Genomic DNA, 211,462 nt, shown 5'->3' on the forward strand with positions numbered 1-211,462 from the left:
AATGGGCGGGGTTTACTGTGGTGAAACTGCGAGCGATGCGATACGGGTGAAATGAGCGTTCGCTCGAGTTAAAAAAAAGAACGTTCGACTCGAGCGAAAGTTTCGCCCGGCGAAAGCCAATCGCCTTCAAGTAGGGCTAGAAGCCACGCCCCTTTTCCAAAAATCTCAGTCAAGATGGTGGGACAAAGCTGATTGTGGTGGCGTGCTGTCTGGCAAACTTGCTAGCAGCGTTGGTGTAATCAAAAATGCTTGCTGTGACGTGGCGCGAAATTCGCTTGTTCAGTTTTCGGGCAAGCGATCAAACCCGCACGAGGAAAGCGAAGCGAAATTTTGCGTTGCGGTCGGTTAAAACGCAGCTTGACATGGAAAAAACTCATAATTTTGTGTGTGTGTGTGTGTGTGTGTGTATCTCCTTACAATCCAGACCAGTTGTCAGTTATATGCGTTAACTGGAGTTTTATGTATTACCGAGTTCCTGCCATGGTTACAGGCTGTCCATAGCTATGGCAGAGACATGAGGAGGGGAGCAAGATCTTAAAGTGACATCACGCGCTTTCATCTGGGGATAATGTGTCAGGACCATGTCCTCAAGTCTGAGCAGGATTTCTATGTATCAGCCAGAGAACAACACAGCTAATGTTCCTGTTCAAGACGGGTTTCTTTCACGTTTCCTCACAAAAAAAAAAAGTCCTCTGCTTGCAGCACTGATGTTACTAGACGGTGTTGTGTTAGGCATACTAGTGCAAAAAAACAAAACAAAGGCACGTGGATGGGTAAGGAGTCTTCGGAAAGTTAATTAGTTGCTTAATGGGAGTTTGACTGAGTGGTGAAATGGAAGCTTCTTCATTTACTCGGAGTCCACGACTAATTGTCCTTATCTAGAAGGCAGCGGTGACCTCTGTAAGGATATGCTGGACTGCACAGGGTTTTCATGGACATTTCTCTATTAGATACAAATGACGATTGGTTTCGCTGAGATATGACACACACACACACACACACACACACGTGCACACACACACACACACACACACACACACACACACACACACACACATAAGCATGCACACACACACACGCATACACACACACACACTAAAACTGTCCTTGAGCTATCTAACAGGTTCTCAAGTCTCCCTGCTGATGCAGATTTTTGGAATTTAAGAAGATGAATTTTAAGAATTCATGTATTTCTGCATGGAGCTGAGAAATGACTTGAATTTCAGAGGTGGCATTGTTCCAGACAGTTTTACAAACACTGGAACAGGTTCAGACACACTGGAACACTCTTTCAAATTCTCCAAAGCACCAAACTGCCTTCATAAGACACCAAACTCATCAGCACATAGTTCCTACGCATTCTAGCAGTTTATGAGACCCCTGTTTACCATTGGCTGTTCACAGTATCCAACATGGCACAAGTTACTCATTGATTAGATTCATTTTACTGTAAACATCCACTTGTTTTTAGAGAACAAAAGACACTCCCCATGTACGAAGGAACATGCGACACAGTGATACGCAAGGTGAAAGAAAGTATAGTTTTGATTTACTGAATGAAATAAATGAGCCAATTTTGGAGCGTAATAAGGACGTAATTGTCATGGCTCTCTACAGAGTTACACAACCCCTGAATCAGTTTCCACAGATAACTGTATTCTGCGTTCTATAGCGTAACATAACATCTTTATTTAACTGTAGAGCTCTGGGAAAAGATGATCAACTATACATCAGCTTTACATCACCTTGTGTGTGTTCAGCATATGCAGAGGATATACACAGAGAGAGAGAAAGAGACAGACAGACAGACAGACAGATAGAGACAGAGACAGAGGCAGAGAAATGCACTTAGGCAAGAAAACATCATGGAATTGAAAGTACTTTAAACTGATTGCAATTTTTTATGTATTTCGTTATTTGTTTTTAATTAAGCTTGGGGGAAAAGTTTCATTTTCAAAGAGTTTGACACTGATTAATGGTTAGTGCCAGTGTTCCTTAATTATTCATTGGCTATTTGTGTATTCTGGACTTAGATCTAACATGCTACAGCTTTCTCGAGAAAAAAAAATAATTAAGATGTTTTAATTAACCTCCTACAAGTTGACAGATTACAGTTGTGATCACAGCAAAAACTCCCAGTTGTTGTTTTTGTATTTGTTTTTTTTTATGTGTTTTGAAGAACTATGACAAAATACCAGACATATCTGTCACTGCACATTCACAAATGATGCTTCTGGAACGTTTTTTTAAGCCTTTGTGTGCACTTTGTTGCCATATTGTGTGTAATGTTGTGTGAATGTATGGGCCTTACGCATAATCGTATTTGATCAAATGAGTTTATTAGTATTCGAGTGTGGACCCAAACTCGTTATCTTGCGGGAGCTCATTAAAGCCCATGTCACAGCATGGGTAATAATTTACTCAGGAAATGGGCTGGCATCGGGACGACGCAGGGAAGATACAATGACTGACTTCCAAGATATTTGTCCAATACAATCTTTTTGTTCTCTTTTGTTTTTGGTTTTGTGCTCTCTCTCTCTCTCTCTCTCTCCCTCTGTCTGTCTGTCTGTCTCTATCACTTTTAGAACTGCTATACACAGAGATATGAATACAGATTATTCTAGATTAACCTTTATGATGCTACGATCCCAGCAGGAAAACGCGCATTTTAAAATACAGTATTACAATATCGTCATTTCTGGATATTATCAGTGGATGTTTTAATAAATCTTACTGGTAGTGGGAATGAACATATACTAAATAGAAACGCGATGTGGCTATATACCGAAGCCGCGTGTGAATGTATGACATTTATAAACTCTGCTCAAAAACAGGAGATGTGCAATTTAAATGTGTTGTTTTGTAGGCTCTGCACAGTGAAACTGAATCTCTGCACCCTGGCTGTTTCAGGATCGGTGAGGCTCTGAAAGCCTTGGCCACTCTCCTTCATTTTAGGCCCTGTTAGTGCTTCTCTCGCAGATTTCCCTTAAACTCCTGAAGTTTGCTTGTCTGCTTACACACCAATACCGATCAATAGGTCCAATCGGTGCCTACACTGATCTCCCCATCTGTTTTCACTTTCTCTCTCTCTTTTTTTTGCTTCAGTCTGCCTTCACTGCAATTATTCTATGCTTATGGCAGGGGAAGAATGACTTTCAGAGGACACCAGCTGAATATCGCTTTTTTTTTTTTTTTTTTGCCTGTTTAGATCTGGGATTTGTGCAGCAAGTTCATCACTTTCTTTCTTTGTTTTTCGTTTGCTGTACCTAACAGGACCTGACACAACGTAAATGTATCAGTAAAGAGATGACAAGAAGGGACGGTATGAGCTGCATTGTCTGCGTTGTGCTTTTGTCCCGTTTTGTGTGAAGACCGTAATTCAAACACAAAGGCGGGGAGAGAGAAGAGAGACACGGAGGGGCAGAGACAGACAGGGACAGCTAACGGCTGAGTGGTCCCTAAAGCCGCCAATCTTTCATTCTATGCGCTGGGCGAATTACGTGCCTCACATTCAGTAAAATAATTGCAGCAGCGAACATAATAATCTTAATTAGAGTTTAATTAAATTGAAAACAGGTCTCCGTCCTCTGTTGTATTTAATCAGGGGGCTCTATTAAAGTGAATATGCCGCGTTTGAAATGTAAGGCAACGTCCTGGGTTGTGCAGACTCTCACGTGACTCCTCGTCCACCGGTTGAATTTCTATACCACCCCCCCAGCCCCCCCCACCCCCCACTTTGACTCGTCTCTGTAAGCATGCAAAGACTCTCTAAACAGGGGGCTCACAAGCCGCACCACGGCTCTCTCTCATTAGCACACAAAGGTGCAAAAACTAAATCTAATCATAAACAAGGCCACGATAGATAAATAAATAAGTAAATAAATAAACGAAAACACTCGTTTTTGTCCTCAGGGACAGCCCTTTGTTTGACGCTACTGTGCTGAATGTGTGTTTGTTCTGTGGTACTGTTGAACTAACCCTCTTGAGTATTGTAGCCATGAATACATTATCCAGCTGGAGTTCACTTAATGTAACCAAGAGAGGGGGAAATAATTTAAAGCTTAGCACAACATCAGACGGCAGTCAGTTTTCTTTCCGTTTTTTTTTTTTTACCCTTTTTCTAAACAAACATTTGCAAAACCATTAAACCATTTCTGAAGATGTTCATATGCATTGTTTCCTGGGATTGTTTGTTTTACTAACAGCACAAAGCGAGGTGGGGATGGGAGGTGGTATTAGAAACCCCATGACTTCCTGTATGACTTAGAACAAGAAAATCAGCCAAAGGTTGTGTAAGTGATATTAAATTCTTTTTCTTCTTATTATTATTATCATTACTGTTATCATTATTTACCACATACTAATGTTGTGAGAGTGCTACATTCTTATTACTATTACACTTACAGCGGCTACAGTGTGACAAGCTCTTTGTGATGTTGAAAATCTGATCTTTTAGTCTCCCACGGACAGCAGACGCTGTAAACAGACGGGGGGGGGGGGGGGGGGGGGTGAGATGACTCTCTGTGAGATGGTGAAATATTTGCCGAAGAGCAGAGGCAGCGTTGACGGATGATGCCGGTGAACCTCAGTGACACCTACAGTATTGTGGATCTGTCAGCGGAAGAATAAGCTCTGCCCTTCAGCCGTGCCCCCAGGCCCAGTCATTTGAAAATGTACCGCTAGATTAAAACTGCTTAAAGGTGCCAACCAGAGCCATGCACAGACAGCCATAAAAAAAAAAAAAAAAAGTGTAGTTTTTTTTTTCATGAAGATATTTCAGAAACTTTGTGATTCATGAACATGACTTCATAACATCTTTATTTTTAAATAACATAGTTTCAAATATATATATATATTTGAAAGTATGTTATTGTGTGTGTGTGTGTGTGTGCGTGTGTGCGTGTGTTTGTGTGTGTATATATATATATATATATATATATATATATATATATACATACATATATATACTGTAATATTGTATGTGTGTGTGTGAGAGAATCACTCTTCTTCTTTTAAGAGGAGGTTCTGGGAAATGTTTGAACAAATTTATTTGACGGCTACTGACAGGTCATTTCTGAATTTGGTTGTTTAGACAATTAAAGCAAAGTGTTGTGATTCCTGGAAACGGCCGAGAACTGTGGTGAACTGTCATGTCAAGGGCGAACAGTGGAGAGAGCTTCCAAAAGCACAACCGCGTCCACAGCCCTGTCAAAAGCATTCCTTCTGTTCCGATGAGCACCGTTCCACAGCCACACACCATCCGAAAGGAGTTCATCCACAGACCAAATCAATAATATTCAGCGAACACAGATAACCAGTCACGCAAGTACTTGTGCGTCAGGCCGTGCCCTATTCGAAAGCCGGCGAGATACCGAAATGTCACGACGCACAGCGAAAGGAGACTAATTGGCACGCGTTGAGACATATACGGTCACAACTGCCATTTCAAAGACAGCTAAAAAGAATTAAAAAAAAAAACAAACCAAAAAAGTCTCCTCTGTTTATGTAAGTAAATCCCAGTTCTACATTCCTGTTATCTTAGAAGGATGGGGAAAAGAACGAACCTCCACCAAAAGCAGAGCCAGTCAGCCTCTGTGAGGAGCCCAATGTTTCATGCCCATCCCTGAAAGCATTTTGATTTAGAGTCTTAACTAAAGCAGGGGAGACCTTTCATCCCGTTTGCCCAGACAACATATTGCTGTGTGTCTAGCATTAATGTGGATTAGCATGATAGATGGGGGGAGGGAGACATGGTCCAAAATCAATACAGCTGTCAACTCAACAAAGTCTCCCTCAACGTGAGGAAAAATAAACAATCGATGCCTGTCTTGCCTGAAGAGGTGGTCAAATCTTTGTCTTCTCAAACTAACCACACACACACACAAAAAAAAATGCGCAAATTCCGACACACCGGATCGGTTTTGATCGGTCTCGATAACGACCGTAGGAGACGATTATATTTTTAAACAAGCTGAACAGGAAGAATAAGAAAGTTAACTGATGTGTCACTAGAGGTGGAGCGTTTGTATAGTTTTCTGCTCTGGAGCGTTATGGAGTACAGATGCGACTGTCAGATTTAATTAAATTCAACATCCAAAGGGGCAAATTGCTTTTGCATTATTTAGTGTTTGCTCAATTTGGCTGATCTGAAGGGTTGAGGGAAGGGGTTGGAAGGGGGTTTAGAAAAGCACACAAAAAAAAGTATGTAATTGGCAATGTGGTAACAAACTGGTCTGATATGGAGTTGAAACCATGCGGGGATGAAGATGCAGAAGAACATCAACCGTCTTTCAGGGGTAACGATCGCATTCAGCTGGTGTGTGAAACCTAGCAATGCCACAAGATTCTCATTCATGGTTTTATGGAGCAATCTTGCGAGCCCTCAGTCCCCATACTGTAGAGGAACAAATGTATGAGTCTTCGACCTCTAGGATTACTGGGCAGGATTAGGGGTCCTTGACCTGCCAGACAAAGCACCTGATTTTCCTCCATTGTGTATGGGCACCTCTGGAATCAGACGCAGTTTTACCTTACCAGACTGGGTTTTACGCCTCAGAGCAGACAGAAAGAGCGCTGTGTTGAATAGACATTTCCTAACATCCACTTTAACAGGAGCTGACAGTTGACTAAATTGTTACATCTGGAAGTCTGCTAGCTGAAGTCAGTGTCTAAATTTTTTAAAGTACATATGAATATTTGGTTGGATTTTGCTTCATCAAGTTACGACTTCAGATTCCAAACATCACTAACATTATTAGAACAAAAATGAATCAGTTCTTCTGAACTAACAAAATGAAAGAGAAAAAGAAAAAACTCTGATCTTTACATTTTGCTGAAATTTTTATATATTTCCATTTACTTTTATTCGCATTTATTTTTGATAAAAATACATAAATACTTAAAATTTAGGACGTCACAGCAGTGCATCACTGCATACCGTCAACCAATGCTTTTCTCATTACCAGTTACCACACATGTCTTATTACCAGTCAGGCATGCACCCAGTTCCCTTCTTGTAATCTAAAAGACAAGCTGAGGCAGAGGAAGAAGTGTACTTTAATTTGAGAAGCCACTGTGACCCAGATACTGTGGCTCTAACCAGCAAATTTCATCTTGGGTTTTCTATTGTATGCACACCAGTCCCCACTGACTAGGTCACACCGAATAGGTGCACGGTCCATCCAAAAGAGGCACAACAAGTCAGGACAACTGCAAGACCGGCAGCCTAAGTTTTCAAAGGCGTCTTTAAAGGGAAAGCGCACCCTAATTTATGTGAGCCCTAAATAATGCTTGTAATTAAGCCGTTGTTGCTGGGGCTGACCTAATAACAAAATGGCTTTACATCTTGTCTTAGAAACCAACAGAAAATGGATGCAACATTGTCCTGTAAGTACATATGAGAACATGCAATGATACACCGTACAGGAGACCTTATGCATTCTAAAAACTGGCTTCTGTCTGTTTAACACCAATTTAAAACCGAAAAGGAAACAAACAAACAAAAAAAAAAGATTGGAACTTCAGTGTTTAAACATCTGTCAGCATGTATGGTAAATCTCTGTAGCTTTGAGTGCATTAAGCTTGTTACCAAAAGTAAGAGGCTTTAATATAAAAAGCACAAAAAACTAAATCAACGCAGCTGACTCCAAGAAACCATCTGAGGTACCAACAAAACACCCAGGTCAATGTTAAAACAAACCTTCATGTCAAAAAGCCTGAACATCATTTTTAACAAAATACAAAAAAAAAAAAAAAAAAAAAAACCCAACCAAACAAACAACAAAAAAAAAAGATGCAGAACACACTTTGAGAAATCTGTGGTTTGATTTGGAAAATTTCCAAATCATTTTGGTTTCATTCACAATCAGTTCCTTCGCAGCGGGAGCAGGAAGAAGGGCTTTAATAAATCCAGTCTAGCACAGTGTCTTTTGTCTATGTTCATCAGAGCTGTATCTCATCCCACACCGTTTCACCGCTTAAATAATCCACATAAAATATGGGCAAGCTGGAGTTTGAATGTGCACTGGGCAAACACACTCCCCGCCCTAGCTCATGAATAACATTTGGAATTACACGTTTACCTCGGACAAATACGGGCAAAAAAGATGCACCCTTCAGAGATGATGGTGTTTTAGAGGCGGAGCTGTGGACTGCAGCCGGCCTGATCATGCCAAACAGAAGGACTAAACTCTTGGTGGCAAAGTTACCGTCACATGCGGAGAATTGTTCGCCGGTATTTTTGCCCGTGCCTGCTTTGAGGGCTCAGAGTCCTGACATGTCCATAAACCAGCTGTGACTGGTGCATCTTAAAGAGAGACAGTAGCTGGTGTCTGGTCTCTAAAACTCAGTAATCTCAATGAGTAAGAGTTAGCAAGACAGTAAATGGCACATCTTAGTCTCACCTTAATGCATTTGGCTGGTAGAGGATGAGCAACAAAGCAAACTTTAGTGGATTCGATAGGATTCGATCCAGCAACCTTCCGGTTCCTGGAGGGAAGCCCCACCCCAGTGAACCCCAAAAGCAACTGAAGCCAACTTAGTTTATTGGGTATCTGCTGTGAGGTACATAGCACATCACCTACCTACTGCTGTCACGACAATGGATTTTTACATACGTATGACTTAATATAGATGCTAAAGGCTTTCTGACACATGGCCATGTGATTCTAGTATACACAGTACAGCCAATAGAATGAATGAATCACACAGGCAAAACCTTCTCTGAATTGCCTTTGGAACCTGTGCTACATTACATGAGCGAGTACAACAAATATTGCTCGCTTAGAATCAGACAGATCAAATTATTCATATATACACTGTATGTCGCATCCAATGAGATGAATATAAAATGAAATGTTGAATGCAAAATGGTTCCTGTATCATTTGTCTTGGGTTTCCTCCATTCACCCACTGAACCATAAAAAGGATCCTTGAAATTGAAACTTCTCCCTTTCAAATCGCCAAAATGCCATGTGAGTGAAATGATAGATTTTCATGTAAATTACCGGCAGCCTGTAGATGGCACGTCTAGTCTGTCTGTTCCTCTTACGACGATTGCGAAAGTTTGGCTCTGCGACGGCATTTCCTGTCTGTTATAAACAAGACCCCACCATTGCCAGTAATTGCCATGGCACAAATTTAGAGCTGGCTTGGACTAAGGACTGGGGGATTTCTAAATTACAAACCACTGGACTGCAGCCAATCTTACCACGCGGCACTCTCAGAGTCCTGTTACCCCAAGCAGCAGGACTACTCTGTTTTGTTCCTTTCACACTGAATTGGAATAGAATTGGTTATTGGAGTCCATTTCCCATAATTGCGTTCCCTGAGAAAGAGAGAGAGAGAGAGAAAGAGAGAGAGAGCTGAGGATGAAACAGACAGTTGTTGTCTTTAAAAGATACCGGTGGCCTCTCAATAAGATCATAAACCTCATATGGGCACGTGGCATATTTATGAAAAATTGTAAAAGAATTGCCTCTTCATCGTCTGTTATCAAACATTGATTCGATCCCACGGAAGGGAACACCGGACTAGCGAGATGGAAGAACACCTCTGTAGCGACATCTTTCCCACCTTCTCACAAGCAAAACTATGCTAAGAACATCCAACACAAATGGAAATAAAGTGGTGTGTAAGTGAAGTAAAATAAGTATGGATAAAACACAATCACACAGGTGCAAATTTACCAGAGCTAGCACAGCAACACTAGGTCATCAACACCGATATCTCTAAATGAAGCGCTACCACGCATCACCTTTCTGAAACAACAATTAACTGAATCCATTCTCTACGCGTGTGTCTCTGTGCTGACGTCAGTTTGTTGCAGGCAAGAACAGGGCTGCCAGGTGCAAGCAGCCCTCCTCGGCTGGAGAGACGTCAGGTTTTTGTTCCAGACGTACGCGCACCTTTTTTTAAAGCGCCCTTCTGACGCTTGAAACGCTGGTGACACAGAGTGTGAAAACGTTTGTCCTTGGTCTGCTGCTCTTCATACATCAGGGACGTGAAGTTTCTCCGCTCGTGCTGGTTATTTCTGTGTGTATAAACGACTCCTTCACTCTTGGCGTCTGACAGGGGTAAAGCCGCAGCCGGGAGCGTCTCAGACATTTGTCAGAGTGGCTCATGATTCACTCTTAATTATCTCTCCATCTCAAAAAAGAAAAAAAAGCCATGGTGAGATTTATGGGGGATCCAAACACATACTTAGCACAAGCCAAGATATGGCAAACTCGGCTGAGCAGTATCAAACAGTCAAACTCTGAGTTTCCCGCTGCTTTTTATGGCGGCAGAACGCATCCCTGCAGATTCCAGAGAATCCTAATGAATCCTCATTTCTTGACAGGAAAAGTAGGCAAGCGTATGGGTTGATTAAAAAAAAAATAAAAATCATTCCGACGACCTTAGCGTGTCACAGTGCCGTGCCCAGAACAGACTGGTTAGGTCTTTAAAACTCCCTACATTCAACCTGGAACACAAGGCTCCCGTAACGTTTTTTAAGTTATTTCATTCCGTCTCAACTGACACAAGTCACACAACACACAGTAGCAGAGTGGAGCTGAGCTATCACGTAGTCTGACCTCATACACCATTCTCCTCTGACAGTAACAGGAATGCATTTTTCATCTTTCTAGCACTCCAAATGGTATGACTTTCATTTTACATTTACAGCGGTGCTCTAGAATTGAATAATTGAGTTTGAATGTAACATCAGACCAAGAAGAAAATCTATTAGGCTGATTTAAAAGGAAAGGGGCTGACAGATGATGGCAATGACTTGCTCTGTTCAATAAACCCCCACACAAAACACTTTAAATGCAATTCAGCCTTGCCATGGGCATCCCAGCATGCCCCTACAATGTTTGCTTTGATGGTGCCAGGACAAGACGATTAAAACAGTGGGCCGACTCGGTAATTGGTGATTTGAGTAGGGGCATAGCGTCATGCAGCTGTGCATTAAAAAATCTGATTCTTTCTGTTGTCCTCTCTCTTCCACATCTGCATCAGCCCGCTCTGTGCTGTCTGGATCTATGGGATCCGCTGTCTGGATCGACAGGATCTACTGTCTGGACTTTACTGAGGATGACCTGTGAACAGAGTATGGCAAGTAAGGGGTTCTCTAGAGATAAGCTGAAAATTCCAAATTAGTCAATCACGAGACACAGAGAGATGAATCAGCAGGTAAACTCTGACTGTATGTTTACTCAACCACTTTTCCTCAATATGTATATACACATACACACACACACACACACACGCAAAAAAATATGTATACTGTTTTTTTTTTTCCAAAAACATGTGCACACACATATGCAACATACACAAAAAAATATAACAGTCTAAAACAAACAAAGAAACAAAGAAACAAAGAACCAGAGGCACTCTGTTTAGTGTTTTTGCCAATGAATATATAATATATAATATGTGTACTGCAGTATCATCTGTTGCTTTGCCCTGACAGACAGGGATCTAACCGGCCCCTACACTAGATGAGTAATCACGAGAAAAATGGTGAAAAAGTTCTGTCCGTGAAGAGGGTGTGTTTGTATTGGAGAGGACACAGGGTAGAGAGGACTTAGCAAAAATCTCTGTCTCTCAGAGCAATACTGATGAGCTTTCATTAAACATTCTCAATTCACACTGTGGTGGAAGAAAATTAGGACAGCCATTCTGGGAGGAAAAAAAAAACCCCCACAAAAACAAAAACCACTTCACGTTCCAAGATCCGTTTTATATCTCCTTTACTTTATTTTTAGTGTGTTGGCAAACGTAAGCTTTTGTTTAATATGTCTGGGATCACGTACACCTTTTATGATTGTTCTCCGAAACGCAGAGCCCGTTCTCGAAAAGCATATTCAAAAAACTGGTATAAAAAATGGAAAATGTAAAGGGTTGCGGACAGTTCCGTTTTGACGTCCAGAAACCGACACGTTTGAAACAGAAAAAGACATGACCATGCAGAAGCAACAGCTAATGAGTCCGAACACAGCAATAGATGTTTTATTTTGATGCATTTACACAAAGGGCAGTACTCTTTGCCATTGCATTCCTTATTATTACACTTCTCTGTATTCAGAGACTTATTTAGAAGCCAAAGATCTATATCATTCCCAGAAGAAGAAGAAAAACGAGAATCTTTTATTACTAGACTGTTATTTATAGTAGTTCTTTAATTGACAGTATTACATCCATTTATCATGGCAGTATATCAGAGGCTAATCTTTCCAAAACATTTTTTTTCCCCCGCAATTGTTTTGATTATTAATTTCAAGAGAAATGGTTATTGATGGAACAGCACCTAATGATAGAGCATTTCGTGAATGGAGGGTGACAGTGTTCTGTTAATCATGTGTGTACTCGTTCCCTCACAGAACGATGATTGTATAAATCTGCACCGGGATGGAAGTTTAGAAATGTCACAGTCTAACTCTAGTGGCATTTAATACGTGTAGTGAAGACTACATCCATACGTCATAGTTATTTATTTTGTTTATAAGCTGTGCACATGTGTTTGTAGGTAGAGATTTATGGCGTAGTAAACACAGTGTGTGTGTGTGTGTGTGTGTGTGTGTGTGTGTGTGTATATATATCTTCCTCTGGCTTCGAGTGATAGTACATCACCTCTACTGCTTCCTCTTGTCCTTCTCTGACTACTAAAAACACTTCCACATATAGAGGTTGTTATTCTAACCACAATGTGTGCCTCTAGGAGCTGACCTTAATGGTGTCTATTCCCCCGCAACAAAACAGGCCCCATATCAAGGCCGTCCTTGTGTCTGTGAAACCGACGCACACTTCACTACCAATGCCATCAAGCTCGCTGTAGGCCGGTAACCTTGGCGGTCAAGAGAACCGTAGCCACGCCTGCCGTTTTTTTTTTCAGCGAACAGGATTTAAAAAAAAAAAAAAAAAAAGTTTTACCAGCGGTGATTATGAAATATTGATAATCCCTGATACACGTAAAGTTCGTCGTTTTCCCAGAGGGCCCCCTTCCGATAAATAATTTGTTACACGTGTCGAGGTCTCTCCCTGTTTGTTTTACAGATTGCAGTGCTCCGTAACATCCTGCCGTATGAATCAACATCCTCACACGGCAGAGGAGCCAGGAACACATGTGATGTTTGGGGGTTTGTAAAGAGAGAGAGAGGGAGAGAGAGAGAGAGAGAGAGAGAGAGAGAGAGAGAGGGAGAGAGGAAACTGGGTTGCTGTCTCATTTACGGAGACCCCTGATCCATCCTCTAACAGCACTGTGGCAGGAGCAGCTCGGGAGAAGCTAGAAGTTTAGGGTGGTTCTGGGGACATGAGGACTCAAACAAGTCATTAGAGATGCTCTGTTGCACATTTCCTGCTGTAAATTCAGGCTGACGTTCAATTTGAATCTCAGTGTGGTGGCAGATTTGAATGGGTTAGGCCGAACGCCGGGACACTCGGCTATCTCGGCGCACGGAAGCCAGTCGGCCACGTCACCAGACACTGTGTCATGTCAACCACACATTACTGTCAACCTGAACACTGCGCAGCTGTCAGGAAGAAGCTAGCCTGTCCCCTTTATTTAACCCATCCTTTATCTTATGCCAACACACAAAGATGAAACGATAATTAATTCGCATTACTGCCCTCGAGTCAAATGGATTTTTATTTTTTACAACAGGAACCAACCCTAACAATAGGGACCAGCATTTCAGAATGACGTAATAGGAATGTTACTGGTAAGATAAAATGAGCCTGTGTGTGTGTGTGTGTGTGTGTGTGTGTGTGTGTGTGTGTGTGTGTGTGTGTGTGGTCATCCCTAAGATACACAGGAGATAACCTGCACTCAGTTCATTTGGTCATCCCTCCATTTATAGAGCACATTACTAAAGCTGCTGCTATAAGGGGCACTGCCATTACTGAGCCCTGAACCACATGCCAGAGATAAATCAGCTTAGCAACTCTTTTCCACTGATTACACAGTAATGTAATGAATGTTCAATTATTACTCAAAAGGAATGATAATGCAAATGGCCTTCTGTGTGTGTGTGTGTGTGTGTGTGTGTGTGTGTATTAAACCAACCTATAGTAAATTTCACACTAGTGCTTATTTGTGAATGTACAGAATTTTTTTTCTTTTAAAATATTCTCGTGTAGAATACTGCACATCATGACAGGTGTAAATGTATACGTCAGCTGTTAAACAAATATACATATAGATATACATATAGATATAGCTATACAGTAGATATAAATATAGATACAAATTTGTTAGGAGTAAGTGAAAAGAACACAGAACAAATAATAATTATGGAATGATCTTGCAATGATTACTAAAAAAAAACATTATCATTCAAACACTAGCCCAAAGCTAAATCTCTAAATTATTGTGGATTTAAATTACTGTGGAATTAAAGTATACAGATATTCACCAAACTATCATTATGAGACAGTACATCCCCAAATATAATTACAACAGAAGGCATTAAGACAACAAACTACGCTTCCTATGACAAAGAGATCAGTTTTCAAACAAAGTTGTAAGCAAGCTGTTGATGATGAACACGAGCTGTATTTCTTCATCTGGAAGGAGTTAAACTCCAAAATGCAGTCTGCCTTCAGACTTTTAGTATTTTATTTTGTAAATCATTTTATTAATGTGTTTTCTGTGTTTCCTGTAAGCTCTACAGTCGTGTGCTATTAATGATACTACTGTTCCGGTGTTCTTTCAGGTATATATGCATGAGAACTGATGCCTAACATACATGGAGAGAAATCTACTCATATCTAAACGACCAGTAAATTACTGTAAGATTGACAGTAATTTTTACAGTGTGGTTAATAACAAAGGAAGTTTTCAAGACTGAAATGACATTGTTTTATTGTGCATGAGTACACAACGTTGACAGAACAGTGCAGGATGGGCTAGCTGTGTTACGGTCGGATAAACAAATGAGTGTCTACAGACAGCTAGAGTGTTAAAGTGTTCCAGTGTGACAGACAACCGGGCCATAGTTTTGCCAAAACAGACCTATGTAGCAATGTGACACATTCCTAAGAAACAGTGTAGCTAAGAATGATGCTAATTACAGACATGTGGCAAATCTTGTTCTTGTGTTTTGAACGTGGTAACAAAATTACTTGCAGATATTTCTTTTTTTTCTCTTTTTCTTTCTTTCTTTCTTTCTTCCTTTCTTTCTTTCTTCCTTGATTTTTTTAAACCCATTTGTCTGAGGGGGAATAAATCCGTACATGGGCCTTCAGTGCCGACCAAAGCGGGAAAAAAAAAAGGCAAAAAAAAAGATGAGGTCTTCGACTTTGATCAGGGTTGAAATATCCACAGGTAGCGCTTTGAGTTTGTTTAATTTTGTATTACGGTACGGCAGATCTCCCGCTGAACAAAAGAGGCCTCCCAAGGCAACAGTAGCATCAGGTCCGGATGTGTGAAAAATGAGCCATTCACTTTTGGATAGCACCTGACTGGGCCGCTGCCCTTCATTCCCACACATTTCTCCTTGAACCAGATGCACAAGGAAGACTTCAGAGTCTCCCGCCCTCCCACCAACAGCAAACCCTACAAAATTTCATTTCGGCGTCTCCCATAAATAAAATAAAATAAAATAAAATACATTCATTATTATTATTATTATTATTATTATTTGAAATACAGTGACTCATGTATTTAGGTAATTACTTAGAAGTAATTACATAATTAACAAAAATTACTTTGAGACAGGGTTTATTCATTTAAAACCCTGTCTGCTTCTTTTTTCCGAGAAAAGCCTTCGAAGACACGGTCTTCCAGAGCTCTACAAGAGGTAACCTTGACGTGCTCTACTCCTACACCTGCTACAACCCAAACCAGACGAAACATCCTTCCTCTTGGCCTCACATGACTGTCCCTGAACCAAAACATGCGCTCCCATTGGAGCCTGGCATTTAGACTTTTTCAAAGGAATGGCTTGAAACTTTCGGCTATAGCAGCACAGGAGCTGCGTAGCCTTCTTCCTTTAGAATGCAGAGACTTATGAATCTATTAAAAGAGTTGCACTACGGAGAGTGGCAGGCAGCTCACATGCAAATCAACTGTCAACAGGCTCTCAGTTGCTTAACAATGCAAGATACTTTTTTTTTTCCACTCTATTTACTTGCTTGCTTGCGTACTTATTTACTTACTTGCTTACAAGCTTACTTTCTTAATTATTTATTCATTTGTTTATTTCCTGCATTGCGCACACAACAGCTCACCCGAAGAAGCTGGACAAAGTCATCATACACAGACACGGCTACTGCCAATGTATACCTTTCCGGGGTCTTTCTCACCACGGGTATAGATAGGTTTGTAAAGCCTCTCTTCTGGAGGTGAGGTAATCTATTATGCTCAGTGTTAGGACCAAGGGCTTATCGTAGTGTCTTGCATTAAACATTATAGCCCAGCAGATCCCTGAAATCAATGGGGTCGAGGTGTAATATTACTTACTATTTTATAAACACCATTTACCGGATCTGTAGTTTAGTTTAATGGATGAAAGACTGCATTTTCTCCCCCTCTTCCACGCCCAAGGGCCTGAGGAAACTGACGAGGACAACTTTAGAAGTTATTGCTGCAGTCCCTTCACCATTTAGTCACAGTTTACAATGAAAACTTGATGAGAAGCCCCCCCCCCCCCCCCCCCCCCCCCACCACCCCACCATCAGCCAGGGAGTGTCGGACTTTGAGATAACTGTCACTGTGTTTAAGCGTTGTCTCAGCGTGAGCAAATTCAGGTAAGTGTTCTCATCAATCTGATCAGACCTCCTGCTGGGTTAAAGAGCATGGAGATGGATGGTAATTAGACTATTGGTTAATGAAATGCTGATTGAATAAACATCCCATCACGTGTGCGTGTGCGTGTGTGTGTGTGTGTGTGGTAGAGAGTAAATATGTAAAAGGGAAAATTTATAATCCATTTTCTCACTGAAGCCTTTTGATCTAGAGATAATGAGTCGTCCAGTGATTTAAACACCTCTCCGATACCTTTTTATTTACCCTAAACTGCATAAAGGGCAAAACAGTGGCCATGGTAGATGAAGAAGAAGCCCACTGTAAATTGAAACATATCCCGGTGTTCAAAGATTAGACACATAACCCTATGACATTAAAAAATGAAACTGTGAATCTGTGAATTCAGGAGTACTCACAAACGACGACTTGGTTGTGCTCTCAATTGTTAGCCTCTGCTCCCACATGTAATAACACACTACAATGACATACATATCTTGATAATGCAGCAGAGTTTGTATTTCTTTAGTACATGCAATAAATGGATGAGTGAATACAAATGACCTCACTCTGAAGCATTCAATTCAGTTAAATAGATGAACTGCAAATATATATATATATATATATATATATATATATATATATATATATATATATATATACAGGTCAGCGTGGGCAAAAAGACCCTCTATTCCTTAAGAAGCATGTAACCACGTATGTGTACGACACACGACAATGTAGCGTTCCTATGGAAAAAATACACATCAGAGATGCTTTGACAAAAACAAACAAAAAAAAAATGATCCTGTACATTTTCACATCTTGAGCTGAATAGCTTTCTAACGTGTCTGGTGGAACATTGTAGGATCTGAAACACACTCTGAAACTGGTCAAACAACATTCAGAACCTCAACATACACAGGTTGCCGGCATTAAGCTTTTGCAAATACCTGTAATTATCTTTGGGGTTAAGTTTCACCTTAACACAATAACACCTTAGCTCCTGAGCTGGCGTGGACTTCAAGCTCTCCCTCCAACCCACTGCTGTGGTGAGGGTGGCGACAGAGAAAACACAGCCACTGGCATGATGCCCATGCCCTAAGTCACCTGTCAGCCTGCTCCGTCATCATATCCCAATTGCGACCTTGTCCAATCACAATTCAGCGCTCGCCCGCCGACAGGCCGTGGCGATTCTCCCACCACCGCACTGCACATACTTCACTGCTCACAAAGACAAACACACAGATCAAACCCCTCCTCACCTCTCCACCGTGGGACAAGACAAATGAGTGTTGTCATCGTGTCACGCACAACAACCTCAGGCTTGTGGAACCATAAAGAAGTCGCAATAGCAAAGCTCCAGAATTTTCTGTCACCTCTGAACAGACAGCAGAGCTCTCTATCTCATTTTTATATCTGTCAGTCATCTTGTTCACCTTACCAAGAGACACGAAACAGCGAGACTTAATAATAAAAACTTGTGCTTTTCTCTTAAGTAAAATAAAAGTACAGCCTCGTGTTCTATTCTCTGCTTTATGACAGTAAAACACTCACTCACTCATTATCTAAGCCGCTTTATCCTGATTAGGGTCGCGGGGGGTGCTGGAGTCTATCCCAGCGCTCATAGGGCGAAAGGCGGGGGAAACACCCTGGACAGGTCGCCAGTCCATCGCAGGGCAGACACACAGACAAACACACTCACACACACATTCATACCTAGGGGCAATTTAGTGTCTCCAATTCACCTAACCTGCATGTCTTTGGACTGTGGGAGGAAACCGGAGCTCCTGGAGGAAACCCACGCAGACACGGGGAGAACATGCAAACTCCGGCAGTCAAACAGTTACGTTTAACACGGATTTCGTCTCTAGTCGATGAATCTGTTGAACTAGCAGGGTTACACATGTCGAGCATGAGATGCGACAGCGTGTCATCACGGCACCTTTCAGCAATTTAGGTTTGTTCATATACAACATGGGGGTCAGTCTGTATTACATCTAATGCAATTTTTTTTTTTTTTATCTGCCTTCATACCGTTCATTGGTGTGTCATTAGCCTAATGCCAATGAGGTTACTCTCCACTGAATCACTCACGTTTTAATGAAATCAAGGCAGCAAGCAGTGATATGGCAGAGTATGGCCTATGAATCCTTTTTCAGTCCCTGCAGTACAGTATTAAATTTAATCAGGAGCATTAGAGCGGGCATTCTTTCCTCCAACACTGTCTCCCTTCCCGGTGTCATTGTAGATCAGCATTCGCACTTGGGAGACTCTCTTGTACACACACCCCCCCCCCCCCCCCTTCCCCGCCCGTACGTCTCTCCCTTTGTGTGTGTGTGTGTGTGTGTGTGTGTGTGTGTGTGTGTCTCTGTGTGTGTGTGAGTGCCTGTGTGTGTGTGTGTGTGTGTGCCTACGTGTGTGTGTGTGAGTGCCTGTGTGTGTGTGTGTGTGTGTGTGTGTGTGTGTGTGAGAGTGTGTGTGTGTGTCAGTGTGTGTGTGTCAGTGTGTGTGTGTGCCTGTGTGTGTGTCAGTGTGTGTGTGTCAGTGTGTGTGTGTCAGTGTGTGCGCGCGGCTGCCGGGAGATGACAGGCTCTGCTGTAGGTGGCGGTTCACTCTGGCACGTTCTCTGAATCTCGGGCCTCTTATGAATTCTCCTTGCCACCGCCTGCTAATCCTCCCACGGAAACGACTCACATTACGCTGTTGCTCTCGCTTTAATGCACTTTAATAGCATTAATATCTCCTCTTGCCTCCTCAACAGCAATAAACATTCTTAAAGCTTTAAGAAAGCAGCTTTGGCTCAGCTGAGATACTAGTCTGCTAAAGGACATAGCTCAAGTGAGACACATAAAGCTTCATTGTGGAGGAGTTAACAGCTGTTTGTGGACACAGTGGTTCTCACTACACAGTACACCCTGCATGCGTTTGTTACCAAGACACCGTTAAGGAAACCTAAGGAAGGAAATTTGACCAGGCTGAGAATGACTTTTAAATGATTATAACCCCCGAATATCCATCTGGATGAACTGAGTGTCAAGGAAGGCAACAGCAAGAGGCCACTTAAAAATGACTGAGCACTCTGTAAGCAGAAATTAGATAATAAAACAACCAAACTACCCCTCCATACCCCTCCTCCTTTTTTTTTTTTTTGGAAGAGTGTGTTCGATGTATTATTCATTTCTTGGTCTAAAGTTTCGTCTTTTGAGGATTGTCTGACACCTCGGATGAATAATTAAGAGCTGACCTTTCGTCCTCATTAGAGAAGGAGTGGAGAGAGGCATTTCCTGACACAGACTGCGAGAATCACTAAAACAACTCACTGTGACACGGAGGGGAAATTCAGAGGGGGGGAACCTTTGTCTCCTCTATTACTGACGGTCATTTCCTCTGATGTCTTCAGTGATATCTGACTCACTTACATAGTCCAAGAATAGAAATGAAATCTAAAGGATGTGTGGGTGACAAAGTGAAGGAATGCTCCAAGCTCTTGGTTTGGTCTGAGATTATAATGAAGGGTTTTTGCTTGTTAATTAGGTGCACAATTTTACAGCATTAGAAATACCCGTATAACTACGTGACTTGGGATTCTTTGTCAGCACTGTAAACCTTACGACAAGGTTAGCAGAGCGACGCTGCCAGTGAGTGCTGTGCACAGATTCCTGGCCCAGAAGAGGTCCGTGTTCAAGGCAGTGCATATTTATAGCCAGGAGAGAAATAATTCATCGTGATAAGTGTGCATATCATACACTCTCTCTTCACAGAGAGGCTATGGCAGAGCTGTTCCCCCTCTCCCTCTCCTCTCTCTCTCTCTCTTTCTCTCTCTCTCGCTCTCCGTCTCCCTGTCCCTATCTCTCTCTCGCTCCCTCTCCCTCATCTCTCTCTCCCCCCTCGCTTGGGCTGATACATGGAGATGAAGAGCTGAAGTTATTTCTTTGAAGTCATCATGTGTTTGCCGGGCGGTGCTCCATCTCTGTTCTCAGGTGGCTTCCACTAAAGCAGAGACCTTGTAAGTGTCGCACAAACCTCTGCCACTGCATGACACTCAGTCCTGCGCTCTGGGCCCCTGAGCCAGCACTAACCACTAATACATTTTCACTCTGTCAGAGAGCTCTTCTGTACTGGAGCCTTCAAAATCATCAGGTCCACAGAACCTAAACATCAAAAATGAGCGTTTTTGACTGTCTGAGCCTTTTTCTCTAAGATAAATATTAAAAAAAAAAAAACTGCACCAGTCAGAAATTCAGCAATTCTGAATGACCTATTATAGTGTTTATATTGACAATATAAAGGCTCTCATAGTGTAGTGGAATGTTTTCTGTGAACATGATATCTATTTTATGTTCTTGCTCACAGTGATATGTGTTTTTATTGCTCAGCTGCTACCACGATGGGGGGTTTCCAAACTCTTTTAAACAGTTCAAATGATTCGGATTTGTATCACAACAGAGTGGGAAACGGGTGGAAAAGGGCACAGCCAGGCAGACGCACTTTCTTTCTTTCACAGAAACACACACACACGCACACACGCACACACACACACACACACACACACACAGCGAGAGAGGGAAAACATTCACAAATCATACACACAGCAAGGCTTCCTATGCATCTAAGCCAGGCTTGGACTGTTCCCTTCCTCAGGTCTGCGGATCCGACGCACGCAGCACGGCCATCTGGAGCGCTATGTCCTGGTAATGCTGGGTCTACGCCAGCCTACAGCACACAGCCTCCCTGCATGGCCACACAGTCTTCAAGCACAGCCTGAATGCGTCAGAGCCCTGCTAGCCCGCATGTGTGAGAACGCGCTTAGCTAGCATGTACCATTCATTTACACAGGCACCCCCCCCCCCCCCCAACACCCCCGGCGGCACTGCCAAACAGGAGCACCTGCTCAAACTTTACAACGTCCATTAGTCAAATCAGATTTGTCTCAGCGTTACAGATACTTCTGACGACCAAAGCACTTCCCCAAAATAGGGAAACAACCCGGTGGACCGCTCACTCCTACTGACAAACCCAGCGCTTATGCTGGCAGTAATTGCAAAACACAATCTGAATGTAGAAGTTTGATCTGGTGTCAGCTAAAGACTCAGAGAGCTGACTGTGCAAACCACACTGTGCTAATATACTTTCCACAAGGTGTCATATTCAGAGGCTGTTTTAAGCTGTATTTATAAACAGTTTCTGCGTTGCCTCCAGTCCCAATAAGTCTTTACTGATTTTGTTAACTGTGGCACAAAACAGTTAATGTGTCCTGTGTATCAGAGCAAAGGTGTTAGCTCAATAAGATCTGTTCAGTAACTTGACAATTTGAGTGTCACCCATCGCATTATGCACATGCTAGCACAAAGCTACACCTACAGTTGCAACAGCGCATGAAAATGAGGCAAGTAATTAGCAAAGCTCAAAACCAACAGATTATTTACCAGCGAATCTCGAATCTATCGCCGATCTGTCCTCCCACACAAAGCACAAACTGCAAACCAATCACAGAGCGGTAGTTGCTATCTACCTGCTAGGACACCGAACCAAAAACACACCAACATGTGCATGAGGATGAAATGCACATTTGAAAAAGAGAACCTCTGGCAAGTTTCAGTTTTATGAGGCAAATTTATATCAGTGTTGGGGTTACAGATTATATCACTAGGATAATACCCCAACATCTACAACTAAAAATTCAGCTGAATCTGATTCCACTCTTGTCTTGTGGTTTTACCATGTAAATTAAGGTAGTGAGCAATGCACTCCATCAAGCTTCTTCTTCCAGAGCAAAAGCAAACACAGCTGGAAGTCTGTTTGTTGTATGTTTGTTTTTAATTACAGGTACTGGGCTTGAGTTTTAGAGAGCAGAATCAATTAAAAAACAGTGGGAGGTGTTTATTTCCTATTTGTCACCTCTAAATCATAGCAGGGCATTTGACACTGATTATGAAAAAAATCATGCAGTGACTATAGTTATGCAAATTTAAGATATAAGAAACTGTGGTGACATCGCAAGCAACTTTAGACAGTAAAATGGACCTTGGTACTTGGGAATAAATAACTAAACTCTCTGAAACTTTCATTTTCTGTGTAGATTGTCTCTTTGTTCTGTGAATAAAATTTAGCTGAGCTTTTGCTCTGTTTTTTTTTTTTTTCCTTATTTTGTTACAGTTTAAGGATCAGGACATAATATTGTGCGCTTGGCTTAATTGTGTGCATTGAGGAACTACGCGAGTGATACAGGCCGCATTTAAAAAACCTTCACTGTTCAGCCGAGCCGAAGGCCAAAGCAACACGTGCTTGACAACTGTTGCCTGAATTGTACCAGGCACAAGATCCAGAACAACCTTATATGCTTGACAACTGACATGGTAAACAACTACAACTGATGCCACAGAAGCACGAGCCAAAATCAGAGGATACAAAAACAGAAGTAGCTTGACGAAGTACAAACTTTGCTGTGGAAGTGATTGAAAGACGAACCCCACAACACAACATATTAACAGTTTTCCGTGTACAAATACGCATTGATTAAAGTACCTAAACATATGACATTGCGTTTTTGTATTGTTGTCGATGTGGTTAATCAGGCCTTGCTGGGCAGGTTTCTGTGGGCTTCAGACATGTTATAACAGCGAATTATTTGGAAACGATCCGAAGCGCAGTTCACTTTTCACCTGTTGATTAAGCACAAATCGAGATAAGTCATATTTATCAAGAATGCTTGTAAAGATTGTGCACACCTCCGCCCTGGGATTCCATGACCACAATATTACTAAAAGAGAACTAGGGATCGTGTCACTTTGAGTAAGGGAACGGGTGGCGGTTGTAGCGTAGGTCACATTTAATCAAGATCCGCCTAAATCACTTTATTTATTATACTGTACAGATTCAGAGATGATTTCAAATATTATCTCTGTCCTGTCAGCAGTCTGTACAGATCACTTTGATGTCACTGATTATTGTAGAGTGGCTCAGTAATTGTAAAAATAAATAAATAAATAAATAAATAATCTGTTTCATGTAACTTTGCTCACAACTCAAATTAGGGACTTTGGTAGCCCATAGTCCTGAGAATGAGAAGTAAACCTCCACAGCGTCTTGTCTGTGTCTCTATCTTACAGCGAATCGGCGAAAAGCTATCAGCTGTCTACGCTTCCTAAACATTTAAGTTGAAGAAAACTTATGTATTTATGTTACGTAATCACGGCAGAAGTTTACTTTTATTATCGATCATTGTCCGGTGTTGTGAGTAAGGCTTTGTTGTACGTCGACTGAGTGCATTTTCATTTTCATTGCTCAGGCGGGCTTTGGGGAAACCCAACAAAATGTGAATAACCATTCCCAATTTGTATGTGGTACATGCATAGCCATAATTTTTATCAAAGCACTAAAGCTACCTTTCATCTGATAACTGCAGATCGAAGGATTTGATTAGAAGATGTCACCATGTTACCAAGAGGTCACATACAACACATTTCTTTCCAATGACTTTTCACAAACATGACAGGCTAATAGCATAGTTTAGAGAAAGCGAGAAACTTCAGCAGTCAGACACTACAGAAAACTCAGTCATTTGCATGGCTTCCAAACTGTAACGTGAAATACGTTCATTCATTAATCCAGTTAATGACTACACAGTTTGGTTATGTTAATATATTTTAACATCGGTCGATGATAGACAGATAGTTAAACAGGCAGGCATGTCGAACAAATACAAACTCGAGAGCAGCACAGTGAAATTTGTTAGCACTGGAAGGTAGCTTACAAATTGCTGGAATGAGTGGATGTTATCGAATCATTTATTCCAAAAAGAAAATTGTTATTGTATTGCTTGAGATGTCATTTATCAACAAGTAATACACTGACCTGTACAGAGGAGGTAATTACCATGGAGCTGAACTGCTGTGGTCAGGAAACTACGTTATCTTCTTGGTCAGTGTTGTGCACGAAGTCCTGCTTTGGAGATTATTGGCAACGTGAGATAAGTACGTTTTTTTCAGCACCATGGAAAGGGCGCTCTTTGGAAAAAATCTGTTCTGCCGTTTAAATATAGATATAATTCCCGATCTTGAACGCCTTACTTTTCAAAATCATTCTACGATCTACTATCCAGTTGTCGTATCAATTCAATCAAAATTGGCGAGTTCTCCTGAAACCGAATCCGCTCAAACGAGGCAGTGGAACAACTATAACTGTAGCCCACTGTAGCGTTTCGCCGTCTTCCTTTCTTCAGCTATGAATTCGGCGAAGTCTCTAAGGAGATAGATAGGGCTCGGTTTCTGCCGATGCCTCCCAGCAACCGCTGCGAGCACAGCGTCTGCGGAAAGACACTACTAAACTGTTATTAGAACATGTTTAAGCTTAGTTTGGAGTGGCAAGCGAATAGTCGTGGAACGAGAAGCGCAGTTTTCAATGTTACCCCAACAGCATATGTCTCTCTGATTAAACGCAGTGAGATGCGCGCGGAACTGCCTCCAACGTCCTGAGCACAACTCGATGGCCAGAGAATGCCGGGGAATCAGCTCAGCATCTAAGTTTATATCCGAGGAGGGAGATGCGACTGCGCCTGTGAGTTTGGTGTCCGCCCGTTTGAATGAATGCGAGTCTACAAGCGTGGGTAGTTGTGTTAAGTCACAGCTCATTGATATTTTTCTTATCTTGCTGGTAAAATATGTAATACAGCTGCATCTTAATTACACAGAGTAATTCTGACACCTGGTTACTCTCATTAATTCAGGAGTTTTTATGTTTTCAGTGGTAACAACGTGTTTACTGCTTACGTACGTGTGTATGGGAGTAATAAGACAACTGTGAATGATATTTTAATGGTTATTTGTAATGTACCGTTATATCCAAATCATGTTTTTGTTGATACTGACCCTCATCTTATGTTCCAACATACGGCGGTGTCAGTGAATATGTGAGGTGCAAACTGTTGGATCATAAATTATTCAAGACCTATAAAAGTGACAAAAATGTCGTGTTCTTTGCAGTATGATCACTCTCTTTTTTTGGTGTTATTCAGATTTTTCAAAAACATCACGCTGTTTCTCTAATCAGGGCCTTGACACTGAAATGGTATGTAGCATGTACTTAGCTCTCCTGAATGATCTTTAATGGAGAGCAAATGTGCTTTTAATGCTTGACATGACGTTTTCATTTTTGTCACAATAACTGTGTGTGTGTGTGTGTGTGTGTGTGTGTGTCTGACAGAAAAAAGAGAGTGAGACTTGGGGTATCCATCCGTACCCTGATTATGTTTGCTGTCAGGTGCTCCTAAGGCCCCGAGCCTGTTGGCTGCTAAGCCTGAGGCTGTCTCTCTGCTGCCTTTGATTGGCATCTAACACACTGCGAAGCCACAGCATTTCTGCCCTCATTAAATCCATTTTGGACTTCAACTAAGGCTTAAGTCACAAAACACAGACTGAAAGAAAGACACGGCATGCTTAATGTGCCGTTTATCAGTCCTCTACCTCTTTCCATCCACCTGGAAGAACGATGATGTTTTACTTCTTCTGAACAGTCCTCTGGATTCTGATCCCTTATCGGGGCGGGTCTTTGCTTTTTAACGCCGCGCTAACATTCGTTTGGTAAGCTAGCATTTCAATAGGGAGATTTATTAAATCCACGACACTGGAGTGAAAATTGTGTAACAGTCTGATGACAAAAATCGCAGTTTTTTTTTCCTTTTGTTTTTGTAGGCAAACCTGTAATTCCTATCAACACAGGGAAAAAAACAACAGGAAACCAAATAAGCTGTGAACATTACTGGTTTTGTTCATTCATTTAATTTAATTTAACTGGCAATTAAAATGTTGACACTACACATATCACGTGCATGATAGCAAAGAACATCCTTTTTACCTTTGGAGTGGATGAGAGTACTAACACTGTAAATTATCAATAATACGACATCGTTATGTGTCACATCTTACTTCAAATTCTCTAAATGTAACCATCATTAAGCAGACTGCTGAGTTCCATGGAACGGTATGTTCCATTCTTTGTGAGCAGGGAGAAGAACTTACTTGTCAGTTCCATTGTAATATGAAGAATACCCTTTATCAGAATGTCCTTTAGTGTCATTTGTTTTGCAGTGTTGAATCACTTGTAAACTGGTATCACAGATCAAAGAGAGCAGAGATGGTAACATAAGATTATGTAGAAAGAGTATCAAGTTTTGTTCGAACACGATAAACCATCTGATGTTGCCTAAAAGGGGCCAGAGGTGTTTGGATGTTATGGTAATTAAATTCAAAATCCCAGCCTTTAATGAACGCATCAGTGATAGCACTGGCTCCCTCTCCCACTTTTTAGTGTAGCGGGATCAAAGTCAAGGCCGGCATCTGCAGCTCACACCACGTAACGGATGTAGAACAACAGCCCGAGGCAGTCATCAGCTTGTCCAGATCACTGTGCATTTGTAAAAAGAGCACATTCTATGTGGATGGAGAGCTTCTATTAACAGCATGCATATATCATGCCACGTCATTTACACACACACACACGTACGCACACACACACACGCACGCGCACACACACACACAAATGTTTAATCAAAACTGTTGAAAGTTCCACAGGGAACAAATCAGAAGCTGCTGGATCTGCATAATTTATGTCAGACTACAGCTCCACACAGGGCTGCGCGCGGGAAAGGGAGGGGTCTCTACCTGGTTCCCCCAGCACTTCATGCAAACAATTCTAAATGTGAGTTTAGCGCCAAAGGGGGAAATCAGTATTATTAAGAACTTCAGAGACAGTATGCTTTTTGCCTCTTCCTACTGAGAGAGAATGAGAGAGCGAGAGAGAGACGCGAACAGCATAAGGATTTCGACCCCGCTCTTTAGAATGCTGCGCTTAGTCCTCTTCAAGGCTTCCAATTAACAATAAAAAAAAATTGAATAAATACAAGTATGAAATATAAGCCAATGTTTCAGCACTAAAGTATCAGCTGTTTTACACCATGTGGACCATTCATCAGAAAATTAACATTAAGTCTGATTTCTCCTTCACCTCCGTATATTTTTATACAGTATTTTTCAGCTGTTTCTGGTTCATTCTTCTAAATCTTAAGCACCGGCCTTCAGAAACTCACAAAACAGCTGTGAATTGGCAGCCTCTCTTGAGAATAACTCCCCCTGCTGGCCAAGGAGAGAAATCTCCCTGTTTTGTTTATACCTCTGTGTGAATGCTCAGGGAATCTGGGAAAACAAATTACACGCAATTGAAACAGACTTTCATGTGGAATCAAAATATACCCAGAGTTTGGTAACCAGCACTCAGTTCTTAAGTATTTTTAGAAGACTGTGTTCTATTTTATAAATTATTCACTCTAGAATACACTGCTACATACTAGACAGTGAATTTGAGCATTGTTTAGTATTAATAAGTATAGGGAAGCAAACAGAACAATGGCTGTAGTTCTAAACCACAAATCATGTTTCCAACAACATCTGTTTGAACTTTGAACACCGTCTTTTTTAACACTGTTCCACAGTCTTTGTCACAGTCCAAAAAACCCAGGCAGTGCAACGGGCACGGTAAGCCACATAAAAACGATGAATTCATTTTGGGTTGTTTGATAATGACGTCTCTTCTACAAAGAGAAATTAGGCCATGGAAGTTCAGCTGAATAGTGAAACAGCAGTTAGGACCAGCTGTCTCTCATCTCTGAGAATGCTCAGGAGGGGCACTGACAGTATCAATCTGCAAAATGTGCTCATTACGTGATAAAAAAAAAAACAACAACATGATATGTTTTTCCACAATGATATCAACAAAACAGATTTTTGATGAACACATTTTGTGTATGATTTTAAAAAGACAGTAATTTTTTTCAGAACACGGTTTTGTTTTGCTGTGTTTTGTTTTGTTTTTCATTTTTTTGTTTTTGTTTTTTTGGGGGTTTTTTTTTGAGAAATTAAAAGAAAAACACACACAAAATGGTTATTCAAAGAGATACCAAGAACATGACAACTAACGTTTGACATGAAAGACGTCGTGTCGTGTAGTCCTCTGACGGTGGCTCAGGTGGTCTGATGGATGCTCTAACTGTGACACAACAATCTGAAGGAAGGACAAGCAGTCCCCTCTGAACCGTTTATCAATATTGGCCTTCATAGCCATCACTCCTCCAGATGAAGGATTAGATGTCAGGCCTGATGTATGTTATCTGCAGCTTCTTCCGCTGCAAAGTCGTGGATTAAGCCCTGGAAAAAAAAACAAAGCTATCTACCACGAAAAGTTATCGACCTGACATCGTTTCAGTGGGACATTACAATGGTGTCTTTCCCCAAACATCAATACACGATGTCCGACTTAAACATTATCTCTGAGCGGGTTCTCTGCCGTCTTTCTAACTTCTCTTTCCGAGAGAGACGTGGGCGCAGTTATGCCTGTGTGTGAATGATCAAGGTTCAAGAGACCTCCGACGATGAAATGAAACAGTCCAAACTCATTATTAGAAGAAACCTGACGACTCTGCCAGGGGTAATATCGGCAACACGAGTGTATGAGACTACTACTTCAAATATTGATGCGTCAAGTGTGTCAAGCATACTTTGTGCTAACCATTACGGTTTTCCCTCAGGAAAGCTTTGTCCTTTTCCCATGGCCATTCCCAGCATATTACGTACCGTAACTTCAAAGACAGAGCTCTCCGTGCCCTAAATATATTTCTGGCTGCGTTCAAAGACAAATGAATCTTAGGCCTTTGAGTTTAAATTTCTTTTCATTCCTGGGTGTTTTGTCTATTTTGAGTCATTTCAGTAGTATATGGGACAGGAAGGGTACGTTCTCCACTTAGTGAGATTTAATAAATCTTGTGTAGATCTAACAATTCTGATACAGATCAAATAAATCTAATGGAGAGTTGTTTGCTTGCTATGGTCTTTTCGATCTTTGTAAGAAACACATGAGTACCATAAACTGATTTAACTCCTCTAAGGACATCCTCAAGTATATGTATGTAAATGCCACACAAAGCAAAGCGACGTGCAATGTTACAACAGCTTCTATAGACATAACTTGAAAATAGTCAGGCCCCTGCGCAATTATTTTTCCTCTGTTATAGTTATTGGTCAAGGAAAACCTTGCAGAATTATCGATTATTTTTCATCTGAAGCTCGCTACTGGAAAGAATGAAATATCTAAGAGGTTGTGAAGGTGTGTCTGTGTCATTGAAGTTGGAGTTAAGGTCAGCTTTGTCACTGACAGCCTTGCAAACAGACAGATTAAACATGAGATCAGGCAGGTGTTTGGCGAGCATGAGTACAGAGGCCTACTGTACGTTTAATCAATCCTGAGCCATTTGTTGCCATGTGGAGCAAGGACGTCTGAAGGATAATCTGTCCAGTGCCATCCACTTTCCCTATGAAGCTGTAGCCGCAGTATGGTGGCTTTGATAATCCAGCCACCTGGGAACTGTTTCAGATACATTAGATTAGACAAACAGACAGGGGAAGAAGTACAATCCCTGTCCAATGTGGTTTAGAAGCAAAACAGCCCCAAGGTGGTACTACCATGCAAATTAGAATACGCTCTTGAATGGAGAAACACATGGTATTATTAAAACTGAAATCAAAATAACATAGATGGAAAAAAAAAAATTAGAAATGCAAATTAAAGTCATTTTGACTTTACCAACATGCATAGTGTTGGACTAAGAACCCTTAGGCTGTTAATTCAATTTCTTCAGAAGTTCTTCTAGTGGAAAAGCACCGTGTTTATCGGGAAAAAGACGGTAGGATAGGGCAAAGGCATACGCAGTTAAATGAAGATGGTTGAAGAGTTTGGCAGATTCTTTTTACTAAATGAACTCACATTCTTTTCTTTTTTTTCAGATCTCCACAAAATTGTTTGTCACCAAATTAAAGAAAACAAAGACAAAACAAAACAAACAAAAAAAAAAACGAACTAGGAAAAAAATGTTTTTGTTGTTTGAGAGGCATCAGACAGAAAGCACATTCATCCAAAATCAGTCACGTCCTAGACTACACTTAACCTGTTGACCACATTTTAAAATATGAATCTGTTTGGTTGACCCAGAGAACACATGGGTCTGCATAATCCGCTGAACACGCTTTGCCCTGCTGGGCTGCATCTCTCTCTCTCTCTCTCTCTCTCTCTCTCTCTCTCTCTCATCTCTTTAACTGCAATCTTCAAAGTTCTCACTGACTCAGCAGCTGCATGGCTGTGCACAGCTGTAAATTGCCCTGCCGACCCAGACAAGCATGTCAATTGATTATGATAAATGGGGGAGAATAGCAACAGTTTAATGAAGTTCAGCGTTGAACGTGAATCCCACATTTATTTATCTATTTATTTTCCAATTTTTTTTTTTTTTTCATCCAAGGAGTTTGATACACTGTATAAATTTGTTATTGACCACACCGGGCATAAAGTTCAATTTGCATCGTCAATATCTGTTAGGCATGGAGGCGTATTCCTGCCCAGATGAGATGTTGTCTAAGGTAAGAATACCAGTTCTGTTGCACACACTCAGGGGGATGCAAACAGGCCAAGGGGGGGTGGGGGGGGGGGGGCTAAGCTACAGCTAAACCAACTGATGAAAGCCCTGCCGCTGGGTACTGCCTAAAGGGTTTGGATTATACAGAATTTCATTTTCTCATCCAAAATTAATGTTTGGTCAGTGGACGCATTTTGGATTTTATAGTCTTTTTTTTTTCTATTGATATGACAGCAGTTTCAAATCCATGTCATCCTTTTTTGTTATTGAGATGGTTCTTTTCTATTCTGTGGTTCTATTTCTTTTACAGACAGAAAATTGACAGAGCTAAAGATGGACCATTTCCACAAAGTGTGGGTTAAACAGGGACCAAGAAACTGAAGTACTGAGACCAGAGCGAGAGAGAGAGAGAGAAACAAATGGATAGAGGTTTTATTTCACCGTATTAAGAAGTAACACAACCAAATGAAAACCAAACAAAAGCGACTGCTGTTAACCCGAAAAACACAAAGGAATATTCAGCATGCGTTTTTCAGAATCCATCTCACTAATGTGAGACAGGGGAGCACTTGTAGCAGGTCCGCTAATGAGGACTTCCTGCAGTCCTTAACCGCTGAACCACGATGTTCGGCGAGGCCCATAAAGTCTTAGACATAATTCTGTCAAATGAACAGTGAAGAACTGACAAAACAAAGATACCTTCCGCGCAGCAAGAAGTTAAAGCTTTTGGAACTTCCCGCGACCGCGGACGGAAAACACGAATCGATGCGAAACTGAGAGACAAATCCGAGACAATTGTAATGCTAATTTTAACTTCACGGACTTTCAGGGACTTCTGACAGGAGCAGCATAATGATGTGGATGAAGGCGTAAGGGTAGTCCATCAGATAAGCCTGGCACTGAAAGAAATTTCCGGACCACACGGCGGACCTGATCGGTAAAGATTGGGATGGACTTAGACCAGTAGGGGCTTGGCCATGACTGGAGGCTCCGATGCAGGCAGTCATTGCTGAAAACCTGGTACAGAAAGCGCGAGCCATATCTGACTATTCCCAGTGACCGAGAGCAGACAAAACAGCAGCGTGTTCATCTCTGTTTGAGAATGCTGCGACTGTCTTCATGCAGAAGACAAGAGAGCAAACTGATTTGTTTTCCTCCTTAATTAAATGCACGCATGAGTATTTGTTTGGAGTCTACTTAGACGCACTCTAAGAAGTGGAGACTGGGCGTGGCAACCCAGCGAGCGAAATCAGGTGAGAAGGACCTGAATACTTGACAAATGGTGGTCCTTGGTGGAAACAGTGTGGTTTGAAGATTAAAGGAATGAGTTTTTACAACTCATATGAGTTTCCTCTTCCTGCTTACATAGCTACTTCTCTTTCTGCATCTGTTTGTTTTAATGTAATTGAAGACCATTTGTAGGCCTTTAAATCTGTTGTTGCACACCAAAACAATTCTCTGTATGCTTTCTTCTCTCTCTTAGGTCTTTCTGTGTCATGACACAACAGTGATGTTGTTAGAAGAGCTCTGAACATAGGTTATCTCACTATAACTACCTCTCAGGTCCCATACAATGTGGGCCACTGATTGACAGAATGGTCCACGAGTCATGCACTGAAGATTGCTATGGACCACTCTAATATTCTTCTACCAAATGGTTTTCTTCTCTCGTCCTTAGAGTCAGGTACATCAATAAATGTTTATGTGTCATCAAATGTCTATTTCAAAAAAAAAGAATCATGGCTTTGAGGATTTTTTTTTCAGTCCTGTGACGTGTGTGTATGTGTGTGTGTGTGTGTGTGTGTGCGTGTGTGCACATGTGTGTGTGTGCGCATGCATTAGTGTGTGTTGTAAGTGAAGCTGGTGAGATTGCTGTGTTTGCTTTTGGAGGATTCATGTTTGTGTCAGGGCCGTGAAGTGATCTGTCTCTCCTGGGGAAGATGTACAGAGATGAGCTGTGACTCCACTTGTCCCGAGGCCATATATTTAACTCCAATTTCTGTCAGGAGTCTGCAAGGTTTCGGGCTACCAATTTTCTATATTTCTGGAGACGGCCTGAAAATGAACATTAAATATTGATCTCAGGTTATATCATGGACCCACACACCCTTCCAGCCAATCAGAGTTATTTTTGGTCAGTCCTATTTTTGTCCATGTCTTAAAGCAGTTGGAGATGTTAAAAGCAAAGACACCGATCTCTATGGAAACTGTACGGGCTAGACAAGCTGTCCCACTAGTCACTGCAGATCGTTTGGGTTAATAACACGCAGATTAAGATTAAATGCAAAATTCATGAGGAGCGTTCAAGAATCCACCTGTTTATTTGTTTTTTATATATATATATATATATATATATATATATATATATATATACCTATTGAGAAGAGCGAGGGGAGAGGCAGAGGGTGGCATACACACTCCATCCGACACAGTGAGGAATTTAACACTAATGCCGAAACTACAACACATTTTCCGACACAAGCAGAACGTCATAATCAAAAGATTAGATCTCGGACATTTTCCTCCCCTCCATCTTACTTTGCATACATATTACATAGACCGATACGCATGTCCCCAGTAATAATCTTCCGTGCCACTGCATTATTACCCAAATGCGGTTGGGAGATAAAAAATCCTCCATCAAGAGAGCTACCACTTCAGAGAGCAATATCCCTCTCCTCATCCCAGCAAACATACGTTCTAACACCAATAACACCGATGTAGGACAAAAAAAATAAAAAATGACATTCCTGTGTGTCTGGCAGAGAATCAGCTTGAATTTCTGCTGGATGCAGCAACTGTTGAGGTCTTTTTTTTTGTGTGTGTGTGTCAAATTACTTGAGTGTGTGTGTGTGTGTGTGTGTGCCATGAACATGATTTTTCTAGAACTGAGCAGCGATCTTAATGTAGGAGATTGTCTCACCTTCATTGAGGTCAGTGAACTCTATCTCGTTGTCTGACAAGATGCTTTGTAACGCTGGCAGAGAAAAGTGTTTTTTGATTATGGAACAACCCGCTGCTCTCAAGCGAAACTCATACTTGTGCTCATATTAGTCTATACTGTGCCGTGTCACTGAGGAAGGTGTGATGTTGCAGGTTCTGAATGCTGAGTTTCCCTCATTGCTTTTCACTGTCTGAAACTTAGCAGACGGCCTGCCCAGTTTTGTCACTAGATCCATATCAGAACGCAAAGTATTCCTCTGAGGGTTCTACGTCTGTTCTGGTACAGTCTGACACATCATTCTCGAATGTGTCCAGCAGTAGAATGCTTACAGTCACCCACTGTTCTTCATCCTCTTTGATGACTCTTACTGCGAGAAGCTGTTGGATGACATCTTTGAAATTTTGGTTTCACATGAAAAGTGACTGCCTGTGAAAAAAAGAGAAAAAAAAAGGAAAAAAAAACAATTCTTACTACTTCTTACCAAAAAAAAAAAAAAACCCATTAAATTCAAATAACTTTAAAATATTAACGCTTTATATGTGATTACAATACTTTAGCAGTCCAATAGATCTTAAGGGAGAAACAGAGCACTTTAGCCAGTCCTGTGAGTGAATATCAAAGGAGTCCTTGAGATGTTTCAAAGGCAGCAGAGGCTCTCTGTCTGTGCCAGTGGACTGGGATCTCTGGTGGTTTCCTGAGTGTAGGCAGCTGCTGCCGGGCCCAGCAACACGTGTGTGCCACAGGCAAGACTTTCTTACCGCAGTGCAGTAGCAGCAGCCGCAGCAACGGCAGCAGCTGGGATCCAGCCACACATCATCCCCGTGTACATCTGCATAATATCACCTTATATCACATTCTCTCTGATCAGGCGGATCCAGCAGTCCCAGGGGGAACAGAGTGGGATAAGTTGTGGCATACACATGGGTTTCACTTTTTTTTTTTTTCTTCTTTTTTTTTTTTTTTACTCAGAGTTTCAAAGAGAGTGTTGATCTGTCTAACTTTGCTTGATGTACAGTTTTGCAGAAGAAATTCTGCAGTCGCCGTGACTGCGTTCCATCCATCATCAAGCACACACATACACACACACACACACACACACACACACACGCACACACACACGACACACACACTCACTCACTCACTCACTCACTCAGAGACATTCACTCACTCACAAAATCATCGAACAGAGTGTCACTTCAAAAGAATTGAGAGGTTTGCTCCATTTCTCTTCACTCCATCTGTCGTGCGGCGGTCTGGCCCTTGTGTGCCCTACTGTGAGCTGCATTGAGCGAAGCCCCAGGTGAAGGTCAGGCTAGGGCTTTAGCAGAAAGGCTCGGTGATGATGAAAGCAAGGCCAGCATCCGTGCCAATGCCACATGAAGCGATGTTAAAAGCACTCCAGAGTCAACCTAAGCACTTAGCTATTTCTTTTTTTCTTTTGAGTGCCGCACGGCTCTGGCTGCCTAATGCACCACGGGGCATTTGCTTTACAGCCTGGCGGGGTGTGTGCATGTATGTGTGTGTGTGTGTGTGTGTGTGGGGGGGGGGGGGGGGGGGGGGTTACAACTGCATGATGCAAAGTTTACAAGTATCTCAAGGCGAGCCCTCTCCATTGTGGTGCCATTAAGGGGTTACTAATTCATCTTAGGTATAGAATTAATATTCTGACCATATTGTCCCAAAAGAAAATCTTTCATATTCTTCTTCTTGATTCTCAAGTGTGTTTAGAATGTTACCGCTATCTCATGTGGTATAGTGGTGATAGGACACTGCTCAGAATCAACAGCTGTTTGTGGTAGATACATGTGCTCACTTGTGGCAGTTACATCTGCCTGTTTGACATAACTGCTGTTTATAGACCATCGCTCATTAAACAAAAAAACATTTATAAAAAAAAAAAAAGGCTGTGGGTTTTTCCTTTTGTTTTGTTTTAAATGGCCCACATCACAGTACATGAATCAAATGTATTGAGATACTTGTAAGGGAACATTAAGTCATTTAGTTTCACTTATCAGCAGGGTGAGACCACCTACAAGCATGATCTTCTTTGGTTGTGAGTTAATTACTTGACTAATCCCCCACATAAATTAGTCATGCTGTGAACACCAAACCAATAGCAGCATCCACAGTCCATTAGAACTGGCCCCACAATAAATACCCTGATACTCCGGGCTCTGGACAAAATCCAAGCTATTCATGTGTTCACCTTAATACTGGACTCCTTTATGTTATTCAGCTAATCGCCGCTTTCACCATTAAAGCAGAACATCACCTAATGAGGATATGATTCAAGTCTTAATTTTTCACCAGACTCATGGGAAAACAACAAACAACAACAACAGCAACAACAAATCAAAACTGGGACTGAATTTGCTTTGACTCTAGATGGCTCCATATGTTTGAAACGTAATGTGTTAAGCATTTAAGCTTGGTGTTGGTCGCATCTATCACAGAAGCTGAAATTTGATTCACTTAATAACAGTAATTAGAAAACACAAAGCTAGCACATAAAAACAAATAGATTACGTTTGAAGACAGAATGCCATCTTCCATTTGACTCTTGATTTCTGGAGGAAAAGACAGATAATGACTCTGAGAGAAACAGCTCTCTCGGGAGGCTGCTCCTGCCTTCCTAACTGCGTTTTTTGTTGGGTTGAGAAGATTCATAGACCAATAAAATAGATGAAATCCTGCAAGATGATTCTTCCTCCTTTTTTTTTTGTTTTGTAATGCAATTTGAAAATGTTAGGCTTACAATATGAGACAAGCGCGGTATTAACATTCTCAGTGTGCAGCAACACCCTCAGTGAGCCAGCATGCATGTCTTTGCAATTAATATCTCAAGACATATTTTGCCTTTGTGTTGTTCTGGCAGCAAAGGTCTTTGCAGGGTGTATCAAAATTTTGGATGGTTGACATTCAGAAGCAGACTTCATGACCTCGTAAACAAAATAAAGCCACGATCTGGAAGTAACACAGAATATCCTCAACAATCAATCACGAGATATGTTTAATCAAGGACACCCTTTGAGAGTGAATCTACAGTCAACATACTAAGATGCAGAGGTGGACAAAGTAAACAACTCCATTACTTGAGTCAAAGTATAGATACTCCAGGTAAAATATTACTCCAATACAAGTAAAAGTTGTTCAGTTCAATTTTTACTTGAGTTAAAGTACTGGAGTACTTGCTTTTAAAAATACTTAAGTATTCAAAAGTACATTTTCTTTTTAATGTCATCGCATTGTTGTATTGTTGCAACAATGCATTTACAGAGTCTAATGACTCTGAAACAACCTACTGAATGCACTGACTTGCTCATAGAACCTGTAGAATAAAAAGCTTGTGGAAGATGCTACAAAGCCTATAGAAACACAGTTGAACCAAATGCTTGCTCTATAAAAGACAGTGTATAGATTCAGTTAAACAGGCACTAGGTTAACTCAGATTGGCCTTAAAAGGATAAACATAATGTTGTAGGCTAGGTTAATGTTACTTCTACTACATAGCATTGTCTGAAATGTGAAACAGCTGGATGACCATCGTCACCGCTTGATTCCTGCCCCCCTCATCTTATTGGGACCGGGTCCTACGTGAATCCGCTGACCTTACAAATATTACTGTGTTTACCTGACAAGATTAAAACATATATTTCTGAGAGGATTTTTGTCAGTAACGTTAACTCGGCATTTTCGCTAGCTAACTATTAGTATGCGTCAGCAGTGGATTCACACAGGACCCGGTGTTATGCCCCAAATGGTTTTCAAGCCAACTGGTTTCCATACGCATACGGGAAGCAATTAGCTTGGAAACCAGTTAATTTCAAAAATGTCAGACATGGACTTAAGATATGGCCATGGCTGCTCTGGTGAGGAACCTTTATCTTTATCATCTTTATCTTCCATTGTAGTAGCCATCAATAAAACCACCAAGTTCAGTTGTTAAAAAAAAATGCAGCACGCACTTGACTTACAGCATTGGAGTAGTTTACTGTGATTGGTTTTTTCCCTGTGATGAACACAATATGGCCTTTCACATTTTAGAAAAGAAAATTTGTTCGCTGACTTCAAAGCTATGCGTTAAAGTAACGAGTAACGAGAACCTTCATAGAAATGTAGTGGAGTGAAAAGTACAATATTTGTATTTCAAATGTAGTGGAGTAAAAGTCATAAGTTTCCAAAAAAAAATAACACTCAAGTAAAGTACAGATACTCGAGAAATGTACTTAAGTACAGTACTCAAGTAAATGTACTTCGTTACTGTCCACCCCTGCTAAGATGTCAGTCATTAGTACAGTGTAGACCAGGGCCCCAGCCGTGATTGATCAATTAATTGATTGATTGACTGATTGACTGACTGATTGATCGATATGGTAGCAAACACTTCAAAATCGACAGGCCAACTTTCCAAAAAGGAGAATTTCGGTACAATCCACAATGAAACTTGTCATGCTTAACAATGACAGTTGGGATTCGCTCAGCAGTATGCCTGACATAGACTCACTTTAAATCATACAGGTATGGAGACAGAATCAGGACAAAAACTGCAGGAGAAGAAGCCTCTTTTCTGAGTGACAGACATCAGTTAGTGAGAATGAGGAGAACAATTCATCATACACACACACACACACACACACACACACACACACATCCATCATCAGCCACCAAAACTGAAGCCTCCTCAAGGCTGTGTTCTGCTCTGGGTTCATTTCTGTACACACTGGGTGCTGCCGCCTAGCACCTGTCACAGCTTCAAATTCTGTGATGCCGCTGCCATCCAAGCACTCCTTGGTGATAAACACACTCTCTCTCTCTCTCTCTCTCTCTTTCTCTCTCTCTCTCTCTCTCTCTCTCTCTCTTCACTTACCTTCCTACCTGGATTTTATCTCCCATTTCACTGAATAGCGCTGCAATAATTTTATCTGTGCCTGAACTTATCAAAGACAAATGAACTCACCAATAGCGCCTTCACAAAAACTAGCATTCCAGACTTCCCAATCCTCATCAGTAGAGAGGGCAACAGAGCATGTGGAACAGAGGGATGGATGATAAATCACTGGCATTATCCAATCACTGCCACTGCATTTCTTCAAACATCTCTTGATCCATTATCACAGCACAAACAAACTAGTTCACAAAACAGCCCCATCTCCGCTTTTACAATGCACCCTTTATCTGCTTCCAGAACCACTGGACTCCCCACTTCCACTCAATAACATTTGCCATCAAAGGCAAAGCTACAATATCCTCTCAAGTCTTTGACAACCGGATACTTCACATGCAATTGCGTTTAGTTGGAGAGACAGGTCCAAAGCAGTGTGTAAAAAAAACAAACAAAAAAACATTTTTCAGGGGAAAAAGCATTTGTATTGTCAGACGTTATCCATACTGAACCATTCTCTTCTCTGGAGACATGCCATAGATTTGTCTTTGGTGATGCAGAATGCTCTAGGGTGTTTGCTGTGGTTAATTTTATGATGTTGTTCTGCTGGGGTTTGTGTTGGTCAAAGTGTTATTTTCTTAACCTTCTGACTTTGTGTTTTCATAACTAGCCCCTTTATGTTGCCAGCATGTCTGTTCATGAATCAACTGGAGACAACATTGTCAGCTCTGACCATACTAAATCATGTGGTTTCCATCAGCTGAGGTGTCTAACCAGCCTCAAATCTTTTTCACTCTCACAGAAAAATAAATAAATAAACAAATACAAATTAAAAGGAACCTATGGACTTACAGGGCCTCAGTTGCAGCACTAGAGCAAGGTTATTACACTAAAAACTCATTTGCTTACTACATTTATGGCAGAGAAAATTGGGGCAGCGCATACGGGAATGCAGCCTGAAGTATATACGGCCGCCTTCGCCCCACGCTTTCAACTGAGTCAATGCGTACACCTTCGATCTATCCTGAGTCATCGGTATTTGCAGCACACCCTCCTGTAGAGAGAGAAACGTCTCAGCATCACCTCTATTGGCCGCGTTGGAAGCCAAGATCAGCTGACAGTCATGTGATTTGATCATTCAAACGCGAAGATGCCTGCATCTGGCGAGTAAGTATATCTCTCCATTAACCTCTATCAGCTAGTTTTCTCATCTGTAAATAAATTAAATATTTTCAGCTTTACCGTTTTACATGCACTTGTATTCGTGGGAGAGTTTGTTACGTGTGACTGCGCATGTCAGGTTTCTGTGCGAGGTCTGTCAGGTCTCAGTGGTGTTGCCTTGCGAAGTTGGGTAGAAAACGATTAACTTCAGCCAAAGAAATGGAGTGTGGCATACACGTCGGACCTACTAACCGTACTGACACAAAACGAGTTCTGTTATCGTTAATAATGATTTATCAGGAGACAAACAGGGACTCACTTCATTTGGTTAAACTGTCATATTCAGAGAGGTACTGTGAAAACGTTGTAAAAGCCTGTTCTGTCGCGATAACCTAATTGGAAAGTCGTAGCCTAATTCTAACATTTTAACTTTAAACACCCTGTGTTAAAAAAAACCCAAACAAACACGTCCTCTACCTCTGATGACTGAAATGGTGAATTGTTCACACAGCGTGTGGTGACACCTTTATCGCTTCATTATCACCAGGTAATTGTCTCTATAGATAGCGAGATTTATATGTTGCTCTCATTGTGTGCTTGAAGTAAAAACGATAAACCAGACTTTTCCCATAACGTTTCATATCTATCGTAAACAAACACCGAGATGTGAGCAGCGATATTTGATGCATCAGAATGTAGAGAATAACATGCAAGGGTCACACACGTACGTCCAACTGTTCCCGATTTTTGATTTCATTTAGAAAGTCAAAAGTCTCACCCCGTATTATTCGATTGTAATTTATCCATTTCAAGGCTAAACGTATAATTAGTCGTTAACACATTACAAAACATAAAACTGAAACTTCTTTATCAGTGATTATAGATGGCTTGCATCCACAAGTCTTTCTAATCCGAAAATGTATTTCCCTAGAGGTAAATATGTGTCTTTGTTAAAAAAAAAAAAAAAAAAGTTTTTTTTTCACTTCCTGTTTCCTTCTTTCTATTATTATCATTATTCTCAGTTTGATAAATATTCTCATTTGAGTTTTTTTCTCTTTTCTTGTTTGTTTGGCTGCAGACCTGTGTACTGGCTGGGAAATGATACCCTGAGAGTGTCGGCTGCCCTGTTTGCAGAGAACCGCCGGCGCCTCTGCCAGGGACTGAAAGCCAAATGTGAACTTGTGCCCAAAAGTGTGGTTGTTCTTCAAGGTGGAGAGCAGAAGCAGAGATACTGCACAGACACGGATGTGGTTTTCAGACAGGTATTGTCATTACAGCAGTGAAGTCTTTTGGAGCTGAAAATACTGTGTTTGCTTAGTGTTGCGAAATTTTGGCTATACTGAAATTACCATTCTAGATTAACCAAAAATGTTACCATTGAAATTACAGAAAATGTGAACAGTAGTTATGGATGATGTTGCCACACACCTGGCTCTCAATTAGGGTATAACAGGAGCTAAGAATGTAGCCTATTCCTCCTCTCACTCACTTTCTGTTGCAGTAAATGTCAAAGGGTGTTTTCTGGATGTAGATTTTTTCTTCAGGCAGCAGCCTCTTGTCTTATGTTTGTTTGCATTATCTTGTTTGATCTTGGGGCCTTTTGCAATCACACATTTACCTATACACAAGAACCAGAGGGACAAGATTAAAATGAAAAAGAAAAAAAAGAAAGAAACGAGAGATCGCTATTCAGACAATGGGATCTGATGTAGTCTGAACTATGAGCCCAGCAGTGACTGGTTTTCTGCCGTGATGTGCTTTCTCTCATGAAAAATTAGCTGCTTGTGATAAGGCTTAACGTGGCTGATTGTTACACGCTGCAGATAAGAACGAAGTAACTGTTGGACCGGACCCAGTGCCGGTCCGCTTTGGCCCTGTTCTGTTCCACTTCTTCCTCTGCCAGGAGACTGTAAGGAGTGGCTCCTCCTTCATCCATCATTCTGAGTAGGAGACAGGAAAGTTTAGCCACATGTCGTGAGTCAAAGACAAATGCTGAAGTCAAGTGAAACTTAGTGAAAATTTGGGCTTGCGTGAAAAACCATAACCTCGTTGTTTTGACATAGTGTTTCACTCTCAAATGTATTGTTCTTTTCTGAAAATATTTTTGGTTTATTATGAGTTGCAGCTTTCAGATGTTGTTATCCTTTCTTTAACAAGAGCCACGGGTTGCCCTGCATTGTATTATTTATATTAGTCTGGGCTTAGTATTATTTTGCGATAGTCTTGTGGGTGATTTTAGTGGGATTATAAATTTAAGTGATAATGTGGGGATTTTGAGTGAATACTTTCATTCCTAAATTATTAAGACAACAGAGAAACAAACAAAAACAAAAACAGAACAGTGAGCTAGTTCTAATTAGTCTTGCTGTCCATATTTCATCTGAACCATCACTGAATTTTGTTTTTGCTAACTGTAAGTTCATGTCTGTTGATTTATATCCGCAGAAAGGTTTTGAGGTTTTATATGGTGGATACTGTTTGTTCAAAACCAAAATAATGACATGATTAACATGTGACAAAAATACCTCTGCTGTCCACTGACCTTGTGTTGTGTTTGATATTTCAAACTGGCTCCTTTATAGTTAATTGGAAAAATACTGACTTTTATGTAAGTCCTCTACATTATTTGATAATTTGACATATTGTGTTTGTGGCTATTTCCAGTCACGCTACTCCAGCGAGGTCTTTCAACGTCTGTGTTTGGTTCCCAAGTTCACCTGCACACAGTGACACTGGAGTCTGTTAGAACATGAAAAATCACTCAGACAGGTGAAGCGAAAGGTACTGTAGGAACAGGGTCTGACTCCCTACTCGACTTGTTTTGGGCTTTGTTTAGGAGTCCTTCTTCCACTGGGCTTTTGGAGTCATTGAGGCTGACTGCTATGGAGCCATCCACATGGACTCAGGAAAGGCCTTCCTGTTTGTGCCCAAGCTGCCTGAAAGTTACGCTACATGGATGGGAGAGTGAGTCTGTCATGTCATAATATGGGACAGGAAAGCAAAAAAGAATGCATATGTACACCATACACACATACCACACACTATATATATATTATATATTGTGTGTGTATGTATATGTATAGAGAGAGAGAGAGAGAGAATTCTTTTCCTCAAAATGATTAGATTTTGAAAAGCAGTTGTTCTTATAACACACTGTAATTCTCAAAGATGTCAGTCCTTTGAAATGCTGTCTCCAAATAATGTTCCCTCTCTTTGTTGCTGAAATGGCAGTCTCATCACTTGCATACATTTTAAACAGACTTTCTTCTCCTCAGAGAAGTAATGATACGCATCAAAGCTATACATCACGACTGGAAATTATCTTTATTGCCTTTTATTTGTTTTTCTGTTGATATTTCTATTACTCTGCTTTCATGTTTTTATTTGCCCGATTAATCAGCAGCAGTTTTTCAAAGGACTGTCTTATTTACTCAGCTTAAGGTGTTGAGGGTTTGTGTATATTATATCCAAAGTGTGCACACACACACACACATACACATGTTCCTGCATTTTGTTGTCACAACAGGTAAACAGAGAATGTTTCACAATGAAGTGAAGATTCAAAGATTCTGTCAGAGCATACACTCCGGGGCTTCTCATACCGATACACTCCTGAGAGTAACTGTGCAGAGATGTTCTTTGAAGTGCTGCCTCTGTGCTAAAAAAAAAAATGCTGTCAAGTTCTTAAATCCTCTCTATTCTTCGATTCTACATTATTCTGTCAAGGAATATCTTCAGTAATGATTAAAAAAGAAAACCACCTGAATGGCTGACCCCGATGTTACGTGCCCTGTTTTTAAAGCAATTAGTTTTGCATTAAGCTTCTTCCTCCAAATTGAAACATATGGCCGAAACTTGTCTCACACTTCACGGACCATAAACACTGTGTACAGCTAAAAGAATGAAAAGCTACCCTGAGGACAGAGCACTATGTTTTACATTAAGCGTTTTCCTGTCCATAGAACCTCGAGAGTTAAAAGCGTAAAACTCAATGTAAAACTGCATGGTTTGTTTTTTAGACTACAGCTTTTAAATCTTATGATGACGGACCATTCTGATGACAGTGAGGATGAGGATGAGGAGGACATGGTTGGTGATCGGTTGGACCAGAACTTTCCTGTAGGTTCATGGAAATGGCTGTCCAGCTGTGTTCACAGTCTTCAGCTGGCAGTGGGTGATGAGTGTTATGACCCTGAGTCATAAGTGTGTTTTTGGGTGCTTCTGTTTTTCTCCCCCTGCCTGTGTGTGGTGCTGTTTTCTCCCCTGTCTGGTGTGTTTGCCCCATATGTCTCTCTGTCCCTTTAATGTGTTCATTTGGGGATTGGCCTACAGCCTGACGGCGCCGTTTTTAAAAAAACGCTGCCCCCAATTGCCGGTTGCCCCCGCTTTTCCTGGCCAACTTGACCGTGCCTTTTCGCTGTGTTCGATAACGTGTTGCGCGTATTTTTCTGAGAGATATTCGTTGTATATAGTGTAAATCTGTATTTGTGTGTTTGTTGATATTCGTTTTGTACAGGGTCTCATAGTTGTTTGTTGTATATATTGTAAATAAATTTTCACGTGAACAGTCCGGGTAGTTGTAGGGGGTGTGAAGCCATTTTTGTTTGTTGTTCTTTTCTCCTGTTTTTTCATTAGGGAGGTAGGGCAGTAATCTGTATTTTCTTTTTTCTTTTATTTTGGGAATTAGGTTATTTAGTTTGTAAATTATAGATTGTTTTGGTTGTTGTTTTGGTTGTTGTTTTGGCCGCGCTCACCCCCGACGCTCTTCACTACCACCTCTCTGTAAATAAATCACTTTTTGTTTTGGACTGCATTCATTGGCACGGGTCATCACTGGGAGTAGGGAAAAGGGGAGTCACTTTTATGTTATGCTCAGTAACCCCTAGGCTGGGCATAACATGAGTTTAAGGAAGTAAAAGGTGCTTCTCTCAAGAAATCTCCAAAATATCAAAGCATGCAACTCCACTGCATATCGCTGCTATTTTTAAAGATCTGTTCGAGGCACTTTTCGCCGTGGCCAAAGCATTCCAGTGGGCAGTGTAACTCGACGGAAATCAGAATTTTAGCAAATACAGACTCTCTCAGAACTGGATCACACCACCTTCACAGGGTCGTGCTTTTTAGACTTTAACAACACTGTCTTCACAAGAGAATGGGCCCCAGTTGTGAAAACTCTGCTGTGTCCTTGAACCTTTCGCAGAAGCAACAAAATTAACAGAGGGAGACAAAATTACTGTCAGCATGGTTGTTCCAACGGTGCTCGGTCGAAATGCACATCTGATTCCAGTGGATTCATCAAAGAAACCTCTTCAGCCCTTTGGTCAGGGGCGCTGCGAGAGCCTCTCCAACGAAGCTTCTCGGGCAACTTCATCACACTGCTGTCACAATGGAGGACCACAGCCTTGATGAGCCATGTGGTCCCGAAACCTACACACAAGCTGCAATGCAGGCTCCTCAGTTTGGAATGAGTTGGGTCAACATGCATGTGAGGACCAGTGGCCCGCGCTGTTGCCATAAAGAGACCAAGGGAGGAAGTACCGAAATCACTGACAGGTCTGCGTGTCCTCCTAATTAGGACTTGAATTCACATTACAGCATATTTTCTAGTCTCTTAAGAAGGTATGCGTGAATCACATGTGTTTTAAGTAGTCTGTGGGTTCCATGCTGTAGAGGGGTCCACAGTAGAACTGCCTCAGGATTTTCCACCAGTTTCCACGGTGCCGTGATTCCAGGCAAAGTATAAAACTTATGAGAAGCAAGTACCCCCACCAATTCACATGTTGCCACTCAGATAATGAAATACTTCGAGGACATCCAGAGCTGACCAAGAGAGGAGGATTCCCTCATATTCTAGTTTAAGCACAAGAACAAGTACCAACATTTGCATGGTCTCGCTCTTAAGGTGCCATCTGTCTAGGCATGGTCAGCAGCTGAAAGAGTTTTTAATGCTGGAGGACCTCTTATGAGGCCCCATTGATTAAGTTCACACTCAAAATTGCCGTCCTCTCTCATTTTTCTTAAATGTAACCAGGGACTTCTCTAGCATGGTAGCCAACAGTGAGGAGTATTGAAATTCAGAGCAGAAATGTGCACATTGCCCCCAAAACCAAAACGTAATGATAAAATGTATAAAATATATTAAATAATCAAATTCTTTGATACCATAATTTATTGATCAGGTTTAGTTTATGCAGCATTTTATGTGACTGATGTTAAAAAGGGATGTTTTGCAGTTTTATCTTTTGTGGCTTGGATCTGTATGGAGCGTTGTAATAAAATCTGGTGTTTAGAAAGCCAAAAAAAAATGTGAAGTTTCAGTTCTTTATTTGACCTTTACCTCTGTGCAACACAACACCCTTCATAGCACTGGGTTACATGTTGTATAGTCTTCATACCAAGAGAGAAAAAAAACGTGTTTTTGCTTGCAAACGACAGAATAAAAATGGTCTAATTTGAGCCTATGGTGTTGTTTCACTGTCACTGCTTTTTGATCATTGCAAATAAAAGTGCAGTATGGTAATCTAGAAATAACACCCTTTTACTTTGTCTAGCATTAAACTGTAAACATATTTTTTTTAAATCATTAATAGTTATAAAATTTCCATTTATGAATTTCTTTAAAGACCAGAATTGGAGTATGATGATCAAATCTTTTGTTTAGGATTAGAGCTACATCTTACTTGGCCAAATTTCAGTGTACTGTATGCCTGCACTCAACCACCTGTGATACCCTGGTACATGCTTCAGTCTATAAGTGAATCTGCAGGGGTCAAGAATAGCTGACTCTCAAATGACTTCATCAGAGAATTAGCCAATTTGGATTGGAACCAGTTAAATGCTAGTTAAGGCTTGGTCTCTAAGAGGACTCATGTGGCTTGATCTCTACTCTGTCTCGATCTCATTTGCACTCGGCCTTGACCCTCCTTTAAACTCAATCTTGACTTGAGTTTGACTAATCCTGGTCTTGGACTTGTCTCGGACTCATCAAAGGCGGTCTTGACTACAGCTTTGGTGACTGTTTTGTCCTGTTTCGGCTAGTCAGGGTTTTGAGACAAAGGATCAGAGCTTAGACACTGAAACAGCTGTGACTGCAGTCATTGTAAGGGTCATGCAGAGGTTGTGCGTGTAAGTGTAAGTCACTGTGGTAAACATTGACACATTAACACGCAACAGAGTCAGCAATCATGCTTCCATGTGCTCATAGCATAAAACACTATTCAAAATCTGAGTCACTTATTCAAAAGAAATATTGTACAAATGTGTATTGATTCCTGCTGGTGACCTGTGAAAGTTTATCGTTATTATTGCATGTCAGGTCAGACCATGTTTTTTTTTTTTTTTTCCTCAAATTCTAAGTTGCTTTAAGATGATATACTGTGACTAGTCTCCATCCCATACCTCACATGTCAGATCAGATCAGTGAATCTCTCTGTCAGCTGAGTGACTTCGAGGGCAGTGATACCCTGATTCCTTAAGCTCATGTGTGATTAGCTTCAGGAGCTTGCAGTGCAGGAGCGTGAACTCTGTTTTAAAAAAAAAAGGAAAAACCAGGGGTTACATTTTGTCTCCTCTGGCTATGCTCATTAAAAGTGTTTCATTTGTGTCTTTTGGCAGGATCTATCCTCGGGAACACTTCAAGGAGAAATATGCTGTCGATGAGGTGCATTACACCTCTGATGTAAGTAAAGTTGTGTTTATACTTGCAAACACACGTATGCTAACCTGCACTTTTTAGTAGCTTTGATGTGTGTTTTGTATGTGTGGGTGTGTCCGAGTGACAGAGAGAGAGAGTGCCAGAGGTTTCAAATAGAAAGGATGAGGAGAGAGCAGCTCTCTGTTTGGAAAGTTACTATAAAATGTCGTTTTATACTAGAGAGATGAGATTAGACCTGTTCCTCTAAACCCACTCAGAGAGCGTGCTGTAGTATCCATACAATAATCAGCATAATCATGATTTTGTGTTCTATTTGTAGTAAATATTGAAAAAGGTGGTAAATTCCCAGAGAGTCCTATTTTTGACTTGATTCAGGAAAAAAAAAACCCGTATCCAACAACCATGCGTTTGTAATCCATACTGAGTTAGACTCCCTAAAGAGGACGCAGATGCACATGGGAACCACGAGGGCACTCAGAATGATTTCAGCTCAGACCAGAGAAACTGCCTGAGTCCCTGTGGACCTGAGAAGGTAATTAGTCCGGTGTAATCTGTCATAGGGAGGCATATGGCGCATTAAGATTTAAGAGGCGTACTGTGTGTTTGCCTCATACCTAACTGTCTTTTTAAGATGCAGGCACATCTGCTTGGTCAACAAAAATAAGCAAGCAAGGTTTGTGGAGTGTTGAAAGGCCATTGTAGGGCGCTGAGTTTCCTGTTTCTGTAAGATAAGATGAGCCTCTCAAACAACATTAGTGAGCTAACTTGAAAAGGTGTTGTGTGTGTGTGTGTGTGTGTGTGTGTGTGTGTGTGTGTGTGTGTGTTACTTTACCAATCATTTTGTCATACATATTTGAAGATGAAAAAAGTATCATGTATTACTAGGGACAGTGTTACCTTAGGTTCTCTTGAAGCATTCTGATCCAATTCCTAAAACTTCGGAGTACTGCAAATCAAGTGCTCGGTGATAAATCTGGGGAAATGGCTCTTAAATTCATGAAACATGCAAAGTGTCACAGTGTCCCCTGTAGATTGTATCGGGAAATGCTGATGTAGGAAAAACGGCTTCCTGGAGTGTGTGGTTATTGCCATGCTACACCAGAGTAGGAAAAACAGCCTCCTGCATTGTGGGGACATTGTCGTTCTGAGGTCCTGTCTGTCTGGTTCGGCCATTCTCAGACAGTGGCCTGGACTGGGGTCAAGCGTGTGAGCGGTGAGCACATGCGTCTCTTCACCGTGTACACTCTGTACGGTGTGGAACCGTCTGTGTAACTGCCCTTCTTGACCGCTTTTGTGTCGAACAAGCTCGACTGCTTGAGTGTTCCGCAGTCGTGAGACGTCAAAGAGTCGAGTTTGTCAGAGTACTTTTATGTAGATCATAGAAACTACACAGACATCAGTAATATTGTTTTTATTTGTTTCCTTCATGCACAAATGAATTTAATTTTCATTTAAGCTTGGATGACCTTGCGAGACACACGGTTCCCAGATCATTGTTGTAAAATATGTGAACAGGGCGGTGATAGACAGGATGCTGTTGGACAGGATGCAGTGCAATACAGTTGTGTTATTGCGTCATGACCTTGAGAAACTTGTAGAGTCCCGAGTGGATTTTTTATCAAATTACATTTACATTTACTGTCTATAACAAGCTCTGTACTGGATTCATTCAACAATATGATATGCTTAATTAGAAGCAATATCACTAATCCATTTATAGATATATGTGGGTTCTGTTTTTATTAAGAAAAGTAAAAAAGGAAGGCCAAGCAAACATTACATGCCATTTTTTGGGGGGGGCACCCATGCCCTCTGACTCCCTAGTTACTTTTATCATCTGGCTGACTACTTCAAAATTGGGGGGGGGGGGGGGGGGGGGGGCACTCTACTTTTGATCTTGCCAGGTAGGCTTTTTTAGCACAGAGACTGTGAGTCCCTCCTCTGGAGAGAGGAGAACAGATGTTATTGAGGAGTGTCTGTGTAAAGCTTAGAGCCAACTTTACTTCCCTCACTGTCTCTCTGCTCCAAGGAGCCTAATTGTACAGGACAGTCTGAAGTTGACACTTTTTTCTATTGCTGTTATTCTTTCTAAAATCAGCTTAATATTGTAAAAGGGTCTTCAACTTTACTTTTTAACCAGTTTGTCTTATAAATGAGTAATCAAATTCAGAATCAGCGTGCAATTTGCATATTTTTGGGGGGTAGGGGACTCTGTGACATTTTCGGCTGAAATTTCATCGAAACGAGTTGTGTCCAGATTGATAATGTACGTTACAATTTCCGTTCAGGTTAAGCCGAAGGACAGCTCAGCAGTCCGTGCTGATCTTCTGTCATTCATCATTGTGGAGGTGACAGCATGACAGTATGACAGTCACTATAATGGATGGGCCTGTTTCCGTCAGCAAAGGTGACCAGCTCAGTTCTTGCATCATATGCTTACGGGCAGCTAACGCATGTCCGCGAATGTTGGACTGCCTCCCCCTCCATCCAGGGGGGTGCAAGAATGCTGGGAGAGAGTTTAGAGCCTTTTTTTTAAAAAAAAAAAAAAAGGTGGGAAATGTCTGTTTTGTAGATGTAGTGGCCATTTCTGTCCAGTTTTCAAGTTAGAAGTCTATGATGGAGACACTGGATTACTCTGACTTTTGATTCTGCCTTCAAAAGCAACTTCATCTGCATGTAGAGTCATTAGAGACACCACAATTAGAGTCGTATAGTTTTTTTTGGGGGAGAGAGATGCAATCTGAATTGTTTTGGTTTTTTTCCATTCCCTTTTGCACTGTATCCTTTCACTCGTAAAACAAATGCACTCCCAAAAGTGGTAATTTTCATTTCACTATTGATGTGATCAGTGTTTTTTCTTTTCTTCAAGTGCTCTGTTTTTATGTCTCTTAGCAAAGCGTGGGACATGGCTTACTTCAGTTTTTATGCTTGCAAACCCTCATCTCTTGAGACGCCTCTCAGCTCTGTTCAAACAGATCATTTGAAAAGGCAAACAGGAAAGAAGACACAAAGTGCAAAGTAAGTCAAATAACATGAGATGAGGAATCTGTCAGAAAGAAAGAAAGAAAGAAAAACTGAAAGCTTGGAGATGAACACACATGCAGGGACCAAGCCATTCTCTCAACAGGTTACGGAGTGAACAATCTGATGCCCTGGCAAGGTCATGTGTCCCCTTAAAGCTGTGTGCATACAGGGCTGATGCACAGTGCCACCCACAAGAGAGTGGTGCTCATGTGTTTAAGTCAGGCAACTGCTCAAAATGAAATTGCTGTGCATATTTATATCTAAATGTTTTCAGTGGAGGAACAGCTTATGTGAGTTATGCTTATGATTGTGGCCTCTGGGGGTTTTAAAACAGTAATCGTGGATTTACCCATCCAATCTCTTTTATAAGAGCTTAATACAAGTTAATGAGAGAACAGTCAGATAATCAGGGCTTTAACTGGTTATTAGTTTAGAGTACAGATGAAATGCAAAGACTCATTCATTTTAGACTGAATACGTGTCTATTTTGTGTTCCTGACTAAGTTTGAATATGCTGGATAATTATTAAATCGATTCAGTTCTTTTCATGAAAAAAATCAAGTTTATATACTAAATCATGATTTCCTAGAAGTAGTGATTAAATTGCTGATATAACCCAATGTCAGCAGTGAAGATTGTGCTTGACTAGGTTCAGTTACCCTCTCACGTTGAAAGCATTTCCTTCAGGAGTCTGTTTTTTTTCTGCCAACAGTGCTTCTACCCTGTCATTACTGTCTGTGTTTGAGTGTGTTCGCACTGACTTCATCTAATCTTGCCTTGAGAGGATTTCATGTCCCGCTATTGTAATAAAAGCTTCCTGACTTCTCAACAATATGCAAACAAGCAGAATTTGATTGCCTAATGACTGTAATTTTCCGCTTGTGTTAACTGTTGTCAATACGTAACTCATATAATCCATTTCTGACAGAACAATTGATTTGTCTGTAATTTTATTTTATTCCTGAGCAATTTCTTACTGATTTCTTTTTTCCTTCTGACAAGACATCGTTTTTTTTTTATCATTTTTTTCCCCTCTAGTAGCTGAAATAGATTTATGTTGAAATCAATCAAGTTTGACTGATTTCAAAGAAGTAATGTCAGCTTTGTTAGTTTTCAGAGTTATATATATAGATATATTGAAAATCTGTCATCCTCTGTGCAAAAAATATCCTTGCATGGGTAATTCTCTCATTATGGCTAGAAATAATTAGCCATATTTAAATAAGCATGTTTCCATCCCTATGTTCCAGTGTATCTGGTATTATCTGGTAATGTGGAATAATTTTTCAAATACATAAAGTATGTGTGGAAAAAAATAAAAATAGTTTAATATGGAGTGTGGTTATCATATTAATAAAAAGAAGGTTCAGCTTGAATAGCTTTGGGTTATTTCAACACAATTAAACGACCATCAGCACCATTACCCATCAATTTAATAACAGCGTTGTTCTCTCTCGGTTGGCCACGATTAAAGATATCTATTTAAATTTGAGTCAGGAAGTGGCTGGTGGGAACAGTAATTCTCATTTTAGATTCTGCATTAAAATTCTAAGGGAACTTACTAAGTGTAAAGAGGAACCTGATGGTCGTTTACACTTGGCCAGGACACACCCTCGTTAATGCCTTTCTACTGACAGAACATTACCCAGCTCCTTTGGAATATCTGAAAGCATTTGATTTCATTGAAATGCATGGTGCCCATTCGGTTGTAGATGGAACATTTCTGTCCCACCCATGCAATTTCAAATAATCCATAAAAATAATCCATGCACAAAATACTAAAACATGCACTTGTTGTGTAAATTATACTTGCCCTAAAATGGCATTTTTCTGTTGTCCCACCTTCTCGATGATCAATTTGCATATCAAATATAACAGTTAAAATAAGCTTTAAATCTACTTTTCTTTGGTATGATTTTGTTGATATACATCTCTTGTAATTGTTAAAAGTTTCAAGTTTCAAGTTTATTTAGAGCCCAATATCACTGTTTACAGTCTCAAAGGGCTTTGCAGGCCACAACAATCAAAATCAAAACAGGACGGCACCCCCGACTTAATCCTCATAAAACAATTTGTTTAAACAACATTCCTGTGGTCCTGGGTATTTATTTGTCACATTTATGTCATGTTCTGCAATGAAAAGTAATGTATCCATTCAGCCCTTTTACTTTGAGCAGCCCTGCTATTCTGCAACCCTGTTACTCTAATTTCAATGCTGATGCCATATCATCTTAAATGACTTTCTCAGCTCACGAGGGTTTAACCTATTATCTGTCATGACTGTGGGGTGTCTTTCCTTTTTTGGCCATAGGGGTCCTCAGTCTTTTGTTTTGTCCCTGTCACATGTTCAGTTTCCCTGTTCATTATTGATGTATGTGTATCACCTGTGTCTTGTCTTGTCTGTCTATTTAAACCATGGTCTTTTGTTCAAACTTTGCTTAGTCTTTGAGCCATTCCCCTGTGTTCTAGAGTCCTGTTCCATGTAAGACATCTGAGTTCTTTTTCCTTGTTGTACTGTGTAATTCTTTTTGTCTGAAGAAATGCTTTTGTTTGCCTTTTTGGACTGTACCTGTTTTTCTCTTTTTGGACTAGTTTTGCTTGTTTTTTGAAAAAGCGTTTTGCCTAAGTTTTTTACCTCATTTTGATCTCTTATTCTTTTTCCCTTTTTGGATTGAGCTGTATTTTGGACTTGTGAGATTTTGTTCTTCATTAAAATCTTTGAGATCTAACCTACACTCGAGTGTCTGACTCTGTAACTGGGTTCCCCCTAGTCCTGTGTGGGGCGTTCACTGGTTGTTGGTCTTCTGCCCTGGCAACCTGGGTTCGATGCCCACCTGGTCCAGCTTTGTGACAGTTATCCATTTGAAAGTTTCAATGATTATATGCGTAATTGAGCAAGTATTTTGAAATAATACTGAAACTAGTAAAAGAAAAAACAAACAAAAAACGAGTACCTTTGATGCCTGACCTGGACGAATCAAATTATTTGACGGTTTATTACCTGTTTTTCTTAAATACATAACAGAAAATGATAAAAATAAACGGTCAGTTTTTGAAAAGCGTCGATGCCCAAATTGTCCTCCTATTCTGCAATGACCCAGGTGACCCATTCAGATTCTCTCTAAAGATGTTAAAGCACGTTGCAGGCGTATCCGTTAGCTTTTTTTTTTTCTTAGTTTTTTTTTTTTCTTTATTGACCTTTTGACCGTAGCCCACCACATTTGCTCAAGTTCTTAAATAAATGATCATACACATAAGCTTTGTAATAACTTATCAGTTTTGAAATAAGAGCAGGGATTAACTTAGCAGATTTCTCCCACTCCTGAGCTGCGATTACAGGACTGTTGAATATAAGAGCACTTCTCTGTGACACTTCTCATGTCACGCCATTTTGTTGTAATCCTACAGAAAGCACGGCTGCAGCCATAAATCCTCTTCTTACACTATATCATATATCTGCTTAGGATCAACATCATTTTCACAACAACAACAACAAAAAAACCTTGTCTCTCACCCTCCTAATGCATAGAACTCTCTGTCAGATGGTCGTGGGGTTTCATTTTGGGCTCTGTGAGGAACCTGGCTTGTGTCAGACGATGAGCAGCAGGGAGGTTTTGGGACCATATGTTGTGGACTGAAAGTCACATAGCCCCGTGCATCACCTCCCAAGACTCCATAACAGTGAACATGTAACAGGAGGCTCTGATTTATCCTAATTTAACTCCTCTGACTTTACAGAGCTGCTGTTCTACCCTGTGCATGGCTGAGGGGATGGACATGCACATCCTTCAGACGGAAACCAGTTTATTGTTTTTTGTTTTGTTTTTTGATTAAAATATGAGTTATTAAATGTTGAGAATCCATATGTTTTAAATCAAGTTTAACATTTCAGCACCAGTTGCTAGAGTGTTTTTGTCATGGTCATGCATGATAAACATAATGAATGACTCAGGGATTTTTTTTTCTTGCCCCATCAATGTGGTGTCTTGAAAGTAAATGGCAAGTCCCTCCTCTTCATGATCTTCCTATGTCGTGAGTCTTATCCAATATGAAAGATTTTTGAAGAAGCTGTTGAAGAGGAGCCTTCATAAACTTGAGCTCTTTTGTAACCAGAGGTACGCTGATATTTTCTCGATCAAACGATTTCTCGAGCAACGGCTTTTGAGATTTTTTTTTTTTTTTTTTATCCCTAAAGTGCTCAGTTCATGGTCACTGTTTCTGGCGGCCTGTTTGAATCTGTTTTTATTCCCCCCGGACTTCATTATATCTGAGACATGCCGAGAAAACTACGTCAGGGCTTTTTCTCACATTAACCAGTGTTGATGAGATGCAAACTGATGGAGGGAAGGAAAGCAAAGGTCTTCTTACTTATTCTTGGTCTGTTCCTGAAAGAAATTCTGTTCCTATGAGACACCTTACTTGTGGAGAGCATTCTGGGAGTGTTGTATGGGCCGGTACCGCTTTACAAGAAGACTGTTAAAAAGGATTTATAAATGGTTTACAATTATGTTATTAATTAGATTGTAAACACGTTATACATCATTAATAAACAGTAGTTATAACGCGGTTTTTGTACATTGATTTTAGGCTCACTATTTGGCAAGATCAAGTTCCCGCTGCACTTTTTATCTGTCTATTCTGATAAATCCCAGACTTTGATAGTTGCTTAGCTTACTTTATCTTGTCCCTTTATCAGTCAGCATGTTAAACTGTCAGCTTCATCTCATTTTTATGACCATTTATTTATGAATTACTAACATTTATAACTGGCAAAAGGGAGCCTTACTGTAAAGTGTAAAATACATCACCATCCACTGATGAATTACTAACATTTATAACTGGCAAAAGGGAGCCTTATTGTAAAGTGTAAAATACATCACCATCCACTGATGAATTACTAACATTTATAACTGGCAAAAGGGAGTCTTATTGTAAACTGTAAAATACATCAACATTTATTAATGAGTTGCTGTTTTTTTTCTAAGGTGATAACACTGCCTTTGCTCTTTTGGCAACACACCTCTTTGCAACAGCACAAACCAAGAAGTAATACACTTAACTTGCTGACACGGTAGGAGAGAAGTACATCATTCACACAGACAATTACATGTACAGTACACAGATAACATTAAACTGTCACAAGAATTAACAACTCAACACAAAGACTACACGATGAACGATACGCATACACTTCTACTAAGCACAATGGGAAGCATAAACTGAACAATGACGAACGGGGTTTAAACAACAGTCCATCGCCCCAAGGCATGCTGGGAAGCTCCGCCCATCTAACCCCAGACACGCATGAGAACATTCCACTTTAATATCCTGTGTGCATAACAACCCGATAGCGTATGTCATATCAACACCTGTGATAATAATGAGGATGGCTGCTGATAGCATGCTGAAAATGTCAAAGTAAACAATATTGCCAAAGCCCTAGTGTATGAATCCGGTCATTTGATATGTTAATTTGATATGCCATAATTTGATATGCCAAATGAAACCTAATGACTATTAAGATATGTTGACGGTGGTTAAATCCTAGTAACTTATTAACAAATATCTGATGAAGCAGATGGGTACAAATGCTGGCTGACAGAGAAGACAAGGTAAGCTAAGTAACCAATGACATCAGAGGCTTAACAGTACTGATAATTGGGGGCTCACTATTTGGCAAGCAAAGGGACACTGTTGCCCTTTTTATCTAATGTGTTTATCTAACAGCTTATTAATGATTTCTACAGTGTTCACAATCTAATTAATAAGGTAATTATAAACCGTTTATAACCCCTTTGCAAGGGTGGTTTTATTGTAAAGTGGTACCAGCATTTCTAAGTTAGTAAATGCATAGTAAAAATAAAAACCTTTTGGTAAACTGATCATGGAGTATACTAACCATCTCTTAGTTTTGTAATTACTTTCATGAAATCCCGTGCAGGCTGTGCCCAACATTCTCCACCCCGAAATGGAGTTAAAATATTAAAGGTTTTGCATTTTTACCCATAATGCCTCTTGCTCATTCGATCATGGGACTTATATATCTCATTCTTGCCTGCTGATGTCAGACTTGGAGTGCTACTGTAAGCTTAAAACAAGTTTATCTGAAATCTTTTGTGTGTGTCTGTGTGTGTGTATGTGTGTGTGTGTGTGTGCGTGTGTGTTTGAGCACCATTGTGATAACATCACAGTGTAGAACTTATTCATGTCAGTGACATCTAAGTCTATGCTTTTATCTTCTGTTGGAGAGACCTCTGCCTTTGCAGTAAGATTTTATCTTGTAAGCACAGTAAAGATTCCTCTAATCAGGGAGATGGTGCGTATTTCAAAAGCTGAAGCTCTGGAGAAGCATCACCACACAAGATTTGCACACTGCATGTGTATGAGAGGCTTGAGTTGTGCTAATTTCTGTCGCATTGGAGCTCCACACATGGGCCCTCACCAGACGCTCTGTTTAATCTTGTGGATTTTCTTTGTGGGAGTGCGCAGACAGGTTTAGGGCAGTGGGCAGGGCTTGAAAACCAAAGTCCTGGTGAGAATGACTTGCCAGTTGTAATGTAAATGTAAATCTCTGTGATTGCACTGTGAACAGTGAATTTGTCTCTGCATTTAACCTGTCCAACACACCAGTAGTGAACACACGCGACGCAGACCAGAGCAGTGGGCAGCATTATGTTTAAGTGCCTTGCTCAAGGGCACACAGCCGTGGATGTTGGGCCTGGGAATTGAACCGGCAACCCTCTGGTTCTATCCTTTAGGCCACGGCTGCCCCATAAAATGCTGTCGACGAGGATGGGATTCGAACCCACGCGTGCAGAGCACAATGGATTAGCAGTCCATCGCCTTAACCACTCGGCCACCTCGTCACTTGGGGGGGTGGTCTTCATTTTTTCAGCCATAGGCACAATGGTGGTTGGGGGGGGGGGGGGGAACCACATCAGTATTTTTGCCTCTCAGGGGAGTTGTAGGCCTTTTATATTGAATCGGAGAGACAGACATAGATTTCTCTGTCTAGTGCAAAAAAATGGTTGTTACTGGTTATGTCAACAGGTGGTCTTGGTCTTGTAGAGTGACAAAACAACTATTCATTGTTAAGTTCAGTTGAATTTTAATATTAATTTTATACTGAGTAATGTTTTGCACTTTTCTTTTTTTTTTTTTTTTTTTTAGTATTATTATCATTAAGGACACCATTATGCAACAAAATGATGTGCATTTTCCCATTTCAGTTACAACCACTTATCCCAAGCATAAGTCCCTTCTCCTGTCCCTTCTAATGCACAGATACAAACAACACGTTGGTGCACTGAAACCAAAAGGTGAAGCCCACATTGCTGATAGTGTAATGTTCACGCACTCCTTGGCAATACTCCATTGGCAAAAGCAGGTGTGACCCATCAGATAAATGTGTGATGGAAAATTTGTTAATAATTTTGCTTAGATACATAGTTCATCAATTTTTTCATGTGATTCATTCATATTATTGTCATTCATTCCTTTTAAACCTTTCATGTTGAAATCGAGTGAATTAACCTTCCTTAAGCCTGTTCAGTTAGGCTACTTCCTGTTGCATTATTTGTCGTTCCTTTGTCCAATGATGTGTTTAAACTTAATCAAGTGTTTCACGGATGTTAAATGATCGTTAATCACATGCCGATTGTTACCCAAAGTTTTTATCTTTATGTGTGGGTGAATTATACCTTTGCTAATTTGTTCATACAAGGGAGAAGAATACTATCTTATATTTTGTGGGGCCATTGCAGAGAGGGCTTCTTTGTGGTTCTGAGTCATTGTCTTGATTAAATGAAGGGTTCTGGCCCAGTTTCATAGGGTATCATTAAATACTTCGCTCTCCATTGATGACATCAAAATCTTACCTTTTGTCATCTCTCTAAATGCTTGACATCAGAAATGTTCCTTCACCATTCAGTTTGACAGAACTCATTTGATCGAATGGATTTTGTGCCGCCGTGGATTTAGATAAAGAGAGCTGAAAATGGTCTTATAAATGTGTGTATGTGTGTGTGTGTGTGTGTGTCACACCCAGCGTGGACTGAATACAGATAGTGGCAGTACCTGTCGTGAAGCCTCCTTTGAAGGAATCAGCCGGTACGTCTCAAAGACATCAATTATTCATCACTGCCATTGTGCATTGTTCTCAGAGCTCATTCTACTTTTACTACCTGGCTTCCTCACGCTACTCATGAATGCAGATTTGCATTAATTAATGTTGGTGGCTATATTTGGTGAGAATAAATATGTCGTTCCCTGCGTTCTCCATTTCTTCGTCTTCATTCGTGTCCTGATGAATGATCCTCTCTGTCTTTATTGATTCGTTCAGGCCTGTTTTCATCTAGACATACAAAGGAAATCTGATCACTCATCCATCAGTTTGGACAAAACATTAAATTGAGTCACAAGTAGTATTAAACTATGGACCACTTTTCTTGCATTTTGGCTTCCATGTGAACAAGACCCTGTTGCAGCCAGTGTTTGTTGAATCACAGTGCTTAGGCTGCTGTGACATGGTAGGATTGCAGTTATCAAAAGAAAAAATAAAGTTTGTTTCTATGATGATTGTCAATAGTATCATGAAGACAGTTTCGGAGATGTGAACATAATCTTTGTTATGAAACAAATTCTTATTATTTAAACTATTATAAACAAATCATTAACATGATCTGATCTTTCTTTCCTTTTTTTCCTTTGGTCTTTTTTTTCATCTGGGAGGAGGGGATATAAATAAATAAATAAATAAATAAATAAATAAATAAATAAATAAATAAATAAATAAAGCGCTAGTGTCTCCTCCAAAGTCTGGTTGAACATCAAAAGCTCTTCATAAATTAATCCAAGTAGTCTGCCTCTTTAAGATCTGTTTGGATTGCTTTGATAAAAGATGAAACACACAATAATAGCGAGCAATCAGACACAACCTAAAACTCTTTCCATTAACAAGAGTATTACTGACAAGTGTGTGTATTACTGACCAGTCTGTGTATTACTGACCAGTGTGTTTGAGTTTGTGTATTACTGACCAGTGTGTGTATTACTGACCAGTCTGTGTATTACTGACCAGTGTGTTTGAGTTTGTGTATTATTGACCAGTGTGTGTATTACTGACCAGTCTGTGTATTACTGAACAGTGTGTTTGAGTTTGTGTATTATTGATCAGTCTGTGTATTACTGACCAGTGTGTTTGAGTCTGTGTATTATTGACCAGTCTGTGTATTACTGACCAGTGTGTTTGAGTTTGTGTATTACTGACCAGTGTGTGTATTACTGACCAGTGTGTTTGAGTCTGTGTATTACTGACCAGTGTGTGTATTACTGACCAGTGTGTGTATTACTGACCAGTGTGTTTGAGTTTGTGTATTACTGACCAGTGTGTGTATTACTGACCAGTGTGTGTATTGCTGACCAGTGTGTTTGAGTTTGTGTATTATTGTATTACTCAGTGATTGTGCACCAGTTATTATGATGTTGACCATGGTAGTCAAAAACAACTTCTGTATGAAAAACTGTCATTTCTTGATTAATACGTCCCGTTTTACTTCTGTAAATCATGCTTTGTTGCTGAAGATTGTAAAGATTTTTAGACAGTTTGTGCTGAAATGTCTCTAAATGACCATTTGCTGTGCTATTTTTTTTTTTTTTTTTACATGTGTGTATACCTGAGGCTGAAAATATACCCAGGCTGTTTTCAGCGCTGGCCTATTAAAATAAACAAACAAACAAAAAAAAAAACATTTTGTCTTTTCACGGAAGTGTCTGTCTTCTAAGTAACAGAGGGAAGAGCGGAACAGCCACAACCGCCTTCCTCAGATAATTCAGCAGAGGCTGTGGGAGACATGGCCTCCCAGGCAGCAGCATAAGCCTAGCTGCTCAGCTCTAATGTTCTTCGTGCTCGCCTGGCTGCCCTCGGTATTAGGTCCAGGCCTTATTACTTGGTTGGAAGCCAGTTCATTATGGCAACACTTCACTCTGCCGCAAACTTTCATCCCCCCCCCCCCTCTCCTATCTCGTCGTTTATTACCAAAGATTACGAAAGAGAGATGAGGGACCAGCGGTATCCTGATGAAAATGATGTTTTGCAAAGCACCACACTTCGGGCATATCTGAAATTCAAATTCAAATGACATGTTTAGAAAAGTAAATAACACCCCCCCCCTCACACACACACAAACACACACACACACACACACACACACACACACACACACACATCTCCTGTACATTTACTGGAATAATGTGTGTTGCGATGGTGATTGAATGTCAAATCTAAGAACAATATAAATGATCAGCCAACAGTTGGGCTTGGTCTATTGCTCCTTGGAAAAATGAAGGGTACTCATGACAGTAACCATTGGTTACCGGTGGTGAATGCGTGTTATTTATGTGTATCTATTTTTAAAAGACTTATTAATTCACTTTGGCATTTTCGCACTGAGTCATAGGAGGTGATGCTGAGCTGCATCTTCATCGGAGAATAGCATCGTTAGGAAGTAAACGGTGATAGAGAGTTGACTAAGAATAGACCGGGAGAAACACTTCGCTAACGAGACAGTGAGAGCTGATTTTTCTGACAGCTCTGGGACCGGCTGTATGAATGTGTGTTTGTGTTTGCCTTGCCTTTACATTTGCACACAGAGGGGAGAAGCTGATGCTCTGTGTGTGTGTGTGTGTGCATGTGTGTGTGTGTGTGTGTGTGTTTGCCTGCCTTTACGTTTCAACAGAGGGGAGAAGGAGATGACTGCCTATAAAGTTTTAGGAAGGGCGATATTTTCCTGGATGATCTTATTCATTTGTTTTGCATGACAGAAAATGAAGGCATTGTAGTGTAGCATTCCTGCCTTGCACCTTCCCCTCACATGTCAACAGTGTTATTACTGCTGAAGAACTGCCATTCAGATTTCCTGCCACACAGTTTTGCTCCAACCGTGATGGAAGATGTTGAAACCTGTGCATCATGACAGTTTAAGGGCCTTTTCCATGGGTACATCTTATGTCTTCCATTTATTGATGAGATGACCCAGATTTCATCTCTCAAAGAATGTTTTGAACATTTTTCAAAATGATGGAACGCTGAACACAACGCCATGCAAAATTATTCCAGTTGTTTGAAAATAAACACCATCCCAGCGCTATTTTTGACTTTTCTACACTGTGCATTTAAAAAAAAAACATTGAATAGCTTTTGAATAGCGTTTTTTTTTTTCCCCAAAAAAATAAGTGGCCTCTATTATGTCTGGCATGGACTAATGTGAAGTAGCAATATTTGTTCATATATTCTTACCCCGAACGACTGACAATGGAATGACATTTTCATTGTATTTGCACAAATGAGTGCGCTGTTGAGATAAACAGTTTGTTTTCATGTAGCGAGACCTACATGTTTATCCTTTGTGAGTTGAAGGGAGAAAAATAAAGTAGGCTTTAATTTTATTTACATTTTCTTTATGATGCATCAGCTTCATCTTTACTTATTGTGCTCTTCACTCGTTCTTACTGTGAGCCGCTGAAAACGAGTAAGAACCAGACAGACCAAGAACTGATCGTTACCCAGAGCAGAGCTTTGCTATTTAGTAAATAAAGCTTGGTCAGAGGATATGGACTGTTATTTGACCAATCAGATGAATCTTTTCTAATCATGAAGCACCGAATGGGGAGTTCTTCATTTTATTTACTGTTCTTTATTCATGCATCTGAGGAAGGCCCTTAACTGTCTGTTGTCCTCTTTTCCTGCAGCCGCCTGCTTAAGACCGATATGGAGTTGGAGGTCCTGCGTTACACCAACCGCATTTCCAGCGACGCCCATAAAGAGGTAAGAACCCAGCAAGGATTTAGTGGGAAAAGGACATTAGACCAACCAGCTCAGCTTATTTTTCAGAAAATGGTGATCTGATGTTTAGAGCCTCTTCATAGACACCATGGTAAATATGGATGTCATGTTGTTGTCATGCTCAAACCACGAAAGCTGTACACTTTTTGCTTCTCTGATGTGAACTCTGCACCTAAAAGAATGATGATGACACACTCGAATTGTGTGAAATGACCCAGCAAATGGCTATTGCCTTTTCTCATGTGGCCTCTTCCATTAAACATATCCATACTCTGTGTCTTGCAATACACTTGCCTTTTTTGTCCTGAGGCACTCTCCTCTGTGAACGATGATGAGCTTATGCATAATGGTAATTCTGTGTGAACTGGATATACAAGGCACTGTTTGGGCCTGTTCGCCAATAGGTTCTCAGATGCTGGGCTGTGCCACTAGCAGGGCTCCAGACTAACTTTGCCACTGGTTGCACTGGTGCTACCAGCATTCTCAGTGGGTCGTACCAACACATGATTTGGCCACCTCGCATATTTCGTCCTACCACTTTTCGCTCTGGAGGCATGGTCAGGAAAACAGCAAGCCTGTCACCTAGCTCAAAAGTTCGAGTGCTTAAACGAAGGTCTACAGTGGTCTATTTGCCCCAACCACAGCCATTGAGAGAGTTTTTTCTATTGCGCTGGCCCCGACTAAGTTCATGTAACATGTAAACAACAACCCGTGATGATGTAGACACAAATGGTTGCCCATACATCTTTTAATCATATACATGTTTTCATGCTACGGGTAGCCTTTAGCTCCCACCATCTTGGTCAGGCTTCTTTTGTTACTCCCGCCTTGAGAACGTCACACACCAAACACATCACATGCCGAGCTGATTGCTTCTCACGTAGTTCTCGTTTGCCTGATAATCATCATGCACTCGCACGAATGCGACCATGTGAAGTTTTAACTTGCACACTCTCAAACAATGGTTGCATATGCGATCATTTTGGTCACAGTGTGGAGCCCTGGCCGCTGGCACAGGAACAGAAACTAGGTCCTACCAGACTGGGGGGTGCAATGGCTCTTCCTGCCAGTGTTACTCAACAGGCCTGGATGGCAGTCACGGAAGCTTCGACTGACTCGGACTCTGACTAACATCCATTCTAATGTCTTGAATGCATAGTTAAGCAACACAGTATAGTACAACTATAGTACAGCTGTAGTACTATAGTACAGCTAACTTTTTCCGGAGATTATGTGCACCAGCCTTTTGTTGGCAGGCTGGGCAGAAGGGGTTAGGAGGTTTTGATAGCTTCTCATTTATATTTTAAACGAGAGAATATTACTTGGTGATGTGAAAACAAACACTGTCTGGTGTTTTGTTTACAGCGTAAGACGGACGGAAGGATGAATACCCCAAAGCAGCTGAGGTGGGTCAGAGCTCAGGCTTGTAAATAATTTTCCAGTCCAGCTTTGTTTGGAGAGTCTTAGAAGGACTCTGTATGAAGGTGCAGGGCAGCCAAGCAGCAGAATTGAAATAAGCCTATAGAGGCTTAGAGTAATTGAATAATCCAGATTGATGTGCACATAGTGTAGCAATGAACAATAATTGCAAGCTTTAAATTAAAAAATGAATAGCTTTCTCAAGGAAATATTGCACAGAGTTACTAGCTTGGGTTTGAAAGTAAATTAATATCGTATGAACAAGCGTAAATTTATTTAGTAATGTAATCTTAACCATTACGGTCTATCATACGGGATATGCATTCATAAGGCAATTTAAGCCGAATATGGATAAGAATCCTTAGGAAAAACTAAACCTGTTTTAGTTGCATTCTCCTGGGTAGAGGAAATTCTGTTCAGTTATTCTAGAGTTAAGCGCATGCAGATTTGAATGTATTTATTCACAGGCCAAAGATTTTAAGCAAGCTGAGTGGGAATCATTTAAATCTGGGTGCTTGCGTGGCCTTACGGGGAGAGGGGGCGAGCAGCCTTGTTGCCCGGACATGTTTGGAGCTGACCTTGACAGACTAGGTTTAGTTGTTGCTCAAGGATCGGCCAACCTTGAGAAGCTCGCGGGGTCTAATCCGTTTTCTGGTTTCATTTTTGGGCAATAAAGGCGCGCTGACGTATATTAACTGACATAGGTCTTCATAAGTGCCAGTGTGACCGTAGGCTCATCAAGATAAACAGTTCAACGCTTTAGCCCCAGCGATGCTCTGTCTTTTATTACTGGATATTCATTCTGAGAGGTACAGTACTCTGGAGGCAACAATGAAGTGAAAACAAATGGTTTCTGAATGCAGGAATAGAAAAAAAGAAAGAAATCCAATACTTGGTTGGTTCACTACAAGGGCGCACCAACTCTCCAGTGTGTCTGATTCAGGAGGTCTGGGCAAAACAGGTCATGCAAGAAAATTTGCTTGAAAAAATCGTTGGCAAGACTGTGGAGGTAGAAGAAGGTCCTTAAAAAAAGCCAGCCGGGTCTGAAAAATGCCAGTGGGTGTGAGTGTTGACTAGTTCAGCAGCATTTCATTTGTGTGGTCATTTTACTGTTGTCCCTTTTAATTAGAATCTTAAGTTGCCCCAAACTATTCATTTTTTTGTTTGTTTTTGCTGATTTCGCTAACCTAGAAACAACTTGTTTGTGTTTAACAAAGTTTAGGAGTGAAGTAAAATGGTCTCTCTAATAGAGCAGTGAACTGTTGAGACCTCTCCCATGTTCTTGTTTGGAGTGGAACCACAAAAATACTACAGTTGTGACAATATTCTGTTAGCAGCGGCTTTTGGAACTGAAAATATGTAAAGACTTCAAATGCCTCTAAATTATGACAAAACTGTAATTTGTTTGCAGTAGCTGGAGTAAAGAGAAGAGGCTTGTTGGTAGTGATAGGAAGTTTGGAACTTTTTACTGAATCAGATCTTTGAATCTCGCTTAGTAAAATGAACGAATCTTTTTAATAAATAATTTGTTCATTTCATTCACTGGAGCTAATGTTGCATTGTAGCTGTCATCTGAGTGATGACAGAAAGATGATTCTCAAACACTAAGAGCAACGTGGTTTGCTTTGCTTGGTAAGGTATAATACACAATTTCACTTTTGTTAAGCTCTCCAGCAACCTTTTGGACCATAGCCTACTGATTTATTCAGTTGAAATGACTGATTGCTTAATTTGCCCGGACAAGAGCGCTATCATTCTATGACAGCAATTCACTTTAGCCTGCCTGGTCATTGAAGACCTGTTGTGTATGAACTCGTTCTAACAGAAGGGCAAATTAAACATCCATTCAATAGCTACATAGCTAATGTTAGCTATCCAGCTAACGTTAGATAGCTCTCCTCAGCAGTAATAATAGCATTGGTCGTCTTGTGGCTGTAACCATGTGAAGAAAATGAACGAAAGACCCGAAGACCCATAGTTATGATTCGTGAATGAATCAGTTGTTCCTACGCTGAACCTGCACAGCGGCCACATGAAAAGTGAACGAGAGACTCAGCACCCAAAGACCCATAGTTGGGTCTTCACAGACCCATAGTTTAATTTAGTTGGGTCTATGAGTTGTGAACGAATCAGTCGTTCCTACACTGAGCCTGTGCAGCGGCCACGTGACAAGTGAACGGAAGACACAGACCCAAAAGATCCGTTCGTGAACGAAGCTGAGCCAGAGTGGCGCGCATGAACGAATCACTCATTTAGACGGCTTGTTACTCCCGAGTCATACAAAAGATTCGTTCAAAATGAACGAATCGTTCACAAACGACACATCACTGCTTGTTGGTGTTTGGATTGTACAGTGAATCTCAGCTGCTGGTGAAAGCTAGGCTCTTGTTAAGGGGAGGGTCGACTTGGGATCATGAGCTTTGAAATGACCATACAGTGTGTCACAGGAGGGTGAGTGGCATAGGTTACAGTATGTCATCTGTCTGGCAGTTTAAACTGGATGTGCTTGCTTTTTCCTACTTTTTCTTCATTATTGGAACCTGATGAATAAGGAATCATTTTGTGTGTTCTGTAATCTCTGCTAACAGGGTTCTGTAACTGCTTTACCTTCTGCAGGAGTCCCGTGTCTGTTCATTTCAGTTTTCACATCCGTGTCTTCTGTAAAGAGTGAGTGTCTGCTGAAGGTTTGTGGACTTTTCAAAATGAATCTTTGACAAAGGTCAACCAAGCGTAAGCTCTGACAGCGCTGGGAGAGAGGACTGTTACGCAACTCAGTCACTGATAATTAGGGTTTTATGCAGCAGTAGCTGCATAAGATGATAAATCTCCAGATACGGCCTAAATAACATTATTAGCCTTCAGTATTTATTCACATTTGTCTTATTTGTCATTAGCAGATGGCATCGCTGTTTAATTGTTCATGGTGACATCCAAATAAAATCCCCTTATCACGGGGAACCTTTTGGAAAAAAAAAGTGGCATCCCATTTTCATGTTTTTATGGTTGTTAAGCTATTTAGCAGGCAACCCTGAAAAATGTTGACAGTTTGTCTGTGTGAGGAGCTGTAAGAACTTTGCTTAGAAAAATGTGCTTGACAGATTATTTACAATGGTAGAGAGTGATACAATCCCACGTTTTTTTTTTTTTTGTTTTGCCTTTTTTCACATAATCTCGGTGTGGGGGTCTGCTCCAGCGAAACACGATCAGCATGAAGATCTCAGTACTACAGAGAAATGCTCAAGGCCCATAAAATAGGACTAAACATAAATGTTTTCTTCTATTTTCTGACTTGTAAAATATTCTATGTTTGTTGATTGGTTGGACTACTGTTGCAGATGCTTACTGTGTAGTTATGGTTCAGACATGGGTTTTACATTTTTAGAAAATATGTTACTGAACTACATTTATGCGCTGAGAATATGATTCACCTAATACCCGGTGAAGGACAACTCCATGCTGTTAATGCTACTTTTTTTTGGACACCTTGAACTGGGGCTGTATTTTACCCAAGCAGAAATAAGGTGTTATACCTTGAATGTCTTGAGACTTTAATGAGGCGAATTATTTGGTGGAAAAAAGACAGTGCTAGGGTGAGGGAAGCATCTACATACACCGTGTGCTACCAAGGTGACTAGCTGTGGCATGACTTGACAGGGTCAACCCGCTTTAGCCCTTGTCTCCTCCTGGGACGTCATTAAATTTCTCTTTTCAGCACCTGAGTCCTCTTTCAGACGTCCAGTCACGTTGCTCCCTGACTCTCCTGCGTTACGATGCGATGCCCTTGTTCTGGCTCAAATTGAAATCAGAAGTTTCTCCAGAGACCACTCCCTCGGCGTTGCGGTAGGCAGCTCCGGCCGTGTCCCTGAAATGCCGGTCTCCTGTTGGCCGTGGCAGCGTTTGGAGTGATGCCCCCTCCTCCTTTCCCTCTTTTTTTTCATCCTGTGGTGTTTGTCACAGCTGAAATCGAAGTAGGACGACTGTGGCCACAGGAGTGATGAATGATCGTGATGAAATAAGGTTTCATCTCTTGGCCACAGACTCGTGTTCAGGGTTAAACATTTATGCTGGGGTGCAGTTTTTAAATCGTGCCCTGAATAACTATTTACTCTCCAACCTCTATGTTGATGCAGAACTCGCTGAATGTGGACGGTCTTTTGCTTAACCCACTTTTCCTATAATATCAAGTACTGTAGTGTGATACTTTCTCGTTAGCATCTCATACTTTCTCATCAAAAGTATGTAGTAAAATTCCTGGTAGTGGGCTATAGCAATTGCTTAATGTCATCATGAATTGTTAGATGCACAGTTTTGTTGTTCAAACTGACATACGCGCCCCCCCCCCCTCCCCCCTTTGCTCTCTCTTCTTTGCTCACACCCTGACCCCCCACACTCATACCCGTGCACTACCCGTATCTGCACCTTAATGGCTTTCATTTTGCACTACTGCCATATGTTTACAATGCCATGTGCACAGCTCTATTACAACATACCTCACATATATATACTACCTCATTTAATGTACATTTGTACATATGATGATACTCTTGTGTTTTTACCTGTATTTTATGCCACATATGTCCCTGTGCCCCCCCCCCACAAATTGAATGGAGTTGAATTGAATTAAATGTCACTTCCATAATGACTACATCACAAATATAACAGTGAACTGAGAGTTGAATGTGACACTGAAACATTTTTTTTCAGATGCAGATACACGTACATTCATCTGCACATGTGACGCTGTTACATTTTGATTATGCATCCAAACATTGTAAATTTCATTTTTGTAACTGCTTCAGGAGGATCTGCAGACTGTAACTTAGTACCTGGTCTGTTTAGCTAGTTATACTCAGGCCTCAGAGAACAAATCATTCATTAGTATAAATTGCAACAGTGAAATTTATAACACCATTATAGCAACTGTGAGAGTGGAGGCAGACTGTATTGTACCTTTAGAGCAGTAAATTAGAGATACCTCAGCTTTGCATCCAGTTGTTATAATAGAAGAATGGGCAGATTGTATCAGTTCATAAACCAAAGCTGTCCTCAGGGTTTGGTTTAGTTGTATAGATCCATAGATCCACTGCTAGGCTTGGGTTTGTTGAAGGCTTTTTGACATTGTGGGAGAGAGTAGGTAATGCTTCTATACAGGATGCATGAAGACCATGCAAAAAAAAAAGCAAAACTTTTGCCTTGAGATGGTTTTAAAGCGACAAAGGCAAGACTGGTGCTTCATAGTGAATTAATTTGGTTCCGGAAGCGAGGTCTCCAGTGAATCTATCAGGAGGCTGCACGAATGTTTCTAATTTTTACTCTGCTGTTTTAAACTTTCTGCTTGCAACCTGTCTGTTTTGGAAATTCTTTCTCTTTCCTTCTCTCTCCTGTTTAGTACCCATTTCAGTCAAATACTCAGCATCTTAATGCAGAGGAAGACATTTATCAAATGGATAAAATGGTATATAATTTGGAGGCAAGTGGTAGTCATTTGCAAATTACTCTCCTCACACACACACACACAAATTGTGTTCATCAGCCATTGACAGAAAATGTAGGGGGAGTGTACATTTATAGGAGTGAGTCAGATTCAACAGGATGAATCATAGATCGCAGTGGATCAGTCACTGAATAATGACAGTCTGTGTTTCTCCACAGGTAATGAGACATGTAAGACCTGGACAGAAAGAATATGAAATGGAGAGGTAAGCACTGTTTTCCTTTGGCTTGGTTAGAGTTACAGAGTGAGACAGTCTCAATATACCACAGAAGACCATACACACACATGTCCACGCTGTAGTCCATTTCTTGCAGACCAACCATCGCTGGACTTCACACATTCAGAGGCAGTGTAGTGTTCCCCTTATCTGTTGTCAGGTCACCCCCTGACTACACGAGACGTTGATAAGACTACACACCACACATGTGACTCCCCGTTTCTGAGCCGCTTGAGCGCTGTTTTTGTTTCTGAAACAAAGCCTTCCCCTTTTTTTTTCTTTAAGGGTTTTCCACCCAAAGCCTTTTTTCCCCATTTGCTTACAAGAGGTGATAGAAAAAAAATGCCCTTGAATTCCTGTGTGTTTTTGGAAAAAAAAAAAAAAACATTAATCATACAAACAAAAAGATGGTTGGTAATTTATAAGATGTGATCGGAGCAGCAAACGCATAAGTGGGTGATTTCCCAGACTTGTAGCCTAACGGGCTACATAGATTCCCACTCTGATTTGGTTAAAATTGCACTGGCATTGCTGTGTTGGAACATTCTGTTCTCCGTGCTGGAGCTTGCAAAAATAAAGCAGTTCCACCGGCCTCACCGCATCTCTCACCTTCCACTCATCTATGTCCTTCTCTTCGGTCTGAAAGAGTGTTCACTCATCCTATTTTTCCTTTCCTCTCCTCTCTTTTTTCTCCTTTCATTTTATCTCTGCTTTTCTCTGGCAGCAGTTGTCCTTGAGGGCCTATGGTTTTGTTGTTGTTGTTATTGTTGTTTTCCCTTTTTTTGTATCCAAGGGAAGGCTCTTGCCGGCGGTGTTTTTAGCTTGCTTGTGTGTCTTGCTGTGCTGGACTCCTGATGCAGCGGTTTGCTAATGGTCGTGTGGTAATCAGTAACAAGAGAGGATGTGGCAGGCCAGGTGAGGGTTGTGGCCAGTCATAGAGAGACAGTGTGTCTGAAAGTGGCATTGCAGGATAGGAAGGCCGCAGGCAAGGTCACTGAAGGTCAGCTAATGCTGGATTTTCAGCGTAATGTGACAGGGGCTCAGGACCCTCACGCGGTCTACACTCCCGTGCACTCACTCCGTAAACACTTTAGCCATACTGCACGAAGAGTTACCTTGATTTGTTTTTCAATATCCAGAACATAAACAGCTTTACGAGGACCTTGTTTTGTGTTTTGATGTATGTGCTCTAAATGGTGTAATGTGAAAAGAATCGTCACATTGGAAAAATAACTTAAGCTGTTTTATCCTTTGCAGTTTGATCTGTCTTCACTGACTAAATATGTGGTGACATTAGATAATTAAATTTGGCTGCAGTCGGTGAGCATAAAAGGGGCATTCCATAGTTAATATTTCTAGAGGTGTAATTATTTTATTGTAATAAGAGGCATGGTTGTGAATAATTCTTTCCTCTAGGTGAATACCTCGTTTGAATAATGTCCTTGTCGTACCCCTGAATGTGTGCTCCGGCTTGTTTTGTATTTAAACATCTTGCATTTGTAAGAGGAGGAATGGTGGGTGTTTATGTCTCAGTGTAAGGACATACTTTGGCGGCAGTGAGTTTGCTGTGAATCACACAGCAGGCAGGTACAAGAAATAACCTAGTGACCAAGGTTAAAAAGAGAACAGAAAAGAGCTTCAGGATACTGTTGTTCCAATGGTATAGGGAAATTGTGGTTAATTATTTACTTTGAATATTAGACTTAATACTAATATCACTTAGCTGTAACCATAACCTTATTTTAGAATGTAAAACCCAATGAAATTAGAGTTATTCTGAAAAACTCTCCCTAAAGCTCAGAGTTGGGCCTGCGCACTAACAACTAGGACTGAACGATTAATCAATTTCAAATCGAAACTGTGATTTGAAACAATGCGATTAACAAATCACAAAGGCTGCGATTTAGGATATACGTTATGGAGCATGTCTGACCCACGGTTCTTCAGAAAGCTGCAGAGAGTTCCACTGAATTGAATGGGCCATCCCAACGTTCCGAGGTCCGATATTTCTTGATAATGACAGCTTAAAAAAAAATTTCATGACCTCCACCATTGGCAGCGGGTTTTGTGCTTCCGATTCACATCTCTATATCATTCCGCAATTAGTCTGTTCACTTACCACAACGGAAATAAACAGCCTATCTGCAACAAGTTGACGAGTTTGCAGGTAGCCTAACACGTTGCTATGCAACACTTGCAACTTAAAAGTTCTGCTTGCTAGAAGGACTATTTTTCTCAGCGGAAGCCATGAAATGGCAATAAAATCACTGAAATGAAACATTGTGTAAAGTGTATTTTATCATTTTGGCAAGTAGCCGTATAATAAGCAGGATCCTCTTTGTCCTGTCTGGTTCTATTTTTCGATAAGATCGGCAGTCTACACATTATCCCTTACATGTTCGATTGTTCTATGTTCTATGCCAATTATGGAAGCAATTCCATATCTCTATCATCTTTGCATTAGAATATAGAACAGTTAATATTTTGATGGTATCTCATGTGGTAATGTTCCATCACATGTTGTAAATCTATTACACAGTGAATATTGAACAGAAGCTTGACTTTCAAAAATTATATCGCAAATCAAATCAAAATCGCAATATCTGTCAGAAAAATCGCAATTAGATATTTTCCCCAAATCGTTCAGCCCTTCTACAAACACTTACAGTAAGCAACCCTATGTTTCAACAGAAGCCCAGTACCTTCATATTTATCATTACCAACATCTGTGCTAACACTTTATGGCAAAAGCACTGTGTCTTACTTACTACAAAAGAGTTTCAAATGATAGTGCGGAGTCTAGCCATATATCAAGACAAAAGCCCAGTTTGTTCATGGAAATTGTGATAAAACCCAGTTTGTCATAATAAAAGCCAGGTAGCCTGGGGTGCAACAATGTAAAAGGCCAGAATTTTTACCAGACATCATAGCGAAAGTGCAGGATCTTACCCCACATTGCAGTGGCTGTTCAATAGCCTAGATAACAGCATTGTGAAGAGAGTCGTCTCTGACTTTTTGGCGCACACACACACACACACACAAGGCTTTTGTATCAGACCTTTTTGTGCAGCCTTTTAACACCAAGCTTTTTTTAGGCTCCATGGCTACAAATGGGTGACCTTATTCGATTTACCCTGTTTTTGTTTTTTTTCTTGTCTGTGAATGTCGCAAGGTTTCATAATGAGTACAGCTTGTAGCTGTTTGCAGCTTTTTCCACAAACCAACTGAGATACCCAAATGATTTTAATACAACAATGAAATTGCTTAACTTAATTCACATAAAGCCAGTGGTGTGAAAAAAAGTATTACCTCAACTCAAGCGATTTATGTTCCTTTTTTGTTTTGTGGAATGGTTGATCAGCTTCTAAGCAATATCCAATGTTGCTCGTCTAATATGAAGATGAGATTTATTCGCTCTTTGTGAGGGATTGTGTCAAACTGACTCATAAGGAATTCACAGGCGTACCCAACAGATGGTGAGCGGATTTAAAACCCGGTCGAGGGCTGTTTATTAAAAAAAAAATATTAGCTTGTTAATGAGATGTTGACTTCTTTTCCATTTTTTTCTTTTTCTGCTTCAGCTGTTGTGTTTATTTTGAAAAGTTTTTTTTTTCTTGCTACATTCAAACTAACTTATAATCCTAAGGCTTTCAGCTATACTAACCTGTCTGCCTTAGCCCCAGTTGAAATATACACATATATGCTAGGAAATGGATGTAGTGTGGGTTTGTGTGTATGGTGTTGGTGGTGGGTGAAGAGAGGACCGGACAAGACAGACGACCTCAGACTTTCGTAAGTTTTGACTTCATTACCTTACCGAAATGACCAACAGTAAAACTGAATACAGTTTGTTTGGACCAGATACCCACATAAACTCCGTAACAAGTTATCCCCGCTTTCATCTGTCCCAAAGCTGTTGTTTTTCGGGGGGGGGGGGGCTTCATTTACTCCTCCTTTGGGGCTAACTCTCGTCTAGAGCTGGTTTTATTCTGCTGGCTTTTGGGTTAAGTCCTGTGAAGAGCTGGTTTTATTGTGCTGGCTTTTGGGTTAAGTCCTGTTTAGAGCTGGTTTTACTGTGTGGCTTTTGGGTTAAGTCCTGTGTAGAGCTGGTTTCATTGTGCTGGCTTTTGGGTTAAGTCCTCTTTAGAGCTGGTTTTATTCTGCTGGTTTTTGGGTTAAGTCCTGTGTATGGTTGGTTTCATTGTGCTGGCTTTTGGGTTAAGTCCTCTTTAGAGCTGGTTTTATTCTGCTGGTTTTTGGGTTAAGTCCTGTGTAGGGTTGGTTTTATTGTGCTTGCTTTTGGGTTAAGTCCTGTGTAGGGTTGGTTTTATTGTGCTGGCTTTTTGGTTAAGTTCTGTTCAGAGCTGGTGAAATGGCAGAAATGCCGAGCTGTCTCAGAATGTGCAGTACTCAGCACCCCCCACCCCCAGCTTCTGTTGCCTCTTGAAACAACGTTTCCCAAAAGGTCATGCTGGTCGAAGGGAACTTCTGAAAAATTAGGGAAACAGTTTTGAAAAAAAAAATGCGGACACAGATTGCTGAAGAAGCTCTTTTTTCTTAATTAAAGATCCTGAGGGAATTTTAAAGAATTTTAAGAAATTTCAATGTCCTCTACTGCATAAAATATGGAGTGGTCTGCATATGTTTCCTCTCTCATCCGCACCATGGCCTGCACCGTATGTTCTCTTTTTTGTCCTTGCATGGATTGAACTTAGACTCGGATGTTTTCAAAACGGCATAATATACTCCAGATTATTTTTTGAGAAGAGATTAACGTTTCTAAGTAGCGGGATTGTGTACGTATTTCCCCGAAACCTAAATCCAGTCAAAATAAGTACAACTGTTTGTTTTTCATCACCTTTTGGCAAGGGTGCAATCGAAAAGGAATATTTCCCTGAATCAGGGGGATAGCGGCCAGATTTACAGCTACATGTGCCTGTTTGGTTATGAACGTGGTCCAAACTTCGGGAAGGAGAAAAGGACCCAGCATGCACTCAGGCTTGGTTCAGGAGAGTGTGACCAGAGGACTGGTCCCTGCGGGAGCAATTAGACCCCTACTAAAGGATCTGTGTCTGGTAAAGTGTGGGAAATGTCAAACTTTTACTTAATCTCTCGTCAGCTAAACGCTCGTTAGCCCTGGCTCCGCGGAGTGAGAATCACAGCGTTCCATGTCAGCGCTCCAGCGTTGCTGGAAGTCTGGTCTACGTGTCGCTAGATTCGGTTTCCACCACAGCCTGAGCCAAAGCTGAACCGTTACAGTTTCATTTCATTCATTTGGGCCTCGTTTTCCCACTCTAGCTGTGAAGCTGCTGATTTGTTCTGGAGGGTTGGGCCCCCCTGCCTTGCCTTTAGTACAGGTTGTATATCAGGGGTTAAAAATTCAGCTGAGGTGACTTGTCTGGAAAGATGTCAGTGGTGTCATGCGTTAGAGGGAACTTTTTTTTTCTGACAGTTAAAAGTAGAACAAAGATGAAGAAGACTTGACGTGATCTCTCCCTCTCTCTCTCTCTGTCTCCTTCTGTCCTTCTGGGGGTTTTTTTAATCCTCAGCTGCTGCTTTCCTCATTGTTTTCTCATCTTCCATGTAACAGTCCTGTAACTGACGTTTCACTCATCACATGTCTCTTATTCAGTCTGTTCTATCATCCAGTGAAGCTTCTCATTACAGTCATGTTCTTAAATGAGTGAGAGAGCATGCCTCTGACTTTATCATCAGGTGCTTTCATGAAATGTTTTCTCTTTTCTGTTTTGACGAGTGAGATGAAGGCCAGGTTTAAAAAAAAAATCCAAGGCAGTCTCCCTGTGCACAGAACAAAAGAGGTGCGTTGACGGGAATTCTCAGATTAGGAAAGGAATACAGCTGTTGTTATGGTTACAAGTTATAAATAGAGGAGTGCTGATCGCAGGTGACGAGAGCTGAGAATAGCAGGATGAAAGACTCCTCTGAAATTTATCCCAGAACATATTGCTGAAGTGCCACAAAACTCACCCAAATTAATTCCTGTCTATTTCCAAAAAAAGAAAGAAAAAAAAACCTGTTAGCATGACGTTATTGTCTCAAACAAATTACCTCATTCTCTGTTACCTTGTTGCCTTTCTGCTGCATTTAGCCGTCATGGCCATTTGTTGTCATTTGAGAGCTTTACGACACAGCATTTTCCAGAGATGATACACTGAAAACACATTCTTTATTTGAGTTATATATGGAATGGTGAAATTGAGTTGGCTTAATTTATGCTTTCATTTTGAGTCCTGGCCCATGTCCCCTTCACCTCCTCTCCCTTGGCGTTTGGCATTTTTGTGATGAACATCGTTCTGTAACTTGCTCCTTGCTCACGACTGAGGAGCTCCTGATACTGACTGTAATTAGAAGCAGCTCAAGGATTTAATGAAGAGGAGCGCGCTTGATGGCAGCAGTGCTTGAGACATTGCCAGTGGCTTTGACTTCAAAGCCACTGATATGGCTTCACAGCAAAAGGGGAGGGGAGGGGGGGGTTCTGCGAGGAGATAACAAGTCATGGCTTTCTTTTGATTTTGGTGGCAAGGCCCGGACACAAAATGTGAAGGCCTGCTAGCAAGGGGAAACAGGGCATGCAAATGGCCGATCTGTGAGTGGAAACAGCATTGGTGTCTGTGACGGGGGTGTCGCTGACAACAGAGCTCGGTGATGATGAGAGTGGGTAGTAAAATAAGACTACAACCCCCCCCCCCGAGTCTTCAGTCACTATCCATGAACACCTTCGTCATGCAGCCTTCTTAAGAACGCATGTTTTTATAGAACATCATGTTTAGTATCCCACCACATGCTCTCAGGGAAGACTCTGATTTCAGAAATTGAGTGGGCTGCAGTCTATCCCTCTCTCTCTCTCTCTGCCTAAAGACAGGAATCCCCCTTTACCAGGACAGTCTGTGTGCTGAAGCAATGCATACACTCAGACCTATTCAGTGAAATGAACTGTACAGTTCTTTGATTATGTTTTATGCAACAATCCCTTTGTTTAAGTTGAAAAAGAAACGCATGGGATCGTTTTAAGTGAATTCACAGCGTGCTGGGCAGCATAGTAAATTCCCTGGGTGTTACAATCCAAAGGAATGATGAATAAGGAAGGCAATTTCCAGCAGGCCTATAAGATACAGCAGTAGGTGTATGTCGCTTTGATAGAGCTAATCTGAAGAATTGCTGAATTTTTCTCTGCTGTGTGCTTCACTGGGCTGAGCACTGGACTTTGGCTGTAATTGGAGAATGGTTGGAAATAAGCATTATTTGTCTCTGTGTGGCAGGGAGATGTTCCACCCCCGTACACATTTTGACACGAGGCGACATCTATAGTCAACTGGCTTGGCCACAAGATATGACTTATCTTATTCTGTGTTTGGTTTGAGATAACTTCAAATAGAATTTAGCAGTTTTATAATTAGGTTTTAGTTTTATTATGTAAGTGTCATAATGAGATTGCTCATGCACTAGGCCAACTTTTATGTACTTTTACGTAAGATGAGAGTGGATGAAGCAGTCACGGAATATAGACCAAAAAGAGAGTTCCATTCCTGTGAAGAGGCAACCCCGTGTTGATATGATTACAAAGGATAAATCTCCCATGCTCCATCCTTAATCGCAAAAGCATGGCTGGTCTCATATCTGTGCAAAGGCTGGTAGAGGAATACATTTTCAAAGAATGTGCAAATCTCTGTTTAGAGACCTTTAACCAGTGGGTGCCAAGGTGAACACTGACCAATTTGAAAGGGAGTTTTGAACCATGCAAGCATCTGAAAACAAAACACAAATATTCCTCAAATGTTTTATTCTACTTTTGTGAAAAGTCCAACCAAATAAGAGCCTGGTTTCATCAACTGGCTGTGATTATTTTTCGGGCAGTCTTCAAAAGTATGTGCAACACATACCTCTGCTTACCGGTACTTAAGTTGTGTGGTATTTCATCAAACAGAAAATCAAGTGGAATCAAAAGTACATCAGTTTTCAAAATTTTTGCTATCTCATCCTTGCCAGTACAACAGTATTTTTTTTTCGCAGTCTTGAAATATTTGTGCATGATCCCCAATAATTCCACATCCCCACACTTGCTGAGGGGCCGCTTTCAAATTTTGAAATCATGAACGGCTGAAGAACCACGTTTTCACCAGGAAAGGCCGTTTTTATAAGGAGCTGACCGCAGGACATCTAAGTGTATTCAAATGAACATCCAAACTAATGTTGAAACCTACCATAGGCATATGTGCAAACAGAATCCAGTTTTTATCCAGCTTTACTGAAGCTCTGATTGGTATAGCATGTGGAAGCTTAATGATATAGTGACTATAAAATGCAAAACAAATAAATAACAATAAGAAGAAGAAGAAGAAGAAGAAGAAAGATGCTCAAAGAAATTGAGAGAGCTGTAAGAAGAGAATGGAGCAGAAGAAGAAACAGAAGATGAAGAGCAGAGGGCATTCTGATAAGAAGGGGAAACACAGGGAGAGATTGCACCGAGTGATGCCCTCAACTGCACTAATGGGAACAAAGCACTTTGAAAAATACAACATTTTGGATGAGCCTAAAAGAGAAATGCCCTTGGGGCTAGTGCGCAAGGCACGGCTGTAATGTCAGCAATGTTAATTAATCATTCGCTGTTACATTGAGAAGACGGGAAACTTTAAAACAATTTTACTGTTATGTTTAATCCTGTAAGTTACCTGAAGACTTGGTAACCTTCTGTATTGCCCAGATTCCTCCAGATGGTCAAAAACAGTGCTAGAATTACTGTTAAACAAAGGTTCCTTGGGTTTATCCACTCAGGGCTTTTTCTTTTTGACTTTCCCCAAAAATAAGCATTTTTGGGCATGAACACATGCTTGTTATGTCATGCCTGTGGTCTCTCACTTTATCTGATTACTTTTTATTCTCTCATTTACTTATTTTTTTTTTTTTTTTTAGTTGTCTTTTCCTTTGCACTCTGGCCCGTTGCGAACTAGCAGTGTGACAAATTTTGCCTCACATTTCAGTGCTTTCCACTGTATTAAAATATTTACTTGGCAAGTGTTTAAATCTTAGGGGGAAAAAATGGTCTCGCTGCATGTCATCGTTATACTGCTTAGCCCGAGTGGTGCTGAACTCCTCAGCTCCAACACAGGGCAAACTCCTAGCATTATGAGGTGTGACTTTATTTCAGTGTCTTACCTTTTTTTCTCTTTTAAATGTTCTGCCCCACGTCCCATGGGCTCCCAGCCTACTAAAAATAATAAAGTACAAACAATACCGAATAAACCGTCTTTGACGAAAAAGAGTATCCGGCCCTAATGGCTGCTTTTATCTCTTTGTGTCTTTCTTTCTGTCTTTGTTTCTTGTAGCATGGAAGGGTTTCAGTTTCTCGTAAAGACCCATCTGTGTTGTGCAGCACTGTTCTTCAGAGTCATTAGTGAGATAAGTGTTCAGTAGGGGGAATCATAGCGTTCAGTTAACACTAGCACACTCGGAATTGGCTCCGTTGTGTTCCCTGCTGGATGCTGACCTGGTCTCTTTAAACCGCACAGTTACAATACTCACAATGTGACATTTGTGATGTTAGCCTGTGGGTGCCAGCACCGTAAAATTACCAAGACGTTTGGTCTATGAAATTAGACGAACACGGTGATTTTGCCTTTTTTTTATTATTCTGCAGGTCATAAGCTTACACTCTAAAAATGCCAATGTACCTAGTCAAAGATTCACCCTGTTTGTCTGTCTTAAACTGACGTATATTCTAACTGTTAAAAGGAATCCATTTAAAATGAGCTGCTGCCCAGAGCCTCCCTGGTTCATGGCTCCCAGTCTTGAGTGCCAGGGGAGCACATATTGATCACGGACTCCTTCAGCCATAATGACGCCCTCAGGAAAAGAGGCGTGTCTTGGAGTTTCAGGGCTGTAGAGAGAGAGGGAGAGAAAGAGAGAGAGAGAGAGATTCCCAGACACGCAGACGAATTTGTTTTCCTGACTTTGGTTCAGCTGAAAACTTGACATAGAAGCCAAAGGACAATATCCAACAGCAAATTCTGTTCCAGAAACTCACAGAGATGCCTCTTATTTATTTATTTATTTTTAGGATTCAAGAACCGTGGTGTTTGGTGAATCGTTAAATAGAGGCCATTTAAATAAATCGTTTTTAAGTTTGAATTTAGTTCATGCAATGATTTGTCCAACCACCACTGTGGAAACACTAGTAGTTCAATTTAAAATATTTTCATGTGAAACCCAAGAAGTGTCAGCATTAAGTTCTCAGTATTAAATTCCCTGTATATATATATATATATATATATATATATGTGTGTGTGTGTGTGTGTGTGTGTGTGTGTGTATATATATATATGTGTGTGTGTGTGTGTGTGTATATATGTATGTATATATGTATGTATGTATGTATGTATGTATATAAAGTTCCTCTGCTTTTATACACTATGTGTCCACAGATCCACATTAGGATTAACTACTGCTTGGACGCAGGAGTCTGTATTTCGGCCAGAGATCCTGTTGGCATGGTGAATGTCTCTCCCTCTCCTCCATCCCATACTCCTAAAAACAGCAGAAAAACAATGAATAAGGTGTAAACCCAGTGAATCACGTCGTGTTTTGCCTTCAACACATGTTTTCCCCCTCTGTTCTCCTCTTTGTAAGTTAAAGTACTTCAAAGCTGAAAATGAATGGAATGAGCTTTATTTTCAGGGTGGGTTTTTTTTTTTCTTCTTTTTTTCATGTCTCATGTTTCTAATTATCCTTTATTGAGAAGGTGTTTGCTCTATGTCACATTTTGGCCCCCTCTTCGTATTACTGTGAAACCTGTAAATAGGGTGAGCTGTGCGTCACTGAGCCATTCTTAGCCTCAGTGAAGCTCCTGTTTCAATCATTACTCTGATTTCCCTGGCTGTAAACGATTCTCTTGATCCTCTTTTTTTCTTTCTTTTTTTTTTTCCTTAGACTCAAGTCGGAAATTCTTCTCTTGGGTTGCTGGATGCACTCACCATATGTGTGACCAACTCTTCTCATTAAAATCTATTCATCCTTCATTTCACTGAGCTGCAGTTTGTCTGAACATAAAGTCTTGTACGTGCGGCCTTTAAAATACATTTTTGTGGGTAATTAAAAAGAGTAGGGGCCCCGCGAAATGTAGATGGGGAGTTGACCTTGTGCTTGCTAATTTGAATGATCTTTTACAGTGTTTACTTTTGTCATTCTCTGAGGAGAAGGTGAAGGAGTTAGAAATGAAAATAAAGAAAGAGAGATGGGAGCAGAGAGAGAGAGAGAGAGAGAGAGAGAGAGAGAGAAAGAGAGAGAGTGAGAGAGAGAAAGAGAGAAAGTGAGAGAGAGAGAGAGAGAGAGAGAGAGAGAGAGATAGCAAGAGAGCGCGGCTGTTTTGATGGGAGCCCAGGGAGTGAGCCATAGCTGCAGGCTGCCCGGCAGAGCTGTGTGTCCAGAGAAGTGGAAAGCTCCAGGGTTGCATGGTTCTGAGGACACTTCTGGGTCTGTGTACACACAGCCAAAGGAGCAAAGGAGTAAAAGGAGGGAGTTGCTTTTTGTGCAAGGTGAAGATGATGAACTCCCTTTCACAGTTAGGTGCCAAGTGCTAAGAAGATTAGAGGCGTCTGTTGGCACCACAGATAAAAAAGCATGATGACACTATTGGCCAATTACACAGTGAACAAGTGATGCAGCTTCACTCCTCTTAGAAAGCACAGGCTCTGTTTAAACAGTTGAGTGATTCATTCATTTTGTACTAAAAGCGTAGAATTGCTTTGCGAATTTTTTTTTTTTTTTTTTTTAAACAAATCCTTCCGTAGAATCGAGGTCATCGTGAAGATCTCGTTTGTTTGACAGATGTCTTTCCTCTCTGAACATGTGAGATGGTGTAATTATGTTCAACCTTGGCACCGATGCAGTTACATAATAAATGAAATGATTTGTGGGCTAAACCGTGTGGATTAAGCCAAATCCTTTTTTATTTATTTCTCTAAAAAAAAAAAAAAAGATGAACTGACAGAGACAAGTCCAGATGAAATATGAATAGTAGCTCGATTTGTCCTGTAAACCAAATCCCTTTCTGTAATAAACAGCTGTGGTAGGTTATGCATGGACTTGTCTCTTAACCTCCTCTTGAGGTGGCTCTAATCAGTCTTTCATTTTGCCCAGATTAGAGCCACTGTCCTGATGCTTTTTTTTTTTCTATGCCATCTGTCATATTTTCCTCATTTTATTTTTAACCGCATGTTAAGTCAACAGTATTGTATCTATTAAAGAGGCAGGAAAACACTGGGCATTGACTGTGTTCTCCAAGTCTCCCAGGTCTGAAGGTCAGTGGATAAGAGTTTTGATGAATTAGTCTGTGTGGAGCGCTGGCTTTTTCTTTTTTTTTTCTTTTACACCCCCCCCCCCCCCTCCCCCATATCCCTGAGGGCAGTAAATGGGTCAGGTCCTTTTGTGGGTGAAGGTCAAAGTCCCTCTGTCACAATGAATCAAAAAGTCACATGCATGTAAATGATTCAGACAGGTTTCTGTGTGTTCTGTGTGCTGGCCAGAATCAATACTGACTTGCTGCTGAAAATTCAGATGCATCTTATCCAGCTCTACCTTTTCATATAGTGCAACCTAGCTCAAATGGGGATCACGTGACTCCACCAGTTGTTGGAATTATAATAATGCAATGACCGTCGTAACACAAACGTGCAACGTGCTACTAACAGACTGGTGTGGACTACACGCCTGCAGTCCTGTATTTGTAATGCTGTGTGTTTACCTTTCTTTTTATTTCATTATTTACATTTTAAATGCACATTATTTCTTAAAAAAGAAAATAAATAAATACTAGCGTTCTGAAACTGTTCTTGGTGGTCTTGCTGAAAAGAACTTACTAAGCCAGTGTTTATAGAATATTTCACACCTTAGAATGCCTTCAATTCATTGAAAAGGAGAAATAAAAACAGTTGCTGATGGATGGTGAAGAGGAATGAAGCTGAGCATGGTGGGGTGTGTAACCCTGCAGTCTGACTGCTGCTCTGGACCAGCTCTACTGCTTGCTCAGGGACAGCATCCTCCATACATAAACCACCTCCTGTTACAGGAGGCCTGTCCAGGACATGGATTTGACTAACAAGTCCGCTCTCATCAGCATGCTTTTTTAGGACTGCAGCCCAGCTCCACATTTCACAGACGCTCTGCGCAGGCAGAGACATCAGTCAGGGGGTGGCTGTGATACTTGTTACCGTGACGCCAGGGCACCGGCTGTCCTCGGGAGGATGGGAGGTTATTTATGCGGCTCCGTGGGTCCCTTTTGCCTTTACAAACAAGTTTATCTTGTCCTGGTTTCCAGAGGCTCGCACGCATCTCGACATCCACCGGACTCCCAACAGGATATTAATAACAGGGAGACTGGCCTCTCTGGCCCTGTGTATAAATTGGTCTCCTGGCCTGGCATCAGCCGAAAAGCGGGGAGAAGAATTTTGGGCATTTTTTTCCTCTGATGTCACCATAAGAGTTGGCGCTCAGGGCCTTCCCAGAGGAGGTGTCCTCTCCATTCATCTTAGGGATGAAAACATTAAACCATCCTTCTCCTCTGAGAAAGCCAGGCTTGGCTAAGAATCCTGCCTTTTTAGTTTAGCCATCATGTTTGACTCCTGCTTCATCCTGCGTGGAATTCTTGCCACAGCTGATAATTACTGCCGCAGCTAACGTGTGCACAGTGACCTGAAGGGCAGTATAGATCATCACTGGGAAGTTTTCTCCCCTTTGGGTCAAATGACAAGTGTTTAAATATTGTTTGAGATTTGGCTTATCACTGCAGGCCTAATGCAAAGATCAGACTGATTATGCATGTGGCTGTGTGTGAGAGAGAGAATACCACGGTGGAAACTGGGGAACTGATTATTTTGCCAGCATGTTGAATGGTCTCATTGCTACATAAGTGGTTTGGTCTGAGATGATTGGAGTGTTTGAGACAGAATAGAGCCACTTTGGAGGAATTAGAGAACAGTGGTAGAGCTCATCTCACTCTGACAGAACACACACGCACACACTGGTGTGCAGTAAAACTTTTTTTCTCATTTGCATTAGAAATCATTGATCACATAGATATTAACCTGGAGGATTTCCTGGTGTTCTTTTTCCTTTAAAAAAAAAAAAATACACTCATAGACACAGACATGCCAAACATGTAGTTTTGCGTATTTGTGTATGTGTAATTGTCGCAGTGAACATCAAGGAGGTGCACAGATAGGCAACTGTGTCATTAAAACTAAGAATTAAGAATCAACAAGTTCAACATTACAGTTTAATTTGTTTTTCATCACGTTTCTCTATCTCGAGATGAGACGTAATTTAATGAGCTTTGCACTGGAAATGAGAAAATATGAAACATTACAGTCTTGGCAATTAAGAAGTACATTTAACTTTACGCAGGTGGTGAGCCACAACACAAACTGTTAATTCAGCTTGTGAGTAATTTCACTTTAACCTGCTACTGAGGTTTCTGAAAATCTGATTGATTTTTTTTGTGTTCCCTGAAGCTTGTTGCACAAAAATTTTCAGCATTGTTTAAAGAAATACCGTGGGGGGGTCTTGGCAAAAACGTAGCGCTTACTTAAAATTCATGTTTAAGTTTTCTGTTTTTGGCGTAATGTAAATGAATGTTTTTACTGTGAAAAATCTCTGTAATTTGTAGTAACTGAGTCTCATCGTTTTACTTAGAAACTCGAGTTAATGCATAGCAACGCATTATCAAACTCAAGAGGAGCAGCAGTGTTTGATCTGCATTTCTTTCCCTCTGATTACATGAATAGAGAATGATGGGACATGAACCGGGTCAGAAAAGTTGAAACACTTTCTCTCTACAGAACTTTTGATGTCACTGACCGGTCTGCCTTTGATCTGCAATGTTGTGTTACCATGTTGTTTGCCATGGAATCACACTTAAATACCATAATTTCTCTTTAAACTTGAAAGATTTCTCTTGCCCTCAGGAGGAAGTCGTTTATGAGCGAGCGAACTGTAAATCAACTGCTTCTCTTCTTGCTCATTAAATCTTTTAACTGTATTTTTAGTCAAGCCCACTGTGACAAGTCTCTTTGCTTTTGTAGATTTCAAATTCCCTCTTTTCTGCGCAACTTGATTTTGTAACTTGGTAAGATCCAGTTGAAACAGTGACATTAAAATAACCTCTCCACTCTCAACAGCTGAAAACCCTATCGATCATGATGTGTTTTGTCAGTGAGGCTTTAGAAAGGAAGGCCTGAAAATGAACCTGAATCAGATGCCAGGAACAGTATCTTAGTGTTTGGAGTTCCTAGAGTGAGTACAGTTCTTCTAGGTTCTCTGCAGATCTCAAGCCTGGAATCAGTCGACGTACTCATATCTCTCATCAGATGTGAGGGAGCGGATGGCTTAATCCACCACTATCAACTTGAATAGCTTCTTTTTGAATGCAAATGTATATATGAGTACATCGCATCAAGATAGACATTCAGGCAGTTCTGAGTCTGATGCAACGATAAGACGAAAAGTTAACTTCAAATAGGTGGAAGACATGTTTTATTCAGTTAAATAAGCTGTGTGGTCTAAGTGCATGGTGCAGAGGTTTCCAGTCACGGTCGGTCGTTCAGAGAGAAACCTGCTGGCGCCCCTGCTGTACTTGAAAGGAAAAACAGATTCATCTTTTTTCTACTGCATTCTCTTTGGATCAGTGTAGCTGGAACATTTGCTCACAGGATCACAGAACTTCACCCAAAGGTTTCACCAGCAAGTACCTACACAGAGGAATCCATTTCCTGTTGCTGGCTGGCAGCGTGTTTTGTTTTAATTAAAGCTTGAGCTCGGTCGCTGAGGAGAGTAAATAATCTGAGCTCTGATAGCTCTCATCACCAGTCTCCCATCAGCCTAATTGACTGCAGCACTTTTCAGAGAAAGTCACCACTCAGACTTCGCTTTGGGGAGGAGTGATGCAGTGCTCATTGCATCTTTCATTTCTCTTTCTCTCCCTCCAATGCTCTCTCTTTCTTAGCCAAGGGTTGCATCTCTTCAGAATATTCTCTTTGTTTCACATGACACTCTGTCATTGTGGTTTTGTAGACGTATATCATAAACTATTTGCACATTGCTAAATGTTTCTGGTAAATTCTTTCTTTCTGCTTTTGCAGATGCATATGCAGAAGCATTCTTTCTTCGTGTTGTTGTAGATGTAGACAGTAAACTCAATACCAAGGAAAGGAACTGCTGAGGGACTGTGTCCATCCCATTGTTAGAGGTCCCCCTGTTTCTTTTTATAGTGGAGGTGGCCTGTGTAATCCTGTCAGATTTCACAGGATTGCAGCCCTTCAGGGGAGAACTGGACATGAATCACACTCAAACACATGAGCATTGTTTTCAGCTGTGGATAACATCTGGTAGAACACTGATGGTGAATAATACTATGTTTGTAACAAACCCAAGTCAGTCGTTGAAGTGTCTCTGACAGTTTGACTGGCATACTCGCTTCTTGTGTCAGATTTGATAACCAGTGTAAACGGCTAATGGGTTTCTTGATGGATTTCGACACTGTATGAGTCTACACTGCTGAAAACATGCATTTAAAACTTGTGTGTGTGTTTGTGTGTATACCTCAGTCTGTTTCAGCACTACCGCTATGCGCCACATCTCTTTTACTTGCATCCGTGGAAGGTAACATAAAATCCCACCTCAACACAGCACGGTTACACACAGACCCAAGACAACAGACAACACCCAGACATTAAGTTAACGACTCTTGGCAGTCTGTACTGTGCTTTTGTCAGTAGCAAGCTCGATGGCTAGGTTAGAACGTAGAATATAGACCCAAATACTGCAGTATTTCAGCCAGCAGAGATCATTGGGCTCCTCTGCTTCAGGGCTCAATGACTCTGTGTCTTCTGGGATTTTCTCCAAGCCTCTGTTACAGTTCTTCTCCTTCAGGGAACAGGTTCTTGAGTTCAAAGCTCTGCTGTTCGACTGTGTCATCTGACCAGGCAGCTGGTTACTGCAGATAAACATAAGAGATGCTGTGCGTTCCATTTTCACTAGTTTCAAGGTTCATCTGACCCATCACTGCTGAGCTGGGGTTTTATGATTTACCACGACACGGGCAGTTTTACCTTCTGAATACCAGGTTTTAATGTTTACCTGTCCACATGCATCATTTAAAGACAGGGGATGATTCTCTTTTCATTTTCAGTGGCATAGGAGTCCTTAAATAATTCACAGGTCATTTGATGATCTTTTTCCATTGGCTGTCAGAGTTCCCAGCTGCCTGTTGAGTTGATCATCTTTGTCTGTCTCACTGCCTAAGCTAGAATATGGAGGAGCCTGAAGAGCGAGTAAATATTGAGGGAATGACACAAATGTTTATTACAGAGCCTGTGTGTGACCTTGATTTGAAGCCAAAAAATTTCAGATTTTGCCTGAATATACAATCAGCAAAGATTAAATATAAAGTAGGGAGTTTTCTCTTTTCACTCCTCATGTCTCTGACACACATGTGCCTATAGTGGTGTAATTTTGACTGGTCTGTAGAGACACAGTTAAGTTCATTCTCTGTGAACATAGGCTAATTTTGGAAAGTAACACAGGTATTAATCACATCCTCACAGTGGACACAACTGCTCTGTCATTTATTATGGCCACCCTGGAGCTCCTAATGACAAGACAATTGAAGATGGAGACATGGGGTAAGAAATGATTTTTTTCCCCTTAAAGTCTTCTTTTCAAAGACTGCTCTGTAGTGGGTTTTCCCTTCCTTGTTTTGTGTAGTAGTAAAGTCCATTGTCAAGAGCTGAAGTCTGACTTAATGCACTTTTTAAGCCTTTCTTCATCACTGTGTCAGAATATGCGCACATACTGTGTGCACACATATAACCACAGCATGTGGGCAAGCAGAAAACCAATTGTATTCATTTCAAAGGCTGTGACAGATATATGATAGATCAAAAATAACTCTCATGGATGTAGTTGCCACTTGCATCGTCTGTGGTAGAACTATTGACTCACTCCTGTTTGGTCAAAAACTTTATCAGTGATGTGTCTCCCCCTGCTGGCCATACAGCAGAGGTGCACATTTATACCATAATATTTTGATTTGATTGTAGATAATCTCATTAGAAATGCATTATACAGTGTATGGCCATTCATGAGCTCTGGCTGTCTCCATGACTACCATGACTACACCTGATTAGATTTGCAGTGCTTTTCCTGAAGAATATTTGACTGAACAGGTTTAGCTGATTATAGTTTTATTCTAATGCAAACCTAGTGCAAATTTAATACTCTCAGTTAAAAAAGTTCAGGACCATTGTGTATTATGTCAAGTACATTTTCTTTCTGAATACTGGCTGCATCTATCAAAAATGCTTGTTGCTTCAGTGTGTTTTTCTGTACTTGGTAACACAGGCACTCAGAGCATGGTTTCAGTGTAGTCTAAGCCTTTAGTGTGTCACCATCTTTTTGTGCTGATGGAAATTCAAAAGCAGTTCTGGACATACAGAATCCTGGCTGGGAGCTACTCCTTTTTCTCTACATATTTCTCTACATTTTGGGTTTTTTTCTTTTCTTTTTCCACAGTCTTTTTGACATGGGTGGAAAATATTACTGCTACACCTCTTACATCACCTGCTCTTTCCCAGCCAATGGAAAATTCAGGATTGCATTACACTCGTAAATCGGGGAAAGACTGGACTTATTTCTTTATCACCGAAATCGTGTTTGTGATGACTGTAATCGAGGCATTTTTCCTTTTTCTGCTCCTTCCTCTGTCCAGGTACGTGTTGAAGAAAACATTGTGGTGACAGCAGACGGTATCGAACTGCTGACCTGCGTTCCCCGCACTGTGGAGGAGATTGAAGCCTTCATGCCTGAGGGTCGTGACTCTTCCAAGTCCTTCAGCCCTGTTGTCTGCAGCGATACATTCTGACCCTAACCCTAACCCTAACATGCATCTCATCTCCAAGATCATAAGAAATTTTACATAATACCTCTTTCACTGTGGGAAAGTTCTCTGCTTTAGGCATTTTCGTTTAGAAAGACAACTGTACACTATGAAGTGTGTGTATTATGAAGGTAAACTATTACAATTCCATTTATAATTCTAGTTAAGATGCCACATAATTTTAGATAAGTCTAATGAAGTCATACTGTCCAGACACTTTAAAGTGTGAAAATGTAAAGAAGCCTGAAAGAATTTGTGTACCTTATTTATAAACGATTCTATAATTTCTTCTTCATATATGAATTTCTGAGTTCATTTATTCATTTCCAGTATATTTTTCTGACACTTTGTACCTTTTAAATTAAGGAAATGCATGTTGCACAATAAAACTACATTTTTTGTAGTATGTAAAAATGTTTTTGAAATAGTGCCTATAAACATGTTACTTTCTCACATTTACATTTATGTAGCCTTTCATAACTGTGCCCAATTCTCAGCACAGACTGAGATTGGCCAGTATGATCATGTGCATCATGACCATAATGTCCACAGTAAAGTAACGGTGAATATATCAAAAGGGGAATTACATGGAAAATATCTCCCAGTGGATACTCCTCTTGGTGACCATGAAGGTTGTTTAAGGGTTTGACCACCAAACAGTGGCAACAAATTATTCCAAAGGAATAAAGAGCGAGAGAAATGTTTCTTGTAAACTTTTTCCTTAATCTTTCAATACTGTAATGCCATTATGGGATGCAGTCTGATCTAAGTTCTGGTACATAGAAAAGAATGTGCTATAGTCATGCTGTGTCACTAATGAAACCATAGCAGTTACATGTGCCTGTTTGGCATAACTGCTGTGTACAGAACAATGTTCATTCAACAAAAACCTTTTATAAAGAGCAGCTCATGGGTTTCTCCTTTTGTTTTGTTTTGAATGGCCCACATCAGCGTACATGAATCAAATTTATTGAGATCATTATAAGGGAACATTAAGTCATTTAGTTTCAATTATCAGCAAGGTGAGACCACCTACATGCATAGTCTTCTTTGGTTATGTGTTAATTACTTGACTAATCCCCCACATAAGTAAGTCAGGCTGTGAACACCAAACCAATATCAGCATCCACAGTTCAATAGAACTGGCCCCACAATAAATATCCTGATACTCTGGGCTCTGGACAAAATCCAAGCTATTCATGTGTTCACTTTGATACTAGACTCCTTTATGTTATTCAGCTAATAACTGCGTTCACCATTAAAGCAGAACATCACCAAATGAGGATGTGATTTAAGTCTGTATTTGTCACCTGTCTCTTGAGGGGAATACAGGACTGAACTTGGTTTGACTTTGGATGGATCCATATGTTTGAAACATAAGGTGTTAGATGTATTGTGTGCTCTCTTCCAAACATGAGTGTGAGTGTGTGTATCTGAGTATGTGTGTGCCTGTCCTGTGTGTGGACCACACAGTCATACCACACAGCACAGTTCAATGTTCAACTGGTGAGTTCAGTGGATACTCAACTGAAGGTTTCTTTCTCTGCATACAGCTGTTTTTGTTGTTGTTGTTGTTTTTCTTTTCTTTTCTTTTCTTTTCTTTTCTTTTCTTTTCTTTTCTTTTCTTTTCTTTTCTTTTCTTTTCTTTCTAGTGTCAGAATCTCGTCATCTCCTCAGAAGATCTAATCACTCTAAATAAAAAAAGAAAAAGAGAGAACTGGCCTGTGATACAAACAAATCTTATAATAATCTATTCACAACAATTGCACTTTTACCACTTCAAGAGCAGTGAGCAACATATACATTACAAAGTAAGCAATATATACATTACAAAGTCAACAATATATACATTATAAAGTCAGCAATATATACATTACAAAGTAAGCAATATATACATTACAAAGCAAGCAGTATATACACTACAAAGTAAGCAACATATACATTACAAAGTCAACAATATATACATTGCAAAGTACGCAATATATACATTGCAAAGTAAATAGATGTTATACTGTATTGTTTAGGGAATAACGATAAGGAAAAGAGTCTGTACATGTTCAGCACAGATGCAACCATTGTAGGCCTAACTATATAGTACACGTCAGCAACATGTTCTTTCTTTCAACACTTCAACACAGTTGGTTTCGTTTAATGGCCCGAAAGAGAAATACATAGACATAGACTTTCTCTCTCTCTCTCACACACACACACACACACACACACACACTGTGTTAACAAAACCCTGGTTCTTCTCCCTGGATAACCCTCACATAAGGATGATGATGATGATGATGATGATGATGATTGCTGTGTGGTACCTACAGTGCCGATGTCGTGAGGCGATGAAATGTGTGGCACTGTGGGTAAGCGGTGAGACATCAGGCTAACTTGAACTTTCTGATAGGACACCAGATGGATCATCTACGTCAAAAGAACCAGGTTCCGACTGCAGACGTTGACGCTTGGAGTAGGCTCAATAATACTAATGACAGGATCTGTGGAGGTTGACGGCCAAGGATCTTCAAGCATTGAAGGCTGAGGCTTCACAATTGGAGATGCTTTAGTTGGAAACGTTGTCTGGAGCCGTTTCCTCTTTTTCTTTGCATCATCAAACGAATCTAAGGTTAGGGTTAGGGTTACGGTTACGGTTAAGGTTAAGGTTAGGGTTAGGGTTGTTGGCGTGTTGTTATCCCTCAGGTGACACGGAGGCTTCACTCCATTGAAAGATCGTACTCAAGGATCATATCCTTTCACACTTGCGCGTGTTGAAAAACTGCTGCAAATTTTTCAAGTGTCCAAACTGATGGCTCTGCCTCCTCTAAATCTTCTGCATCATCATCATAATCATCACCGTTGTCATGATCATCGTCATCATCATCATTGTCATTATCATCTTCTGCAGAGGATTTTCAGCAGATCTTTGAGTTCCTCGTTGGTAAGGGTTTCACTATGCGCCTCTGTGTGTTCCTCACCGTTGTCCTCGATCATATCAGAGGAGCCTTCCCCATCAACTTCCATTGCAGCATTCCAGATATTCCTGATTTCTGCATCAATAGTGGGGAAGCCCCTGAAATCATTGACTACCTCACTCCATAATGGCTTCCAACATGCGTTGTCTGTCTCGGGCTTTAAGGCATCTACAGCCTCTGCAATAAATATAATTGCATCTGCAATTGTGAAGCTCTCCCATAAATCCATGATGCTGCAGTCAGGGTTAGCATCAAGGGAAACACGAATCCTCCCGAAGGTGAGGTGGGTGTAAGTCGCCTTAATGCACTTGATGATGCCTTGATCAAGTGGCTGCAGCAGTGACATAACGTTGGGAGGCAGAAACATCACTTCCACATTCTCGTCAGCAAAACGGAGAGGTTGGGGATGGACAGGAGCATTGTCAGTTATGAGGAGGACCTTGAATGGCAACCCGTTTTCTTCTAGGTATTTCTTCACTTCAGGGATGAAGCACTGGCGGAACCATTCCTAGAACAAGATGGCCGTCATCCAAGCCTTCTTGTTGTGTTGCCAGAACACAGGCAGGCCTGGCTTTATCATGTGATGTGCTGCATTGCCACACAGCACCAAAGTAAAGTGATCTTTCCAGGCCTTGAACCCCGGGGCCTGCTTGGCACTCTTATGGATGTAGGTACAATTGAGCATCTTCAGTTCAATTCAATTTTATTGGCATAGTGCTTTTTTACAATCAAATTGTCTCAAAGCAGCTTTACAGCGAACAGCGACTGTTCTTCTTCCAGAACAAGCCTGTTTCATCACAATTTAAGACTTGCTCTGGAAGGTAGCCTTTCTCTTCTGTGAGTCTCTTGAGCTGTTCTGGGAACACTGTCAGCCAATGCAGATTCTCCCATGATCTTTAAGTTCTTGAGCCTGTAGCACTTTACATAGAAAGCCAGCCATCCCTTACTAGCGTTAAACTCCTTCCTCTTGCTCCTCTCAGTGCTGGTGAGAGACTGAGGATCTGTAAAGTTGCGAGAGGCTACGGCAGGGTATGCCTGCACATCACCTCATTCCTGCGGATTTGGCGTTGTGCTCGGAATGCGGCAAATTCAAGTTTTGCTTTTTGGAACTTTCTGGATTTTTTTTCTTTTTTTCTTTTTAATATTTTTGATCTACGGTTGGTTAAATCCGCAGGTGATGAACCTGCGGATAAGGAGGGCCGACTGTATTGTGAATAGTTCGGGAAGCTCGTGACTTCCACAGTGCAAGACCATTCCAGAAATTATAGGTCTAATGCTGCTAGCAACATCAGTTGGTTTATCTTGTATCAAACATAAAGTTCACTCATACATAATGCTATGAACATAAGGTAACAATCATCATATGATTAATGATCATTTAACATTTATTAAACACTTTCTAATTACGTTTATATACATCACTGTTTGAATAAAAAAAAAAGCTAATAATGTAACAGAACGGCCTTACTGAACTGGCTTAATGAAGGTTAATTAACTCCACTCAAAATTAAATTAATGTAATTCACCAAGTAAATACCATTGTCAATGTCAGGTAATTGATTGAGTGAGGTTATTGGTAAATGAACTTCTCTTCTCCGACCAGTTTCGTAATAGACCAATAAAAATAGATGAAATCCTTCTAGATGTTTTTTTCCCCCCTTTTTCTGTATCCACATACAGAAAAGAGTATATACAGAGTATTCACATCCTCAGTGTGCTGCAAAAAAACACGGTGAGCCAGTATGCACGTCTCTGCAGTTTATGCCCCCAGACATTTGTTGCCTTTACATAGTTGTAGCAGCAAATATCTTTGCGGGATGTATTCATAGTTTTGAATGATAGCAAAAGATGAGGGACATTGAGCAGCAAACCTTATTACCTAATGAACCATATAATCCACAACAACCTAGAAATTACTGTGTGTCATTTTTTCACAATGGCACAGCATATCCTTAGCAGTCAAGCTCAAGACACGCTTAATCAGAGAAACCCATTTAGAGTGAACTTATAGTCAAAATACTAAGGTTTCAGTCATAAATACAATGCCAATAAAGGCCCTCAATCATGATTTTTTTGTTGTTGTTTTTCTTTACTTGTTTCTCTGAGTTTGTTTGTTCATTTGTCTGTCTTGTTTTTACTAACACAGTGGTAAATGGTTCAAAATCTATACTAACAGGCCAAGTTTCCAGAAATGAGACTTACAGTACAATTCAGGATGAAACTTGTTATGCTTAACAATGACAGCTGGGATTCGCTGAACAGTATGCCTGACATAGGCCTGCCTTAAATCATACAGGTATGGAGGCAGAATCAGGACAAAAACAAACAAACAAACAAACAAACCTTACTAAAGCTTCACATGAGTGACAGACATCAATTAGTTACAAAAGGGAGAACAATTCATCACACACACACACAAATACACACACACACGTACATCTATCATCAGCCACCAAAACTGAAGCCTCCTAAAGGCTGTGGTCTGCCCTGGGTTCATTTCTGTACACACTGGGTGCTGCCACCTAGCACCTGTCACAGCTTTAAATTCTGTGATGCCACTACCATCCAAACACTCCTTGGTGATAAACGCTCTCTCTCACTCTCTCACTCTCTCTCTTCCTCCCACATGTCTTCAGACCTTATCCATACTGAGCTATTCTTCTCTCTGAAGACTTGTCATAGATTTGTCTTTGGTGGTACAAGATGTTGTTAATTCGTTGGGGCTGTTCTGTGGTGTTTGGATGGACTCTATTTTATGTTGTTGTTCTGCTGGGTGTTATACTGTTCAAAGTGTAACAACGACAACAACAACAATCATCATCATCATCATCATCATCATAAAAGGGACCTCTGGACTTGTATAGCCAGCATTGTTCCACATGAATAAAGCAATTATTTTAATGAGATTACACTAAAAGGGCATTCACGTACAACATAACTGGTAAAGAAAATTCGGATAGCGCTTGAGGAAATGCAACCTCGAATGTAAAGGGGTTAATCAGTTCGTATATTGAATGTGAAATCCAGCATAAATTGGTTCAGCGACTTTTATTTTGTATTCTATCTATGCTGTGGCAGATGCATTGTGGGTAACCCGCAGCACTAGGACTATTGCTGCACTAGGTAGGGCAAATAGCGGGTATGCTATAAAAGTCATTAAAATCATATTATTATTTTATGGCATGCTCTGTTTATAATTTTGTTTAAATAATATGTATAAACTACACTACAAGTCGCTATTTGGCGACCATTTAAAATTAACTTTAACTTTTAATTACTTTCGTCTTGTCAGTTGACCTTGAAACACCTTGACCTTGATTAAAATTTTAATATGATGTAAATGTATTTCATTTAGGTGGACCAGATTGTTTTATGCCCTTTCTCAAGCACTTGTCTTTACTGACGCTTTATGCAGGCAAGTAATATTGTTCATTATTGTATGTTTCACGTATGGTTTAACTTTTAATTGCTGGCATGGCTAGCAAGTTCACGATCAAAATGACTAGCCAGTATAACGGTATTCTAGTGTCTTTAAATGTAGTACCTTTGTATGACCATTAGAGTGTAGTGTTTACCTTTGAATGAGAATTGCTTTGCGTGAATGTTATTGAAAATGGACGTAGTTGAAATTTGTATGCTGTATGTTGTATTTGTATCACCTTGTAATATTTGACTTGTTTAGATATACATTTAGCCCCACTGTACCATCACGACATAAGAGGTATGTATTTAGATACTGATTGGAAATTTAAGTATTTGCTCTATGCACTTATCTTTTTCTGCACATTTACATTATTTTTTTTATGATGTAGTACTCTTTTTGAAATTTCTTTTGATTATTTTATTGACACATTCTTTTATACCGGTTGTACTTTTATAGCAATTGTAACAATATAGTAATTTTAATTGTAACAACACAGTTTTTTTAATTGTAATTTTAGTAACTGTGATTGTAGTAACTTGTAATAGAGTACTGTAGTAGTGTGTAACCGGCAGCAGGAAGTAAGAGTATTGGTGCGGCGGACCAGATTGTTTTATGCCATTTCTCAAGCACGTGTCTTTCCTGACCCTTTATGCAGCTGAATAAATGATACCATCTTCCGTCTGAGTCATGTGTGTTGACCGAAGGTAAATTGGGTGTGGGACAATGAGGTCAGAACAGCGCAGGTTACAGTGGTGCCGTGGTCCTGTGCTTTCTTTCAAGTTGGTCGCAGACCAACACCTCTTCACACCGGTGGACCTGCCTTCGTCCTCCATACCTGCAGCATGTAGATGAGTATTGATATCATAATAGATTTTCTTATAGTAATTGTGGTATATAGCATACGTAAGTGTTTCTCTTCTTATCTATCTCTTTATTTCCTCATTTCTTTTTTCCACTTGATTGAAATGGAAAGCTCAGAGTACACTAGATATTCCAGTCGGTATTGGTCTGGGTAGAGGTTTACTGGGGGCGCCGATCCCTTTCTCAGATATTAATTCTACTGTAGACAACAGTGTAGGGTTAGAAGTGAATGCATCACCTCCTCTTGGTAGCCACTCACCACATAGTGCACACACACACCATGATAGCCCCTCTATACACCGGTCTCCCTGCACATCCACTGCATACAATGCTCATGACATTTTAGGTCAGATGGGTAACATTGAGCAACACATAGGTCAGCAGCTTGCAGACAGCATTCTCCCACATTTGAGTAAGCCTAACCCAGCAGCAGCTGTAGCCGCTCCAAGGAAACACAGTGATGGACATACACCTGATCAGGACTCTATGTCGGGTTCATCTCAGCTTTAAGAAGTGAGTCAGAAGAAAGTGAGCAATCCTCCCACTTTCAGTGGTGACACATCAGATTATGTTACACTTGAGAAGTGGATTGAGCTCGTGCGAACCTTCATAAGGAAGGGAGGGCTGATCACTGAGGAACAAGGTGAGGAGATTCTCATCCACTTAAGGGGCAAGGTCAAGGATGTTGTCAAAGTGGAGATGAGATCTAGTGTTGTTAATATTAGGAGGAATCCAGACTCAATATACAGTCCTTTGTGGGAGCATTGCAGTTGTCAGCAGTTTTCACCTCTCCCTCTACAAGACTTTTACACAACTCTCCCATAGAAAGAGCCCTATGATTACTGGCTGCGCCTAAACCATGCTGCTGATGTTGCTGCAGAGTGTCTCAAAGAACAGGGTAAGCCGCAAGACTGTCTATTAAGGTTCATTAGGAACTGCCCAAATTCAAATCTGGCTCTCACGTTTCGTTCTAAAACCATTGACAAGTGGTCAGCTTGTGAAGTGCAAGAAGTCTTGAATGAGTACCACTCAGAGAAATTTAACAAAGCGCCGGGGAGGGGAAGAGTGAAGGCTGTCCAGGAGAAGGACAGGATTGAGGTTACTCTAGCCCAACCCCTCGGTGTAACACCCAGTCTCCACCACAGTCCAATCCCACTGATCACTCCACTCTTGAGAGGGTGATTGATATGCTGGAGAAAGCTCTCATTAATAACATCCAGTCCAGAAGAGTGGATAGGCAGAAGAGTAGCCTGCCTTAGATTCAAGGCCTTAATAACACACCTTGCTTAATGATAACAGGTTGTGCTTCCAATGTTTTTCACCTGATCACCTGAGGAACAGATGTCCACATAGAGGTAGGAGTGCAGCACCCACCAGTTAGCCATCAAACTGTTTGATCTGCGTGTAATGGAGGACCACGTAGATCTTGAGAGTGAGCCTCCCACTCCTAGCTTTGAATCCTTTTCAGATTATGAATCTTTAAGTCAACTGTACAGTAGTGACATTTCTTCGGATAAAACAATAATTTTCCACAGCATACAGATAGTTCCAAAATTTGGTAGTTTGTTTTACACATCAGTCTCAATTGAGAATGGACCCACTTTTAAAGTCCTCATAAAGTCCAAATACATTCCAGATATTGCAAAGCAGACTGAGGAGATGATCCTGGGCACCACTGCCATCAAGATGCTCTTGACACAGCTGAGAGGAACAAGTGGTTACTGGAGACTCATGTCCACACCCAGCCATAATCATGATGATTGCTGTGAGTTTTTGTCCCTTTTCTCCAACACTGAGAGGTGGAGAGGCAAGTCTGTGCCAGGGAAAGTAGGCACTGTAAAGCTCCAGAGAAGGGTGACATTACAGCCACAAATAGGGCAGCTGTTTTGAGGTAAGTTACCTGTGCGTTTATTCCTTTGTGTAGGTAGTACAGTCATTGATGAGCCAGCAAAATCTAGGGCAAGGCCAAAGCAGATAATGGTTGGCAGAGTAATCGCACCTCTTTGGGGAGATGGTTCTGCTCCACTGAAAGTCATCAGTCCTACCAACCACAGAGTTATGTTGAAAAGGAACACCAAGATAGCTGACATGTCACCTTGTCTTGCTGTGGAAGATCTGCTGCAGCCTGAGCAGATCGAGTCCAATGTGCAGTGTACTGAGAATACTAGCCTCTCTTCAACACCCAGATCCAGTGAAAAGATTAAACGTGTCCTGTGCAGTCTGAATCTTCATGACATCGACATCGTCTTGTGAGGTGTCAACGCACTGGAAAGACAAGCTGCTACACATCACCAAAAGATATGAGTCAGTCTTTTCCAGAGACAAAATGGACTGTGAAGAAGCCATAGGCTTTGTCCTATGCATTCATCTTATGGATGACAGACCTTTTCGGTTGCCTTACAGGTGCATACCACCAAGCCAGTATGCTAAACTAAGCACTGTTTTGAATAAGATGCATTATGCATCTCCCCTCATATTAGTTTGGTAAAAGAACGGTAACTAAAGGATTTGTACTGACTTCAGGAGGCTGACTGCACGGACAGTCAGAGATGCCTACCCATTGCCCCACTAATCTGGGGCCGGTTGCATAAAACTGTTTTAGACTAGTTTTAGAAGTTAGTCATCTAAAATTTTCCTTTAAGACTGGTCTTAGCTTCTTCAGTCAGTTGCATAAAATTTAGACCAGTCTAATTTAAGACCAAAAAGTTAGACTCCCTACCCCCAGGCTAACTTTTACCATCTGAGGCATTGTATTTACCATTGCCAGGGCAATGGCCTGTAGGCAACTCCGCTCTCTCTAGGGATTGCCCAAAACATTGGAGATTCATCACTGTATATCTGAATAAACAATTCTGTTCCTGTCTTCAATTATGAACTTGGACCTCCTCTTGTGGCTGGATATTTACATGTATATATCTCCTTCTTTGCCTCTTGCACCATGTTTTCAAATCGTTTCTTTTGGCTACGTCTTTAACGGTTCAGGCCACCGACAGATTAAAACCGTTATCTTGTTTAGTTATTGTGTCCCACACCTTGTGTTTTTTTTATTATTTGCATTGTAATTGCTGAATTTGTTCATTAAAATGCAGATATTTTCTGCCAAAGAAAACTGCCGAGCGCCTGCTGTCGGCCATTTTACAATTTACAATTTGGTATTAAGCAGACCCTTTTAGTTCAAACTTGATCCGTGTCTTACTTTTCCTGCAATGCAATGCGAATTAGTCTGTCTTACCAAAGACAGCTATGAGTTTGTTTTATGCAACAGTGTTACTGGTCTTTAGTTAGTTTGACTGACTGTTAGTCACGGTCTTAAGTTAATGGCAGTGTTTATGCAACTGGCCCCTGATGTGTTAGCTGCTCTAGGTGGCGCCTTTTTCTCAACTATGGACTTGAGGCGGTTCCCTCTCAGGTCCCTCCAGGAGAGGAGATAGCAAGACCGGTAGCTTTTGCCAGCAGAACACTTTCTCGTTCGCAGATGAACTACCCAGCTCGCAGATTGGAATTTTTTGCATTGAAGTGGGCTGTCTGTGAAAAATTCAGCCATTGGCTAAAAGGCTGTCACGAAACCCAGACTTAACACTTCTGAGCTGCGGTGGGTGGCTAAACTTGCATCCCACAGCTTTGATCTAAATCATGTTCCTGGCCCCAGAAATGTTGTTGCTGATGCTTTGAGCAGAGAGCCATTTGTCCAGTCTTGCATAAGCCAGTGCCTTGTCACAGAGCCATACATGTCTCTCTTGAAGAATGTCAGTGGTATTGTTGACGACACTGTTCAAAATTCCTTCAGGTACACCAACAATAATCAGATGGTGCTGAGATTTTCCAAAGGTCCACACAACACACCAAGCGACGATGCCCTATTTACTGGTTCAGTCGGAGTTTAGGAGATTTCAGCTGTGTTGGATGCACACTCAACTGGTGGCCTGAGTGAAGTCATGGGATCAAGTCCAGCTATTACTCAACTGCAGCATGTTGACTCACCTATTCCCCACAACAGTCTTGTAAACCAGCAAGAACAGGATGGCACCATCAGCTGAGTCCTATATTACATTGAGAGACTTCAGAAGCCATCCAAGAGTGAAAGAGCAGATGAGTCCTCCAGTGTACATCAGCTTCTGAAATCCTGGAACAAGTTGGTCATCCACGATGGTGTGCTGTGCAAGGTGAGGAGAGACCCCAAGATGGATAGATGACTTTTTCTTTTCGTGGTGCCTAACTCTCTTAAAGCGTAAGTCCTCAATGGGATACGTGATGAGGTTGCTCACCAAGGGCGGAGCCGAATGCTGTCACTAGCAAGGAAAAGATTCTTTTGGGTTGGTATGAGAAGAGACATTAACGATCATGTAAAGATCTGTCATCGCTGTGTTGTTGGGAAGACACCCCATTGGAGAATATCTGCATATCAGAACCGATGGAGTTGGTCTGCAGAAGTCAGGGATGGGAAGTCCATGGATGTGCTGGTCGTGACTGATCGCCTCACTAAGATGGCCCATGTGTTCCCATCTAAGAATCAACCTGCCAAGCAAGTAGTTGGAAGACTGTGGAATGACTTCTTTCTCATCTATGGCTTTCCCAAAAGAATTCAGCCTGACCAAGGGGCAAATTTTGAAAGTAAATTGATCAAGGAACTGTTGACCATGTCAGGTGTTGAGAAGTCACACACAAAACCATCCCATCCCATGGGTAATGGCATTGCTGAAAGATTCAATTGGACTCTTGGAACCATGCTCAGAACTTTGCCTCCTAAATCCAAAGCAAAATGGCCTCAGATGCTGCAGAAACCTACCTTCTGTTACAGTTGCACAGAAAATGAGACAACAGGCTTTGCACCTCTCTATGTTTGGTATAGTCCCTCATCTTATAGTCGACATTCTGTTTCAACATGTCCTCTCGGATGATGTGGTGGTGGATCACAAAGAGTTTGTGTCTCACCTAAAGAAAGACCTGCGTGAAGAGGTACAGGTTGCACAGAAACATAGTCAGAAAGAACAGACCCGACATGCCAGGCTGTACAGTAGGAAAGTCAAGGGCTCCCCTGTTTGCCATCAGTGACAGAGTGCTCGTGGCAAACGTAGGTGAAAGAGTTAAAAGGAAAGTGGCTGACAACTGGGAGTCTTCCCCATATGAAGCTGTGGCTGTGAATCCTGTTATCAGTGTCTACAAGATCAAAGAAGTGAACTCAGACAAGTGAAAGTGGACTTAACTGATGTATCAGATTGTGTGTTGGAAGCAGTTGACTCAGCTAGTGGCGTTGGAGGTGAAGAGAGGAATCAAGACACTGATGTTCTCCCTCCAAGTAATGGCTTTGACTCACACGATGCTGAGCTCTATCCAGTAGTGCCCTCCCCTGAAGACATTGTCGCAGATGAGCCTGTAGTATGCACTCAACCCCAGTGTTTTGAGAGCCTAGTAACTCAAACCAGACATGGCAGAGCTATCAAACCTCCTAGTTAAAAGCATGTTTTCAGCTTGAACACCTAGTATCACCCAGTATTTTTAATCAGTTTGACAGAACACAAGACAGATACTCAGTTAGGAAGAAGTATCAGACATAAAGTTATAGCAGAATTTGTGAGGTGTAACAGGCATCTCTACAGTCTACTTTCAGTTTTGGGTAAGGTGCAATCCCACTCTTTCAGTACTCCCTAGTTGGAGGATTTCTTAATTGACAGCTTTTGATACTCTGTAATAAAACTGTGGATTCTTCTTCCCCTCCTCTCTACTGCTGCTCATGCTCTCTTTTCAGTCTCCTCACTGTTATTTCTCACTCATCTCTACTACTGCTCAGGTAGGGCAAATAGCGGGTATGCTATAAAAGTTATTAAAATTATATTATTATCTTGTGGCATGTTCTGTATATAATTTTGTATAAATAATATGTATAAACTACTCTATGGATCGTGTTTTGGCGACCATTTAAAATGAACTAACTTTTAATTACTTTCATCTTGCCAATTGACCTTGAAACACCTTGACCTTGATTAAAATTTTAATATGATGTAAATATATTTCATTTAGGCAGACCAGATTGTTTTATGCCCTTTCTCAAGTACTTGCCTTTACTGATGCTTTATGCAGGCAAGCGATATTGTTCATTACTGTATGTTTCATGTATGTTTTAACTTTTAATCGTTGGCATGGCTAGCAAGTTCACGATCAAAATGGCTAGTCAGTGTGACGGCATTCTCGTGTCTTTAAATGTTTAAATGTAAATATCTTTTTATGACCACTATAGTGTATTGTTTACCCTTGAATGAGAATTGTTTCGCATGAATGTTATTGAAAATGGACGTAGTTGTAATTTGTATGCTGCATATTGTATTTGTTTCACCTTGTAATTAATATTTGACTTGTTTAGATATAAATTTAACCCCACTACACGATCACAACATAAGAGGTATGTATGTAGATACCAGTTGGAAAATAAAGTATTTGCTCTATGCACTTTTTCTGCACACTTACATTCTTTTTTTAAATTTCTTTTGATTATTTTATTGACACACGATATTCTTTCATCGTCATAATATAGTCATTTAAATTTTAATTTTAGTAATTGTAGTAACTTGTACTAGAGTACTGTAGTAGTGTGTAACCAGCAGCAGGAAGTATTGCTGCGGCGGAACATATTGTTTTATGCCCCCCGTTTCCAAAATTGACATTTCAAAGTATTTAGACAGTATTAAGTTTTCTAAAAATACTAAGGCAGTTAGATTATTGCATCTATTTGAATCTTTTGATATAGATTGTCAATTAAATCTGCTATGCTCCTTTGCTCCTGAGTTATTTATTTATATGTGTATTTTCCTTTTCTTATAAAAGTATGTTTCTATTCACCATTGTTCTTGTGCCCCCTGTCCATGTTCTGTATATGTATTTGTGTTCGGTTAAAAAAAAATGTTTTATGCCCTGTATCAATGGTGCGTTCCATCTGAACTCGGAAGTCGGAATTTCGGCGGGAACGGCCCCTGAAGCCCCCCGGAAAGTCGGAGGAACCTTACCAACCCCGACTTCAAAATTCAAGAAGGCTGCCCTCGGTAATAGGAATAGGGTAGTTAACTTTTGCGCAAACGCACGCTTGTGCACAACGGATCGGGCAGCCGGGACGATCAGCTGACAGTCACATGACCTTCATATTAAGCAGAGAAGGATGGCTTCATCGCGAGAGTGAGTACTGTGCACTTCTCGGTCAACTCTTTTCTCATTTGTGATTAAATGAACTGTTTTCAGCTTTACCGTTTTACATGCGCTTGTATTCCTGTAAGAGTTTGTTCCACGTGACTGCGCATGTTAAGTTTCTGTCCAGACTCGGTGAAAACGATTGCTTAGTTGTGTTGCCTTGCAAAGTTGGGCTGCAAATGTTGAACTTAAGCCAAGAGGAAAAAAGGAAAGATTTTTGACATGCTCATTTGTTCTCATCTGGGTATACGGTAGCTATTTAGAGAGAAACTGTGAAGAACGTTGTAAAGTCTGTTCCTGTTACGACAGCCTAGTTGGAAAGTCAAAGTCTACTTTTAACATTTTAGCGTTGAACTCCCTGTGTTAAGAGATGCACGACCTCTACCTTTGACCACCGACATGGTGATTTGATAACACAGCTCGTTGCGACACTTATCACTTTATTATCATCAGGTAATTGACACTAGATAGCGAACTTTATTATATTTTAATAATGTTTTTCTTCGAAACCTTCTTGTTGCTCTTGTGTGTTAGAAATAGTTCAATCTCGGCGTTCACTACCGATACTCTCCCTGTGAAACCACGATAAACCAGACTTTTTATGACTTTTTATATCAGTCGTAAACAGACAAAAAACGAGACGTGAGCAGTGAGGTTTGATGTATCAGCATGTAGAGATTAACATGCGGAGAATCACTCACGTTTAAGCTGTTTCTAATTTTTGATTTCAGACAGAAAAAAGTAACAGGGTGTATTGCTCAATTGCAATTATTTCCCAAATACTACATATTTAAAATTCCCATGAAGATTTCATATTAGGTCGAAACATATAACTATTCATAGACATGTTGTAAGCCATATAAATGATATTTATTTATCAAAGATTACTTGCATCTACAAGGTAGTGTTTTCTAATCAGAAAATTCATTTCCCCTGAGTTAAATATACGTCCATGCTCAAACATACTTTTTTCAACCCCCTGTTTCCTTCTTCTTATTATTAGTGGTCTGACTTATTTGAGTTTTTCTGTTTTCTTTTCTTGTTTGTTTGGCTGCAGACCTGTGTACTGGCTGGGAAATGATACTCTGAGAGTGTCGGCTGCCCTGTTTGCAGAGAACCGCTGGCGCTTCTGCCAGGGACTGAAAGCCAAAAGTGAACTTGTGCCCAAAAGTGTGGTTGTTCTTCAAGGTGGAGAGCAGAAGCAGAGATACTGCACAGACACGGATGTGGTTTTCAGACAGGTATTGTCATTACAGCAGTGAAGTCAGCATGCCCGTTGATACTGTTTATTTATTCCTTGTCTAATGTTATGATGCTTTGGCAATATTGAAATTGTCATTTTAGATTATAAATATAACCAATGAAGTTACAGATTATGTCAATAGTGGTTATGGATAAGAAATGATATGTTACCTCTCTATCAGTTAGAGTATAACAGGAGCTAAGAATGTCCCGTGAATCTCCATTCACTCTATGGCAGTAATGTCAAAGAGTGCTGTTTTTGGATGTTGATTTTTGTGAAGTCAGTAGTCTCTTGTCATGTTTTATGTTAGGTTGCATTATCCTGTTTGAAGGGGGGTCTTTTTTTGTTTCTTTTTTTGTGGTCTACATAATTACACATTTACCCATACACAAGGACCACAGGGACAATATATAAAGAAAAGAAAAGAAACAAGAGATTGCTGCTCAGATGAAGAGATTTCATTTAGTCTGGAACATGAGCTCTGCAGTAACTGGTTTTCTGCTGTGGTGTGCGTTCTCTCACGAAATATTAACTGGTTATGATAAAGCTTAACGTGGCTGATTGTTACACGCTGCAGATAAGAATGAAGTAACTGTTGGACCGTAGGACTTTAATCTCAGTCTGCTTTGGCCCAGTTCTGTTCCACCTCTTCCTCTGCCAGGAGACTCTAAGGAGAGGCTCCTCTTTCATCTGTCATTCTGAGTAGGGAGACGGGAAAGCTGAGTGACCCGCCATTAGTCAAACCAAAGTCTAAAGTCGAGTGAAACTAAGTGAAAACTGGGCTTCTGTGAAAAAGCATAACGTTGTCATTTTGACACACTGGTTGACTCTGTTTATATATTTATTTTTTCTTTGGAGTTTTCTTTTGTCAAACTTTTCTCTTCATTATTTCGGGGTTTCAAGTTTTGGATGTTGTTGTCCTTTCTTTAATGAAAGCCATGGATAATTCCAGACTTTTTACTATTTCTTCATATGATTATAATAGCAAATATGGCATTGTTTTGTGGGTGATTTTTAGTGGGATTATCAGTTTTAATGGTAATGTGGGGGTTTTAAACGCAGACTTTCAGTGCTAAAGTAGTAAAACAAACAAATGAAAAAGGAGAACTGTAAGCTTGCTCTGATCGTTCCTGCACTCCATACTTCATCTGAACGATCACTAACTTTTGTTTTAGTTAGCTGGTTTTTTTGTAAATTATTGTCGAAAGGTTTTTCAGGCTCTATATGGTGGTTACTGTTTGTTCAAAAAAAAAAAAAAAAATGACAATTGATTAACATGTGAAAAATACCTGCACTGTCCACTGACCTTGTGTTGAATTTTAATTTAAAACCGTCTGGTGTCTCCTGGATCTTTTAAGGTCAAAAGGAAAATGGTGATTTTTCGGTATTGTCGTTGATATAGGTCATTTTCTTTTGACATTATCTTTTCATGTGTTGTATTTGTGGCCATTTTCAGTCACGCTACTCCAGTGAGGCTCTGTGACATTTGTGCTCAGTTCCTGTGTTCACTTGCACACAGTGACACTGGAGTCTGTTAGAACGTGAAAAATCATTGAGACAGGTTAAAGGAAGAGAGAGTGTAGGAAAGATTTTGACTCTGGGCTTGACTTGTTTTGTAGGAGTCCTTCTTCCACTGGGCTTTTGGAGTCATTGAGGCTGACTGCTATGGAGCCATCGACGTGGACTCAGGAAAGGCCTTCCTGTTTGTGCCCAAGCTGCCTGAAAGTTACGCTACATGGATGGGAGAGTGAGTCTGTCATGTTGTATTTTGGCTCAGGAAAGCAAGAAAAAAAAATACATACACAGAAACACACACACACTTGTGTGTTGTGCGTGTGTGTGTATCTATGTATCTACATATATGCAACATATATATAAGGTTTTCCTCAAAATAAGTAGGTTTGGAAAAGTTATTGTTCTTCAAATACACTTCAGTTCTCAAAGATGTCCGTCCTTTGAAATGCAGTCCTCAAATACCGAATGTATCGAATACCGAATTTTGGCCAACATTTTTGCGAGCGAAGCTTCGAATGTATGTGCCGTGACGTCATCGTTTTGGCCTGTTGTTTCAGAATACTCTACTTTCTACTCAATAATATGAATAAAGAGATGCTGAATATGAGAAACTGCAAGTCACATTTTTTTTTAAGTTTGACACTCTAATAGACATTATTTACATCATTTGATCCAGAGTTTGCTGTCTTTGCAGTGTCGACAGTTGCCATTCCTTCCATGGCTTAGGACGCAGCTTTATTCACAAATAATACAGTGATTATCTGCGCAGTAGGCTAAACTAAATTTATTGTAGACCTTAATTTACTAAAATAGCCATTTTGCGAATTCAGAAGTAAACTTACGCTTTTCAGATGGTTTCCCGGATTTTGTTGTTGAGTTATGGTACATGAGTTTTATCTGGAGCTCAAAATGCTTCCAAACCCGGGTTTGTTTTTTTTTTTTGTTTTTTTGTTTTTTTGGTCCAGGACTGAGAATCACAAACGAACATTATTCCTAGCTTATGCGCGAACTTATGACGCCTTGTTGGAGAGCAACACGAGGCTTCCAGTACTGAAATTCAAAAAGTGCAGATGTGTTTACTGGCAAAATTATTTTAAATGATAATAAAAGTAGGCCACTTTGACATCGAAATTTCTTGTATTACAGTAGCAGTAACCTTAAAACTGCAACCGAGCACCCATCCTAATCATAGAATATGGTACAGTTAAGATAAACAGAGAAAAATTTATATTGGTTTAATACTTCAATATTCGGGCAGATCAGTCACGTCACTTTTCTCTGTTCTCTGTGTGGGGTAACGTCAGACTCCGACCTGAGTTGCAGCTTGTACTTAATGAAAGGTAAATTCGCACAATGCCAGGAAAATGGCGATTTAATCATGTCTGGCTTCAAACTGCATAGCTTGTTGTTAATTTTAGTTAAAATATCCTGTGGTAAATTTTTACATGGATTTTTGTCCTTATTTTTCATGTATAAGCAGACATTTCAGAGAATGTACGGTCATGAAATTTTGCCTCTAAGTCATGGAAAAGTCATGGAAATTTATTGGTAAAAATGTGTATGAACCCTGTATAAATCATGACTCAAAATGATCTTTATTCCTTTTGATCTATTTTATTGTTTTTCTAAGGACTGTTTTAGGTACACAGCATAAGGTGGTGAGCTTTGTGTATAACATTTGCCATGCCTTATTTACATACAAAGCATAAGCACAAACATACACACACATGCATTTGTGCATTTGTGTCTCATAACAAGTGGACAGAAAATGTTTCACAATGAAACGAAGATTCAAAGATTCTGTCAGAGCACACACTCCAGGGCTTCTCATACAGATACAGTCCTGAGAATGTAAATTGTGTAGAGCTCATTGAAGTGCTGCTTCTGTGTTGAAACAGTTTACTGTCAAGTCTTTAAATCCTCCCTGTTTTACAATATTCTGTCAGAGTAGGCCTATTTCTTCCATAATAATTAAAAGAAACACACTAAGAGTATCTGAGGATGCTCTGTATTTTGTCTAATTAGAATAGAATATCCACAGAGTTAACGACCGTGCTTCCATGTGCTCATAGCATAAAACACTATTCAAAATCTGAGTCAACTATTCTCTGAGTCACTTAAAAGAAATATTATACAAATGTGTATTAATTCCTGCTGGTGACATGTGAAAGTTTATCGTTATTATCGCGTGTCAGGTCAGCCCATGTTGTTTTTTTATTATTGTTTATTTATTCTGAGTCGCATTAAGATGATATACCATGGCATACCTGATATACCCTCCCATACCTCTCAGATCAGATCAGTGAATCTCTCTGTCAGCTGAGTGACTTAGAGGGCAGTGATACCCTGATTCCTTAAGCTCATGTGTGATTAGCTTCAGGAGCTTGCAGTGCAGGAGCGCGAATTTAAACCAGGGGTTACATTTTGTCTCCTGGCTATGCTCATTAAAAGTGTTTCATTTGTGTCTTTTGGCAGGATCTATCCTCGGGAACACTTCAAGGAGAAATATGCTGTCGATGAGGTGCACTACACCTCTGATGTAAGTAAAGTTGTGTTTATACTTGCAAACGCACATGTGCTAACCTGCACTTTTTAGTAGCTTTAACGTGTGTTTTGTATGTGTATGTGTCCGATTGACAGAAAGAGAGGGAGCGAGAGCTCAGTTGTGTCAAAAAGAGACGAAGATATTTGGAAAGTTACTATAAAATATCATTTCATATTTGCGAGATTAGATTAGACCTGTTCCTCTAAATCCACTCAGAGAGCATGCTGTAGTTCCTGTATAGTAAAGGGGCAATTAGCATGACTATGATTTTGTGATCTATTTTTTGTGAAATTACAACATGGTAAACATCCAGAGAGTCCTATTTTTGATGTGATTTAAAAAAAAAAAGAGGAAGAAAAAAGAAAGATTCTACTACCACTGTGAGTTGGTAATCCATCTCATGTTAGACCCCCTAAAGAGACAACAGATGCACATGGGGATCTCAGAGGGCACTCGTTGATTTCAGCTCAGACCAGAGAAACTGCCTTAGTCCCTGTGGACCTGAGAAAGTAATTAGTCTGGCGTAATCTGTCATAGGGAGGCATATGGTGCACTAAGATTTAAGAGACGTGCTGTGTGTTTGCCTCATACCTAACTGTCTTTTTAAGATGCAGGCATCTGCTTGGTCAACAAAAATAAGCAAACAAGTATAACCAGACCGATCAACCGGCGTCCTGATATTATTGGCCCATATGAGCTAGTTGCAGATAAATTGGTATTGGCGCTTGTAATCGCCAATAAATGACAGTTAGTGTTGCTGCAGTAATGTGAAAGCCAGTACCGTCAGTCAAACATTAAAATTATGTTTACGTTTAACGTTCAAGTAGTTGAGTGGGGTGGTCTAACAAACTTGATTGTAGGCATAGGCTTCAAAAACAGGTTTATTGAAATAAAAGAACAATCCAGAACAATGTCTCTCTCTGTGACTGACCATAACTCAAATCCACTTTCTGTTTGACTCAGGAGTATGTGTGTGTGTGCATGTGTGTGTGTAAATTAGTCTACTAGAACAAACTTCCTTAACAGTATGTATGTTTGATGAAGAAGACACTCCCTAAAATGATTAAAATCAAGAAAGTGTTGTTAGTTGCTGCCTTTGCCTTGAAAGAAACTCGCACTTACTGCTTGCACTTTGCCTATTGAATCGATGTAGTACTTCTTGCTTACTCATAGGTCTCTCACTATACTGTAGCTTCAATTGTTTTCCCAGTTGTAAGCCGCTTTGGATAAAAGCATCAGCTAAACAAATGTAACGTAGACAGAACATGTTATCATTATTATGTTACATTATTATTATTCATGATAACAATGTTAATTATTTCATTAATCTTACATTTATGGTTGCATAAGGTGCTGAATGCATATTTATTATGACTTTTGTTAAGCATTTGGTTTACCTGAGCAATATTGAGGTGCACAAAGACATGCGCAATTTTATTCAGACAGTTGACTGCAGCACCCACTCTGTTAGGCTTTATTTAGAATGAAACTCATGTGTCTAGGCAGGAACACAGCCATACGGTTTTGACCGAGGCAAGAGCAACGTTTTTTGGAATTTATAATTTGGAAAAACTCAATCACATGCACCTTCATATTGCATGGTAGGAACGATTCATTACTACATTTATTGTCATTCTGCCAGGATCAATAACACTGTTCCTCAATTCAAAATATGTGCTTGAGTGCGTCAACTCAACTTTAATTCACTCTTTGAGTTGTTTTTCAGGGGATGGTTGAAACACCTATGAAACATGTGACAACCCACCCCAACCCTTGCTGGCCACTAATTAGCCCTGTATTAACATAGTGGTTTGAAATTAGCATTGGAAAAATGCATCACATTTTGCCTGAGAAACTACAAGTTAATCTAATATAAGTCATACGATTTTATCTGTAAAAGTACTGAACAATATATAGTCTTGGTCAAAAAATGTGCTTTCTTACCTCAAAATCATTTTTTTCTCGATAGAATCTGTATGCGCTTGTTTCCAGCCTTGATAACCACCATGTGCTATCGGGGAGGAAGCAGTTAAACACTTAAATGATCATATGACTCCTATCTTACCCCTGATTGCTTGAATTTGTCGTGTTTCAATTAAACCTGTGTTACAACCATAACCCAGTCTCCCGTAATCGTTAGACTAATGATTGTCCCCACCAATATTGAAAATACAGTTATGCCCTTGATTGTAGGTTTATTTATGAAACAGTGTGTCAGTTCTAGTGAGTAAACAAACAATGGTCATTTCAAAAACATTGGCCGATATATCATTGTCAGATTGGTAAATCCTCAAATATCAAAATCAGCATTGGTCTCAAAAATCCTATATCTGTTGGGCTCTACAAACATGGTTTGTGGAGTGTTTAAAAGCCATTTTAGGCCAGTGAGTTTTCTGTTTCTTTAACCTCTCAAATAAGACCTCTCGAGTAAGACACATTTGGTAATTTTAAAGAGTGTGTGTGTGGAGGGATTATTTTATCAGTTATTTTGTCATGCCTAGGTGAAGATAAACATAGCACCATGTACTTTGCTTTGGTCAGTGTTACCTTAGGTTCTCTTGAAGTATTCTCATCCATTTCCTAAAACGTTGGGGTACTAGAAATCAAGTACTCGATGATAAATCTGGGGAAATGGCTCTTAAATTGAAGAAACATGCAAAGTGTCACAGTGTCCCCTGTAGATTCTACAGGGAAATGCTGATGTAGGAAAAACGGCTTCCTGGAGTGTGTGGTTATTGCCATGCTGCACCAGAGTAGGAAAAACAGCCTCCTGCATTGTGGGGACATTGTCGTTCTGAGGTCGTGTCTGTCTGGTTCGGCCATTCTCAGACAGTGGCCTGGACTGTGGTTAAGCATACCCTTTTTTTTGCTTCAGAGAGGAGAATGCCTCAGATGGAGGGTGTATTTCTTCAGTATGTGCTTTGTGAGGAGGTGGGACATGTGCCATGGAAAACTCATGTGCATATTAACATGTGCTGTGTCTCTGGAGCATGTGTATGTGCTCCATCCAGTGTGGACCGTCTGTGTAACTGCCCCCATCGGAATTGTAATTGAATTGAATTGTAATTGACTTCAAATGATTTGAAGTTGAGGTTGATCACCTTGTGACACACAAAAGTTTCCCGTATAAATGTTGTAAAATGGGTGCACAGGGTAGTGAAAGACAAGATGCTGTGCAATACAGTTCTTTTACTGCGTAATGACCTTTAGGAGCTTGAAGTGTCATGAATGGATTTTTTATTACCTTTATTTTTGCCAAGGCTATAACAAGCCTTTTGCTAGATTTATTTAACAGTATGCTTAATTACAAGTGTTATTCCTGATTTGTTTATAGATATATAAGTGTTTGTATTAAGACAAGTCAATAAGAAAGGTAAGCAAACATCAAATGCACTGTAGAGTTAGGCATTCATTGTTCTAATAAAAAAAAAAAATCTTGAGTTGTGCAGCAGAAACCTCAAAATTGTGCATTATTTCAGGATTTTTCAGTGGGGACCATGCCCTCTGACTCCCTAGTTCCTTTTATCATCTGGCTGACTGCTTCAAAATTTGGGAGAGCACTCTGCTTTTGATCTTGCTAGGTAGGCTTTTTTAGCACAGAGACTGTGAGTTCCTCCTCTGGAGAGAGGAGAACAGGTGTTTTTGAGGAGTGTCTTTGTAAAGCTTACAGTCTTACTTCCCTCACTGTCTCTCTGCTCTAAGGAGGCAGGTTATGCAAGGCAGTCCGAAGCTGATGCTTTTTCTTTATATTATTCCTTCAAAAATGAACTGTTTTACAAAACTGCACCATTTTTAACGAGGCTACACCAAATTACCTTTTTCCGACTTAATACACAGTTTGATTTATAAATGAATAATCAAATTTAGAATCAGCATGCAAACTGCATGTTTCTGGGGATGAGGACGTGGTGACATTTTTGGCTGAATCTCATTGAAGCTCACTGAGTCTAGATTGATAATCCACCTGGGGCTACTATAGTGTTCAGGTTTAGCCGAAGGACAGCTCAGCAGTCCATGCTGATCTTCTGTCATTCATCATTGTGGAGGTGACAACATGACAGTATGATAGTCACTATAATGGATGGGCCCGCCTCTGTCAGCAAATGTGACCAGCTCAGTTTGAGCATCATGTGCGTATAGGCAGCTAACGCATGTCTGCTAATGTGGTACTGCCCACCCCCCAAACACCCCCACTCCCAGGAGGGTGGAAGAATGCTGGGAAAGATGAGGTTACAGTCATTTTTGGTTGTTGTTGTTTTTTTTTGTTTTTTTTTTTAAAGGCGAGGAATGTTTGTTTTGCCAATGAGGTGGCAATTTCTGTCCAGTTTTCAAGTAGAAAGTTTATGACAGAGACACTGGAATTGTCTGGTCTTAGATTAATCTGGCCTCTGATTCTGCGCTCAAAAGCAGTGTATGAGTTCATCTGCATGTGGATTCATTAGTAATTAGTTGTATATTGTATATGACAGAGATGCATTCTGAAGTGGTTTTTTAGTGTTGTTGTCGTTGTTGTTGTCGTTGTTTTTCCACCCTTTTGCACTGTATGCTTTCACTCCTAAAACAACTGCACTCCCAAAAGTGGTCATTTTCATTTCACTATTGATGTGCTCTGTTTTTATGTCTCTTAGCAAAGCGTGGGACATGGCTTACTTCAGTTTTTATGCTTGCAATTGCAAATCCTCATCTCTTGAGACGCCTCTCAGCTCTGTTCAAACAGATCATTTGAAAAGGCAAACAGGAAAGAAGACACAAAGTGCAAAGTAAGTCAAATAAGATGAGATGAGGAATCTCTTGGAAAAAAAAAAGAAAGAAAAACTGAAAGGTTGGAGATGAGCACGGCACTAAGCCATTCTACCAGCAGGTCATAGGGTGAGCCATCTGATATCGTGCCAGGGTTATGTGTCCCCATAACCTAGTTATAACAGCACATTTAGGGCTGATCCATAGTGCCACCCACAAGAGAGTGGTGCTTATGTTTTTAAGTCAGGCGACTGCTCAAAATGAAATTTGAATGTTTTCTTCAGATGATTTCAATGGAGGACCAGCTTATGTGAGTTATGCTTATGATTTTTCCCTCTGGGGGTTTTAAAACAGTAATCATGGATTTACTCATCCTATCTGTTGTATAAAAACATAATGCAAGTTAATGAGAGAACAGTCAGATAATCAGGGCTTTAACTGGTTATTAGTTTAGAATACAAATGAAATGCAAAGACTCATTCATTTTAGATTGAATACATGTTTATTTTGTGTTCCTAACTCAGATTGGATACACTGTACTATTATTAAATTAATTCAAATGAAAAGAAAACCATCAAGTTTATATACTAAATCATGATTTCCCAGAAGTAGTGATTAAATTGCTGATATAACCCAATGTCAGCAGTGAAGATTGTGCTTGACTAGGTTCAGTTACCCTCTCACGTTGAAAGCACTTCCTTCAGGAGTCTGTCTTTTTCTGCCAACAGTGCTTCTACCCTGTCATTACTGTCTGTGTTTGAGTGTGTTCGCACTAAGTTCATCAAATCTCACGTTGAGTAGATTTCATGCCCCTAACTGTAGTAAAAGCTTCCTGACTTTACGATAGTATGCGTACAAATGGAATTTGATTGCCTAATGACTATAATAGTTCACTTACGTTAATTGTTTTCAATATGTAAGCCACACAGTCTGTTTATGACAGAACAATCAATTTGTTTGCAATTTTTGTTGCTTTTTTTTTTCGTCTGACCAGACTTTGTCTTTTCTTTTCTTTTCATTTCTTTTTTTTTTAAAATCATTTAAAAATTTTTTTCCTGCAGCTGCTGAAATAGTTTTATGTTGAAATTGATCAAGTTTGATTGATTTCAGAGAACACAATTTTGAACACATATAAAGTGTTCTTCCAATTAAGTATTACACATGTATGTGTGGAAATATTATGGATGTGTGGGGGAAAAAATAAAAATGATTTAATGTAGAATGTGGTTATCACATTAATAAAAAGAAAGTTCAACTTGAATAGCTTTGGGTTATTTCAGCACAGTTAAACGACCGTCAGTGCCTTTCCCCATCAGTTTATTAACAGCATTGCTCTGTCTTAGTTGGCCACTGTTCAAGATATTTATTCAAATTTGAGTCAGGAAGTGGCTGGTGGGAACAGTAATTCTCATTTTTCTAATTTTCTGCATTAAAATTCTAAGTGCTGAGTGTAAAGAGCAATCCAATGGTCGTTTACACTTGGCCAGAACACACCCTCATTAATGCCTTTCTATTGACAGAACATTACCTAAGTCCTTTGGAATGCCTGATATGACTGCACTTAATTTCGTTGAAATGCATGATGTCCATTCAGTTGTAGAGGACAAATTGAGCTCTTCCTTGAATGTGTTAAAACGCATTGCAAGTACTCGTCAGTTTTTTTTTTTCCTTCTTCTTCTTTATTGACTTTGTGACCGTAGCCTACCACATTTGTTCAAGATCTTAAAAAAATGATCATACACAAAGGTGTGAGCTTTGTAATAACTTCTCAGTTTTTAAAGAGGAACAGGGATTTATTTAGCAGATTTCTTCTACTCCAGAGCAGAATTGTTGAATTCATAAGAACTTCTCTATGTCACTGGTTATGTCAAGCTATTTTGTTGTTATCCTACTGAAAGCAAGGCTGTAAGCCATGACTCCTTTTTCTAACACTATAACATATATGTGCTCAGGATCAACATCATTTTCATGACAAAGACAAAAAGTGAAATATTTGTTTGTCATCCACTTAATGCAGAGGGTTCTCTGTCAGACGATTGTGGGGTTTCATTTTGGGCTCTGTGAGGAACCTGGCTTGTGTCAGACGATGAGCAGCAGGGAGGTTTTGGGACCATATGTTGTGGACTGAAAGTCACATAGCCCCGTGCATCACCTCCCAAGACTCCATAACAGTGAACATGTAACAGGAGGCTCTGATTTATCCTAATTTAACTCTTCTGACTTTACAGAGCTGCTGTTATACCCTGTGCATAGCTGAGGGGATGGACATACACATCCATCACGGAAACTTTCTTTTTTTAAAGTTAATTTGAGAGAATTTGTTGTGATTGAAATATGAATTATTACATTTTGAGAATTCATCAATTTTAGATCAAGTTTGACATCTCAGCACCAGTTGTCGGATTCCTTTTGTCATGGTTGTGCATGATAAACACAGTGAATGACTAATTTTTTACCCCCTGCGATGTGGCGTCTTGTACGTAAATGGCAAGCCCCTCCTTGTAATGATTTTCCCATGTCTTGAGTCTTATCCAATATGAAGGAACTTAGAAGCAGACTGGATATGTTGTTGAAGAAGAGAAACGACTTCATAAACTCAAGCTCTGGGGTAATCAGAGTTATGCTGATATTTACTCTAATGTAGATGACTAAATACAGAGAACAACACACAAGTTTATGCAAAATCTTTTGTGTGTGTGTTTGTGTGGGCGCCATTGTGATAACACTGCAGTGCAGTGTAGAACTTATTCATGTCAGTGCTTTTGTCTTTTGTGGAAGAGTCCTCTGCCTTTGCAGTAAGATTTTATCTCATAAGCACAGTAAAGATTCCTCTAATCAGGGAGATGATGTGTATTTCAAAAACTGAAGCTCTGGAGAACCATCACCACTTAAAATCTGCACGCTGCGTGTGTTTGAGAGGCTTGGGTTGTACTCATTTCTGTTGATTTGGGGCTACACACATGCACTGTCACCAGATGCTCTGTTTAATCCCATGATGTTGTTATTGCTAGAAGTGCACAGACAGGTTCAGGGCTGTGTTGCTTGAAATCCAAAGTCCTGGTGAGAATGAGTTGCCAAATGGTGGTGGTAGTGTTCATTTTTTCAGCCAATCAGGCCACAGTGGTGGTTAGAAAAAGAAAAAAAAAAACAGTTGGATTTTTGCCTTTCAGGAGCTGGAGTTGTTTGCCTCTTATTTTGAGTCGAAGGGAAAAATCAGCCGTTGTGTGACACATCAATGTGTGCTGATCTGTTTCCAATAAAATCAAATATCCCAGGCATAAAAGCCAACCACCCCCTTCTGCTGCACAGATACAAACAGCACATTGGTACATTGAAACCAAGCGCTTAAGAGCAAGAGCACAGGTTGTAATACTCTGGCATTGCAGTTAACGAGTTTGGCTGTACCTCTTGAGGTCTGAGGTTGATTCCCATTGTCAGCAGTCTTCTAATTGTGAGCCCTTCCATGTTGTAGTGTGAAGTAACGGATACAGTCCAACTCTACAGCACATCTTAAAGGTCTCTGAGTATATTTCATTACTGATCCACAGTATTAATGTTTCTTTCCCTCAACCATTAATAAGGATTATATTCCAGTGCAGAACAGAAAAAAAACATTTGGTCAGAATACTCATTAGTAATGCTTGTTGCCCTGTTTTCTTTTACAGATTGTGGATGTCTTGGCCAACTTGCAGTCGTCCACCCTCCTTACTCTGGTAGGTCTCTGTTTAGGTTGTAAAGACAGGCAGTAGAGATCATTGTGGGTATAATGTTGGAAGGTGTGGTTCCTTTGATTGACAGCCAAGAAAAAAAAAAGATTTTCCAGTGGAATCAAGTCAGCAGTGATTTGTAGCTTTGAGCTCCCAGCTACGTGACAACTGTCTCATTCCACTGCCAATTTGTTCATACAAGGGAGAAGAATACTATCTCATATTTTGTGGGGCCATTTCAGCGAGGGCTTCTTTGTGGCTTTCAGTCATTGTCCCGATTAAATGAAGGGTTCTGACTCAGTTTCATAGGGTATCATTAAATACTTCGCTCTCCATTGATGACATCAAAATCTTACCTTTTGTCGTCTCTCTGAATGCTTGACATCAGAAACCTTCCTTTCGCTATTCGGTTTGACAGAACTCGTTTGATTGATTGGATTTTGTGCCGCCATGGATTTAGATAAAGAGAGCTGGGAATGGTCTTATAAATGCGTGTATGTTTCTGTGTGTGTGTGTGTGTGTGTGTGTGTGTGTGTGTGTGTGTGTGTATGTGTATGTGTGTGTGGTGTGTGTATGTGTGTGTGTCACACCCAGCGTGGACTGAATACAGATAGTGGCAGTACCTGTCGTGAAGCCTCCTTTGAAGGAATCAGCCGGTACGTCTCAAAGACATCAATTATTCATCACTGTCATTGTGCATTGTTCTCAGAGCTCATTCTGCTTTTACTACCTGGCTTCCTCACGCTACTCATGAATGCAGATTTGCATTAATTAATGTTGGTGGCTATATTTGGGGAAAATAAATATGTCGTTCTCTGCGTTCTCCATTTCTTCGTCTTCATTCGTGTCCTGATGAATGATCCTCTCTGTCTTTATTGATTCGTTCAGACTTTCATCTAGACGTACAAAGGAAATCTGATCACTCATTAGAGTCAACAGTTTGGACAAAAATGATATGAAGTTGCAAAGAATATTAAACTAAGGACTTTTATCTTTGCATTTTAGCTTCCAGGTGAACAACACCCTGTTGCACCCAGTAATTGTTGAATGGTAAGTGACTTCAAAGCATGTGCACTGCAGTGTTCAGGCGGCTGTGACATGTTTAGGATTACACTTGTCAAGGGCAAAAAAAAAGTGTGTGTTTGATGAAGTTTTCTTGCTTCAGTTTATGATCATAATTTGAGTAGCAACATGGAGGCAGTTTCTTAGATCTGAACATAATCTTTGTTTTTTAATTGAAAAAGTGCTACCAAAATGCAACAAATATTAAACAGATTCTTCTTATTTAAACATTTATGTACAAAACTAGTAACATGACCAGACTAAATCTTTCAGTTCTTTTTTTCACTTGCTTTTTATCTGGGAGGAGGGGGACATTAAAAAAATATAAATAACACAGGTACCACGGACCAGTCTGTGTGTTACAGTGTCTCTGTGACCATATGTATCACTGACCAGTCTCTTTCACTATGTGTATTATTTATCAGTCTTGGACTATGCATTCATTATTTCTCATGTTGACTTTGTTGATCCAAAAATGACTTTTTAAGGCTATCTGAAATACTATATGTCATTTCTTTATTTGTTTGTCCTCTTTCCTTTTTTCTGTAAATCGTCATGTTTTGACGCTTGAAAGTGTTACCTGAGATTTTTAGAGGAAATTTTTGCTTAAATGTATCGAAATAGTGACTTGATGTACTATTTTTGTAACGTGTGTGTTTACGTGAGGTGGAAAATATATCTAGGCTGTTTTCTCCACTGGTCTATTAAAATGGAAAAAAATGTTTTGTTACTGCGGAAGTGTAGGTCCTCCCAGTAACAGAGGGAAGAGCGGAACAGCCACAACCGCCTTCCTCAGATAATTCAGCAGAGGCTGTGGGAGACATGGCCTCCCAGGCAGCAGCATAAGCCTAGCTGCTCAGCTCTAATGTTCTTCGTGCTCGCCTGACTGCCCTCGGTATTAGGTCCAGGCCTTATTACTTGGTTGGAAGTCAGTTCATTATGGCAACACTTCACTCTGCCGCAAACTTTCATGTTTTTCCCCCCTCCTCTCCTTTCTCGTTGCTTATTACCAAAGATTACGAAAGAGTGATGAGGGACCGGAGGCATCCTGATGAAAACGATGTTTTGCAAAGCACCACACTTCGGCCACATCTCGAATTCAAGTGACACGTTTAGAAAAGTAAATAACAAGCTTACCCCCCCCATCTCCTGCACATTTACTGGAATGATGTGTGTTTGTGATGGTGACAATTGTGATGGTGATTGTCGGATCTAAGAATAATATAAATGATCGGCCAACAATTGGGCTCAGTCTGTTGCTCCTTGAAAAGACAAAGGGTATTCATAACAGTAACCATTGGTTACCGGTGGTGAATGCGTGTTATTTATGTGTATCTATTTTTAAAGGACTTATTCATTCACTTTAGCATTTTCACACCGTGTCATAGGAGGTGATGCTGAGCTGCATCTTCATCGAATAATAGCATCGTTAGGAAGTAAACGGTGATAGAGAGTTGACCAAGAATAGATGGAGAGAAACACTTCGCTAACGAGACAGTGAGAGCTGATTTTTCTGACAGCTCTGAGACTGGCTGGTGTGTGTGTGTGTGTGTTTGCCTGCCTTTACATTTTCACACGGAGGGCATAAAATTTTAGGAAAAGTTCTGGATGATCTTATCAATTTGCATTGTATGACAGAACATGAGGGTACCGTTGTGTCGTTACTGCCTTACATCTTCCACTCACATGTCAACGGTGTTATTAGTGGTGAAGAACTGCCATTCAGATTTGCTGCCACACAGTTTTGCTGTCATGGTAATGGAAGATCTTTAAACCTCTCATCATGACAGTTTAAGTCGATGTTGTTTTTGGTTCCTGTCGTGCATGTAAGGCTGATGGTTGAAAATGCAACGTGAAACTGCATTAACTGCCGCAATACGTCCACACTGAACCAGAAAAATCTGAAAACGCAGATTTTATGTAAAAACGTTTCTCCGTACACACTATCATTTTTGTACCTTCCCCCAAATGTTCTGCGTCCACACCAAAACGCTGAAACGCCTTAATGTTTGGCAAATTTCATAGACAGAGCAGCATTAACGGCATTTCGCCCGTCATGTTTGTTTTGGTGTCTCGAGCACAAACTTTTGCCAGTTTCATGGCAACCATACGTCGTCGTTTCTGAAATGCTCCATTTTCCCTGTCCACATAACAATGCGAACCGTGAGTTTTCGAATTCATGCACCTCAGAGAGCGTTTTCGAAAAATGTTGTTTTCGGTGGCGGGAAACGCTGTTTTAGTGTGGACGGAAGGGCTAAACGAAATTTACCTGGGTTAGTGTGGACAGGGCCTTGTGCTGGCAGTGCTGCATATCACACACGACCTACTACGACTTAAATTTCAACGTCTCTTGTTTCGAGTTATAGCGACGGTGGCCAGCGAGGGTCCACCAGAAAATTGCAAAACGTAGTCAATCAAGTAACGTGTTGTAGTGTGGAAAGTTTGTAGCGAAGTAGGCCTAATTCAGCGACCTGCCAATGGCCGCTGCTCATTTATTTTATTCGGCAACGTAGATTTTTACTCGCATTTGGCTAGTGGCGGGTGCTAATTTTAGACCCTGGGAAGACACATGATGTACCCATGCAAAACGTTCTTAAATTTCCCCGTAAGTTTTGGGGGGGGGGGGGGGGGGGGGGTGCATCATGTTTAGATTTTGTGAAATGAAGGGAGAAAATAAAGTAGCCTTTAATGTTATTCACATTTTCTTTATGATATTATTGATGCATCAGCTTCATCTTTACTTATTGTGCTCTTCACTCGTTCTTACACTGAGCCGCGCAAAATGAGTAAAAACCAGACAGACCAAGAACTGATCGTTACCCAGAGCAGATAGAGCTTGGTCAGAGGATATAAACTGTGATTTGACCAATCAGATGAATAGTTTCTAATCATGAAGCACTGAATGGGGAGTTCTTCATTTTATTTACTTTGCATGACTGTTCTTTATTCACGCATCTGAGAAAGGCCTTTAACTGTCTGTTGTCCTCTTTTCCTGCAGCCACCTGCTTAAGACCGATATGGAGTTGGAGGTCCTGCGTCACTTTGTTGTCATGATCAGATCATGAAAGCTGTGTGCGTTTTGCTTTTCTGATGTTAACTTTGCACGTAAAATAATGATAACAACATCTCATTTCAGTTGTGTGAACTGACCCATCAAACAGCTATTGCTTTTCCTCATGTGGCATTTTTCCATTAAATGCACCAATACACTGCACCCTGCATACAATTGCCTCTTTTTGTGCTGAGGCACTCTTCTCTTCTCTCCTCTCCCAACAGTAAGGGAGGCTGAGTTCTCTGGCCCAGAGATGCTTAGCTGTGTCACTAGCACAGGGACAGAAACTAGGTCCCACCAGACCTGGAGTGGCTCATCCTCATAGAGGCTTCCACTGACTCTAACATTCATTCTGATGTTTTAAGTGCATAGTTTAGCAACACAGACTGTACCAACACAGATGGGCACATTTTTTCAGGAGATTATGTGCAGCAGTCACACCAGACTATGTGAACTAATCTTTTTTTTTTCTTTGGGCAGACTGGGTAGGAAGGGTTGTGGTTATGATATCTTCTCATTTATATTTTAAATGAGAGGATATGATTTGGTGATGTGGAAACAAACACTGTGTAGTGTTTTGTTTGCAGCGCAGGACGAAAGGATGAATACCCCAAAGCAGCTGAGGTGGGTCAGAGCTCAGGGTTGTAAATAATTTTCCAGTCCAGCTTTGTTTGGAGAGTCTTAGAAGGACTCTGTATGAAGGTGCAGGGCAGCCAAGCAGCAGAATTGAAATAAGCCTATAGAGGCTTAGAGTAATTGAATAATCCAGATTGATGTGCACATAGTGTAGCAATGAACAATAATTGCAGGTTTCAAATTTAAGAATGAATTGGCTTCTCTAGGAAATATTGCACAGAGTTACTATCTTGGGTTTGAAAGTAAATTAATATTGTATGAACAAGCGTAAATTTATTTAGTAATGTAATCTTAACCATTACGGCCTGTCATAGGGGATATGCATTCATAAGGCAGTTTAATCAGAATATGGAAAAGAATCCTCAGGAAAAGCTAAACCTCTTTTAGTTGCATTCTCCTGGGTAGGAGAAATTCTGTTCAGTTATTCTAGAGTTAAGCGCACACAGATTCAAATGTATTTATTCACAGGCTGCAGATTTCAAGCAAGCCGAGTGGGAATCATTTAAATCTGGGTGCTTGCGTGGCCTCCCTGAAAAAACTAAAAAATAAAAATGGCCTTGTTGCCCGGACATGTTTGGAGCTGACCTTGACAGACTAGGTTTAGTTGTTGCTCAAGGATCGTCCAACCTTGAGAAGCTTGCAGGGTCTAATCCTTTTTCTGGTTTCATTTTTGGGCAATAAAGGCGCGCTGACGTATATTAACTGACATTGGTCTTCATAAGTGCCAGTGTGACTGTAGGCTCATCAAGATAAACAGTTCAACGCTGTAGTCCCAGCCATAGTTTTATTACTGGATGTTCATTCTTAGAGATACAGTACTCTGGAGTCAACAATGAGGTGAAAACAAATGGTTTCTGAATACAAAAGAGAGAGAGAGAACAGGAAGAAATCCAATACTTGGTTGGTTCACTACAAGGGCACACCAACTCTCCAGTGTGTCTGATTCAGGAGGTCTGGGCAAAACAGGTCATGCAGACGTCAAAAAGCAGTGGATCAGTCACTGAATAATAATAATCTTTTATTTCTCTACAGGTAATGAGACGTGTAAGACCTGGACAGAAAGAATATGAAATGGAGAGGTAAGCACCGTTTTCCTTTTGTTTGGTTAGAGTTATAGAGTGAGACAGTCTCAATATACCGCAGAAGACCATACACACACATGTCCACGCTGTAGTCCATTTCTTGCAGACCAACCATCGCTGGACTTCACACATTCAGTGTAGTGTTCCCCTTATCTGTTGTCAGGTCACCCTCTGACTACACAGACGTTGATAAGACTACACACCACACATGTGACTCCCCGTTTCTGAACCGCTTGAGCGCTGTTTCTGTTTCTGAAACAAAGCCTAGATAAGGCCTTCCTCTTCTTTTGAGGAGTTTCTCCTTTTGCTTTTTTTTTCAAGAGGTTGAAGATAACAAATTGCCCTTGAATTCTTTTGTCCTTTTAGAAAAACATTAATCATAACAAAAAAAGAAGGGGTGAGTTATAAGATGAGGCCAGAGCAGTAGACCTGTAAGGGGGTGACTTCCCAGTCCCAGTCCCAGTCCCCACTCATCTTGTTTGGTTTCTTTTTTTTTTTTTTTACCTCTCCCCCGTTTCTCTCCTTTCGTTTTATCATTGCTTTTCTTTGGCAGTTGACCCTGAGGCCTACGCCCCCCCCCCCTTTTTGTTCCTTTTATTTATTTATTTTTAACCAAGGGAAGGCTCTTGCCGGCGGTGCTTTTAGCTTGCTCGTGTGTCTCGCTGTACTGGACTCTGATGCAGCGGTTTACTAATGGTCGTGTGGTAATCAGTAACAAGAGAGGATGTGGCAGGCCAGGTGAGGGTTGTGGCCAGTCATAGAGAGACAGTGTGTCTGAAAGTGGCATTGCAGGACAGGAAGGCTGCAGGCAAGGTCACTGAAGGTCATCTAATGCTGGATTTTCAGCGTAATGTGACAGGGAGTCTACACTCCCATACACTCACTCCCTAAACATTTTAGCCATACTGTGCAAAGAGTTACCTTTATTTGTTTCGCAATATCCAGCACGTAAAGAGCTTTTTTAGAACCTTGTTTTGTGTTTTGACGTATGTGTTCTAAATGGTGTAATGTGAAAAGAATCATTACATTGGAAAAATAGCTTAAGCGCAAGCTGTTTTATCATCTGCAGTTTGATCTGTTTCCGCTGGCTAAATATGTAATTGAATTTGGCTGCAGTCGGTGAGCGCAAAAGAGGCACTCAATGGCTAATATTTCTTGAGGTGTAATTATTTTATTGTAATTAGAGGCATGGTTGTGAATAATTCTTTCCTCTAGATAAATATCTGTTTTGAATAATGTCCTTGTGGTACTCCTAAATGTATGCACCGGCTTGTTTGTTTTTTAAACGTGTTGTATTTGTAAAACAGAGAATAGCTGGGGTTTATGTGCAACTGTAAGGACACATACTTCAACAGCCATGTTTTTTCACCGAAGCACGCAGCTGGCTGGTCCAAGAAATCAGTGAACAGGCTTAAACAGAGATCAGAAGAGAGCTTCAGGACACGTGCTGAGGTGGTGAAGGTTTTATCACAAGAGTTGGGCCTGCACACTACAAACACTTACAGTAAATAACCCTATGTTTCAACAGAAGCCCAGTACCCTCATATTTATCATTACCAACATCTGTGCCACACTTTATGGCAAAAGCACTGTGTCTTTCTTACCACAAAAGAGTTTCAAATGATAGTGTAGAGTCTAGCCATATATCAAGATAAAAGCCCGGTAGCCTGGGGTGCATCATTGTAAAAGGCCAAAATTTTACCATAAATCTTAGTGAAAGTGCAGAATATCTCCTCATATCACAGTGGCAGTTCAGTAGTAGGGACGCAACGGTACATGGTATGTTGTCAAACCATTCGGTACACTCCCCACAGTTCAGTATGCACGAGTGAACTGCAGTGTTACAATATGCCTGTCGTTTTCCTATAATTTATAATTATAGGAAATTATAACTTGCGTATTGCACTGCAGACTGCACACACATTGTACATTCAGATCCACAGAACATCTTTGGAGCCTATCAGAATTTCCCAGGAGCCTATCAGCATTCTGTATGTAAATACAAGCTGGAGAAGAGAGGGGAAACTAAAAACAAATGTTCTCTCCAATGTGACAGTGCTCCAACGTGACAATGGAGAGCGCTAGCGAGACAGAGAGGAGCACATTTGAAGAGCAACCACCATCTTTCAAATCTACGACAGAGTAGTAGGACCACACTTAGGGAAAAAAAAATCACAGATTTCGAGAATATGGTTGTGATATTACGAGAATAAAGTCGTAATGGAGAAGAAAAGTCGTAATATTGCGAGAATAAAGTCATAATTTTAAAAGAAGAAATCATAATATTACGGGAATAAATTGTATCATTTTGAGAAAAAAAAACAAAGCACAATTTTTAGGAAAATATATTACCAGCAGCCAACAAAACAGGTGAGAGAACAGTCAATGGCCGCTTCAGCCTGCTTCTGGCAGCTGCTGTTTGTCTAAGGCGTTGTTATTTGCGAAAAGTATACTACAGTGTAACCTCACAAGATGGTCCACGTTCCTCATTTTAACGCAGGCAGCAGGCTGCTCTTCTTATATTTCCCCTCTAAAATAACGCATAGCCTGAAAGGACTTTATTCTCATAATATTATTATTTTTCTTGTAAAATTACAACTTTATTCTCGTAATATTACGACCCTATTCTCGAAATCTCAGCATTTTTTTTTCCTCAGTGTGGCCCTAATACTCCATCGTACAAATCCGCTGTGTGGGAACATTTTGGAGTCAGCGTTCAATACGATGTCGACGGTAAGAAGACAAAGTATAGTCTGCAAGCATTGCTTTGCCACTGTTGGCCTAGTCAGTCATGCTGCCATTTTTCTGAATGGAAAGTTTTATTTGTCCATAGGCAAAATAAAGAGTTCATTATACATTCATTGAACACTGAGCTTTTTTTAAGCTCTATGGGTACAAGTTGGTGACCTTATTCATCCCGCCCTTCTGTTGTTGTTGTTTTGTTTATTGGGGTTTTTTTGTTTTCTGAATCTTGCAAGGATTCATAATGAGTACAGCTTGTAACTTTGTAGCTTTTTCCACAAACCAACTGATTTACCCAGATGATTTTAATACAAAAACAAAATTGCTTAACTTAATTCACATAAAGCCAGTGGTGTGAAATAGAAGTATTACCTCAACTTAAGCTATTTATGTTCCTTTTTTGTTTTGTGGATGGTTGATCAGTTTCTAATCAGTATCCAATGTTGCTTGTCTAATATGAAGATGAGATTTATTCATACTTTGTGAAGGATTGTGTCAAACTGATTCATAAGGAATTCACAGGTGTACCCAACAGATGGTGAGTGACCCAGTTGTGGGCTATTTATTTTTCTTTCTTCTTCTGCTACACGTTGTGCATAATATTTATTTGGAAATGATTTTTTTTCCTGTTGTATTTATATATGCTATGTATACATGGGGCCGGGGGGCTAGAGAAGGACAGAACAGTACAGTCCTCAGTCTCTCTTCCGTTTTGACTCCATTAGCTTATGAAATGTCTGTATTCAGTTTAAATGTAAGTCACTTTGCTTGGACCAAATACCCCCATAAACTCAGCAACAAGCTGTGCCCGCTTTAAGCTCTCCCAGGGCTGTTGTTTTTTGGCAAGACCTCAGCTATTTCTCTGGGACATTTTGCAAAGTAAATAAATCATAGACAAGATGAAAGAATTAAAAAAAATAGTCACTCTGCTCTTCCTTCCCTGGACAATAGCTTTTTACTTGTACCCAGAAACACTACTCTGTGTCATATTTCTTTCAGAACGTGCACTGCTCATTACTCCCCTGATGTCGGTTTCCTCAGTCAGTAGCTGTTGCCCTTTGAGACGGTGTTTCGCAAAAGGTTACGCTGCTGTTCAGAAACTTAAAAAAAGGTAGGAGAGTTAAAAAAGAAGGAAAGAAAAAAGAAACAGAGAAAGAAAGAAAGAGAGAAAGACAAAAACAGTCCTGAGGTAGTTCATTTTTTTCGTAATTAAAATTCCTGAAGGAATTTTTAGGAATTTCGATGTCCTTTACTACATAAAAGTAGAATGGTTTGCATATTTCTCCTCTCCTCTCTCATCAACAGTGTGGACTGCACCGTATAATTTCTTTTTTGCCCTTGCATGGATTGGACTTGGACTTGGATGTGAATTGCCTAATGTATTCTGGATTATTTTTTGAGAAGATGTTAATATTTGTAAGTAGTGAGATTCTGTATGTATTTTCACTGAGCCTACATCCAGTCAAAATAAATACAATTGTGTTTTTCCTCCCTTTTTTGGCCAAGAAACAAGTGAAAAGGATTATTTCACTGAATCAGAGGGGAAGTGGCTGAATTTACAGCTGCAAGTTTCTGTTTGGTTATGAATGTGGTCCGAACTTAGGGCGGGTGAAAGGGACCCAGCGTGCTCTCGAGCTGGGTTCAGGGATGCGACTAGAGGACTGGTCCCTGTGGGAGCAATTAGACCCCACTAAAGGATCTGTGTCTGGTAAAGTGTGGGAAATGTCAAACCTTTGCTTAATCTCTCACCTGCTAAACGCTCGTTAGCCCTGGCTCGTGCGGTGAGAACCAGTGTTCCATGTCAGCGCACCAGCATCGCTGGAAGTCTGGTCCATGCGTTGCCTGATGCTAGATGCACAGCCTGAGCCAAAGCTGAACCATTACATTTCATTTCATTCATTTGGGCTTCATTTACCCACTCTAGCTATGAAGCTTCTGACTTTTAATGGAGGAACAAGCTCTCCTGCCTTGCCTTTAGTACAGGTTGTATATCAGGGGTTAAGAATTCAACTGAGGGGACTTGTCTGGGAAGATGTCAGTGGTGTCATGCATTAGAAGTTTTTTTGGGGGGGGGGTTTTGTCCTAGCAGTTAAAGGTAGAGCAAAGATGAAGAGGCCTTGACATGATCTCTCTTTCTGTCTCTTTCTCTCTTTTCTGCTGCTACTTTTCTCATTGTCTTTTAGTTTTACCTGCGACAGTCCTGCAGCTGAAGTTTCACTCATCAAACATCTCTCATTCAGTTTGTTCGATCACCCAGTAAAGCTTATCATCACAGTCATGCTCTTAAATGAATGAGAAAGCATTTAAGTGATGCCTTCGACTATATTGTCATGTGCTTTCATGAAATGTTTTCCCTTTTCTGTTTTTAATGAGTCAGATGAAAGCCAGGTAAAACAACAACAGCATAAATAAATAAATAAAAATCCAAGGCAGTCTCCCTGCGCGCAGAACAAAAGACTTGCAGTGACGGGAATTCTCAGATTAGGAAAGGAATACAGCTGTTGTTATGGTTACAGGTTATAAATAGAGCACTGATTGCAGGTGACGAGAGCTGAGAATAGCAGGATGAAAGACTCCTCTGAAATCTATCCCAGAACATATTGCTGAAGTGCCACAAACTCACCCAAATTAATTCCTGTCTATTTCCAAAAAAAAGAGAAAAAACCTGTTAGCATGACGTTATTGTCTCAAACAAATGACTTCATTCTTTGTTGCCTTTCTGCTGCGTTTAGCTGTCATTGCTGTTTGTTATCATTTGAGAGCTTCATGACACAGCATTTTCCAGAAATGTTACACTGAAAACACATTCTTTATTTGAGTTATATATGGAATGGTGAAACTGAGTTGGCTGAATTTATGCTTTCATTTTGAGTCCTGGCCCGTGTCCCCTTCACCTCCTCTCCCTTGGCGTTTGGCATTTTTGTGATGAACATCGTTCTGTAACTTGCGCCTTGCTCGCGACTGAGGAGCTCCTGATACTGACTGTAATTAGAAGCAGCTCAAGGATTTAATGAAGAGGAGCGCGCTTGATGGCAGCAGTGCTTGAGACATTGCCAGTGGCTTTGACTTCAAAGCCACTGATATGGCTACACAGCAAAAGGGGAGGGGAGGGGGGGTTCTGCGAGGAGATAACAAGTCATGGCTTTCTTTTGATTTTCCTGGTAGGGACCGGACACAAAATACATAGGCCTGCCAGTGAGGGGAAGCGGGGTGCTCAGGACATGTAAAAGGCTAATCTGTGAGCGGCAACAGCATCAGTGTCTGTGACAGGAGTGTTGCTGACAGTAGGGCATTTTCTCTCCCTGCGAGTCTTCAATCACAACCCATGAACACCTTCGTCATGCGGCCTTCATAAGAACGCATGTTTTTATAGAACATCATGTTTAGTATCCCACCACATGCTCTCAGGGAAGACTCTGATTTCAGCTATTGAATGGGCTGCAAACTCTCTCTCTGCCTAAAGACAGGAATCCCCCTTTACCAGGACAGTCTCTGTGCTGAAGCAGTGCCTATACTCAGACCTACTCAGTGAAACTAACTGTACAGTTCTTTGATTATGTTTTATGCAACAGTCCCTTTGTTTAAGTTGAAAAAGAAACGCATGGGATTGTTTTAAGTGAATTAACAGTGTGCTGGGCGGCATAGTAAATTCCCTGGGAGTTATAATCCAAACGAATGATGAACAAGGAAGGCAGTTTCCAGCAGGCCTGTAAGATACAGCAGTAGGTGTAGTATGAAACCCAGGGAGAGTCAGTGGTGTCATTAAGTTCTCAGTTTTAAATTCTCTACATGTAAATAAAACACCCTCTCCTTTTTTACATTCTACATCTCCACACATCCACTTAAGGATTAGCCAATGCTAAGATGCAGGAGTCTGTATTAGTACTGTTAATACTGGGGACATGATATGTGACATCCACCCCATGCTTCTAGAAACAGCAAAAACACAATGAATAAGGTGAATCATATTGCATTTTGCTTTCAATAAATGTTGTCTACTCGTTCTCATCTTGAAGTGCCAGTGCTACTGAACCAGCTGAAAATTAATGGAATGAGGTTTCATTTATTTTCAGGATTTTTCTTTTTCTTTTTATACCTCATGCCTCTAAATATTATTTATTGAGAAGGTGTTTGCTCTATGTCACATTGTGGCCTCCTCTTCATATTACTGTGAAACCTGTGAATAGGATGTGCTGTGCATCATCGAGCCATTCTTCGCCTCAGTGAAGCTCCTGTTTCAATCCTTACATTAATTTCCCTGGCTGTAAACGATTCTCTTGATCCGGTTTTATTCCTTTGCCTTAAACCTGAGTTGAAAATGTTTCTCTCAGGTTGCTGGATGCACCCCTGTGTGTGACCAACCCTTCTCATTAAAATCTCCCCATCTTTCACTTAGCTTAATTGTGGTCTGCCTGAACAAAAAAAGTCACATACGTGTGGCCTTTAAAATTTATTATTGTTGGTCATTAAGATGAATAGAGGCCCTGTGAAATGTTGATGGGAAGTTGACCTTGGGCTTGCTAATTTCAGTGCTCTCTTAGAGTGCTTACTGTTGGCATTCTCTGAGGAGAAGGAGAGGAGTGAAAATAAAGGAACAGAGCGAGAGTAGCTAGAGAGAAGGATAACCAGAGAGCATGGCTGTTTTGATGGGAGCACAGGGAGCGTGTCATGGGTGTGGGGTGCCCAGAGGAGCTGTGCGTCCAGAGAGGTGGAAAGCCCCAGGGTTGCATGGTTCTGAGGACACTTCTGGGTCTGTGTACCCTATGGCTGTGCAATATGACTATATATATGGTGTGACTATAGAAAAATGTCTATCGTTTCATATTATGCTCTGTCCTTACCACAAATAGTATTTAGAGCTCAGTCTATCCATTGAAATGAACCAATTTGAAAACCGAATGGCATATTTTTATTTTGTTATGTTTTTTTTACCAGCAAGCGGTAATGTAAGTAAAACCATTGCCAGGCGACATGTGTTGTGCAAAGCATTCTGCATAATGAAGTGTAGTAAGGATTGTGACAGGATAAATCCAAGATGCGTTTTAGATTGCTGTCAGGAGGATTACGAATGTATGGAAGCATGTAAACCATTTATTCTATTGAATATACAGAAAATATGCTAGGCCTTTATCATGATATGTATAGTTATCTGGATATGAAATGACCTATATCAAGATATGAGGTTTTGGTCATATCGCACAGCCCCAGTGTATACACCGCCAAGGAGCAAAGGGGGGAAGGGGGGGGGGGGGGGGGGTAGCAAGGTGAAGATGAAATCCTTCTCACAACTGGTTGCCAAGTACTAAGAAGATTAGAAGCATCTGTTGGCGCTACAGATCAAGCACAATGACACTATTGGCCAATTACACAGTGAATAAGTGGTACAGCTTCATTCACCTTAGCACAGCCTCTGTTTAAACAACTGAATGATTCACTCATTTTGTACTAAAAGTGTAGACTTGATTTGTGATTTTTTTTTTTAGAAGAAATCCTTCAGTAGAATCGAGGTCATCATTAAGATCTTGTTTGTTTGACAGATGTCTTTCCTCTCTGAACATATGAGATGGTGTAATTATGTTCAGCCTTGGCACGGATGCAGTTACATAATAAATGAAATGATTTGAGGGCTAAACCGTGTGCCGTGTGGATTAAGCCAAAGTCCTTTTTTTTTTTTCTTTTGCTTTTTTACTGGGGAAAAAAAGAAAAGAAAAGCTTACAGGGATAGGTCTTGATGAAATATAAATGGTGGCACTATTTGTCAAATCAGATCCGTTTCTGTAATAAACAGCTGTGGTAGGTTATGCGTGGACTTGTCTCTTAACCTTCTCTTGATGTGGCTCTAATCAGCCTTTCATTTTGCCCAGACTAGAGACACTGTCCTGACTCTTTTGTTTTCTATGCCATCTCTTATACTTGCCTCATTTTATTTTTAACCACGTTAAGGCGACAACATGGTATTTATTAAAGAGGAGGGAAAGCACTGCAAATGCGTTCTAAATTTTCACACAGTGGGACCAAGCTCAAAGAATTTGGATCATATAATCCTATCTTTTGTTTGACTTACTGTAACACAATAACCATTTTAAGACAAACGTCCAAAAGCCCAGCTGTTAACGGAGTGATGTGGAATACGAGCCTGCATTCGTGAAGCTGTGTATTTACTTTCTGTTTTGTTTATTTACATGTTAAATGCATGGCGTTTTAAAAAAAAAAAAAAAAGAAAGAAAAATTCTGAAACAGTTCTGGGAGAACAGAACTTTAGTGATGAAAACAGCTGACTGCGCCAGTGTGTACAGAATATTGTGCACCTTAGAATGCCTTCAGTTCTTTATTAAACAAAATAAAAACAGTTGCTGATGGATGGTGAAGAGGAATGAAGCTGAGCATGGTGGGGTGTGTAACCCTGCAGTCTGACTGCTGCTCTGGACCAGCTCTACTGCTTGCTCAGGGGCAGCATCCTCCATACATAAACCACCTCCTGTTACAGGAGGCCTGTCCAGGACATGGATTTGTCTCACAAGTCCACTTTCATCAGCATGCTTTTTTAGGACTGCAGCCCAGCTCCACATTTCACAGACTCACAGTGTAGGCAGGGACATCAGTCATGAGGCAGCAGGGCACCTGCTCTCTTGCAGAGGATACACAGTTATTTATGCAGCTCCGTAGGTCCCCGTAGCCTTTTACAAACAACTTGAGCTGTGCGCCCATCTCGGCTTCCATGAGACTCCCAACAGGATATTAATAAGAGGGAGACTTGCCTCTCTGGCCCTATGTAAAATTTGGTCTCCTGACCTCTGATCAGCGGAGAAGCAGGGCGAATAATTTTGGGCATTTTTTTCCTCTGATGTCGCCATAAGAGTTGGCGCTCAGGGCCTTCCCATGGGGAGGTGTCTTCTCCGTTCATCTTGGGGATGAAAACATTCCACCGTCCTGCTCCTCTGAGAAGTCCCGGCTCTGCTAGGAATCCTGCCATCTGAGTTTACGCTTCATGTTCAGCTCCAGACTCGTCCTGCTGCAGCCTCTCTCTTATACTAATCAGGCCATGTCCATTATGACCTGGAGGGCAGTATAAATCATCATGGGGAGGCTTTCTCCATTTGTGTCAAATAACCAGTATTTCAATACTGTTTGAGCTCTGACTTATTAACAAAGGCCCAGTTCAAAGTTCACACTTCTTATGCGGGTGGCTTTGTGTCTTGTGTGAGAATACCACCATGGAAACTCAGGCACCAATTATTTTGCCAGCCTGCTGAATGTTTTGCAGCTATGTGAGCGGTTTGGTCTGAGATGATTGGAGAGTTTGAGAGAATTTATCCTCTTTGGAGGAATTAGGAAACAGTGATAGAGCTTGTCTCGCTCTGTCAGAACATACACACAGTACTGGGGAGTAAAGCTTTTTTTTTTCCATTTACATTAGAGATCGTTTGTCACATGGACGTTTACCTGCAGGATTTCTTTGTGGTTTTTTGTTCTTTACAAACACAAATACACACACACACACCTTCACCCCAAAACTTTTGTGAATACTTGTAAAGTTACATACACTTAGAGTCTTGAATTAAGAATTACTTAACCTTTGCCCAGATATTGAACCACAGCGCAAACTGTTAATTCAGCTTTTGAGTAATTGACTTTATCCTCATACTAAACTAAAGTTTCTGAAAATCGGATTTTTTTTTTTACTTCCCCGAAGTTTGTTGTATAAAAATCTTCCTAACCCTAACCCTAACCCTAGCCCTTACCCATTGTTTAAGGAAATACAATGAGGGTCTGAGTTAACAAGTAGCAACTACTCAAAAAAAAATTCTGTTTAACTTTATGTTTAACTTATGTTTAACTCTGCTCTTCAGTGTAATGTGAATCAACGTTTTGACCCAGAAAATTTGTTGGACTTTTAGTAACTGAGTCTCATCGTTTTACTTAGAAACTCAGGTTAATGCATAGCAACGCATTATCAAACTCAAGAGGAGCAGCAGTGTTTGATCTGTATTTCTTTCCCTCTGATTACATGAATAGAGAATGATGGGACATGAAAAGTTGAAACACTTTCTCTTTACAGAATTTTTGATGTCGCTGACCAGTCTGCCTTTGAACTGCAATGTTGTGTTACCATGTTGTTTGCCATGGAGTCACACTTAAATACCATAATTTCTCTTTAAACTTAAAAGATTTCTCTTGCCCTCAGGAGGAAATCGTTTATGAGTGAGGGAACTGTAAACCGACTGCTTCTCTTTTTGCTCATTAAATCTTTTAACTGTATTTTTAGTCAAGCCCACTGTGACGAATCTCTTTGCCGTTGTAGATATCAGTTTCTCACTTTTCTCTGTGAAACTTGATTTTATAACTTGGTAAGCTCTGACTGAAACAGTGACATTTACACTAACGTGTCTACTTCATTCGTTCTCAGACCGACTGAGGAAACAGTTTAAAACCCAGCTGATCATATGTCTTTTGTCAGTATTGGTTTGGGAGGAAGAGCCTGGAAAGGTAGCCTGAATCAACAGCAGTATCATAATGTTTGGCGTTCCTAGAACAAGCAAAATTCTTCTTGCTTCTCTCCATGTCTGTGTACTCATATCTGACTTCAGAGGTAAGGGAGAGGATGGCTTAATCCAGTTGACCATCATCAATATGATCAGCCTCTTTTTGAATACTGATATATATGACACAGTGTGTAGACTCAAGTGGACTTGAAGTTAGATGAGTCGTGTACTTGTATGACACTCAGGTAGTTGTGAGTGTGATGGAATGATGAGACACAGGGAGGAGACGTGAGCTGTACGGTCTGTGGGTGTGCGTAGTGTTGGGGTCCGGAGTCGAGGTCTTTCATTCGGTTTTTGCGTGCGCCATGAAAGAGAAACCTGCAGGTGCCCCGGCTGTACTTGAAAGGAAAAACAGATTCATCTCTTTTCCGCTGCATTCTCTTTGGATCAGTATAGCTGGAACGTTTGCTCATAGGATCAGAGAGCTTCACCCAAAGGTTTCAGCAGCAAGTACCTACACAGAGGAATCCATTTCCTGTTGCTGGCTGGCAGCGTGTTTTGTTTTAATTAAAGCTTGTGCTCGGTCGCTGAGGAGAGTAAATAATCTGAGCTCTGATAGCTCTCATCACCAGTCTCCCATCAGCCTAATTGACTGCAGCACTTTTCAGAGAAAGTCACCACTCAGACTTTGCTTTGGGGAGGAGTGATGCAGTGCTCATTGCATCTTTCATCTCTCTTTCGCCCCTTCCAACCTTGTCTCTTTCTTAGCTTAGGGCCACATCTGTTTAGAATGCTTAGTTTGTTTTGTGTAACTCTGCCATTGTGGCTTTGTAGATCTGTATAGTAAACTTTTTGCACGTTGCTACATGTTTCTGGTTTTGCAGATGCATATGCAGAAGAATTCTTTCTTTGTGTTGTTGTAGATGTAGACAGTAAACTCAGCAACCAAGGAAAGGAACCGCTGAGGGACTGTGTCCATCCCATTGTTAGAGGTCCCCCTGTTTCTTTTTATAGTGGAGGTGGCCTGTGTAATCCTGTCAGATTTCACAGGATCACAGCCCTTCAGGGGAGAACTGGGCATGAATCACACTCAAACACATGAGCATTGTTTTCACTAGCTGCAAATAATATACCTGGCAGAACACTAGTGTTGAATAATACTAAGTTTGTAACAAAGCAAATCAGAAGTTTAAGTGCCTCTGACTGGTGTACTTGCGTCTTGGTATGATCTGTTAAATCTATGTTGGCTTTGATAGCCAGCGTGAACAGCTAATGAGTTTCTTGATGGAAATTTTACACTGTATGAATCTACACAGTTGAAAATAAGCATTTAAAATGTGTGTGTGTGTGTGTGTGTGTGTGTGTGTGTGTGTGCGTGTGTGTATTCTTCAGTCTGTTTCAGCACTACTGCTATTCGCGTGGAGGTATGCGCCACACCTCTTATACCTGCATCTGTGGAAGGTAAAGTAAAACCCAACCTTAACACGGCACAGTTTCACACAACACCCAGACCATGAGTTCACCAATCTCAGCACTCTGCATTGTGCTATAAGTAGTAAGCAGTTAGGTAATGGCTAGGTTAGAACGTAGACTAGAGACCCAAACACTGCAGTATTTTGGCTGGCAGAGATCACTGGGCTCCTCTGCTTCAGAGCGACAACTATGTGTCTTCTGGGATTTTCCCCAAGCTTCTGTTACAGTTTTTCTTCAGGGAACAGGTTGTTGAGTTCAAAGCTCTGCTGTTCGACTGTGTCATCTGACCAGGCAGCTGGTTACTGCAGATAAACATAAGAGATGCTGTGTGTTCCATTTTCACTAGTTTCAAGGTTCATTTGACCCGTCACTGCTGAGCAGGGGTTTTCTGATTTACCACAACACGGGCAGTTTTACCTTCTGAATACCACGTTTTAATGTTTACCCGTCCACATGCATCATTTAAAGACAGGGGATGATTCTCTTTTCATTTTCAGTGGCATAGGAGTCCTTAAATAATTCACAGGTCATTTGATGATCTTTTTCCATTGGCTGTCAGAGGCAGTCACTGCCCGCCTGTTGAGTTGATCATCTTATTCTGTCTCACTGCCCAAGTTAGAATATGTAGGAGCCTGAAGAGCGAGTAAATATTGAGGGAAAGAGGCAAATGTTTATTACAGAGCCTGTGTGTGACCTTGATTTGAAACCAAAAAATTTCAAATTTTGCTTGAATATACAATCAGCAAAGATTAAATATAAAGTAGGGAGTTTTCTCTTTTCACTCCTCATGTCTCTGACACACATGTGCCTATAGTGGTGTAATTTTGACTGGTCTGTAGAGACACAGTTAAGTTCATTCTCTGTGAACAGAAGCTAATTTTGTAAAGTAACACATGTATTAATCACATCCTCACAGTGGACACAACTGCTCTGTCATTTATTATGGCCACCCTGGTGCTCCTAATGACAAGACAATTGAAGATGGAGACATGTGGTAAGAGATGATTTTTTTTCCCCCTTAAAGTCTTCTTTTCAAAGACTGCTCTGTAGTGGGTTTTCCCTTCCTTGTTTTGTGTAGTAGTAAAGTCCATTGTCAAGAGCTGAAGTCTGACTTAATGTACTTTTTAAGCCTTTCTTCATCACTCTGTCAGAATATGCGCACATACTGTGTGCACACATATAACCACAGCATGTGGGCAAGCAGAAAACCAATTGTATTCATTTCAAAGGCTGTGACAGATGTATGATAGAACAAAAATATCTTTCATGGATGTAGCTGTCACTTGCGCAGTCTGTGGTAGAACTATTGACTGACCTCTGTTTGGTCAAAAACTTTATCAGTGATTTGTCTCCCCCTGCTGGCTATACAGCAGACGTGCAATACCATAATACCATAATACCATTTATACCATAATATTTTGATCTGACTATAAATAATCTCATTAGAAATGCATTATAAAGTGTATAGAATATTTGACTGCACAGGTTTACCATTTTATAGTTTTATTCGAATGCAAACCTAGTGCAAATTTATACTCTCTGATAAAAAGATTAGGACCATTGTGTATTATGTCAGGTACATTTTCTTTCTGAATACTGGCTGCATCTATCAGAAATGCTTGTTGTTTCAGTGTGTTTTTCTGTACATGGTAACACAGGCACTCAGAGCATGGTTTCAGTGTAGTCTGAGCCTTGAGTGTGTCACCGTCTTTTTGTGCTGATGGAAATTCAAAAGCAGTTCTGGACATACAGAATCCTGGCTGGGAGCTACTCCTTTTTCTCTACATATTTCCCTGTTTTTTTTCTTTTCTTTTCTTTTTCCACAGTCTCTTTGACATGGGTGGAGAGTATTACTGCTACACCTCTGACATCACTTGCTCTTTCCCGACCAATGGCAAATTCACCGCTGACCAGAGAGCCATCTACGAGGCAGTACTCAAGTCCTCACGCACTGCAATGGCTGCTATCAAACCAGGTACCTCAAACTAATGCCTACTTTTGTTTTAAGTACCAGTTACAAATAGCACAAGAGCAATAAGTCTTAGTTAAAAAAACAACAGGGTGGTGCATGAAAGGCTGAATGGTGCCGTGCCTTACAGGGGTAAAGTGGACAGACATGCAAAGGCTGGCTGATCGGGTTCACCTGGAGGAGCTGGTTAAGGTTGGCATCCTGCGTGGCAATGTGGAGGACATGCTCAAAGTCCACCTGGGTGCCGTGTTCATGCCCCACGGACTCGGGCACCTGCTGGGCCTCGATGTGCATGACGTGGGCGGATACCCTGAGGTCAGTGCCAATGGCAACCTCTACAGTGTTTAACCAGAGGCCTCATTACAAATACTGTTACCTTTACGTTATTTTAATAAATGCTTAATAAATACTCTCTTCTACACTCTTCCCTGGTACAGTAAGAATACTGAATTATTACCACTGTTGCTAAATGAATGTTTGAGTTGTTGTGTATGTTTTTGTCAGGGTGTGGAGCGAGTGGACGAACCAGGCCTGAGGAGCCTTCGAATGGGCCGTTTGGTGCAGGAGCGCATGGTCCTGACCGTGGAGCCCGGTATCTATTTCATCAACCACCTGCTGGACCAAGCCCTGGCCGACCCAGCACACTCCTGCTTCATTAACAATGCTGTTCTGCAGCGATTCCGTGGCTTCGGAGGGGTCAGTCCATTCTTATACAAAACTTCTCTTTAAAGCCTGTTATATACCCAGTCTCATTTCTCTCTCTCTCTGAAGTCTTACCTTTATTTACACCCTTTTGAGTTACAAAAATTCAACTTCATGAGGAGTTCCATTCAATACCCTTACTTAAGTGTGCAAAGGTTTTTTTTGTGCTTACGAGGATGGATTCTGCGCATTGTTAGCTTGAGTTATGTTCTATACTGAATTACTTGTATCCATTTCATGGGATTAAGAGTTGATTTAGCATAAATAGGTGATAGGACTGCATAAATTTTTTTTTCCTATTGAAAATGGAATTTACATTTTGGAGTTACGAGAATTGGCTTTATGAAGGATTTTTCAGGATTGCATTACACTTGTAAGTTGGGGAAAGACTGTACTTATTTCTTTATCACTGAAGTCGTGTTCGTGATGACTGTAATCGAGGCATTTTTCCTTTTTCTGCTCCTTCCTCTGTCCAGGTACGTGTTGAAGAAAACATTGTGGTGACAGCAGACGGTATCGAACTGCTGACCTGCGTTCCCCGCACTGTGGAGGAGATTGAAGCCTTCATGGCTGAGGGTCGTGACTCTTCCAAGTCCTTCAGCCCTGTTGTCTGCAGTGAGACATTTTGAACATGCATCTCATCTCCAAGATCATAACAAATTTTACATAATACTTCTGTCAGCTTTCAGTAATGTGAAATCCTTCACTGTGGGGAAGTAGAGTTCTCTGCTTCAAGCATTTTCATTTAGAAAGATAACTATGCACTATGAAGTGTGTGTATTATGAATTGTATGTATTATGAAGGTAAACTATTACAATTCCATTTATAATTCTAGTTAAGATGCCACATAATTTTAGATAAGTCTAATGAAGTCATACTGTCCAGACACTTTAAAGTGTAAAAATGTAAATAAGCCTAAGAGAATTTGTATATCTTATTTATAAATTATTCTGTCATTTCTTCTCTAAGCATGAATTTCTTTGTTTATATATTCAACTTCGGTATATTTTTCTGACACTTTGTACCTTTTAAATGAAGGAAATGCATGTTGCTGAATAAAATGAATTTTTTAGTATGTAAAAATGTTTTCATTATTGAAATATTGCTTATAAACATGTTACTTTCTCACATTTACATTTATGTAGCCTTTAGAACAGCCTTGAGAGAGTCAGCTACATAGCAGCCTTTCAGAGGGAGAGATAGAATACTCTCGCAGATTATTATTGACTGCATTGTATTGTGAATAATAATAGTTTTCATTTTATAATAACATGCCTTTCTCATATTGAAAGTGCTTCAGAGCAAGAAAACAGAAATCATAAAGTAGCGTAAAAATAAGGTGAAGAACGTATGTAGACAGAACATGACACAAAGAACGACACATGTGGCTCTAAGCTTGGCACAGCGCATGACTACTGAGTATAACAAAGCAGAACGAGCACCGCCACAAAGCAAGACTATTTCAAGTATAGCAATAGAGCTTTGGACACAAAACAGAAACGGTTGCCAAGTTCCAGACGTGTAGACACAACAACAAAACTAAAAGGTGGTCGGAGCCCAGGTCACATGAGTTGATGGTGTAATCAAGGATTTATAAAAGCTGATCTAAAAAAGGTGGGTAACTTCTTAAAGCAGTAAAGTGTAGGGACATTTCATAACTATGCCCAGTTCTCAACACAGACTGAGATTGGCCAGTATGACCATCTACATCATGACCATAATGTCCACGGTGAATATATCAAAAGGGGAATTACATGAAAAATATCTCCCAGTGGATACTCCCATTGGTGACCATGAAGGTTGTTTGAGGGTTTGACCACCAAACAGTGGCAACAAATTATTCCAAAGGAATAAAGAGCAAGAGAAGTGTTTCTTGTAAACTTTTTCCTTAATCTTTCAATACTGTAATGCCATTATGGGATGCAGTCTGATCTAAGTTCTGGTACATAGAAAAGAATGTGCTATAGTCATGCTGTGTCACTAATGAAACCATAGCAGTTACATGTGCCTGTTTGGCATAACTGCTGTGTACAGAACACTGCTCATTCAACAAAAACCTTTTATAAAGAGCAGCTCATGGGCTTCTCCTTTTGTTTTGTTTTGAATGGCCCACATCACAGTACATGAACCAGATTTATTAAGATCATTATAAGGGAACATTAAGTCATTTAGTTTCAATTATCAGCAAGGTGAGACCACCTACAAGCTTTGGTTATGTGTTAATTACTTGACTAATCCCCCACATAAGTAAGTCAGGCTGTGAACACCAAACCAATAGCAGCATCCACAGTTCAATAGAACTGGCCCCACAGTAAATACCCTGATACTCTGGGCTCTGGACAAAATCCAAGCTATTCATGTGTTCACTTTAATACTGGACTACTTAATGCTATTCAGCTAATTACTGCTTTCACCATTAAAGCAGAACATCACCAAATGAGGATGTGATTGTATTTTTCACCTGTCTCTTGAGGGTAAAAAAGACTGAATCCTTGATGTCAAAGAAGCCTTCCCCACCAACCTCTTTTGCAACATTCAGGATATTCCTGATTTCTGCATCAAAAGTGGGGAAGCCCTTGAGATCACTGACTACCTCACTCCATAATGGTTTCCAACATGCTTTAACTGTCTCGGGCTTTAAGGCATCTGCAATCTCTGTAATAAGCATGGTAATTGCATCTGCAGTTGTGAAGCTCTCCAATAAATCCATGCAGCTGCAGTCAGGGTTAGCATCAAGGGCAGCACGAATCCTGCCAAAGGTGAGGAGGGTGTAAGTCATCTTAATGCATTTGATGATGCCTTGATCAAGTGGTTACAGCAGTGACATAGTGTTAGAAGGCAGGAACATCACTTTCACCACGTTTTCGTCGGCAAAGCAGAGAGGTTTGGGATGGTTGGGAGCATCGTCAATTATGAGGAGGACTTGAATGGCAACCCGTTTTCTTCGAGGTATTTCTTCACTTCAGGAATGAAGCACTGACAGAACCATTCCAAGAACAAGATGGCCGTCATCCAAGCCCTCTTGTTGTGTTGCCAGAATGCAGGCAGGCAGGAGATTAGGCCTGGCTTGATCATGTGACCTGCTGCATTTCCACACAGCACCAGAGTGAGGCGATCTTTCCAGGCCTTGAACCCTGCGGCCCGCTTGGCACTCTTATGGATGTAGGTACGATTGGGCATCTTCTTCCAGAACAAGCCTGTTTCATCACAACTGAAGACTTGCTCTGGAAGGTAGCCTTTCTCTCCTAGGAGTTTTCTGGGAACACTCATGCCGCCTCAGAGTCAGCCGATGCAGATTCTCCCATGATCTTTAAGTTCTTGAGGCTGTAGCGCTTTACATAGCTAGCCAGCCATCCTTTACTAGCCTTGAACTCCTTCCCTCCTCTCGCTCTCCTAAGCCCACTCACAGTAGTGGTCTTCGCGGCTAAGTGCTTTTTCACGAATAATTTTGCCATTAACAGGGATGTGCTTCTGAGACGTCCTCCAGCCCCACACTTAATGCTGTCTCAGTCTTTGCAAGCACATTATCATGAACCAGAGAGACCATTTTACCGTTGTAGGGGCAGAACTGATACTTCCACGAATTTCTGCTTTATTGTGCGAAATGCTCGATTCAATCTTACCGACCTTACGGCCCACTTTGGCAAACAACATGCCACAGATTTTTATTTTCTCATCAAGATACAGCACTTCATGCTCCCTATGAGCCTTAGAGGGACTGCTTTGAACACTTAACTGCTTTTTAGGGGCCATTTTTTCAAAGAAACAGAGGGAGCACAAGTAACGAATGAGACGTGAGACGAACAATGCTCAAACAATGAGTGCTGGTGAGAGACTGAGGATGTGTGAAATTGCAGGATGCTTACAGCAGGGTATGCCTGCACATAACCTCACTCGCTTGGATTCAACATAGTGCTCTGCACGCGGCAAAATTCAAGTTTTGCTTTTTGGAACTTTCTGGAATGTTTTTTTTTTTTTTTCTCGAATATTTTCAATCCACTATTGGTTACATCCGTACCTGTGGATAAGGAGGGTTGACTGTATTGCGAATGGTTAAGGAAGCTTATGACTTCCACAGTGCAAAAACGTTCCTGGAAATCATAGGCCTGATGCTGCTAGCAAGATCAATATCTTCTATCAAGAGTAAAATTCACTCACACATAAAGATATGAGCATACAGTAACCGTCATCATATGATTAATGATCACTCAGCGTTTATGAAACACGTTCTAAGTAAGTTCATATACATCATTGGTTGAACTAAAAAAAGCTAATAATGTAACAGAACAGCCTAACTGAACTGGCTTAATGAAGGGTAATTAACTCCACTCAGAATTAAATTAATATAATTCACCATGAAAATGTCATCGTCAATGTCAGGTAATTGATTGGGTAATGATATTGGTAACTGAGATTTTCTTCTCCGTGTCACGAAACGACAATTTTCCTGCAAAATTCAGCAGTGTGTGCGCTCACCTATGTTGCCAGTCAAGGCGGGACTTAACAGTTGATATCAGCCAATAATATGGCAGCAAATAATTTCAGTGACACCGTTTAACAGAAATCGTTAAAAGAAATTAATCACATGAACTGTTTCAAAATAACACTGTGAATAAAATATTCGTCATATCGTTATCTAATGTAGTAGACCAGTAATTAGAAAATGCAAAACTGGTCCATAAAAACAAATAGATGATTTTTGAAGACAGGATGCCGTCTTCGATTTGACTCTTAATTTCTGGAGGAAAAGATGGATAATGAAACTGCAAGAAACAGCTCTCTCGGGAGGCTGCTCCTGCCTTTGTAACAACATTTTGACAGGTTGAGAAGATTAATAGGCCAATAAAAATAGATGAAATCCTACTAGATGTTTTTTCCCGTTGTCTGTATTGCAACTCAAAAATGTTTGGCTTACAATACGAGACAAGCAGAGTAGCGTATTAAGATTCTCAGTGTGCGGCAAAAAACACGGTGAGCTAACATGCACGTCTTTGCAATTTATGCCCCCAGACATTTGTTGCTTTCACAGTTCTAGCAGCAAATATCTTTGCAGGATGTGTTAAGTTATGTGCTCTCATCAGTTATAATATTGGGTATATTGTCTGTTAGGTTGTAAGGTATAATTTGTTAAAATTATTTGTTCCCACTATTAAATGGTTTACGACCATGCTTTTTGTTATACGCATGTATTATGTGTAATACGTTCTATTTGTGACGTCGACTACAAAAGTGGAACGGCTACTGTTAATAGTTCAGTGCTGCATGTAACTAAGAGAGAGAGAGAGAATAAAATCGACTACATTCAAAGATATCTTCTGCGTGACCCTCTATTAATATGGAGAACAGAATTGAAAACTCAACAGGATGTACTAAAAGTTTTGAATGATATCAAAAGATGAGAGACATTGAGCAGCAAACCTTATTACCTAATGAACAAAATAATCAACAAAATCCTAGAAATGACTGTGTGTCATTTTTTCACAATGGCACAGCATATCCTTAGCAGTCAAGCTCAAGACACGCTTAATCAGAGAAACCCTTTTAGAGTGTCTGAATGAATGGTTTTGTTTGTTTGTTTGTCTGTCTGTCTTGTTTTTACTAACACAGCGGTAAATTGTTCAAAATCTTTACCAACAGGCCGAGTTTCCAGAAATTAGACTTAAAGTACAATTCTGGATGAAACTTGTCATGCTTAACAATGACAGTTGGGATTCGCTGAACAGTATGCCTGACATAGACTCACTTTAAATCATACAAGTATGGAGACAGAATCAGGACAAAAAACAAAAAACAAAAACAAACCTTACCAAACCTTCACCTGAGTGACAGACATCAGTTAGTAACAAAGGGGAGAACGATTTCTCTCTCTCTCTCTCTCTCTCTCTCTCTCACACACACACACACAGTCATGCACATCCATCATCAGCCACTGACACTGAAGCCTCCTCAAGGCTGTGTTCTGCTCTGGGTTCATTTCTGTACACACTGGGTGCTGCCGCCTAGCACCTGTCACAGCTTTAAATTCTGTGATGATACTGCCATCCAAGCACTCCTTGGTGATAAACACTCTCTCTCACTCTCTCTCTTCCTCTCACATGTCTTCAGACCTTATACATACTTCTCTCTGAAGACTTGTCATGGAGTTGACTTTGGTGGTGCAAGATGTTGTTAATTCGTTGCGTCTGGGGTGTTTGGGTGGAACCAAGCAAATTTTTATGTTGTTGTTCTGCTGGGTGTTGTACTGTTAAAGTGTAAGAACAACAATCATCATCATCATAAAAGGGACCTCTGGACTTGTATAGCCAGCATTGTTGCACATGAATAAAGCAATTATTTTAATGAGATTACACTAAAAAGGCATTCACTTGCAACATAAAAGGCAAAGAAAATTCGGATAGCACTTAAGGAGATGCAGCCTCAAGTACTTTAGCCAGACACTTTCAATTGAGTCAATCACTGTGAAATTTGCCGGGGGGGGGGGGGGGGGGGGGGGGGGGGGGCGGGGATTTCCCCCCTTTGGTCTATATATCCCTGCTTCTGCTGAATTATTTTTATCCCCAGTGGGCCCCAAATTTACCCCCCCCCCCCCCCAGTGATTGGTATGACGGACTGTTAGGGTCACATTTAGGGAATAAAAATCGAGAATAAAGTTATAATATTACTAGTATAAAGTCGTAATTGATAACAAAAATTCGTAATTTTACGAGGAAAAGTCATAATATTACGAGAATAATGTCGTCAGTTTAGGCTACGTGTTATTTTAGAGGGGAAATATCAGAAGAGCACCCTGCCGCTTTCGTTAAAATGAGGAAGGTGGAGCATCTTGTGAAGTTATACTTTAGTGTAGGTTTCACAGATAACGAAATACTTAAATCCTGCATAAATGGGTTCAGTGACTTTTATTTTGTATTCCATCTATTCCGTAGTGGATGCATTGTCGGTAACCTGCAGCAGGAAGTGAGACTATTGCTGCGGTAGGTAAGGCAAATAGCGGGTCCGGTATAAAAGTTATTAAAATTATATTATTTTTTATGATATGTTCTGTATATAATTCTGTATAAATAATATGTATAAACTACACTAAAAATCATGTTTTGGCGACCATTTAAAATTAATTGAAACTTTTAACTGCTTTCGTCTTGTCAGTTGACCTTGAAACAGCTTGACCTTGATTAAAATTTTAATATGATGTAAATATATTTCATTTAAGCGGACCAGATTGTTTTATGCCCTTTCTCAAACACTTGTCTTTATTGACCCTTTATGCAGGTAAGCAATATTGTTCATTATTGTATGTTTCATGTATGTTTTGACTTTTAATCGTTGGCATGGCTAGCACGTTCACGATCAAAATGACTAGTCTGTATAACGGTATTCTTGTGTCTTTAAATGTAGTACCTTTGTATGACCACTAGAGTGTAGTGTTTACCTTTGAATGAGAATTGTTTCGCATGAATGTTATTGAAAATGGACAGAGTTGTAATTTGTATGCTGTGCAGTCGGCTTTACCGTCGGATTTTGGTATCTGCGGGAAGTCCTGGAACCAATCCACCGCGGATAGCAAAATCGGCGGAAGCTCAAGTGTCTTATCTAAAATAGCGTAGTATTTGCATATAACCTACGCACATCCTCCCGTAAACTTTAAACAATCTCTAGATTACTTATAATATCTAATACAGTGTAAATGCTATGTAAATAGTTGTTATACCGTATTGTTTAGGGAATAAAGACATGACAAAAAAAGTATGTACAGTACAGACGCAACCATCGTAAGCCTAACTACCTAACCCTTTTTCCCGGCGGTTGGTTAAATCCGCTGATGTGCAACTCACGGATAAGGAGGGCCGACTGGTTATTGTATTTGTATCACCTTGTACTTAATATTTGATTCGTTAAGACGTAAATTTAGCCCCACTTTACGATCACAACATAAGAAGTATGTATTTAGATACTGATTGGAAATGTAAGTATTTGCCCTATGCACTTATCTTTTTCTGCACATGTACATTCAATTTTTTTAACGACATATTACACTTTTTTAAATTTCTTTTGATTATTTTATTGACCCACTGTATTTTATACCAGTTGTACTTTTAGCAATTATAGTAATATAGTAATTTTATCTGTAATATTATAGATATTGTAATTGTAATTTTAGTCATTGTAAATGTAGTAACTTGTAAGAGTACTGTAGTAGTGTGTAACCGGCAGCAAGAAGTAAGAGTGTTGTTGCGGCGGACCAGATTGTTTTATGCCCTTTATTAAGCACTTGTCTTTACTGACCCTTTATGCAGCTGAATAAATGATACCATCCTCCGTCTGAGTCGTGTGTGTTGACCGAAGGTAAATCGGGTGTCGGACAGTGAGGTCAGAACAGCGCAGGTTACACTGGTAATATGTTTTCCTAAAATTATGATGTTGTTTTTTTCTCTTGTAAAATCACGACTTTATTCTGATAATATTATGACTTTGCTCTCATTATATTACGACTTTATTCTCGTAATATTGACCTTTTTTCTCCTTGACGACTTTATTCTCGTAATATTACGACTGTATCCCCCCCCATCTTTAAGAGTTACCGGAACTTGCAGTACATTCTGCTGAAGAGAGAGAGATATGTGTCAACATCAGCTCTACTGGCCGAGTTGCGAGCCAGGATCAGCTGACAGTCACATGACTTTCTTATTCAGCAGAGAAAGATGGCTGCATCGCGTGAGTGAGTACACTTCTCGGTTAACTCTTTTCTCATTTCTGAATAAATGAACTGTTTTCAGCTTTACCGTTTTACATGCGCTTGTATTCCTGTGAGAGTTTGTTCCATGTGACTGCGCATGTTACGTTTCTGTGCAGACAGGGTGAAAATGATTGCTTAGTGGTGTTGCCTTGCAAAGCTGCGTTGCAAATGATGAACTTAACCCAAAAGAAAATAAGATTTATAAGATAAGATTGACACTCGGGACTGTGTAGGCTAATGACAGAAAGATTACTCGTATCATTAATTACTCAGTCATAGCCTTAACGGTCAGTGACGATTTATCAGGAGATAAACGTAGAGTTCAGCTCGGGAGTTTTTAAAAGGGAGAACTGAAAAAAACGAATTGTTCATTTGTTCTCATGTGGGTAAACTGTTAGTCTTTAGAGAGAAACTGTGAAGAACATTGCAAAGACTGTTCCTGTTACGACAGCCTAGTTGGAAAGTCGACTTTTAACATTTTAGCGTTAAACTCCCTGTGCTAAGAGATGCACGACCTCTACCTTTGATCACTGAAATGATGATTTGATGGCACAGCTCGTTGCGACACTTTTATCACTTTATTATCATCAGGTAATTGACACTAGATAGCGAACTTTATAATGTTTTAGTAATGTTTTCCTCAAAACCTTCTTGTTGCTCTTGTGTGTTCGAAATCGTTTAATCTCGGCATTCACTACCGACACTCTCCAAAACCACGATAAACCAGACTTTTTATAACTTTTTATAGCAGTCGTAAACCGACCAAAAAAACGAGACGTGAGCAGTGAGGTTTGATGTATCAGCATGTAGAGAATGACACTCACTCAAGAGTCATTCACATTTAAGCTGTTTCTAATTTTTTTATTTCATTCATAAAGCAAGAGGTCTTAGGGTGTATTACTCAATTGTAATTAATTCCCAGATACCACATATTCAAAATTCTCATGAAGATTTCATCTTTGGTCAAAACATGTAACTATTCTTAAACATGTTGTAAGCCATATAAATGATATGTATTTATCAAAGATTACCATCTACAAGGTAGATTTTTCTGATCAGGAATTCATTTCCCTTGAGTTAAATATATATCCATGCTCACACATACTTTTTTCCACTCCCTGTTTTCTTCTTCTTAGTATGAGTGTTCTCACTCATTTGAGGTTTTTTTTTTGAGAGTATTCTCATTTGAGTTTTTCTGTTTTCTTTTCTTGTTTGTTTGGCTGCAGACCTGTGTACTGGCTGGGAAATGATACCCTGAGAGTGTCGGCTGCCCTGTTTGCAGAGAACCGCCGGCGCCTCTGCCAGGGACTGAAAGCCAAAAGTGAACTTGTGCCCAAAAGTGTGGTTGTTCTTCAAGGTGGAGAGCAGAAGCAGAGATACTGCACAGACACGGATGTGGTTTTCAGACAGGTATTGTCATTACAGCAGTGAAGTCAGCATGTCAGTTGGAGCCAAAGATACTGTTTTTTTTTTTTTTTTTTTTTTTATTCCTTGTTAATGTTATGATGCTTTGCGATATTGAAGTTGACATTTTAGATAAAAAATGTAACCAATGAAGTTATAGATTATGTCAGTAGTGGTTATGGATAACAGATGATATGTTACCTTTCTATCAGTTAGAGTGTAACAGGAGGTAAGAATGTTCCCTGAATCTCCATTCACTTTATGGCAATAACGTCAAAGAGTACTGTTTTTGGATGTTAATTTTTCTGAAGTCAGCAGTCTCTTGTCATGCGTTTTTACGTTAACTCGCATTATCCTGTTTGAAGGGGGGGAGCTTCTTTTTTTAAAAAACTACACAACCAGAGGGACAATGTTTAAAGAAAAAAAAAGAAAAGAAACAAGAGATCGCTGCTCAGACAAAGAGATTTCATTTGTCTGGAACATGAGCTCTGCAGTAACTGGTTTTCTGCTGTGGTGTGCATTCTCTCACGAAATATTAACTGGTTGTGATAAAGCTTAACGTGGCTGATTGTTACACGCTGCAGATAAGAATGAAGTAACTGTTGGACCGGAGGACTTTAATCTCAGTCTGCTTTGGCCCAGTTCTGTTCCACCTCTTCCTCTGCCAGGAGACTCTAAGGAGAGGCTCCTCTTTCATCTGTCATTCTGAGTAGGGAGACGGGAAAGCTGAGTGACCCGCCATTAGTCAAACCAAAGTCTGAAGTTGAGTGAAACTAAGTGAAAACTGGGCTTCTGTGAAAAAGCATAACTTTGTCATTTTGACACAGTGGTTCACTCTGTTTATTTATTTATTTTCTTTGGAGTTTTCTTTTGTCAAACTTTTCTCTTCATTATTTCAGGTTCTCAGGTTTTGGATGTTGTTGTCCTTTCTTTAATGAAAGCCATGGATAATTCTAGACTTTTTACTACTTCTTCATATGATTATAATAATAAATATGGCATTGTTTTGTGGGTGATTTTTAGTGGGATTATCAGTTTTAATGGTAATGTGGGGGTTTTAAACGCAGACTTTCAGTGCTAAAGTAGTAAAAACAAAACACAAATGAAAAAGGAGAACTGTAAGCTTGCTCTAATCGTTCCCGCTCTTCATACTTCATCTGAACGATCACTAACTTTTGTTTTAGTTAGCTTGTTTTTTGTAAATTATTGTTGAAAGGTTTTTCAGGCTCTATATGGTGGTTACTGTTTGATCAAAAAAAAAAAAAAAATAATTATGACAGTTGATTAACATGTGAAAAATACCTGCACTGTCCACTGACCTTGTGTTGAATTTTAATTTAAAACTGTCTGGTGTCTCCTGGATCTTTTAAGGTCACAAGGAAGATGGTGATTTTTTGGTATTGTCATTGATATAGGTCATTATCTTTTGACATTATCTTTTCATGGGTTGTATTTGTGGCCATTTTCAGTCACGCTACTCCAGTGAGGCTCTGTGACATTTGTGCTCAGTTCCTGTGTTCACTTGCACACAGTGACACTGGATTCTGTTAGAACGTGAAAAATCATTGAGACAGGTTCAAGGAAGAGAGAGTGTAGGAAAGACTTTGACTCTTGGCTTGACTTGTTTTGTAGGAGTCCTTCTTCCACTGGGCCTTTGGAGTCATTGAGGCTGACTGCTATGGAGCCATCGACGTGGACTCAGGAAAGGCCTTCCTGTTTGTGCCCAAGCTGCCTGAAAGTTACGCTACATGGATGGGAGAGTGAGTCTGTCATGTTGTATTTTGGCTCAGGAAAGCAAGGAAGAAAATACATGCATACACATACACAGAAACACACACGCTTGTGTGTGTGTGTTGTGTGTGTGTATCTATGTATCTACATATATGCAACATGTATATAAGTTTTTCCTCAAAATGAATAGGTTTGGAAAAGTTGTTCTTCAAATACACTTCAGTTCTCAAAGATGTCAGTCCTTTGAAATGCAGTCCTCAAAAAAATGTCTTTCTCTTTGTTGCTCATCAGGCATTCTCATTGCATGCTTACGTTTTAACTGGACAGTAATTTATCTGAACACTTTTTTGTCTCTTCAGAAAAATAATAACGTACTGTATCACAGCTATAAATCATGACTCAAAATGATCTTTATTACCTTTGTATTTTTCTGTTGGTATTTCTATTACTGTGTTTTCCTGATTTTATTTGCCTGATGAATTGGCAGCAGTTTTTCAAAGGATTGCTTTAGGTACACAGCATAAGGTGTTGAGCTTTTGTGTATAGCATTTGCTATGCCTTATTTACATACAAAGCATACGCACAAACATACACACACATGCATTTGTGCATTTGTGTGTCACAACAGGTGGACAGAAAATGTTTCACAGTGAAACGAAGATTTAAAGATTCTTTCAGAGCACACACTCCAGGGCTTCTCATACAGATACAGTCCTGAGAATGTAAATTGTGTAGAGCTCTTTGAAGTGCTGCTTCTGTGTTGACAGAATTTACTGTAAAGCCTTTAAATCCTCTCTGTTTTACAATATTCTGTCAGAGTAGGCCTATTTCTTCCATAATAATTAAAAGAAACACCCGAATGGCTAGCCCTGTTTCACACTAAGAGTATCTGAGGATGCTCTGTATTTTGTCTAATTAGAATAGAATATCCATAGAGTAAGGTCCTTTTTTCCCCTAAATGTGGTGCATAACTCTTTTCTTTTCCACGTAAACATGTCTGTTTGAGGATGTGAAACAGCTGAGATCTCCAGATTTGAAGGACCTGTGTGAGTGTGTTATGTCCTAACTTGGCTAGTCAGGGTTTCGAGACAAAGGATCAGAGCTTAGACACTGAAATAGCTGTGACTGCAATCATTGTAGTCATTCAGAGGTCATGCATTTAAGTGTACGTAAATCACTCTGTGGTAAACATTAAGGCATTAACACCCAACAGAGTTAATGACTGTGCTTCCATGTGTGCACAGTGTTTGTTTTAAAACAATGATTTTCAAAATCTGATTCAGTTATTCAAAAGAAGTATTATACAAATGTGTATTAATTCCTGCTGGTGACCTGTGAAAGTTTATTGTTATTATTGTGTGTCACGTCAGCTCTTGAGTTGCTTTAAGATGACATACTATGGCATACCTGATATACCCTCCCATACCTCACATGTCAGATCAGTGAATCTCTCTGTCAGCTGAGTGACTTAGAGGGCAGTGATACCCTGATTCCTTAAGCTCATGTGTGATTAGCTTCAGGAGCTTGCAGTGCAGGAGCGGGAATTTAAACCAGGGCTTACATTTTGTCTCCTCTGGCTATGCTCATTAAAAGTGTTTCATTTGTGTCTTTTGGCAGGATCTATCCTCGGGAACACTTCAAGGAGAAATATGCTGTCGATGAGGTGCATTACACCTCTGATGTAAGTAAAGTTGTGTTTATACTTGCAAACACACGTGTGCTAACCTGCACTTTTTAGTAGCTTTGATGTGTGTTTTGTATGTATGTGTGTGTGTATGGTGTGTGTCCAAGTGGCAAAAAGAGAGGGAGCGAGAGCTCAATTGTGTCAAAAAGAGAGATGAAGATGTTTGGAAAGTTACTATAAAATGTCATTTCATACTTGTGAGATTAGATTAGACCTGTTCCTCTAGACCCATTCAGAGAGCATGCTGTAGTTCCTGTATAGTAAAGGGGCAATTAGCATGACTATGATTTTGTGATCTATTTGTTGTGAAATTACAACATGTGGTAAACATCCAGAGTCCTATTTTTGATATGACTTTAAAAAGAAAGACTCTGCAACCACTGTGAGTTGGTAATCCATCTCATCTTAGACCCCTTAAAGAGAGCACAGATACACATGGGGATCTCAGAGGGCATTCGTTGATTTCAGCTCAGACCAGAGAAACTGCCTTAGTCCCTGTGGACCTGAGAAGGTAATTAGTCCAATGTAATCTGCCATAGGGAGGCATATGGCGCATTAAGATTTAAGAGGCGTACTATGTGTTTGCCTCATACCTAACTGTCTTTGTAAGATGCAGGCACATCTGCTTGGTCAACAAAAATAAGCAAGCAAGGTTTGTAGAGTGTTGAAAGGCCATTTTAGGTCAGTAAGTTTCCTGTTTCTTTAATCTCTCAAAAAAGACCTCTCAAGTGAGACTAGTGTGGTAATTCGAAAGGTTTTGTGTGTGTGTATGTGTGTGTGTGTTTGTATTACATTACCAATCATTTTGTCATGCCTAGGTGAAGATAAACAGAGTAGCATGTACCTTTCTTTGGTCAGTGTTACCCTAGTTTCTTTTGAAGCATTCTCATCCATTTCCTAAAACGTTAGGGTACTAGAAATCAAGTACTCGATGATAAATCTGGGCAAATGGCTCTTAAATTGAAGAAACATGCAAAGTGTCACAGTGTCCCCTGTAGATTGTATCGGGAAATGCTGATGTAGGAAAACGGCTTCCTGGAGTGTGTGGTTATTGCCATGCTACACCAGAGTAGGAAAAACAGCCTCCTGCATTATGGAGACATTGTCGTTCTGAGGTCCTGTCTGTCTGCTTTGGCCATTCTCAGACAGTGGCCTGGACTGTGGTTAGGCGTTCTCTCTTTATTTATTTATTTATTTATTTTTTTTAATTGTTCGCTTCAGAGAGGAGAATGCCTCAGATGGAGGGTGTATTTCTCTAGTATGGGCTTTGTGGAGGAGGTGGGACATGAGCCATGGAAAATTCATGTGCTGTGTCTCTGGAGCATGTGTATTTTTCTGACGTATGTGCTCCATCCAGTGCGGACCGTCTGTGTAACTGCCCCCATCTGAATTGTAAAGACCTCATCAGATGTCTGTAATATTGTTTATGTTTGTTTTGTTCATACACAAATGAATTGAAGTTGAGCTTGACCACCTTGTGACACACAAAAGTTTCCCGTATAAATGTTGTAAAATGCATGAAGAGGGTAGTGAAAGACAAGATGCTGTGCAATACAGTTCTTTTACTGCGTAATGACCTTGAGGAACTTGGAAGTGTCATGAATGTTTTTTTTTATTACTTTAATTTTTGCCAAGGCTATAACAAGCTCTTTGTTGGATTTATTTAACAGTATGCTTAATTACAAGTGTTATTACTGATTTGTTTACAGATGTATGTGAGTTCTGTTTGTATTAAGACAATTCAACAAGAAAGGGTAAGCAAAAATCAAATGCACTGTAGAGTTAGGCATTCATTGTTCGCGTAAAAAAAAAAAAAGGGAAAAAAAAATCTTGTGTTGTGCAGCAGAAACTTCAAAATTGCGCATTATCTCAGGATTTTTCAGTGGGGACCATGCCCTCTGACTCCCTAGTTCCTTTTATCATCTGGCTGACTGCTTCAAAATTTGGGAGAGCACTCTGCTTTTGATCTTGCTAGGTAGGCTTTTTTAGCACAGAGACTGTGAGTTCCTCCTCTGGAGAGAGGAGAACAGGTGTTTTTGAGGAGTGTCTTTGTAAAGCTTATAGCCTTACTTCCCTCACTGTCTCTCTGCTCTAAGGAGGCGGGTTATGCAAGGCAGTCTGAAGCTGATGCTTTTTCTTTATATTATTCCTTCAAAAATGAACTGTTTTACAAAACTACACCATTTTTAACGAGGCTACACCAAATGACCTTTTTTCGACTTAATACACAGTTTGATTTATAAATGAATAATCAAATTTAGAATCAGCATGCAAACTGCATGTTTCTGGGGATGAGGACGTGGTGACATTTTTGGCTGAATCTCATTGAAGCTCACTGAGTCTAGATTGATAATCCACCTGGGGCTACTATAGTGTTCAGGTTTAGCCGAAGGACAGCTCAGCAGTCCGTGCTGATCTTCTGTCATTCATCATTGTGGAGGTGACAGCATGACAGTATGATAGTCACTATAATGGATGGGCCCGCCTCTGTCAGCAAATGTGACCAGCTCAGTTCGAGCATCATATGCGTATAGGCAGCTAGCGCATGTCTGCTAATGTGGTACTGCCCACCACCCAAACACCCCCACTCCCAGGAGGGTGGAAGAATGCTGGGAAAGATGAGGTTACAGTCATTTTTGGTTGTTGTTGTTGTTGGGGTTTTTTTTAAAGGCGAGGAATGTTTGTTTTGCAAATGAGGTGGCAATTTCTGTCCAGTTTTCAAGTAGAAAGTTTATGACAGAGACACTGGAATTGTCTGGTCTTAGATTAATCTGGCCTCTGATTCTGCATTCAAAAGCAGTGTGAGAGTTCATCTGCATGTGGATTCATAGTAATGAGTCATGTATATTTTTTGGACAGAGATGCATTCTGAAGTGGTTTGTTGTCGTTGTTGTTGTTTTTCCACCTTTATGCACTGTATGCTTTCACTCGTAAAACAAATGCGCTCCCAAAAGTGGTCATTTTCATTTCACTATTGATGTGATCAGTGTTTTTTCTTTTCTTCAAGTGCTCTGTTTTTATGTCTCTTAGCAAAGCGTGGGACATGGCTTACTTCAGTTTTTATGCTTGCAATTGCAAATCCTCATCTCTTGAGACGCCTCTCAGCTCTGTTCAAACAGATCATTTGAAAAGGCAAACAGGAAAGAAGACACAAAGTGCAAAGTAAGTCAAATAAGATGAGATGAGGAATCTCTTGGGGGAAAAAAAGAAAGAAAAACTGAAAGGTTGGAGATGAACACACATGCAGAGACTAAGCCATTCTCTCAACAGGTTATGGGATGAACCATCTGATGCCCTGGCAAGGTCATGTGTCCCCTTAAAGCTGTGTGCATACAGGGCTGATGCACAGTGCCACCCACAAGAGAGTGGTGCTCATGTGTTTAAGTCAGGCAACTGCTCAAAATGGAATTGCTGTGCATATTTATATCTAAATGTTTTCAATGGAGGACCAGCTTATGTGAGTTATGCTTATGATTGTGGCCTCTGGGAGTTTTAAAACAGTAATCATGGATTTACCCATCCAACCTCTTTTATAAGAGCTTAATACAAGTTAATGAGAGAACAGTCAGATAATCAGGGCTTTAACTGGTTATTAGTTTAGAGTACAGATGAAATGCAAAGACTGCAAATGTTTATTTTGTGTTCCTGACACAGATTGGATATGCTGTACTATTATTAAAAGAATTCAAATGAAAAGAAAACCATCAAGTTTACATACTAAATCATGATTTCCTAGAGGTAGCAGTGAAATTGCTGATATAATCAAATGTCAGCAGTGAAGATTGTGCTTGACTAGGTTCAGTTACCCTCTCACGTTGAAAGCGCTTCCTTCAGGAGTCTGTTTTTTTCTGCCAACAGTGCTTCTACCCTGTCATTACTGTCTATGTTTGAGTGTGTTCACACTAAGTTCATCAAATCTCACGTTGAGTAGATTTCATGCCCCTAACTGTAGTAAAAGCTTCCTGACTTTTCGATAATTTGCATACAAGTGGAATTTGATTGCCCAGTGACTATAATATTTCACTTACATTAATTGTTGTCAATATGAATTGAAGTCCGTTTATGACAAAACAATTGATTTGTTTGCGATTTTTGTTGTTTTTTTTTCTTCTAAGAAGACTTTTCTCTTTCTTTTTTTTTAAATCAGTTGTTTTTTCCTGCAGCAGCTGAAATAGATTTATGTTGAAATTGATCAGGTTTGATTGATTTCAGAGAACACAATTCTGAACACATTTAAAGTCTTCTTTTATTATAGTAATTGATTACAGCTAGAAATAATTAACCATATTTAAGTAACTGTCCTTCCATCCCCATGATCTAGTGTATCCAGTGTGACCTGGTAATGTGGGATATTTCTTTTAAATATATATGTGCGGGAAAAAATAAAAAATTATTTAATGTAGAATGTGGTTATCACAATAATAAAAAGAAAGCTCAGCTTGAATAGCTTTGGGTTATTTCAGCACAGTTAAACGACCGTCAGTGCCTTTCCCCATCAGTTTATTAACAGCATTGCTTTGTAATAACTTCTCAGTTTTTAAAGAGGAACAGGGATTTATTTAGCAGATTTCTTCCACTCCAGAGCTGTGATTGTAGAATTGTTGAATTCATAAGAACTTCTCTATGTCACTGGTTATGTCAAGCTATTTTGTTGTTATCCTACTGAAAGCAAGGCTGTAAGCCATGACTCCGTTTTCTAACATATATGTGCTCAGAATTAACATCATTTTCGTGACAACGAGAAAAAGTGAAATACTTGTTTCTCACCCTCTTAATGCAGAAGGTTCTCTGTCAGACAATTGTGGGGTTTCATTTTGGGCTCTGTGAGGAACCTGGCTTGTGTCAGACGATGACCAGCAGGGAGGTTTTGGGACCATATGTTGTGGACTGAAAGTCACATAGCCCCGTGCATCACCTCCCAAGACTCCATATGAGTGAACATGTAACAGGAGGCTCTGATTGATCCTAATTGAACTCTTCTGACTTTACAGAGCTGCTGTTCTACCCTGTGCATAGCTGAGGGGATGGACATACACATCCATCATGGAAACTTTCTTTTTTTAAAGTTAATTTGAGAGAATTTGTTGTGACTGAAATATGAATTATTACATTTTGAGAATTCATCAATTTTAGATCAAGTTTGACATCTCAGCACCAGTTGTCGGATTCCTTTTGTTATGGTTGTGCATGATAAACACAGTGAAGGAGACCCTTCTATGAGTGATGTATGGACCAGCCTTTTTGGTTGCCAGATTGCATGCTAATAGTTGCAGTGTAACTAGTTCCAATTGTGTTTGGAGCAGCTGTGGAAAAATTCACTGAAATTTGGAAATCTGTGGGACAGTGCTCCTTTGATGAAGAGTTTCCATATTTTACAATGAAATTCACCCCAAGATATCTCATCTGTGCTCAAACTTGGCAGTCCACCTCATCCAATGTCCTAGGCTGACTGCTGCAAGGGAAACATTCTCAATGAGCAATCGCATAGTAAAAATAAAAACTTTTTGGTAAACCGGTCATGAAGCGCACTAACTGTATCCCAGTAGTTAACTGTGTGATGAATATTTTGTTTACAATATTATTTCAAAATGTAGTTCATCAGTTTTTCGCATGGTTTATTTCTTTTAACTTTCTCTGCTCAGTCGTGTCCTTGCTGCCATACTATGGTTTACATCGGCCATGGCTGTTAAGCAGGGCAGCTGCTGGCCATTTGGATGCCCCCCACAAAGTGCAATCTTATTGAAACCGAAGAGATATATTTTCATTAACAATGTTATGATGTGACAAATAACAAAACCAGAACTCTACAATATCAGTATATATTACACTATGAAACTAACTAGAGAACAGGCAAAACACACACACACACAAATATGTAGAAGTGGCACTTGGTGCCTAACGCACAGTGTGTGCTGCGCGCGTGCGTAGCAGTGGCCCTGCTGCCTGCCTAGTGTGAAGTAAAGGATACAGTCCAACTCCAGAGCACATCTTAAAGGTCTCCGAGTTTTTCATTCAAGAATTACATTCCTGATTCACAGTATTAATGTTTCTTTCCCTCAACCATTAATAAGGATTATATTCCAGTGCAGAACAGAAAAAAACATTTGGTCAGAATACTCATTGGTAATGCTTGTCGCCCTGTTTTCTTTTACAGATTGTGGAAGTGTTGGCCAACTTGCAGCCGTCCACCCTCCTGACTCTGGTAGGTCTCTGTTTAGGTTGTAAAGACAGGCAGTAGAGATCATTGTGGGTATAATTTTGGAAGGTGTGGTTCCTTTGATTGACAGCCAAGAAAAAAGATTTTCCATTGGAATCAAGTCAGCAGTGGTTTGTAGCTTTGAGCTCCCAGCTACATGACAACTGTCTCATTCCACTGCCAATTTGTTCATACAAGGGAGAAGAATACTATCTCATATTTTGTGGGGCCATTTCAGCGAGGGCTTCTTTGTGACTTTCAGTCATTGTCCCGATTAAATGAAGGGTTCTGACTCAGTTTCATAGGGTATCATTAAATACTTCGCTCTCCATTGATGACATCAAAATCTTACCTTTTGTCATCTCTCTGAATGCTTGACATCAGAAACCTTCCTTTCGCTATTCAGTTTGACAGAACTCGTTTGATTGATTGGATTTTGTGCCGCCATGGATTTAGATAAAGAGAGCTGGGAATGGTCTTATAAATGCGTGTATGTTTCTGTGTGTGTGTGTGTGTGTGTGTGTGTGTGTGTGTGTCACACCCAGCGTGGACTGAATACCGATAGTGGCAGTACCTGTCGTGAAGCCTCCTTTGAAGGAATCAGCCGGTACGTCTCAAAGACATCAATTATTCATCACTGCCATTGTGCATTGTTCTCAGAGCTCATTCTACTTTTACTACCTGGCTTCCTCACGCTACTCATGAATGCAGATTTGCATTAATTAATGTTGGTGGCTATATTTGGGGAAAATAAATATGTCGTTCCCTGCGTTCTCCATTTCTTCGTCTTCATTCGTGTCCTGATGAATGATCCTCTCTGTCTTTATTGATTCGTTCAGACTTGTTTTCATCTAGACATACAAAGGAAATCTGATCACTCATTAGAGTCAACAGTTTGGACAAAAATGATATGAAGTTGCAAAGAATATTAAACTAAGGACTTTTGTCTTTGCATTTTAGCTTCCAGGTGAACAACACCCTGTTGCACCCAGTAATTGTTGAATGGTAAGTGACTTCAAAGCATGTGCACTGCAGTGTTCAGGCGGCTGTGACATGTTTAGGATTACACTTGTCAAGGGCAAAAAAAAAGTGTGTGTTTGATGAAGTTTTCTTGCTTCAGTTTATGATCATAATTTGAGTAGCAACCTGGAGGCAGTTTCTTAGATCTGAACATAATCTTTGTTTTTTAATTGAAAAAGTGCTACCAAAATGCAACAAATATTAAACAGATTCTTATTATTTAAACATTTATGTACAAAACCAGTAACATGACCAGACTTAATCTTTCAGTTCTTTTTTTCACGTGCTTTTTATCTGGCTGGAGGAGGGCATTAAAAAATATAAATAAGTAAATCTGCAGTGATCTCTCTTCTAAAGCCCAGTTAATCATCATCATCAAAAGCTGTATATAAATTAATGCTATAGGTATGCTTCTCTAAGATCTATTTGGATTTCTTTGATAAAAGATGAAACAGATAATAATAGAAAGAAGTCAGACAAAAGCTAGCAGTCTTTTATAAACACAGGTACCACTGACCAGTCTGTGTGTTACTGTGTCTCTGTGACTATATGTGTCACTGATCAGTCTTTGACTATGCATTCATTATTTCTCATGTTGACTTTGTTAATCCAAAAATGACTTTTTAAGGCTATCTGAAATACTATATGTCATTTCTTGATTTATGTGTCCTCTTTCCTTTTTTCTGTAAATCGTCATGTTTTGTTGCTTGAAAGTGTTTTCACCACTGGTCTATTAAAATGGAAAAAAATGTTTTGTTACTGCGGAAGTGTAGGTCCTCCCAGTAACGGGGGGGAGAGCGGAACAGCCACAACCGCCTTCCTCAGATAATTCAGCAGAGGCTGTGGGAGACATGGCCTCCCAGGCAGCAGCATAAGCCTAGCTGCTCAGCTCTAATGTTCTTCGTGCTCGCCTGGCTGCCCTCGGTATTAGGTCCAGGCCTTATTACTTGGTTGGAAGTCAGTTCATTATGGCAACACTTCACTCTGCCGCAAACTTTCATGTTTTTCCCCCCTCCTCTCCTTTCTCGTTGCTTATTACCGAAGATTACGAAAGAGTGATGAGGGACCGGAGGCATCCTGATGAAAACGATATTTTGCAAAGCACCACACTTCGGCCACATCTCGAATTCAAATGACACATTTAGAAAAGTAAATAACAAGCTTACACACCCCCCCCCCCCCCCCCCCCCCCCCCCCCCCCCCCCATCTCCTGCACATTTACTGGAATAATGTGTGTTGCGATGGTGATTGAATGTCAAATCTAAGAACAATATAAATGGTCAGCCAACAGTTGGGCTCGATCCATTGCTCCTTGGAAAAACAAAGGGTATTCATGAATAAATAACACACATCGTGGTGGATGTGTGTTATTTATGTGTATCTTTTTTTAAAAGACCTATTCATTCACTTTGGCATTTTTGCACCGAGTCATCGTCATCGAATAATAGCATCGTTAGGAAGTAAATGGTGAGAAAAGTAGACGACTGAGAGAAACACTTCACTAACGAGACAGAGCTGATTTTTCTGACAGCTCTGAGACTGGCTGGTGTGTGTGTGTGTGTGTGTATGCGCGCGCGTCTGCCTGCCTGCCTTTACATTTGTAAACGGAGGGGAAAGGGAGATTACTGGCCATGAGGTTTTAGGAAAAGTGAAGCTTTCTGAATGATCGCACTAATCTTTATTGTATGAAAGAACATGAGGGTACCGTTGTGTCGTTACTGCCTTACATCTTCCACTCACATGTCAACGATGTTATCAGTGGTGAAGAACTGCCATTCAGATTTGCTGCCACACAGTTTTGCTGTCATGGTAATGGAGAATCTTGAAACCTCTCATCATGACAGTTTAAGAGCCTTTTGCATGGGTACATCAGGTGTCTTCCATTCATTGATGAGATGACCTGCAAGTTAATCTCTGAAGGAATAGTATGAAAATTTTCCAAAATGATGGTACATTAAACACAACAAAATGCAAAATGATTCCAGTTGTTTGAATACGAACTAATAAGTTGCAGCACCATGTTTGGCTTTTCTAAACTAAGCATTCAAAATATATTGATACATTCTTTTCCCAAAATGACTGGCCTGTGTTCTGTCTAGCATGGACCTGTGCAATGGCCATATTTGTTCATACACACACGCACACACACACATATATATATATATATATATATATACACACACATATATACATATAATAAACCAAGTGACTGACAACCAGACATATTACATTTTCATTGTATTTTCACAAATGAGAGAGAGTGCATTATCAAAATAAACAACTTATTTTCATATAGCGAGACCTGCATGTTTATCCTTTGTGATATGGAGGGAGAAAAATAAAGTAGCCTTTAATGTTATTCACATTTTCTTTCTGATGCATCAGCTTCATCTTTACTTCTTGTGCTCTTCACTCGTTCTTACTCTGAGCCGCTCAAATTGAGTAAAAACCAGACAGACCAAGAACTGATCGTTACCCAGAGCAGAGCTTTGCTGTTTAGTAAATAAAGCTTGGTCAGAGGATATGGACTGTTATTTGACCAATCAGATTTTAGAGACAATTTTCAGAACATTTTCTAATCATGAAGCAAAGAATGAGGATTTATTCATCTTGTTTATTTTGCATCACTGTTCTTTATTCATGCATCTGAGAAAGGCCCGTAACTGTCTGTTGTCCTCTTTTCCTGCAGCCGCCTGCTTAAGACCGATATGGAGTTGGAGGTCCTGCGTTACACCAACCGCATTTCCAGTGACGCCCATAAAGAGGTAAAAATCTGACCAGGGGTTAGTGGGAAAAATGACATCAGAGCCTCTTCATAGAGATCACAGTGAATATGAATGTATCACTTTGTTGTCATGATCAGATCATGACAGCTGTGTGCGTTTTGCTTTTCTGATGTTAACTTTGCACATAAAATAATGATGACGTCACATTCCAGTTGTGTGAACTGACCCATCAAACAGCTATTGCTTTTCCTCATGTGGCATTTTTCCATTAAATGCACCAATACACTGCACCCTGCATACAATTGCCTCTTTTTGTGCTGAGGCACTCTTCTCTATAAACAGTGATGAGCTTGTGCATAATGGTAATTGTGTGTGAACTGGATGTACGGGGCACCGTTTGGGCCTGTAAGCCAACAGTAAGGGAGGTTGAGTTCTCTGGCCCAGAGATGCTAGGCTGTGTCACTAGCACAGGGACAGAAACTAGATCCCACCAGACTTGGACCTGGAGTGGCTCATCCTCATAGAGGCTTCCACTGACTCTAACATTCATTCTGATGTTTTAAATGCATAGTTTAGCAACACAGACTGTACCAACACAGATTGGCACATTTTTTCAGGAGATTATGTGCAGCAGTCACACCAGACTATGTGAACCAGTCTTTTTTTTTTTTTTTTTTTTTTTTTGGGCAGACTGGGTAGGAAGGGTTGTGGTTATGATATCTTCTCATTTATATTTTAAATGAGAGGATATGATTTGGTGATGTGGAAACAAACACTGTGTAGTTATATTTTGTTTGCAGCGCAGGACGAAAGGATGAATACCCCAAAGCAGCTGAGGTGGGTCAGAGCTCAGGGTTGTAAATCATTTTCCAGTCCAGCTTTGTTTGGAGAGTCTTAGAAGGACTCTGTATGAAGGTGCAGGGCAGCCAAGCAGCAGAATTGAAATAAGCCTACAGAGGCTTAGAGTAATTGAATAATCCAGATTGATGTGCATATAGTGTAGCAGTGAACAATAATTGCAGGTTTTAAATTTAAAAATGAATTGGCTTCTCGAGGAAATATTGCACAGAGTTACTAGCTTGGGTTTGAAAGTAAATTAATATTGTATGAACAAGCTTAAATTTATTTAGTAATGTAATCTTAACCATTACGGCCTGTCATAGGGGATATGCATTCATAAGGCAGTTTAATCAGAATATGGAAAAGAATCCTCAGGAAAAGCTAAACCTCTTTTAGTTGCATTCTCCTGGGTAGGAGAAATTCTGTTCAGTTATTCTGGAGTTAAGCGCACACAGATTCAAATGTATTTATTCACAGGCTGCAGATCTCAAGCGAGCAGAGTGGGAATCATTTAAATCTGGGTGCTTGCGTGGCCTCCCTGAAAAAACTAAAAAATAAAAATGGCCTTGTTGCCCAGTCATGTTTGGAGCTGACCTTGACAGACTAGGTTTAGATGTTGCTCAAGGATCGTCCAACCTTGAGAAGCTTGCAGGGTCTAATCCTTTTTCTGGTTTCATTTTTGGGCAATAAAGGCGCGCTGACGTATATTAACTGACATTGGTCTTCATAAGTGCCAGCGTGACTGTAGGCTCATCAAGATAAACAGTTCAACGCTGTAGTCCCAGCCATAATTTTATTACTGGATGTTCATTCTTAGAGATACAGTACTCTGGAGTCAACAATGAGGTGAAAACAAATGGTTTCTGAATACAAAAGAGAGAGAGAGAACAGGAAGAAATCCAATACTTAGTTGGTTCACTACAAGGGCACACCAACTCTCCAGTGTGTCTGATTCAGGAGGTCTGGGCAAAACAGGTCATGCAAGAAAATTTGTTTGAAAATCATCGGCAAGACCACAGAATTAGAGTCAGCCTCTTAAAAAAAAGCCAGCCGGGTCTGAAAAATGCTAGTGGGTGTGAGTGTTGACTAGTTCAGCAGCATTTCATTTGTGTGGTCATTTTACTGTTGTCCCTTTTAATTAGAATCTGAAGTTGCCCCGAACTATTCATTTTCTGTTTGTTTTTGCTGATTTCGCTAACCTAGAAACAACTTGTTTGTGTTTAACAAAGTTTAGGAGTGAAGTAAAATGGTCAGACATTCTTTCTAATAGAGCAGTGAACTGTTGAGACCTCTCCCATATTCTCATTTGGAGTGGAGCCACAAAACATACTACAATTGTGGCAATATTGTTAGCAGCAGCTATTAACGTGATCAAAACCAAAAACACTTAAAGACTTCAAATGGCTCAGCTCTAAATTGTAATTTGTTTGCAGTAGCTGGAGTAAAAGGTAGCGCTCTGGTGGTTTTGGAATTGTACAGTGAATCTTAGTTGTTGGTGAAAGCTGTAACAAGGACTCATTGGTGCATTAAATCTGACAGGAGGAGGAGGAGGAGGGAAGCTATTTCACCTGTTTGGCAAGGGAGTGGATGGAAGGCTCTTGTTAAGGTGGTCAACAGGGAATCAGAAACAGTGCAGTGTCCATACACTGTGTTACAGGAATCAAAATATCATAGGCTGTAGCAGGTCATCTCTCTGGCACTGTAACAGAGACATTATTGCTCTGCAATTTATCAGTCTGTGCCCGGTATGATTGTTCTTCTTTTCTGGATTGTGATGAACGAGGAATCATTCTGTGTAGACTCTTTACAGTGGTTTCAAATGCATATTGTATGTTTCTCAATTGGGCAGCATATTGTAGGCTTTCAGTTGTTCTACTGATTATTTCATTCGTTTCATTTTCAGTGAAGAGACTATTTCAGCTGATTTTCACTGGCCTACATTACGCATAAATATACATGTATACGTACATGTATACGTATATGTGTATGTGTATGTATATGTACAGGTATATGAATATTTACTTACTTACTCCTCCATTACTTATTTGTTGCTATTACTGTAGGTCTTGGCATTAAATAGCATGCGTTCCTGCTAACAGGGTTATTTTACACTATTGTGCTGATAATTATCTGCTTTACCTGCGAGAGTCCCATGTCTGTCAAAAAACCTAATTTCAGCCTCCACATCCATGTCTTCTGTAAAGAGTGAGTGTCTGTGACCTTTGCCAAATGAATGTTGGACAGAGGTAGACCAGACCTAAGCTCTGACAGCACTGGAAGAGAGGACTGTTACACAACTCTGACATCTGATAATTGAGGTCTTATGTTGCAGTAGCTATTGTTAATTGGTAAATAAATTGGTATGAAATGGTAAATATCCAGACATGGCCTACATAACATTTATAGCCTGTGATCTTTATACACCTTTGTCTCATATCTCATTAATTGTTGACAGCTTGTCTGTGTGTGGAGCTGTAACAACTTAGAAAAATGTACCTGACAGGACACTTTTTTATTATTATTATTATTATTATTATTATTATTATTATTATTTAGAATCTTAGACAAATATACAGTCACAAGTTTTGTTTTTCTTTTTAAAAGAGGGTTATTGTTGTTATTTGGTAGCATAATTTTATTTGTTCACATTTTTCATTTGATCTTATTTTTCACATAATCTTGGTGTGGTGGGACCCTCCAGCAAAACTCGATCAGCGTAAAGATTTCCGTTTCATTTTCAACAAAGTGTCCTCTTAAAACAGAACAGCTGTATCATAAGTACAGTTCATATACAGTACTACAGAGCAATGTGCAGGGGCCATAAAATAGGACTAAACATAAACATTTTCTCTATTTTCTGACTTATAAAATATTCTGTTTGTTGATTTGTAGTTGTTGATTGGTTAGGATTCTGCTGAGATCTGTTACGGATGCTTACATTGTAGTCCAGGCTCAGACATGGGTTTTACATTTTTGGAAAATGTATTACAACTTTTTTCCAGTATTTTAGAAAATATAGCACTGCTCCTCTCTGTTCTGCACTTGGGCACAGCTGCTGCCCCCTTTCCCTAGACAAATGACATTAAACGTTGGTAATGCGGCTTTTTTTTTTCCTTTGGGACAGTGTGAACTTGAGCTGTATTTTACCTAACCAGGAATATGGCGCTCCACCTTGAATGTCTTGGGACTTTTAATGAGCTGAATTATTTGGTGGAAAAATGTCAGCAGTAGGGTGAGAGAAGCATTTACATACACCGTGTGCTACCAAGGTGACTAGCTGTGGCATGACTTGGCAGGGTCAACCCGCTTCAGCCCTTGTCTCCTCCTGGGACGTCATTAAATTTCTGTTTTCAGCACCTGAGTCCTCTTTCAGACGTCCAGTCACGTTGCTCCCTGACTCTCCTGCGTTACGATGCGATGCCCTTGTTCTGGCTCAAATTGAAGTCAGAAGTTTCTCCAGAGACCACTCCCTCGGCGTTGCGGTAGGCAGCTCCGGCCGTGTCCCTGAAATGCCGGTCTCCTGTTGGCCGTGGCAGCGTTTGGAGTGATGCCCCCTCCTCCTTCCCCTCTTTTTTGTCATCCTGTGGTGTTTGTCACAGCTGAAATCGAAGTAGGACGACTGTGGCCACAGGAGTGATGAATGATCGTGATGAAATAAGGTTTCATCTCTTGGCCACAGACTCGTGTTCAGGGTTAAACATTTATGCTGGGGTGCAGTTTTTAAATCGTGCCCTGAATAAGTATTCAGTGTTCAACTTCAAGAATCCACTGAATATGGACAGTCTTATGCTTAACCCACTTTTCTCGCTGAATACTGTAAATTACAGTCATTTCTCGTTAGCACCTCAGCAGCTGCTGAATCTCATCATGAAATGTTAGCTGTGCTGTTTTGTTGTTTAAATGTCACCTCCTTGACAATAAGATCGCATACAAATAATTTCATCTGATTTTCAGTTACATTTTATTAAGTATCAGAATGTTCTGAATTTTCGTATTTTTAACTTCTTCAGGAAGATCAGCAGACTGTAGTTTACTATCTGGTCCATTTAGCTAGTTATACTCAGGCCTCAGTGAACATATCATTCATGAGAATAACTTGCAAATATGAGACCTGTCGTACCGTGATAGCAATCGTAATAATGCAGGCAGACTGTATTGCACCTTTAGAGCAAGGAGTTAGAGATGCCCTCAGCTTTGCATATAATTGTCAGAGTAGAAGAACGGGAGGCTTGGATCAGACCTATAACCAAAGCTGTCCTCAGGATTTGGTCAAGTTGTGCAGATCCATTGCTAGGCTTGGGTTTGTTTAGGGCTTATTGACATTGTGGGAGAGGACGGGCAATGATTGTATACCAGATGCAGGAAAACCATGCCAAAAAAACCCCCAAAAACCCTGTTTGCCTTGAGATGGTTTTAAAATGATGAAGGCAAGACTGGTACTTCATACTGAATAAATTTGCTCTGTATTTGATTTGAATTAATTTGGGGGAAAAAAGAGGGAACGTAGGTTCAGGAAGCCAGGTCTCGGGTGAATCTGTCAGTGAGCTGTAAGAGAATTTTTCTCATTTTTACTCTGCTGTTTTAAGCTTTCTGTTCCCAATCTCCCTGTCTTGGAATTTTCTTCCACTTCTCTCTTCTCTCTTCTCTCTCCTGTTTAGTACCTACTTCAGTCAAACATTCAGCATCTCACTTTAATTTATCAAATGGATAAAATGGTATATAATTTGGAGGCAAGTGGTAGTCATTTGCAAATTACTCTCTTTACACACACACACACACACACACAAATTGTGTTCATCAGCCTTTGACAAAAATGGAGGGGGCGCGTGCATTTAGAGGAGTGAGTCAGATTTAAGAGGCCGAATCATGGATTGCAGTGGATCAGTCACTGAATAATGACAATCTGTTTCTCATTTCTCTACAGATAATGAGACGTGTAAGACCTGGACAGAAAGAATATGAAATGGAGAGGTAAGCACCGTTTTCCTTTTGTTTGGTTAGAGTTACAGAGTGAGACAGTCTCAATATACCACAGAAGACCATACACACATGTCCACGCTGTAGTCCATTTCTTGCAGACCAACCATCGCTGGACTTCACACATTCAGAGGCGGTGTAGTGTTCCCCTTATCTGTTGTCAGGTCACCCCCTGACTACACAAGACGTTGATAAGACTACACACCACACATGTGACTCGCCGTTTCTGAGCCGCCTGTGCTCTGTTTCTGTTTCTGTTTCTGAAACAAAGCCTAGATAAGGCCTTCCTCTTCTTTTGAGGAGTTTCTCCTTTTGCTTTTTTTTAAGAGGTTGAAGATAAAAAAATTGCCCTTGAATTCTTGTGTCCTTTTAGAAAAACAGAAGGGGGTGAGTTATAAGATGAGGCCAGAGCAGTAGACCTGTAAGGGGGTGACTTCCCTGTCCTGGAACTTGCCCTGTTGTTCAGATTCCCTCTGTGGTCTAGTTAAAATCCCATTGGCATTGGTGTGATGGGAGTATTGTGGTCTTTTTTGTAAGTGCTGGATTTTGCACATCCGCTGGTCATGCCGCTACTTCCAGTTTCCACTCTTTCCATGGTATGAAAGAATGTTCATTCATCTTGTTTTGTTTCTTTTTTTTTTCCTCTCTCCTGTTTCTGTCCTTTCGTTTCGTTGCTTTTCTTTGGCAGCAGTAGTCCCTGAGGCCTGCGTTGTTTTTTTTTTCCCTTTTTGTTCTTTTTTTTTTTTTTTGTATCCAAGAGAAGGCCCTTGCTCGCGGTGCTTTAAGCTTGCTTGTGTGTCTTGCTGTGCTGGACTCTGATGCAGCGGTTTACTAATGGTCGTGTGGTAATCAGTAACAAGAAAGGATGTGGCAGGCCAGGTGAGGGTTGTGGCCAGTCATAGAGAGACAGTGTGTCTGAAATTGGCATTGCAGGGCAGGAAGGCTGCAAGCAAGGTCACTGAAGGTCATCTAATGCTGGATTTTCAGCGTAACGTTACAGGGAGTCTACACTCCCATACACTCTCTCCCTAAACATTTTAGCCATACTGTGCAAAGAGTTACCTTTATTTGTTTTGCAATATCCAGCACATAAGCAGGTGTATGAGCACCTTATTTTGTGTTTTGACGTATGCGTTGTAAATGGTGTAATGTGAAAAGAATCATTACATTGGAAAAATAGCTTAAGCGCGAGCTGTTTTATCATCTGCAGTTTGATCTGTTTCCGCTGGCTTATTATGTAATTGAATTTGGCTGCAGTCGGTGAGCATAAAAGAGGCACTCAATGGCTAATATTTCTTGAGGTGTAATTATTTTATTGTGATAAGAGGCATGGTTGTGAATAATTCTTTCCTCTAGGTAAATATCTGTTTTGAATAACGTACTTCTTGTACCCCTGAATGTGTGCTCCAGCTTGTTTGGTGTTTAAGCGTGTTTAAGGCTTTGAACCAGTTCATGGAACGAAAACGAATACCAGAAACAGACGATATTTCACTAGGAACAAAAACGAAGCCAGAGACTTTATATTTTTTAATGTTCTGGATCAGAAACATTTGAAATAATGGTAACCGGTTAATAACGTTATTTTTTGTTCTTTTATTTACTTCAACAAATTGAAATGTTTTCTGCTTGTAATAACTTTGGTGTGGAGTTTACTTCCTGTATTCCTCAGAAGGTCACTCAAGTCTTCGGATAGCGGACATAAATTTAGTTGTGGCAGGCAGTGATATAGTGTGAAGGTGAGATGTGGGGCCTGTACTACAAAGCGAGGTAAAATTAACTTCTGCTTAAGTTAACGCAGAGTAAGTAGTAAACCTACTAATAGAAGAGCCCTATGGCTTCATTCGCCTAGCAAAACAAAGCCATATCCATCCATCCATCCATCCATTTTCTCCCGCTTATCCGGGACCGGGTCGCGGTGGCAGCAGGCTGAGGAGGGTCGCCCAGACATCCCTTTCCCCGGCTACATCCACCAGCTCCTCCTGGGGGATCCCAAGGCGTTCCCAGGCCAGCCGAGATATATATTTCTCCCAACGTGTCCTGGGTCTTCCCCGGGGTCTCCTCCCAGTTGGTCGCGCCCAGAACACCTCCATAGGGAGGCGCCCAGGAAGCATCCTGACGAGATGCCCGAACCACCTCAACTGACTCCTTTCAATGCGGAGGAGCAGCGGCTCTACTCCAAGCTCCTCCCGGGTGTCCGAGCTCCTCACCCTATCCCTAAGGGTGCGCCCAGCCACCCTGCGGAGGAAGCTCATTTCCGCCGCTTGTATCCGCGATCTCATTCTTTCGGTCACTACCCAGAGTTCGTGACCATAGGTGAGGGTTGGAACAAAGATCGACTGGTAAATTGAGAGCCTTGCCTTCTGACTCAGCTCCTTCTTCACCACGACGGTCCGGTACAACGACCGCATGACTGCCGCCGCCGCCCCGATCCGCCTGTCGATCTCCCGCTCCATTTTACCCTCACTCGTGAACAAGACCCCAAGATACTTGAACTCCTCCACCTGAGGCAGGAACTCAGTCCCAACTCGGAGGGGGCAAGCCACCTTTTTCCGGCATAGGACCATGGCCTCCGACTTGGAAGTGCTGATCCTCATCCCGACCGCTTCACACTCGGCTGCAAACCGCCCCAATGTGTGCTGGAGGTCACAGTTTGATGAGGCCAACAGAACTACATCATCTGCAAAAAGCAGAGACGCAATCCTGAGGCCACCGTACTGGACACCCTCCTCACCCCGACTGCGCCTTGAGATCCTGTCCATGAAAATTAAGAACAAGATCGGAGACAAGGTACAGCCCTGGCTTAGTCCAACACTCACTGGGAATGAGCTTGACTTTGTGCCGAGAATACGGACACAGCTCTCACTGCGGCTGTACAGGGACCGAATGGCTCGCAGCAGCGAACCTGGCACCCCATACTCCCGCAGTACCCCCCACAGGACACCCCGGGGGACACGATCGTAAGCCTTCTCCAGGTCCACAAAACACATGTAGACTGGATTGGCAAATTCCCATGATCCCTCCAGTATCCGTGCGAGGGTGAACAGCTGGTCCGTTGTTCCACGGCCAGGACGGAATCCACATTGTTCCTCCTGTATCCGAGGTTCGACAATCGGCCGCGGTCTCCTTTCCAATACCCTAGAGTAGGCTTTCCCAGGGAGGCTGAGTAGTGTGATACCCCGATAGTTGGAGCACACTCTCCGGTCCCCTTTTTTAAAAATGGGGACCACCACCCCCGTCTGCCACTCCACAGGCACTGTCCCTGACTCCCACGCGACGTTGAAGAGGCGTGTCAGCCATGACAGCCCAACAACATCCAAAGCCTTCAGCATTTCAGGGCGGATCTCATCCACCCCTGGCGCCTTGCCACTGTGGAGTTTTCTAACTGCCTCAGTGACCTCTGCCAGAGAGATGGGTGACGACCCTCCTGAATCTTCTGGCCCTGCCTCCTCTATGGAGGGCGTGTCAGTCGGATTTAGGAGCTCCTCAAAATGTTCCTTCCACCGTCCGACCACATCCTCAGTTGAGGTCAGGACCTCCCCATCCCTGCTGAGAACAGCCTGGACGAGGCCCTGCCTGCCCTTCCTGAGTCGCCTGACGGTTTGCCAGAACCTCTTTGAGGCCAACCGAAAGTCCTTTTCCATGGCCTCCCCAAACTCCTCCCATACCCGAGTTTTTGCTTCCATGACAGCCGTCGCTGCTGCCCTTTTGGCATGCCGGTACCTCTCAGCCAATTCCGGAGTCCCCCGTGCTAGCCAAGCCCGGAAGGCCTCCTTCTTCAGCCTGACGGCTTCCCTCACCGGTGGTGTCCACCACCGGGTCCTTGGGTTGCCGCCACGACAGGCACCAACGACCGTCTGGCCACAGCTCAAAGCTGCCGCTTCAACAATGGAGGCTCTGAACAGGGTCCATTCAGACTCCATGTCCCCAGCCTCCCTCGGGATCAGGGAGAAGCTCCGCCGGAGGTGTGAGTTGAAGATCTTCCGTACAGGGTCCTCAGCCAGCCATTCCCAGTTCACCCTCACTATGCGCTTGGGTTTACCAGGTCTGTCTGGCAGCCTCCCCCGCCATCTGATCCAACTCACCACCAGGTGGTGATCAGTTGACAACTCTGCCCCTCTCTTCACCCGAGTGTCCAGCACATACGGCCGCAGGTCTGATGAGACAACTACAAAGTCGATCATCGACCGTTGGCCTAAGGAGCTCTGGTACCAGGTACACTTATGAGCTACCTTATGCTCGAACATGGTGTTCGTTATGGACAATCCATGACTCGCACAGAAGTCCAATAACAAAGCACCACTCGGGTTCAGATCAGGTAGGCCGTTCCTCCCAATCACTCCCCTCCAAGTCTCTCCATCATTGCCAACATGAGCATTGAAGTCTCCCAGTAGAACTACAGAGTCCCCAGATGGTGTCTTCACTAGGACACTTTCCAGTGTATCTAGGAAGGCTGGGTACTCTGAGCTGCCGTTCGGCGCGTACGCCGTCACGACAGTCAGAGATTTCCCCCCTGCAACCCGAAGGCGCAGTGAGGCAACCCTTTCGTTCACCGGGACAAACTCCACCACGGCGGCGCTCAGTCGGGGGCTAACAAGTAACCCCACACCTGCCCGCCGCCTCTCGCCCCAGGCAACTCCAGAGAAGGACAGAGTCCAGCCCCCATCCAGGAGTTTGGTTCCAGAGCCAAGACTGTGCGTAGAAGTGAGCCCAACTATATCTAGTTGGTATCGCTCAACCTCCCGCACAAGTTCCGGCTCCTTCCCCCCCAGAGAGGTGACATTCCACGTACCAAAAGCCAGTTTCTGCACCGTAAGTCCAGTCCGCTGGGGCCCTCGCCCCATCCTGCCACCCGTGTGGCATCGCACCCGGCCCCTATTTCTCCCCTCGCAGGTGGTGGGCCCACGAGAGGGCAGCCCCACGTTGCTCGTTCGGGCTGAGCCCGGCCGGACCCCGTGGCAGGTCCAGCCACCAGGCGCTCGCCGACGAGCTCCCCTCCCAGGCCTGGCTCCAGGAGGTGGCCCCAGTCTCCCTATTCCGGGCGAGGTGCCTGTATCTTCGTGTGTGCTGATCATAAGGGCTCTTCTGAATCGCTTTTTGTCTGGCCCCTCACCTGGGACCTCTCTGCCTTGGGTGACCCTACCAGGAGCTTAATGCTCCAGGCAGCACAGCTCCCAGGATCACAGGGACTCACAAACCCCTCCACCACGATAAGGTTGCGATTCCAGGAGGGGAACAAAGCCATAGAGCTCTTCTATTAAGAGGTTTACTACTTACTCTGAGTTAAATTAACCAGAAATTACCGGGATAAACCAGTTTCCTTGCTTCATAGTACAGCCCTCTGGGGGGTGTTCCAGAAAGCGGTTTTAGTGAAAACTGAGTTAGTTAACTCAGAGCAAGTAGTAAACCACCAAATAGAAGAGCCCTGTGGCTTTGTTTTGCCAGGAGAATGAAGCCAGAGGGCTTCAACCAACAAAATGTGCGAGCGGACAGTCAATGGCAGGCTCAGCCTGCTTCTGGCAACTGCTGTGTGTCTCAGGCCTCGTTATTTGTGAAACCTATACTACAGTGTAACTTTACAAGATGCTCCACATTCTTCATTTTAACGCAGACGGCAGGCTGCTCTTCTGATATTTCCCCTCTAAAATAACATGTAGCCTAAAATTACTTTATTTTTGTAAGATTATGACTTTTTCTTGTACAATTATGACTTTATTCTGGTAATATTGTGACTTTTTTCCTGTAGACAATTACAATTTTATTTTCTGAATGGAAAGTTTTAGTTGTCTATATGCAGAATAAAGAGTTCATTGTTTAAAAGGTGATTTGTTTTTATTTTTTTCTTAAATATAAAGATACAGAAACTGTACCGTTACCATGGCCCAAAAACCGTGATACATACCGAACCTTGGGCCCACTGTACCGTTGCATCCCTATTCAATAGCCTAACTAATAGCATTGTGAAAAGAGTCGTCTTTCACTCTTCAGAAAACATAGACTGGAGCTTTTTGTGGGGTCTTTTATCATCGAGCTTTTTTAAGTTCCGTGGTTACAAGTTGGTGACCTTATTCAACCTGCCCTGTTTTTGTTTTTTTTTTGTTTTTTTTTGTTTTTTTTTTTTTCTGAATCTTGCAAGGATTCATAATGAGAACAGCTTGTAACTTTGCAGCTTTTTCCACAAACCAACTGAGGTACTCAGATGATTTCAGTACAACAAACGAAATTGCTTAACTTAATTCACATAAAACCAGTGGTGTGAAATAGAAGTATTACCTGAACTCAAGCGATTTATGTTCCTTTTTTGTTTTGTGGATGGTTGATCAATTTCTAAGAAATATCCAGTGTTACTTGTCTAATATGAAGATGAGATTTATTCGTATTTTGTGAAGGATTGTGTCAAACTGATTCATAAGGAATTCACAGGTGTACCCAACAGATGGTGAGTGACCCAGTTGTGGGCTATTTATTTGAAAAAAAATGATTTGCTTTTTAATGATGTGGACTTCTTTTTCAGTTTTTTTTTTTTCTTTCTTCTTCTGCTACACGTTGTGCATAATATTTATTTGGAAATTATTTTTTTCCTGTTGTATTTATATATGCTATGTATACATGGGGCCGGGGGGCTAGAGAAGGACAGAACAGTACAGTCCTCAGTCTCTCTTCCGTTTTGACTTCATTACCCTTATGAAATGTCTGTCTAAAGGAATTTTTAGGAATTTTAAGGAATTTCGATGTCCTTTACTACATAAAAGTAGAATGGTTTGCATATTTCTCCTCTCCTCTCTCAACAGTGTGGACTGCACCGTATAATTTCTTTTTTGCCCTTGCATGGATTGGACTTGGACTGGAGTGTGAATTGCATAATGCATTCCGGATTATTTTTTGAGAAGTAGTGAGTAGTGAGATTCCGTATGTATTTTCACTGAGCCTACATCCAGTCAAAATAAATACAATTGTGTTTTTCATCCCTTTTTTGGCACAGAAACAAGTGAAAAGGATTATTTCACTGAATCAGAGGGGAAGTGGCTGAATTTACAGCTGCAAGTTTCTGTTTGGTTTTGAATGTGGTCTTAGGGCGGGTGAAAGGGACCCAGCGTGCTCTCGAGCTGGGTTCAGGGGTGCGACTAGAGGACTGCTCCCTGTGGGAGCAATTAGTTCCTACCGAAGGATCTGTGTCTGGTAAAGTGTGGGAAATGTCAAACCTTTGCTTAGTCTCTTGTCACCTAAACGCTCGTTAGCCCTGGCTCGGTGGAGTGAGAATCACAGCGTTCCATTGGAAGTCTGGAAGTATTGCTGGAAGTCTGGTCCATGTGTTACCTGACGCCAGATTCTGTTTTCCACCACAGCGTGAGCTAAAGCTGAACCGTCACAGTTCATTCATTTTGGCCTCGTTTAACTGCTGTAGATGTGAAGCTGCTGCCTTTTTATGGAGGAGCGAGCTCTCCTGGCTTTAGCGGAGGTTTTACATTAGGGGTTAAAAATTCAACTGAGGGGACTTGTCTGGGAAGATGTCAGTGGTGTCATGCGTTAGAAGAAACTGTTTTTTGGGAGGGGGTTTTTGTCCTAGCAGTTAAAGGTAGAGCAAATATGAAGAAGCCTTGACATGATCTCTCTTTCTGTCTCTTTCTCGCTTTTCTGCTGCTACTTTTCTCATTGTCTTTTCGTTTTGCCTGCAACAGTCCTGTAACTGAAGTTTCACTCATCAAACATCTCTCATTCAGTTTTTTCTGTCGCTCAATAAACCTCATCATCACAGTCATGTTCTTAAATGAATGAGAAAGCATTTAAACGATGCTTTTGACTATATTGTCAAGTGCTTTCATGAAATGGAAGTAATGGGAATTCTCAGATTAGGTAAGGAATACAGCTGTTGTTATGGTTACAGGTTATAAATAGAGGAGCACTGATCGCAGGTGACGAGAGCTGAGAATAGCAGGATGAAAGACTCCTCTGAAATCTATCCCAGAACATATTGCTGAGGTGCCACAAACTCACCCAAATTAATTCCTGTCTATTTCCAAAAAAAGGATAAAAAAAAAACTGTTAGCATGACGTTATTGTCTCAGACAAATGACTTCATTCTTTGTTGCCTTGTTGCCTTTCTGCTGCATTTAGCTGTCATGGCTGTTTGTTGTCATTTGAGAGCTTTACGACACAGCATTTTCCATGTTACACTGAAAACACATTCTTTATTTGAGTTATATATGGCGTTGTGAAATTGAGTTGGCTTAATTTATGCTTTCATTTTGAGTCCTGGCCAGTGTCCCCTTCACCTCCTCTCCCTTGGCGTTTGGCATTTTTGTGATGAACATCGTTCTGTAGCTTGCGCCTTGCTCGCGACTGAGGAGCTCCTGATACTGACTGTAATTAGAAGCAGCTCAAGGATTTAATGAAGAGGAGCGCGCTTGATGGCAGCAGTGCTTGAGACATTGCCAGTGGCTTTGACTTCAAAGCCACTGATATGGCTTCACAGCAAAAGGGGAGGGGAGGGGGGGTTCTGCGAGGAGATAACAAGTCATGGCTTTCTTTTGATTTTCCTGGTAGGGACCGGACACAAAATACATAGGCCTGCCAGTGAGGGGAAGCGGGGTGCTCAGGACATGTAAAAGGCTAATCTGTGAGCGGCAACAGCATCAGTGTCTGTGACAGGAGTGTTGCTGACAGTAGGGCATTTTCTCTCCCTGCGAGTCTTCAATCACAACCCATGAACACCTTTGTCATGCGGCCTTCATAAGAACGCATGTTTTTATAGAACATCATGTTTAGTATCCCACCACATGCTCTCAGGGAAGACTCTGATTTCAGCTATTGAGTGGGCTGCAAACTCTCTCTCTCTCTGCCTAAAGACAGGAATCCCCCTTTACCAGGACAGTCTGTGTGCTGAAGCAATGCATACACTCAGACCTATTCAGTGAAATGAACTGTACAGTTCTTTGATTATGTTTTATGCAACAATCCCTTTGTTTAAGTTGAAAAAGAAACGCATGGGATCATTTTAAGTGAATTCACAGCGTGCTGGGCGGCATAGATTGGGTGTTACAATCTAAAGGAATGATGAATAAGGAAGGCAGTTTCCAGCAGGCCTGTAAGATACAGCAGAAGGTGTAAGTCGCTTTGATAGAGCTAATCTGAAGAATTGCTGAATTTTTCTCTGCTGTGTGCTTCACTGGTCTGAGCACTGGCTGTAATTGGAGAATGGTTGGATATACATACTCTTATTCCATATGAGATGATAAAAAAATTTAGTATGAAACCCAGGGAGAGTCAGTGGTGTCATTAAGTTCTCAGTATTAAATTTTCTGCATGTAAATAAAACACCCTCTCCTTTTTTACATTCTACATCTCCACACATCCACTTAAGGATTAGCCAATGCTAAGATGCAGGAGTCTGTATTAGTACTGTTAATACTGTTATTATATGATATGTGACATCCACCCCATGCTTCTAGAAACAGCAAAAACACAATGAATAAGGTGAATCATATTGCATTTTGCTTTCAATAAATGTTGTCTACTCGTTCTCATCTTGAAGTGCCAGTGCTACTGAACCAGCTGAAAATTAATGGAATGAGGTTTCATTTATTTTAAGGATTTTTCTTTTTATACCTCATGCCTCTAAATATTATTTATTGAGAAGGTGTTTGCTCTATGTCACATTGTGGCCTCCTCTTCATATTACTGTGAAACCTGTGAATAGGATGTGCTGTGCATCACCGAGCCATTCTTCGCCTCAGTGAGGCTCCTGTTTCAGTCCTTACACTAATTTCCCTGGCTGTAAACGATTCTCTTGATCCAGTTTTATTCCTTTGCCTTAAACCTGAGTTGAAAATGTTTCTCTCAGGTTGCTGGATGCACCCCTGTGTGTGACCAACCCTTCTCATTAAAATCTCCCCATCTTTCACTTAGCTTAATTGTGGTCTGCCTGAGCAAAAAAAGTCACATACATGTGGCCTTTAAAATTTATTATTGTTGGTCATTAAGATGAATAGAGGCCCTGTGAAGTGTTGATGGGAAGTTGACCTTGGGCTTGCTAATTTCAGTGCTCTCTTAGAGTGCTTACTGTTGGCATTCTCTGAGGAGAAGGAGAGAGGAGTGAAAATAAAGGAACAGAGCGAGAGTAGCTAGAGAGAGAGAGACATAGCCAGATAGGGATAACCAGAGAGCATGGCTGTTTTGATGGGAGCCCAGGGAGCATGTCATGGGCGTGGGGTGCCCAGAGGAGCTGTGTGTCCAGAGAGGTGGAAAGCTCCGGGGTTGCATGGTTCTGAGGACACTTCTGGGTCTGTCTACACACCGCCAAGGAGCAAAAGGGGTAGGGGACAGCAAGGTGAAGATGAAATCCTTCTCACAACTGGGTGCCAAGTACTAAGAGGATCAGAAGCATCTGTTGGCACTACAGATAAAGCACAATGACACTATTGGCCAATTACACAGTGAATAAGTGATACAGCTTCATTCACCTTAGCACAGCCTCTGTTTAAACAGCTGAATGATTCACTCATTTTGTACTGAAAGTGTAGACTTGATTTGTGATTTTTTTTTTAAAAGAAATCCTTCAGTAGAATCGAGGTCATCGTTAAGATCTTGTTTGTTTGACAGATGTCTTTCCTCTCTGAACTTGTGAGATGCTGTAATTATGTTCAGCCTTGGCACCGATGCAGTTGCATAATAAATGAAATGATTTGAGGGCTAAACCGTGTGCCGTGTGGATTAAGCCAAAGTCCTTTTTTTTTTTTTCTTTTGCTTTTTTACTGGAAAAAAAGAAAAGAAAAGCTTACAGGCATAGGTCTAGATGAAATATAAATGGTGGCACTATTTGTCAAATCAGATCCGTTTCTGTAATAAACAGCTGTGGTAGGTTATGCGTGGACTTGTCTCTTAACCTTCTCTTGATGTGACTCTAATCAGCCTTTCATTTTGCCCAGACTAGAGACACTGTCCTGACTCTTTTGTTTTCTATGCCATCTCTTATACTTGCCTCGTTTTATTTTTAACCACGTTAAGGCGACAACATGGTATTTATTAAAGAGGAGGGAAAGCACTGCAAATGCGTTCTAAATTTTCACACAGTGGGACCAAGCTCAGAGAATTTGGATCATATAATCCTATCTTTTGTTTGACTTACTGTAACACAATAACCATTTTAAGACAAACGTCCAAAAGCCCAGCTGTTAACAGACTGATGTGGAATACGAGCCTGCATTCGTGAAGCTGTGTATTTATTTTCTGTTTTGTTTATTTACATGTTAAATGCATGGCGTTTAAAAAAAAAAAAAAAAGGAAAGAAAAATTCTGAAACAGTTCTGGGAGAACAGAACTTTAGTGATGAAAACAGCTGACTGCGCCAGTGTTTACAGAATATTGTGCACCTCAGAATGCCTTCAGTTCTTTATTAAACAAAATAAAAACAGTTGCTGATGGATGGTGAAGAGGAATGAAGCTGAGCATGGTGGGGTGTGTAACCCTGCAGTCTGACTGCTGCTCTGGACCAGCTCTACTGCTTGCTCAGGGGCAGCATCCTCCATACATAAACCACCTCCTGTAACAGGAGGCCTGTCCAGAACATGGATTTGTCTCACAAGTCCACTTTCATCAGCATGCTTTTTTAGGACTGCAGCCCAGCTCCACATTTCACAGACTCACAGTGTAGGCAGGGACATCAGTCATGAGGCAGCAGGGCACCTGCTCTCTTGCAGAGGATACACAGTTATTTATGCAGCTCCGTAGGTCCCCTTAGCCTTTTACAAACAACTTGAGCTGTGCGCCCATCTCGGCTTCCATGAGACTCCCAACAGGATATTAATAAGAGGGAGACTGGCCTCTCTGGCCCTATGTAAAATTTGGTCTCCTGGCCTCGGATCAGCGGAGAAGCAGGGCAAAGAATTTTGGGCATTTTTTTCCTCTGATGTCGCCATAAGAGTTGGTGCTCAGGGCCTTCCCATGGGGAGGTGTCTTCTCTGTTCATCTTGGGGATGAAAACATTCCACCGTCCTGCTCCTCTGAGAAGTCCCGGCTCTGCTAGGAATCCTGCCATCTGAGTTTACGCTTCATGTTCAGCTCCAGACTCGTCCTGCTGCAGCCTCTCTCTTATACTAATCAGGCCATGTCCATTATGACCTGGAGGGCAGTATAAATCATCATGGGGAGGCTTTCTCCATTTGTGTCAAATAACCAGTATTTCAGTAGGGAACAGTGATAGAGGTCGTCTTGCTCTGTCAGAACATACACACAGTACTGGGGAGTAAAGCTTTTTTTTTTCCATTTGCATTAGAAATCGTTTGTCACATGGACATTTATCTGCAGGATTTCTTTGTGGTTTTCTTTGTGTAATGTAAATCAATATTTTGACCCAGAAAACTTGTAGGACTCAGTAATTTGTAGTAACTGAGTCTCATCGTTTTACTCAGAAACTCAGGTTAATGCATAGCAACGCATTATCAAACTCAAGAGGAGCAGCAGTGTTTGATATGTATTTCTTTCCCTCTGATTACATGAATAGAGAATGATGGGACATGAAAAGTTGAAACACTTTCTCTTTACAGAATTTTTGATGTCACTGACCAGTCTGCCTTTGAACTGCAATGTTGTGTTACCCTGTTGTTTGCCATGGAGTCACACTTAAATACTGTAAATTCTCTTTAAACTTGAAAGATTTCTCTTGCCCTCAGGAGGAAATCGTTTATGAGTGAGGGAACTGTAAACCGACTGCTTCTCTTTTTGCTCATTAAATCTTTTAACTGTATTTTTAGTCAACCCCACTGTGAAAGATCTCTTTGCCGTTGTAGATATCAATTTCTCAGTTTTCTCTGTGCGACTTGATTTTATAACCTGGTAAGCTCTGACTGAAACAGTGACATTTACACTAACGTGTCTACTTCATTCATTCTCAGACCGACTGAGGAAACAGTTTAAAACCCTGCTGATCATGTGTCTTTTGTCAGTATTGGTTTGGGAGGAAGAGCCTGGAAAAGTAGCCTGAATCAACAGCAGTATCATAATGTTTGGTGTTCCTAGAACAAGCAAAATTCTTCTTGCTTCTCTCCATGTCTGTGTACTCATATCTGACGTCAGAGGTAAGGGAGAGGATGGCTTAATCCAGTTGACCATCATCAATATGATCAGCCTCTTTTTGAATACTGATATATATGACACAGTGTGTAGACTCAAGTGGACTTGAAGTTCGATGAGTTGTGTACTTGTATGACACTCAGGTAGTTGTGAGTGTGATGGAATGATGAGACACAGGGAGCAGACGTGAGCTGTACGGTCTGTGGGTGTGCGTGGTGGTGGGGTCCGGAGTCGAGGTCTTTCATTCGGTTTGCGTGCGCCATGAAAGAGAAGCCTGCAGGTGCCCTGGCTGTACTTGAAAGGAAAAACAGATTCATCTCTTTTCCGCTGCATTCTCTTTGGATCAGTGTAGCTGGAACGTTTGCTCATAGGATCAGAGAGCTTCACCCAAAGGTTTCAGCAGCAAGTACCTACACAGAGGAATCCATTTCCTGTTGCTGGCTGGCAGCGTGTTTTGTTTTAATTAAAGCTTGAGCTCGGTCGCTGAGGAGAGTAAATAATCTGAGCTCTGATAGCTCTCATCACCAGTCTCCCATCAGCCTAATTGACTGCAGCACTTTTCAGAGAAAGTCACCACTCAGACTTTGCTTTGGGGAGGAGTGATGCAGTGCTCATTGCATCTTTCCTCTCTCTTTCGCCCCTTCCAACCTTGTCTCTTTCTTAGCTTAGGGCCACATCTGTTTAGAATACTTAGTTTGTTTTGTGTAACTCTGCCATTGTGGTTTTGTAGATCTGTATAGTAAACTTTTTGCACATTGCTACATGTTTCTGATTTTGCAGATGCATATGCAGAAGAATTCTTTCTTTGTGTTGTTGTAGATGTAGACAGTAAACTCAATACCAGGGAGAGGAACCGCTGAGGGACTGTATCCATCTCATTGTTAGAGGTCCCCCTGTTTCTTTTTATAGTGGAGGTGGCCTGTGTAATCCTGTCAGATTTCACAGGATTACAGCCCTTCAGGGGAGAACTGGGCATGAATCACACTCAAACACATGAGCATTGTTTTCACTAGCTGCAAATAATATACCTGGCAGAACACTAGTGTTTAAGTGCCTCTGACAGTTTGAGTGGTGTACTTGCGTCTTGTTATGATCTGTTAAATTTATGTTGGCTTTGATAGCCAGCGTAAACGGCTAATGGATTTTTTGATGGAAATTTTACACTGTATGAATCTGCACAGTTGAAAATAAGCATTTAAAATGTGTGTGTTTGTGTGTGTGTGTGTGTGTGTTTGCGCGTGCATGTGTATTCTTCAGTCTGTTTCAGCACTACTGCTATTCGCGTGGAGGTATGCGCCACACCTCTTATACCTGCATCTGTGGAAGGTAAAGTAAAACCCAACCTTAACACGGCACAGTTTCACACAACACCCAGACCATGAGTTCACCAATCTCAGCACTCTGCATTGTGCTATAAGTAGTAAGCAGTTAGGTAATGGCTAGGTTAGAACGTAGACTAGAGACCCAAACACTGCAGTATTTTGGCTGGCAGAGATCACTGGGCTCCTCTGCTTCAGAGCGACAACTATGTGTCTTCTGGGATTTTCCCCAAGCCTCTGTTACAGTTTTTCTTCAGGGAACAGGTTCTTGAGTTCAAAGCTCTGCTGTTCGACTGTGTCATCTGACCAGGCAGCTGGTTACTGCAGATAAACATAAGAGATGCTGTGTGTTCCATTTTCACTAGTTTCAAGGTTCATTTGACCCGTCACTGCTGAGCAGGGGTTCTCTGATTTACCACAACATGGGCAGTTTTACCTTCTGAATACCACGTTTTAGTGTTTACCTGTCCAAATGCATCATTTAAAGACAGGGGATGATTCTCTTTTCATTTTCAGTGGCATAGGAGTCCTTAAATAATTCACAGGTCATTTGATGATCTTTTCCCATTGGCTGTCAGAGGCAGTCACTGCCCGCCTGTTGAGTTGATCATCTTATTCTGTCTCACTGCCCAGAATAAGCTCATAGAATATAGAGGGACCTGAAGAGCGAGTTAATATTGAGGGAAAGGGGCAAATGTTTATTACAGAGCCTGTGATGATTCTTGATTTGTGACCAAAAATTTCAAATTCTGTTTGAATATACGATCTCAGAAGTGTAAATTACCATAGGGTAGGACCTTTTCTTCTCTCTATTTTTGAAACACTTGTGGTTATAGTGGTGTCACAGGCTGATTTTTGGATAATAAGTAGAAGTATTTCTCATGTCCTCACAGTGGACATAACTCCTCTGTCCTTCACTATGGCCACGCTGGAGCACCTAACGAAAAGACAATTGAAGATGGAGACATGTGGTAAGTGATGAATTTTCTTTGGTGTAGTTAATAGCTTCTTTTCAAAGGCTGCTCACTAGTGGGTTTTCCCTCCCTTGTTTTGTGTAGTAGTAAAGTCCATTGTCAAGAGCTGAAGTCTGACTTAATGTACTTTTTAAGCTTTTTTCATTGGTTTCTAAGGGTATGGACAGTTGCACACATTATGACCACAGCATGTGGGAAAACATAAGACCAGTTGTATTCACTTCGAAGGCTGTAAAAGATAAATGATGTATTAAAAATATGTTTCACAGAAATAGTTGTCACTTGTGCAGTCTGTGGTAGAAATATGTCTCAATGATTTGTTTGGTCAAACACTTTATCATTAGTGATGTATCTCCACCTGCTGGCCATATGGAAGAACTGCAAATTTGTATCATGATATTTTGATTTGATTGTAGGTAATCTCATTATACATGCAATATACAGTGTATGGCTATTCATCAGCTCTGGCTGTCTCCATGACTACCATGACTAGATTTGATTAGATTTACAGTGTTTTTCCTGAAGAATATTTGACAGAACAGGTTTACTTAATTACACTTTCATTCTAATGCAAACCTAGTAAAATTTAATACTCTTTGTTAAAAAGTTCAGGCCCACTGTGTATTATGTCAAGAACATTTTCTTTCTGAATAATGATAGTGTCTGTATCAAAAATGCTTGACCTGAGCTTCAGTGTGTTTTTCTGTGCATGGCGACACAGGCACACAGAACATTGTTTCAGTGTAGCTTGAACCTTGAGTGTACCACTGTTTTTCTGTGGGGTTTTTTTTTTTTTTTTTTTTTTTTTATGCTGATGGAAATTTAAAAGTCGTTTTGAGTGTAAATGATCTTCACCAGGTGCTTTCATTTGTTTTTGCTGTTTTTCTGTTTTTTCCACAGTCTCTTTGACATGGGTGGAGAGTATTACTGCTACACCTCTGACATCACTTGCTCTTTCCCGGCCAATGGAAAATTCACCGCTGACCAGAGAGCCATCTACGAGGCAGTCCTCAAGTCCTCACGCACTGTAATGGCTGCTATCAAACCAGGTACCTCAAACTAATGCCTACTTTTGTTTTAAGTACCAGTTACAAATAGCACAAGAGCAATAAGTCTTAGTTAAAAAAATGACGGAGTGGTGCGTGAAAGGCTGAATGGTGCCGTGCCTTACAGGGGTAAAGTGGACAGACATGCACAGGCTGGCTGATCGGGTTCACCTGGAGGAGCTGGTTAAGGTTGGCATCCTGCGTGGCAATGTGGAGGACATGCTCAAAGTCCACCTGGGTGCCGTGTTCATGCCCCACGGACTCGGGCACCTGCTGGGCATTGACGTGCACGATGTGGGCGGATACCCTGAGGTCAGTGCCAATGGCAACCTCTACAGTGTTTAACCAAGAGAATGTAGATACTGACTGAATACACTTATTTTTTCATGTCATATTTAAACACTCTTAGTCAGGCTCACAGCCCAGCAGTGGAAATGCTCCCTGCAGATAAGATTTCACTATGTTTTCCAACACATTTTATATTAATTCTCATATTTTGCAGAGCCTATGACACAGAAATGAAAACCACTGCTGGGTCTCATCACAAAGACTGTTACCCCTTAGTTGTATTAATAAGTGCTTCCCTGAATTGTTAAATTATTCCCACTGTTACCAAATCATAATGTTTAAGTGTTTTCTTCTCTACGATGTTTGATATTACGCTGCAGATCATTTGTGACTGTGGGAGTTGTTGTACTGGTTTTTGTCAGGGTGTGAAGCGAGTGGACGAACCAGGCCTGAGGAGCCTTCGAATGGGCCGTTTGGTGCAGGAGCGCATGGTCCTGACCGTGGAGCCCGGTATCTATTTCATCAACCACCTGCTGGACCAAGCCCTGGCCGACCCAGCACACTCCTGCTTCATTAACAATGCTGTTCTGCAGCGATTCCGTGGCTTCGGAGGGGTCAGTCCATTCTTATACAAAACCTCTTTTTATCACCTGCTGTGCACAATATGCATAATATGTATATTGTATAATATAAATATTCGTGTATATCTATTTCATGGGAAGTATTATGGACCGGTAGACTCAGCACTGTCTCAGTGCGGTACACCTGTTTTAGCTGTGAGAATTCAATTTAGTTGAGTTTGATTTAATACCCCTACCTCAGTTTATGAGGCCTTTTTTGTACTTATGAGGACGGATTTGGGTTTTCCTGTGCATCACAAGCAGCTGAGTTCAAGCCATTAGCAGATTTTGATTACTTGCAACCTGCGGACAGCCGAAAGATTAACCATCACGCCGTAGCGTCAGGTGGTACAGCGACGACAACAGACAACAATAGCAGAAGAAGTTTGTAATTTTGCAGCAGTTTGTTTTTAGGGATGCATTACACCTGAGGCCGAGGGAAAGACTACACTTACCTCTTTTCCCTGAAGTCACTCTCTTAACATCACAGGAAAACTGTAGTGATTGACTGTAATCAAGGCATTTGGTCTTTTTCCACACCTTCCTCCGCACAGGTGCGTATCGAAGACGACATTGCAGTGACGGCAAACGGCGTAGAGTTGCTGACCTGCGTTCCCCGCACCGTGGAGGAGATAGAAGCCTTCATGGCTGAGGGTCGAGACTCTTCCAAGTCCTTCGGCCCTGTTGTCTGCAGTGAGAAACTGTGAACGTCCATCTCATCTCCAAGATCATAACAAATTTTACGCAAGACCTTTATCAGCTTTCAGAAATATGAAATTACAGTACTCTGCTTTAAGCGTTTTCATTGAGAATGACACTATGTGCAACTACAAGTAAAGCAGCCTGAAAAAAATGATCCGTCTCATTTATCAGGTGATCTGATAATTTCTTCTCCATTTGTGAATTTCTTTGTCCACTGATTAAATTCTGATATATTTTTTGACAATTTGTACTTTTCAAATTTAAGGGAAATGCATGTTGGTCAATAAAATTATAATTTTTCCAGCATCTAATAATGTGTTTATTACTGACATGATAGTGACAACAAGGTGCTCTTACAATCACGCCCATGTAGCTTATGGAACAGCCTTAAGAGGGTCAAGTATATAGCAGCCTTTTAAAGTGGAGACTGAATACAGCATATTATTAATGACATTACATTATTAATATTATTATGATTGTTAGTATTATTAGAAATTTTATTTGTAACACCACTTTTCTCATACCCAAAGTGCTACCCAAAGTAATTAGAGCAAGAAAACAGAAATCATACAGTGTGGAAAAACAAAGTGAAGAAGATGCAGACACAATGTATGACACACATGGCAGAGCACACAATTGGTAAGTGTAAGAAAGCAACAAAAGCAACACAATACAATGACAGTGTTTCAAGTATGGCAATAAGAGCACAACAACAGCAAAACAGTAACAATAACAGCAGTGAACGTGATCGTCACAGACGCAAATGTCCAGTCATGCAAGCACAACAGCGCAAACTAAACTAGAGCTACAAAAAATAAAGGGTGGGGGGGGGGTCATATGAGGTGATGGTATGATCAAAGGCCTATAAAAGCTGATTTATAAAAGGAAGTAACTTCTTAAGACAGTCAAGCATGGGAGCATTTCATAACTCTGTGCCTGATTCTGAGCCCACACTGAAGTGATTCAAGTAAGTAATGTAGAGAGAGGTAGCTTTGTAGCTGGGTGCAAACAATGTGTTCCAAGATTTTAGCCAGAAATGGGAGGTCTGCGATCAGTCGGTATGATCATCTGCCTCATACACATACTGTCCCGGGTGAAACAACTGTGAACATGTGAAAAGGGGAATTATACCTCTTGGTGAGCATGACGGTTGTTCGAGGGGTTGACCTCCAGACAGTAATAACATATTATTCCAAAGGACTAGAGTGGTGCTTCTTCTGAACGTTCTCCCAGCTCTCAGCTCTGTAATGCCATTCTGAGACGCAGTCTGATGTAAGTCTCAGTGCAGAAAAGGGAACATACAGCGATCATGCCAGGCCCGCAAACAAAGAGAGTTTTCCTCTAAGGTGTCAGAGGGGAAGGATTCAGACAGATTTACTAAAATTAAACATTTTTGAAATGCTAAGCCATCTACTCATATCAGATACCAAAGCTCTTAACATGTCTTCAGAGTTTACTCTTTTTACCTGATTCACCGTTGGGTAAAATTTGATTCAAACAATGAGTGAAACCAATAGCAATAGCATCTATTAGGAGATATGATTTAACAGGCAAACAGCAGTATTGGCCCTTATGTTTGGGGGCATTAGAGTAGATTTGATGTAGTTTATATCATATCCCGTTTATATAAATGACCACAGAGTTCTACAGGGATCAACTTGAACAGTTGTTTGTAGGCTATGGAAGTCTGTCATTCTCATTAATGCATCTGTCTTTGTCGTGAGTTGTTCTGATGTATTGTTTTTGTGCACAGTGGCCTCTGGGTTTGGAGTTAGAACCTTTTACACTGTCTTCCCGAAGCTGTGCGCTGTTAACACTCGTAGATTCACGTTGGTATGTTAAACCTATATTGTTTCTTACATTCATTTTAAGACATTTTTGTTGCCTGTCTCTCATTGTCTTTGTCAGACTTTTGCTGGCAAAGAGGACATAATTGTGTTTCTGCCCTAGTCCTTGAGGCATGGTATCAAAGAAGACTCCCTGAATACTCTCCAGGCTGTATTTTTTGTTTAGCACTGGCTTGCTTTGATGTGAGCAGTGCTTTTCTTTACCTGTTTTAGCCTAATTGATAGGGTAAAGGAACTATTGTAGCATGTCATCCTTGTTCTTTGAGTAGTTCTGTACTGTCTTCTATCTCACAGACACATTCAGAGGAACTCTTTCAACTCAGCAACTGTCATTTTTCTTCTCATAAGCATGTCCTTGAAACTAAATGTCTAATCTAAGTGTTGCCATGTGACTGTAGTTACTGTATATTCTGACCTAATGATGGATTATCTTGTTGGCCCTAACAGTCTTCCACTGTACTGGCACTAACATCTGACCTAATGTTTAAACTAGGGTCTGGATAGGCCTAGGTTTACGAAATACAGCCTAAAGTAACTTCACAACACACTGCATTTAGATGGAAGAGTCCTCTGACTACGCCTGCAGTAGTAACACTATTTTGAAAGCCACTGGAATGAGAATTTTTACTACTGACTCTTGGTGACAAAAAAACACCTTCATACACATTTGAAAGTGTTACCAGTAAGCGTGTGGGGGGGCACACTCAGAGTGGCGGCATCGGCAACATTTATCGGATCCATCAATTCACTCATAATAATATCTTCATACTCAACTAAGAGCTGGCTGTACACAGAGGACTAGATGGTCATTGGTCCCCCTACACATAAGCATCTTTTTAGCGATCTTACCCTAAATGTTGACAACTGCATCATCTCTCAAAACTCTACAGCTAAAAACCTTGGTGTGATTTTTGACTCTAGTCTCTCACTAGTCACTCATATCAAAAACACAACCAAAACTGCCTTTTATCACCTCTGTAATATTGCTAAATTTAGGCCCTTTCTAAGTATGGCTTATGCAGAAACCATTGTTCACGCATTCATCACATCTCGCCTCGATTACTGCAATGTTCTGTACTCTGGTCTGCCTGCCTCTATTACCAATAGTCTTCAGCTGGTCCAGAATGCTGCCGCCAGAATCCTGACCAGAACAAAGAAGTTTGATCACATTACACCTGTCCTGGCTTCCCTTCATTGGCTCCCAATTCATACAAGGGCAGATTTTAAGGTCCTCTTATTTACATTTAAAATTTTACATGGGCTTGTACCGGCCTATAAATGGTGATAATGGGCTCTAAATAAACTGTTTTTATTATTACTATTATTATTATTCTGTATTGAAAAGAACCTGCTGGATCTCCCACACTAAGCTTCAATTGGAGTTTGACTGGCACTGAATCGATGGCCTTGACAATCTTATGTTTATCCAGTGACAGAATGACCAGGCTTTTCCCTCCTGCTGTTTGGCATTTCTTTCCCTCTAATATGGCACCAATGTGATTTTATCTTCTGCATCAAAGGAGATCCTCTGTTATAATGAGCATCGAGGTCAGAGGTCAAACTCAGCCAACAGAGCAGCACGCGTGGAGTTAGGCGCCTTGCTGTCCAGCATTTTTCCCATGCAATACTTAAAGGCTATTCATTTAAATATATTCAAACTTGGCTTGCTTGGTCAGTCCCTTAACTGGTCATTGACACAGCATAACTGATACAGTGTGTTTAACTGAGTGGAAAAGGGGGCCATTATTAGCCACTAGATGGCGCACGGGACATGGTTTTTACTGAACTCCTCTCCGGTAAGGACATATTATGGGTAAGGTGAATTAAGCATCACAAAGCATGCCGTTTTTGACAAAAATACAAAGGCAGTATCTCAATATTTCATTCATTCAAAACTTTATATGAGATAAAAATATACAAAACGTTTCAGAGTGGCATTTTCACGTAGTCTATTGAAAGGTTTGTAACCTGTGCAGTCAATCTGTGCAGTTCAGGGATATGTGTTTTTTGTTAATCATAGTATCCAGATAGGCTCCACTATGACTTCCCCCAATCAAGAGCTTTCATGAATTCCTCTTCAGTGAAAGACAACAATTTAGCTGCTTCAAAATGCATCTATTCAGATAGTAAAAGAGAGAGAGAGCGAGAGAAAGAGGGAGAGAGAGAAAAAGTAGGAATGAGACAAATATTACTTCATACATCATTCTGAATGTACAGCTCACATATGCTTTGTCATGAAGAGTCATACCTTTTGTCTTTTTAATATATCAATTAATTTAAGTTGCTTCTTAAAACCCATGATCAGCTCTGCCTTTTGTTTTTCGAGTTTCTTGTTCTCAGCTCGCAAAAGTTCCATTGTCTGCTGCTCTTGGTTGGAAGCATCCTTTTCATAATGCCATTTTAGGAACAAACAGATTACACAAGGGTTACACAATTACTCTTGCCGTGACGAAATATGAAATATAAAAACCACATGTAGAAGTCTCCAGTTCATTTCCATACTTAAGACTGACAGTAGTGACAGATGACATTCATACAGCCGGTGACAAAAAAAAAAAAAAGTGTTCTGTTTTTCCGGTGACGTCACCTGTGACCTTTAACTCTTTAGAACAATACATGACATGGCTTTGGGACCACAGAGGGCCTGAATAAGACTGAGAACGGATATGTTGGACGTTCATAAACTCTGTACCTTGCTGCTCTGCCTAATCTTGTTGAGCTGTGTCTTGGTCTTCTCCGCTTCCTCCAGAGCTCTGTTCAGCCTGACTTCTGTGGCACTGTGGGCGTTTGCTGCCAGTTTGTTAGCTCTTTTGAGACCATCGATCTCCTGTGAGATTATACACAAACTTAAAACAGTTCATTCAGAAAGCTTACACTATAATATGTGCTTCTGCTGTTAGTCACATTATTAAACTGTGAGTCAACACATTTTAATCAACGTGCACTAGACTTAATCTGTAATCTGTAATTAGTCATAGATGATAATGGAGCTGCCTACTGATAAGGAACGGAGAAAAAATATATGTAACGAGATAAGATGGTAGACGTTCTTAGCATGATTACACTGTGATCTTTGCTTATGTTTAAATACAGATTAACACCAAAATCCCTATTTATTATGTAGCCGTTTCTCTTCTTCAGAGCAACATACAGTGCTTCTCGTTTTCTGTGCCGAGGTTAAGTGTTTTACTCAAGGGCACATTAGCAGGAAGCTCTGAGTGAGGAATTTTAGCCAGTTACTCCACAGAATACGGTAAATACTGCTCTGTTAAAACTCAGAAATCACAGAAATCACATCCATAACAAACATTTGATTGCTGAACTTCTTCCCTACCCTACAAACAGCTGCAATCCAGACAAGCCTTCTCGAATCTAACCCTAACCCTAACCCTCACCCTACCCTACAAACAGCTGCAATCCAGACGAGCCTTCTCGAATCTAACCCTAACCCTAACCCTCACCCTACCCTACAAACAGCTGCAATCCAGACGAGCCTTCTCGAATCTAACCCTAACCCTAACCCTAACCCTACCCTACAAACAGCTGCAATCCAGACAAGCCTTCTCGAATCTAACCCTAACCCTAACCCTACCCTACAAACAGCTGCAATCCAGACGAGCCTTCTCGAATCTAACCCTAACCCTAACCCTCACCCTACCCTACAAACAGCTGCAATCCAGACGAGCCTTCTCGAATCTAACCCTAACCCTAACCCTCACCCTACCCTACAAACAGCTGCAATCCTGACAAGCCTTGTCGAATCTAACCCTAACCCTAACCCTACCCTACAAACAGCTGCAATCCAGACAAGCCTTCTTGACTCTGATTCTTGGATTGCAGACCGTTTTGATAATGATAATCTGTGATGTAAGTGAGCACGTCTTTTTTCCCTGCAATTACTGTCCTGTTTCTGCAGGTTGCATTACACAGTCATGTTTCACCCTTCACCCTTTCAGCATCCCTCTGTGGAACTGTCTGTCTTCCAGGGGCATCTAAAGTTGTCAGACAAGTCCAGACCGTAGCATCACTGGCTGCAGGATGGGTAACCTTTATCCGACCGAGCAGTGCATGACCACAACCATATAACGCATTACTCAAAAACTAGAGACCTTAAGCATCATGAACTCTATCAGTCAGGTGAGAGATAAGCTGCTGTATCTGTTTAACTCACGTGAGAGTGGGGCACACTGCGTTGGTGACTATGTTTGGGGTTCATCCGTGAAAGGTGAAACAGTTAAAAGGCACAGTTTTTGTGATTAGTTATTCTCTCTGACCCTCTGTGATTCTTAACGATCAAAATATTATTTAAACAAACTGTACAATATACATGTAGGTCATTACTGTCATTGCTGAAGTCTGACTGTGGATGGAATTAAATAAGGGTATTACCTGACCACTCTGGAACTTATTTGGAACTGAGATCTCCACGAGCTGACAGCTTGAAGAGCTGAGTTCTCTTATGTAAGGGTCATGGAAAAGCTAGACTGGCTTACACACCAACCTTCTGCAGAGCAGTAACCTGCTGCTGTAAACCATCACATTTTCTGTTGGATTCTTCAGCTAGACCTCTGTGTTTGTCCATCTGAGTCTGCTGAATATTGACGGTTCGCTGAAGCCTGGTGCGATCTTCCTCTGCCTCCTTTAATTTGGTGCTTAATGTGATATTTTCATCATCCTAAAACGGTGCAGAAGTACATTCGCAACACATGGTACAAATGAAGTGAATGATTACATACATTTACTTGGATGTGTTTTCTTTTTTTTCTTTTTTTTTACCTTCTTGTTGCATTCATGAGAGATCCTGTTAAACTCCTCCTGCATCACTCGAAGTTTAGCCTTCAAAAAACGAATCTGAGCCTCTGGAAACATTCATATGAAGCCAAAAAAAAAAAAAAAAAAACCCAAAACAAAACACGGTTATGTAAATTGTTTAAAAAGAGAATAAAGCATCATTGTGAAAACATCATAACAAGTATTACACTCGTGTGTCATTTGTATATAAATCCTTTGTGTTTTGTAAACGGTGATGATATACAAAGCCCACCTGAGCTCATTTCATTCCCAACGCTCGGCATGACATCATCTTCCAAATGTTCAAGCGTAACATCATCCACTTGACCCTCTAGTTCGCTAATCGTTTTAGCCAAAGAGAAACCTGCAAAGTCCTCGGGGAGAGCAAAATCAGCGACTGCTGTAGGTTTTGCTTTCCTGAAACAAAACAGAGACATATAAGAAAAAGGAGGCATCTACTACTTTGTTTTGCGTTTGACCAGAGAATCCGGTAAGGGACGCTGCTACGTTGAATGGACAGCCTCTTGTAATTATGAGTTATGATGATGGAATCCTAGTACGTCAGGTACAATGTAAGCGACGAATGCTTATTTTTATACAATCTAGTTCTGCAAAACCCTGAAATGGTTTCAATGTTGAGCTCTGTCACGGATGTGAAAGTGCATTTTTGGTGGAGTTTACATCCCCCCCCCCCCCCCCCCCCCCCGCCTCATATTTGACACATCCATGAAAGTTCAGCAGCGCTGGCAAACAAAAACAAAGCTGTTTGCTGTTTCAAATGGTCAAAGAAATTTAGAGTCACTCACTGTGTCGTCTTCTTCTTTCCTGATGGTGGTCTGCTTGGCCCTCGAGGAGTCGCTGATCTAGAGGAAGACTTTTTCTTTGCTCCTACCTCCTGTGCACAGAGAATTTGACATTTTGAACATGTATTGCTGTCCGATTCATTGGGTAACATTGATCTAATCTTACGTGAAGCAATGCTGTTACTACAGGGTCATAGGTTTGAAACCCAAACATGACAGTTCACTGTCATGTGATTGAGGAAGACACTTAGTTTACTCCAGAGACATGTAATCTGTGATACACAAAGAAAAAACTTTAAATTGCTCTGGATACAAGGGTCAGTTAATTAAATAAATGAAATATTTAAATGTGTTGCCGATACCTTAGCAGCAGAATTCTTTACCATGGGTTTAGTTGGGTTTGTGTCCCTAATTAGAGAGACATACGCACTGTTATTACAGCAAATACAATATCTCCCATATTTTTCATTAAAAAAAATAAAGAGCAGTAAATTTCCACACTCCATTACCCCAAATCCTCTAGATCATCTTCAATATCAATGCTGATGTGAGAAGTCACTGGCTTTGACAACACTTCATTTTGCTCTCTCTGAGGGACAAAGCATTTACAATGCGTGTCAAGATCTGGGGACATTCTATACTGAGCCAAATGTCAGTTAGAAGAAAAAAAAACATGCACGCACGCACACACACACACACGCACGCACACACACACACACACACACACACAATTTCAAACTTTCCCCTTTTTGTCTTTTTAGTCTTACCATGACTTGTTCTGCTTGTCGCACCAGTTCAGCGGTTTTTGCTTCCAACTCTGCGTTGAGACGTCTAGGGCAAGAAGTTATAGGTCACAATTTAGCAATACAATACAATGAGAGAATCTGTACAATACCAGCGTTTCATTAGTCTCGTTCTTGTGGGCCAGTACTGTGTTTGAAGAAATGTGGACCGTGATCTAACAATAACAACCCGTACTTGTATTCCTCTTCTTGAGCGAAGATATCCATTTCCGATGGTTTCTTTGAAGGAGCAGAAGAAGCACGGTTTTTAGGTCTGTGCCCTTGTGATCTCTCAGGGTCAAGCGAACAGAGTTTCTTGACCTGGGTGAAAACCGGATCGGACACGATTCAAACGCCTGAATTATTAGCCAAGTTAGCTACACCTACTCCAGAATTGATAAACACATAGCATGTGTGCATTTTCACAAAAACATGTTTCCGTGTGTTAGGTTTACAGTTAGTTACATCGACATATAAAAATAACAGTGAGCACCTGTGACTACATAAACGTTTATATGAAACGAGATAAGCTAGAGATTTAACTCCTTAGCTATCTGTTGCAAGAACCTTGTTAGACGTGGGTCATGTTTGTGATGCTAGACATCGAATCATGGAAATAACAGCCAACAGCACTGCTTGGTGACGTAAACAGATCCTGGATCCATATCATATACCATGCGTTGTGGAAAAAAACGAACTATTTTTTAATCTGACTCACCCCGTGAGAAGCAGAGACCGGTCGGCAGTCAGCCATGTTTGTATCACTTATGGGGAATGATGGGACGCCGTTGCATAGCAACAATGTGCGCACGCCGTCGCATAGCAACAGGGTTTTATCCCTCCTCCCTTATCCTTTCAGGAACGCGCCGTTACATAGCAACAGCGTTTCACCTGTTTTCTATATTTCTTCTCTTATGTCGCTGTAGTTTTAGAATCTGCCGTAATTTATCTATTTCTGTGCATAATATTGCCAGTATTACAATCTGACATTTTTGTTGTTTCCATTCGTGCATCAGCAAGAGGTTCACGCTTGTTTGATGGATCTTGGATTCGGGGTTTGGGAGATGAGAAATTGCCCATGCATGATTAAAAAAAAACCAAAATCAAACACAAACAGTAACATTTCACTCCGCCACCTTTCTCTGTGCAATCCTGCCTCAAGTATATTTTGGCAGACGCATAAGGGTTTTCTGGTTTGACTTGTACGTTGCTTTCAAGCTTGTCCGCTTGTTTGCAAAGACATAATACCAAACATACGAAAGTATCACGGATGAGTGTCACGGGCACACTTTCTTCCCATTGCCTCCATTTCTGTTCATGACAATAACTGGTGAATTTGTGAATTTCATTCGAAAGCAACATTGGCTGTGCATTTGAAGAGGTATCTGATTGGGAGCTGATTGAAAATGTACTCTGAGCCTGATAGTAATGTCACTGGACTGTCATCTAAATTTTTGAATGTACCTCTAAGAACGGTGCTCTCTCTCTCTCTCTCTCTCTCTCTCTCTCTCTCTCGCTCGCTCTTGCTGTCATTTTAATTCAACCCAGCGCGCATGCGCAGTACAGCCTGGAAGCAGCGGCATCCACACTGGTCACAAACGTGTAGGACGGTCCCTGTAGCTGGCGCTGAGCGCAGAGTCAAACGTGTTTTTCTACTCCCATGCGTGCTTGTTTTTGATGGACACACAAGGGTGGAGAGTCTGGAATCAGCAACAGAAGCATGAGCTACTCACTGTTTCATTTACTGGAGACGAAGCTAATTTAACAGTGCAGTAACCAGGACAGGACCGTGATGTACCACGTTCGGGGGAAAGCTGCCTTCTCGAGGTACAGGTTGAGGCCTACTTGTTAGATCCCCCACCTCCTCCGCCCTCCTAAATATATTCGTGATGGCTGATGATCAACAGCAACCTGGACAGCACCAGAAGCCTGGCTCTGGAATAGGTTCTTTGCCATCTCTGGTTCCAGGATTGCAAGGAACTGAGGCGAGTGCATTGCAACTCAAAATAAAGAACTCCATCTGGTAAGTTTCCTTATCTGCTAGCGGATGACGACGAGGCCAGTAAATTCGTGATTGTTATTTGCTTGGCTTGCGACCCATTCATCTAATTAGCCAGCTCAGTGTCGCGAGCTAACTGGTCAGTCCCCCGCCCACATTATACCTCATGCTAACATTAGTTTGACGTTTTCTCAATTTCACAGCAAATTTATTTTATTTAATGGTACTTTAATTGAGCTTCATGCGTTATTAAACTATAATGAATCAGTAATAAGTTGGTCGTGATGCGGTTATAGTATAATACGGAACAGCTATGTGACATATTACAAGTAGGTTGTTTCGCCTAGCAGTCAAGAATAGCCAGCCTAGCTTATGAGTATGATATGGTCCAGTTTGTCTGTAAGTTAACCAATGCAATTCGTGACAGAAATAAGATGAGTTCTTGGACAGTGCTCAACAACCAGCCACAACGCAAAGCCAACAGGCAAACGGGGTAGTGTAAATCCATCTCATAGTAGGTCGAGATTGATGGTAAACAACTCGCGTGCTGAAGGGGCGCCACGCTGATTTAAAGCTTCCAGGATATCGGAGCAGCGAGTGCACGAGCACGCAGCGCGTATTGTGATAGATAATGCACATCGCTTTAACTCCGTGTGTGCAAAATGTCGCGTGAACTAGATTATTTTATTTAACCCGAAGAACCGGTGCTGGGAGATTGTTATCTTTTTTTGATGAGTTATGAATGTAATTACTTTCTATGTGGTTTCACCAACAGCACAAAACAACCAGTGTAATCGACTTAGAACTGCAAAATGAATCAAGCAATTAATTTGGAAATACACGAATAGTAATAATAAGAACCAGAACAGTTACGACCAGTGGCCATGGGTTTTAAGACGGAATGGTATCATAGATTTCGGTGCACGTTTCTCATAGCAGCCAGAAAAACGCTGACACGTTTATTTTTGCAGCCTCCACCCCCTCTCCGCCACCCTTGTTTTTGCATGTCGAGACATGTATTTCAGCGCCATGCATACATGACCAGAACAACATGTAAAATGGAATGTCCACTGCAAACGTAACCTGACATAGGAGCGAGGCTTAGGAATAGGGAGATAATAGATTTTACACAAATCTGTGCCATTTCTCTCTGCACAAATGCAAAATGTCAATAGCGATGCTGCTTTCAGCATCGCTCCAGAAGTGGGGGCTTCGCGATGGGCGAGCGCTTGTTTTGAGCAGCCACCGAATTAACTAGCTAGCCACTTTAACTCCCACGATACCTTGCGAATTCGTACATGCGCACACGAACATATGTTAAAAGTACAATGAGGTATTTGCTTGCTTTCCATTTTCCGGTTATTAGAGACATGCAGTTTAACCAGATTATATATTTTTTATTTTAACCGTGTGCGCTTTTCGATACATTGTGCTTAAGTTCCGTGGGCAGTGTCACTTGACTACTCCCCATAAATTTGGATGTCGACGTTAACGTGTTCACTTTGATCTTTCATTGCAGACGAATCATTTCAAGCTTTGTCCCAATTAAAGTCATATGATTAATTGAAACTGAATGTGAAGGAAGTCTTTGCTCTTGGGTATCTATTTAGGGAGAACTAACTGCAGTGAACGGTATATTCTTCAGAGGGTGCCTGTTAGATATGTTTTTGGTCTGAGTCATGTAATTTTGCTCTTTGACAGGTAGTTTAACAGGCTTGATATGTAAATAAAGAAATAAGGTAGAGGGTTGATATGGTAACAAGATGGATCACGTACACTCTTTATTTAATTTTGTCTCTCTTGCTTTGTGTCCTGTTTCCTTTTTTTCCATTCACAGTCACATATAATGAAATTTAAAATATATTTATTCTTTATGAAAAACTAAGTTATGCACTACAAAGCAGATCCTTATAAACCTCTTCTGGAAGCCCTGTAAGTATGTTTGGGGATCTGTTACCAAGGTGTTTTTGTTGAAAAGAGCAGCAGAATTTTGTCAGCCCATACAAATCTGAGAAATGTACACATATAAATGCAGTAATCTCAGAACCTGTTTCAACGATTGTAATCTGATATCCAGAAAGTTCTGTGTATCTAACGACAGTTCTGTGGTGGCGTGGAACCATACTTGTCACAGTGTGCGCTTTTTCTTGGGAATCCTTAAGCGGGCTGGTTTCAGGAGGGTAAACAACAGTAAATCCAATCAAGTCACTATTGAAGATAGTTTTGTCTGCCAGAGGTGCTTTCTGTTTGTTTGTTTGTTTTGTGTGAATCACTTAACATGGTTCAAGCTTTTAGCAGCGAGAGGTAAAAAAAAAAAAACCCATACATACTGATTATTAATAGATTTGATATCTGAATCAGAATTAACAAAATTGAGAGTCAAGCATATTCTGTTGTGTCTTGAAAGGCAACACCTCAAGTGACATTGGCTGTTTACACTAATAATAATACCAGGAAGTGCAGATGTTTGTGTCATTGTGTCATGCATTGGGTGGGAGAGGTGTTAGCACCAGTGGGGCTAAAAGTGTAAAATAACCCGTTTATTAAGTTGGTTTGCTCCAGCAACAGAGGGCCTGACAACCTAATATAGAGCAGTGTATTATTATAAAGAGAACTCAGTGTGACTAATGACCAGATCCTTTTTTTTATTTTTATTTCCTGACAAAACACTCAGTGAAAAGTCAGTGGTATAAAAGACACCGCCAGCTCTTTCTCCAAAAACCTAAAAAATGAATCATATAATATGGAACTTAGCACTGTATTAGAGGTATGCTATGTTACCTTTGATGGACTTTTCTTTTTTAGCTGATCAGTGATGCTTCAGGCACTGGCTGTTGAGATGTAAGAACAGCATAGTGTCTTGTTATGGGGATATGTTAGTTGGCACCAAACAGACTTGTATCAATGAGGCAATGAAACAAGCCCAGTTTGGTTATTTATCTGTGGATTTATCACGACATGAAGAGAAAACACGCAGCCCATTTCATTTCTGTAGCAGATCTAAATTTGCCACAATGATTAAATACTATCTGAAAAGTGCTGTTTACCATTTTGATTGTCAACAACACATTGCATACTAACCACCCCCCCCCCCCTTTGCGTTCTAACATTTACCCAGTCATTAATACTTCATAAGAAAGGTGTATTTTAACCTTTGAAGGGATTAGTGGATGATGTCTGGACATTGAGTGTGCTGCTCTCTGTCCTTGATTTAGGGCAGCGAAAGGTTAGTCTGGAGTGAGTGATAGCTGATACCATGATCCCCTTTTGGAGGGCTGGCATGCATGTTGCTGCCTCTATGGAAAAGAGCAGTCTTTGGCACTGGGGCTCTGGCCATCTCAGTGGAAAAGAGAAACAGATGTGCCAACTATGGATACAATGATTAGTATATCGTTAATGATGTCGTTTTATTTTGTTTGTGTTATTTGTACCACAGTAAATATTTTCCTTGTTAGACAGGATGTTTTTTTTTTCTTTCTTTAAAAGCTACTCGTGTTAAACAAAGACTAAACCTTTATTTAGAACTTAGAACAATCCTATGAATGTGGTATTGTATGGATCAGGGTTTCATCATAGGGGACCACATTAAGGCTGGTTTTCATATCAACAACGCACGGTGCTCTCTGATTGGCTGAAAAGTGCACGCACGCCTCCGAATAGTCAGTCAGGTGAGGGCAAGAGTTCCAACAGGATTCTAGACCTCCTGGACCTGCTTTGAGAGTCTGTGCTATAGAGAAAGAAAAAACACACACACACCACTCTTTCAGTGTACCAGCAGAGGGGGTACTGTCCGAAACGGCTAAACTTGGCTTTATCAGCGTATAGCGGAGCGTCATTGACTGATGCTCAGCGTGCTGTGGTTTGCTTTGCTCCTGTGCTGCATAAAGCTACACTGAGACATGGATCACATTGTTAGAAAGAGCTTTGTCCTGCAAAACACAGTTTGCCTCATCCTTTGACCTCGGACGTCGCTCGCAGGCACCTGTTGAAAGCAGCATGGGTAGAGATAGGACATAACACAGATTAAGATGGAACATGGAGATTACATTCATGTGCACATGTATTTCTTTAGCACGCACGCTATATACCATGTTGCATTCACGTTGATTAATAGCCGCGTTATCTGTAGCTCTTTAAACGGCCTGCGAGATATTCCTTTATTTTTCCAAAGCACAAATGCTGTACGTATTGTAGTGTCTGAATGGGGTCTCTCCTCTTTTGCCTGGAATTGTGTCTGGCTTTGTTTATCAGCACATGAAGGGAAACGGGGCAGAATAAGGAGGAGGGGAGAAGAGCCAAACACAATGAGAGTGATCAGCTTCAAAGAGAATCCAAAATGAGCTTCACCGCTGCTGGCAAACACCAGCCTGTTTTCAGGGACTCACAGCCTCTGCTCTGCTCTGCTCTGCTCACAACATGATTGGAGAAAATCAGAAAATTCTGCTCTCAGTTTTGATATATGTGTGCGCTCTCTGAAGAAAAGACGATTTAAGTAGGTAGTGTCGTTTTGTGAAGCTAGTGTGTTTCTTATTGATAAGCCTTCTTAACTTCGTTTAGAACTTGGAGTTATATATTTAATTTCCCTTTTAAAACATCCAGCGAACGTCCAGGGTTGTCAGGGTTGCTTCAGAATGTGCTGGATGTGTTTATACGGTTTGGCCGTTTGGTTTGTGTGCTCTTGTGTTGTAATTCGTTTGTAATTACAGTGAGATTAACATAGATGAAAGAACACAACACACGCAAAAGAAAAAAAAACCCCCAAAAAACCCAACCTTTGATCACACATGTCGCCAACAGACAGAGAGATAGACAGACAGAGAGACAGACAGACAGACACACACACACACACACACACACACACACACACATACTGCCTGCCAGACGATGAAGTCATGTCTATTTTATCACTTGTCTTACGTCGGACTCCTCACATTTCTACAATAGCACTGGGGTGATGTGACCAGTGCACACAGTAGTTTAATTCTGGAACCAGTAGAAAAACCCATGTGTAGTCTGGGCATCATCAGACTTGTCCAAAGATCAGCGTCCACTCTAACACTTACCAGAAGTAAACACTTTCACACAGCTTTACGCCAATCACAGGAAATTGTGCGAGAAACTGTCTCGCCTGTGTACCAGTGACAAGACAACTGTGGTCGCAGCTTGCTGCCTCAGAGTGGGTAGGATTGTATTTGCATAATTATTCCAAATTGCTCTCGCTTTTCAGACTTTGGCATATTATGTTTAATAATTTCTCTGGATGTTCGTTTGGTATTCCCCGACCCCCTACTCTCCAAAACAGACCCCCCCCCCCCCCAAAAAAAACAACAGCAACAAAAAAATGGGTTGGTTTAATATTGCAACGCACGAGAACAATTAAGCCTACATAAAATGAGAAAATTAAAGTGACTGATGAGGGTGAACATTTCTCAGATGTTCTCACTGTACTGTTTCAACACGAGTGTGTTTTGGTCGAACCATTTAAACTGGGCTGGCCATCTAAAGTCACGCATCATCTTGAGCTTCTGTATCCCTTAATGCCAGATTAGCATTAAATTAGCATAGCCTGCTGCTACAAAGCTGCTTTTGTCTTCTTAATGTGTCCATCTTGGCCAGTTTAATGCTGCTTGCAAAGAGAATATTGTGTTGCAGAAGTTCCTGTGAGGTCAAGAAAAGCCTATTTTTCTCCCAGAACTCAGGAAGAACAAACCGTTATTTTGCAATCTTGGCATCACAGTTGTGGGGTAGAAAAGACAGCATTGAGAATATTTGCCTTCTCTTAGGATTTTTATTTATTTATTTATTTTTTGTTTTTGTTTTCATCACGTCTACAGTTGTGCAAAAATTGGGATTAAAAAAACATGAGACGCAGTGCCCAAAACAAATGTAGAGGCAAAATGCCTGAAACCTGAAGTAAGCTAATCAGGCGTCTGATGGAGACTTCAGAACACTGAAGGATTCACCTGTTTTTTTATCTCCCCTCATCATCAGGGTCGTGCTTTAAAATGGTGGCCTTATACATTCCACTGGTTTTGATCGCTAAGTGTTAGCTATCATTAGCAAAATTAACATCTTTGGCTAGAACAGTGGAAATATGGCGGTTAACACCCGAAATTGCATCCGTCAGACAAGCCAAATCATTATGCATGAAGGCTATATGCATAATATGTGTTAAAGCAGTAACATAACAGTAAAAATAAATGAAAAATCAGTGAATTTTTATTTAATGAGTTTCTACTTCGGTATCAAAGCAGACATGTTGTCGTTGAGAATGAAAACAGACTCCAAACACAACTTGAGACTTTGAGCTCTGAAACCCCAGCTGTCTGATTGGAAGACATGGAGAATTGAACGGTAGCACTTGCTGTTTTCATTGATTATACCCACAGGGAATGCTCAGATGTTAACAACATAAGGTTTTTCTCAGCTTAATTAGGGAGTCTCTGAAGTACTGAACTAGCCGTAGCCCATGGAATCAGTTTTCTGATTGAGAATCTGACATGAAAGTCAAGCTTTAAAAAAAAGAAATTCAAATCAAAACTGATAAAAAAATAAAATAAAATAAAAGATAAATAAATAAATAAATAAATGTGACTTTAAAAGACTGTGATTTGAAGAAAAAAAAAAACCTGAGACAAATTATTGACTGGCCATTTAGCGATTTGAATTTATTCTTTTTGACGGGTACATCGAAATTCACTTAAGCCTCCCCCCCCCCCCCCCCCCCTTTACTCCAGGATATTCTTTTTTTTTTTTTTTTCGTCAGACACCAGTGGGTGTCCTTACAAAGCCCAGGTCATAGCTTCATTTGTGCAGTCACAGGTCAGACAGTTCTTGTAGATTTCGACAGTTGGATGGGAGCCAGTGTGCCACAATTCCCTGCTAATAGCTCGAGTTTGGCTTGTAAGAGTTTAAGTCTGGAGTGCTGCATCATCTAATGAAAATTACTGATGCGTCGCTGATCTTTTTCTTTCTTTCTTTCTTTCTTTCTTTCTTTCTTTCTTTCTTTCTTTCTTTCTTTCTTTCTTTGTGTTTGGTTTTGCTGAGTTTGTGTTCAGAGAGCAACAGAAAGAAACACTCCTCAGAAAATGAAATAATATTTTGAGGTCTTATTTAATTATCCGGTTTTTAAATGTGCAGCATTTGTTTGTAGTACAATAGTCATTAGACTTATGGGTTTTTTGGGTTTGTTTTTTGTTTTTTGTAATAAACATTCTGGTTATTGGGAAGGAAGAGATGTATTTTGGTTCTAAACATTTGCAAGATGTTTGTCCCTTGCCACTTGAATTGTAAGAAATGAGAAAAAAAAAAAAAAAAAAGTTTTGACACTTTTATATTTCATTCCCTTTACAACGTGTTTGTTCTGCACTCTGTGCACTGTGGCTCTCTGGTGACTGCAGAGTCTCCCGGACGGAGGGTAAAAGGTTCAGCACACAGGACTGAGTGCAATGGGTTCAGGGGAGTTAGTGTGTATGAGAGAGAGGGAGGGAACGAGAGAGAGAGAGAGAGCGCGCGCGAGAGAGAGAGAGAGAGAGAGAGAGGATGACTAGTGATGTCTCAACTTGCCTCTTCTCATCCAACACACACACACACACACACACACAAACGCGTGTGCGCGTTTGTCCATGTAGGTCAAACAGAAAGTCGTCCGACTCTGTGCTCTTGCTGTACTCAGCATTCCGCTCATCTGTCTGCTGTCACTGGGTTTTAGCACTGCAGTATACCGACTATCCTCTTTGACATACAGGCAGACAGACAGGCAGGCAGGCAGACAGACAGACAGACAGACAGGGAGAAGCCAGGGCTTTCCCGGCCTGACTGACTGACTGACTGACTGTCAGCGGCTTGTTTATGTTTCTGTTGTGATCGGCGCACATGCAGCCAGCTGGATGGGGGGGGGGGGGGAGGGGAGTGGGAGAAGGCGTGGCCAGGCAGTGACAGACTGGATAAATGTCATCTGCTTTGTCTGCCTTAGAAAAGCAGGCCACTGTTTACTCAGATATAAAACCAATACTGCGTCTATTAAACGCTGTAGCAGTATTTGTTTGAATGCATTTTTTTGCATTAAAAAAAAAATTGATTTTGCTTCTAATTATTTTAGTGGTTGGTTGCAGATATTTCAGCAAAGTCTGTCGTTTACAGTCATTTGTTGCTTTAACGGTCAATGGTGTTTTTAAATACCTGATGTCCTAGTCAATGAACTGCTGATATGTATTCTTAATACCCTTACGTGAATTTATCCTTAAGATTTTCTTATTTTGAACAAAGTCATTTAAAATCAAATGCAATGTGCATGACTGCTGAGTCTGGTAAAGCTGTTGAGGTTTTTTGATTGGGGTAGAACATTTTATTCTGATTTGTTTTAAGAATATAAATCTGGTTGGGCTTATGTGTTTTGTCCATTGGCCCTGGTCTTTGCTCAGGTGTCTGAATCTGCAAAGAGGAAGTTCACCATTTGACAACTGCCTTCTTGTAATAAAATGATCAAATGATTTATTTCCTCGGTAAGTTATTCAAGCAGACTTATGTTTCTGATGTGAACAGTTTACAGTCAACTAAATACATCAACGTGCAACTTTTTGCAGACTGTAAAAATAAATCACACAGAAAGACCTGAGCTGGAAAGAGACATTTTTTTAAAATTTTTTTTTATCCATTTCATTTCTGTATCTATGGTATATACTATGCTATAGTTTATAATCTGTTTAAATACTGTTTAATAAAAGTAGTGTATGGGATGGATTATAATCTGTTTAAATACTTTTTAATAAAAGTAGTGTATGGGATGGATTATAATCTGTTTAAATACTTTTTAATAAAATTAGTATATGGGATGGTTTATAATCTGTTTAAATACTTTTTAATAAAATCAGTATAGAGGATGGTTTAGAATCTGTTTAAATACTTTTTAATAACAGTAATGTATGGAATGGTTTATAATCTGTTTAAATACTTTTTAATAACAGTAGTGTATGAGATGGTTTAGAATCTGTTTTGGGATGTCTCTGTGACGATAATGTGTGCTTTAGCTTAACACTAACTGATAAACGGATGTGAGATAGCAACACTATTTAAGTAAGTATTTAAGTAAGTATTTAAGTAAGGTGGTATTGTCTACTTTTAAGGAACAACGTAGCTTACCGTGGAAAAAGGTGACTGCTTTCTAAGCAGGTGAAAATGATGCATTTCAGTGCAAATTGAGACTCTGTGACAAAGTCAAAGCTGAGGTGAAAGATGATTTACGTAAAGCTAAGCGATTCACAGTCACGACAGATGGATGGACATCCCGTGCGTGGTGTTGTTTTGCTCTGGTTATACAATGCCGGGCATATCTTAATGCATTTTAATGGTGGACAAAATTTAGTCCTGACGTAACAGTTATTTCAACAAAAGCAATTTCATCTTTGGGACAGTTGGTTTTCGCTTTTGGGATGGCTGATGTAATGTTTTGGGATGTTTTTGAGAAGAGTCAGTCTGGAGTGTTGGTCTTAAATACTGGTTTTTACATCATTAGGATTAAAAGAAACGTGTTTGGTTACAGCTGCAAAAACTTAAAATGTAAGAGTTTAGGAGACATTTAACCGAGTAGCAGACAAAACGCTGAGACAGGGTTTCTCAAGAGCCAACGTGATACTAAAAAGTCTTCTCATTAAAAAAAAAAAAAAAGCTTCTCGTTTAAGGCATATACAGGAATGTCATGCAACAGGCTCTTTCCCAGAAATATTCCACACTGTTTCTACATGAAAAATTAAGTAGACATGTGGGGGGTTCAGTAAGGTACAAGAGCTAGTTCTAATTCATAGTTGTTTAGTAAGTGTTCGTATGCATTTTTTCCGTGCTAATATCGAAACGGAAAAATTTTAAGGTGTTTTGTGATCAGATGTTGATCGTTGAATGTGTGCTTGTTTTGGACTCCAGCTGCTGGACTAAATCCAGTAAAATGCCAATTGATTTGGTTTGACTTTGGTGTGTTACAGGACACTTGGAAACACTGCTCACACCCCCCCCCCCCGTACCCATACATCAATTACGGTCCCTCCCAAATAGGGTTATAGCTGGCCACAGGTGATTAAAAGCTTAGCTTGTTAAGTCATAACCAATCAGGTGTCACCAGCATGTGAGATATAATAGCTAAAGGAAGTGACGTGGGCGGGGAAGATCATAGAGATATTTCTAAATCCTGTTTAGCTAGACGCAGCAGGGTTTAGCAAAAGCTCAGTGTTAGCGTTCAGAGCCTGCCTCAGGTCTTACCTAGAGACAACTTAAAGAGTGTTACCTGGACCTAACTCACCTGTCAGCACTCTTTAAGTCTCTAGTGTCACCTAGTAACAGTGCATTAAGTTGTGCCCCATGGCAACAGTCAATTAAGGCTGGCCTTTAGCGCTGATTTCGAGGCTGTAGCCTGGAAAGGATTAGCTGGGCAGATTCACTTGTTTAGGTTTTGTTGTGTCTGGCTTGCCCGGTCTCGCATAGTAACAGCCTAGGCTGACCCTGGCTGCCCTTGACTTTACGAACGGCTTATCAAATCTTATCTGAAACTGTGCTGTATACCAGCAGCTTGTCAAATGTGGTGTATGTTTTATCAAATCCTCACGTAGCACTCAGGGTACACTCAAGATTGATGTCAGTCCAAGTCTTTGCAGTACTTAGAGAGCTGTTTTGTAACATGTCAGTTGTATGGCTCTTCAGCTCTTTCCGCATCTCTCATTGTATTGATTAAACACACACACACACACACATATATATATGTGTGTGTGTATTCTCAGCAACACTTCCTGCTGGAGTGTTGTACTCTAGCGGAGCTGTGTTCCAGCCCTGGATTAATCAGTCGTAAATGTAATAATCAGAGACTCCTGTGGAAGTTGATTAGATGAGCCAGATGTTGCTCTCTCAGGAAGGGAAGATTGTGTACTCTGGACCTAGAGCTTAAAGAGTGAGCAGGAACTCAGATTTTTCCCAAAGGTGTTAAGGAATGTGATTGCTCAAACGTCACGTACTGACAGCATGTGATGTTTCATTAACACACTGACTTAATTAATATGCACACTCTCTACCAGTCAGTCTCATGATCACATATTCATCCTTAACCGTTGTTCTTTGGGGGTTATTCCAAAATCGGACTTCCTCGGCCACACACCTTGAGCCAAATGATGAAACCGTCCAACAGGAGAACAGCTCCCTCTTGGATAGTGTTCTTTCTGCTAAAGTTGTTGGTATATTTGAGAAATCTTATTTCTTGGAATATCCAACGGGTTCTCGGCTTTTAGATGGTTTTGAATGTGAAGCATGTTTAGTCGTGTAACCAGTTATATTCGAAAATACATACAAACTGTAGTAAAAGTTGATGGTAAAAATGAAATAGAATTCGAAAAAACGGGGTCTGATCTCAGAACATGTGACATGAATAAAGAAAGTGGGGTGTGGTGTTTACTTTGCTTTAGATGACTAAGGGCAGGTCCTGAAACAGATTGCTCCCTGTGCATTGACCTTTACTCTGGAAAAAAAAACATATGCATCAAGCTGCCCTCTTTCCTCACAAGGGGAAGCGTGAAGTCATAATTAGGCTGGATGGCCCAGGCCCCTGTACCTGTATATAGATTAGCATACCGGCTCGTACCGGCTAACGCTACCCTCTGCTTAATGGCTCTCCAGGTTCCACTGGTGGGCATATTAATAGTCGGCCAACACGATAGAGCATTTATGCGGGGAGGAGAGGGGCTTTTGCGAACACGACAACATGTGTCTCAGAGGATATACTGGTTGGCACCGGACGGCTGGGCTCATGCTTCGCATACCAGTTTTATTAATAAAGACGGATTTATGCATGCCACTCAAGTTACATTTGCGTCACACTCATGTGTCTTTCTTTTTTCTTCTCTCACTCTCTCTCTCTCTCTCTCTCTCTCTCTCTCTCTCTCTCTTTCTCTCTCTCTCTCTCTCTCTCTCTTTTTTCAGCAAATCCGTACAATCGAAAGTGGATGGAATATTGGTGAGTATTGGGTATGATCCCAGTTTCTTTTGATGAAGTTGTGGCTTTTAATGGAAACACTCCCCCACCCCCCCCTTTTTTTTCTTTTTTTCTTCTCCCCCCCCCCCCCCCCCCCTTTTCCCACTGTAAAGATGGCCCCTGTTCTAACTTAGCAGAAAGGTCTGGAAACTGTTGACATTTAGGGGGAAATCGTCCCGCGCTCATCTCCTCCGACCTCCGCTTGATTATGTCGGCTGACATCAGTTGCTTGAACGCGCTGAAGGATGAAAGGATACCAGTGCCATTATGGCTGTTTGCCATAACAATACTACCCCCCGCACACACGCACACACATCCCATTTTAAGACTATTACTGCGGCTTTCCACTGAGCAAACACGATGCTAGTTTTCTTCTTGTGGATTTTTATTTTTTTCAACTTTAGACTCAGGAGTGTAGACAGACTCTCCACCCTATCACAACCACTTTCACTCCCTTTTTGAGTCGTAAGCTCTTAATGTTGACTACGTGTGGAGACGAGAGGGCATAACAGAACTTTTTACAGTTATAGTCTGTAGGTTTTTTGGGAACTTTTTTTCTCCCATTTTGCTACCCAATTAGATGTGCAGAAATACTCGTGATCCTTCGTTACTGTCTCCTTTGGCCAGCGGCCACCTCAGTGGAGGTAACCTCACACACACACACACGTCGAGGCGCTGCCTTTTTTCACACAGCGGACACACGCACGACATTGAGAAATGACACGACGCGTTTGGAAGCGAGTGCGTTTCACGTGACAATAAACCTCAAATACATAGTCCCCTGACTGCCTGTGTCTCGTGACAACTGGCGAGGGTTAGACTGACCCTGGCCGAAACCCAACCCGAGACAATACAGTCGGTTGCACATTTCCGACAGAACCAACGGTTTCAAAGAATTTTAGGAGTAAACGTGAAATGCTTAATTATTCTCAAAGTCAGGGCGAACTACGGAAACACTTCATTTCTGCGCCGTGCAAATTAGGTCCAGGGTTTGTGCGCGTGTGGCAACGATCCTTGTATGTCAGTTATGCGCCAGTGAAGGCAGTCTAAACACACTGTTTGTATACCAGATCTTCCTTTAAAAAAGAAAACTTCACACCCACCTCGGACAATTACGTCATTCCCAGCGGTAATGGAATAACGGTGGTTCTGGGAAGAAATCAGGGGGATGCGCAGTAGAATGCATGGAAAATCATTACTTTGGGCGGAGCCAGCAAAAGGCATAGAAATGCCCAAGTCGGTGGTATTTTAGCCTGTTTGGCCTCAGGGGATGAAGGTAAGGACTAGTCCCAATAAAAAAAAAAAGAGACAGATGTCCCTGTTTATCACGTCAGCCGAGTATTTTATACATAGTTTACACTGGAGATAAAGGAGGTCAAAGTGTGTGAGTTTGCCCACCCTCCCGTGACTGCGGTGTGCGGTGACTCAGCCTGAAGGAAACAGAGATCAATGAGGTTAAATCCCTGTCAAAAGTCGTTAGGACAGAAAAATCAGCCATCTTCATGATGCTGGAGGTCTGGGCAGGGGTGGGGGAGGTGGGGTGGGGTCGCTGTCACGGAAACCATCTTCATAAACAGCTCAACGTGCAGTATGGCTCACAGTCAGAGCCGGGTGAAAACAAAAAAAAAAAAAAACAGGTCAGCTTGTATCACATCCTCAGTGACCTGTCTTCCCGCTCTTTCTCTCTCTCTCTCTCTCTCTCTCTCCCTCTCTCCAGTCTGAGGTAAAAGGGGACAGAGCCCTGGCGGTTAACAGTCCTGTTTTAAGTGCTTAGGCAAGAAAATGGCCAGAGCATTGGTGTTTTGATCGCCCCTAAGGATCAGAGCGTCTGGCTAAATCCCTCGTCCAGCCTGGCTCGCCACATCTGACCTCTCCTCCTCTCCTCCCTCACGCCCATTCTGCAGGATGTTGCAATCTCACCCCAAGCCTTGCATCAGCTGCCATTCATTAAACTTTCATGCCATGCTTGTATTCCGCAAAGACCTGCTCACATACATTTTTATTTTTGATTCGTTTCCTTTTTTTTTTTTTTTCTTTTTTTTTTTCTTTCTCTCTATTTTTTTTAACAACAAACAAATTATTGCTTTGCTTGATTTTATTTTGTTTCCTCTGCTTGATGGTTTTTTTTTTTTTCCCGCCTGATAGACATAAAAAAAAAGAAAAAAAAAGACTTTTTTTTTTTGTCTAAAATTAGCTTTGACTGACTCGCGAAACTTATGTAGTCTCTCTCTTTTTAGCTGTGGTATCTCTGAATTCCTCAGCTGAAGACATAAAGATAAAAAAAAAAAAACCCTCACATCAATAATGGAACTTGTGTGGACGGGCCGCAGTGAGATGAAGTGAGGAACATCTCCTCTGGGACGGGATCGCGATGCAGAGCAGTAAGCGAGACCCTTTAGCGTTTAAACACGGCTCGGCTTTGAGTCCCTTAAAGAAACGCTGCGCTCGCTCCCCAGGGCCTCCGACGTTCTCTCTCTCCCGTCCTTTTGAAGATTTTTCTGTTTTTTCCCACAGAGTGTTCAGCCCTGACACGGGATGTATCGATGAACCCGCAGATCTAAAGAAGCCGGCGTGTCAATAAAACTTCAATTAACCCCCACAGCTGTACACTTACTACATCCTCTCTCATGTCTTTTAAGAGCCCAGACACCTGTCAGCTTTGCTCTGTAAAGGGGCCTGAAAGTGAAGAGGGACTTAAATGTTTCCTTTGTTCAGACACTTCAAGAGGGCAGTGTTAGGACTGACGCGACGGCCTCGCGGTGGAATCGAGAGATTCACCAACACCCTGTTCCGATCAGACAATGTTATCTTACAAATAAGTTCCTAAAAAAAAGAAAGAACAAAAAGAAAGACAATTTTTATTTTTTTATGATCCTTTATGTGCCCAGCTGAAGCGTTGCCCAAGCTAAAATGACTGAATGATCTGTGTCATAGTAGATGATTCAAGTGTGAGATGGTGCTGAATCTGTAAACACACAGGGTGAGAGCACGTGATCACACAGTGAACAATCCCTTGGATGTGTGTTCAGTCTTGGGAAGTGAAGGGAAACTCAATCACTGACCGTTAAAGAGAACCATCTCTCTCCTGTCGTCTTAACGACCTCTCCAGTCGAATGAGTTTGAATGAATGAGTGAATGTGTGTATGGGTGTACGTATGAATGAATGAATGAATGAATGAATGAATGAATGAATTTGCACACAGGAAAATTTCATACTTTTGAGAGTGATTGTAAAGGGGAGGAGTAACATCACCCTCTTTAACCCTTTTTCATTCATCATTCGTTAAGTGAATGAATAACTGAATGAATGACTCCATCTGAGAGAATGATGGGTACTATGTTGCGATGTCTTTATGACCAGTTTTTCTTTATGACCAGTTTTCTTTATGACCAGTATTCTTTGTGTACCTAATACATGTAAACGTATATTGTCTTTGGGACGGAAACAAACGACTGACCTCTGTCATGTATTCTATAACAAACTCTGTCATGGCTTGTCCTCTGTACCGGAACATTCCATGGCTGCATATGTTTTGCGTGTGTCTTTGTGTACGTGCATGTGTGTGCGTGCGTGTGAGTGTGTGTGTGTGTGTGTGTGTGTGTGTGTGTGTCTCCACGTGCGTAGGAGTTTGCTCCCAAGCTTTACCCCTCAGCTTCCCCTCTCCTAAAACTGGCGATCCAGCTGGCTCCAAGAGGTCTGTATCCATGAGCCATTTTTATTTACCTTTTTTTTTTTTTTTTTGCCGCCTCCAATACTAATGGCA

At 40.8% G+C, this 211,462-nt stretch overlaps 4 protein-coding genes and 1 non-coding gene across 5 annotated transcripts; 3 read left to right on the forward strand and 2 right to left on the reverse strand.

Annotated features, from left to right (window-relative positions):
* Positions 1–40,157: 40,157 nt before the first annotated feature.
* On the forward strand, positions 40,158–88,746 carry LOC115830063 (xaa-Pro dipeptidase-like). Its single transcript, XM_030794112.1, has 12 exons — positions 40,158–40,174; positions 41,247–41,430; positions 43,005–43,132; positions 47,783–47,860; positions 50,123–50,138; positions 57,070–57,087; positions 58,894–58,993; positions 59,703–59,723; positions 86,432–86,486; positions 87,431–87,508; positions 88,398–88,479; positions 88,594–88,746. The coding sequence occupies exons 1-12, from the start codon at positions 40,158–40,160 to the stop codon at positions 88,744–88,746; spliced, it is 930 nt and encodes a 309-aa protein (XP_030649972.1).
* On the reverse strand, positions 57,631–57,712 carry trnas-gcu (transfer RNA serine (anticodon GCU)). The gene has a single exon. It is a non-coding gene; the product is annotated as a tRNA-Ser (tRNA).
* Positions 88,747–100,035: 11,289 nt separating the features above from the next.
* On the forward strand, positions 100,036–139,116 carry LOC115830077 (xaa-Pro dipeptidase). Its single transcript, XM_030794115.1, has 17 exons — positions 100,036–100,052; positions 104,249–104,432; positions 106,054–106,181; positions 108,425–108,488; positions 116,900–116,947; positions 117,536–117,597; positions 117,947–117,991; positions 121,002–121,039; positions 121,280–121,346; positions 121,643–121,679; positions 122,724–122,770; positions 135,391–135,459; positions 136,388–136,465; positions 137,298–137,446; positions 137,571–137,755; positions 137,945–138,136; positions 138,619–139,116. The coding sequence occupies exons 1-17, from the start codon at positions 100,036–100,038 to the stop codon at positions 138,769–138,771; spliced, it is 1,563 nt and encodes a 520-aa protein (XP_030649975.1). The 3' UTR covers positions 138,772–139,116.
* Positions 139,117–146,842: 7,726 nt separating this feature from the next.
* On the forward strand, positions 146,843–185,751 carry LOC115805238 (xaa-Pro dipeptidase-like). The gene is made up of 15 exons (XM_030765768.1): positions 146,843–146,859; positions 148,104–148,287; positions 149,914–150,041; positions 151,630–151,693; positions 157,851–157,898; positions 158,438–158,499; positions 158,853–158,897; positions 161,602–161,677; positions 167,403–167,449; positions 181,778–181,846; positions 182,733–182,810; positions 183,714–183,862; positions 183,987–184,171; positions 184,570–184,761; positions 185,322–185,751. Exons 1-15 carry the CDS (start codon positions 146,843–146,845, stop codon positions 185,472–185,474), a joined length of 1,497 nt encoding a protein of 498 aa, XP_030621628.1. The 3' UTR covers positions 185,475–185,751.
* A 3,602-nt stretch (positions 185,752–189,353) lies between these two features.
* Positions 189,354–194,446, reverse strand: tex9 (testis expressed 9). The gene is made up of 10 exons (XM_030794117.1): positions 194,411–194,446; positions 193,889–194,013; positions 193,678–193,741; positions 193,420–193,499; positions 192,361–192,524; positions 192,093–192,175; positions 191,818–191,991; positions 190,009–190,143; positions 189,565–189,699; positions 189,354–189,431 (listed from the first exon to the last, which is right to left on the reverse strand). The coding sequence occupies exons 1-10, from the start codon at positions 194,444–194,446 to the stop codon at positions 189,354–189,356; spliced, it is 1,074 nt and encodes a 357-aa protein (XP_030649977.1).
* Positions 194,447–211,462: the final 17,016 nt, after the last annotated feature.

This window comes from Chanos chanos, chromosome 2 (assembly GCF_902362185.1).
Source record: "Chanos chanos chromosome 2, fChaCha1.1, whole genome shotgun sequence".
Taxonomy (NCBI): Eukaryota; Metazoa; Chordata; class Actinopteri; order Gonorynchiformes; family Chanidae; genus Chanos; species Chanos chanos.

What these genes read in the sequence shown, in the direction of transcription:
- tex9 (XM_030794117.1), bottom strand. Translation starts at nt 194,446, where the DNA reads ATGGCTGACTGCCGACCGGTCTCTGCTTCTCACGGG. An exon ending in GCTCAAGAAGAGGAATACAA is followed by an intron (nt 193,742 to 193,888) that starts GTACGGGTTGTT and finishes TTCTTGCCCTAG; the next exon opens with ACGTCTCAACGCAGAGTTGG. An exon ending in GATGATCTAGAGGATTTGGG is followed by an intron (nt 192,525 to 193,419) that starts GTAATGGAGTGT and finishes GTTTTGTTTCAG; the next exon opens with GAAAGCAAAACCTACAGCAG.
- LOC115805238 (XM_030765768.1), top strand. An exon ending in CGGATGTGGTTTTCAGACAG is followed by an intron (nt 148,288 to 149,913) that starts GTATTGTCATTA and finishes CTTGTTTTGTAG; the next exon opens with GAGTCCTTCTTCCACTGGGC. An exon ending in AATGGCTGCTATCAAACCAG is followed by an intron (nt 183,863 to 183,986) that starts GTACCTCAAACT and finishes CGTGCCTTACAG; the next exon opens with GGGTAAAGTGGACAGACATG.
- LOC115830077 (XM_030794115.1), top strand. An exon ending in CGTCCACCCTCCTTACTCTG is followed by an intron (nt 116,948 to 117,535) that starts GTAGGTCTCTGT and finishes TGTCACACCCAG; the next exon opens with CGTGGACTGAATACAGATAG. An exon ending in TATGGAGTTGGAGGTCCTGC is followed by an intron (nt 121,040 to 121,279) that starts GTCACTTTGTTG and finishes CTCTCCCAACAG; the next exon opens with TAAGGGAGGCTGAGTTCTCT.
- LOC115830063 (XM_030794112.1), top strand. An exon ending in AATTATTCATCACTGCCATT is followed by an intron (nt 58,994 to 59,702) that starts GTGCATTGTTCT and finishes AATTAATCCAAG; the next exon opens with TAGTCTGCCTCTTTAAGATC. An exon ending in AGTCTGCCTCTTTAAGATCT is followed by an intron (nt 59,724 to 86,431) that starts GTTTGGATTGCT and finishes TGTATACCTCAG; the next exon opens with TCTGTTTCAGCACTACCGCT.